General features: G+C 37.5%; 9 protein-coding genes across 12 annotated transcripts; 5 read left to right on the top strand and 4 right to left on the bottom strand.

Moving 5' to 3' along the window:
* The first annotated feature begins 19,121 nt into the window (after positions 1-19,121).
* On the top strand, positions 19,122-142,318 carry LOC113501939 (protein prickle-like). Of its 2 annotated transcripts, XM_026883269.1 has the most exons (8): positions 19,122-19,941; positions 32,098-32,237; positions 33,984-34,793; positions 76,426-76,930; positions 79,847-79,993; positions 80,566-80,694; positions 133,797-134,000; positions 139,829-142,318. In XM_026883269.1, exons 2-8 carry the CDS (start codon positions 32,200-32,202, stop codon positions 140,870-140,872), a joined length of 2,877 nt encoding a protein of 958 aa, XP_026739070.1. In that variant the 5' UTR covers positions 19,122-19,941; positions 32,098-32,199; the 3' UTR covers positions 140,873-142,318. The 2 variants fall into 2 exon arrangements, with proteins under 2 accessions (XP_026739070.1, XP_026739078.1); XM_026883277.1 differs by lacking the exon at positions 19,122-19,941 and having other exon boundaries at positions 31,740-32,237; positions 79,847-79,960.
* LOC113501952 lies at positions 119,079-125,049 on the bottom strand. Its single transcript, XM_026883288.1, has 2 exons — positions 119,706-125,049; positions 119,079-119,624 (listed from the first exon to the last, which is right to left on the bottom strand). Exons 1-2 carry the CDS (start codon positions 121,913-121,915, stop codon positions 119,444-119,446), a joined length of 2,391 nt encoding a protein of 796 aa, XP_026739089.1. The 5' UTR covers positions 121,916-125,049; the 3' UTR covers positions 119,079-119,443.
* A 25,929-nt stretch (positions 142,319-168,247) lies between the features above and the next one.
* On the bottom strand, positions 168,248-171,387 carry LOC113502007 (pro-epidermal growth factor-like). The gene has a single exon (XM_026883365.1). The coding sequence runs from the start codon at positions 170,790-170,792 to the stop codon at positions 170,097-170,099; it is 696 nt and encodes a 231-aa protein (XP_026739166.1). The 5' UTR covers positions 170,793-171,387; the 3' UTR covers positions 168,248-170,096.
* Positions 171,388-172,472: 1,085 nt separating this feature from the next.
* LOC113501999 (general transcription factor IIH subunit 4) lies at positions 172,473-176,202 on the top strand. The gene is made up of 9 exons (XM_026883352.1): positions 172,473-172,850; positions 173,110-173,214; positions 173,456-173,587; positions 173,856-174,041; positions 174,237-174,309; positions 174,610-174,717; positions 174,803-174,886; positions 175,018-175,461; positions 175,550-176,202. Exons 1-9 carry the CDS (start codon positions 172,696-172,698, stop codon positions 175,691-175,693), a joined length of 1,431 nt encoding a protein of 476 aa, XP_026739153.1. The 5' UTR covers positions 172,473-172,695; the 3' UTR covers positions 175,694-176,202.
* Positions 176,203-176,324: 122 nt separating this feature from the next.
* Positions 176,325-188,540, bottom strand: LOC113501978 (cleavage and polyadenylation specificity factor 73). 2 transcript variants are annotated; one of them, XM_026883320.1, is made up of 15 exons: positions 188,322-188,540; positions 187,909-187,972; positions 187,434-187,531; positions 186,900-187,028; positions 186,189-186,456; positions 185,803-185,953; positions 185,048-185,223; positions 181,082-181,211; positions 180,351-180,526; positions 179,671-179,811; positions 179,214-179,322; positions 178,645-178,829; positions 178,221-178,346; positions 177,675-177,797; positions 176,325-177,179 (listed from the first exon to the last, which is right to left on the bottom strand). In XM_026883320.1, exons 1-15 carry the CDS (start codon positions 188,393-188,395, stop codon positions 177,072-177,074), a joined length of 2,058 nt encoding a protein of 685 aa, XP_026739121.1. In that variant the 5' UTR covers positions 188,396-188,540; the 3' UTR covers positions 176,325-177,071. The 2 variants fall into 2 exon arrangements, with proteins under 2 accessions (XP_026739121.1, XP_026739130.1); XM_026883329.1 differs by lacking the exon at positions 176,325-177,179 and adding an exon at positions 177,186-177,315.
* On the top strand, positions 182,164-184,959 carry LOC113501990 (delta(24)-sterol reductase-like). Its single transcript, XM_026883341.1, has 4 exons — positions 182,164-182,272; positions 182,638-182,828; positions 183,313-183,580; positions 183,751-184,959. Exons 2-4 carry the CDS (start codon positions 182,640-182,642, stop codon positions 184,893-184,895), a joined length of 1,602 nt encoding a protein of 533 aa, XP_026739142.1. The 5' UTR covers positions 182,164-182,272; positions 182,638-182,639; the 3' UTR covers positions 184,896-184,959.
* A 249-nt stretch (positions 188,541-188,789) lies between the features above and the next one.
* Positions 188,790-193,752, top strand: LOC113501963 (protein KRI1 homolog). Of its 2 annotated transcripts, none has more exons than XM_026883306.1 (11): positions 188,790-188,998; positions 189,083-189,286; positions 189,466-189,596; positions 189,689-189,837; positions 190,278-190,422; positions 190,665-190,874; positions 191,126-191,261; positions 191,557-191,639; positions 191,934-192,218; positions 192,466-192,635; positions 192,882-193,752. In XM_026883306.1, exons 1-11 carry the CDS (start codon positions 188,884-188,886, stop codon positions 193,606-193,608), a joined length of 2,355 nt encoding a protein of 784 aa, XP_026739107.1. In that variant the 5' UTR covers positions 188,790-188,883; the 3' UTR covers positions 193,609-193,752. The 2 variants fall into 2 exon arrangements, with proteins under 2 accessions (XP_026739107.1, XP_026739100.1); XM_026883299.1 differs by having other exon boundaries at positions 188,791-188,998; positions 189,463-189,596.
* A 501-nt stretch (positions 193,753-194,253) lies between these two features.
* Positions 194,254-196,653, top strand: LOC113502023 (40S ribosomal protein S9). Its single transcript, XM_026883386.1, has 4 exons — positions 194,254-194,340; positions 194,952-195,183; positions 195,476-195,662; positions 196,451-196,653. The coding sequence occupies exons 2-4, from the start codon at positions 194,961-194,963 to the stop codon at positions 196,623-196,625; spliced, it is 585 nt and encodes a 194-aa protein (XP_026739187.1). The 5' UTR covers positions 194,254-194,340; positions 194,952-194,960; the 3' UTR covers positions 196,626-196,653.
* On the bottom strand, positions 196,640-200,135 carry LOC113502016 (pyroglutamyl-peptidase 1-like). The gene is made up of 3 exons (XM_026883375.1): positions 199,804-200,135; positions 199,281-199,522; positions 196,640-198,875 (listed from the first exon to the last, which is right to left on the bottom strand). Exons 1-3 carry the CDS (start codon positions 200,026-200,028, stop codon positions 198,665-198,667), a joined length of 678 nt encoding a protein of 225 aa, XP_026739176.1. The 5' UTR covers positions 200,029-200,135; the 3' UTR covers positions 196,640-198,664.
* Between the last annotated feature and the right edge of the window lie 6,253 nt (positions 200,136-206,388).

Raw genomic sequence — 206,388 nt, forward strand, 5'->3', positions numbered from 1 at the left:
TTGATAAAAATATTTGACAAGAGCGTTTAATTTTGCGTTTGAGCGTTTTGTAATTGCAAAGACGTTTACACTGGATATATGGTGGAGGTATAGTTTATGTATTTTGATTTATCTGACTTATACCTACTACGACGATACCTGACAATCGTCATCGCTGACGCGCCGGTAGTCCTAATGATGTCATGACTGTCTTTGACATGATGCTTTTTGAGGTATACAAGGTATAGAACAACATATGGATACAACACTATGGTTTTACAGACTATGTATAAAGCACTAAAACATAAAAGCATTTGTTCACCTACTATGAAATAATTTAAGGTGCCGTGTTTTGATATTAGATAGCTTATCTCAATGGTAGTGTGCCTACAATGTAATTGCTATGTTGAATTTATCAATAAAGAAAAAATATTAATAATTGAACTGTAATCGTTGTAAGCGTTCCTTGCCGAAAGGGTAAAAACGGAAGCCTGTTACTAAGGACAACGGACAGACAAGCACTCCGCCTATCTGTCCGTTTATTTGTCAGCTAGCTGTATCTCATGAACAATGACGGTTGGAGAGTTGGCAAATCGCCGCTTTATCAAATAATAATAAAATAAAATTGAGGATAAGCAAACGGTACGGCAATGTTTTAAACAGGTTACCAATTTTTGTTGCGTTTTGTACAGCCTACTTGTACGGAGCCTTAAGTATCGCAAGTCCGACTCGTACTTAACCGGTTTGTTTGTTGTGATAGCTAAACGTATTATAATATTTGTCATGAACGCGTAATCAGTAGAAAATGTTTCTTTCGAATAAAACACAATACATACAGCCTATAATGTAATAACATACCCTACTATCATTACATTATAGGCTGTGATACGTTACATTAAAGTCTTTATTTCTTTAACTAATAAATGTGGTAAATTAGACAATTTTCAGTGTTTGTAACAGCATAGTTTCGTAATATCCGGAGCCATTATTTTGTGTTATTATAATAATATTGTTCTCACCGAGGCGCCCGCCGCGGCGCGCCGTGTCGGTGTGAACGGAATCGGAGAATTATAAGAATCTATTTAAAACATCTTGTAATAATACTTATAATATAATACTTTATAAATAGTTATGGTAATGTTGGACATCCTGTTTTCTTTTACCCGGTACCGCATACCAGGACGTGAAGTAGTTTCGAAGGGTGTTGTTCTATAGGCAAGATTTTAAACTTGTAGGGTCACAGTAGGTACATACCTTGTAAGAGGTGTGGAGGTATTGTTATTTAAGTTTATTAAAATGTAAAAGTATTATGATAGTTGAAATATCTTTCCACATATTTCGGCAACATAATGACTCCTAATGTTTATTATAATGGCCATAACACGCAGATACCTAGTTGTATAAATTTCTACGTTCACACCCATACGCTACATAAGCAATTTAAATAAATATCACATTTCCCTATATTAGTTATGACGGACGACTCATAACGGCGCTCATTATAATAATTGAGAAATTAACAATAATCCCTGGTGGTACGCTTATTGCATTTAACATGCTAACTCAAATTAAATGTATAATAACAATGGACTGTAATTATTATTGCTCACAAAATGGCCGGCTTTACACAGTTATTGCGAAACCGAAGCGAGAAAACAGCAAAAACGATAATAAATGAAAATATGGACGAAACCCGACCGCACTGCAATTAGTTTTAATTCGATACCGTTAAGGGCTAGTGCAGTTATTTGAAATAACGCCATCTGTGATCGGGACTTCGAGTTTTGTTCGTTTTAGTTCTGCTACCGCCCGCTAGAGTGCGTCGTAAAATGTTATTACCGGAGCTTAGCAGAATGCAAATTCGTTAGTCGCCGATCGGTTTTAAAATTAAGATTCAAAGGTTTTGCTTACCTTCAATAAACGCTTCTTTGCTTTGAATATTCATGAAGTAATGTCTATTCGTATTAAGGAATGTTCGAATATTGTTTAAGAGAAGGCAGACATTAACATAATAAGTGCCTAGCTTTATGGTATCAATTAGAATAAAGATAGCCCCCGGCTCGCTTACTTTCAATCATATTTTAATGTCTGACATTTTGTATTATTTTAAACATTTTATTAAGCGTCTCTAGAAAATAATTTAGTTACCATAATAGGGTCCACAACTCAGAATACATTTTCAGCACCAATACCTACACTGCCACTTGTAGACATTGTCCTGTGACTGATTTTTGTCATTCTGTTTGAGAAATACGTAAGTTAACCTGAGTTTGCAAAATAATGATAATTAAACGGCTTAGAAAACATTTAACGAGGTATAATTTCATAATTTTATGAATTCCTAGGTCTCTCAAGATTTAGCCTAGTGTAGCTAATAGACCTTTCGGGATAAGACAGTGATACTAACCAAGTAACCAAATAATTCGGCCTGTCTTCTGCCTAGTCAGATTTTCAGATTAATCAGAATATCAAATCCGTACAAAACTAATTCTATTCAAACTTTTCACCGTTGTCTTGAATCGATGCCACCTTTTTAACATACCTATCGTAGAAATGGGTGCAGAATCTAAAGTAGCCATCTTACAAACCGTAACGCAATAAATCAAACAGCTAATTCATTTTGAAAATCGTAAACATCAATAAAATGAATAGTTTAGTAGACGGAGGAGGAACTAGTCCGCGGCTCATTAACACCTAATACGGCAGAACTAACAGATAAACATCTGATTTATAAATCACAACCATTTACTCGTTTTTTCAAGGAAGATAAATTATTAATTTAATGTCAATAGACTTGTAGATATTAGAGAAACCTCCATTGGCATAAATGGTCAAGAAAAGCTTTAAAATTAATTTTAATGTGTCATGGAACATAAATTGTCATAATATTTCGAATACAATAACTAATAAATCGTTTTCAAACAGTTTTGTATAAAAGTTATGAAGAACAGACTACCTTTCTGTCTGTATATGTTTTTAAGCTGTCAGTCTATATATAAGATCTTCAAGTATTACCGACTGGACACTACGGCATATAAAATAGTTATCTTCGGAATTCTCAGGCTTTTCATGAGAGAAGTATTACTATTATAAAAATATTCCAACTTTTGTATCCTATTAGCAAATGCTTACGACGACGTTAAATATTTAAGAAATTCCGATCAGAAAAATACTTCTGCGAATAACTTCACTATCTTCTGTGACTGCACTAGCGATGAATATCTTCATGAATCTACAATATTAAGTCCAAGGAGGTTGGATTGAATACTAGCTGTTGCCTGTGACTTCGTTCGCGTGGTTAGAGATATAAGTTATGATTTATACCCGCCCTGTTTTTTTTTTAACATTTTCCATTGTATCTTCGCTCGTTTTAATTGCCGCGTGGTGTTATATAGCCTAAAACCTTCCTCGATTAATGGTCTATTGAACACAAATAATTTTTCAATTTGAACCAGTAGTTTCTGAGATTAACGCGTTCAAACAAATAAACAAACAAATAAACTCTTCAGCTTAATATATTAGTATAGATAAAGAAAAGGCTGATCCCCTGCATCTGCAATCGCAATCTAGAATTTCCTTGCATCCAATTATTTGGTTGGTCTTCTATTAACAAGTGCAGTTGTTATTACTTCCATTGGTAAGGCCCTGTTTCCATGGTCGGCGCTTCTGAAGAGGTCATCCCACGATATCGTGTAACCCGAGAGCAACAGTTATTGCGCGGGAGTTTCACCGCCGTTTACATACATTACATGAGGCAATGAAGGCTCGTCCGGTCAGGGCTGGCAGTACTCTACTCATGTCAGTGTATCATTGCTACTTACATTGGTATCTATTTGAATTAAATTGTTGCCAACTTGTAACAGAGTAACATGTGTAAGATTTTTTTTCTTGGAAGTCGAAGTCATGTCTATGTTTACATATTATTACTAATCTTGTCTTCTTAAATTACTATTATACCATGTACATTTCATAAACACTCCCTTTCATTGCGCAGATTCTCATTATCATTAAATTTGTACTTGTATGAATTGCAGTTCTTTGGTATGGACGTTTATTCTCCATCCCGTGTGGCCAGCCCTGTCACCTCACCGCCGATAGCTAGAAACATCTCGGTTTTAGCCTTATACGTCTCGGCGGGATTGTAATTAAGGATTATTTCATTTGCACATGCATTACAACCAATGTAGTACAGAATGCGCCGGTGGGCTGCACTGCGCATGCGTGGCTATTCGCCTAATTAGAAACCAACTACACGCTTGTAACCAAGGATTTACTTTTAAGGTGAAGACGAAAAACTAGATTCAGTTTTTGCTTGAAGTGTTAAAATGTAAATTATTTAGATTTTTAGTACTTATTTTAAAATTGTAGCTTACAGCCAATTACGGTAGCATTTAATCAAGATTTTTCTCACCTTAGTCCTTGTTAATAAGCTGAGGCGGTACCACCCCATACGACTATATTTTCAAAATTAATATGAAAGTCCTGGAAAGTATAAAACAAAAAAATCAGATCGACATCCAGAAATGTATAATTATGTACCCAAATAATATGTCGAGTTGGAGCCAAGTGTTGAAAAATCAATCGAGACGTTTTTATTTAAGTTAACAAAATACAATTCCTATGAAAAAGAACATTCTAGAAACTCCACGATTCCATCAAATGAAAGTGTTCCACTCTCCTACATAATGATTTAGTTATTTAATAAGCCAATACCATAAAACTTGTATATCTATCACCTACATATTGCGCAACACCGCTAAGCGTTTCCAGTAACTATGTAAAACTTTCGCGCTGCATAATCAACCAGTTTTTCTGAGTTCCAAGAGAATGGCTCCGGATTCGGTTCCCGACGCGTCATCAAAGTCAACGTAAGACAGTAAGAGATGAGACAGTTGAAAAGTTGATAACAATATGCTAAAGTACCAATGTTGGCGACTAGTTTAAAAGTGACAGCTTTCAACTCTTTTAATAGGTACTTACTCTATTTAGGATGGTAAGTGGATATGAAAAGCGAAAATCTATTTGTGTCTGGTAAATAAATAAAAAATATAAAAAAACAAAGCCCGAAAGAGAGAAGGGAGATGGAACCTCTCATGCTTCTGCAGAAGATGTTCATCAGATTGTGACATTTTTGGTCTAATTATAAGAAGTTACATGCCCTTTGAAAAGATGTTTTTTGACATCCACATAAGCGATGTCCCAACTTTTTTTTTTACGACTTCCGCACTAAGGAATTTAATCAACAAGCATTCGTGGATCACACAAACCCTTGTCCTGGATTGAACCCGCGACACGTCGCGCTTTGTGGGTTTGGCTTAGTGAACAATTATTTAAAGGTAATACAGAGTAAGTTAACGATATCTAAGGAGGTTGTATAACCACCGCCATTAGCAACTCCTTGGTGCCGTGGTAAACGCACGTCTTTAGGAAATAGCGTGCATTCTGTAACTGGGCACCGGCCGCGGTGAGCTGCGCGCATACACTTTCTACGTCACATTCACACTGTTTACTTGTAATTGCGATTTTAATTAGTACCTACGTGAGGTTATTTCAAGCTTATATGAAATGTTCAACTTATTTTCATTTTGAATAAGTATAAACTTTTTGTTAAAAATGTGTAGAATTTATCGGTATTTTTTAAACTTCCATGAGTTAAATTCAAAATCTTATTTTTGATACCTTTTAAAGGAGTAACATCACCACGGTGTTCGCCGTGATCACGCACTTCCTTGTTTGTTTTTGTGAAGTGCACATCCTCTGAACACCATTGAGCACCCGTAGTTTATTAAAACAACATTATAACATAACACTAACTTTTCTATTGATTTAATATGAGCTGTCTAGCTCGTAGAGACTAGAAAGGTTCATTCAAGTACCCTTCAATGGAAAGAAAACAACTAGATCTCACAGATTATAATAATAAGCATCCGGCCCCGAAACAAATGCTCGTAAATCTGCGTGGGCGCAGCTAATGGTACATAATGTTAGGGTTACACCCTATAGGGCCTATAGTCACAGACGAGTATCGAATAGCCCTTTTTACCTTAACTTGGGTGTTCAGGGTTAGATAATTATAAATTGGTTTAGTTTAACTTTCAGAGTAAGAGTATGGTTTGATGTGTTTGGATCATTTTTCGGGTTAAACGATACATGCGTTTTCATATTTTGAGTTTTATAACTACTGAGAGATGTTTACCAATAAAACTTAGATACTTACCTACTTACTTCGTTGGCACAGCGATCCAAAATGTGTCTTGGCTTCTGATACACCTATTATTATTATTTATTTAATGATTGATGCAAGAAGTGTCAGATATTTCTGTTTTTTGAGAAAAATAAACATAAACCTTTCTAAAGTTCCGATTCGCATATGATCGCACTTACTTATCTGATAATTATAATGAACTTAAAAAATGCGTGTACGGGGAATTGACCTTATGACCTTTTCGACGTCAAAACAAATGATGCCTACATGTAATATGCAACAGTTTGAATTACCTGTAACTAATCAATAATGGTCTCCACATGTAAGCAACTGTAAAATATTCGTTAATCATACACGAGCGCTACCACGATATCAAAAGTAACGGGAAATATCACATCGAGTAGTGTCGAGTTCTAAATTAAAATATAATTAAATTCCCATACAAAAAGGTAAGCGATTACGTAAGAGGCGAGCGTAAATCACGCGCGCGACAACCGTTGCGAATTAGTGATCGATGGTAGTGGCTCTAGTGGTGAGCTGTGCTGACCGCGGCGGGAGTATTCCGGAATTCGATGGTGTTGTTAAAGCTATGTCAAAGCGGTGTGGAAGCGATGTTGCTTCGTTATTGATGTCACAAGCGTATTCTGAAATGACTTCTTTTAGTTAGGTCAAATCCCTATTACCGATATCCGACCGATTATCAAGTCGCGGCTGTGGAGATTTTTTCCACGTATTCCGAACTGAGATGATGATTTTATATCTACGATTATTTCGTTAGCTTAGAGAAATACTGATAAAAAAAAAGATTCCTAAATCCGACGACTCATGTTAACAATACAGAGAGTAAAGAGAGAAACAATAGAACTCAGTCATACAACATTCCCCTGCGAAGTAGGTACATTGCTTTTTTATGTTGAATTATGATGACATTTGTCAAAATACGGCTCCCAAAATAATATAAAACCGAAATATTTAATTCACTTTAAATAACCACAAAACTTGACAATACACAATAACAAATGAGGCTTTTATTGTCACTTCTAACAAAAGTGTCAGTTGTAGCATTTAGTTCTGGTAATCAGGTGTAGTACCCGTCACAGTGAATAGGAGCTCGTCACAATGTCCAGCTAATGGATGCAGGGAGTAATTAACTCGCGGTGATGCATCAAACGGGACGCTGCCAGGACGGAGTATTGGTGCTAATATGTGGGTTACTGCATTCATTACATTAGCGATACAGTAAATACTCTGTACTTTCTGATTTGAAAAAAATCGTCACAAGATTTAAATTTTTTTAAAAGGTTGTTTAATCCCGCATAAACAATTTTCTCTCACTGCTGCTTTTGGGGAAGAGACAATTGGCCATGATGCGGAGTATTAGTAGTTCACTGCCTCGTTTCCGCAATAACAGCTGTTTGGTTGGCACATGTAAAAGTACTAATTTGTGTATAATGTGAGTAGATAAGAATATTATCATTGTGATCCCAAATCAAACGTTCAATTCGTATACCTTGTCGTGAATGAAAAATGATAACAAACATCCATCATCGAAACAAACATACACGTTTATTATACTAGCATGATAGTTGACAGATGAGAACAGCTGTCTCTATACCCACCAACTTACACTCACAGAACAACCTGCAATAATTTCATAGACGGACATTAGAGTAGTATTTAACATTCAATTCAATATCCCAGAGACAAGTTAAACACGCAAAAAGAGCGGAGTGCGGCGATCTGCGCTCACGCAACAGTGCGATAGCATCGGCCACGGCCGGCTAATTAGCCGCAGCCTGTAGCCGCGAGCGCAGCGCAGGCTACCTCGGCGGCTACGACAGCGATGCTCACTGCTCTCATTTTGATGAAAATTATTTTGTAAAGATGAATTTAGAAAAGTTTTTAATTTTATACTTGGATGTTAGTTTGGTTGCAAAACAGTATCTTACAGGAAGTTCAGCCTTCCCGGAAAAGCTAACATTAGTGCTGTAAAGAATTTTTTATTTGGCTTAATCTCAGGAAGCCACGTCACTCGTTGAAAGGAAATGTAATGCAAATGAGACTCTTGTAAGTGCCTAGGGCTTAACGCCATAAGGATAAATTTCCTATCCGAGAGTTACTCTTAAGAAAACCAAAATAAGAAGCCCTAATCTGCATCTTCCGATCTAAATTCTTGGCGTCTGATTCATCGCTACTGTAGAGTCTGTTGATCATCCACTTATCCCTATCGACAACACTAGTAGCTTTATTATCTATAAATCTAACATTAGCAATAAGTCCGGCATATAATTGAGTGCATGTTTTTGTCCGACTCCTGCGCAATTTGTAGCTCTGCCCGCGGCTCCAGAAACTATTTATTTCTGTTTAAAACACGCGAGCTTTCATGTTTTGTATGATTTACTGTGTGCTGTGCTTCGTATTATAAATTATTATTGTTTGTTGGGCAAACACAGTTGCTTTACATAAACGTAAAATAAAACTGATTATTTAGTGGTCCGCGTGAGATACCCGCTCGGGGCCATGTTTCTTTAACAGGATAAGTAAATACCGTTTGATTCATGCTTCAGGTAACAGGGATGTGATAATTTTAACCTTAGCCGGGTTTAAAATATCCTTCATAGACTGGATTTACTTGTGTAGGTCTGAACAATCTAACAGACCTGACTTCTAAAACTGTCTCTCTGTCTCTTCTCAAGAGGTGTTTTTACAATCGTTACGCTCTATCATTTTGCTTATCAATGAAACTTTCATTACCAAACCACTGAAGTTCCTTTGTAGCTAAGGAAATTCATTGGTTTCGAGGGCAACTCATTATATAGCGTTCCTTTGAAGATGGCTATTCAAAATCATCAAAATTTGATTCAATCAAAATAGTCTTTATCGATTCCATTTATTAAGGAAAATATTTCTCTCTTCGGTTTTCCAATTGCTTCCAACTGTTTGCTTTCCCTGTTTATAATTTCTCGATAGTTAACACGGCACATGATTGGTGTCCATCAATTATCATGACATGTGTTACAATGGCTGTTACATAAATACATGCGTTCCGTGTGGCCTCATCAGCAGGCGGCTCGTGACCATGCCAACACGTAATTGGGTGCATCAGCTATACACCAGTCAGGTGGTCGCTCGATTCATTATCAACCAATCAGAAAAACATTTAACGATAGAAAGATTTAGTAAGGGCTTTTAGCCAGTCCGCGGTCGGTGTCTGAAGGAATGCAACGCATTTCCATACACCGACACAAAAACGCGGATGACGTAGCACGGCAGTTCAGTTTAGTCAGCAAAAGTCTGACACTACCCATTTCCTCCCCCGAGGGAGTGGGTGTCCATGAGGCTTGTAGCCACAAATTCACAAATATGAATTTCATACAACGCTAGTTACCATGTACCTAAAATGATTTTAGAATAAGCTGCTAATAAAGAAGAGGATTTTTCTATCCCATTGTTAATTTGCGGAGTCATTGCTCTTTAACCTCACATCTCCAGATCGCGTGACCTCCCCAGCCGGCGATGGATATCATAATAAACTCAATAAGATGTTTATCTCGCCAAGTCCTAATAAGGTGATGATTTATGGTGCTGTGTCTGTCGATACCTTTGACAAGATACTGTTTAGTCATGTTGGTATCGAATGTTTTTATCTTATCACGGATATCAGAGTTTAGAGGATATCGGATACAGATGTTTATAATTTATTCAGATTTTGGGTCCTAATAGCTTCTTTATTTTTCTCTTTTTTTTAACTAGTCTGACTTGAGGGTATCGTGTTGGCCCGGTTACTAAGTTGAGGAGGTCAGATTGGCAGTCACTCCTGAAACACTGGTACTTAACTGCATCCGGTTAGACTGAAAGTTGGGAGAAGACTAGACCTTCACTTGACCGATTTTGTAAACTCTAGTTTTACACGCGTTTAGCTATGTTGGCTAGCTTAAAATGAAATGTCTCAATATACGAAATTAAGTTGGAATGTCAGTAAGTTGTTAGTGTCATCGCTGGAGGCTCCGGCGTTCGTGCTAAATGCCTTAAATGAGCGTCAATCATGCGGACTGGTCGATGTGCTCCACATGTAACAATGATAAATACTGCAGCGATTGACTTGTAGATGTGGCTTACATCACGCCGACAGGTTTTGTTCCCAACGCCACAGTTAGCGGGGCCGAGAAAAAGTACCGGCGAAGTCCAGAGTTACCGCAGTCGTCTTGTGCGATAAAAAGCTCTATCTCTCAGCAGCTATGCACGCCTGGTACATTATTAATTGATATTTAACGTTTTTGTACCCGATTGATGTGTTGATATAATAAATATGATAGAATTATGAGACATGTCGGCGTGGAATGAAAGATGTCTTTTATACTTAATAACTACAGTTATTCTGTTATGAAGCTCTTACTGATGATCTTTTTACCTTCAGTAGCAATTCAGTTTAGAAAAAAAACGAATCAGATTTCTGATAAAGTCCCGTACTAGAATCGAAGCCGTTACTCACAAGGCCGAGCTATAATGTAACAGTTCTATAGACATCGTAAACACGTTGTCTGGCTGTTCGTGTACATGTTCCATTTGTATCTACGAGCATCAGAAACAGCCATATTAGTCATTTATGTTTTACTATAACATTTAATCAATTATCCGAGTCGTAACACTCCTAACTGATTACCACGTCCTGTCTCACTGAAGTCAGAGCATTTTAACCAACACACAACAAGATAGCTTATGATAATCCCCATATTAAACCTCCGATGAATTTATCAACTGAATTAAAACTTCTCTGCACGTACTTAATCTGCCGCAGTTCACATTATCATCGTCTTGATAAATCGTCTCCCAACAATGGGCAATATTAATCTCTTCGCCATTTACGCCCGAGCTTATATAATTTATAACACGGACACCTCGACATTGCAGCAAATTTATACTAACTAGTTTTTATCCCTTCATCCCATACGAGACGAAAACTCATCTACAATGGCAACGCCTTCCATTGCAGTTTTTAATAACCTCTGAGTTACAGCAGTGGGTCGCGACCGGTAATGGTCGGCGCATGTTTTAATCAATGTTTTGTAGTCATCTTATTTCGAACCGGATTACGTGGTATGCAACTACATAATAGTTTGGTAGCAGTATTTTAATTATGATTTTTATCGGTGTGCCTCGCCATGGAAACCTCGTGGTTATAATGGATCTGGCTTCAGTTCACTTTTAGAATCCCTGTTGGATCGGAGTCAGGACTTTTATAGGGTGTTTTAAAGATTCTTGGAAAATGTGTTGTGTCGTAATGAACTGTTTAATATCTCTGCGGGTGGTCTGTGCCTGAAAGGTCCTTTTGTAATATTTTTGTTTTACCAGACATAGCACTTATCTTACATTAAGAGAATTTCAAAGATTCCAGAGCTTTAATATTCCTAGCAGCGATAAATGGCTATTGCAGATATGCGCACATGGCTTTATGGCTTTGCGAATTACTGAGAGTTGTATTTCTGTTTCAGGTAAGATCGCAGCTTTATATTGTCTACTGGTATCGGTGAGTTACGATATGACAATTTATATGTAACTGAGATTTTTGCATCCATATTACGATAACTATAAAATAAAATATAGAAGAATAGAATTCTTTACACCTATTCGCTTTGAGCCAGTAGATAACCAAATAAAAAGCGACCTAAATATTTTAGTATAACTTACACCAATAATGAAACTTTAATAACCGATGAAGTTCTGTGTAAAGGTTGTATGAAAGCAATAACTATAGTAATGCGAACTCTTTCCTTATATTTCGCTTCTCAAGCCTTGCATGTTTGGTACGTGGAGAGCGGTGACCCGTATCATAATGTTAATAGATTCAAAACATCTCTAGCTGTCATTACTTGTAATTTGGACGACCCGCAGTCACGCAGGGCTGTCGCAACTGACTTTTAAAATTATTTAATTTACGCAGAACTGACTTTGAATCTTGGATATTTAAAATGTTCTTATACAATAAGGGTGACATGATTTTTATCGTAATTGGGTGTAATGACTTAATAAGCCGCCTTTTTTTGGGAAATTATTTCAAAAGTCAATTATATTGGTTTTTTTTTAATCTTTTTTAATGTACACAACATTACCAGTATTGGAATCATTCCATTCATATCACGGAGGTTGTTACTGAACAAAGTTGTTTAGATTTTGTCAACAACTGTGGGTCGACCACTCAAGAACCTACACTGACGACCGGACGACTCTACTTGAAACTTGTTCAACATACGCACTTAAACCATTCTACTCAACCTAGATATGTTTTTCCCAACTCAGTACATATTCACGTACTTAAAATTCCGTGAAAAATTCGGGTCAGCCCTGACAGGTATAAGTTACCGCACAGCTTCCAAAATTACCGGTAATTTGAAACATTTTGAGCCCGACTGACATTCTTTCGGTAATTGTATCGTATTATTACGCCTTTACCATTCATGAGCAATTTTTGAATTGAACATCAATGGTTACATGGTACACAACAACATTGGTATGTAGTAGAGAGAGTACCATAACACGTGAGCTGGAATCAGTACAAACAACTGTTTTCTATACTTTATTATTGTTTAGTACGAATATTAAGATTAGATCTTACACCTGGACTCACAATAATAACAGCATTTTCGGTTTAAATGCTATAAAACTAGATTTTGCGCACTTATTTTTCGGTAGTAAAAAGTAGCCATGCTTTAACAAAATCGGTTTAGGCATTAGTCATCAAAGCGAAAGAAACAAATAAAACATAATTTCTTTAAATTATGGTTACTGTGGAATATAGATATTAGGAAGCAATGTGTACAATCAAGTGGCCACAGATTCTGACATGATCCGCCATTAGACACGTATCTATAGAACTATGGATTATGGATTCGACCGCAATGAGGCTATGTCAAGCCACCATGCACGCATGTAATGTATATAGTGCGGTCAAAATATTAGACAAGTTTCGACGGATATTGTTTTAATAGGAAGACTTTGCACTGGTCTGGTCTAAGAACTAAGATACAGATGTAAAACTATTAACCAGTACTGACTCAGTTCCTAGCGGATAACCCAGTGGTCGAGGCAAATCAAAGGCACAACCATTTGTGTGAGCAACGAATACTTTGCCCTCAGTCTGGCTATTTCTGTTCATGTGAATTTAATATTTGTGAAACTCCCCGCGACACAAGGATTAAACTCAGTGATGCGGGACTATTTTTTTTGAAGAGTACGAAAATTTTAATCGATCAGTTTGTCTAAATTAAAAATAATCTCAATCTTAACAAAACTTCAATGACGCAGCAAAAACCAAGAATTTTCGCTAATTAAAAAAATGTCTTAAATACTTTTAACAAAATGGCTGTATCCGCTGTATCTGCTCACATAACTCAGATAAACCATCGAGAACAGTGAAGCGAACACGCTTACTAATAGCCCCGATAACATAGACCTTATCCTGCACCTTATTGTACGGAGTCGGCCGGACTTCAGCTGGGAGTGCGACGGGACTTGACTAATGGTTTAATTAAAGTGGAGCTTTAGGGCGAAAAGATGTATCGATATGACCGTGTATTGAAATATGGCGTGATGTCTTCGATTACAGTTTTGAGATGGCAGAAATTAAGAGCCATTGTTATATGATTTACTTATTGAGTTTTGTATATATTACATTTGCTTCAATTTAGTTTTAGAAGTGTTGTGTTATCGCCGCCCTACGTTTGTCTTAAGTAGAAAAAAAGTCTCAATGTCATATCACATCGAACTGCAAGCGACGATTCCCTAAATCCGGAAACTACTTCATTAATTCAAGCACCAAAACTAATGTATATAATCCTTATGTACCTCCCACCTGAGTTCACATTGTGGAATGCAATAAACGTACCTATTGAGTATTGAATTATCAAATCAAATCAACTCACCATAATGAGGCCCACAGATGGGCATAGGGCATAGGCCTCCCTCCAGTAGCGCCAAGAAGTAGCGGAACTATATCATGTGTTAACTTAGGATACATGACCCAAAAAATTACAATTACTTTTTTTTTCAGGCATTTCACATCCACACAATACTATACAGTAAAGTTCTTTGGGCTAAACCTAAAATAGGGCTCACTGGTTACATGTTTTTAAGCACAGAGTAATACAAAATTAAATATGTAAATGATTCCATATTAGGTCTCGTAAAAGCTTCTTACAGAGCTCATAGCCATATTAAAATGTATGCTAATTATGAATATTGGATTAAGGCTACTAATTACTGCGTGTTTATTGATGCTGTCGCTCATTATCTATGGCAACAAGCTTCATTATAATAACGTTAAAGGTGGAAAATATAAATACATTGGAATACTATGAACCTATCTATACTAATATATAAAGCTGAAGAGTTTGTTTGTTTGTTTGTTTGAACGCGCTAATCTCAGGAACTACTGGTCCTAACTGAAAAAATCTTTTTGTGTTGAATAGACCATTCACCGAGGAAGGCTTTAGGCTATAAACCATCACGCTGCGACAAATAGGAGCGAAGATACAATGAAAAATGTGAAAAAAACAGGGCAGGTCTAAATGGTAACTTATATCTTCTACCCACGGGGACGAAGTCGCGGGCAACAGCTAGTATAAATATAAGTATGCATGTATGTATGCGCTTCCACTTCTTTCGCTCTGTGCTTGTAAGCTGAAGCTACGAGTTACGAAGTTTGATTAATCAAAACTTATCGATACAGTTTTTGTCATACACCGAAAGAAATGTTCACGTGCGAAACTAGTTGAGTCAACCATTATATATGAGGTTGTCTATAAAATTTACGATCGGAGCTATTGTTGCTTAATCTCGGTGTTAATTTTATGTGATAGCAGAAACACATCATCTGTGAATTTTTTGACATTTTTTAATGTCTAGCTTTACTGTCTATCATCGTCCTGTGACACAGTCTGGTGATAGACAGAAAGACGGACAGATAGCGGTGCCTTAGTAAAAGGGTTCCGTTTTTACCCTATGGTTATGGAACCCTAATAAAAACTTCTTAATATTAATGTTAATAAAAAAAATATTATTATTATAAAAATGATTGATCAATCTAGCTAAGAGATTTATCCAAGTTCTAGTTTAAAATCAAAAATTTAAAATGATCAAGGAAGGTAATACCTACCTCTTGTGACTCAAAACCGATTCGTTGGATCAAAGCCCAAAATACAACTGACCACTATTTTCCCAAGCTAAAACCCACCTTATACTTATCACCTGAAGATTTTAATTCGTTTGGAGATGTGAGCTAATTATTTCCTTGCCTTAGGCGGAGACAGACATACTCGGAATAGGCGGAGTTGACTTATGTTACAGTTTGGTGTTAACGGCGACTTAACTAGCCTCCACTGAATCATGATTTTTTGTAATTAGTGGCTTTTCTTGGATACCAATGGAATAATATTAACTTTTATCGGTTTAGTCATCATTATTATTGTAATAAGCACTACATGTTGAATATTATTTTGAGCCCAAACTCATGTCTCTGGATGTGAGTTCCCCAGAATTAAAAAATACTGGACTTTTATTTTGAATCCAAACCTATGTTTCTGATTAGTCTAATTACCGATAATTATTCAGAAAATTAAAACATTAGCGCAGCATCTCTATCCAAAACAAATCAAACGATTTCACTCGTAGAAACCGTCTGGTTCCAAGAACATGTTTAGGGTTCTAGAGTTAATTACCTCAAGTTGAATTCAAAAATATCACAATTAAATACTAATGAGTCCTCTTTCACTCTCTTCTCTCATACGTTTCTCAAGAAACATTGTACACAACAATGTAACCACATCCAATCTCAATAAACAATTTATAACCGCCAAGAATATTGTGAATGTCGTTATATCCTAGTTTTTACCATTTTAAGGCTTTATAACATGGATTACTGGTCACGGAGAGCTAAATGGATTCGAACCTGATCACTTTAATCTCTCGCCATTCGCGATATGGAATCTCAGAGCGATCTCGTTCGGCGAGAACGTGTGACAATTTGCACGTCCATGAATAACTGAAATGATTGTAGAATGCTCTAGAGTATGTGAAATGATACTTGATCAGCGTTTGCGTGTAAATGGTTATCTAATGCTACTACTTAGTGGAGCTGAAATTGGAATATATTTCTGTTAAACGGTGGTTGACATTCAAGTATTTCAAAATTTTATGAAATCGATTCAATGTGGGATTCCTAGTTTTGCTAATTTCAAAAAATATTGTGTATTTCCACCCCAATCTAGATAGGAAAGAAATACTATTCGAAATTATTAGTTTGGTTCAACTTTTCCACACATTTTCCATTTCCCACAAACCCAACACAGAAAATAAATACCGAAGCCTCAGACTTTCACAAGTCGTACAATTTACGAACACTTTCGCGCCGCGCTCGCGAAAAGCAAAAATGTGCTAAAAACATAACGTGTAAGAGAGACGCCGCCGCGCCGCTGTACTTCCTGTATAGCGCTGTCCTGCTCCCACAACTACAATAATATTGCTTTAATAAGTGGTGGTTGGCCCTCAGATGTCTATTTCACAAGTAATTGTTCCCCGTACAATGTGGTCTGCGTGACTGGGTAACGGTGTACCGTACACCTGCAGGACAAGTTTCGTTAGAAAGGGGGTTTATGATTATGGTCTGACGATAACGTGGTTCCGAATAGCTCTAGTGTCCTGTGGGTATGCGGCTGTGCACTACCGATGCTTAACTTATAGATGGTCAAGTTCCTTGATTTTAAACTATGTAGTTCGAATTACAGGAGATTCCTAATTTGCCCTTTTCTTGTTATTTTTTAAGATGAAGTTGTAACTTATTTGTTAAAGTTGTTTACTTGACGTACTCTTCCTGGTGCAAACAAGTTGATAAAAAGTAATCGGTTCTTCTACAACAAAATGTGGACCAAGTAAATGAATACAATAAATAAGGACATGCTAAAAATTATAATAACTAACTAAAACTTTGACATAAAGATGAAACTTCGCTACATGCTAGTTAAGTCATCAAAATGCATCTAAGAGGCACATATTCAGTCCTTTGATAATTTAGAGTACCCTCAGGTTATCCGAACATCCTACTTTAAACGTCTGAAGCTCATGAGGTGCCGCATCAAAGTCCCATTTGTCCGTGACTCCGGGACAGGTATGGACCATAGCTCGGGACTGCGCGGGCGCAGGTATCATTTGCTACCGCAATCAACGTAATAACTACACTGGCTGATTCGAACCGGCCTCTATGCTCGAAACTCATGCGCATCTCGCCTTCCATTTTGTTTATTTTCCCGTCTTTTGATAGGGATTATGTCGATTGATGTCGTCTGTCGTATACTGTTGGTGAGATAGAGTGCGATCGATTGACAATGATTTTATCCGTGGTGAAATAAAGGGTACCTTTTAAGTATTTTCTGTCATTGGCTTGTCAAAACAACAGTTATATTTCATGAGTTTACAGTTTTCACGTTTCACGAACTTAAGACACTTCCCTCAAAACAAAATCCTATCAAACAACAACAATGGTAACTCAGCTCGGCGCACGCGCTTCCATTCCGTTACAACGGACTTACACTCAAAATTCAACCGTATGTCATTCCGTTAAGAGTGAATTTTCTTTACGATGCAAAGCGTGTCAATAACATCATATCTCGCAAATTATTTCCACGCAATATTGAATTGATTGTTCCACTAGTTAAGGTGTATTTTCGAGTGGAGCGTGAAATTGATCGAAATGAACCGTTTGGCAGGTGGTTGCGTATAACATTGTTTTCAATGGCCAGGTCTGATGTTGAAGACCTTTGCTATTTACGAGGTAACCTGGACTGGGGAAACTAATTTGCTCCGTTCAGCTGACTAGAATGATAATTTACTAATTTTATGTTCGGTGCAATGACTTGACTAGTTTGCAATTGGTATTTGTTGTTGATGCTGATTAGTATTTAGAAATTCTGTTAAAGTACTTTAAGTTTAAGTTTTTCTTGAACCATGTTTGATGATGTATTCTTACCTTCGGATTTTTTTGTTGCAATGTTTCTTTTCATGCTATACAGCTAGGGAAGGTCGACTCCGGCTAGCTTAAAAATTGGCATGTAAAAGTGATGACGTCATCTCAACATCGAGATCCTGAAGTGCTACTTCTGCCACAGATTCCCAGAAACTACGTTAACTTTCTAAAACCCTCCACACCTAGCTCTAGACCTCTCACACATCAGACCAGAACCTCGTTTATTGCTGATACTTTCATGTTCATAAAGTTGGTTACACAACAGCATTACCATAGCATGCACATTCAGAGCCAAGTCAATGTCAGTAAATTGTGAGATAAACGGAGACTTGTCTAATAAATAATATCGGAGCTTTCCACAGTTTCACTTCATTACCGGCGCTTATTAATTAGGAGTCACTACTAGTAATCTCAATAGATTAGTGAGCTTATCCGATGGCACACATCTCGGACAGGTTTCGTGATCCGTCGAGAATGAACTTCGGAAATGCTTCTAGGGATGTTCGTAGCTTCTGTAGAGTCTGTATTACTGAGTGTGTTTTTGCAAGCTTATTTAATTTCGGATAGCAACTGAACTTATGAAACACGAGGACTAGGTACTAGGGGACTTGTACACTTTCGATTTCGAAACCCGATTTTTTTAGTGGATAAAAATCTTAGGAAGGCCTATCTAGTATAATATTATCTGAAGTATTTTTTTATTTATATTTTTATAACCATTAGCGCAAGAGCGAAAGAAAAATCGAACAAGACTACTGTTTTAATCAATCATAGATATAAGAGGCCACTAATATTGATTTATATTGTCTTCATTCAACCTAAACTAACTAGTTCAGCTTTAGTTTAATTCAAGTGTCTCTATTACCTTACATTAAAAGTTACTTCTTACAGCCAATTTCATCAACTGGACTTTTGTCTGGTCTATAAACTAGAGTATTGTGAACAGAGAAACATGTTTCTGTTAATTACTTATTCGTGATTATCATGTAATTGGCACTGTAATTACCTTCCTCGTGTTCTCCTGTAACTTACACGCTGACAGTTGTTTGGATGCACTTCATGGCGCTCATTAGAAGCTTTCAAATAGACCCAAATTAATCGCCCATGAATACAAACCTGATTCATTATGTTCATCGTGATTGTATTAAATGGTGATGGTTGTAGGTACGACTACGATATGAAGAATATACATACAAATATTTGTAACTGTACTTGTACAAGAACTCTTAATCGCTAAATATTATCAAGGAATTAATTGTATTTTCAAATTGTTGTTAAGAAATCTTGTTACGTTTTAATTTTGGTTGGGCGCAAATTAGTTTGACAAATCCAAGCATTTAAACCACCCATATCCAGTGTGATGGTAATAGTACTCCCAATCAGGATGCCTATAAAATATCCAAGAATGTTAATAGCCCCGTAATAACAACATGATTTATTTGACTACAACCCGTTTCTATTAATGAAATAAATAAAACCGATATTTGTTGACCAAGGGATGGTTTTGTGTATCGTCGTCTCGTCCCAACATAGACAAACCTGCATCTGCTGTCTCTTTCTTGAAGGCATCGCGCAACGGTTGGCCGGCTCTATGTCACTCAGTTGCGCACACGCAGCCGCGGGAAGTGTTCGCGTTTGAAAATCGAATGTTTTTCGCGCGAACTATTATAATTGGCCAGTGGCTTTTCGTTTTGCATTAAGTGTTTGGAACTTTTTTGGATGACGTGAAGTGTATTTAATAAAGGTGTGTAAGATCGTTTGCAAGTGGAATGCGTCCCTTGTATTGTGTTGTGTAGAAAGTGAATCTCGAGAGGATTACAGTGTTATTGTTGGATTCACGTGAGAACGCTCTATTGGTTAATTATTAGCGTGCGGAAGGGAATGAGAATGTTATGACGTAAACTGTTACTAGTACACATGTCGGAGTGACGTGTGGCTCAGTGCGTAGGACTGCGGGGTGTCAGGTGCGGGGCCATCACCTGTCTGTTCCGTTTCTAATGAAGGGGAAACATGTTCATTAAATCCAACGTTTTTAGAAATATATTTCACCCCTTCTACATTGGTCATTAAACCTAACTTAAGCTACTTAATTGAGCCTAACTTTATGTTAGAGACACCACAAATTAAATGTAATTGGATTAAAATATAATCCAACATCACAAATACTTGCTAGGTGTAAGAAACAGCGTGTTGTTGTGCGCAAGCGCCGCGGACACAAAAAACCTAGTCAGTCAAGGTCCGATTATAATTACGCACAATACAAGCTCAGTCACCTACTGACAACCACGTTCGGGTTCCCTAATTGTCACCATTTACGACACTACTACGATGAGGTGGCACCCACACTACTTACGGGAAAATGTGAACTCACTCACCTATGGTTTCAATAATAAGAGCAACTTTAGTTACGAAAAACAATTGAATATTAGCCTTTCATATTTCATTCCACGTTCGATTCTTTTTAAACTACTGGAGCCAAAGTGCGACCAGTTTAAAGTCGCCGCTAAGTTTTATCACTCTATCACTGAAATTGTAGAGTAGCAACGAATTTGGTTGTAACCAAAATGACCAACGACACTAGAAACGTTCTTCAATCTCCATACATTTCTACGAATTACGATGAATGTTAAGTTTTATATTCTTTAGCAATAACAGAAAAACATAAAAAAATGAACCATCTAACTATTACGGTTCATATGATACAGCCTAGTGACAGACAGCGTCAGTAAGACGGTTTCCGTTTTCACCCTTTAGGTACGGGACCCTAATAGTGAAGCTAATAAATACGCTAGTATTCCAAGTAGTGTGTGTAGTGAGTTCTGGTAAGTGTCGCGCGAGTAGCTCCCTGTCACTCACTGGACAATAGATAACTTCTCGGAACTCGTAAACAGGCAGACTGGCAGGGAATCAAATTATACGAACACTATTAAATTAAATAAGACAGTGAGCTGTTGAACACTAAACAGATGATATAAGCTTGACCTACAACAATGAAATTTTCGTATCTATTCAGTTTAGACAACTTTCTTTAAAATTACAGTGATTTCTCTCACACCTCCAAAACTCAGTGTGCGTATTAACTATTCTGATGCATGCACGCAGACGTGTAGACCAACAATTTATTCCATAGTCTCCAAAAAACATCGATGCTTTCACAGTTTAAGAAAACCAACAAAATCTGATCACCCCTTCACATAAGTTCGATATCCATACTCTTCTTCACTCACAACTAAAAGGAATTTCGTATACAAACAATCGTCCCTGAATCCTTTAGACCCTATTCTTCAAAAGATTCCTAACATACACACTCATCGAGATGTCGACTATTACATGCCGGCGTCGTCGCCTCCCGTATTAAAGCCTAGCCTCACTCATATACTTACCAAAGCTAGTAAAGTTTTATCAGTACATTATGATACACGCATCTTCTATTAACTTCCATTAACCGGTCAGTTTCGCAACCAGTCTGTAAGAGCAGCCCTCACGATGTCGCTCCGTCTTACGCAAACACTCTTTTATTTTGTACGCGAGGTCCCAGCTACTTATTTTGAAGTTTTCACTGTTATTTATGACCGAAATAATAGCGCCATTAATTTGCATGTCGCTCTCACAGACGAACAATAACAGCCATTTGCACGTAATTGTGAAGTGTTTCGAGGTGATTGTAGGTGACTATATTTCGTGAGATTCAGACATTATCTTGTATCGCTATCCGCTTCATTTCATATTAAGTTATTTTGCTTTATGACTGCATAAGTCTCATCTAACGTAATAAATAACGAAGATATTCATTGTTCAGACATGTAATAAAACAACCATTACCAGCACTTGTCATTAATTTTAACAGTTACTCGTGATTTTATCAGAATATTTCTGTCTATTTAGGAACCTCACGTAGAGAAACATCCCTTTATGTTTGAACCTGAAAGGTCTGGTCGTTGAGAAGTAAAACATCGCTTTAAAACGACATAAACCCAGGCAATAAACTCCATAAAACCGCATTTATACGCAGTTTCATTTTCGAACACATACATAAAAATCCAGTGTTTTAATAGACGCTTTAAAAGGCAAAGAAAAAGGTAAGACGACGTTATCTAAAGGTAAGCGGAATAATATCGAGAGATAACATCGGATCTGTCTAGTTATAATAAAAACGTATTTTAAATTCCTGCGGACTAGTCGTGGCGACATCTTGCAATGTTCCCTCGTATGTGTTAGTTCAATTCCTATCATAACTGCTAATAACTGCACGTGAATATTAGTATTGTCTTGCAGAAACTAACTCATGAATAACTAAGCTTACAGCAGAGTAAAAAGACTGAAGTTTTGGCAGTTAATAGTGTCCCCCAAAAATAATTTCCTTAGATAGAAATCAATTGACGGCTACTGTCAAAATGACAATCAGCTGTCATTACCGATCGATTGTTTTGATCCCAATGACAGGTTCAGAGGAATAAATCGGAACACAGAGTCTGTAACATATTTAGATTTACGATTGGAGAAATAAACAAAAGCAACATTGTCCTTTCGCTTTCGAAGTCAAGTAAATTATCATAGAACACATAATATTCACAAGTTATGCTAAATGCCTGTTGGGGTAAACATTCTAATGGCGCCGTTTTAATATGACGGATGAAATAGTGTTAGATAACAACGTCTAGCCTAGAGGACCAAGTAATATTACATGGCACGATAATATAAAACTTCAAAGGTAAATGCATATTGTGTAATTTTTACAGCCGATTTGTTCAGTACATTCGGGCGATTTTTGTGAATTAGCGCTCAAAAACATTAAGAGAATCCAACCTCTCCAGAGAAATGTATTTTTTTTAAAATTTTAATGTCAATAACGTTTAAAATGTATGGCAATAACATTTTCTATCGATAAGTCAAGTGACTTTGCCCTGTCATCTCTATACAATCGCATTTTCTGCATTGAGAACTATAGTCGCATTGTCACGGCTAAGAGATTCCTTGTCGTACACCAATAAATCCTTGGTTTTACAGTTTAGTTTAAAATACAATATCCATGGTAACACGTCATACCCGTCAGTTGTAATAACTCACCGGCGACGGACATGCCGAAGTAGAGATGTCGTGTTTATGGTACCCCACCATCCATAAAGCAAGTTTTATTGACCATAAATACGAAAACTCTATGGTGTGTACTGACATACTCTTATTGCTCCAAATATGAATGGTTTAACATATTATTATATTTGTAGGTTTAAATAGTTATTTGCGTAAACAGATATGTCGTTATGATCATAAAGATATCGTTTGATGTCTGGTAGATGTTTCTAGCAATAGTTACTACTATTGCCATTTATTAAGCATTAATATTTAAGAAATTTCAAAAACTAAAAATTTGTTCTGATATAAAACTACTGTCTTGCAAAAAAAAATAGTACTTTTTTTTAATAATGATATCACTTAACCAGGACTCGAAAATTGTCTAAAATTATTTACATGCATAAAAACATTAGTTCGTAAACAATTTCTAAATTGTTAAAACACACACCATAAGTATTTAAGTCATAAAATAACCTTAATTTACAAACAAAAGCGACAGCATCTGATGACACAAAACAAAAAAACGAGGATCATCAAAACATTATGACAATGGCCACTAACAAAGCAGCAAGTAGGTCATGGAACATAAAGACAATATATTTGAATGAAACAGATTTGACCATTTTGTAAAATGCGGGAGAAAATCAGGCATTGTTCTGAGAGTGTATTGTGCGGCTGTTGGGAACATTCGTCATCTGTGATTTTATTGTTATTGGCCAGTGCAAGCTGTGGTTTATTTGGTTTCACAATTTACATTTCACTACCAGATTTGCAGTAAACAGTAGAAGATCGCATTTGTTGTCGAGTAAGTAACAAGCGCTATTTCACTTTATTACAATAGTTGCGTGTATCTAAAACCAGAATGAACAAAAATGTTCGTCTTGTTTCTTATTAGTCGAAAAGTTGATCAAATTGTTTGGTGTAGGTACTATAATATGACTCATTAAATTCCAAAGAAAAATTTATGATTAGTTTTACGAAATATAAACAGTAAAAGGCGTTTTACTAAACTTAAACTAGTAAATTAAGGATTAAAGTGGCCATAGGTATAATTTAAACCAATTTTTAGGACTATCAAAACGTTTATGAAAAGACTGCACGATTGTAAAGTATTTTTCTTCAAAAGAAACTCCTATTTCAATACCAAAGGTAAACGTTCTTCAAATTACTTTGACATCCAAACCGTATTCCGTAATTGAGTTTAAAACCGTTTTAATGTAAAACGCAATCCTACAACAAATCGATTTGAATGTTCATCAAAATATCCAGTCGATAAATTATTGCAATACACTAGAAATAGCACTAGATGTGGAATCGGATATGAAGCATTAGCATTCAGGTTTTTTGCATATATTTCGGTAGTCTGACCCGGAGGTCAGAGAATGCAAGGGTATAGAAACGTGTGAAGATGATATCGACGTTTTTGTTTATGTTGTAGAAGACACTATAATTACAGACCAGTATTTGGAATAGGAGGAACAGGTATTACAAACCATTCGGAAATGGACACAGGTCTTGACGTTCGTGAATGTTATCAGTAGCACTACTTATAGCGCTAAAGTCAAACGTGTTATACTTAACTGAAAAATTTCTGACAACTGAAAAGTTCTATTATAGTAACATCTTTATTTTGTAAGACTGCGTACTCCAAGGGTAAATACAGAACCCTGTTACTGAGGCTCCGCTGACTGTTCGTCCATACGTCACCAGGCTTTGTCTCATATGCTCATAAGTTTATACCTGAAGCGTAGCTAACTCTTGAATTACTTAATAGCAAAACCTTGAATTGACAGCGAAAAGGACATAAATTCTTTATCTTTCCCAAAATGTCTAAACAGGAAAATATAAATTTGCCTAAATATTTTGGTCATCCGAAACCGGTCCAAAATTTTAAATGATTACAAATAGCCATGAATTACAAAATAGTATCACGTATTGCTTTATAGCGGAGAACTTACTATAAATCATATTGCTACGAATTAAAATATGTTTTATGTACAAATAAAAGTTGTTTGTCGGTCTGTCGGAGGCTGGGAACCGTTATTGTGATATTACTTTTAACTACTGGTTCTGATCGTGAAAAAGAATGATTGAACGTCATGTAGAGTTTTTGGTGGAATAGTTTGCTACTAACGATACCATCATTCATTTTTATAGAATACTCGTTTCGTATAAATTGATTTTATAAAATAGTCTTCTTCAAGGAAACTGGAATTCCATAACGTTATACTTTTCTTTCTGTCCACTAATACTCATTCATGAGATTCCAATAGAAATCTCGACATTTCTTAAAACACTGGAAAATAAATCATTTGTCAGTACAAAAACGAAGACAATCGTTATTCTATTCAGTGTTTTTTACTAATAGTCCATAAGCAATAAGCTAGCCTTATACAGGCTGTTCGATAAATCAGGGCCAATAAAATGGTGTAAAAACAGCCGGCGAGCGCTGTATATGGGAATATATGGGGACATGGGAGGCGGGCCGCGGACCTGGGCATGACTCTATCGCGGGCAGGAATACGACGGGCTAGGGAATCTTATTTTGTGGACGGTACTGTCAACCTCAGACACGGAACAGGAAGAGTTTTTCGAGGTATCGTTATGGTGGAGTCAGTTTTTTATGTGTTTTATCCTATTGCAGTTTAAAATGAAAGTACTTATACTTTACTCGTATACTACAGAGTACTTATTGCACTGAAAATGCTATTATTTTTCAAACCCCTTTCGAAAACGTTAACAGCAATCTTTCTTAGCTAACCACCAAATAATTACAATAACGAACCAATATACATTGGAGGCACGCTGATTACTTGCATATATCGTGTTGTTCGTGATCAAACAAAACGAGCCGAGCTAGCAGGCGCAGGCGCAGCTAGCGAGCCAATCGCAACAGTAATTAGCTCCTTAAATCTATCCCGCTAACGAGAAACTCCGCGCCTTGCACCGAGGGAACATTACGAAGGAACGACTAATGTCTTAGTTTGGATGCCGATGTGGTAGGTTCATAGAAGAAATTCAACTAAAACGACAATAATTTATTTTTTATAAATTGTATTTCAGTTCTTTAATCGTCTTGACGACTCCCAAAGGTAAAATCATCAAAAACTCCAAAATAAGACTTAAATTGATGAAGGTAATATAAGCTTAAGTCTTCAACATAATGACCATGATTGTTTGCTAAGCTAACAAGCAAATGCCATAACTTCATATCCACGACACAACTCGCGAATATCTAGCATTCCATCCAATCGCATCATCATTACTTACCGTAATTCTTTGATTTCTCTGAAAAGCACATTACGTTATAACATTCCTTTGGAGACATACGGGAACTGAACTTGCTAACAAACTTTGTCGACATCTACCGGGTATATATGAACGAAAATATTCATTGCCATAGCCCACAGCTACATGCCAGTTACAGCTGTTTATTCCATTCTTCTTTCTTTATTTTCATTATCTTCCTGAAACACTATGTTGAAACGTGTACCTACAAATATTTTGACTATCATCTGTATTACTTCAACAAAATCGATCTTCACTTGTTTTACCCTAGCCTTTTCCTAAAACGTCTTTGGGCCGGCTTTCACTCTGACCTCCACCCATTCCATCAGCTACCAGAGTATCCTATATTAAGGATTTTTTCGTTAGAGCAGTAATCTCCATCCTAGGCACATAGAATCAACAAGTGGCATGCGGCGTCTCTGCTTCGTATGAGGCACGAGGTCCGCCATTTTTTGCAGCAATTACTATTAGTTTCTACGACGGCATGCGGTTGATTAACTGAAAGTATAATCTTGCTTTATATTACGTTTGGAGATATGTTCTGTGATTACTCTCAGGTGTTATGTCAAGTACAGTTGTGACTAATTGCGCTATTGTTGGTATGTAAGACTTGATGGAGATAAAGTTTCAAGTGGTTTAAGAATAACTGGACTTGGAGTTATGAGGTGACCATATTATGTTGATGTGACCGTAATTTGGATTTGATTATACTGCTCTCTACTGACAAATACCGCAGTAGCCATTTAGATTATGTTATAAATTGGTAAGGCTCACACATTAACTACTTTTAGATTTTTTAATTTAAGTTTTCGTCTTCGGTTACTTTTAATATTATAGTTTTCAGACCCTTAGATCCTTAGTTTTTGTTACATTATATTTGGATTAAAAGTACAATTAGTTGTCATTCATGTAAGTTCCCTAAACTGTTGCTCTTTTTCACTTGTAAACTTGTAAGTTCATCTCTCTGCGTGTTGTCGCTGACGGCAGTCGCCATTATTACCAATACTTTTACCATTACCATTAGCTGCATACAAAGTGCATCTGTCAAGTGTGCCTCGCTCCCCAACACAATAATACAGCCTGCGTTTGGTGTCCACTGTAATTTAAACAGGACCTAACCCCAGGCTGTCATTACCTGGCTACTTCTAGCACCCTTAACACCAAGCCATAAGATTGAAAATCGCCTTGCTTATGACAGAGAAAGGCTTGGGTGTTGTGTAAAAGTCACGCTCTTATCTCCAATGTCTTAAAGTTGTTAATTGCCTGTCAAATTGGAAGATTGACTGGTTCCTGACGCTCGGGCCCGCGGCCACCAAAGACTACTGCTTATTGTGGAGCCTTGTTTTTTTCTGTAATTGATTTTTAATGGCTTTTAGAGTTGTTAGGATGATTCTTGAGATTTGGATCGGCATTATATGACTGATCGGCGTTATTTGATAGGAATTTCGGACGGTTCTTTTATGATTGAACCTGGGTAGCATAATAACAAATATTTTGTGGAGTGAGCAAATTAGGTTAGTCTTTCCTTGAGATGGAATTTATTTATGAAAGCCAAAAGGTTGATTGTTAATCAACTTTGTACCTGGCTTTATCCAATACCTATTTATTTTTTTAGAAATGATTTCACTATTGTGTGCATATTTAAATCGATTTCTACCTACGATACTTACATAAATAGTCCGTGGTAGATAAAGCTACATATCGAGTCCTGATAGTAATTGTATCAAAATGACAGCGTCCAGCTGAGCTACAAGAAGTTATGACACAAGTGGGTTACTGCGAAGGTTGAGTCACAGTTTCGCATCAATTTATAGTTCTAAGAGGAATTTAAGGCTTAATTTTAGACTGTGACTTGAATAGAACAGGTAAAGGATGAAATAACTGCTGAGGGAAATATTGTCTGCTGTTGAACCAGTTTTAGGACTTTTTTTAGTCAACATAGGCGGTTGAAAAATGATACGTATTATCATCGAGTTCAAAGTTAATTGCTACTACACAAACTAACATTTGATCGTCAAAAAACTTTTATATAACCCCATTAGAAGTAATTTAAATATGTAAGTTAACAACATTTATAGGTCCATAAACAATCATTTCAACGGAACACAAAAAATAGTCGAAACAAACTTGTCGGTCAGGTCCGAAAGCTGTTTGGATACCCAAACACATTTGTAAGACTATATCAATAAATTGCAAGTGGCTCTATTTACTAGGTAATCTGTTACGCTTATTTAAATATCGGATGCTTTAGTTCAGGATTCAGTCACATCGTTATTCTACCTTTAACCGTATTAATTTCCTCGAAACCCGTTTGTCTTGTTTTTGCCTTTTTAAATTGACATGTCTTTTCGATTACTTCGCAAATTGCTTTCGTGCTACGTCACGAGAAAAACTTGATTCCATGTATTAACTGTTCACGATGAGGGTTTGTTTGTTGTCCTGCTGTTGGCAACCTTGTAGGAACTGGATTCGTTAGGTTGGTAATGTAACAAGGATTTTGTAATGACACTTTTGAAGGTATAACTATATATTTTTCTGTAAATGGGAAATTGAGGTAGGCCATCGAAGTTTAATGTCAGTTGTGCGAAATACCTGATAAATCAATAGAGAATCTATGATATCGGAAATAAACTTAAGTTTGATTTAAAAACATACAAACTACATTTTACACATATAGTAGACACCCATCGAAGTATACATTAGTCATTATTACACTATAGGTACTGAGACTACCATAAGAGCTTGTTACGAAATTTAATATATGTAGCTCCTACATTGGCACGACTAAAGGTCGTCATTGACAGGCAAAAACTCATAATGCACACGAAAATACTAACCACTTAGAGTTAAAAAAAGTCCAGTCAAACATTGTAAGTATTACGCGGTCAAACTAAGCTCAGTTATTTATTAAAAATAAACATAATTTAAGAGATTAAAATCATTTAGTTAAATCATCGCCATTGAGCGGAGTGGCCTGACTGATGGCTTACATCCATTTGTAGATAATAACACACTTAATTCAACGATTGCTGTTGTATTTTATTTTTAGTTAATCTCCAGCAGATATATCTTACTCGTAAATGATGTATAGACTGGACAATCTGAACATGAAAGTTACGTAATACTCATGGCTATACTTTTTTAGGTCGTCTTCCATCGACGTATTAAGCATTGTCTGAGTAATACATTTTATTTGGAAGGACAGTATTTTTATCACTCAATCGTTCTCTTGGGAACTGGCTTACGGCACTAAAAGTTGTGGGTCAGTTGCCGTAAAAAAAGTACTTCTACCAAATTAAGGGCTCCCAAAAATTCGCTTCGGTAGCGGTCAGAAACAAAAATCTGATATTACCATAATCACCGACGCTCGACAACGAAAATTGGCGACGGGGTTATGGATTAACTCTTCATCTCTTGTCCTCGTATGGTTTTGTCTACGTGTGAGTGGGACGGAGGTATCTCGTGTTGTTTTAGTTGTGTGCGGCTCATTTGCATGCACACGCGACGCAAGCGCAGCTCTCCGTGTTCGGGTTAATAAGACGATATATAAATACGATAACGGTGTAACAACCTGTTGGATTCCTATTGACATTTTGTTAATTTGTTTGTTAATGACTCACAATTATACGGCTGAATGCTCAGGTTTACAATGACGTCGGTATTCATTACAATACTTGATTATGATATCATTTTCTCGTCTCAAATACTTCAGTGATTATCTAGCTAACTAAAAGTAATTAAATAGATGTATTGTTTTTGCTGATAATGCGATAGTGAATGCCGATGTCGAAGGCATCTTTATCCAGTTTCGGTCCATGTGCGCCTGTGCACGCGAGCGTAACCCATTCATTTGATTACATATTGTTAAAGCATTCATAAAAAAATAAAAAGGCATGTTATCAGAGTAACTCTTACAAAACGTTACGACTACGAATTTTATTTATATCGTTCATACTTTGCTAATTCGTACATGTTTTACTATTTGGCTATTGGCACTTACTTTGCACTTAACAAAAGGGCCATTGAATTGTGAAGTTCCCTTAAATAGGCCTAATGCAATTCAATCCTTTAATTCTGATCGTACAATAGTGCTCTCGTTTCGCAAACATTCAATAAAACGCTTTTACCATACTCGTATCTTTATCAAGAAGTTTAAAAAACAAGAACATCCTTTGTACAAGCAGCTTCTTCAGAACAACTTTCAGGATTAAGATCTATCATTTCAAACATTGAAAAAAAAAATGTCTATCTCCGTGTCTCGAAATATTTGATCATAATTCAAACAGCTTTAGCCCCGACTTTCACTATTCTAGCACATACAAAGATAGAGATGAGATTATTATCACCATTATAGATACAGTTACTTTTTCTAGTGATGATTAATAACTGACTTCCTTCGCGATGCTTCTGGTCTCCGAGGGTCCGTGACCAAGGAAGTAACTGTTCCACAAATATATTATAGTATTGTGAGCTCTCAGTTTAATGCGAATAACCAACAGTCGTACCCATGCCCGAGATACAATGAGCAACAAATCATCTAAGCATACAATAGAGCTGCGCCGCATCCACTCGATATTATCGATAATTACGAGATACCCTCCTCTCTATAATTAGAGATGCTATGCTAACATTTGCTATCGACGATGTAAATAATTATAGAGCAGATAAATCGGGAAAAAAGTTACAGGTTTTGTTTAGTTTTTAAATTTTATGGCACTTGAAATAGTTTATATCCCGTGATTATTAGGATAATTGCTTTATTGGTTACCTATCAAACGTAAATAATTACGAGTAAGAACATACAGGAATGGTGATGTAGGCTTTAATTGTAGTCAAATAATGTGTTATTGTTATAAACATTGGCACATTTGAGTAACACTGCATTTCTGTATGGAGACTATTACTCCGTTATTATCAAATGACTAGCTGTTGCCCGCGACTTCGTCCCCGTGAGTAGAAGATATAAGTTATGATTTATACCTTCCCTGTTTTTTTCACATTTTCCATTGTATCTTCGCTCCTATTAGTCGCAGCGTGATGGTTTATAGCCTAAAGCCTTCCTCGATGAATGGTCTATTCAACACAAAAATAATTTTTCAATTTGGACCAGTAGTTCCTGAGATTAGCACGTTCAAACAAACAAACAAACAAACTTCAGCTTTATATATTAGTATAGATAATATCCTAAATTATGTCATTTAACTAGCTGACTGGACGAACTTCGTACCTCTAAAAAGTCGATAATAACATTACTATACAGGCAAAAATACAAAATAAATCTATAAAGATAGGATAATATTTGAAGTTGGATTAAACTAAGTACACACAGTTTGCAAATTTGAATAAAATCGATAAAGTAGTTTCGAAGGAGTAAGGATGGAGTAAGGAGTAAGGATTAGGGAGTTCATGGTGGACAAACAACGTGACACGCATTTTATTTACATTAAGATTAGTTCTCACTTCCCTCCATCATCAAACTCGCTGCAAAATTAAGTTTCATTCAAATCTTCTCCCAAACTTTGACAGCACAAAACAAAAGACTAATTAAGCTAAAGACAATTACATATCACCTCCTAATACACACCTTTTTGCACGCCATAACAGTAAATTTCACACTCACGCAGAAAGAGAAAGTTCTAGAATGTGGAGCAATGGATATACCACGGGCGGTAACAATAGGTAATGATGATGAGCTGGTAATGACGGGTAACCCGGCAGTGACAGGGGAAGCTGATTGTGATCGTAATCGGATCAACAGTGACGGTGATACGATGATCGTTCGTGATACAATGATACGTGGAACCCAAGAGTCTTGCGTAGAGAATGATAATGAAAGTTCAAGTGGTGAAATTGAAAATTCGGTATCGTCAATAATCTGCAGAAAGATCACATTATTTAATGCCTATTTTTAAAACAAGTAATGTACCCAAAATCAAACTTATGAAGCTCTTGTTAAAGAGAGTTGTAACAATCTGCTCATTGATCTAGCCGAAGGTAAAGACTACTTACACACGTACTATTTATAGTGAATTTATATCTAGATGCAGTTATCAGATAAATCTTGCGGAGGTAGTCAGGTACAATAGCGATGATAATCTCGGAGCAGATTCCAGGGCAGGTAATGACGGCGCAGGAAGAAATGATGAAGGGCCTGGTACAGCACCGGCTGCGGCAATCAACCGAGATATATGAGGGTTAAATAACCGACTTGCCCCGAAAGTAGATATCGAAGAAATGGGAATAGATTTGTTAACTACACAAAGTTTAAGTAGAACTCAGTCAGAGATTCAGATACGTTATTAGAAATGGAAGGACAAGTCAGGTTCACATTCCGAAAGGTTGATTAATGACGCTAAAGTAATAAATAGATTAAACGATAGTTGGTATGTAGAGAATGCGATAGGTAATCTCAAACCAGTTGTTTCGGTTGTGGAAATCGTGTTACTTTCAACAATTATCTCAAAAAAGTCAGATCGACAATTCCGTTGCATTCCATCAGCTTCCGTTGACACGATTCTTGTTAATTATGCTTCATACATCTCGCGAGTGCCAGGGACCGGCTCCCTGTCTACATATGAGCGATCACTGAACATATTACATGAATAATTGATATCCTAGATAGCATTAAGTCAGTCATTCCCTTACAAACCCGAATACGTCACAAGTCTGGACGCAATGTGATTGATTCACTCACTGTTTGATTGAAGCATAAAACATTATATTTCATTAGAAACAGTTTGTTCATTATTAGTACCTGCACGGTCTGCGTATAGCGGTAACGATTAAATTGCACATCCAAGATCAACGCGATGCTGACGACATCGAAAATTATGGCTACATACTTCATGTATGTATCATATATCGTGGATAGCATAAAATTTAGCATAATAACGGAAACTATGTTTAAGTTCACTATTTAGTAAGTTACAAGAAAAATACAAAAATATTATTTCCTAACTATTAACTTTTATAGAATATTTCTTATTCAAATTCCACTGTAAGAAAGACCTCACGACTATTAAGACAATTTAATATAAATCTTTTGGTAAAAAGCCAGCACACAATAGAAGTGAGGTAACCGCAGGATTGAGTCAATTCCCGCGGAGCCTTGCGGGAACTAATGACAGCCTGTGAATGATGGCCGACGGAGGAGGTAGCGACGTGCGCCGGCCTCCCATACACACACTATATTTTATTTATTGTAGCCGTTACAATGCACATGAAAACAATGGCGCTTCAGATATATTCAAATATTTAATTTACTAATATTGAGTTGATTGATCCATTGATAATGAATATCGCACATTTTTATTTATGATAGAAGCTATAAAATATTAACCGTTTGTGTGCGTATATCATAATCACAACAACAGAACAGTTCCACGTCGTAACATTCTCATTCTCTTCAACGTAACATCTCCTCAGTGCCAAAATGTCCGCGACCGCGACACGACACGTGAAGTCGTCGAACTCGGCGAACATCTTGATGTGCAAACAATGGTGGAAAGTGTGCTGGATGTACGGCGACCAGGAGAAGTACTACAGACAGCTCTACGGGAAAAGGAAACTGAACAACCTCAACACAACCTTCCTGAACTTCGACGACACCGACACCAAACGACCCGGAGCACAAATAACAGAGCTTACAGACGATTTCTTTGAAGATAACAGTTCACAAATAGAACCCGCGCCAGACGAGCCAGACTCGCCGAGAGAAACATTCGGCGCTGAATCAGAACCCATCTACGGTTTTGATTACCAAACAACGTGGCAAAAAGACCAAAGAAGACAACCCATACAACAGAACTACGACGCCTACATGAACACGACAGATCTAGACAAAATATTAAACTCGAGTTTCAACGCAGATAGTATTAAGAGTATGTTAGAAAACGGTCTACCTCAGAGATCTAAAGTTATTGACGCGAAGGAGGAGATAGTGAGGCATGGGAACACTGTGGGGAAGAATTCTAGGACAGTTTGTCGAACAAAGAAAGGGGCTTTAGTTACTGAAGAAACTGAGATATCTACGGACGGGAGGACGCTGGCGAACCTGAAGTTCCAGCGGTCTACCGTGAGGACCGGGCCCAACAAGGTGAAGGAGGCACTGCAGCCACTGCGGGAGGACAGGGTCCTAGACGAGTGTTCCCGGAAGAAATGCATCGGGGACAAGCTGACCACCACCACCACCACGCTGGTGACCGTCACGCAGACTTCCACCACGTCGTGCAATGAGTAAGTTATGACATTTGTGCTTGTAACATGGTATTTATTTCAGCATCATACTTACTTATATCGTTGCCAAACATACACATACTTATGTGTGTACCTTTTTACATAGGATTGAGAATAAGAGCACATTTCAATAGTAAGTCCTGATACCGTTCAATCCGTCCCCTCTTATCTCTGCACTGGGCATCTCTATAACTGAACCCAATTCCATTAATTTTGCCAATTTTAGTGAATCAAAGGAATGTGGCACTTATTACTGGGGGGCCATAGTACTTAATCCCACGGCAAATTTGTCACCGCAAACCCCCGTACAGCACAGTTGGCGGCGCATGCGCAGCCGCATTACGGTCCCGGTAATGACGTTATTGGAACCCGCCATGATTGCGGTCTGTGGTCACGGAACATGCCAGCCGATGTGACTCTCTTCCAGCTTTCAAGGAATTATCCAAAACAAAACCCTAATAATTGCAACCGCTAGTAACACCGATTAAAGACAAACCGACTGACATGTACCCTCATGTAGGTTTTTACTTTTATGAACCTTGTGGTATCAATTTTTATAACTTAATTGCGATCGAACTCCTCACGTAACCGATAAATGTTAATAACAGCTTGCTCGATAAAAAATGCAATAAAATAAACGTTATAAAACTTCCTTTCAAATTGACCAGCAAAAAATTTAATATTTTTTTTATGAAGTCCACTCGCTTTATCTATATTCTTATCAACACAAAATTAACATAAAAATTGATACAAAAACTTGTCAAAGAATACATTACCCTTTCCCACTTCATATCACAAAGTAAAAGCTAATAAAAACGGCGCCATCTTGGAATTGACAGCCCGCCATAAAATGAATAAGCACGTAAAAAAGATAATTCTATTCAATAAAAGTGGAGATTGATATCGTAGGATTTATGGTGGCGCGAGAGCTATTTAAAACGGACAATGTAATCGGAGGGCCCTTAATACAGGACAATTTAACTGCACGTTACAGAGTAGTCGTGTAATCGCTGTAAAATGCCTTGAAATCTAATTTAGGATGCTCTTTACACCGCCTTTATGGTGATTGTTAGGGCTTCTACAGTTTTATTGTAATAATAATAATAATAATAATAATAATAATAATAATAATAATAGCAACTCCATAGTAGCCTGAAAATAATAGACCTAAAAAAAAGCTTATATATTATGCTGCAAAAGGCGGCCATATTAAACACATGCAGAATTGTAAGGAAATTCATGTCAGCAGACGAAAGTTAGTTAGATAAGTTAAATACACCACACGCTGCATTTACTTGGCAACAGCCCGTAAATGTGGTCTAACACCAGCTATAAGCTGTGAAGTAAAAATATTTCCCAAAAATAATAATAATATTTATTTATTTGCTTGAATGTAGGTTTACAATAAGTTGGTTACAAGTGTGTAGGATCCATGTACATTCGGCCATTAGTGCATGGCATGCAAAAACATTTTAGAGCAAGTGTTGAGAAACAGTGGCTATATCTTAATATAACAAAAACTTAATAATAAACTTACTAACTAAATAATATTAAAAACATTATATAAACCGGTGAAGTACGCTTGCAAAAGTACACAAATATTTATGTTACACAGTTATCTTGCAGAAAATCTGATACGGAGTAGTAGGATTTCTGTATCAGGAAATTAGTTAAATATTTTTTAAATAATCTTACAGGCTCTTCTTTTATATTATTTGGCAATTTGTTATAAATTACAGGTGCTATACCAATAAAATTTTTATTTAATAATGCGGTTTTATATGTACCTGTATGAAGCAGATATTTATATTGCGATCTTAAGCTGACTGATCTTTTCCTGGTTTCGTTTAATGTAGGAAATAAATGAGAGTTAATTTTAATAAATAAACATACTTCGAAAATATATATGCATGGGAAAGTCATTAAATTATACAATCTGAAAAAAGGTAGACAACTGTCCGATATTTTAATGTTGAAGATGGATCTTATACAGCGTTTTTGGGCTTTGAAGACTGCGTCCCTTTCGCTGCAGTTGCCCCAGAATATTACAGCAAATCTTAGTACAGAAGCTACTAACCCATGGTAGGCAATCAAAACAGTTTTCACATTTACTTTTTTAGACAGGTTAAATAGTACATAGGCAGATGAACTTAATTTCTGACATATGTGATCAGCATGTGTCTTCCATGTCAGTTGGCTGTCTATATGAATACCTAAAAATTTTGTTTTATTTACCATTTCAATAGATGTTCCTTTAAAATTAATATTTAGGGTATCAGGGAGTAATCTTTGATGAAAGTGCATTATTTTGGTCTTATTTATATTTATCAAAAGGTTGTTATTATTTAACCAGTTGATTATAGTTTTTAGTGTATTATTGATATCATCTTCATATGATTCTTTCTTTATACATTTTATTAGAGCTGTGCTATCGTCTGCAAATAGGATCATTGGATGGTTGACGTGACGTGGGAGGTCGTTGATGTACACCAAAAATAAAAGAGGTCCTAATACACTTCCCTGAGGTACACCGTATTTAATTATTCTGGAAGACGATTCGTATTTTTTTTCAAATTTGGAATTGCTACAAACATTTAAAATTTCAGTATATTGTTGACGACCACAAAGATATGACTGGATTAAACTAAGGACGTTGCCTCTGATACCATAGGCGTTAAGTTTTTTCAATAGTAAATCATGGCTCACCCGATCAAAGGCTTTAGACATATCCGTATATATTGAACATATAGGGATTTTTTTATCTACATTTATCATTACTTGTTTTATTAAATTAAAAATGGCCATATTAATACTTGTGTTTTTTCTAAAACCGTGTTGCTCTTCACAGAGTAAATTGTATTTTGTTAGAAAATTATAAATAGCTCTATATATTATTTTTTCAATAACTTTAGAGAAGATAGGAATAAGTGTTATTGGTCTATAATTAGTCATGTCTTTTCTACAGCCAGATTTGTATATTGGTTTAACTATAACTGATTTCAATTTTTTTGGGAAGATACCAGCTGTAATACTGCTATATGTTATGCTGTATTAATGGTTATGGAAGTCGGATTGTAAATGCTTTTGTTTTGTATAATTCTGTGAAGCGCTACTCACAACACTATGAAAGAAAAAATTATTAGCATGAGTTTTTACACCCTCAATTTAACTTTGTCTGCAAGTAGTTCATTAAATACCTAATACAATATATGTATTCCCTTTTACTTAGTTCAAATAGATAAATACGTTTCACTACGTAACATTCACATTAAAAACGTATTTAACAGTTACGACCTGAGTTACATACTTCACACGGTCTAAAACGGGAATTAAAAATTAACAGCTTTTAACTCGCTTTAAAGTTATTTAATCGTGCGTCCTGGCTGAGTACGCACCGCCTTTGCTTTAGCGCGCCAAAAAATTTAAAAACAAAATACAACACGGCGGAGGACAGGCGATGCTTATCTGTGGCTACCGTTTACGATCTGTGCCTTGTACCGACGACAACCAGTGATCGATGAGCCCTTTCCAAAGGGTTTTGTTTAAAACTTGCTACGGTCATGTATTTGTAATGTTTTTGATAACACTATCGCTGATTTTTAAGTTCATCGTAATTTGTTTTGACATCTTATTTGATCAATTAAGTTTTTGTCATACTTTTTATTCATATTTCGAATTTCAGACTCAATGCATTGAAAATTATTGAAATGATGGTTATTTTCAGTATGGTATTAATAATGTTTTCTCTAACATCTATCTGTATTCATTTTACATCCATGGCTGAACAAAATTCTATTCAATTTTAATGTTCTTTAATGCATTTAAATGTACTGACTCTAATAGTGATTATATTTAACTTGCCTCGAGCAATTATACTGATGCAAGTAATTTAAATAATCTAATCAACGTAGTAAAAGTTATTTATACTTTTTCTCCATAGGTGAGCAATTTTCTGTGCTTCATAACGGAAATTAAACTTATTTGATGAAACGCATATAACCCAACATAACGTTATTACAGTAATTAATGTGAAGGAGCGCGTCTGCTTAATGAAGCAACCCTGTTAGGCAACCTAGTCTTACATCAGAGTTTAACGTTAAACTTTAATACACCATCATAACTAAATCGATTAAAGTTGCAATTTTAATTAAAATTATATCAATAATGCAAAATTCCCTGTAACTTATTTGGCAGCTAATATTAAGCTAGTAATAAATCTCTCATTGAGTTGCTTGTTATATTTGCAAAAACAAAAAAAAAAACTAAAAAATTGTCCCTGTTAGCTTTATAGAACTTCAAAACATTAACGGATCACACACTAGATATTAGTGCTATTGTTTCAGGGCGTACTGATTTCAGCATTAGACAAACCCCCGCTATACTGGTATTAACTCGTCTCAACAGCATCCCTAATGAGTCACGAAGGCGTTCCATCTCCAGCAAGCTCATTAACCTCGACAATTACCTATTCATTACTGGCAGTACAGAAAATGAAGGAATCAAGTTTGTACGTCGAATACTAGAAAATAATACGCCTTGATAATTGTCGCGGCCGACCATGAATTATGTACGACTATGGGATAATTTGTGTCTCAATCGCAGCAAGATGAACAACTGGTTAAAGAAATGCCGATCTGCAAGGAAACTTGCTGGCTGATAACAAGTTCAGATAGTCATCTATATCTTTATGAAGAAAAAAATGTTTGTAAGTTCGTTGTTTGTGCTTCTCTGAACTGTTGGTCAAGTTGTTATAATATAATACTTAGGTAGGATCTTTTATAGATATCTGTCTAGGTTCCTCGTTGTCTTTGTACTCTTAACCTGAATGTTTGTAAAACACCCGCGTACAATGACTAAATTCCTAAGTTTGTCTCTTTTATAGCAATTAGTGTCCCTTAGTGTAGGTACCGCTTGACCTAGTCTCGTCCCTCGGTCTGTGTCGAAAGCTCGCAATGGGTAACAAACCTACATAGTAAGGTTCATGCCCCATTGAAGATGCACCGTTACCGCTCAGTACTTTAACAGTTTGCGAAATACTTGTGCCATTAAGAATTCTATGGACGACTGCATCTGTACAATTTATAACACTCTTTGAGCTAGCCAGTTAGGAGTGGAAAAAATCCAGAGAGTTTAAGCATTGGTTACAATTTCAAAAGTAAATATGATGATTCTTATGTACCTGCCTTGTTGAAACTAAACTAGTTTTGTAAGAAATTGTATCGTTATTAAATGATGTAACGGTTTACTCACGCGTATTTATCGGGGTAGCCCGACTAGTTTCGGACCCAACCGGAGTCCTTAATCATGAGCAGACGCGGCGGGATCGCGAGTCGAACTCGCGAACATCATTTAATAATGAATCAGTCTCACGATAGTTATTATAAAAATAAATTTTAAAAATTGTATCGTATTAAAATTACAAATTAATAAGTAATATTCTATTGGCTCTCATGCTGCGAGCTCTGATCATCCAAAGCCACATTTTTTTAAACGTATGTGAACCAAAACATCACGACGTTTACTTGAGTTACGTTATCATTATGCATGGAATGTCCTAGCTAACAGTAAAGCACATTAAAACCATTATAATTGTGTATAAATCAGTGTTCAGTGTCCGGCGCAGGCGCAGGCGGCGGGGGTCCGGCTGACCGCATCCGATACTGAGTTATCTTCGAAACCCATGAATACTAATCAGAGAATACGATTGAGGAATTTATGTTGTAGTAAATCTCGAACTGTCTCTTCTACCAACATCTAAAATTATTGAGTTCTTTAATTTTGAATTTAATTTTTTAACTACTTATCTAGAAGTATTTTACTCTGCGTGTGTTAAAATCATGTATCCTGGCATGCTGAAAACTATTTCATTTTAAACACTATTCCTTAGTTTCTGACAGACATTTATTAATTGACAACATGTCAAACTTCATGTCAATTTTCATAATTGTCTGGTTTGATTATAATTATTGATCGTGTCTCATTAGGTGTGACCAATCCGAGACACTTTTAGAGACCGATAACTTGCAATCTATTCACTGTTCTCTCACAATTTGTAATCGAGAATATTGCCTAATCGATATAGAAATACATCGGTTATAAATTACATGAGTGTTAAGTAACTTGAACACAATTGTCGTTATCAACGGAATGCAGTATTGGGATAGAGAAAACAACGTAGATAAAGTTCTAAACCCTGTTAATTTAAATCGAATAAAACTGAACTAATTAATTTAACGAATGAAACGGTTTCACATTATGTTTGCCAAATCCAGACAAATAAATACGAAAGTATCTCTCTGTCCGTCTGTTTCGCTTTCACGCCAAAACTACTGACGCGATTGTACCTAATGTTTTTTTTTTTACACAGGCAGAATATAGAGCCTGAGAAAAGGCATAGTCTACTTTTGAACTGGAAGAGGGTCTAATGGGGAGTCAAATTTATGTATTTTTTGGAAAATTTGACTTTAATGTGCTCATTGTTTTGTAGGTGTTTTCATTTAAATGGGGCATAATAGGGTGGAGGGTCAAGGCTACATTTTCTCTCGGCATTCCCGCGGAAACGAAACCACTGCGTGCTGTAAATTAAAATCCACGCGGACGGACACGCGGGCAACAGCTAGTTGACCCATATAAGTATCTACAAGAATACTTTTACAATATCTTGGTATTCAATCATAGCGAAGTGGATTAGCTCCGAGAAACTCGTCTAGACCCGTGGCGTCGCTTATCTCCGGCCAGAGATCACGGCGCGAGCAGAATATATCAATCAACAGTAATCAGACTTAATTATCGTTATGATTTAACTGTTTCGAGTTAACGTCTAAAGGATACTTATAAAGAACTTTCTCAAACGTTTTCTAGTAATTTATTTAAAGAAAGTCTAGTGTTTCTGTTGGAATCGGCTCTGTTATGCATGGGCATGACTCATCTTTTATTAGTCAAGTATTAATAACCTTGCTTTTGAAAAACTTTAAAACTTGACTATTCTAAGTAGATTTTCGAATCTATTGATTGCATTTTAAGAATGAAAGATTTTATGTTCTAGAAACCTAACTCTCCCTGAGTTAGGTGTCAAGAACATAAAATGCAAAAAAATATTTTATTGTTATCGACACTTAAAGATTTACCAAAGGCCTCAAGAGCTGTTAAATGTGGATATGAAACTGTTACAGGATACGCAGACGTAGACTAATAAAAATGGAATTGACTAATACCTTTTATAGATATTTCTCAATCACAATACAATATCCCAGAGCTGGTAACTAGTCATCAGCATCCGAATCTTTCAGCATAACAGTACACGATATCGTGCTGCGCCGCAATAAATCCGGCGTGCGCACGCGCATGATTTAGTGCTCCCTGCGCAGACCGCGGCCGGGAATTGGAAATCTGCCACGCTATGGCCATTAATTGATACACATAGATATAATAATTAATACCCGTCGTATTAACACGTTGGATTTTAATTGATTATGAATATAGAACGATTTTCGCGGGCTTCGAGTTTGATGCACGCGATCTGTGAGCCTAGGTTGTTCACTTTGATACAATTGTAGTGTAAAGCCAATTGAACGTTTCGGTTTTATGAATTGTCGACAATAATACCTAGTTTGATGGAAACTAGTGAAATGATTGTCACAAAGTTGGGGAGGGTGGTGGGCTGAATCAGGTAACGCACCACAGATATTTAAATCGATACTCCTTACTGATAATTTAAATAACATATTATCACTTACTCCTTCCCGATTTCACAATAACACGCCAGCTTACTCAGCTTCCAATATTTATTCTGTCATTGTTCTGCCATCTCTTTCTCTCTTACCGCAAGTTCTTGGGTAAGAAAGAGGTGGGTATGTCAAATTTCTCGGTAGCTTGATATGTTTGCTGTGCTCTTGACGTTGGCTTTGCTCATTTGCCGAGGCAGGCAGGTGGCGACGGGCGGGCATGGTAAGTGGCTTCTTACCATAACATGATGTAACGATATTACCGGTCGGATGCCCGCTTGACCGCTGCGCGCGTGGCATCCCTATTTCTGAGGCGTTCAGATGTAAATAGGTATAGATAGGCCTTAGTATGTTCCAGTAGGCATAATTGAGGCTATAATACTTTTATACACTTTTATACTTTTATTTTAAGACAGAAGTCATCGTTCTAATATGATCTACTGTGCCATTGTATTCCATTTAATGAAGGGTTTAAAAATCAAAGACACAATATTTCCACAGTTTGAATCTTTAGCTATCAGTAAAAACTTTTAGTCAATAAAATGTCTAGTGCACCACGTTCCGTGTCAGAAAGCCAGAAGTTATACTTCAAATTGTCAACAGGTGAAACCCAAGCCAGTGATTAATAATCATTTTTCCTGCGGAAGTATTTAAACTTCTTTAGACATAATTATAACTCGCTTTCCATTACCATAAGATTTTAATTATCAGATATAATATGACTATCATTTAGAAAGCTTTACAGTCTTGTAATGGACCTTACTACTGGGTTAAAGTAATATGAGTGCAGTGGAGGGAGCGGGACAGCGCTCTACTCGCTGTAGAGTGCCATCTCGCTTACACACAACCAACAATTTACAGATGTAGTTCGTGGTGAGGCCTCTGGACTCTGTTCGCTATCTGTACCCATTAATTAATACCATTTCACATCTAAGTTGCATATCTCTGCATCTAGCTAGGTATTCTAGATTGGGAGTCTATAAATAGGGGATAATTAGGTACCGTGTAGTGTCCGAGTGGCTGCCAGGCTCATTATCACGGCTAATGAGGACATAGCCTTTGTGGAGTGTGTGTGTCGAGGCTAAAGCGGAGAACTGGATAGTTTTAAGGAATCCTTTTCGTATATGTATTTATGTATACGGGTAATTGGAAGTCCGGAAAGTCGGCGAGTCGTACGTGAGATTTTGGAGGTATTTCACAAAATAATGTGTTCTTAGTAGAATAGATATCCAGTATAAACATTTTATCGAGATACTCTTTGCATAACACAGCTTAATTAGCAAAACATTGTTTGTAACATAAAATAACCGCATTTATTTTGAATTATGTAGAGCAACTAAAGCCTTGAACTTCCTATCCTAGTGATGTTGGGCTAAGCCTCACAACTGCTCATAATTACCCGAAACAAGAAGTCGATGGTTTATACGCTTTGATGCAGCTGTGAGACGACACACGAGGTGAAAAAAGGGGCGAGAACGCTGCATTACAATTTACCTACCTAGAATAGTTTTTCTTTCAGTATAGTTTAGGTACGTTTGTTTTGCTCTTACATAAATACACCAAAGAAAAGTCGTACATGAAGCATCACATCCGATATTCATTAATAGAAAAGACTTTTCACATTCTCGCCCAAATAACTCCAGTAAAGTTTCAAGTCTTCATGACAGAATGTAATCAACAAAGGTACTCATGAAGTACATTAATTAGAATGTCAATCGAAATTCGTTCAGTCGTTACGATCAATCAAAAACCTATTTGCTAACCGTGAGCGATACTCACGTTTACAACCAACCAATTTGCTTCTCTCACGCATGTTTAGGGCACGGAGATCAAATTTAACCATCAAGCAATCATTACCATCAACTACCAAGTGACTAGTATCATCATCATTCCCCTACCCTTATCGTAATTATTTTATTCGGGGTCGGCGCTAAATGTCTTCTTCTTCCATACCTTTCTATCGGCCGTCATCTCACAAGAAACACTCTTTACAGCCATATCGTCTTTCACACAATCCAGCCATCGTTTCTTTGGTCGTCCTCTTCCCCTATATCCATCCACATGACTAGTATATTTTACAATATTATTAGATACTTATTTTGCCAAGCAACACCAGTCTTAATCCAGATTTTTTATTAGAGGGTCCGCACAAAATATTCCTCCGTATGTTTCCACCCAAATTGGTTAGCGCTGTATCCCCGGGCGTCGCGCCGGCCACCATTACACATTCAGGTCAGTCCTGTGTTTATGTATGTCGGGCTACATATTAATATCATACATAATAATACACTGGCCACAATTTAAAAAGTCGACGTAGTAAGAACATTTATTTGGTTTCGGTTTGAGAAGTCGTGGTAGCCTCGAGGTATAGAGCTTTGCCTCCTACGCATAAGTAGGTATGCCGGATCAAAGCCACGCTACCTAATTTAAAATGTTTTTTTTCTAAATCATTAAAAGATTAATTTATTCTTGTAGTAATTCTTCCACTTAGCTTATTATCTGAAATGGATGCTCTTGTTGTTAGGTACCTATTGTAAATAAGGGTCCCGTAAACGCGAAAAAGTCAATAAGACTATACTACTACTAAGTCAATAACTATTTCGCATCTTTTAATTCAAACTGAATGTGAAGCTAGCATTAAATGTCAATGAAAAATAAATAAAATATACGCACGTAATTAAATCATCTATAAAAAGTAACCTCTGAATAACGATTACAAACCGTTTTTCTATTTTACGACAAAACTGATTAATTAAGTAATTAATAACGAAAGAGTTTAGATAATCACGTTTCAGCTGGTCTCGGTGATAAAGCGATGCATTAATCACCGCTACTCTCCGGTGATTAAGTTAAACAATTTAGTGAGATAACCATCTACAAGAAAATTAAAAACGGCGATGTACCGGGCTTTGCAGGGCCCGGCCTCTGGCAACAGGCTGCCATTAATTTGTGAACTGTTGATACCTGTTAGCAACTTTAGTTCAAAATGAGATAATTTTTCACATTGTAGTTACTTTGTTTCGAGTTTACAATAAAAGAGTAATGTTGTTTGAGGTTAGTGTTAAAATGTTAGTTAACTTTCAAGACTTTCTTGTCTCTGTTCCTTTCTATCACAAAAGCGATTATAGCTTTGCATTCGATTAAAATACACTTGACTTAAAATTTTCGTTTTTTTTAACAGCTTTCCACTTTCTTTGTTAAATTCTTTGATTAACTTTCAACTGGCTCGGGACAGAATAAACTTAAATGATTGTAAGCTCTGCAAGTCGTGGATCATAAAATAGTTTGGATACATAGAAAATTATTTAACAAAAATAAGCCAGACTCTCAAAATATAACCTGCTTCAACATCTTCAAGCCTCCAATTAGAAGTAGGCGGTACACAAACGTGCACATAATTATGTTCCGAGAAAACACTCTTATACGTAACTATGCAAAATAGCTCATTACCAATTTCCTGCGTTAATAAAACCGGCGGTGAATGTGTGAAATGCCCGGACAAAGTGAGACCCGCCATTTCACGAGTACCTTATTTACCATTCGTGACAATGGAATATATCGTGCTAAGATACCTGCTTAGTTGGGATTCATGGAGTGCCATTAGGTGTAAGACGGCGACATACAGAAACATTAGGTCCAACAAGTGTGTGATAGGCTTGCTCGATCGAATTCAAATTGAAATACATTTATAATCAGAAGGTACCATTTTCGAAAGCGAGATATGTGGAAAGGATGATGCGGTGTGTAGTGCGCCGTCGAGTTTTCACTGGATCCACAGTTGATGAAGAACCTATCTCTTTGGTATACCCATAAATTTCCTAGTTCACTGATATTGAAACGAAAATACGTAAGAAAGCGAAAAACCTGGCACGTTACTAATGCTTCATTGATGTTCTAGATTCAACAGGTAATAAATAAAGATAAGTTATACTATAAAACCACCGAAACGGGACCAAGAATTTCAAAAACCTATCCGTTAAATAGTTTTCATGATGATATTCGCTTATGCATAGTAACAAAGAATCTAGTAAAAAGACATTAAATTCTCGCATCTTCGGACTCTTGCCCGTAAGCATGAAGAACCACAAAATATCTGTCCGCTATTTTGTAGAAGCACGCGATCATCTATGACAGATAGTGGTGTTGGTAATAACGGAACGAGTTCCACGCGAGCCGCGACAAACTGGAACTGTTACAGAAACAGGGGCTTCTGTACCAGAATCTTAATTTTATTATTTACAACTAGATTTGCGTTAGGATGAAGATATTTTAACTGGTATGTAGAAATAGTTGAGCAAGCAATTTAATAACTTCCATACTTCCCGTTCATGTTATTTTTTTAGTCTCTAAAAGAAAATTAGGCCTTGTTAGAGCCAAATATTATCAACCACCGACTGTTTGCGAGCACACAATGAACCTCACTGTGAACAGGATTAACGATATTTTGATAGAAGCGAGCAAAAAAGGATACTTCATTTGTGGACTAGTCGAAATGCTATTTTATAATTGAAAATTATTATTACTAGGATGCCTCTACAAAATTCTTGGTCAATAGGCCAAGGAGAGTCTACTAAGACTAACGGCTAATATATGGATCTATTTTAAATACATACTTTTTTATATGTTAGAATAAATTTTACGACGTGTAGCTATTAAAAGTGGTAAACTAGTTTTATTGTAGCGTTTAAAGAAGAGCCCGCCCACTGTATATCTGGCGGCGGCTTGGCTCAGGATGCACCTGCTCATAGCTCAGGTAGCAACACTACGAGCTTTCTAAAACAACATTATTGGATTGTTTTGAACTAAATGGTGTAAGAATAACATTATTCATGTTTATTTAATTTAAAAGAAAAACGACTCCAACTTAATTTGAATGATTTTTTCAAGCCAGCCGTCGTGCCAGCAGCTCAATATTTTCTTAACACGATCCATTATCCATTTCATCAATTAAGGTAACGACTGCTATTTATGAACAAAACTGAGTTATAATTCTCACTTAAATATCAAATTGTGTAACTGTTAACTTGAAGGTAGAGACAAATAAATAAATATTTAGAAAGACACTTAAAACCAACCTAAAACTTTTATATGAAGTATACAATGTTTAGTCACAATCCTATCTCTGACCATTCAATCATTAGGTAAACTAGTTCGTTTACCAGAATTATACAAATGCTTACAATGTATTTATACACACACGGAGAGAGTTGAAAGCGCAACTTTCTATTATACACTTAGCTCGCAGAATCTGCAACTGAACTGAGCTTATAAATGCACGCCATAGGTGTAACACTAAGATTATCACTTGAGAGTTGTAATCCGTACATAAGTGGTTAGCAGTATTAAAATTACCAATTAATCATTCATTGATAGGCGAAATATATTGAAAATTGTTTTTTATTATCTATTACTAGCTGATGCTAGCGATTTCGTAAGTACCATGATACTTGCAAAGGTGTCGAAACGTCGGGAACTTAAATAAAAAATTAAACCGCGATAAAATCCGTAAAAGTAATTTCATTTCAATATCTTAATAATTTATAAGAAATTAATGTTAAAGTGATTTACTTAAGCGTATCTTTCAAATTGGAAGCCACGTAATTTATATAAATAAAGATAAGAATTGCAGTTATTAAAAAAGTCTGCTCCACTGGAGTCGATGCAATAGATGGTCCAAGGTAAGGAGAAATGTTCTAGTTGGCACGAACCGGTAGGAATCTTGTGCACGCCGAATTATTATTTCATTCAAAAATGATACATTATGTCGTAAAGTCAGTTCTTGATCTTGTAGATCAAAAACTTTCCACTGGATCAAAAGTAGCATGTCTCAGGCTAATATTTAGTAGTCTTAAGGGATATTATATTAGAGCACCGGTTATACTGTAAAATAATTACACACCGGTAAACTGTTATTATCCGTTATTTACTTGACATTTCCAAGTTTTATTAGTTGACTTAAAGTATCGTAACAGTTTTTAATAACCAATAATATGTATGGTGAAAAATAGATACAGACTACAATTGATCTAAATATGAATAATTAAATTTAATTAAAGAACTTTTCTACCTAAAATAACATTTAACAGTTAGAAAAGTTCGCAAAAAATATTTGTCTCATGATTACGTAAAGACTTTGACTCCTCAATCAATTTTGAAATTGTCATATTCACACAATATTGTTAATGCTCTCTTTTACCTAATATTACAAAAATTCCGTCATAAGGCGCCATCACTGCATCGCCCGTGACCGGCCTATTATAGAACTCAGGGGCTCTCAATCTGTTTTGACTTTTCCGCATTTACTAGAAGATTTTATTCAAGACCAAGACGTTCTAAGAAACTGAGAAAAGTACTTAAAAGCTTATGTAGTAAATAGGAAAAAAAATAAGACTAACACCCTTATTTTTTGCTCAAGTTCGGTTCGGTTAATAAGCACTCGCAAAAACGTATACCTACCTAGTTTCAGATTACAGAAGCTCGTCCCTTTGCGTGCTACGACGGGAAAGCGGCGCACAGTTTGAGAACCCCTGACATAGTAGTGTGTTTACTCTACAACTTTTGTTTTACTCACACTCAGTTGTCAGTGGTTTTTGTACGACGTTATGGCAGTATAGTACCTGTTTAGTGGGCCCCTGTTAGAGGTTAAGTGCAGTAGGCAGGTAAACAAGGATGTATTGTAGAGCTAGAGGTGAGATAGTAAGATGAATAAGTTTTGGTAATAAATGGTCTAATTTTACAGTTTAAAAAAGTCTTTGCTACTCGTAAGCTACGATTAAGCGCTAGCCAGATTTGTGAATACTAATCGGTCTAGCCGGGCAGCCGTTTAGGCGGAGTTCAGTGGCATAAAAACACGTCAGTAGAATTATATGTGTATGTATGAGTGACACAAATTTCATATAAATCGAAGGTAGGGTTTCCCGCCGCAACCATTTGACAGTTTATGAAACCTTCAACTTTGTAGATCTGTGACTTGACTTGTAATTTGTCAACTTTTACATTGTAAAAGTTAGGAGGCTTTGCCAACAGGAAAAAACATGAACATACCTAACTGCCTACCTACTGTGGTAAGGTTGAAGCTGATGTGGAAAAGAGACAACGCAGTACGCCGTGTAGCGCGCCATCTCGCTTCTTGCAAGTTAAAAAAAGTAGTGTTACCCGGTCAGATTACTGGATAAGCAAGGCTATTCACAATATTTAAATCATAGATGCTAAAATGAAGTCACAATCTCCAAACAAAGTAACCCGAACGACCTGCTGGCAGTTTTATTTATAACGTCTTTAGCATACATAACCATTCGCGTCTGATTTTCATACAAATGTGTTTATTAGTTTCTAGGTTTACCGTTTATCAAACGTAGTGACACGGATATCATAGTTACTGACCATTTATAACTCTATCATGGCCGACTTTTATGGGATTTCAATGAAATTGTTTTTAGAAGAAGTCGTTTGGAATGTTTTAAAATGTTTGTTGGTTTTGGTTGTCTTATTAGGATGTAGTAATAATTCTATAAAAGTAAATCCCATGTTCTTTCTATCTATACACCTATAGCTTTCGTTGCTTATGGGCAAAACCGCCTTTTTCTTATATCTTTCTCTTCTCAATGTTTTGAGCGATTTCTTGACACTTGAGCCACATGAGTCCCTTGCTTTCTATCTAATTGTCTAAAGCAGAGTGATTTTTTTTACTTAAAACAGACCAATATACTATATCCCTCTGCTTAAAACAGGGATCTTCTTCTGTAAATTTTCCCTTCGACAAAAACACGTTCACAGTCTACCTAAACACGTGTATTACATATATAATATGAACGAGTTATTACGAGTTAGAACATGGCCGACCTTGCCCCGGCCAGCCGTGACCAACGCTGAACCGCGATACATATCACACTTCCTACGTGCACAATACTGCTCACCCTGAATGATGGACAGAATATTCAGTTAGATAGCGTCGCCCCGTGGACTTAAACAATGACACGCTATTTTTGGGTCGAATATGACCATGTTACGAGATATTAATCCACTTTATATTTCGTCATTTTATACTGGGTATGACAAAATACATGGTTTTAAAGTACGTTTAGGCAATAACTTTAAAATAGTTACTAGTCAAACTTATAGGCTCAAAAATACTAATTCTGGAAGGTCAAAGAGATCATAACAAACAAGTACCTTTCTCCCATAAAAAAATGATAATTAAGTATAGGCGATTGGAAGTACTTAATGATTTCCCTCCTTATTCAATATTATTAATTACTCCTTATAATATTAATTATTCTTACATTAAAAGCTCCTAAAGTAAATCTTACTGTACAAGCAAGACGGCGCAATACGATTCGTAACTCCGACAGATCAACTTTACAGCTGCACAGCAAAGTCTAGTACAGTTGGCATTGAGAAAAGCCAACACGTTATCACAGCATCATCGCTGCGCGTGCGCCGCGTGACGGGTCATGAGGGCTCCACTCGTAGGCTCAGGACTAGGATGCTCTATGAAATGACGGTTTATTTTATGATTATTTGTGCGTGTGTCCGTTGGTTGGTTCTCCCAATAAGATTTAGACGACCCGTCTTATACTAGATACATACTTTGACCGTATTGTGCAACTGATCGATCTATATTTTTTCTGGTCATAAAAATATTTGTCAGTTACTTTATAATTAAGGGGCACACAAGTCAAAGAGTTTAATAAATAGACTATTGAATATTATGTTTTATTTAATTTTAAGCGTTGTGTTAGCTCTGCGTCTTAAAAGTCCTTACTTTGATAGACAACCAGATTTCCATTGTTCAAAAGCAACAAGTCAACCATGTTTAAAACAGTCTTAAAACTCAGTCAATTAGTTTTACTGTGTCACGATACAATGCACAGGCGAGGCGGAAGCTGTCCATCAATAAAAAGTGCGCGATGAGCCGGCGAGCCCTGCCCTCACTGCCCTTCCTCCTTCTGTGATTGTAGCCCTGGGCTGCTTCCCGGGGCAGTGTCGTGGAACGGGATAGATTGTCCCGGACACGGTTGGTGACAGTACTGGCTGCGTTTTGTATGAAGTTTATTGTTATTGATGCGGATTGAGACGGTTGAAAATGTTAGAGTAATTTATGAAAGGAACAACAAAGTTTATTGAACTTACTTGTCAATTGACATTTTATAAAATGTAGCTTTAAGTTATAAAATATCTGTTGCCCAATACTTATGCTAATGCTTAATGTTTTGTATTATTCAAAGTTAGTCCTCTCGACAATCGGGAGAGCAAATTTTATCCCATTATGAGTAAAATCTGAACAGGCACTAGAAAAATAATGTTAAAATGACGTTAGCCATAGTAAGTATATAGTCAGTAAGATAGTTATTTCACAAAACTATGACAAGGCCGCACTAGTATTCAAGTGAATACTTAAGACCACCAACAGGCTGTATAATTACGTAAACTTGAATTTTCTATTCATCACACAAAGAAACAGCGTCACAAAATATTCCATACAAAAATTCCTATCGAAAAATCCACTTTAATTATAATTTTATGTTGGTATTAAAGTACCATAGTTGATGGTCTCGGGGCCACCTCCCGCCGTCCTCAGACCTCCGTCCTTCATAATTACCACACATTTATATATCAATTAATTGTTTTATTAAAGCACTGACAAATGTTATGTATAAATTAATAATGTTATGTTAATGACAGCTATTAATTTGGTGATTTGTGAGTAAGCCGCCATGTTAGGAGATTCGTTTTAAAGGCTCGGTGAGATATGGTAACAACTTTGTAATATTATATACAGATGATATTTCTCTTTAATGGTGTCTATTTTTGTGATGATATGTTATAATTTATGATTTAACAGCTGTTCATAAATTAATGATATTCTACGTTTTCCTAACGAGCTAATTTGTAGTTTGCGTGTAACACTAATTACGTTAATGTATCATCTTCTCATGGTTTTACAAGTTTCTATTTAACTATCATTGTGAATAAGTTACAGACAAATTGATCTCACGTACGCAACTTATGAAAACGCGGTTGCGTTGCATGTCTGATGTATTTAATTTTTAGTTGATGTTACAAAATAAAAATCCAGATATCATAATTCGTGGCAAACGTGATATCAATTTATCTCTTAAAGTACTCCATATTTAATAAGACTCTGTGCAACTAACTTCTTTTAAAACAGGCAAGAAAATTTAACCGTACGCAATTAACGTTTGTATTAATTACTGTTTTAATTTGTTTCAGGTGAGTAATTGAGTCTTGACGATTATAGCAACAGTTTCGTAAGTTATTCGATTCTATTAATACAATCCTAGATACCACACTAATACTTAGATATTGCATAGGTTCGTATCTATCGTTGTAAATGAGTATGCATAGATTGCGTTATATTGATTAGTATACAATTAGATGTGAAATAAGTTCATATGTCAGAACACCGGGAAGTGATTGATGAATGTGTGCGGTGCGAGTGTCCGTTGTTATACGTCAATTTTGTCAAGCCACGTTACCAGCGAAGCAAGCACAAGTCTAGTGATATTTAGTAACATTTGTTTTTATTCTTCTTATTGTTTTTTGTGACTACTTTTTTATTTAGTACTAAAAACTCGGGTAAATTCAGGTGCGATAACTCAGCACATCACCAAGATTTGAAATACTAATAAAGCTTAACATCAAATTATAATTAATTAAGTTTTTAACATGACCTTGAAAATACTGCTAAAATCAATCTGTATTCAAAGAGATAAAACAAAACGAGTTGCAAAATAAAACAAACATTACATTCACGAATAAATAAACTATTTACAAATCCGTTTGACGTTGGTCAGTGGAACCCGTCGCCGGAGTGCAGACATGCGTAGATATCTATTATAGAAATCGAATGTATTTTTTATGAAGAACCGTCTGAAATCAATTTATATTTGTAATTAGAGGAAATCAAGATAATGGGAGTTGTTGGACTACCGGTAATCATATGAGATTTAAACGAATCGAGTCTACGTCAATGTTAGCTGAATTAATTCAAGTTTCGAACGAATCCGCTACTAACTTTGATTATTTTTTTGATACCCGACGCAAAACGAGGGGTGTTTTTAGTACGTCGTGTCTGTCTGTCTGTGTGTGGCATCATACGTATGCCATAGACAGACCAAATCGGATTGAGTGATTTCAATTTAATTTTAAGTTTTGGTCGGCTCATTTAAGATTTTACTGTAGGGGTTCTTTTTTATTCTTAATTTTATCCTGTATAATACAAAACTTAAGGGATATCATACCCATTGATTACGTTCTACGAGTAGATAACATACATTACCTGCCTACAAGGTCCTCACAGGAAGAAATCAATTAGAAAAAAATATCATCAACATCGCATGTCCCATAAGTCTGAGTGAAGTCCTGTGAAAGGGCGCGCGGCGGACGTCGCGAGCTGCGCGCGCGCACGCAACGCGACCGAGCTTTCATCGCAATTATAACATACCAGCAAATAACTGGCTATTAGCGTAAACATGGAGATCTACCGTTATTCTAAATAGGAATGACTTTCTTATGGGAATCTACGGTTTTACTGGTGGAGAGCGTGGAAAAACCATTTTGAATTAGAATCCTTAGGCCTTCTTACAATACGTCTTATAGTCTACGTTATATTTTTATCGCTCTAAATAATATTTTATCACAAGTACATGTACATATAATTGTTCGAACATAAATTAACATATTTTGAAAGCAAATTAAGGAAAACACAATTGTGAATATTAATGAATCCGCTTTCCTACATAAAATAAGTAGGGTTCTCATAATGGAAGAAAGATTTAAGAATAAGCCTTTTTTTACCATATTCGTAACATTTGTTTAGTCTAAAATCAATTTCTCCAACAAATTGAATCTAGAAATAAAATACAGTTAGAAACGTGCAGCACTTAAATAGGAATCAGTCCGGTGATAACATTACCATATATGTATATAAGAGGAATTAATACCAGAGGGACTACCACCTCTTAAAATAATATTAATTCAGTTAGATAGAGATGCCGCTCTATAGCAAGTAGTGCCGTCTCGCTCCCACGAATGCAAAGCAAGAGTGGGCCTCCTATATAGATGTATTGATTTTGAATATAAATGCGGTGCGAGGTGGCGCTGTGATCGCTTATTACGGCTCTCGGAGCGACGCTTGCGCACCTCTCAATTATAGCATGCCATCGCGACGCTTAAGGGCGGCAATTGAATGTAGGCAATATTTTAAACTAGTGCAACTGTGTTTCTTGTTCAATACTATTAATGTCATTAGATTATTTTATATAGGGATGAAAAAAAAAATGCGGACAACATCACATACATTGTTCTGAACCCAAAGTAAGTTGCTAAAGCACTTGTGTTGTGGAATTCAGATACAAAGAAGGTACCACAAACACCCAGACCCGAGACAATGTAGACATGTGAATTTTTACATTGACCCAACCGGGGATCGAACCCGGGACCTCAGAGCTAGCGACACCTTGAAACCGGTGCGTACGCCACTCGACCACGGAGGTCGTGAAAACAAGTGAGGTATTATAACCCCCTAGTGACATAGGTTGCGGACATCAAATGGGATTCGATTTGGAAGTATTAATTTAGATCCTGCTTGACCCTATGTCGATATAAGTCCATCCCGGAAAATATATAGGGTCCCATAAATTGGGTAGGGTCCTGGCGCAGTCGTTGAATTCTGAGTGTAGAGCAGAATTCTCAGTAGCTGATTGGTACTTTATCTACCATAGTACTGTTTTAGTGTTGATAATCATATAACCAATAAAAATAGACTTTTTATAGATTTTGACTCATTTACTTTAAACTTAGATACCTACTAATAATTTACTAAACCTGTAAAAATATTTCATTTGCCTTTTACATTATTTCCTAAAGATATAAATAATCAAAATCTTCCAGAGTTTATATTTACTTGCATAAATATAACTGGTTAACATAACAACAAATTGCTCGCTACAAACTAGATTATCCATTAACTACTTAATGGTACTTAAAAGTGAATTAAGCATACCTTTCTTCGTCCATTAGCGGGTAAGCAGATCCCTACAATACAATGGTGTATATCAGCGCGGCCATTACACCGGCTGCGCCCGCGCACGCAAGCGCGTCACTACGCACCACTCAATTATGAGATGCCATCGCAGGGGTGGGACAACACCATTTGTATTGTTAACTTGTTATTAACATGTTTTAACTACAGGTACGATTGATAGGTATACCTATATATACGTTTTTCCCTTTTTGGGTTCCGTTCCCTATGGGTATAATATTAACTAACCATTACTTCGGAACCACTAACTGTCCGTCTGGCACCAGACTGTATCTCAAGAACCATGGTAGCTAGACAACTGAAAATGTCAGACAAGAGACGAGAAGAAGACAAGACTGTTACATAGGTACAATCATAAAATGAGACGGCGAACAGTTGAAGCGGTCGTAAATTAGATATATGACAATTTGTTTCCTTAGCTGGTCTGTAGATACGGAAACCTTTATTGATAATAAAATTAATTAAAGTCCGTATTAGGCGAATTTTAAGGACCTAATAATAACAAGGACTGGTTCGTCTCTTACTGAATTGACGTGCTTTTTCTCTTCGTGCCCAAAGCGCAATACCTACATGGAATAAATGCTTTTAATTTGATAGCTGTAAATTAAAGGTTTACAATCTTTTTACAGCCCTTATAATTTTATATAAATAATAATTCATGTCTACGAATAGCTTCAGCTTTTCATTATGGAGGGAAAATTAATTATTAATCACCCACATTTGAGCGCGCGGCGCTGGACACTGGACAGCCCTAAGCCGCGGGCAGCCGCCGCGACATCCGAGCATTACGCCATTTTGTTTTTTACTTTTTAAAAGCTGCGGCGTTTTGTACAGCCTTATCTCTGGCCGCTTATAAGTTTGTTATTTCTTTTAATATTTTTAATAGCGGATCTGATATCGGATGAAATAGGTATGAAGCTGTTAAGTAGTTTCTTTTTTCTCTGTTGAAGGATTGTAGGCACGCACCCGACTGGCAGGAGATTATAAAAAGTAATTACATTTCATTTAGACGGTGAATCATTGGACGGCAATGCGATATCGATGTCGAGATTTCAAACACATGCGTTTAATTTTAGCACGCAACAAACGATGTTTCATTGTGGTTTTTGTTGTAGATACGTTGAAATTCAATTAAATAGTGGGCGTCTGTTATTAGTACTTGGATTATTGTATAGAAACAAGCTTTATACGCATTTTCCTAAGATTATAGTAACCCAATTATTTCCTTAATAATAAAAACGGAGTGTTTCATTAATGTGACGTCAAAAGTTCTCCGATCATTACCGTATCTATCAATTTACTTTTAAACAGTGACAGACAAATCCTAATGGTTTGCTACAGATAAAGGTCACTTCTTAATCTATTGTGACGGTGCTTACGATGACATTTGGGACCGCCATTAGTAAGACAGCGACTTACCTCCTGTCACATTTTGACAATGTTTTTTTTGCGCTAATGGCAGTGGTACTTTAAGGTGTCTTCTGACGTTAATTTTTTTTTTAATCCCTTCCCTCCGTCCCTACTATGTAGCTGAATAATATGATTGTTTAAAAGTTCATAAAGTATGAAGTTCATGTCTTGTCACATCCATTCTCCAGTTCTGCCTTTGAGATTACTCTTTATTATCATCAAAATCCTTAAAAATTAAACCTCTACATAACATACATATTAAAATTACTTCTTTAATCCCATCAACACATACCTTAAATATAAAATATAAATATTCGCGACAACCCTGTTTGACGTATAAAATGCAGTTCTGTAAGACTTAATCCAGACGATTACATTAGTGTAAGCAGGCGACGACAGCCGCGATCCGACTCGCACGACACGGACGACACGCGACGTATTAAATACTCCATGCGCGTAACTCTTGCAAAAAAATTACAATATTCAAAATGTTCAAGTTTGACAGATTTTAACTTTTAAACAGATGGAGTGTTAGCAAAAAAAAAACGTATAATGGAAAATTTCGAACCTCAGACAGGACTGGAACATGCGACTTTGTGGTTAATGCATCAGTCCCTTTACCATCTAAGCTGCCGAGATCACTGACGTAGAGGTTATAGTTGTAACCAAGATTGATGAATTATGCAGATTTTAGTTGTAGCTATCGAACATGAAAATAGATTAGAGGAAATTCGGTCGAACTGAACAAAAACGTTGGCTTTTCCAACCTACGTTTTTTGGGCTTTCATTACCAAATTGCTCTAAAACATTCCTGACCGGTGAAACTTATTGTGGTAGACTCTAAATACTAAATACATACTAAAAACCTACTTATAAACATTTAGCTATTATTGAATATGCGTGGCAGGTGCCGCGTGCCTTATTTAGGGAGACATGTGTTTGATGTGTTAATGTACAACTAAGCAGCATACTAGTGCAGTTACGATAGCTTCACTATGGTCTATAGTGAGAAACAGACTTAGTTTAGGGATAAGAAAGAAAACACAAGGTTGTGAGACTCGTTCGTGAGTAACGAACATCGCAATGATCTTTATTTTCTTTTCCGAAAGCGAATATGAAAGTATACAATCTACAAAAAGTCTCTAAAGTGGAATACCAACAGCTTACCGTTACGTTAATAAAGTCAACGATTGAGTGACTCTACATTAAAACATTAATACCCATCGCCGGCAGTTTCCGAGGCAAACGGTAGCGGTGTCAGCGTTACGAATGACTCAATCATCCGATAACATCTCTAGGTGACTCCAATAAAGACATTAAAAAAACGAAACTCGGATATCTCCATATCTTCGCATCAGGGGGAATTAGGCCTCGTCACGTCGTGAGCCGTCGCGTGACAGCGTGTAGTGACAGACCTGGAACCACTTAAGGTACTTATTGCAGTTGTGGAAGAGAGACGCCACTCTAAGAACTGTAATCCGCTGTCTCACTCTAAAGCTGCCATAATACGTCAAAAATGCGGTGGTGGTACGCCCTCAGATAATCGCAGCCGTGTAAGCAGCCTACGATGGCCACGATTACTCGATTCAATGCACAATGTGTAATCGAATGGAAGCAGATGTTATCGATTAACGTTTCCGATGCGGACTTAATGAGGACATTATTGGGAATGTTTGAGACGCAATGACTGTATTCTCGCGTTTGTGGAACTATTAAGATACGAATCGCCATTTTGATCTTTTTCAAGAATGCTTTGATTGGCTTCCGTTTCGAGTTGACAGAAGCTTTAGATTAAAATATAGTTTCCTTGAGTACCTAAATGATTATTTTCTTTCGTGCCAGAAATAACTTTCTTGGATTATTTTAAAACAGTACTTTTAATTTAGTTTTACATTTTACTGAATAGATCTTTGTAGGCAAGTGTACTTACAGTAATGGTGACATTTTTTTAATCTATATATGCAGTTACACCTTAGCGAAGGCTTGCCGTGCTTTTGACCATGTAGAATGTGGTAAAAATATACCACTTTTTATTTGCTTCCTTTATAAATGTTTATCCGTTACGCAGTAAACTTTATCGGTAAAGTGCAAATGATGTGTACATAAAAGTCTCGTTAATTTACGAGCTAATTAATAAAATTTACAGTTAATTAAAGTTCGCCACAATAAAATGAAAATGCAACATTAAGTTAAGATTGAACGCTGATTTCGATGAGTTTTCAAATTCATGGGATTATAACAGTTATTATTTAACTTAAGTCTTAAAATGCGGTTAAAGTTTTCTTTTCGAGAGATAAGAGTTTTGTAAACCAACCATAAAATGAGATTTATTATGAATGCGTAAACGCGAATGCTTAAAATTGAACGCGTGAATAGATTCAGTGCATTTTTACGATGCAAACATATTTTATTTTATTTTATGACAATTTCACACGTTGTGCTTTATATTGAATATTCAGCATACTGTCGCATTTATTATTAGATAGGTACGGCTTAACACTTAAGTTGTGATTTACATATTTACAGAATAGGTTTCGATTTTCTTTAGACAGAAAACTAACACATTTATTTATTAAAACAATATTGAACTTCATGTGCAATACATAATTTGTCAGAAACGCCATTTTGTATCTCCGCCCACGTTGCGTAGGCGAGCTGCGCACGGTGCGACTATCTGTCGCACGGAATCGCGACACGACTGCGACGCGCTTGATGTATGCGCACGATTTGTCGCCGCCACTCTCCGGGGGTGGAAGACGGGAGATTGCCGCGAATTTATTATAATTACTACCTCTGACAGAAATGTTTATAAATATTCGAACTTTTCAATCTTCATTTGTATATGTGTTGTTTTAAAATTATATACAACAATGTCCTTACGTATTTGTCAGTATAGACAGAAAGAAAGGCTTATGAACGGTATCTAATTTTAAACTATTCCATTTTTATACAAATTACACATTCTCAAAATAGTAACATATACATCCGACCCTTACTTTATCACTAAACATGACCATTTAAAACAGTCACTACGCCCAACAAGCGATTTTTATCTGGCGATCGTAGACTATCCACACAGCCAGGCACCCCTCTATCCAATCAGCTAATAGTGGTCGCGTCTAATCAATAGGCTGGCTCCACACTTGCGATACGTCGCGGTGTCGGCGTGTCGCGGTATCGCACGGGCGCGTTACAACCTACACCGCGTATCTTGTGTGGAGTACATCAAAGTGAATGTTCTCTCTATCTGTATTGTATCTGTCTAGAACAGGAGTTCTCAAACTTTAGCGTAAGTACTGGATTCTTATTTGAAATTTATACATTAGCAACTCACTTCTTTTAATCTGTGCGCATATAGATGATGTAAGCATAGAGGCATTCAAAATATTAAAAAAAATCAAAACCTATGTCGCTGAGATATTTAAATTATTAAGTTTTTCACATTTAATGTAAAATATTTAAGTTACTTTTATTGTGAACTTTAACTTTTGTCGGCTCATATGTTCAAAAATTCATTGAAGTCCAATATTAATTCGTTTTATAAATCCGAGCAATCAGAAATGGGTGTTTCTCTTTTCACAACCTCATTTTAGACTGAATATCGTTAAACTTTGAGCACCACCCCCTAAGCCAGTGCATGCGGCAGACGATGTCGCGATAGCGGCGCGACCAGTCGCGAGTCGCAACTAATGTGACACTCGCGCCGTAATGAATGGGCCTCTTTAGATCGCCGATACCCGGTATCGACGACAAATGCTTACAATATGGGACGTGCGCGAACAAACTCGTATTTGCTTTGAATTTTCAGTTCCTTCAGGCTGTATGTATGATTTAATTAATCAAAGTTATTTGTTTTTGTTGCGGTTAAGGGAGGGCGCTAACTTTTGTACTGTACTATACGTACATAGTCTTTTAACGTAATTTGAAAAAAATCCCAACCCAAAATATTCAAAATCACTAAGTTTCTTTAAAAACATCAAAGATGTAGGTAAGTATTTTATATTTAAAAGTGTTTTCAGAAACGGCTTTATTAAATAATCCGAACTCATAACAGTTTGCTGGACCAAAAATAAAATAATACCTATATTGACTGACTTTATTAAGATTTTAAGTAACCGTCATCAAAATAACTGTATTAAGAATATCAAGGTTTTTATCATCCTATACTTAATCATTAACGATCTTTCTGATTACGTTACGAAGAAAACTAAAGAATGTTCTGCAAAAAGTTTTGCTGCAACCAACCTCCTTGGTTGGAGAGGGACAGAAAGTGTGAAATATTTAGGATGAAAGAGATGCAAGATGATAGCTGTGAATATAATAACGTGTATAAGTAATGTGACATTATTTTGTTTGTTTTAAATTGTAGTTTCGGTTAGTGTTTTAGGAGTAGGTCGGAGAGTAAGCGATTAGCGATTCATATAAGTCCATTTCATAATTACATAATACAAGATTAATAATTGGGTAAAATTAAAAATCCAAATCAATACCAATTAAAATTATTCGATTCAAAATTTACGGCCAGTCATAGAGAGTCATAAAAAGGTAGCGCATTAAACATTTTCGATCTAATCTTATCAATGCCCAACCGAATGAAGATATGTTAATTATTCCCTCGTTAATTGTATGGGAGAATGTGACACGGTTACTAATTAACCTCTTTTCTTATCAAATTCTCTTTCACTGAGAGATTTATTGAGACGCGTGGCTAATTAAAAGGCTGATGGGATCACATCTGACTGTTTGCAACACTTTGTGGTACGGACACGATAACTTAAGGTAACAAATGGCTGTTGAATGGTAATGAGATAGTTTGAGCAACGCTTACGAGAACCATTTTATATGGAAACGGTTTGAACTTGATTCCACTCAATACTCTAGTTAGAGAATGCTATAAAGTGCAGGGATTGACAATTAAGGCAAACGTAGTTTTCTAAATAATGTTTGCTGCAGTCCGGTAAGATCACAACGCCAATCCCACTGTGTGCAACGTGTCGCAGGTTCGATCCTCGCAAAGGACAAGCATCCTGAGTCTGGGTGAAATCTGCTACATACGGGTTGATGCCTTAATGCGTTTGCGTGCGAATTGACATCTATTCTATTTTAAATAAGTCGCCCGCATCGAGGAATTTAAGCCTTGCGCGGGGTTTTAAAAACATTCAGGTGACATCCATAATGGTCGATGAAGTATTATAAATAAATAAAAAATCTAGAACGAAACAATAGAGGTTTCATTCCGTGATTCTCGCCCCGCTGTCCGCTCTCTCTGTAACCTCCGCCACCCCATACACGCCGCTATATTTTTCTCTTACGTCGCAAGATGGAGAGCCTTATTAACCCTTATCTCGACACAGCATATAAACACTACATCTTATTTATCAACGACAGACCAGCACGGGACGTTAAAAATAGCCCTAAATTATTTTTGTATGACTTGGGAGCTTACTATGAGGTCTTGAAACAATATTATTGTTGTTGTCGAAGCGAGGTAGACTTATGCACTGTGTAGAGCGCTATCTTGCTCCCACTTGTTATAAAAGCTCATGTGTCGTTATCAAATCACAGTCATTTGTTTTTAAATATCTTTTATGTCCTGCAAGCTTAACAGAATTCCATTAATGTATTTTTTTATTGCAAATCTACTTTAAACGAACATGTCCATAAACAATCAAATCTAACAATAATATATACCCTAACCTTCTATTAATAGAGATTAAATTTCATTACCGCTAATCCTAATAATTGTCTGTGTAGAGAAAATGAATATTGCAAGATTATAATTTGATGTTTAATAGGAGAGCAAATAACATGCAAATATGGTGTAGTGATACCATCGACGGCCTGGGGCGGGCTGTGTGGTGGCCACCACCATGCTGTATCTAATTTTATTGCAAATGTGGAAGAAAGATAGCGCTCTACGCTGAATATAGCGCCGTCCCGCTCCCACAACTGCAAGACTTTAAGACTAAGCGGTAGGTACTCAGGCTATTATAGAAACACATGTTGCAAAGTACATAAACTGTGGGAGCAAGCCTGTAACATAACCTGTTCAATTATGATATGGGTGATAAATTGAGAAAATACTGGATTATGCTATGTATCGCGAATAATGATTAAATAAGGGCGTGGGATAATTAAATGCTTTGATTTTAAAGAATTGAGGCTTTTGTAATCTTACTTCAGTAACGAATTTAGTTTTTATCGCGGGGAGTTTCAGAATCATTCAAGTCATATGCACAGAGATAGTCAATCTCAGAGCAAGCGTTCATGGATCAAACAAATGTTTGTCTTACGAGGATGTAACCTTATTAAATGATGTAACGGGTTACTCACGCTTATTTATCGGGGTAGCCCGACTAGTTTCGGACCCAACCGGAGTCCTTAATCATGAGCAGATACTATCAAAAAATAGAGGATGTAACCCTTGACACGTCGCGCTCTGTGGTTTTGTCGTGGTGACCTATTCAGTTGTTTCAATAGATTAATTTATGAACAAGAATGTAATAAACATAATGTTTTTAAATGTACAAGTTAATTTCCTAATATAATGTATTAAGTTTATCGAAAACGTTAATATATGATAGCTCTATTCCCACAACACAGAACTCTGGTCATTAATAAAACACAATCAAAGAAACCTTCTCATAATCATCACTAATAGCATCCTCCAATTAACTCTATAATCAATAATTATAAATAAGGCACATACAATTATCAGCTGCGGTGCAATTACCTTAATAACTTCATTTAGTTTCGTCAGCTAGTTGTAAAGAGAACAATTTACGACATTATCAAATCAGTTAACTGGGGTGGTATTTAACTGAAATATGTATATTTTGTATTTTGGTACACTTGATTAACGAATACAAGGATTTTATTTTCGATTAAATGAGTGCTTATCGTTTGTGAATTTTTAACGGGTCGGGTTTCACGTAGATAAGTAATATCATTGCAATTGCGGAAATGTGCACTACGGGATGTAGAGAAGACTCTCTTTTCCACAATTGCAATAATATTAATATAAAAATTGGCGGCCCGCAGGATAGAAGGGCAAACGTGCAGTGATTTTATTTTTTTAGAAAATACATAAAGCTCGCTCTCACATAATTGTTGGCAAACTGCAAGATATGGATTCTTGCCGTTTGCCGAGAGGGAAATAATGCAACAGCAGGGAAAGCTCTTCAAGCAATTATGACATGTAGCTAAAACCAGAAAATAACTCTATTTTGGCAATTTATGCTTCTGATTTGCAAATGATTGGGTGTTAAAATACCATGTAGTTTATCCACAAGCGTCAATCTAATCAAATATGTTAATAGCCACATTATTTCTCTTCATTATTTATATTCATTTCTTTATCCTTAACCGAACACATAAACAAACATACAAATAACACGCGTAACCTACTCCGTTGCAATTTCTAAACGAGTTCAACATTTCCTGTGGTATTCAAGTATTACCATATAATAAAATATTTACAAGCTGACCTTAATATCACGTATTTTATGGCGGTTTATCTCATCGTATTATAAGCCTGCATTCGATTTGATAATTAAAACTTAAAACTCTCACCAATTAAGATTATGTAATCAAATTGATTATTAAACTAATGAAAGGGAAAGTTGTTTTGTTTTGTGTTTGTCAGTAAGCGGAAAAACTGTTGGTCTATTCAATGAGAATAGGTATGGTATCGTTTTATCCGAAGTAAATAAGCTATCTTTTTCCATACTAATATTACAAAGGTGAATTACATTCTAAGACTATCCACAACGTTTTTCCTGAAACATTTGTCAATTATTGACTTATTACTTAATTATCTGGCTATCATATTGTCTAATACTAGAAGTATCGTACTAAATCTAATTAATTGTAAAGAATACTTTTTACTTTTATCGCGATAATGTAGAAAACCAAGCCACCTGCCGATATACCACGTGGGCTCTTACGAATACTTGCTTGAAAAGCAAATCAACACAGCAACACTACCTTAACCTATACCCAATGCATAAAAAAACAGTTTAATCTCTTCTCCCAAACATTTCGCTTGTCCTACATCAGCTGGCTCACAGCATCAGTCCGTCTAATCGAGATGACGTTATCTACCATACTGTGCATCTCTCCGTCCATCTACACAGATCTCCGATAGCATCTCAAACGGCTGACAGATGTAATCCACGTGTATGTGCGATTAGCTAAACAATAGTCCATGTAGGGCGGTTATAGCGGGATAGAGGACAGAAGTCCCACTCTGTAGAAGACGAGGGAAAAGATTCAGCTGAATTATTAATTAACTTAATTTAAATTGGTTGCATTTCTTTTGATTCTTCCGTAATCGTGCATTTAAAAATAAAAGTATAAATATACAATATTTATTATGCATTCACGACTTATTAACTTCACTGGTTACAACGTCGGATTCAATATCGTAAAGGAATTCGACACAAAAGTTAAGAGACAGGATTAATCTACAACGTAAACCAAGAAAGTATACTTCGAGCCCTTTAAACCTTTTGTCTTCACTTTATTACGGGTATGTAACACGAGACGGGCAGACAGACAAGGCGTGAAGCGTGAAAGTTAGCGTGACAAGTAACACGATGCGATGACGTCACGCCCATGGGAGAAGAGGCTGAGGCGGGGCGGGGGGGGGGGGGGTGACTGCAGTAAAGATTTCTTACCCAGATAAATTCTCAATTAATTTCTATCTCATGATAATAGGCAATTAATCAGAAGCTACACGGCTATGGTAATTAGATCTCTTTCGCTTTTTACGCTATCTCGATAATTTGTAGTGCGTGAGTAGGCTGAGGTTTTTAAGGCTGTATTGTCGTTCGTGCTTGTAAGAACATAAGCAGATAACATTTAGTCAGGATGAAATACCTATTAGTCTAAGAACAAAGGCTAGCATTACATAAATTGAGCTATTGGCTGTCGTTTCACTTTACCTAAGTTTCTAAGTTTCTTTGTAGGTTTATTCTGGTTCCACGCTAAGGACAGAGAAAGTGATGGCTAATGTTCAAGCTTTCATTATTATTTGCACAAATTAGCTAATCAACCCTAATAAATCGATAATTAAATATCTTTAACTCACTTTCCACAATATTAACCATATTAATTGTAAACCAGTGATGCAGTTAACTTTGATGATGACGAAGAATTTTGTTTTATTAGGCGATGGACTCGTTATAGTCACCTACCTCCTCTGGGAAGAGAGCAGTTAGTGTGGGACTCCTACTGACTAAACCTGAACAACCGTGCTACGTGTCCCGCATTTGATGTATGAGAATGCCCGATCCCAACCTAACAAAAAAATATTGTGTGTAGCTTTTCTATTACAATTAAATTACATCAAAAGTAATCTAAACCGTCACCCGACAGTTCTCATTTCTATTGTTTACAAGACAAAAACACCATGTAATCCAATCACACAGACACACAGACGGACAGACAAGCCGCGAGGTGTGAAAGTAGTGTCAGTTTACGTAGAGAAGTACCGCGTGACGTGTGGGTGTAGTGTGTCACTATTGTTACCGGGTAGAGTTACTCATTGTGAAACGATCAGCCGACTGAAAACATGCGGTCAAAGATTTCTCCTAATGTGCGAGATGGATGTGAGGTTATATGTATAATAACACCTACCTATATTTACCCCTCTCCTGGGAACAAGCTTTACAGGCAAGGCATTGATAACGAAGCTATATAGCTCACTGCGGTTTGGCGATTTCTGATTCCAATATTTGGAATCCAGGTTTCATAAAACAATTTTTTTCACCGTCGTCTCTTATTTAGGACTGCTGTCGTTGTAAGCGGTGTCTTACTTCCACACTTAATTCGGACAAATTAAATTAAATCTACAAAACATAAAAATGGATATAGAGAAAAAAAGAACAAATATCAAATACGTCTAAATCACTGGCAAGCCAGATGATATAGTGCTGTACAGACACCAATTCAGCTTTTAACATTAAAGCTCATAAAATACATAAGGAAAGTGTTTTTCTTTTGCTAAAAGAAGGTACGAAAGCAATCCTCAAGCAAACTCCGACGAAACTGCTAATTGGCTATCAATACTGAGTCCCAACTAACATGATCATAACTCAATCATAGTCAACACATGCAACATATGCAAAATATGCAATCACTATTGAGAAAATAATAACTCCTATTACGATTGCCATAAGGTTCAATTTCGTATAGCACTAGCGAAAAAAATACTAGAAATAAGCAACACAACGAATAGTCTGGCATCCATAAAATAAAACACATTTACACAATAATAACATGTTCTTATTCGTGTGAAAAATAACGCAAGTAACCATTAGCTTTGTAATTGTTGGGGAAACTTTAAGGTATAAAATAAAAATGTACTTCTCAATACGTTTGCCTATGAGTGTGGATATACAGAAGGCGTACTCCGAACAATACAGAAATGTAATCAATAAATAAATCAATCAAAAAAAGATTTATCAGTCATCCAATGGTAAGGTATTTAATTTATTTTACTAAAATTGTGTTCTAAATACTTTTGTGAAAAACATAAAAAATATAAAAATCTTAAGTATTTATTTTAAATCTCATGTCACTTTTATTTATATTGTCTTATTTAAAATCACCTTATTTATTATCCTTCTGTAATAATTTACGAGGTGTTCCTATCTCACCCGCGGGCACGCACCGAGACTATCTGGACGCCATCTTGTTGTGGGACGTCACGTTATTTATGGCGCGATCCATCAAAAACGTTCAATTTTGCGGTTACACCTGTTCGCATTGCTTTTTACTGCAGAAAGGCGTTTCTGAAATTCATTTACTATTTGTGTAATAAATACATGGAAAAGTAATGCTGATATTGTTACTTTAAGAGCTAGTTTTAAAGGCAAACACATATTTTTATATTGAAATCCATCGAAATCCTTTGTTTCAATAGTTTACTTATCTGAAGTTAATTTAGATAAATTTTATAAAGAGAAGATTATCCAAGACAAAGTTTATCCAATTCGCAATGGTGCTCAATATTAATAGCATCGTAGATATTATATTAAATTTATTAAAAAGTCCTTTCTGCGTCATCGTTGGCTTTTCTTATACGTAACAACAGCCGTCATAACCTTTAAAGTCGAAGCAAAAAACATCGCTCGAGTTGAAATCCATTGCCGGCGATGGTATATCACTCTTGATTCAACTCAAATTATACATTAATCATGTTTGTAACGCAACCAGTGGCCGTTATGGTTGATGCACCACAAAGAAATCGATGAAAAAAAGGCATATTCTAATATCGCATTAAATGGCAAGGGCTGGTTATGTTTAACTCCTAAGACTATCAGAAGTGTTCGGAATTACAGCAAAGAGCCACCTTTATCCGTCCCGGTGTTTTTGACACTATCAAGTGTCAAGTGGAGACGTACAGCCATTTAAGAAACTTCACTCATCTGACATTTTTGATCCTGAATTTGGTCGTAAACTAGCACAAGAACAGTCCTACACAGATAAATGAGGGTAGAAATTTCTTGGGCATTGCATGATGATAGAAAGAACTAGAAATAAAAACTAATTAAATAATTGTTTTAAAGCAGTTACACAGCCATAAGTGAATCTTCCTCCACACATTCTAAGAATGGCACGTTGATTCCGTCATTACGCACATAGATGGCGCTGTTCACAGTTATCACAACACAACAAAGTTTAATCATTACTAATCTACCATTTCCTCTTAACTGTTTCACTGTTTTTATGACCACACACATTTACACTTGCTACAACCCTTATTTCTTGTACATAAGAGCTCTTTCTTTGCTTTTTTTACACCGTGAAGTTGGTTTTCAAAGCTTGAGAAGTGATATTGTTGCAGTCTTTAATTGTAATGCAATAAGGGTGAGATTGCAGTAGCAAATTAAGCTTTTTAAAGGCTGTATACAATAAGTGTTCTGTTATTACGTAGGTAATGTTTCCCAGAGCTGATAATAGTTGCGTGTCATCTGTGGAGTCACTTTCTATGACGTTCGCGTGCGGTGCTCTATGCTGTGAAGTTTTACGTTTGAAATATGTATTTACGTATCGTTAAGAGCTGTTATTATGAGAAACACATACGATTACTTTGAAGATTAAAATTACAACACAAAGTTGAGGGAAACTGGATTTAAACTCATAATCTTAAAGTACTAGTCTATTAGGAAGGTCCTCAAGCTGTCACCTATCACACCCACAACATAGAAATCATGACGTTTTATTACAACCCACCATTGTAAACTGAACTACATTCCAGGACTAATAAAGTCGAAAGCAGCTCTACTTACATTGGATTTATCACACTACAATCCATTTTATCTGGACCCATGAAAACGCACAAATAGTAACAAATTGCAGTTCAATTTACACTGGGAATTTATAATGCGCTCACATAGAATTGGCTTCGTTAGCGCCCTTCATTTCGATGCTACACAGTAAGCAATAAACGTCCAATTTACGACAACGGCACTATAAATAGTTCGTTCATAATCTTGTATTATAATACTCGTGATATTTTAAGACTTTTATTAGAGTAATTCAGTTTTAATTAGCTTTTTGGAAGATGTATCTTAATTGCTACAAGTATTTCTTCTTTCATAAATTTCCCGAGGAACGTTTAGTGTTTTGGGTTGTAATCACCGTTAGGCACTTAAGTGTCATAAAACATACCAACTTAATTATTAACGTGATTACCTAATCTTTAATTTGTTTCCTTGGATGAACCCTCATCTCACTCAATAACTCATCATATAAATAGGATTGGGAAAACTAAAACTGTTTTAAAGAACAGCCAGTGCCAAAAGTGTTTGTTTACCACCAAGTATCTCACCAATAGCAACTAATTAAAGCGGAATCTTAGACACGTAGGCAGTCTGCCGCATGAGGAGATAATTGCAGGTCCCAGCGGCCGCGTGCCAGGCATGGCTGGAAGACGAGGGGAATAGTTGGAGCTGCTGCAAGTTGCTGGCGACCAGCGACGAGGGAGTAAACATCTTCCAAGAGGTTTTATTATAGCGAAACGAGAAATAGCTAGCATGATAAATGGTCTTTAGAAGTTAATAAAATAGGCTTTTGCCATGCAGTTGGATGAGTCGGATGTCTGACGCTAAAAACAGCGTCTATAAAATCTGAAATGGTGAATGAAGTGGAAACGACCTCTTTCTGGAATACATAAGTGTAACAGTATTTACATAAACAGTACACCGTTACTGACTGTTCAAATATTCCAGTTTATTTTTATCCGAGCAAAGCCATGAAAACGATAAATAATATCTCATTTCATAAATGTTTTAAAAATGTTGCTTATTAACATGTTATGAGATTAAATAAAGTTAATAGTAAGGATATCCTAACAGTCACATGAGTTTTGTTTAATAAACAACATGTTATTATAGAGATACTCTCACGGACTGCGCCGGTGCATGTGAAAGTATCAGAATATTCAGAATTGTTTGCGCGCGGTTCCCGGCCTGTCGAATGCTAACAGACAATAGATAGGCAATGCATATGTTACCTTCATAGGTATTAACAGTATTTTCTGACTCCTTTTTTTTAATATTCATAATCCTCTATTGATGACTCGGATACACTCATCTAAACAGTACTTTGTGTATACTTACTCCCAATTAATAAAGGCTCTAATTCGAGGTGATCTCATCTCCCACAACCCCACAACGTAAACACCATCTAACCACAGCATCCGCTAGATCTCCACGCGTGATCCGCGAACAGGAAATAACAGTTTAATAACAGTGGATAATTATTTAATTCGTTTCAATCTGAGCTCGGACCGGTCCTGATATCGCACTGGAGACGTGCTGACCCGGGATACGCTAAGTCAAGTTAAATGTTTTATGCTTTTTAGATCGCAATTAATGATTAGAAGAACAGTAGGTCAGTTTCAAGTTCAAGAATCTTTACACTGTCGAATGTTTTAGAAACTTTTATTTCCTTTATTTTTCTACCTGCTTTTTTTGCAAGTCCAATTTGACAGGGTCCATATTGAGATGTGACCATAGTTATAATTTACCACCTGTGTACCATTATGGTATGCAATAAATATTTGACCTATTTCTGATTTCGACGGTGCTGAAATTTTGCTTAAATTAATGGTGATATGGTACCAATCTGACACTGGGGCTGGAAGATGACCTTAAAAGTTCCACAATAACGACACTGGCCTTGCCAAATACTTAGATCCCAAAGAAAAAAAGCAAGGTATACCTCAATTCCAGCCAGAGTCGCGCAGAGTATGCGCGAGCGATCCCGTGACTAAGGCAGTAGAAGGGGCCTGGGGTGTTTTTAGTCGGTGGAAGTCCGACATATCCCCACGCCGTGCCCTCGACGTGGTTTGAAGACATTAGCGTTTCACGCCGAAAAAAAAAGGTGTAACTCAATTAAATGAAGGATTGCAACGCACTGCCGTACTCCGACACAAAAACGCGGATGACGTAGCACGGCGGTTCAGATTTAGTCAGTAATTGAAATGTGGAATTCCCCGCCTTTACAAAAAAAACCGTATTCAGTTATAGGTTTCAGCCACTAAACAAATGTAACTAATCTATGATATGTATTTAGGAATATATAAGTATGTTTATTAGTTGTTGTACTCATAATACATGCTTAGTTAGGTTTGAGACTAGATAATGTTCTGTGAAAGTTGTAAAATATAGCTATCGGTGCCTATTTACCTACATAACATATGTAAAACGCAGTTCGCGTGTTAGTATTTCTCGTATGACAATTAACAGACAATTACAATAGCCATCCACGATATTTAAAGCTGTACACAACATGCCATGTCAGCCATCAAAATAATTAAACTTACTTTCTCGGTAACTATTACTTGGTACTGATCAATCGCGGGTTGTGTATTTACAACGTCTATCTTTTGCAATTATGTAAATTAAAATGAAAGTTTTTTATTTGATATTTAACCTAGGTATTTGCAGTTATGACTATTTACCAGTTTGCTTTTCAATTCTTTCTTCTACATTTAAATATCTGTTTTATTAGTGGTTTCTTAGGTTTACGCGAATGTTAGACATTGAAATGAAACTACTTTTACGGATTTTATCGCGGTTTAATTTTTTGATTTTGGTTCCCGACGTTTCGACCCCTTTGCAGGTATCATGGTCACGGGTAGAGTCTACCTGGCCACTAAAATCAAAAATTAAACCGCGATAAAATCCGTAAAAGTAGTTTCATTTCAATATCTGTTTTATTGTTATATTCCTGTCAAACTTCGTCATTGTTTGACAAGCTAAGTGAGCGTCAAACGCGTCATTTCACGGGCTATTGTCTCCAGTTATCACCGTGAAGTCTAATACATTACAACTGTCCATAAAGCAATATGTAAATAAACTACCTTCCTGCCTTTAATTTAGCAGACCAAAAATACCAGAAACAGGGATGTATGTATGGGGAATTTAAATAAAACAACTGTTTATTGATCTATCGACTGGCGTTTCAATTAGAATCCGTGACTTTATCAAATAATGTAAACGAGACCATAGCACCATAGAATTAGATGACAGCGCCATCTAGTTAAAAAAAAAACTTTTTTCTAACTTTAGATTGGCACCGAACGATGGCTGTATAATTGATCTTGGACTAGCTTTTGGTTGATGCAGAATATTAAAGTTTAACTATCACAGATCTCACAGAGATCCGATAAGCTTATTAATATTTAGATATGGATCTTATTCAAAACTATTATAATAGAGAGGATGTGGTAATGTAAGTTTATTTAAAAAATAAAAACCTACTCTACATTATAACTTTTATCCATTTAAGATAACAGATCATGTGATCAGATATACTAAGACGAACACATTAAGTATTCTTAACGTTAAACTCGTAACTGGCGACCTCCTTGCTGCATTTGAATCGCCAACAGTTATCCTTATTCTAATAAAACCAGTACTATACGAATAATCATACTGATATACAGGATGTTGTCAAAATGCGTAATTGTATTTTTAATAGCACTGTCTGTGATAGTCTCCAATATCTACTCCAAATGAAAACTAAATCAATGAAATCTCAGAAATCGGCTTAACAGTAATATAGACGATTTTTTTTTCCTGAAGGATGTTTTCTTTTCTATAGGTCAAACTAGCATAGAGTAGGTATGTGAACAGGACTCCTACGACCACGTCTTAAGGTCAAAGGTTGCAGAGTTGTGTCTCTTTTTCACAAATCCAACAATCTTTAAGAGCTGAAGGAAGACCTCCAAACATTTACACCCTGTATAACAGCCAGTATAGTAAGAGTCACACAGACAGACATTCCCACGTAGTCGCGAGTGACGCGCATACCAACACAACGAGCACATAAATAGTTATGTTAATGTATGCGTGTTATTACATACAGGACACCAAACGTGTGCCGTTTTCAATAAATTAATATTATTTTTTAATATGTCGTATATTTCAAGATGGGTCTTGGTCAGCTAAGAGTAGTGGTCTTTGAGAGCCTGAATAAGAAGATGATAGTTGGAGAACATTTTTAAAAAGCCTGTAGTTTTCGTGACACACAATTATTTTATTTCTGGCCAAGGTTAGCTGGAAGAAACCCATTATTGGGTTAGGCTCGCTTTTTGTAAACATTTTTTAAGAGCATACAATAATTTAAACGCAAGACTCTAACAACTGTGGATACCGCATAGGAAAATAGTAACAAATATTCAAACCAATAGATTAAGAAATATCATTACCTAACTCAAGTATCAAGAGACAAATGATCAAACAATTAAAAATAATTGTGAACATAAACTTCACCAAGAGGCTCATGAAAAGCTACCTTCTATAAATCTTATAATTGATGTTGTATCACTTTCTCCCTAATAACAGATAATTATAAAAACGAAAACTTTATCCACGAACGTAGGCTAACTCTTACTATCACACTGTTTACCATGTGGGAGCAAGGCAACGCGCTACAACTCACAAAGCGCTCTCTCTTTTCCACACTTGCAACATTTTTTACTGATTGGTTCAGTTACTGGTGCTAGGCCTCCTTCATGTGACGCTAATAACAGTTATTTTGTTAATAACGTAACGCTGTTTTGATAAATATCTGCTTCATTTGAATGGAATGTTCAGTATTGTGTAAGATGACGGATGGGTTTTCAAGTCATTTATCAAAAACTGGTTCATTTGCTTACAGGCTAGTAGGTAATGATTGTTGTAAGTTGGTAAGTTGGGAGTTAGCATTGTTTTATCAAGTGTGTTTGATAAAGGTACTTTAAAGAGACATGGCTGGCAAGGTATGGGTAGAGGTGATCTTGATCATTTTAATTTGTAAATTGTTAGTTACAATATTTATTCCCTAGCAGATGGATAAACAGATTTCTGCTTTTCAAACAAGAAGACACGTATTATACTGATTTTCTAAAAGCGAAGAATCCCTTTCGCTGTTTGCTAGCGGCTATGAAACTCACATAAAAGTTGGTTGTTATTAATTTTATCCCATGTTTTCCAATAAAGATGAAATTGATTAATTGAAACTGTAAAGCATTATAACAAAATATTCCATTCCTTTATTAACCCCTGGCTTGCGCGGTGCCTTCTGTAGGGGATTCCAATCAGTCACGCGTTTAACCGCAATATTGCTCATCATGTTATTGGCTGCATTCGGATATCTTCGGCTACCTTCGGTTATCATCGGCTATCATCGGTCATCGGGCTTCCGACTAATTAAACATGGAGCTATTGACCCGGTGCCGGTGGCCCGTGCAACCAACCGGAAATGCTCAGATTTACTTTACTTCATCTTAGATTTTCTGTTTTATTATTTTTGAGTGTTGCTTGCAGTTTTTTAACGGCGATCTCTTTAAGATTTCTGAAATTCATAAAATAATTGTAACTATAAACTAAATAAAATTTGATTTTTGTATGTCGTCTGCTCGTTACAACCAAGACACATGTGCAGGCGTCTTCACTGTCTTCATATAAATATCCCAAGTATAAAAAAACTGATTATACACGCATTTGCATATAATATAGAGCAGCGTTAACCCGCGTACGCCTTTGTGTTGAAAGTTTGGTGACCGTCACCCGGTGGCCGCGGTCCTATAGACTCGTCATTGTGTTAATTTCTTTACTCTTTTCCAAACCTGTTGCAAATAAATAAGTGCTAGGTATATCTGGTTGGCTACATTCTTTAATAATGAGACTCAATTATACATGAATTATACGAAACGTTAAAAAGTAATGGGCTACATATTCAAGTAACTGACAATTTTCATAAATCATTCACCAAAATAACCGCCAACTGCCGCTATCCAACACCTTTTAAATTAATAAACAAAAACCAACCAGCCATTACCAGCTACCAGCCACAGTTTACGACGTTTACCGAACTTGTTAACAAAACAGATATGTATTCACAACGCCTGCGCCCGCGCATCACAAAAACTTTTCTATTATACACTGTCAATAAAACTAAACGAGCCAATCAATCGAATAGATCTCGGTTCGCGCTCTTTTTATTAATATCATCGGCATCTACTGAGCAATTACTGGCACTCGAGTGATGTATCGATATTACTCGATAGTTCTCGATTCTCGATTGTATCGGTACTCGGTAGGTCGTGAGATTGTGCGATAGCGGTCGGTAGGACCGGCGCGGCAGCCGCGGGGTTGGCTTCAAAGGGTTTGACGGATGACACGGGTATTTTCACTCAAGGTAGGTCTATGATGATAGGCATATATGACAGATGTACGTATACTTGTGGTCTCTTTGTTCACGTTTATGGTTGTCATGGTGACATATAACGTGACGTAGAATTACATAATTTATTGGCATAGAAAGTAGTTAGTAATTTGAATACCAATATACTGCACATATCTCCACAAACACGTCGATTTTCTATTATTAGAAATACAATATATCTGAAACTAATCTTAGAGTCTATAGGTAATATTTTTCCACAAAGGTCTTGGATAAAACTTAAAAAAAAAACTACAAATGCAAAACTTACGCACCCGCAGTACACTACTAACAGTCGGTAATTTGTCGTCACAATATCGCGACACTATCAATACCCTGACCATAACTAGTTTCCTCAAACGGGTACGGAACCAGAGACCGGGGTTAATGCTGCATAGCATGACAATACACAACCCGTTGGACTCGTTACAGCAAACGCAACACAATATGACTTAGATTAATTAGTTGCACAAACAACAGATAGCCATCTACAGATTAATGATTATAATGATAGATCTATCAGGATACAGACATGATAGGATTGTATTCATGGAATCGAACCTTGGTAGGTACTTGCGAATGGCTTCGTGGGTGACTTGCAAACTGTTGTTAATCGATACTGTTTTATTAATGATGACTGAAATTGTTGTATGTCTTTGTCCCTATGTACTGATTAGCATTACTGATTGTATAATGTTTCTGTTTCTAGGCCCGTCTGCCGGAACTGCGTGGTGTCACCAACAGGCTCCTCTCCTCCGCCGCTGCACGAGCAGGCCTCCTCGCCCCCGCCGCCCGCGCCCGCCTCCCCCCTCACGTCACCCCGCCTGCTGCCCTCACTACCATCCCCGCAACCATCGCACAGCGGCTCCTCAGCACCGAGCGTCTCAAACTCGCCCCATCCGTACTCGTATCCAAACTTTAGAAGAAGTCAACCAGTTCAGAATCAAGGGTTCTCAGAGTTCGGGTTGCTGCACAGTCATAGTGTGTCGCAGCTGAACCAGGCGGGGCAGAGCTACCAGTCGCCGCAATCACCGCAGTCTGCGATGTCGCTGTCGCCGCACCCGCCGCCGCAGGGGAAGTTCCGCGGCCTGCTGGAGCACGCCGAGCGGCTGATGAAGCCGGGGGACCCGCACCGACACTCGCAGAGTGATGACGACTCTGGATGCGCGCTGGAAGAGTACACCTGGGTGCCGCCGGGGCTGAGGCCAGAACAGGTAAATATAGTTTAAATCTTATTAAAATATTCTTTCTCTAGTGCCGACCTTTCCAGACCATCTCTTTACTTGTTATTGTGCTGATAATAATTCTTATGGAAAAGTGACGAAAACAAATGATTAATTTCGTCTAAGATCAAAAAAGACCAATACGTGCATCCTGCAAGTAAAAATTCCAAACGATCCCTCATCTCTCCATTTCCACATACTTTTTCATTTCCATTCACAACTGTTCTCCGCATTAATATCCACAAAAACACGGCATTTACAAAGAGTGCACTTACTTAGCTTCAGACAGTCCACTGTTAGGCACAGACACGGGTACTACTCCCACCTAAGTACCTACCTAGGGACGAAGTAGCCGCTGATGGCCGCCACGTTGCCATGGTAACCACAATGGAGCCTTTGTCCCGCACCCATTGTCACAAACGATGCTCTTTTTTGACGTTTTCTGGCTTTTTGTCAATGGGACCGTTTTTAGGGAAATGGACAGACATTTTTATATCAGTAAATAGCTGATAGTTGAAATAGAAGAATAATGTGTGCAGTAGAGTTTAAAATAAAAAGATAAAAATATAAATATTATAAAACAAAGCAGTAAGTTATACGAACTGTCAGCATGAATAAGTGCTAATAGTCATACCACAGAATTTAGAATAGTACTACGTCATGCTAACACAATGTATTTTTTTTATGAAGTCGTGTGGCCAGCTCCGGTAGACTTCGACTAATATAAACCATAAGGACCACCACCACCGGCCACTTACACACTAAACATTAATATTTATATCGCGTCATTATAAATTCGTTTAACATTAGCGTATGCCGTGACTAAAATCTTAAAAGCTGAATCACAAGAAAGCCAGGAGTCGAGACATTATAACCGTGAATTTAGTCCTAAGATATTAACTTCATGTCATTAGTGACGTTTGTCGGTCTGTCTCGTTATGTATGTCAGTTCAGAGTGACTGCACTTAATATGTCGTTAGGCAGACATACAGATACAAAAAGGGATAATTGTTCAGAAAGAAGACAGATTTAAGAAAACAATGCACAATTTAAATATCAACAAAAATATCACGTCTTGTATTTTGATAACTTTTCATGTTTTATGAGTTTATTTAGAAACTAAGAAAGTATACTCAACCATTCGGATACGTTGTAGTAGATACTTAACTTACCTAAAATAACAAACCAAAAGTAAATAAACTCGCCCGCGGGCGGTCCTCAATAGCGTCTTGAATACCAAAACATTCAGCATTCGGTATTTATAATTACAGTAAAAATACATTAACTTGGAGCCAGTGGAGCACAAAATTAAAATGACTCTCTCACCCTCCGTAATAAGCCGAGCGACCTCAGATATAACGGAATGAATTTTAAGTTGGACTGTCTAAGAGTTTGTTAAGCCTTTGTCAATTGAGAGCTCTATTTAAAACACAGGTCCAAAGAAAATCTTCATTGTATAATAAAAAATAATGGATCGAATGGACTTGTGCCGAGTGGTCAAAGCATAGTATATAGTATAATACACTACAGACTAGAGACTTCAGGCTACAACGCTAAACACAATGTGAGCGACGTGTCGCGGGTTTGATCACCGCATAGGACAAGCGTTTGTGTGATCCACGAATGCTTGTCTTGAGTCTGGGTGTCTTTGTGCATGTAACTAGATTTTTCTCAAACCTCGAAACGAGGAGACAATTTCTAAGGCAAATCTTGAAGGAAGTCGTTACAAAAATGTCTAGGAAGGGCTTTAAGCTACTTAAAGTAAAATAAAAAGTAAAAAGAAATATAGCAAACACAGTATCCGGCATCCTCGAGCAGCCGCGTCTGCCATCATTAACATACATGTTCAGCATTTAACTACCATTCGTATTTAGACCACTATTTGTGATGCGATGCGATTTACTTTATTCTAATCAAGCTTGGTGACATCTCCTAAAATACAGTTGGTATATCCCGCAGTATAACATCCTCTAACAATATACGGAACACACACATTCCGCTCACGTGCCGTTTTCATTGCAACGCCGACTTCATTACCACCCCGTGACGTCATATATATTAGATTTATCTCATCTGCCTTCATCCGGGTTTATTAGGATTTACTTACTGGCAATGAAATGAATAATAAGGTGTGACAGTTTTAATGTTCAATATTGAACTTTGGTTATTACATAATAAGGCACAAATTAAGAAAAAGTTATCTTTCGTTTACCTACAACTCAAAATCATTTTATATTATAATACTAAGCTAATAATAAACCTCCAAGTAAATAAATATACTACATCATAACTACCTACACTGCAACACATTGGCAAATATTTTCTATTCTCTTTCCCCTGGTCCTAAATCAATTAGCCGGTGTAGCCGTATAATATCCCCCTACTAATTTTATAATGCCACTATCACGGTCCACCACAGTCCAAGCTGAACATCTCGTGTAATAACTTAATGTCCTCATTCTGTTGGAAGAATTTATGACTCATAACCTTAAGCTCGTCTTCTCAATTGCATTAGTAGGAGCTCATTTATGTGATGAGTTATTTGTAGCGTTTAGCTGAACTGTAACTATATTTTTACAATAGGTGCCATAAATAATGTCTGACTAGTTGTATTTCATCCTCTGGTCCTATTTAAGAGCTTAGGTTTATTGCTATACCTTATTTAAATAACAAACAATAGATCTGACCGATACTAGGCACAAACTAAAAGACAAAATCCTATGACGCCAATTTGAAAAGTTCGTTCAATAAAATTAAAAACTTGGATCTTTTCGGACGATTTAACTGTTTTGAGACTATATTCCTGCAGGGCAATAGTGAATGGAGAAGATATAACATAGTGAAACAGTCTCAGAACACTAATTAATGCAATCAACCACCTCTAACGTTGAATATCCCAACTTCCAGGTGCACCTGTACTTCTCAGCGCTGCCGGAAGACAAGGTGCCGTACGTGAACAGCGTGGGGGAGAGGTACCGGCTGAAGCAGCTGCTGCAGCAACTGCCGCCGCAGGACAACGAGGTAACTAGCCCACCTCCACCCCACAGCCAGAAGGTAACTACACTGACAGACAGACGCACGCACTACACGCATGACGACACTTACAAGTAGCAAAGACTGCATGAATGGAACTGGAGACAAAGACAGCATGAATAAGAATTTGCTGAGGGTTCGATCTCTTTGCCACTATTTCTTAATGGCGACTGACATCTTCAGCATGTTTTCAAACTTGCCAACAAATAGCTCATCTGTAAGTCCTCGTATGTTTTTGTAAGACCATCGCCTTTGATGGTAGCTAGAGTTATCTATTTAGCATGAGGTGGTGGTATGCGCACTATATTTCATGCATGCACACCAGTTATACTATAATTAGAAGCCCGGCAGCCGTCGAAATTAGATTGTTTTACCTCCCACATGAACGTTGACTAAAGCTAGTTACCAATATTTGACAGAAGGAAACTAGTCACCAGAAAATTCCCTCACGTTACTAATTTTCAACCGTCTAGGTTATTGAATATTAGCAAAGTGATCTAAACACCCTATCCCAAAATCAAGCTACCTACTGTCCAAAAATGATTTACCAGGAGTTGTGAGTATAGTTATACATATATGTTGTGGTATTCCAGGTGCGGTACTGCCACGCGCTGTCTGATGAGGAGCGGAAGGAGTTGCGGCTGTTCAGCGCGCAGAGAAAGCGGGAGGCGCTGGGCAGGGGGCAGGCGAGGCAGCTGCATGCGCCGGCGCCGTGCGACCGGGTGAGTGCTACCTTTATTGATATACCTATATGAGAAAGAAGAATGGATGTAGAAGGCTTTAAAGCAGCTGTCGGGAGCCGAACCCAGGATGCCGCGAGGGCAGGTAAGTGATGGCTATAGTCATAAGAGCACATAAAAAATGAAAAGCACTTCATCCAGGATGGGTACGCTATCTGAACTTGGTCAGCGCAAATCAAGAAGTGGGTATATTATATATATTCTGAACGAAAACTATGTTCTAGAGGCTTAATGATTGTTTTTACTGGACACTAAAATAGCTTCAAAGGCTTTGGTTAGAAATCAATCCATTGGAATTAACCCCTACAACAATCTACATGATGGAACATTTCGTAAACATCTATCTATAAACAGAACCAAATAGCAAGTTACCAAGTTTACCAACAAAACAAATATTATTAAGTGGGACCATCTCAGCATGATTCTATTAGCGGGCCGTGTTGATTAGCTCTGCTCTGTACCCCGGGCACGTCTGCTGCGCTTATGACGTCACCCCGTGGGACCTGCCTCATCAGGGTGCGGACCACGATGCTGGCATTCAATTCAACAGATTAGCTTTATTGAGGCTGTATTAGATATGATATTTGACCGTATGAATTACAAGGTAGAGGGGAAATACGTGATAAATATAATTAAAAGAAATAGACTACAAACATAGAAAATTGGATCCAGATATTAGACAAAGAATCATTACGTTTCTTGATAAGTATGCCAGTCTGATTATTAGGATTTATTTGTGCATGGTGAAATCAAAATCAAAAGTTTTTATTTCAAATAGGCCATTTTTCATGCCTTTTAAAACGTTACAATAATGACTCTAGTTGAACCTACAGGTGAAACAATTAAACACTTGAAACAAAACAGTACGCCAAGCAGATTTACAATCAGCAAATTGATATAATTACTCACTACTTATCAGACTAGACAGAATACTTTTCAGACCATTATTCACTTCTGTATCACATTTGTAATTGTCTTACAAAAAATCGGGCTTAGTCAATGGACCATATGGGTCCTCCAATTAAAAAAGCTTTGGCAAAAAAACCTTCTGACCTCAGATAAAGTCATAGTATATCTAGTACCAAAGTACCAGGGCTACATAAATAACGCCGCAGTCATCCCCTTTCAACCCTCCTGTCCGGTGCAGTTCCGATGTTTTAATCCCGAGCCACATAAATCATAGGGGCTGTTACAATTGATACCGGCATTTTTTCATCCCCTCACTTCTGTTAGTCGGTTATTTCGCAATATATTTCGGTTTGGATGCAACAAGGGTTGAGTTAAAAAAACACAGCTGTTTTTTAAATGAGGAAAATTAATGGCATATTTCAAAGATTTTTTCTATTTATCTCCGTTTTCAGTTGCATTTACTGCTCGGGAACTTCACAGTCGAATTTTTTGAAATAGCTACTTACGAATATTAATGACATTTTCTTTAGCTTTAAAATAATATTTTTGACACATCTAATCACATCCCGTTATAACCTGGAATGTCTCACTGCTGGGCAAAGGCTTCCCCACTCTTCTTTCACTTGTCTCTCTCATGAGCCCCCAGTGATCAATCCGGTAATCATCATCCCGCCATCTCCCTCTTTGTCTGCCTCGATGACGGCGGGTGATATCACAACCTGTGTTCAAATGAATTAGGAAAAGCTTGAATACGAAGGCGACAAAACTGAAATCAAAAAGTTTATAACGAAAAACATCAAGAGATACATTCCTCTTCGCGAACACCCATCAAATCAAAGAATTAAAAAGTTTTCATTTGGAAGCGGAAAATTAGTTAAAAGGAAGTGCACTTCTAATTCATCCGACCCCCTAAATTAAGAGTCGCAATTAAATGCGCAGTAACAATTACCGGTGCGATGTCCCGGGTTCGAATCCCAGACGTGCTTCTTAATCACTCAACTTTTAAATTGGTTTGCCCGATGGCTTTCCTTGTTTTAATGTTAAAGCTCGTTAAATATAATTGTTGCAGTCTGTCCATAGCTGAAATTGTAATTCACATTTTTTTTCCAAAATTGCTGAGTTTTAATTAGTGAAAAGCTTATTGTCAGCGATTTCTTAAAGTAATCTCTATAATTGCATCCCCCTTTATAATGCGAAAACTTTTAGGATTTGTAAATAAATTGAATATTTCCTTCGTCTTTATTTGCATCATGGCAATTGAGCTTGACAGTAAAGATAGGTACAACATATTTTTTTCACAATATTAACATGCATAAGCTGTGATACAGGTAACAGGATATACAGATCAGTCAGTAAAAGTACCTACATAAAGTTTTTAACCATCATTCCACCATAATCCAAAATATCAATTCTTTACTGCTCATCTTAATAAGTAGGAACTACTCCACCTAACAATAAACTACGTAAATACAATGAATAGTGGAGACAGCAAAATGTCAACAAACGTCGCGACGTCCCGCATAAGTGAGTAGACTCGCCCGGGAATCAAACTGCGGACCGAGACATGTCTGACTCATTTAAATGTTAGCCATTGAGAGTAGGGGTATGTAGAGCAGAGAGTATAACGATGAAAATTTTAATTTGTCCTTTTTCAAAGACTGAAAACAGTCTCAATAATTTGATATTGTTGTTAATAAAAAATACAAGTGCCCAAAACAGACAGACGGACAAAAGGTTTTCCCACATTTTAGTACACTTAAATATGTTTTTAATTTGGTTGCGATATTTAAGCAGGTAGCTGAGTTTAAGCCACCACGTTGCTAAGTTCCGTGGGTGCGAACAACTTATTTTAATTTAAATTACTATTTAAATTAAAATAAGTACACAAATATTACCTTATTTTACAGAAACTCCCGCATTAAATAAACAATATCAAATCGTTTGAAATATTTCAAACTTATCCAGGCATCTCGATATCATCCCATCACTATATTAAGTCTTGGAGCAGACAGTCTGGGGCGGGCTGAGAGCTGAGCAAATAAAATCTAACCTCCCTTCCCCCTTTGTGACGTCACGGGTCGCGACATGACGCCCGTCCTTAAGGAAACGCTTTATTTTACTTTTATTAGTGCTCGTAGTGACCACCGAGGTTTCTATAAACAGCTGTAGCTTATAGAGCTACACTGTTTTGTAAAGTTTGAGATGTTTTCTTTAAGTAATTTAAGGTATTATTTTCCGGGAAGCAATACACAGAATTGTGGTGCTTAACTCAAATGAGATAAGTATGGTTGTAGTTATTTTCATTGTAAACTGCTATATAATTAGAAAATGATTTTGTTCAGATTGGTTTGTTCAGATGACAAAATTTACTGTTGTACGTATTAAGTCTAATGTCTGGTAGATAAACCAATATGATACACAGACAAACAGAAGGATATAGAATGAACCTTTTTTAGAATTTAAATTCAAAAAAGATTTCTCCATATAACTTACACCGCAATATCTTCCAAGCTGCATAACGACCTAACCTGAAGTATTTCGCGCCACTCATCACCATTTATAACTAACTTTTGACATCGTCGCTCGGGGCGCACCGGCGCATAAAATCAGCACAATTATGAAAACCATCGCCATGCGCCTTGTGCCTGACACCGTGAAATCATCACCCCCCCCCCCTGTAGCCCCTCCTCCCGACCCCCGCACCCCCGCGGACAATTAGCGGTTAATGTGGTGGAAACACTTTCCACCGTCTGAGAGCACTCTTTCATTTTCTTAGGGGCGCGTTCTCGTTGGAACACGGTACGGGAAAAATAATTTTGAAATAAGCTGTTGTTTTAACAGTCCTAAGATTTATAGCACTTTAAAAAAATTAAATACAATCGAGCTGAAATTTATTTGGGATTCATTGACATACAGTTTTCTACTGACTTCAAAATGTCAATTGAAATGCTCCACTCAGAATTGTGAATATTTTTTTGTATATACATATTAAATTATTATATTTGAAACAATAACTCGCTATTAATAGAGACATCTGGAAGCAAAATGGAGAGGCCTTGCTACCTGTAGAATTTCACACACGCTCTTGAAAATTATTTGTTGACAAGAATGTCTCTGGTCTTCTCAAGTGGGTTTAGTCTACAACCGAGAACAGCAACAAACGACAAATCCTTAGTTCTTGTGTAATGTAAACGCGCGCCATTTGCCGCCAAACTATATCTCAGTACCGCTAGATTGATTTTACGATGACAGGCGACGCCGCGCTCTTTACTGAGTCTTCTCACTGATTTTATATTTCTGGTCCCTACTTAATGATACTTGAAATTAAGTAATGATATTAGTTTAATTCTTACAATAAAATACTATATTATATGTAAAGGTTTAAAAGGGGTAGATGTTTTTGGTCAAAGCATAATGTTGTAACATCTGCATGAAGCCAAGTTCAGCTAAGTTAAGAAGTTACTCATTTATGGTACCCAAAAAAAGAATAAGATTATCCCAAGACTTATTTATCCAAATTACTGCATTCGTAGATTGGTTTTTGCTAATTCTAAATTAGCCTATAATCTGAATACCTACAACCCTTTATCACACACTCGCAATAAATCAGAGACACATGTTTAGCGAAGTTTGTCAAACTCATAACTTACCTAACCCCTTGTTTACCCGCTGATGTGAGGCGACACGACAAACATATCGTATGTTGTGAACAGCGCCATCTGGTGATCATCTGACTGTTTCATACGATGTTTAGGGCTCTTTCAATTTCAATTAGCAAATAATGAAATAAGGAAATATATTTTAGTTTTTAAGTATTTTCCTTTCGAGTCATTCGTTTCATGGAAGAGAAGTTTATTTGCTGTAAATGTCTTCATTCGATATTTCTTCTTAAAGGCTTTAGAATTTTATACTCACTTTAGTAACAAAATCAATTATTAAAATCTGGACGAAAATATAGTAACGACGGAACTTTGAGAGGAGAATATCTGTGACCCTCACAAAGAAAAGTTTTCCCTTCCGTTTACAGAAGAGCTTTCCCGAACGGCATTATAATATGTTTATAGTAGTACATTGAAGATAAGCAAGAAATAGGTACTTCATCTCGAGTCTAGACACTTCTCTAAACCCGCGTCCCGAGTCCTATCGGAGCCACATCTGATACATTGCTTGCTACAAAGACACACGCCCCGTGTGGTCGCCAAATTGCCCATTAAAGGACTTGGAACAATGCGAGGCTATCGTCTCTCAGACGCGACAAGTGGATTAGGGTTAGGTAATTGCATTAGTGTGTGCTAAAGCGGTGCTGTGCTGTTGAGAGTAGATGTCCTCTGGTGTTAGGAGATTTATAGGGCTTAGGTAAGGAGTCAGAGTAGTACGAAACTTGTTTAGTGTTGACTTTATTTTGAGCAAGTTTCTTGCATCATAAGCACTAGGTAACTAACAGTTTTACACTAGAATTTATTGAACAACACAACAGATTATTTAAATTTATATTTGTGGGTATGTGATACGCAGTTGTAAGATATTTCTCGCAGACGTAGTTCCCTAGCCCCGGGTTCTGCGCACCATCTGATAACTTCTGCAACATTTCTCTGGCACACCTGCAGCCACTCGCAGTTACACTCATAAACACAATCTTTCCCCGCTTCGCAACTTTTCACAAGATAAATTACACAACTTCTAGCGCCCTCTGTTATGATTTCTTTGATTTATGGCCCCAAGTAATGAGCACGTGTCGCCGACAGATGGCGTTACTGAGTTGTTTATTAGACTCCCGCCGATTTATTGCTTGGGGTTGTACTACAAGCAACATAAGTGCTTATTGAACAAACACTTATTGTTTCCTTTGAGTGCAAATGTGTGTTTGATTTCATTTTCGTTGGTAATCGTTAGTTTATTAACGTAACTTTGAATCTAAATTGACTAAGGTTTAACGTAACTACAATTAAATAAGACACTTTGAAAGTAGTTGTACGAAATGAATCATAGTATCTTATTATGTGAATTTCATTTTCTCCAGATATTTAAATAGGTGACTACTATTTACGAAGTCAAAGATAACTACTTCCAACTCACCCACTAAATGTAAATAAAAAATCAGGGATAGTACCTACCTATATACCTGAAGCTTAATAATGTTGGAGTCCTGTACAAAAGTTACCTTCTTAAGTCTGTATTTTATAAGTACTATTATTAGCAACTATATTATACTGAGTTCGAAACTGTCGAGAGTGTAATACTTTCTAGCTAAGTAATGTACTTACATTGAAGGATTTTATTTTTGTCATTTTCACTTTCCAGTAAACTACCATCAGATAATACAATTGAACCGCAAAATGATACATCTGAGGTGTACTAAAGTTATATCGTTAAAGTATTAAATAAAACTGAGGTACAGTAATAGTCAGTAACGGGAAAGCGAGTGTCAAGACCAGTCCTACAATTCAAAATATTGCGTTGCAAAATGAATTTTAGTAACTTTACAATCAAAGAATTTAATCGGGTAAGTTTAGCTCAGTAATTACTAAAATTTCATAGTTTTGTGAGTCTGTTCTTATTTTACTTAAAACATTTTACAGCGCCATCTCAAGCAATTTTACAAAAGCTTTGAATACACTTGCGAACTATTTAGTTCATCTATTCGACGCTAGGTGTCCAGACAAAGAGTCTGTCAGCCAAGTTACAGTAATATAAACCAGTCGCTAGATGGCGTTGCCTAAAAATGCCACACAAATTGACTAGATGTCGCCCCGATCCCCTTTCTTAAAGTTTGTTCACCAAAGAAAGTTATGCATCCATTATTATTTTACATTCATAATAAAACAGTCTTAAAACGTTTCCGCGAAGGTGTGAAAATGATTTTTGTTCTTCTTCTTATATTTTTTTATTCCGCGGCGTGGGAACGCGGGCCAGGTAGTGTGTATCACAGATTATAAAGCGTCGTAAAACCGATGGCGAAGCATTATTGTTGTTTATTGTGTTTAGAAGTTGGTTGCATCACGTTCTCCGGACTCCGGCCGAGCTTGGACTACGTGGCATTTCGAATCGTCACACTATTTTCCGATTTAATAAGTTTAAGTCGCGCGAAGACAAAGGAGTTGGACACAAGTTTGTTGTGCTGGCGCGTAGTAAAACTAGATCTAGTGCATAATGCATAGCATAACTACCTGTTTATGCGTTCACGTATATGTGAAATAAAGCTTTATGTTGTATTGAATAGGGTACAAAATCAATCGATAGTTTAATTGTTTTTAAAGTTATAAAGAGTAGATACCTAGGTCAGATTTAATAGTGCAGTAATTACGGGTAACATTTGGGTGGATTAGATAATACCTACCTACATACAAGTGCGAGAATCAAAGCACGCGCGCGTGGGAACGAGAAACAAGTGAGTTTGAAAGCGCAGCTCGGACCCGGCAGGGCCCGGGGCCCGGGGCCGGGGGCACGGGGTACGGGGCCCGGGACCAACAAACAATAGACAAATGTATCTCGTCTCGGCCTCGTTACCCAAAACTGTAACAATCTTTATGGTTACCTAACCCAGATAGAATACGCAACGCAGCGCTATCCGATACTAAAACAATGCTTTTATCTATAAATATTCATTTATTTGTCTTCACATAGTATAACTTGAATCAATTCTGAACTCTAATCCCTTGTGATAAGGTCGTGTGGGACGGGAAATATATTTTTTAAGTGTAAAACAGTTGAATGAACAGGTTAGTGGTTATTTGTGGCGTAAAAGGATTCCTTTATGTTCGGATGTGTGGAGCTGTGGGAGCGGCTCATTAAGTTTACAGGCATTTGGGGTAGGTTCAACACACGGCATGATCTTGTAAAATTAGCCTTGCTGACTGATACACTTGACCCAACGGGATAGGGGACGAATTTAGGTTTTCAGTTCAAAATTCAGATTACAGAACACTAGCTGCTGCCAGCTGATCCTACGGGAACTATCCTATGTTTTAATCCTGGTTTTAAACTACCCGTGTACCAAGTTTCGCTTAAATCCGTTCAGGGGTGTTTGCGTGCAAGAGGAACAAACATCCATACATACAAACTTTTGCGTTTATAATTTAGTTAGTTATCCTGTGATAATATTAATAAGATATAAAACCATATAAAAGTTGCATAATTCTACGCCTATACAACACTGCAAATCTGTTACAAAGACCGACATACAAAACACTTTATGATAATTGAGTCACATTAACAAAAGCAGGCCTACAAACGAGACCGCCTGATCGAGACATGAATGGCCAACATTGGCCACACAAGCACCCAACATATCAATGGAGTTAGACAATAGTCATTCAAGTGACCCAACGTTGGCTCAAACATCCAACATTATGAATGAACCTACCGGCTATATTTAGCCACGTTCTCGGTAACGCATTCACAAGTCTATAAAGTGAGGAATCCGCTGACCATTCATACAATACAGCGCAAACCTGGCTTGGACTGAAATAGTATTTAACAGTACATGGCTTACTATTCATAGATACAGCGGTTGGAGGAAACTAAGCCTTATGTACTATACGACAGTAGGCTTTCATTCAAAGTCAAAGACTTGTATCCTGGGTGCTTCATGAAGAGTGACCTGTTCAATTATAGTTAGAATTTACGAAACTACCAATATTAAAATGTTATTTAAAATTCTAGTCCTTAAATTAATAGAAACAACAGCATAACTTTCAGATAGACGTTATGTATGAGCACGAGTTTCCTCTGTAAGAAGAGGAAGTTAAATATTTTTACGTAACTTCTCAGTTCAGTACCTACATGTACGTACCTACTTCCGTGCTTAACCACTTGACGGGAGATAAATAAGTCCTACTCCACTCAGATATAAATACACTGTTCTTAAAGTAAAATAAGTTATATACATTACAACAACTCCGATCAAGATCAGACCTCTACCTGCCTAAAGCTAGTGCGACATAGATTAATTATGTGACACTAATAAAATACTGTCTAAAAAAGTAACAATGACTGTTAATAAAATATCAATAAAGGCAAGCGCACAACAGTTTATAAAAACGCCTCATGGCGCTTGACGTTTTTTTATAGAAAAAAATCGTATTCAAATTGTGAGGGAGGCTTTTTGCCCTCTCGAAAACACCTGCCATCTAGCGGCTGACGGTCGCAACATATAGGAAGGCTTCTATGTACTACATACACTCTTAAACGTGGTCTAGCATACAAGGAATTCAAGGGCTAGATACAGAGATTTTTTTAATATTGCCAGTACCTACATTGCTACAGAATTTCAAATTTCCACATTATTACACAAGTTTTCACGAAAATCGACACCAGAATGGGCAACAGTAAAAACATCTAACAGTCTCAACTTTTAATACGTCGAGTAGAACAAATCATCAAAGAATTAAACTGTCTGGTTGTAACAAGATCTAATGAAAAAATCTCCCAAAAACCGCTTAAAAGTAATTCAATTTCGCCAAAAACCAGGCGAAACAAAACGAAAAAGTATTTTAATGTAGAGCAGTAAAAACAACAATTTCTTCTAAATGTCTGCAAAGTTTTTACGAGAGCTTATGATCAAAGCTCGCGGGCCGCGCGGACGAATTAGCCAGCGTTTTATGTAAGTAGATCAAAGTTTTTGTGATACCATCGATCAGTAATCATTGGTTTTTAGAGGTCTTTACGAGACCAAACACTTTTGGCCGCGGCAAAAATAAAAATTACCATATAAAAGTACAGGAGCTTTGACAAATATTTTAGTAGATGTAACTTAAAGATGTTTGCCTCATTTATGCTTGAGTAGAAGATTCCGCATTAAGCGCTTCCTGATCATATTCTGTATGAGATATTATTCTACGGAAACATAGCACAATCATCTGGTTAGTACCCATCTGGACCTAAACCACGACCTGTAAAGTTTGCTCCACAAAGTCAGTGAGCGTGCATGATGCACGTCACCTCACAGTTACACGATTTGCGCCAAATCTAATAAACTATTGGACAACACCGCAATTGTGTGTGATCGCAATCCGCGCCGAACAGGCGACAGATGTGCTGCGCGGGCGCACGCCGCAGGGCTGCCCGTCCGATATTATGATAAGCCTTGTCAATACCTTTTATTTGCAAAACGTTTTAACTTAATGTTCGCCAATTAAGTACTTCACACATTTATGCGAAATTAAGTAATTTGTAGTAAAACGATGGCAATTTCTTAATGTTACAGATAGAGTTATCAAGTGAAGTAATGCATAATGTGTGTAGAAAGTTTCTTTGATAATATGGATACTTTTAGTAACTGTATTAAGTTTTAACATTTATATTATCACCAGCCTGCGCAGATAGCAGCGCGTGCGCAGCCCTGCGACATCAAACGCCTCCCGTAACATCCTCTATTTAACCTCAAAACTGATAGTTTTTGCTTCGCTTTTTCTGCGTCTAACATTATGCTTATGTAACTATTTTTTCTATTACTTATCTCTGTTTGATGAGTAAAAAAACTGTTTTCTTCTCCCGACATATGGCGCGCGGCGCGGCGCGTGCGCCAGCACATTGCGTCCGTTTTTTTCGCATCCGATTCGAAATTCAAAATTCAAATATAGCGCATGTGTGCAGACGAATATTGTTGTGGGTTTTTGTCTTTTTTTTTCTTATTATTTCTTGTCGATAAATCCCGTCTGGTCTTTGGAAGAATTAAAAAGTAATAAACAAATATAGAGGTATTATGTCCGCCAGGTGGACAGGCGACCTGGGCGCGTGCCTTTCAGCCCTAATCGCTTTATTGAAGCTTTTTTCTGAATAATTCAGTTTTTGAGGGGATCATATTTAGTTTCGCAAACAAGCAGATTTACGAAACCACTACATGTTTATTACGGAAAATGTTTAATACTCTCCTATTGCACATACACAGTTCCCTCCGCTAGTCCTCTCTCACGTCACGTGCCAGTCACCACGAACCCCACGCTCACCACGTACCCTACAACCACAGCCACCAGTTTTTTGTCTCATCTTTTTGCCTCACCTTCTGGTTGCGCACTTTTTCATGACATCATGACGGCTGTTTAAGCATACTTAATGACGACCGCAGTCGGGGGTAACTATTATATTTATAAGGGACGTTTTTTAAATACTTTCTTAGGGGCTTTCTAATTAATGCGTGTTCGGGATTAGCACTTCTTAATTTGTTTTCTTGTGTTTGAATAATAACCCGTTAATGTGTTGAAAAGGGGTTTTATAAGTTTGTGATAAATTTCGTGAGCAGTAAAATTCTTGTTTCATAGATTTTATGTGAAAGTAGGATCGAATGATGGCCACAGTTTATGCCGCCGTAAATCTGTGATGTCCCACTTAAATGTTCATATCTCATAAACGTAGCTTAAATAGGACATTTCTTGTTTATTGCGAAGATATAACTAACAAAGTTATACGCCAGACAATTTTATCACAACTTTACCTATTATTAATTATTTGTGAACAACATGTCATCACATGTCCTGCAGTACAAGTGCGGCTGCGCAGACGCAGCGGGCCCCGCGCATGCGCCATACGCGTCGCCCACGGAGCACCGACGACCTCGCAAGTATGGGAATATGTCTAAACATGTCATAAACGCGCTTATCACCACAGATACGTATCAAGGAAACACAATAATTGTGGAAAACATAATTATTCAGAGAATATATAATAAGTTCAAAGAATAAGTTTTAATGGCTCCTTTGGTCGTCGTATTTAATATCTGGGCACCACTTAACTTGGGTAATTCCTAGGTAGCTCCAAACGAAACAAGCAAGTTTTATATATTACACAAGCTGGCTTAAGTTTAAGCTTTCTTTCTTAGAACGTCTTTAACCCAGCACTTACTGTTGTTACAATAAGGAAGCTACCAGTTTTACAAAACCGTGACATAATCTTAGATAACTCCTATATGCCATTGTTTATCAGTATTAGCTTACCGACTTCTATCTCAATGCAAGACAAAATGATTTACACACATAAGTACCCCATAAGTTGGTAATATCTGACGGATGGACAGCATTCCACTCCTCGTAAGCTGTTTCTCGTGACTGGTGACGTACTGGGCAGTTCATGTTACCACAGATATTACTAAATAGTAAAAAACTCCTCCCGAGTCATTGCCCTCTCGTGTCATTGCACGAATGCTGTAATTGTTGTAACGTAGGGGTTTTGGCACGCGCCCCGCTTGGTTACAACACTATTCTTTGAGCCTCTAGCTTTTGTGAATTATGTTTGTAGGCGGATAGTGACAGGAAACGGTCGTATCGATATTTTACAGAATTAATGCTCAGTATCGATTATTTGATAGTATTTTCACTTCAAAATGGAATACCTTTAGAGTACGACACTTTGTATTATTCCTTCAACATCGGACATCGTTACAAGACTAAAAACGTTTTACCTACCCAGAATGAATTCACTTTTCAATGATAACAAAGCTAAGAACTAAACTCTCTAAACTTATTTAGTAACAAATATATCGACACCTAAAACTTGATATCGACAAGGGCCCATCACTAATGTGGAAGTACTCTTGTCCTTGGAGAGTGCCCAAGTGTGAGGGCGCATCACCCCGGCAGCAACCCGGCCTCCCGGCAGCACCCCGGCCTCCCGGCAGCACCCCGGCCTCCCGGCAGCCTGGCCGCCAGCGCCTCCATACGAATGAATAGGCTCCACTCAGATATATGGAAAATAACTTTCAGCGTATTATTTATGTCTGCTAGCCATTTGTAATACTCGCGGGTTTTGGCGCTTCATTCAATGAGATACATGATTGGGCACATTTGGGCATTTCAATTTCATTTCTTTAAGGGCTCTGAAGAATAATGAAAACTTTTTTGGAGGTTGTCTATGTTGCTAAGGGTAGTCAGTGACATGAGGAAATAAAATATGAAAACCGATTTAAAATGCTGAAATCAATTGGTGCGCTATTTATTGTTTAGGAAGCTGTGAAAAGTGGGTGGAACTGGGTACTGTGCAATTTAATTTGACCTGCAACAAGTGCTTCTTCGTGGCCTAAATTGAAAAATTACTTTTAATTTTGATTTATATGAAAAAAATATTATTCTAAGAGTCGAAACAAAAATTAACTACACGACAATAACGGAAAATTCTACCAAAAATATCTTAGCTATTAATCCAAAATATATCATATGGGGAAAACAATTCACGTCGAGAATTCCCGATACCCATACAGATGCTACATTCAATATCCCGTCGATCAGATATGATAATATAGCGAGCTTATTAATACCAGCCCTCAGCCCTCAGCCCCAGCATGATTGTCTTAAATCCTTCCGCCATTATGTACGATGTATGACGTCACTGGATTAAGGCCTTACATAAGCAGTAGTTATTCAGAACATATATATCATGTCGAATACTTTGGGATTGTTATTCATAATACTTTATTGTATCCGAAGCGAAATGATTGAGCTATATCAGCTGCATGGTCTCTAACACGTCTGGATACCTACATGAATAAGCACTGTAGATACATTCGCGGGTCTTTTGAAGATTGTAAGCCATTATCGTGATTGGCAAATAGCAATGTCTTAACAAGGCTACAGTGCTGTTACTTTTAATTCTTCATAAGACATTTAGAGAGAGGCACGTTTAGATACGCTTATATCCTAATATAAACGTAATTGGTATCCAAAATCGCTTGCCTACAGAGTAAGTACCAGCAGCAGTATCTGGATGTGGGGAGCGCCCCGGCCCGCCGCGACCTGCCCAATATAATGAAGTGTTGCCGCGATCCGTCACTATCCACATTAACGTATCAAGAACACGCTCGCACTAAAATTAAATAGCACTTAATTCTATAAATATCTGGCTTCTAAATAAGGAATTCGCGTATATTAGCAGCACGTGCCCCACCACGTATATTTAGCTGTCGTCTAGACAACTCTCCGTAAATATGTAATGAATGCTGCATTACTCAGCTCGGAGCGTTTCCCGTCTGCTCAGCATCAGCTTCTTACTTCAAGCCACATGCTGGACGAAATAAGAGTCCTTAAATTGAAAAAAAAATATATGTGCTGTCTCTATAGCTACTCATAACAGCTGAGGATCGGGTGTCGTGACGCAACTTAGGAGAGAACTGTGTCCGGCACTAGCATAGGTAGTTTGAGTTCACTGATGGAATGTTTAAATGCAAGGAGTATCTACATACAAGAGCCATAACTACAATCAAGACAACTTGACTATTATTTATAAGGTACCATCTATCTCTCAATTTAAAATAATATAACTTAACTAGTCGATAAGTGGAAAGAAATTTAACGATACATTAATTTCCAACTCGCATTTAATTTGCTTGTCTACACATGAATTCATAATTACATATTAACTATCATTACTTTGTAGAGAGGCATGCAGTGGTCTCGCGTGTCGCATCCAGTTAATACACAGCACTAATGAGTGTTTCGACACTAGAGTTAATTGTGGTGACGCAGTCGACGTCTTTTTGCCGAGGATGTAATGAACATCGGCATTGGGATGCGTCACACTCCAAAATGTCCGCACCACTCACCGAACAAAAACCTAAGAAAGTTATTCAATTAAAATGCAGTGTAGACATAATAAAACATTATAAACACAAATTAAATTATGATAAACCATTAAAAATACATTTTCGCACAAAAACTTAATTACGTTTATCGCAAAAATCTCCAAACGAGGCCCGGTATGACCGCGCAGCGTGTTTCACTCCGCTACGTCGAAGTAAAAAATTATTCAGTTGCAAATGGCGACATTTTCATTACCCTTTTATTTTACGAGTGGTGTTCGTCGATTGCGATCGGTTCACACAATTAAACACAATATGATTGCTGTTTAAGCTGCCGACACTCAATAACACGAGGGAGTGCCTCCTATCTATATTATTACATCTCTAAAGTCCGCGTTAATTATTTTCTCTTGATTAAAAAGAAATGACAGTTGTTTAGTTATGATTGTTTTATGTCTGATGTGCAGAACTAATTGTGATGCGGACTAAACGATTAAACAGGGGAAATTGTTTATTGCATGCTCCGACTCGTTTTAATAATTTGTAGACGTTTTGCGAGGGTTTCATTGGTTTTCATTTTGATTAAGGGCACTGAAGAATCCTTGCTAAGGTAAATCTACGCACAAAATGTGATATTAAGATAATCGTGTTATACTGCGGCTGACTCGAAAGCGGGCAGATGTTAATTAAAACAAAAGTTAATATTAAGCACTTGTTATGACCACGCTTCCAGGATGAGATACTTGATTTCCATTAGTCTGTGTCCGTAATGTTTCTCCACATTATGTCTCTCTGGTTGTGTTAGCCATTAGATCAAATGAAGATACCAAGAAGCTGACAAACAATCGGCTTGCGGCCGGACAATATTTATAAACTGCCGAGTTCCGCGGAAAGCCACAGGAATTCAATTAATATTGCTTCATCAAAGTGAACCTGATCATTCAGATGCACTTGAGTCACGTGTGCGATGCTCCTCGTCTAAGATTTCGCGAAATTATTTCTATTTTGGTATGTCTGTGACTGTTTTGATAGCATTTAACTGAACGTAGCTTTTAGCCGCTGCAAATAAACGGCGCAAACGCAGGCAGGCGGCCCCCTACAGACTGACGCCGCACAGAGCTACGAATTGCGAATACCTGGACAACATGCATTTATGTCCTTACATGATTTTTCTATTTACATTTATTTTTTAAGCATAACAAAATAAAAATACTGATGATTATAAAATTCAATGAGAGTGTAATAGATGAAGAAGAAACATTTGCACTGAGATTGTAATATAATAAAATATTTTCAAAAGGTGCATACAAGGATAAAACCTGTAAAAATAGACGCTTCAAAATTAATTATCAAAAATATTAATAACATCAAATTTTACGGCTTCATCCGATCTCACACATTTAACGACCCATCAACACCGAATTACTCAAAAAAAGTAAGCAAGTAGTAAACTTTTCATGAATATTGTGTCTGCGGCGTCGGAGCGCAACTCGTGCGCAGATCAAAGCGGCCACGCGACGGGATGCGCAGACGACGTCTCGACGCACCCCCCCCCCCCCCCGGACCGGCGCCCCCGCCCCGCGACCGCGCCCCCTCCCCCTCCGTGGCCATGGCGCCTGCCGCGGGTATTTGCATGCGCCGCACAACTATTGAATACCATTAACATTGTCAATGATTGACTTCATAATGTGGGAGTATCGATGACTAATTTATGGATTAGTGTTGGATGCAAATTCAGTTTTAATGAGTATGCTCGCTTTTATATTTGTAAACATTTCATCGAGGAACATGATTGCATATTTTTATCATGGAACGAAAGGAACGGACTTGTATTGTGGAAGTTATTAATAGGTGTAGTCTCCTTCGTATGTCCGGTGTGATTAAACTTGGCTGGAGCGAGCGTCTGATGCACTTCAGTTTCTTCTTTGCTATGTCTGGCGCACTCAAGGTGACGCCATAGCCTCCCGAAGTAGATTCAAAAACAATTGTGAAGCTTTATATCAACTGCTTCTAATACGACTAAATGTAGAGCTGTAATTTCATCAGAGCCTATAATTCTTTTGATAATCATTAGAGCGTCCTAATTTCCAATCGCTACTACTACTACTTATGGTTGCGGTACCTACTAACGTATAATATGAGAGTAGACAGTACTACGACATCTTACAATAACTTGTGATAATATCCACTTGTTATTCAGATATGTGCGCGGACAATATTGCCCCGAACGTTTTTATGTAACGTAATGTATTTCGCGTTTTGCTTTCCTCGTCGTTTCCCAGAAATTTCCCAAGGTTCAGTCTACAAGGACTCGCCGCCGTAATGAATCTGCGTCCCAATCAGAATTCCGATATTATTATTGATTACAAAAGCTTTTATAAATACAGCTTTTTATAATATGGAGCAATACCCAAATTAGAGGAAATTAATAAGAATTTGGAACAGAAAACTGTGTCCATAGTTGTCAATGATCTAAATTTAAATGAACTCTTAGTTCTATGAATAAGTTTGGATTATTTCGATGAACGCGCTATAAATCTTCTTGATACTTCAGCCGCAACAGTTGAAAGCCTGCCGATAATTTCAGATGTCAACGAATGAACAATAGCTTCCTCTACAGCGCATATCACGAATGTTTCTAGAAATTTATTGTATCTGAAGCGATAGTAATGTTATCTGAGTTACGCTTATTCAGATCTTAATAAGTGTGAATACATTAATTTAGAAGGCAGACAAATTACAAAAAAAAAAACATAAATTTACCATATAAAATAAATAACTTGAGAAATAAGAAGGTCAGCCTTCATATTCTCTAAAGCCCTTGGCCATATGGCTAGCCTAAAAATCCTCTAATATTTACAGCGATATGTACATTATATCTGCTTAACAAAATCAAATCAAAATAACCTTGATCAGAAATCACAAATAAAAACGTTTCCCCGTCGATCGCAAGTGCAGAAATAACTTCCGAGAGTTACCGAATTGTATTGTGTGCAGACTCATCCATCAGGGGGTGACACGCTCCGAGCGCCAGCCTTGTTGGCACTGAAAGAATACGAACTACACCCGTTAATCTATCAATACCAGAAACAAATGATCCATCTCTAAATAGATAGAACCTTCTTACTGTCATTCCCTTCAAGCCCAAACAGAAATTATTTCTCTACCTTTCTGTATTTTTGGTCATCTTCAGCATTCTTGTGATTCATTTCTATTTCATCATATTTCAAGTAGAAAAGGTCACTGACTTGTTCTGATTCGGTTTACCCCTAGAGACAGACCGCTACTGTAATACGGTGACCGTAAACCATTGCAAGGAAATAATCATAAAATTCACGATCAAATTACGTAATAGATGCAATAAATATAATATCAGCACTTGTATTTTTTTGGTTGAGTAAGTAGTAGTATTTGTTTTCGACAACCCTGAAACCCGATACTGAAGTTGGAATCAGGATTTCTCCTACAAGAAATGTAGAATTAGGGCACGCGCCTACTCAGAAACTAGATAATGTCCAAGCAAAAATGTTCATCCATTGTTCGTATTATCTGCAAAATATGATACAAAGGTATTATGAGATCTATCACCTACGCGACTCAGACCAGTGACGGCAGGCTCAAGGGACCTGATGAGGCGAGTGCACTAAAGAAATACAGTATATATTATTGTATGTATCGAAATGGTATGACAGCATCACTTGACTCCTTGAAAGGGACTGTTATTCCCATACTTTTGAGCCATTCGATCAAATCAATGCGACATTTGTCTTCGTAGACACTGTCTTACTGCGGCCGCAATTGATATTAGTAAATAAAAGCCTTTTGCACAATCACAGTTGCGTGTCACGTTCATACCAAATCTTAGTAATTGTTGGACAAATTGCGCGAACAATTAAAACGAAAGACCGTGCTATAGTTACTTGTGGTCCGTTTGAAAAATGAAAGCAGTTTATTTTTAGCTCTTTTGATTTTTTCACATTAGACCACAATGCAAACTTATTTTGCGAACAGACGCACAATAGAGCATTACGTTGCGATTTTTAAGGTAATTACGGATATACGGAAATAGACGTGGGCGTATCAATAACATGATTATTTTTACTCGGCGCTAATCATAGAACTTTCCAACCAGTGGTGACTGGATTGTGTCCGAAATTGCCGCCGAAAATAACCGAATTGTAGTTCGAAAGCAATTAGATTTATAGTCTATAAAATGTTCTTTATTCAAATATAAAAAGTATTGTTCTTTTTTTACCGGCTAGCAATAGTAACTAGTGATTTCTTTTTTTATTGGTTGGCAGACATTGTTTTTTTTTTGTGTGATTCCGTGTCGGACGCGAGGCGGTTGTGACGAGCCGCGGTGACATACACAGAGCTTACTCCATCGTTTATGGAATACAAATTATCAATAATTGTCAGTACAGTTATGTTCGCCTACACGCGATATAGCTGACTGGTCATATCATATGTGTGCCATTGAATATCAAATAACATTAAGATATATTTATTCATTGGTTTCTTCGTCTCACTTGGAAGACAAGTACACATTTATACTATGAGCTAGACTTTGCATCTGAGTTCTATCGTTCATTAATAAAATGTCAGTGTATTCTAAATCACGACTAACTTATTGAATAAATGCACTCAGACACACATACAAGAACATAAAACATAAAAATTCTGGACATTAAGCTATTGTGTCCACCGCACTATATCACCAGTGCATCAGTGGTGCGAGCTGACAGGTTGAAAGCCCTTCACTGGCCACACCAAACTGACAACTACCGACATTCACACTAACACTCAGCTGATACCAAAACAAGATCATTACAGTACCAACAAGTACCAACACACTCATTCATATTCCCACATGTCTGTGTCTTTAGGATTCCATCTCGATATCATTATTGTTTCCCTATAAAACTTGACCCACATAATTTCCAAACATTATTGCCAACAATACATAACAGGATCAGATAAACCGCTACACATTGTGTCGAGGCGCAGCTTCTAGGCGACATCTCAAACTAGACGCGACATCTGGCGGCCCGCGAAACATACACATGTCTTTTTGTCCAGATGACTTGGGAAACAGCGCACTGTGCATACATTCTTAAACTTTCAAACATAAAGCACATTTTTGAATGACATATGAAGGTATAAAAATATTATAAATTTAAAATATTGGGCTCTACGTGTTTGGAATAAAGTTGGTTTTCGTTTGTTTTTTTTTGTGATTTTTTTCGGAAGTAGGCAGGCATAATTCATATGGTAAGGAGCGTGTCGGGTTTCGCGGCAGATGCGTGTTTTAATTTCTGCGCACGCGTCTCTTGGGCTGGTGACGAGGAAATTTTAAGCTCCGTTTACTTTACCAGTTGTTCGGATTTTTTTGTTCAAGACCTTGAATGTTGCTAATAAGTTGGTCTCTGGAAAAATGTTGGTGCCAACTTGTTTACTCATAGACAACTATTCTATTAGATAGGAGTCAACAGGAATGAGTCAGTAGTTACTGCTACTTACGCACAGAGATGGGAGTACACTATCTAGCATCTTTACATTATTGTTAACATCTTTACTTCTTGAAATATCACCAGACACTTTTTGAAAACCGATCTAAGATCTTAAACTATCATCCACATATTTTATAACCTTCCTTTCTATAGTAAATGTGACTTACTTCTTCATCTGATGAAAATAATGTTAACCTTTCATATCTTTCGACATGAACCCTATCAGACAAGTGAGACGCATACGCGTGACCTCGTCCTCTTGTGAAGGTTATTTCACACATTTATGGTTAATTTAATAAGTAATCAATTACACACACTTGTCTCAAATTGGCAATACCTTTGCAAAAACATATTATATACTCATACCATACAATCTTCCTTAGAAACCACTTTCCAAGATAAACTTCAATTTTCTATTAATCTATGATCTATGATTTTGTTCTATCGACCATTATTCTACTATGAGTAAGGTAAATTATTAAGTGTTGATTTACTATCCTAAAGCTGACTATCAACTTATAAAAGCTTTACCGATATTATAACCTGTCTACGGGCAAATTTCCCGTTATCTTAAAAGTTTTACTCCAGAACCCTCACAACCTTGAAATAAGTATCACCTTCGCTTTAAAATCAACTTGAAGTAGCAAAAAATAATCGTTCGCATCTAAAAGTCCTTGAAATAGTTGCACTGCGATCTAGTCGCATCCTATCTCTCCTAGTTCGGCATATCTTGTTGTTGGTCTCCTAGGATCTATTAATACGGCGGCACATGTCTGGTCCAGCTGGTGGCTGTACTGTTAGCGGCAGCTGCGCGCGCAGCTGGGCGGGTTTTTGTTCGCGCAGGTATAGCGCACGTGCGGACAAGTTCACGCGATTTGCATGTGCCGGCGAAAGTGTCGCCAGCGGTAGCGGGACTCGCGTACTACCTTGTGATCAACTGTCGCCACTGTTCAACTGTTGATTGACCAGTGACCGTTGACCCACTGATGCGGTATTACAATGGATTCAGATCTCCTAAGTGTTGTAAGAAGCAGTTTATACATGCATTAAGGTTGTCCCATAATGTGATGTTGTTTACGTGACCGTTATGTGGATTGTCTCTTGTCTATGATTGACATTGTTTCTAGGAAGCTGGCCGCCATCAACACCATCTCGTTACCTTCTTAGTATACACAACTCTCAACAACCTTCATTCAACTTGTTGCTCCTCCCTTGTAAGTTTCCCTTCATAAAACTTTACGAGTTACCAAATAAGATAAGAGGTGCAGAATATACGCTTATAAAAGACTTTAATGGCCACTAATTATTTCAAAATACCAAAACAACTTAAAAAGCCTAATTTTCCGCAAAGAAAAATTGTGTTTTGATTCGTTCGGTTCGCGTGATGACACGAATACTATCTTTTATTACGCAAGGGTTATATTAAAATGAATAATTCAATATAAACACGGAACACTCGGCTTGGCTCTCCCCGAGGATCCCGCCTAACGACATGATTGCCGGCGCACACGATATATCCTGATTATTTCGATGGAAATTCGCAACAATTTGCCTCGGGATACCTTTTGATGCTTAGAATTCGATAATCACCGTGTTTTGAACAGTCATTCCGATTACTCTTATTTTTATATGAGCAAAAGGAATGTGAAACAGGAGTTTTTTGGTCCATAATTATTAATCAAAACAAGCCGAGTTAGACGTAGTAAATAGTTTAAATATTCTGATGCGCAAAACTTTTTTTAATGAGGCAGTTAGACACGAAGAATGTTGGTATACAGAAACGTCGATAATAATTGTAGACGGTTCGTCCTTTACGTCTAACCTTGAAAGTGCATCAGACGCGTTTAGCTTCATCACTAATTATTAATTTAACAAGTTAACATGCAAAAAGACGACGTTTCGCGTGTAACTAACCACCGCAGTTCTGCAGGTGAGGTGAACCTCACTGCAACATACAATTACACTCGGACGCGTATCCGAACGCACGAGCTTATTCTATTTTTGAAATTTGAACTTTTGCGTTCGATAATCATAGCTTAATTTTTATTTTATTTTTTTGTTGCATTGTGGCGGCCAGTTCTTAAGGTAATTGTAAAAAATAAATGACTTAAGAAACGAAGGAATGCGTGAAGATGTAGTCATTATATTTACGTAGTAGTCCGTTACTTATTAGTTACTTCGTTTATGCAAGAATAGGTACGTGTGTCTACGTAAACATATTCAATTCCTAGAGACAGGTTTATTATGCGCGCCACTGCCTAGAGAGATCATCTGCACGTTAATATGTAGTAGGTACACTTTTACGACTTTATAAAGCTATGTAACTTAAAATCAAAACTAAAGTTCTTCCAAGCATCCGTCGCCAACGCTACGGTTATTCTAAATGCGCTAACAGTTTATCCAAAAATATATAATTTTAACCGCAGTGGTAGTTCTTATAATTTCCTAACCGCACTTAGGGGTCGCAATTTGTAAACGAAAAAAAATATTTAAGGAGTCAATGCCCCCGCAGCGCCATCTGGCCTGCGCTCGCGCATGGTAAGGGTGCTCATCCATTAGACTGCAACGAAATAAGGATAGATTTCTAAAAGATTCACAGTTTTTCTTTATCGCAGATCAGTAAGAGATAAGAGCAATCAATTTGGTACTTTTAAGTTCGCCTTCGCATATGTGTAGTTTATTTATTTAATTTTAAAGAAAGCTTACAGACTAACAATCAATTAACAAAGTAAATAGCACATAAAAGTATAGCTTTTTTTAAAAGATAAGCTGTTTTGTACATCCAGATAATGGAATTAAAACCAAGACTAACTGTCAAAGACAGTAATTATATCTGAAATGTTAAAACACTTCCCTTTGATTTAAACCCATCCAATCTAGTGTGTGAAGACCTTTACGTTTAGAACCACTCTTTACTAAATACCACCCCTTAATAGTTATACAAACTGAATTATGCGTTTCTTGAACATTTGCTTTTACATAATAATCCTTAAACGTTACGCAATAAAGTTGAATCTCTATCCTTTTCAATAATTAAGGGGCGACAAGAATATCAAAATATTCGGCTTAATGATTTCTTTATTGCAAAGAATTAAAGTTCAAAATGGAGAACAATTAATAAACAATATAGTTTTTATAGTGAAGATTATAAATGATAATTGCTATCATTATATCAAGGTTTGGTTAACAGTAAATTGCTGTTTGTATCCTTTACACACCCCTGCGCGGGGTGGACTGAAGACATGGATACAGCTAGTAGCTAGTAGGAAAAATGAATGTATAAAATAGGTTTTAATATAGCTGTCTTAAGTATTTAAAGTCGGTTTGAAAAGTTAATGTGCGTTAAAAATTATGGTATCACGTGAGGATTCCTTTAGACGGAACTTCCAAACAAGACTGGCCGAGAAGTTGTAGAATTACAGATCAATTCCTTTTAGAAAGAATATTGCAAAGGAAGAGTCTGAAGTCAAATGTAGTAGGACAGAAAAAAGATCGTAAGAGATTAAGATTAGATACTAGGCTTTTAGCCAAAAGTATGAAAACGAAACTTTCAAGAATCTGCTACAAATCGCCCAGCGCCAAGAGTAAATAGTAGGTATCCTATTTAACTGGATCTTCTCCAAGCTGAAGTTACGGGAAACCAAAATTCCCCAGAATAACCTGTCTTTTATTTCCCAAAAAATACTGATCCTAAACAATTGCCTTATCACAACAAAAACATACCCTTAGTCTTTCATCAACCATTATCAATAGACCTCCATAATTCAATGTCACTTCCATTACTCCAGGGTCTATTACCATGGTCACATCAGGCTGTCTTCCGCCATTGTGGCAATATTAATAACCAGTTCTAGCCATTATAGTTATTAGAGCTATTGTTTTAACTCGATATCGAGTTTCTGAAGGTAAATATCTTTGGCATTGACCTTATTGCTGGTATTGTCTATGGCAATATCCATTATCTATTTTGTCTATAGTTAAAGACTGAAGAGTATTATTATTGTCAAAGTATTAGAGAATGTTAAGAACGAATAACGCAGAATTAAGTTTAGCAAAATTAAACTTATTAAACAAAATAATACCCAACTGTGATTTCGGGATTACAGTTTTATTTAACCATCAAAAGCTAGACAATCATTTCCTTTAGTATCTGTCTCGATTTTTTTTACAATCGATCTCCGATAGTTTTACGATGATCTCCAAATGTGAAACGAAAAGTTTTTCCACGGTACCCCCCCCCCCCTGTAGTTGTGGGGGTGCAGGGTAGGCACGGCACATAGCGTGAGTAACTTCGGCCATTTGTCAACCCGCTCGATTTAATCTCACGGCGGATTTGCCCGACGTATTGTAAGGGCGCTCAAAATTGGCTCCGAATACTATTTTATTACATTTTCGAACTGTTACTCAAAAATAAGTCTAGACTAGAGCAGATTTATACCCTTTCAGACTCTGATCTAAACTGCTAACAGAAGTAAACAACGCAGACATTGTATTTGTTTCAGAAGAATTTAATTTCCCGTTATTGCTTGTTTGACTTTCACGAAACAATTGAGAACATTAACAGTGCCATTAAATATAATTTCATGTTTATTAGCATTTTACAAAAATATGGTTTACAATAAAAACGTAATCAAAACTATAAAAATCACAATTCAGAACCTTATCAGAGACATTTGAATACGTTAATTGCTCATAAACTGGTCTAATGTCTCTTGCATGTCTCCAAACACTAAAGACCACAAGATTACGAAACAAAAGTCTTAATCTCTACTCACTAGTAATTAAATCTAGACACAAATTTTATGAGGCCTAAGCTAGAATTTATATTTACTAACACCAATCACGTTATATAAATAAGGCTTTATTGGATTCCGTTCCGTGATTCCAAGATCTAAATAAAGTTGAACCTTGATATTGTTTACAATAACGCTATTAGTGAGCCTCTAACTGCCCATTACAAATACACAGGTTCTACTAAACGACAAGCAAAACTAAATGCTCGTAAACGAAAGTAATTAAATTCAAAAACGATTTTTATAACCAAGATAAGGAAACTAGTATGTCACGAGAAAATATGAAAGCAGTTATCGTAGGCCAACATGCTGTGCGCCTACTATAAAGATTGCCACCGTCAAAAAATCAGACTAGGTGAATCATAAATCGGTTTGAGGCATACTTGAGCAGGTCCTATAAACCATAGCCTCCCCCCCCTCATATCCTCACGCGAACCAGGAGTTCCATTAAACGGTGAATTTGGAGATCACAATCTTGACGTAGGTTTTAGGTCGTAGTGAAAAACTGTCGCCCTGTCGCGTGCTCAGACCAAATATTATGGGTTTCTAACATTTCTCGTATGTTAATCATATTTTAATTAAATTTTTGGAGTATTGTTATACAACAAATACTTTTGGAAAATGTTGTTTCGTATTCAGTTTTGAGACTATTTGTTTTAACGTTTCAGTTTTATTTGCGTTTAACTTAATAGTCAAATTGTCGTAAAACGGAAATTAAACTATCTCCGTGATATCTTGGACTGGATTCAGAAACTATAATGGTTTCAACATAACTTGTAGATTTAATACTTATCTAGGGTTTGGATCCGTGCCCAAATGCAAATGGAATCCCCCGCAACTCTGACTATAGAATTCATTTATGTAGGAAAGTACATCTTTCAGGATTTCTCTCAAAATATTCTTTTCTATTTGTGATAAGTCATTTTGCAAGCATGACACAGTGCAAATGCTGCAAATAATTTTTAATACCGTTTGGCGCTTCAGACAAGGCATTAAGTTGTTGTTTTAAATGAATTTAAAATGTTTTTGTTGTTATCAGACAAATATCCATAGTAATAAGTATAAGTGTCGCCTCGTTACATATCTCAGGTTACAAGTCATAGCGGACTCTGGAACCAGTTACAAAGCAGCTGTTTTAGTCTCACCTACTTACCACTAAGTGGACATTCAGTTTTCAAGTAACTGATCCTATTAAAATGACAATTATAACCTTCACTACGTTAGGATACATTCATGTTTTTAAAAGCCACTAAAATAAGTTGCTTGTTTACTTCTGTTTGATGCAAAAACAATCCCAATACAATTGTTGCAATTCTAAAAGTATTATTCTTTCGTACATCCTAGTTACTGCCGGGTCCACCACCCACCGCGACATCACGCCCATTACCCACAAGTATTGGCTTCCTACTGACCTCAAGCACCCGTAGTGACCCACTCGACGCACAAAACCACTCGAAACTTCCAAATCGGCAAACACTTACACCGGAAAAACATCATACACATTATTTGTGTTTGTGAGTTACGGAAGTAAAGATGTGAGCTTTTTCTGCGCGTTACACCCCTCGCCACGTGGCCAAAGATTCGGAATATCTTCTAAAAGCGGGCCTAGTATAGACCCTTGTGGCACACCTGCCTTTGCAATTCAGCTCTCCGACTTCCCATTTAAGGCAAATTGAACTTTGCACCCCTGGAATAAAGGCGAATGCAGCCGTGTTATAGTATGGTAAGTGTCAAGCGTATATTTGGCAGGAAGAGGGTGTACATTGAATTATATTTAGTCGTAAGCTCCCTACGGTTATGATTGAACAAACGATACGTCGGCAAGGTGTGCGAGACACGCTCCGCGCTGATAATATTTTCATGAACGTCTTGTTGTTAGGGCCCAACTTAGGTATAAACGGATTTTCTTTTATACCCAAAGTGTACAATTTGGTCGGAGCTATTTGTCCTGAATTATGAGCCAAACCGTGTTATTTGGGGCAATATTTTTATTGATATTATAGTGTTGTTACTTTTGAATGATATCTTAACACGCAAAAACATAAATCTGATTTTGGAGCTTAGCTCCTCCCATTAAAATGTAGGTAGGTACTAAAACTAAATCCACACTTGCATGGTTTGCTATGGAGATACAGTACGTACGGTGAATTTGCACATTTCTCTCCACCGTAAGCTGTCACTGGCTGCAACCTACTCGTTTTAAATACTGACACGTGTACAACTATACTTCATTTAACATTCTGTATCACTATTATTACCGTTACCTGTAATACGTATACTTGCACGCAAACACACTGACACCTATTTCAAAGCGGTTAAGGTTGATATTGCAGCACGCTAAGTTAGATAAGTATTAGTTTATCTTTGTAATCGAGTTACACAGTTGTCGTTTCCCTTTCTGCCGATTTTTGCACCTTTCGTCAATTTATATCGGAAACCAATTTTATTGATCCACCATCTGTTGCGAGGTGGGCGACCTTTTCTAAAGACCCATACAATTTATATCTAATGTGTTTTTTTCTTTTCAGGTAAGTGTTTGGACAAAAACTGGTGGCATTTGGCCCAGCACGTGAGTAGTGCGGTATTGTTGCGGATTATCATGGCGAATTTGTTATATATCTCGCAGAGTTTAATTCTTGTTGCTACGAGATAATCATGTTTTCCTATACTATTTCTCGGAATTAATTTGTTGTCGATACTTCTTTTTGAAAATAAACAGTTTTCATTACAGACATTAAATCACAAAACTTGTAAAATGTGGGCAACATGTCCTAAAAGCTCTCCGACTCTTTTGGGATCTTAACGCTACAATAGATTTCTTATTAGAATCCTATTCTCAGACAACAAGAATCATCGGTGACTTGGTGTTAAGTTAAAGCCGGTACTAATTCAAAAACAATTGCAACATGTTTTCAAGTAATTCCAAACAATTTAACGGTAGGAGTGAGGCACGAGGCGGTATTGGATGGAGTGCTTAATGCTGGGTAATGAGTGACTGGCATCACGTCGCGGCCGGCGGGGACAGGTGCGGGCTGCAATCACGGGGGGGTACTCAACTGTGAAATAACAAGGGATGCACCAGGGGGCAAGGAACTTGGATCCACGACCTCTATAGATTAGGATACCGATTAAAGTTACGACTTTAAAGTAAAAGAAGGTACTGGTCGCTAGAGATCGTAGTCTTAACCACCTTTACAAAGCGTACTTCATTTTAAGTAGGTACGAAGTTCAAGATACAACTAAGTTTTTTGAGATGACTCCTTACTCTTCTGGTACTTCAACTCCGATAGAGCGACGGTCGGTAATAAAATTGCATGTCTGTTGCAAATTAAATAACTGATAAGCGGATTATAATAATAACATTTTGCACAACATTTACGGTAGATACAACAATTACAATTACGCCAAGAACTTATCTCAAGGTCACTGCGGAGTTGCTCCATAAATTACAACAAGGAAAAGGATTGACATTTTCCGTTTGCTTGTCTATGATTGCGTGCCGCTAAAAGCCATGAAATTAACCTTTATTTTCATGGAAATAAAAATAATTTACACAATTAAAGGCTTTAGTGCGCATTGCTCGCATTACAAACAGCTGTTCACTTTTGGTGACATTTTACGAAATGCGACATCTGTTTGATTTAAGTCAAACAAGTGACAATTAAAGTATGACTCGTCAACGCATTCTCTACGACATACTTGTGGATAGTTACTACAACTTAGGTACACCCTGAAACACGCTTACTCTAATATTAATAATTAGTATGCTGACTATTTAGTGTCTTGTTTTGTTATAAAACATTTATTAAAAAGTAAACGCCTGATTTATTTTTGAAACGGTGTTTATACAAAAATACACCCGAAACAATAGAGTGGAATAAAAAAAATATGGAGAATTTTGATGCATGTCACTATTAATATGAATCCTTAAAAAAACGTTATTTTAAATTTCAATTCCATAATCTTCAATGTGTCAATATCTAATTGTCAATCTTGTCAATATTTAATTTCCACCGCACCGCAGTTCTCTCCTTGGACAATGACCAGATAAAGAGTAACCTAGTTACTGGGGAGTGGGGTTACCTGTTTAATTGATGCTTAACCCACATCCGTCGCTCTAGTTTCCCAGTTCACGGTAATACGTCTTCAGCAATACTCTAAATTCAATTACTAGACATTTACGTAGACATACTTATAATATTCTATTCCTTAATAAAATATTCCACCAAAACAAGAATTATGACCGCGGGCAAGAAATATAATACAGCTTATCATCAAGTTAAAAAAATAAATTACTTTTCAGATATCTAAACTTTGATGTCGGTAGCTAATTCTAAAATATTTGTTTCCATAAAATTACCGGCGTCACAATCTAGACTTATTGATGGAGCTTACCTAAGCTCGTAAACTACGCCGAAAGATTGTTATAAAAATGTCGAGACTAAAACAAAATACGGGAGTACATAAATTAGGGTGATTTCGGCTAAACGCGAAGGTCGGCAGGTCTGGCGGTAATTACCGCAGACCTAGGTTAGGCACGCTACCACCACGCCTAGCGGGAATTAGATGAACTTAGGACTGCTACATGCCTGAGACAATTACTACCACGTGGTTAGAAGATATAAGTTAGGAATTTTTTGAACGGAAGCCCTCGAAGATGAATAATTTTCCCTGTTTTTTCCACATTTTCCATTGTATCTTCGCTCCTATTAGTCGCAGCGTGTGCTAAATCCTTCCTCGGTGAAGGGTCTATACAACACAAAAAAAAAATCAATTTGAACCAGTACTCAGTTCCTGAGATTAGCGCGTTTAAACAAACAAACTCTTCAGCTTTATATATTAGTATAGAGTATAGATCAAATTTTAGTAAGTTAAGTAGAACAAAGCTTCTGAACTTAAAACTAGTTAAAACCTTAGCTAACGACACAAAGTACAAATGATTGTCAAGTTGTCGTAAAAAAAAAACAATTTAATAGACACACAAAGTGCCGGTCTAGTGTGAATGGAATTGGAATCCCAATGTTTGCCCAGCGCTGGGCAAGCAGCCGTACGTGCCAGACCATGTGAATGGTGACCGTCGGCGCTACGCTCGCACTGAGCACACAGCGCGCACAAACAACTGAACATGAATGAGTGAATGGAACATGATTGATCACTTCATTCTTTACACTTTTAGTTTTGTTTTTGTATTGTCCTTATATTTTGGTACCTTTCTGATGTTCCTTGGGTTGATAACTATGAAAATATTTAGCTCTATGATGAAATTATGAGGCTTACCTCCAAAGCCGTACGCTAAGAAATAATATAATATACAAAACTGACCACGTGCTTAAACGTATTTAAAATTAATATAAAATGTCAGAAATTTACAATTGAAATGACCACATTAAAAAACCTTTAATTATATAATCGTGTCGAGCGGCACGATTATATTTCAGCATTAATACTCTTTAATATTATCAAAGAGTCGCGCTCAGTCGCACGACTAGTCGTAAGTGCGTCGGCGGCCTGCGCGCGCGCCGTGTCACGCAGTACTTTACGATCTGTATTACCCTTAATAGTATCGTGTTATTTTAAAAGCCCAGTCTGTAATCTGCGTCTGGGGCAAAGTTCGTCTAGGTTTCGGCTGTTTCCACTGAGTTATGAAGGGACATTTCCACACGTTTTAAGTTACTCTTTGTTAATAAGAAAAGTTGTAATTTCGTTCCTTTTGCCTTCGTTTATTTTTTTATTATTTAAGTTATTTAATTGTAGCGTTCGTAGCACGAAATGAAAATATACCAAAATTGAAAAAAAAAGCTGAGATAAATTAGTAGGTAGATAACTAGCTTAATTTTTCTTTAAAAAATGCTTATTCTCAATTGACCTCAGAGAGGTCTCTCTCATGACGTGCTCTATCTTTCGTTCATTTTTTATCTGTCAACATAAAACTACAGACGAAGCCGCAACCAAAACCAAAAATACATAAAATGTTTAATATTTTCGAAAATTTGTCCAACATCCCCTTTATAAATAACCGAACAGATCCCCATAAAAATGTTGACTGCGACCATAACTAATAGTTACAATTTATAACCCTAGAAAATCTAGAATTTTCACGTCAAAAGAACCAGTCTTATCATGGTACCTAAATGTACCGTCATGCTAACTAATATCAATGTAGTCCATATCGCGTGATGTCTAGACCAATTTCGTGGCTAGAAATTACAGCAGTACAAAAGGCTTCAAGATCTACAATCAGACTTATCAGGCATACCATCTGAACTTAGTATTTCTAGAACATTGTAGGATTGGAGAAATATAAATAATATTAATTAGCGCGACTGTTGGCGTCAGGCTGGTGATGGAACGATACGATTTTCATGATTAAGTGGAGTGGGACAATCTAGTCATACTGTACTTAACAATGCCGTAGTCGTAAGGTTTGCGTTGAAAATCTAAAATTGCAATATTACCTACAGTTAGGGTTGCTATGCGTCGGAGTTTTCGGGGCATCCGGGAGAAACCGGTGGAGACTTTATTTGCTGTCCGAATTAAAAAAAATAGTCTTGCGCCGAACCGACTTCCTGCGACTATGTTTAGGAACCTGTCGTTTCAATTCATTTCATTTACTTGACTTATCCTAGGAGTTATAGATCAGTAGATCGCATGAGCTCACAAGTACGTACCTACGTGACTTACAGATTAGAAGTTTACTCTAAGCAGTTTCAGTATTTACATTTCACCGTGGGCTTATGTAAACTACCTGTTTCAGGTCAAGGACTTAAATTTCATTGCATGTATTTTAGAGAGTTTGGAAATAATGTTCAAAAGAGACATAAACTTTGATGTTAATTAAACATTCGTTACAATTTTCTTTTCAGAGAACACATCATTTAAACGTTAAATAAATAAATAATAAACAACAAATGCTCAGCTTTTTGATTCTTAATCACTAGCAATCAGCGTGGAATCTACTTAGAATCAATTTACAGGAAAAATACATTGATTCCGATCACTGAAACTGAAACATATATGACATAGAGTTAAAAAAAGTGAGATAAGTCGGTTTAAATTTGTTAAACGAACTTTCGGTTGCAGTTTTTAAGAGGCACAGACATTAAAATTCAGTCCTAATTTTTGAGGCAATCTTAATTTATAAAATGTAATTGAAAAGTGTTGTATTCGACACCCGACCATAATTTAGTGGATATTCACTCCATATGAAATAACATAAATATATCAAGAATCGGAACCTTCCAATATACAAGAATATTGTTAATTTATTATTATCGCCGATCATTTACGTCTTATTATCAAAACAAACACTCTGAGATCAGAGTTTATAAGAAAATCCCAGAACAAACTTAGTTTTGCGGCTCCAAAACTAAAATACACCTGAAACCAGTTTGTGGTTACAACTTTTTGGGTGGCAAATAAAAAGATGTTGGGTCGTATTGAATGATTCACATACTAAATGGGTCAATTCATTATCTGTGTCCAGATCTGATAAAGGATCGTTATATATTTATTTAGCTTTTTTATTTTATACCGTGGACGGCACATTCCAGGCGCTCTTGACCGGAGCTGGGAACTGAGCATTGCCTTGGATGCGGCAAACTATACTCTACATTTCTTTAACTTATTCTATTTTTTTTTTACTATTTATATGTACGCAATACCTACGGTTTTTATATTATTTTGATTTTAATTTCATGTTTAAAATACTTTAGTTTGCATTGTATTTTCCCACGACCTTCCTCGAGTCCTTAATCATGAGCTGATGTGGCGACAGGTTAGCGAGTCGAACTAGCATCCTCATGATTAAAATTACTATAAAATGAACAGAAACAAATTAACTTATCGCATTCTTAACACAGAAGCAATAAATGTCAGCCACAATACCGCATCCAAACCTACACCTTTCACAGCTCCCCAGTGATACCTGTTCTCGGAACACAATACATTGATTCTCGCTTAGCACGGCAACACCGCCGCACCGAAAACGATAAAAACACTCGTGAACCATCGCACCCATATGCGCAGGCGCCGACGTCGCGCCTTCATCACGGGTTATCTGGATGTGGCATCATCATCAACTTGCTTACTGAGACAGTAGGACGGTAGATCTAAGAAAACCTGAAAAGTCTTGACATGACTTTACTTAGACTTTTAATTTTTTTCGTCACAATGCATAAATGTGAATTTAAGTTTGTTTGTTACGCTTTAAAGTGAAATATACTTAATCGATCATCATGAAACTTTTCACATATATTAGCAGTAACATAGGGTTCGTTTAACTTTAAAAATCACGATTATCCTTTACAGCGATTTACGATTAGGATGAAACCGCGGATGACCGCTAGTTATGTAACAAACTACAAGCAACATTTACAGCATATTTGCTTAAAATAAATGTATTTAGGATCAAGTATTCGATTTTCAAACTCTTCGATGGGACGCAAAAAGCACCACATTACTGTACTACGACTAACAAGCAAAACAATACAACGCAGTCCTATTAGAAAGCAAACTAAACAATCTATAAAACTGAAGTACCGTTCACAATTAATTTCATAACAGATCAGAACATTAGTAACATTCGTAATAGTACTGATTGTACTGCGGCGAGTTTCACGCTAAGAGCTCATTATATGCAGATTTGTAGAAAATACTACGTTATTATAACTAGAAAACTGTGGAAATATAATACGGTATGTTTTATAAGAAAAAGTCTTCTATTTCTGAATTGTAAAACAATTTCGCTACGGTATATAGATACTAGCTGTTGCCCGCGACTTCGTCCGCGTGGTTAGAAGATATAAGTTAATTTAATTTATAATTTATACCTGCCTTCTATCTATCTTGTAGGATTCAGTCAGCGTTTGCAATGTAAGCAAAAAATGTGTTTTTTACGACCTCACATTAGAAACCTCAAAAATTGTAGCCTATGTGTTATTCTGATGTATAAGCTATATTGTGGTAAAGTTTCATTCAAATCCATTCAGTAGTTTTTACGTAAAAGAGTAACAAACATCCATACATCCATACTTACAAACTTTCGCCTTTATAATAGTAGTAGGATTTACGCTACAAGATACAAAGGAGAAAATGTAATCTATTTATTATTATTTTTTTGTTATAATTGTGGTATGTTATAAATCAAAATCAACCATTTCTCATCTTTTAAAATCCCCCATAACAAAACCAAACCACACTAAAACTGTAACAAATATTTATCCAACAATAGACAATAGAAACACGCGATGTCATATCCAGCATCCGTAACTCCGTGTATCAGATCCTTGGGCGCCACCTCCGTTATCAGCACCGCGGCGGTGGTCACCCGCTCGGCCGCTCGACAACGAGCCCGATCCCCAGATGTAGCTGACAGATAGCGCTAAACGATCGCGATGCCTCAGAATGGAGCGACGCCGATATTAATGTTTTAATTAGAAACCCATTTTATATCTGATACAATCTTAAGAAACCGATTTTGCCAAATTTGAGAGGATTTTAAAGATTTTCGGAATTGGCTTTTCAATCAATAGTTTCTATTATTCACAAATACGTTAAAAATCTAAGTAAAATTAGTTAATTATATCTTAGTAACAACTAATGCCGTTATAGACGTTTTATTAAAGAAAAATCGAAATCAGTAAACCAACAGGCAGTATTGGCCTCCAGGCCTTATATTAATTCACTTCTATTAATAGTCGCGCTAAATTAACAAGTTACCAATAATACATAAACCTTGATTAAACTCAAAAGCCGTCAATACTAGCTCGAATAGATAAAGCCTCATAAACTAAATTAAGCTAAGTAAACGTCTGAACTCAATAAATTCACGGCACGCCGAACATAAGGTTTAATTACTTTATTGAAGTCTCGAGCTCCGAGCATGAGCCAGCCGTTACAACGTTCATTTACGATTTAAACAATATGAAATAAATTAGTGACACGAAACAGGACAAAAGTGATAACGAAACAATGTATTTAAATATTACAATAGGTGGTGATCCGGCATTGTCTGAGGAAGATAAATCAGGAGTGTCGCGCGTCGAGCATGGCAACACTGCTGAAGATGGTGTTACCACTCATATCGATGTTTATAAGGGAGTTATTGTTAATGGCCATCTTCTGTCTATCTGTCTGTCGATGTGTTTAGAATAAATATTGGTGATTCCGGAGCTTCCAGACAGTTTTTTGTTTCTTGATGATCGGAAGTAGTTATGAGCTTTTTTCTATGTTATGCTGAATCCGGTATGGGTGACCTTAATACTTATGACTTGGCTTTAGTTTGTGGAGATTTTCGTTTTGCTCAAAAGGTGTAATTTAAACTACTCTCTCGAATTTACCTTGGTTCCAATTCTGGGGTTTGCGTACAATAAATTCCAAATCATTCACAACCATTAATTTAATAACCGACTTTAAAAGGGTCAATTCGGCCAGAGCTTTTTGTCGCTTTAAGTAAAAATCATTATTTTGCAAAGGCTAAAGTTTTTGATCCCTCGAATATTTTAGTGAACTATACCATACAAATAGTCTCGGAGCAGTATCTCAGAGTAGCGAGTCGCTCGGCATGCGCTGCGCACGCGCACTCGTACGTGCCCGCTCATGGGCATTTGCATCGGTTTCCGCTACCAACAAACACACCGACACACGCCCGGATTATAACAATATAGGATATGGAGCTATTCGAGTTATTGCCTCGAATGGGAATTGACCGACGACCATCATTACTTCATTATATTAGATATTAGAATGACGTCATACTTATAGGTAATTTTAAAATAATCAGTATTTTTAACTTTGCCCACGAATGGCTTAAACTCTGACAACAGGTTGTCTTAACCATACAATAAGAAAAAAAGTAACTCATGCCTATCTCAATAATCTAACAAGACACCATACTTCACAATTTGGTCTTAAGAGTTAAAAAGACCCCAAAAATAACATCCAAAAGAACGCAACAACCATCCTACTAAAATCACTAGAGCGTTAAAGTAAAGAAGAACAACGACCACCACACTATCAGAACCTCCTTATAGTCCTTATCCACACCTCACCTCCTCACCAAGAATAAGTTATCACCTAAGTTACACCTCATCAACATCCGACCAGCTGATTCATCACCGCCGGTACCGGAAACCTTTCCGCGTTAATGCCGGCCACTACTCCACTAGGATATCGTAATAGCCTTACGCATGACTCCATTGTCCTGCCGTTTCCGTATTCTGACAGTTTCATATACACTTTTATTCTAATGAGAGTCTGCTGTGAGTAGATAGTATTACAGATGTAGAAGTCTAGTTTATTCGATTAGTTTTGTTCTGGTAGCTCATATGGTACCTACTCAAGTTTTTTAACTGGTCACAAATAAGGTGCAGCAAAGTTTATGATTTAATCAGTCCACGTAGCAAAATTTCTGGTTGATTCATGCTATAAAAATAATAATCCTCTTTTTTCTTTCTTCCATTTAAATAATCGTAAGCCTGGCTATCAAGACATGTATCACCATTATGATAATAACGTCTCTTTTCATCCAACCATCAGCCATCCAGTATCCAATGTTCACGGAGTCAATAACGTGATCCAACACAATATGATATCTAAACGCCAACTCAGCTTCCATCATCTAATACTTGAACAATCCTCCGACATCTCTCGCACAATGCTCCATCAAACAGGACACTGTGGACAAAAACTGAACTATTTTTAAAAATATTTCAATACCTTAAGATGCTTATAACACAATCATACAAAAAACCAGTTAAATGGCGCTCAAAAATAAAATTAAGATATTCAAAAGTAACCCTTTGGCCGACAGCGCGTCATAATCCTCTTTATCAAGATTCATCTCATGATACCTGCACGGAAAGATAAACTTTATAACAAGAGTATAAAGTTGCTATTAACTTGAGGCGAAGGTTATATAAAATAAACAATCACTGCATACTGAGCAATTTTCTTCAAATGTGAAGAGGTGTTAGGTTATTTTTATTTGTGAGAAATAATACTACGACCACACACTTCAGTAAAATCGTAACAATCATACCTACTTCATTTATTTTTTGCTTTATTTCACGTAAACCTAAAGACCTAAAGAATTTTAAGTGGAAATACGAAATAAAACACGAAAACTTTTGTATTATAAAAAAGAAACAAGTGTTACCTTACAAGATATGCAAATTTTTGACATAGATAAGAAGGAATCTGTTATCGGAACTTTTAATGCTCTGGTGTGTTTAAAAGAGAACACTGTCTCGATTGATAAGGAGGGTATTTGTCAAGCTGTTGATAAGATTGGCAGCAGCCACCACGCGCCGGGGGCTGGCGCTCATTGTGATTAGAATAACAAATATTGGGTCTCCTTAATAATAAACTCAAGTTTTTTAATGTTTGGTAAGCGCAGGTGCATCTGTTTGATAGTAAACAATTTTCGTTTTATCTCGTGCCCTTGGACTTGCACCTTACGTTAGTAGCCTGTGTTATACATGATAATGTCAATATTATTTGCCCTATTCATAATGAACATATGAAACTACAAAAGTTTACAATGTTACGCAAAAGGTAACCAGACGAGAGATTAATTTCAATTAAAATGATAATAGAAACCCACAGCGTACACACCTCGCAATACAGTTGTAACAAATAATTGTCAGTTAATTAACACAAACTCGTCACTATTAGACACTAAACGTATCGCAGTAAAAGAGAAACTGCACAATTTCTAAGAAATCAATTCAAACGTAAGAAGATATTTTTTATTACAACTTCCTTCCCACGTCCATTCGCAACAATACTTACAATTTCACCTAAACAAATAGACAGACATGATCTTACGGAGCCGTGGCAAATATTTAACGGTATATAAATTAGTAGGCTCTCTGCCCGGCTCCCCGGTGGGCCGAGCGTGCACCAGCCTACCACAAAAACCCATTGTATTTCACCTTATTATTGAATTTACACCTCGGCTGTGGGACAACAGTGCTGATTCAAACTCCTGCCAGAACTCGCGAAAAAAATGCTTTTCAAGAGATAATCGAAAACTGTCACTAGATGTTTATTGTCACCTTCCGGTGTGAACATAGTAATGTACTCACTGAGAGAAACACTTCTCCATTGAACGATGCTACTTGTCTTAGAATATAATTATATAGGTACCAGTAAGCCAAAGAAGCTTATTAAAACAAATTTTAAGACTGCATCATTTCCCTCTTTATCAAGATGACATGGTCAAACATTTTACTCGTTATATCAATTTTATAGGCAAACAATACAATAGTCATTTATTGTCATTTTACAACGTCTTTACTTAATCGCTATAGCCTAACAATGGGCGCATCGCTCGTAACTATAATATCATTATAACGCTTCACCTCAAACCTGACATAATTACATATAATGTTGCTTTCCACCATTGTGATGTATCGACGGAATTTTATGCCCATTTCACTATAATGGCTGTCCCTAAGCCCCGTACAAACAACCATGATGGATGCGTTGCGGCACACACAAAAGAACCATTGACAGCATTCACGTACCCCTGCGCCCAATTATAACGAAAAGCAAAGATTCTGTCCTCCCGCACCGTTACCGACCCACTGTCCGCGGGAATAATGACCAACTCCTAAAGCTTGCCGGATTGTTTGTTAATAAAAAAAAGTCTTGAATAATACAACCATTTATTTATAATAATACACACATCATATTAAATAGTTTATCAGTTGTTAATTTTCTCCGATATCCATTCAGTTTTAATGACGTCGCGGTGGAGACAACGTGTGACACTTTTAAACAATTTCTACAATATTATCAAGCAATAAAATATTTTATCACAGACCCGCGTTTCCCCAAACACAATACCTACCAGTCGAACGTAAAATTCAGAATTAAGTTAATGTTTTCAATAAATGCCAGAATCGAAATATTTGTGACGATAAAACACTATTAAATGTGAAATAACTTCAAATTAATTTGTCACAAAAATAAATCAAACAAATTCTGAAAATGTTTTCGTTGTTGCCACCTCCCTACCTGAGTAGCATATGGCTAGAGTTAACGTCGTGTACCCGGCCTAACATCTTGGCGCAGGTCTGCTGGTGCAGTTCGCAACAGTAAGCCCTGGTGAACCTCTGTCCGCAGTACCGACAAGCAAATAGACCTGCGCGAGTCTTCTTAGTGTCCAACGTATGACGACACACGCAACAATCCCTGCAAACGAAAACGCTGTAAGAAAATACAATGTTTTAATGTTTCATGAGTCCTGGAACGTTAGCTTTGATGACGAATTACCTCGTCTTTCCTAAGTTATGTTGGTCAATATGATCACTGAGCTGTGATGGGCGGCCGAACGCAGCGCCGCAGATGTTGCAGATGTAGTGCGTCACGCACCTCTTAGCCGGCACTTGAAGCATCGACAGATACGAGTTGTAGTTGAGGTTCGGCACGTACGAGAGCATCTGCTTCACTGTGTCAGTGGAGATCCGCAGCAGAGCGAACAGCCCGAGTGGCTCCGTGTTCACAGCTATCGTCATCTGCGTGTCCCGGTCCACTTCTGTGAATTCGTCTGATCGTAACTCCTCGACCACGACCTTACTCCTCGACTCGAGTTTAGTTTTAGACAACGAATTTGTCACCTCAGTCGCGGTCTCTCTCGTTGGTATATCGAATGTTATATGCACAGCACAGTTCCGATCACTGCGTAAGTTCAGTAAATCTTCTATATCTCTTTTAACTCTATCACTCTTTCTCAATTCTTCTATAATAATGTTGTCCATCTTCATATTGCTAGAATTACTTTTTTTCTGTATACTGCTAGGTCCACATTCAGAAATAGGAAAATTTCTAGAACTGCTTTGCACTATCTCACATAGATACTCTTCATTGTTGATCATACCGTATGGAGCACTCTTATTCCTGTTCAAATTGTTATGGCTAGTTGACACAAACCTGCATGATACCGAGGCAGTCTTGTAGGTACGACGATGAGTATTGCTAGATTTGATATCCACCATGATCGAATTTATAGATTGAATTAGAGTATCAATTTTATCTTCTATTTGTGCCAATGACTTTGATTTGATGTCGTCATCATCATTTCGACGTATTTTACTCTTTAATTTCGCAATGTTATTTGTAACTTTTCTAAATTTATCTTTAAACGATTCCTTTCTACTCAACGCAAGTGGGTCTTTCGAGTCTGTTTCCTCTTCATAAACGGACTCCAGTGACTCGGTTTGTACAGGAATCGAGTTAGTCGTGGTAGGAAACATTCTCTTCCTGCATTTACAGGCTTTATTGAAAGGAGGCTGACAGTACGTAGTCCTAAGCTTCCTAGTGGCTTGTATCTTGTCAATAGATCCTTCAGGACGTTTATACTCCCTTTCCACAACTATGCGATTACCGCGGTAATACCTACCGGGTGCACCGGGTGCCCCAGGTGCCCCGGGTGGTCGCGGACGCCAATCGTTCACAAAATTGTTATACTGTCTTTCAACATCCCATCTCATCAAATTAGCTTGAGATGAAGTCGTAAAGCGATAGCGATTAGTTTCATAAGGATCCCTATATTCCGATGGTATGTTATCATTTTCACGAGGGTATGTTTCATACGGATTAGGTGGCGTGTTAGTCTGGACCTCATAAATATCTTTCAGTAAATGTTGACACGGATTAGATTGACGGCAGTTGTATCTGGTGTTACAAAAGTCGTCTACTAACTCATTCGCGTTGGGCTCGTCGGGAACATATTGGGGTGATATTGTATTGGGCTCGTTACTGTAATATCGATGTTTGTTTTTTAATTCATTTATGTAATTATTCCATGCTTCTCTTTGTTTCTCACTTTCTCGTGCTATGACTAGTCTTTTCACTAACCTTTGAAGTCTCGCGTTCCTTTGCATGGTTTTGTAAACAAATTCCTGATTGTACAAATTCATCATGGGCCGACAGTAGGTGGTTTTCTCGGCTTTTCCAGGTTCGTCAGTCAAAGGTACCGCAGGTATATCGTTAGCGGCATATTGCTCATGTCTATTGTCATCTTCATTGAAGTCATCAAACTTGGCTGGAGGATTGGACGAGATGTTTGCCGAGTGAGGTATATCTTTCGAACAAGACGTCATGTATGGGTCTTCCAGAAGATTGTTCATGTTTATTGCTGGCTGCGAGTACGGTCTTTCGCGTATTTCATTTTGAATAAAAGTATCGTTGCATTGATCGGTTAGGAATACATGCCTATTATTGACGGGGTAATTTTTCATAATTTCTTCCATTAGCTCCGTAGAATTTTGAGGCGTTTTATTTTGGAAAATGTTTATAAATTCATCATTTTTTCGTTTATTTTTATGGTTTTGTTTGACTTCACATACATTGTTTCCAGGTCCATTAAAAGGGTTCACGTCCTTAACAAACAGATGGCCTGCCTTAGATTCAAAATAACGACTGGTGGTAACGTGCGGACATTGCCGAGGATTTGCTGATTTCTCGTCGTCTTTCAAATCCATTATTCATGTCACAGAAAATTTACAATGGCCGAATTATGTCATGTTATGTATTTTGACAAGTTAGAGAAAATACATCTGACAGATTTCATATTAGAATAAGAAAATTCAAATACGACCGCTTTACGAAACGATCCCAGTTCTGAAAAGTAAAACGAGCCTTTATACTTTCATATAAGAACAAACATACCAAGACGTGTTGTGAACTTTTTGAATCATTATTACGAAGATTTACAGTCAACACTCGATGATTTTTTATTAGTAAGTAAAGCTTCGAGGACCCTCCAATAACGTGAAGAATCAGCAATAAATTTATGAATTTAAATTCTCAAAGGATGCAAATAAAGTGATTTTAGAACAAGTTAATATGTTGGCGACTAACAGAACGTTGTAACGAGGCCTGAGGTGTGTGGCCTCGGCGACAACCCGTAATCAGGACCACCCAAATTTGGGCGGAATATTCGTTGCGCCCGCGCCGGTATGAGCGTATGAATTTATTTAGTGTTCCCTTGATGACGCTGACAAGATTATTGTAATGAACTCGAGATAAAGTGATACTGCGCGCGAAGCTCACTTAATGACTTCCAATTGCTTTTTTTGACTAATCTAAATGAGAATATCAACATCAAATAACATTTCTAAAATAACGAAACTACTACATTTACCTTTTATGTTTATAAGTTGAAACATTTTGTGAACATTAACATACCTGCTATAAATAAACTTAATTTAAGTAAACTAGCAAAAACAGCTACTAAAGCGATCAAAAAGCAATAAAGAATCAATTACGAGGTATCTGAACATTGGAGGATAAAACCAACAAAAACGGCAGATAATCGAAAGCACTACAGGCATAATACAATCTATTTAGATAACACATCGACACGAGACAATTTTTTATAAGTTTTTTTTAATAATTTTCAAAGTTATAGCCGCACTTTAGGGGTGCGTGGATAGATAATAAAACCAATCAAATTATTTTTGTCATCGAGTTCGATCTATCTTCTTTGTCTAAAAACTGTATTTTATTAAATCGTTGTACACGGTATTATCAATGAAATATATGTCAATTTCAGGTTTTTCAGAACTATTCGAAGATTACATAATAGTGTACAGAACACCAACTCCCGACCCAACATCACTCCCGTCAATTTTTTATGAATTTCCAAACTTACTTTAGCATTTTTATTAGTTTCTTTACAAGTGTGACACGCCTGTCCTGGTTCGCAGCTTGTTCCGATTATGTTAATCATCGCATAGAATATTCATTGAAAAAAACCCACCCTTATACTTTATATTATATTGTTGCTTTTACTGTTCCATTTGACGTGTCCAGCCGTGATGTGCGTCTGTCATCTGTCGGTGACTCGTTATTTTTTATACCAATTGTTATTGGGCAATGAATATGTATAGAGGGCACGGCTGGGACACATCAACAGGCATCGCATTAAACTGCAGTATTAATTCGTCAAACGTTTATAAAGACATGTTTCATATTCTATAAATTTGTTTTTAACAACTTTAATACAAAAGCGAAGTGCAATATACTTAGTATCAGGATATAAAGGTCAAAGATTAAGTCTAGATAGTTATATTTTATATTAAGACGGCAAAATACCCTTTAAGAACTAAATACAAAACCCTTTCCATCTTGACTATTAATCCCGCCTTAGGAACCACGAAGTTTGTCTCAAATCTACGCACAATCACCCCTAAACTAAATTCCGAGAGTAGTAATTCAATTACCCAATTTACTGCGTATAACTTTGTCGAGTAAACAACTTAATAGTATAAAAGACGACCTTCAAAGGGGTCACCTTAGAGCAGCGGTCCTAATAGCTTACCCTAGAGTACTCCTTAACAATCACCCTTCGAGAAAAACTTCCTTAAATACGAGAACGATCCTGATTGTTTCATATACATTGCTTTGTGTCTTCTGTTGGGAATAGAAAGGATTCTGACACAGAGCACAGTGTACGAGATGTTTAGTCAGAGAACAGTTCAGTCGTTTGCTTTTGGTAGGAAATCGTACAGTCTAGACGGCAGTATTAAACCCAAGGTGAAGGTCGGAGCCTGCTGGGCGGTCTCCATGGGGATGAATAACAAGTAAGATTATTGTAAATTAACCTCTTATTGAAGCGCGTAATTTCTTTTCAATACAAACAATTTGTTTGGAATCTTACAAGTATGTGACCTAGAACCCGCGACATTAGCTGTGCCCCTTTGTATATTATTTAATTTTTCCGAACTCATTTGATTAGTTTGTTCTCTTGTCGTTGACCTAAAATAACAGCCTCATAAAATACAATTTTCATATTTTTCTGGAGCTTTCAATAACAACATGTTTTCATCTCAAGCTTATTTAGGGCATTTTGTTTGAACAGAATACAAATTTGAGTAAACTAAGTTGCATCCAAATTCGAGTCGTAAAAATGCCAAAACATGCAAGTTGACCAATTAAGCCATCAAGTGGGCACTGGTATCGCTCAACAAAGGCGAGCCAAGCGGAGCTATCTCAGATAAGATAGCAGTAACGGGACGCTGTTCCCACGGTGACAGACAATATGCTCAAATAGATAAAGAATTACTTCACGAAAATAAAGGAGTTGTGTTTACTTGTGTCGTAAACGGCGATAAATGTAACAAGTGTTATTTGAAACAGTTTAAGTGTCGATAACTTTATTAGTAAGGTAATGGTAGATGGAAAAGTCAATATTATGGTACATTAACTGTGCCACAGATAGTAACAGTCATGAAATCGTTGAACAAACACTGAGTTTGTAATAAAACTCACTAAATATCTTGAATGGATTCTTCGGGCGTACATTTTGACTGAATACTATGGCTTTTTGTATAATGTTTAACTTTTTTCTAACTCTTATACAAATCCTGGTCAAATATATCAGTATCAAGAATAAAATAACATATTGTAAAGATGTAATATTTGTAAGTCTCTCTCAATATATCGTCTAAATATTGACAAAGTATCCGCAGTTGATGGTATGTGCCATATCGGCGGTGATGCTGGCGGCTCTGTGCGCCGCCGACCAGCGTAATCTCCGAAACTTCACATTCCTCACATAAATTCGTACCGACAAAAAATCTTTGTGATTCAATTCTACTGAGAAGGGATCTGTAGTCAATTTTATTGAAAACTTGTTTCAAATGTACTGGTAAATGCTGTAGTTTTATAAAAACCAGGTTCTGTTGTAGAATATTTGCTAATACCCTTATTGTTTTATCAATATACATGCTTTCAAGTATTTTATAAGGTTCCAAATACCAAGCTTGACGCTGCCAATCTCAGTGTGTCAAAGAGAACAGACGTTGTTAAATTAATGGGTCCATTAGGTGTTCTAGTGATACCATTACCAAGATTTAGAGGTTTAATAGTTAGAGAACCCTAATTCCCAGCAGCCGGTGTCAGAGCCGCACAATAATGCTTACCTATGAATAATAAGATCAAATAAAAAAACACTCGGGACTGAAGCACAATCGTACACGCTTGTAGACAAACCATTATATAAATACAATGACATATTGTTGTCCCGCTCTGGCGCCGTACATACAAAGCCACTCTTTTTATTTTCCGTCTCATTCATTTGAATTAGCTTTATACTAGTTTATAATGTTAAGGAGGCTTTTGATTGTGTTTGTTTGGTCTGGAATTATATTTAGTTTGTAGGCTGTTGGTGGCTGGTACACGTACCTACAACTTCCCGACGATGATACTGCTCTATAACTGCCTTTGGAATCACCCATAAATCGCTATGAATCATTTTAATCAAAATACCTTTCATAATTGTTTCGTATCAATTATTCGTGGCACCCTTCATAAGCTCTCATCGGAAAACAATTAAAATTCCTCGAGAAGCTTGCCAAGGTCACACATACCTCACATACCCTCCTAAGTCCTCATTCTCGAGAACAGAACAAAATGGCGGCGAACAAAAAAATATAAATATATTTTAAATGGGGCTTTGTGTTTCGCCACGCCCACCGTGATTAGAATACCGCGGTTTAAGATCAAGTGTTACATTTATTTAAATTTATTGATACCGGCGTGAGTGAGCAAGAATTCAGGTTATTTTTGTGTTGACCGAAAAATTTATGAAACACAGAAAAAAAAACTTTTTCTTAGTCATTACGTAATTCGTTTCGGCCTACTTTGAGGCAATTAGCTAATACACTTAAAAATTTAGCTTTATGACTAGGTCACCAAACTTTATCTTGGATTACTGAAAATGTAAATCTAGCAAGTAAAAGTCGCCTCAATAACGTTCGATATGTGTATCCGATACAATCAGACAAAAGCTTTCATTAACCTGCACGAAAAAAGCTTCCTAAGGCACCTAATTTCTTAGACTGTTAAATTCAATGGTTAGAATTACTACTGTTTATCTTGCTACAGACATGAGACGGAAGGTTCATAATGTATCTAAATTAATGACCTATGTAGACTGTAGGGAGTAACTACTCGACCAAATAAAAGCTCGAAGGAGTTTGCATATAATATAATCCATCGGTGATCGTTCTAACGAACTTAGCCTTAAGCGGAACGCAAAAATCTCAGGAACTTTAATTGAGAATCGGCTGGTCCTTGTGGACTCCGATAAAGTATGAATACTGTTTGTTTATAATGCTTTCATGTTTACCCATGTGTGGTGAATAAATGATTTATTTACAAGAACAAAAGGAATTAATAATAAATAAATAAATAATAATAATAAAATATTGCTTAGACTAAGTACTTTAGTCTCGTTGACCGATCATAATCTTTTGTTTACATACGACAAACAATTAATTATTGATGAAATGAGGGTTAAAATCATTTTCCCGAACACGAAAATCATTTGCGATTAAAGTAGCTACACACGGGGTATAAGGCAAATAAAGAGCCCTCAAGAAAGATACGCTTTTAAATATAAGTATACTACACAGCGTCATCAATCGTAAGACCAGACGACAAAAAATCCCTAACCATACAACCGCGTACATGGCCAATAGGACCGCGCAGTCCGCGTACAATATACAAACACAAAAGATTCCAAAATAAATCAACACTATCTCCACAGATAAAAATAAACAGCGAACCAATCAATTAGTCAGCCCGTAAAGCCAATTGGATTAGATTCCTTTGCCTATAAAAAAAGTTTGGAAAGGCGCTAGCCTCCACTTTTAATTATCGTTTACCGACGCATTGTTTGGCGTAAAAAAAGATGAAAGAAAAACGTAAAAAACGTTAAGAGAATATAAAGTTGTTGGAGATAGGAGTGATCCATTTGGTGTCAGCGGACGTAAATCTAACCTGTATCTGTTGTTCAGATAAATCTCGGTTCTCGATTATTTAACGTGGACTTTATCTGTTAGCTGTTTTGCTGATTTAGATACAAACACATATGTTATTTTATCAGTATTAAATAACAATTTAAGATTTTGTATGTCAGCAGAATAACAAAATTTTAAAGATTTTGCTTGTGTCTACACTTTGAGGGTTTGCGTTAGGTATTATCATCAGCCTCCATTCATCTCTTTGCGGATGATGAAATACCTGTTGTGGAAGATCGTTCTCTAGTTGACAGTGTCTCGTCTCGTCCCCGTCTCGTCTCGTATCCTCTAAATCAAAGTTTTCACGAGATTTTTTTACCGTGAGCTTCGTAGCTGCGGCGATTTCACGGGCGATGCGTTTCTCACACGCGCCCGCGGACCGCCCGCGCCGACCGATCCGTTTTTTACAACTGCCTCGGACCGAGATGTCTGTTTTACGACGATCAAGTTCCAACATTTGATAAAGCTCTTAGTTTAACGGTCTCATGATGGTTATTGTTTTTAGTCCTGTGGGATATTGGGATTCTATGACCGTAGCAAATTGTAAAGTCATGTTTCATCAATACACGTAATAAGTAGCCCTGACTAGATGGTATCTAGGATGCCATCGCGCACAGACTTAGTTACGAATTTTAAGTATTTATGTTCCTAAAAACAAAATTGAATCCGCAAGCCCACTCTTGTTCTTCAAACAAAAACAACAAATAGTTAGAGCTTGGGTGTCGTCGTAAGCAGGCAGCGTCAGTGAGCACACACAAGCGAGCCCTCAGTCGAGCTGTCTCCCACACCGCGCCGCGCGCCGCGACGAGAGCACAAACACAAACACAAACACTCCCAGCACTGTGTGCCGGCTGTTGGAAAACAATCAATATAAGCTTAACACTCAAGTCTCAGACAAACTCAAAAAACTAAACTTAAATACATAAGTTTTCCTTAAAGTTAAATCATAACAGTTTTCTGCAACGCCGACAGCAACGTCGTACCCCAATTTTGGCCGTTTTTCATTTTGGTCTTTTGGTACGCAATTTAATCTTAAATAACATTTAGTCTTCACGTCATTATTGCTCAATTTATCGGTAACGTGCTGTTCTACTGACCCCGTAGAGTTTAGGGCGTGAAAATACTTGTTTATAACATTACGTAACACTTCAGTGAAGAATATCAGCTTTAACAGTTCATTTTGGCAGTCGGCAGTAGTATTCTAGGAAACTGGCGAGACGGACGATTACTACAGATAATTGTGATGTCAATGACCTGAAGATACTTGTGGGGCTTTTCTTTATTTGTGAACTATTTCCTTTAGTTGTACTCACGACACTTTTTGTTTTTAGGATATAATGGTTAGACTTCAGAGGTGAAGCATTTTTCTTGAAGGTAACTGAATTTCAGCATTGCTAAGTAGCCTTCAGCAGTAAAGCAAATGACATCTACTTATAGCACATATAAGGTGAACGTTGCAGAGATCTCTACACTCAACATCCAATCCATATAATCCATGTCTTACATTGACAGTAGTTACCTTACGTACAATACAAGGACTCACATTATTTGCTGTGTACATGACACGTCTAAACAACATGGCGGCGTATTGTTTGTCAATTTGTTTGTCGAACAATACCGTCGGTTCGCCAGCGCTTTCCCGGAACGCGAGCTATACGTGATCTCGGTTCGATCCGCCCGATATTACGCGACCACCACGCGTTTCCTTAAAAAACTATACCAACCTAAAACTTGACACAATATTCATTGCTTCGTCAGTATTGAACAGTAAAGTAGAAGTTTAAATAAGGCGAGTAATGGAAAAGAAAGTAAACGATGGTGTTGTTTGCGTTTGTTCCGCCGTCAAAGCGTTAAAACTGACCGGGGGCACGCTGCAGGTATCTTTGGTTAAAAAAATATAAAATAAGACAAGTGTAAGGCCTTGCGCGTGACGCACTCCAGTACTGTGGGAATTGTGGGAACAGAGGACTGCAGGACTGGAGCCCGTGGGAGACTGGACACGTGAACATGTACCTCACTAGACAAGGGGTTATAAGTATCTAGTGTTTCATTGTGATGCAATTCATACTCATTTGTGATTTATTTACTTCCCGAATGTAAAGGTTGATAAAAAGTCTTCCTGAAGTCCTTATTGTGTGATATCTTTATAAAATAGCCCGACTGATCCTGATTGATAATGTTTGTCCCATTCATCGAATTATGCGGTCAAAATCAGAAATCTGTGATATCATAATGAGTTTGTGGAAATAAACTATACTGTCAATCCTTCAAATCATCTTAACTGCCTTTCATATTCCGCCCGAAAATTAGTGTCAAAAGATCAGAAAACATCCCGACACGGATCATTTACCACTAAAACTTTTTCAACTACTAGCAATTAATAATAACTCCTAAAACTACGTAAAAACAAATAATCACTTTTTTCGACACCAATTATCGTCCACGTAGGTGGTCGCCATCAGTCGTCAGTCCAACACCAATATTTGCGAAGTTTTACGAATCGTCAGTACATCGCACCTTGTAATTAACTCGCCGAAACTTAGGCCAACTTTTTGCTATTATAGGCCCAACATTGGCTAGCGGCTGCAAAGTTTACTAACCTACTTTAAAGTTATAGAAATAGGGTTGCTTTTGGAACGTACTCTGCTTTCTAAAACGCAGCGTGTGTATTCATAATTAGAAATGATCTGCGTCGGCGTCTTTTCAAGTCAAAATCGTTTTTGATGATCCTAGGGGCGGGTCTTATGGACCTCTGTTTGATTTGGTCTCTGCCGCTTGTGTTTTTTAACAAATTAGCGCCGATTTATATCCGACGGGGGTCTATTTTGCTCGTGATGACTTTTTTGATGATGATTGGCCGTTTTTCGTGTCATTTGTGTGGTCCTTCTGTGTTTGTTTATTTTTGATTTCGGGCATTCCAATCTATTTGACGCGTCATAGGGAAAGCTTTGTTTAAGCTCTCTAACATCATACCTAAACAGAAAAGACAGAAATACTGAATGTCTTTCGTCAATATATTCATAAAATAGATTTGTTTAGTGTTGACATTTATGCCACGAAGCAGGATTCGATGACGTCATGTTTCTAATGTGTGCTTCCACAGGACGTGTAACGACTGCATTATCAAGTAAATAACGTCCAGACAAATACGCACGTTTAGCATGCATAACATTAAGATGACGACTATCCTGGGAAGTGGCAATATCCTCAGGACAGCCAACTGAATGACTGCCGGCGTCATCAGCTCCGTCTCCAAGGCTCCGGGAATCGCGGCTGAACAATGGTCCTTTGTCCTGTGACGACACCTCCGTTTCCGTCGCTCAGCTGACTGTCCGTCCGTCTGTCACGTACCAGTGAAAGTCAAAGTATTACTCATACATGCACTTGATGATTATTGTCATTCTTAAGCCTTTATGAATGGGTAGCACCGTTTGTCGGTGTGCTAGGTTTTATTGCTGGTCGGTCCTTTGGTACGAATTAATCGGTTTTGTGTGCTGTGTTTTTTGATGTGGGACTATGTTGTGTTTATATTCAAAATAAAAAGACGTATTAAGTTCAAAGTCGATTACGTTTATATACTATTTCCTAATGGCTACCGAGAACAGTCAACACGCCGTCTTTAGGACTCCTCACCGACTCCAAGAACTTCACCTCGGGGGGGTCGTATTCACGGAAGTCGATTGATTAAGATATTAATAGAAGCAATCAGTGACGATGTGCAAGGCCTCAGTGTGGTCACCTTGCGGGCTCGTGACGACGCGCTGCAGATGCTAGGGGTCACCTTGGGAAATACTTCATTGTTTTACTGCAATGCTTACTAAATATTCGAGGCAGTATCACTTTTGTTGGTAGGCTCGCAGGTGTTGGCACCTAGATTTGTAGTGAAGAGGTTAACTACAACCGGTCGGACCTCTTTGCTCATAGTTTGAAATTTTTCGTTTTGGAAGTTTGACATCTCAAATAGCAGTTTGTGTGACGTATTAAGTATTCTACTTAATCTGGCATCTCTCTACAAGAACTTTCCCTAGCAACATCTGTAATACCGCAAGTAGATAAACTAGATATGGATTAATTCACGTAGGTTTAGTAATACTCGTTAATGCTATCCGTGGTCCAGTTTTAACACATTATTTTAAGCATTTATTCAAAACAGCTCATAGAAAGTCAATGTCTTTTTTAATTGCTTCTAATAGTTAGTTTTTATAGAAGCTATGTTGCCAAGTGTGCCATCCCACCACTACCACCACCACGTGGTAGTACGGTACTCAGCTCCAGTTAACCCACACGATAGATAGCAACTGTCAGATTGTGATCTCACCGCAGCTCCTGACTCCCATTGTTACTACGTTACTACCGCTACAACTTGAAACCTGTGCCAATGCTTACAAAGCTCGGAAGTTTTAAGAACAATATTAAAATAAAAATATTTGATGCAAACTCAAGTAATCTATCTTAGGCCTAAGTACTAGTAATGATTTCATAAGAGTCAGCGCTTAACAACTTTATTGATAATGACTCATGTCAGGAACGACAGAACGTCGAGAGACATTTGATGCCAAAGCTTATACTACTCTCATATAAAATATCACTTTACAATTATAACATAATGAAAGTAAATTCTAACTTAAGCCCTAAATACTGTTACATCCCATCAGAATAGTTAACTATTTAATCTCAACACGCAACAAAACTCCTTAACATAGCCTGAAATAAGGGATCGCCGCATCCAAATTGGGCAATGACATATACACAAACACACATACTATTCAGAATTCAGGGAAAACTATAGAGAAGATCGACGTGTTTATAGATCTCATCATTAAACCGCTTCCGCTTATGCCTTGCACCCACAGCGTAGCGGAACAGTGAGTCATGCGCAAGAGCGTCTGTCTGCGCAGACGCATCGTACCGGGCCTAGCAGGCTGTAGTAAGCGTGCCTTGAATCCGATGCGGCTTAACTATGCATTCCTTATGAAGCAGAGCTGCTCAATGAACGCTTAACTGGTATAATAATATAAACATTAAATAACGTTTGATGTAAAATGTTAGGAACGAAATATTTCCGTCTTTACACGCAAAATTAAAGGCAAACTGTAAATTTTCCATGGAATAAATTCTTTCAATCAAATAAGTAGAAATAACTTTTATGAATACAAATAACAGTCGTTTCCAATACAAACCAGCTATTTAGTATCCATACAACTTATATTTATGAGTATTACACCCAAATATAGGTGTGATAATGTTAGTCGGTGGCGATCAGAGAGGCCGACACATTGTGCTACGACGACGGCGGCATTAAGGTGTTTCCCAGAAGGTTCGGCTGTACGTGCGCAAGCGCAAGTCTTGACTTACCTCACTCTGCGAATCTGCGGACAATGTGAAAAGAATGCGCCAAAGGGTTCCCTTTTCTCGCTATTTAGGATGCACGAGAATGTTCTTTTATTTATTTATTTTGTATTTTATTTATAGTAGTGATGACAAAATTCAAAAAAAAATGTTTCAGAAATTTTAATGTGAACAATGCAATTATAAATATTTCTAAAAGCACAAAATGAACTAAAATAACGCTTGAGACCTATACTTGGATTAAACTAACAAAAAGCCAACATATCACCTTTACCTCTCGCTCAGTGCACGGTATGCGTGAATCAGTGCGCTCGCGCAGCTAAAAGGACCGCGATCATAAGGGATGCCGCGCCGGTGAGTTGCCGCTATTGTTGCTAGCACCATTTCTGGCTCGATCGCGAACATGCGTGTACTTCCTACACTAGACATTCCTTTATGACGATAGGTCAGCTTTAAATATATCATGAGAGCATTACGTCCAGTGGCAGACTGTCGATAGCGCACAAAGGATCATAGTTCTTGGACGTAACTGTTGTGGATTGTTCTCTTTAATTTTGACTTGGAGCTGAAATCAAATAAACAAGATCTTTTTACTTTGTGAATCAAGAATTGATCGCTATTCCTAACAAATTCGAGTTAGCGCAGGTTGTCTCGTCTTCCGTTTCCTGTACTTAAATATTTATTACTAAGTCGTTTTTCACCTTCAATATCCATAATTAATTACAATTGTATCAAGATGGATAATTTACGACACTATTTGGGATCAATTTCGGAATATTTTGGACCTTATAAGCTTGGTCGTTGGTCTTTCCATACGGAGAACAATGGTCGTCCTTCTGGTCGAGGTGGCCACAAGGTCGGCGAGTATGGACAATCATTATAAGTGGAATACATTACTGTGGTCGGAAGTTGGGCGGTTTTCTAATCTTCACGAATTAGTATTCAGGGGGAATCGTTTAGCGCGTGCCGATATGTAACAGTAGATAGGTATATTTCGTTAGTCATGCGATAGGATGGATGGCACAGTTTGATAGGATATCCTATTCGCTAAATATTGCTTTTTTGTCGTTAGCCAAGCAACAATACCTCACAAGAAGTTAGAAAGTTTTACTTATTACCTATTTTTCATTTTGATACAGGAATTTCGTTATAAGCTTTCAGCAGAATTTTTTGGCATTTATCCCTAACGTGTTACTTTTGTCCTCAGTGTGAGGAGTCGATGTCAGCGGGTGACATGTGCGTGTCGGCGGCTCGAGCTGGACCCTCCTCCCGCTGGCACCCCGCCTGCTTCGTGTGCTCGTCTTGTCAAGAGTTGCTAGTGGACCTGGTGTACTTCTGGAAGGACGGCCGCCTGTACTGTGGCCGGCATCACGCCGAGACCCTCAAGCCGAGGTGTTCCGCCTGCGATGAGGTAAGGAACGGTTTACTTTATTATTATACAACTCATATAACTAATTTGACAGCTATTAAAGAAAAAAACCAGACTAAGACAAACATTTAATATGGACTGTATAACTTTAAATTGCACTTTATTTTCCTTGACTAAGTTTACCAAGGGAACAGCCCTTGCGGCATTCAGTCTACTTTGTAAAACATGATGGTTTAAGTGAATAATAAATAAGCAATCATACACCAGATGGCAACACTCACGTATCAGTTAAACCACGGACATGCGCTGTACGCTCATTTGACTCACAAATCAAAACAATTACAATCTGAGCACATTAATATTCCGAACAAATTGCTTTATCTTATCTTTAATTTACCACAAAACGCCCCATTACCTTAATTTCCTTCAACCTGCCGTATTATCATAAAAATCGCGACGCTGCGCGTGCGCCGGCCGCTGACGCAATTGCGCGTGCAGTTGGCAACATCCGGCCAACGGACCGGAAGTAGATACCATCGGGGTGGGGGCCTGGGGGGTGCATCCCTCTTGTTATTCAGACGTTTCACGGTGGACGCGCACTTCGCCAAATTTATTGTTTTATACAATATGGTGACAATTGCAAAAAAAAATACGTTGTTGCATATTATAATCAGGATTGTTCAACACATACATTCAATGTTTTACAAATTCCTGGTTTTTTATTTATAACGCAAATTTCAGCCCTTGGTATTGACACGCGATCGCGATTTTTTATGGCAAGATTAGAATCCAAAGTAAAGACCTACATTAATAATCCACTTTCCCGAACACAGGAAAATATTAGTATTCGTTCTGCGTCGCTTAAAACTGCCACCACCTGACCGGGGTGAACGACCCCCGCGGTCAGACATAACGCAATGATTTAGGGCTACCATTACTATTAGAGAGCCATTCAGTTGAAGGGAAAAGTTCTCGTCATTGACTACACCAGGGGTGGCGGTGCGACACCTTGGACTATCAACCTCAATATAAAACGTTCACTGGCAAAAGATGTTCTCACAAGAATTTTAGAAAATTTAATGCCAGTATTGCCCGATCTATTATGATTACTAAACTCTGAAGCTCTGCCTTTAACTATCACTTCAATATAAAAGCGCATAATATGGTTATTGGCTTTGACCAACCCTACGCAGTCGGCGGGGGTGTTGCGTGGTCGCTGCAGACCGCTGCGGCACGCCGTCTGCGCCGGAAGCGCTGCGTCCCGCCGCCGACCCCCGCACGACACCGCAACTAGGTCGCCGCGAGGGGTACACGAAAACTCAAGAAAAATGAGGAAACCCTCAGATTGGGCGCCGATTGTAATCGCGCTAAGTGATTTGTGATTTGGGTCAAGCGATCCCAGTTTTGATATCAAATATAAATAGGGATTTAATTTTTGTTTTGACTACAAATGTTTACTTTGATGTTTGATTTTTAAACGAATAAAGCTTAAAAACTTTCAACTTAGTCACAGATGTAGAAATGATTGTGTTGAATATATATAAATTGAATTACGGTAGCCCTCCAACGTCTACTGTAATTCAATTCATAAAGAATGTTCGCAACCCAGTCTGACAATCAAATTGCAAAAGATGATTATGAAATATCAATGTTGCATGTTTGATAATAACCGTCGGAAGGCCATGGGAGACTAACTTGATGTCTTCATTAGTTTGCGTGGCTTTCTCGGTAATAATTAGCGCAAATTATACAGAGCTGCATAATTATATCGCAGATTGGGCAGTAAAATGAGAAGATGGTACATGGTGATACTGTAACAGAATGTTTTATAATAAACTACCCATTATTATTTTATGCTGGTTAGAACTGATTTTTCCTTAACGTCGGAACGTAAATTGATAATGTTTAACTCTTCATAATCTACAGGAAAAATGGTACCTTCTGCAAGTACACAATTTTCATGTTTTATCATCGAGTCCTTCAGATTCCATGTTTCGTGTTCAAACATATTTATATATTTGATTTGTGACGCTTTGCGTATAACCATATGCCATGATCGCATGAACCCAGAAATAAGTGCTGAAATAATTTAAAACGCTGCCTAATTAAGTGCCTTAATACCCATAAACTACAAATAAGGTCTATAAAACAGCATTGATTAATAACGCTGAGAAAGCCATATAATAATTTTCGATGAAACAATTTGATAACAGTAATCGAGACATGTTTAATGGTCATTAGTGGTCACGTGTTACACTTGCCGCTGATGGCTATAATTCAGCCATTTTAAAAGCCCGCGTGCTCTCTTATCACAAACAGTTTATTTATTTTTCTAATCCGTACGTTAAAAAAAACTCGTGACATTCTCGTGTGAAATAATGTATACTTTTTACTGTGTACCATTTTAGGGCTCAAAATGTTTTGTTTTATCGCGCTGATCATTAAAATGTTGAATTTATTTCGTTTTGATTTCTTTTATTTTCTTTATATTTATAAGAATGTCACGAATATAATTAAATTCGGTCGGTATGTTAATGTTGAACTTACTTAAAGTTTTGTGTGTTATCTAACTATTTTGGATGTTATAGGTCCACCATAACATAATAATCAATTCACTAGTAATTAAAATATTTTCGTTTAAGCGGTAGTTAAGTGTTGGTCGTCACGAACATCTACATCAAATTTTAAATATTTTACGGTACTTTAAAGAAAAACAGTAAAATTATTGTATTCTTAAATATAAGTAGTTACTTTACAATGTCTAGATATTTCCTGTTGAAACATGAATGGAATGGCGATTTACAGTAATTTACTAAATAAATTACAAAGTGTTACTTTACCTTTATTAGTTGTTATTTCTTAGAGCTTCTACATAACTTAAAACAATAAAAAATGCTCATTCCGTTTGAGAACAGATTCCGATCTATAAGCTACACATAAAATGAAACACCTAAAGCTAAAAATAATCTTATTTATGTAATCATTCAAGCTCTCATAACGCAGATTTCATGTAACTGATTTCAGGAGATTTAACATAATTTAAACATTTACTTGTTCTCCCACGATACTGAGTAAAATATAATTAGCTTATTAATATAATTAGTCCGATACGATAGACTTTATGCACGGCACACATGAGGCTAGCAGCGTGGCAGACGTGGCGTGCTGCTGGCGCGGTACGTTATGTGCTGGGGGCACGCGACGCCCAGATACACCTGATATAGTTGTCAATGTCAAACATGCCTATAAACCATGCTAGAACTTTTTGAGATAAGAGAAACGAAAGTGAGCTTACAAATTATTTCTTGGCAAAACTAGAATATTTTAAAAATACAATTTTCAGTATATTTTTTATAAACAAAGCCTAATTTGCCACTAAATTATTTTGGACTCATAAATTTTAAAATAAGTACACCTAATTTTCGAACATGCCAATTAAATTATCAAAATCTAACCAATTAATTATATGTAATTAAAACGATTTCAATACATAATTACAAATAATTTTGCTCCAGATTTATAAAAATACAAAACACAGATTTACAACATAAATCAATATTTTAAAATGAACTCATTCTAACACGCGTGGCTCAATATATAATTGCTATTCATATTTTTAACTCATATACAACTAGCTTTTCGCCCGCGGCTTCGCCCGCGTCGTGGTCGGTTATATCGCGTTTCCAAGAGAACTCTTCAAAAGTCCGGGATAAAAACTAGCTTCTTTCTCAAGGTCAACTCTATCTCTGTACCAAATTTCATTAAAATCAGTTCAGGGGTTTAGACATGAAAGCGTAACAGACAGACAGACAGACTTACTTTCGCATTTATAATATTAGTAAGGATCTCATCATTTTCAAATATCCTTGTATTTTAAAAGCCCTAGTTAGCTGCTAGGCATACTTTATGAAAGGCCGGCAATGCAGATCAGGTGTTATTTACGATTGCTGCACTCGGTAATGCCACACCATGCACTAAGTTCGACCATGACATTGCCTACGTTTTTGTGGGAAATACTGCAGTACTGTTAAAAGTCAAAGTTTAAATATTTTTACTAGGAAATTCAAGTAAAGGTTTCTATTTTACTCATTAAAATTTATTTGGAAAACGTTCTCACTTGACTCTACATAAAAGTTTTATGTAGAGCAACACTTCTTTTTTCGTCAGTAGGTAATATTTGTAACTATCTCTTCAACAACTGCATCAAACAAAATCTACTTATGCATATTTGCTGTTGACATTTTTTTAACACCAAAAGTAATCCAAGTATTATGTTAAGGTCGGTAAAACATATTCAGTGTCTACTAAATATATTGTTGGGTATCTGATCTCTCTCTTAACACACTTACATTTGACATATAAAACGTGAAAACAAAAAGAGCTTAATATCGATAGGTAAGTAAGCTAATAGTGAGTCACCAACACATGTCGATCGGCACGTGCTCTACATTACATCGACACATCGCTATGCGCGGCGACAACACTAGTAATAACACTGTATGGTTCCCATAACAACGGCGATTCACGAACAGACACATAGAAATATTAAAGTTACACTTAAAACTTGTCTAGAGCTGTTCAAGAAAAGTTCCTATTTAATTCAATTATAACTATTGTAAGTCATACTATAACGTATACACAGTTAAGCATCATAAATGTACGTGTAATCTACATTTACAAAACACACGACGAAATTATACGGAGCCCTAATTCTTAAAGCAACAATAAAACGGTAGGCGAGTGATAATGGCTGAGATACCGCGGCTCCCAGGCCCCATGCTCCCATACTCGCGTGGTAGCATGGCCGCATGGTCCCATGCGCAGTGAGACCAACTCGACCTGCCTCCCTGCATCATCACAGATTACATTGTGCAGGAAAGCTACCGTTTGCAACTCTTGAGAATTAGACCATGTAACCTGCACCTAATATTTTCTGTTTATTTTGTTTGTTTCTACCTGAATAACATTTACAAGATTAACATCTTTAAAACTACTTTGAAGTAATTTCTTTACATTTTTAACTCATACAAAATGTAATTCAGCAAGGAGAATGAACTAATAATTGATGGTGGATTATAAAAATATGAGCGCAAATATAAAATTAAGAATTTATCTTAAATCACTGTAATTTTTGACTGAGTGACGCACTTCGTCACGTGCATCGTAACTAAGTGACTGAAAGTTCAATGGCTTGATCCAAAATATTTGCGTCTGATGCGATTATTTAACATGTAATAAGTACAAAAATTGTTGCAAAATTATAAGAACGCTGATTGCCTACTAACAGTTCTGCAATTGTATACAATGCATCACATGCCATCGGACTAAATTGTTTGAATCCTGATTCGCCGAGCGTCGCAAGGATTCCTGAATGCAAATACAATGGAGGCTCCTACAATCATCCAATTGATCTGAGTAAAGAAACACGGAACACAGCGAACAATCGTCGTCCGTCCGCGGCATGCGGCGCGACACAAAATACCGTTTCTGAAATATTAATAATGAGTGAATAGTCCACTAATGAACACGAACAAAATATAACTCGGCGACCGTGGGATCAGTTCCCAGGCCATTGTCGCGAACTAACTTTCTTGGGGTCGTCAGCACCGGCTAACATAGCACTATGAATAATAATGCCTAATTAAACCTTGTTTATCCAGATAATTAATTAAATGTAACCGGTTTTAAAAAATATTATATTATTGAATGGGTTCTAGAGGATGACGTCGTCTTCATACTTCCTATGCACTTTTGTGTCAAATGGTTACTTAGAACTATGTCCTTTCATGAACCGTCACAAGGTCGCATTGCATTTTTAACATACCTGAATATTTTTTTTAAAACTAAACCTTGTTTTATTTTGTCACCAGATAATCCTAGCAGACGAGTGCACGGAAGCGGAGGGTCGCGCTTGGCACATGAAGCACTTCGCGTGCGCGGAGTGCGCGCGCCAGCTCGGCGGCCAGCGGTACATCATGCGCGACGCGCGCCCCTACTGCCTGCCCTGCTTCGACAACTGCTTCGCTGAGTACTGCGACGCCTGCGGGGAACCCATCGGCGTCGACCAAGGACAAATGTCCCACGAGGGACAACACTGGCATGCCACCGAACGATGCTTCGCTTGCCATACATGCAGAGCAAGCTTATTAGGGAGGCCTTTCCTACCGAGAAAAGGAGCGATATTCTGCTCGATAGCGTGTTCCAAAGGCGAGCCGCCTACGCCTTCGGACTCCTCAGGACCTGGACCTAGACCACCGCGAGTACCTAAGCCTAGAAGAATTCCATCACCAAAATCTCCTCCTAGATCACCTCATCGAGAACCCTCGCCTCATCACATAGACGCTGATTCAGAGCCGAGTGCATCCCTCGCGCCTGAGTCCCCGCCCCCGCACCCACCGCCGCCGCCGCATGCTTGTCTCAGCCTAGACAGGGCATTAGCAGACCTCCGCCTAGAACAATCGATGACTGAACATCAAATACAACCCACACCGACATCCGACGACCACCACGACGAGTCCCCTGAGGACTGGAAGCCGCCGCACCCTGTGGAAGCGCAGGCTGTGGTCACGCCGGGACACTCCACCTCGATGCCAGAACTGACGTTAGTGGACGGCACCAAGAAGTCTCCTCGGAAAGCGAGAGGGGGCCGGACTGTCAGGTTTTGTGGTGACGACAACGAAGCTTTCGAGCCGGACGAGCCTCCGAGAAGAGAGAAGGTGAGAGATGAAGACGCGAGCAGCTACTGCAGCACGTGCTCCTCGTCGTCGTCATCGGCGGAGTCGTACACGCTGCCCACGCGGAGAGCGTACGGTGGCGTAAGGATCTCCTACGTGCCCAACGACGCCGTCGCCTGCGCCAAGAGAGAGCGACAGAGAAAGAATGCCCAACAGGACAAGAACTGCATCATCTCGTGATCCAGGCTGCTCGTAGTGCCTCAACCCTCCTAGTGAACCGACCTCCGATGTAAAAGACTGACTTTTTGATAGATTTTTGTAGCCCCCAAATGCCATAGTATTGTTAGATAGAATACATCAGTCTTCCTTAGCTGCTTGATATCTTGCCAGGCCTTGCGCCGCGCCGAGCCGCCCGGCGGGGCAGGTGTGCGCCGCGCGGGCGGTGATCATGTTGTGACGTGCACAATGTTATAATCGTTATCTGTACAAAAGGCTTAAATTGTAAAGGGTTTTGACAAATGTATGTTCTTACGAGTAATTTGGGATTAATCGGTTTAAAATGTGACGGTTTCATTCATTTGTAGCACCTTTGCTGGTATTATTTGTAATGGATCTGCTCGCAGCATTCACCGCAGATGACAACTGCCGCTCACAGAACGCATGCCTTGTAGTGTAAGGGGCCTAAACTAACTTGATATGATGACGTCAGCTTTAAATTATTTCTGATTTAATATATAAACATATCGAATGCTTTCTGTAGTTTATTCTTGTTCATGAAATGATTAATTTAAGACATATCCCACTTTGCCACTTAGCCGTAAATCGCTGTAAGTGTAACATAAGTTAGAATTAAGAGATTATTGTAAAAATGCGAGTACAAATATACGTGTTATTTTGTATTACAGTTTACTATTGGAATGTGTTCAAACTGTGTAAATAAAGCAATGACTAATAGGTATTGTTAGGATGTGTGGTGTGAGTGACGATGCTTAGACGAAGGGGTACCAGTCGCGTTAACATGTAGCTGACTCTTCTCTGCTGTTATTTTGTCTTGAAGAACTTCTAGAATGCAGAATATTATGTTGAAATTCATTCTCTCATTGCCTATAAGCAACTCGGTTGTGTTAGGTCTGTCGGAACCCACCAATAGTAACAAAGGACTAGAGTCCTACCTGTTAGAAAGGACAATTCTATTAACAATCTTTGCCTACAGTCGCTGCTGTCTCATAGGTGCGAGTTTCAGGATTTATGGACATAAGGTTAACCAATTCCTTAAGAAATCGATAACTTCCCAAAGGCTTATACTGTTATTCAGAGTATTAAGCTAGGCTACATTCTCGGTTGAGCTTAACTAAAGGTCTGGACGATAAGCTATGTAACAATTTCCCAATTCCTTTTGTGAAAAAAGAAGAGTCTGGTCCTTTTAACTGTAGGTTAAAAACAGTGTGTCGGTGTTGACTCTCATGATATCCTTCAAAATGTATTAAACTAGCGTTTTATCTTGTTTCTGCCTAACCTTAATAAAATAATACTCAATGTTAAAGATAATGCTCACGGACGAGCCGTGCGCATTTATTCCAAATATGTGTATTTAATGTTTGTAATTAGACAATAGTTTTATACGAGAACCACAAATATTGTACAAATATATCGAAATGTAACAATAAATAAAATAATGTACGTAATTTTTTAAGTTATTTGTAAGAGGAGAAAAATAAAATGATTTGGAATAAACATTTCAGTTTTATTATGTTTTTTACCCTCCTTATGTTGTTTCAACATTCAGATGGTGCTAAGCGCATAGTGTAGTTTCATACACAGGTTGTTTTCCTCCAACAAACATATATTTAATAGATCTAAATCAAGAAAGTTAGGTTAGCCTTGTTTAAGTCACCTCCATCTACTATCATACAATGGCAATAGATTTGGCTTGTCTAAAATTGAATGATATTAAATTCCCTTATAAAAAGAAAGCATAGAATCGAGAGATAATAACTCGTATTTCAATTTTCATATGAAAGAAGAGATAGAGAGTTCGACTGGCCCACACGCGGCCGCTTCAGCTCATAATTAAGGACTTTACTTGGGTCCGAAACTAGTCGAGCAATCCTTACGAAAGTTACTCAAAAATAACCGTACATCAATCGTGAAACTACGGAAATCCTGATAGCATCAGCTATGGAAATATGATCGTAGAGCACGAGCCATCAGTGAAAGTAGAAGCAGCATCGACACGTGAGCGCCGCGCCGAGCGCCGTGGGAGCCGGCGACTGTTCGAGTAGGCGAGCGTTCCGACTGCAGCGACGACGGGAACCGCATTGTCTCAGCACTGCTGTAGCTAGTGATCATTAGCAAAAACTGCATGGAGATTAGTCCGACTATCTATCGTTCGTAGACGAATAACATTAGAATATAGCCTTACAACTGTATTGATTCGATGATTCGTTATCATCTCTTTCGTGCTCATTAATAAATTCTTGCCGGTTCTTCTCCATAAGAATGACATTTTGAAACCGCGCAACTAGAGCCATTAACGTTTTGAAAGTGCCTGTTAAACGGCCTACTTGAAATAAAAAACTTTTGATTTTGATTTGGAATACTTGAAGTAGAAATAATTACAATACACATTATTATCCATAATCCATAAGCCGTTAGTGATTGTGTTCGCATAAAGAGAAAATCTAATAAAGCTGTCTCCATAAACAACAAAAGAATTTCCAAATAGGCAGTCAACAAAACTAACTCAACTACATTTAAAGCAAAACTATTCGAAACATCGAAAGAACACTCGAAGGAACTATAAAAAGTTTCGAACTAAACACAGAGCGGACATAAAGTCGCGGCCGGGAATCAAACTCAACTACTTGGAAAACTTTGGTGGGTGTAGAGTTGGGAGGGAGTTTCGGCGACAGTCGCCGGCACGACGCAATACCCAGACAAACATGTACTAAGGAGAGTTTCCTAGGTTTTATAGCTAACAAAATTAGGAGCTTCCCTCTATCATCATGCATCCACTATGCAAAAAGCACATGCTTGTATAACAGAGTTTTTATAAATACATAATCGAGTTTCTCTCTTCATCTATGGCAAAAGTAAATGCAAAAACCTTAAACCAGAGACATCGACAGAAAAAGATCAACAGAATGTGTAACTAAATAGTCGTAATCTTTTTAGCACTTAGCAAACAGCTGCCGTAAATTAACACTTGATGGCTCGAAAATCATGTCATCCGGTAGACAGACATAATATATCTAGGATTTACATAAGTAGGCAAATAAATGACGAATCCGAGACGACTCGGATGCAAGCCGAGACTGAACCCGAGACCTTGCCAAATACACCAAACTATTAAGACGGCTAGACGGAGCTAACGGGACAATTTCAGTTCCTGCCAGATTACTCCATCAGACGCGACTGAATACTAGATTAAATCATTTTGGTGCTCGTTTATACTTCCATGAATTTAATAAAACTACAGACACTTGATAATAATACATTTGCAAGAATTGTATTGAAGAAGTGTCTAAATCGGCAAATAAGTCTTTAAGTATAATAATTTCCTGAATTTGTTACAAAAACATATAAAAGGAAATCGATAAACTAATAAATAAACACACAATTAATTAAACAAACACCTGTCGGTTGTCATTTCATTCCCCATTTTTGACCTCCTAAATAGGTTCCCAGCCAGTTAATTCGCAACGCTTTTGTACCCAACCCTTGCAACAACAACCTTGAAATTGTAACCAACTGAAAATATCAATTAAACATATTTAACCCTGCGCTCGCTGGGTACACATTAGAGTGTCGCGGTCATTATAACCATTAGGGGAGTATTAACAACTTGATTAATGAGCGTTAATGCGCCGCGGGGAAGGGTTGACTCGGGGTAAAAACTGTGCGTTTTTCCCCGATAAAGGGTGCGCCGGTAGTGATGACAAATTGCCTTCTGTTTGAATGTGAATTTCTTACCCCCTTGTAAGTAATTTCCGAAGCATGCCTGGAATGATGAGTTGTGGCTTAGAGGATTACACGGTCTGTCGCCTGATAACAACTCAACCTAATCGTAATGTTTCATGGGGACTTTACAAATCAACTGTAGCTTTTCATCACCCGCACTTACAAAGTAGCCGTCGTCATACAAGCAATCCATGTCAGTAACATGACCCATATGATTGAATGAATAAATCAAATCGTATCGCACAGTATCAGGAACGTATTGACTTGTATGTCACAGTCACGAATACCCAGACTTAACAAACTGTCTGCAGATATTTTTATCTCGGTGAGACAAAAATATTTATCCCTTCGCAGACGGCCCTCGGATAAAGAAGCTGGAGTTTTGGAGATCAAACGAGTTGCACGTCACTGAGATTTTAGACATCATTAGGTGTCATCGAGAGCCTTAAATATCGCACTGTTTGTTGCTCGTTTTTTATACTCTTTATAGATCAAATTTTTCGGTATTTACGTATTCGCGAAGTCTAAGCTTCAATTCTTTGAATGCTTGATTTTCATTTGCTTTTGATCTTATTTGCCTTTTTCTTGGAGCCATGACCCTCTCAAACCCATAAATTACCACAACAGTGATAGACACATTCCCCTTCAAATCTGACGACTAATGATACTATGATAGTGAAAATCAATAAGTGTAGTGTCAGGTGCGCGCGCGCAGCGTGACCGCACCTGTGCTTCACGCTCGGCGCGCGGGGGAGCGGACAAATCGCTGCGTAATTATGACGGCGGTCAGGGGTCGCCAAAACTGTCTTAAGTCCAAGAAATTTGAAGAAGGTCTGAGAAATAAGTATCAAGGGGAAGTAAGTGGTACGGACTTTTCGGATAATATGACGATAAGCGTGGAATTTAGTGTTTTGGAGAGTGCTTTACAACAGTATGTTAGTAGAAAGCCATTATAGATGGACTAATAGCTATATCGATTTTGCGAAGACTCATTATGTATGTTGTTGCAGAATACCACAAAATTTTATCAGTGCCTGATCTGTGCTGAGTCCTCAGTTACTGCATGAAAAGTGAAAAAATATCGCTTAACTTAGATAAGTATCGAGAGAAATAAATGAGTAAATGATAGAGTTCATTTCCAAATGTACTTAAATATTACAAAGCTCAAGAGTTTGCTTGTTTCTTTTGACCGATTTTTAGCGATAAGTAGCGGTAGCAGAAATGTTTCTAGCTATCCCGGATTTATAAGATACCGCTTGGTGGCAGACGCACGGCCAGACAGACAGCGATGCCTCAATGGGTTCAATTTTCAGCTTTTTGGTTCAAAAACCTAAACCGACTATTTATTCCATAAAACCCTCATTTCTCCGGTGCACCTAAAATGTTATTATTAAATTAAAACTAAATTAATAACCTGTTAACTAAGTAGATCAGTATAATTAATTATGGGCGTGAAATTAATACGCGGCCGACATTTTAATAAACGCTAACGAATCGATTAATTTCTCATTATGATAACAAGATTATGTGTTTAACCAGTTGCTATGGTGCAGTTGGTTTAAACTAACCGGATATGTGATTTTATTTGACTGACTGATTTAACATATGTAATGGGTAGTTTGGGGCACTGTCTTTCACTCCTGGTAGTTTGCATTTTTGTTTCAATGTTTTGGTGAATAATACCAGCCCATCACTCAGGGCATCCCTGTGCTGGGCACTGGCGTCATTCTGTAAAAGGAAAATTAACCCTTCTTTATGATCACCACGCTATCTCGATGCAAGTTCACAGTTCACGATTTCAGATTCCAACTTTTTTAATCTTTTCTTACGTAGTTTTTCTTCGCAATTTCTTATTGGTGGGTAAGAATCCTCCAGGAACAAGTTCCCTACCAGTCGTATGAATAGAAGGTTGTGTCAAATACCCAATAATCTATTGTTGTTAACGTCCTAAAGACCACACACGTTCCCACAATTAAATTGTTTCATTCTTGTAGTTTTGCAACGAGGTCTGCCTTTCTCGGTTATGTCATGTCCTTTACAATGCTTCTGCTTATTACATTTATGAACACTGCGTTTGTATTCCTGACCCAATCCAAAATATATATAACAATATTTGATATAATTTGACTAACGAATGGTATTGTTTGTTGTCATCAATTAAAAATGTTGTGATTTATGATGGTTATGCCAATCTACTATTAAATGATAAAAAATATATACGATATAGTGAAGTCAGTGCTACAATCAAAGTTATATTCTTCTACATTATGTAAGTATTGAACTCAGTCTACAACTCTACTAAAGAAAAATATAACGTTTAGAGGGTTCTTGCATGTGTTAAGCCTTTGACTTTTTGTTATAATAAGTATGAAAAAGGTCAAAATTCTGTGCTAAATAGAGGACTGAATGTTCATTATTTTTCTTTAGAAGCGTGAATCCTGAATTTTAATCAAAATTATATCAATCTAAATCTAAGTCTCTGAGGAAGAGCCATAACTCACATAGACACGCATATTTTTGGATACATACAGGAAAACCTAATATTCCATTCAATAACATTGATACACATTTGTTACACATCCGAATCTGGCAAAGACATAGGTTACGACGAATCGATCCTAGTTATTGGCAATAAAGTTGTAACGACGGTCGCAATAAAGCAACTGCTTTACGAGCGATACCGTTACGTGATAAGGGCACGTAGCCATCATGTGTTATATTTTACGAGCGTTAGTGGAAGTCACCGCGGATGACACGTTTATTTGCTATATTGATTGGTGATCATTGCGAAAATTGGGGATTACGCAAATCTGATCTTAGGCAGTTAGTAAGATATATAAGAAGAAGCATTTAGAGTGGTATGGATAATGAAACATGTATAATTATGTTTTAGTAGGTAATTAAAGAAATTGAAAGTTATCCGGTATTATGGCTAACTGACTTCTTGACATTGAGTAAAGAACCTAATTGATATCTAATATTTTATACCAGTTAGTATAGAATAGCGACCTGGATGCTGTTACTTGGTGAAGGAAATTAAACTATTATACAAGAAAAGTTAAAATAATCTTTTTCCATTTACCACAAGGATTTGACCAAAGCTTTTTTCCTAGCTCTCTTCTTTCCTTTGCTACTATTTTATCACTACCTCGATTAAAGTTAACAAGTATTTTTTTATGATAATTTCATTTTAATAGCGGTATTTTTTTTTTATTTATCATTAAGACAGTAAAATTCTTCGTCATACTTCTCCTCGGATTCCCAAGTAAACAGCTGAGTTAACGAGTAGCACAGTCATGATATCCCTGTGCAATCGTCGAATAACACTGGGATACAGTTGTTTGAATCAATACGAGGCGTTACCCTTGCGTAACCCGACACTCTGTGGTCAGCCAGCCATCGTAACGGGTTTTAGGAACCATCTAACTTTAACTCTACAAATGTATTTAATTCAAAGGAAATTGTTTCACCGATGTTTTAGATTTCCGCAATTAATTTGTCATTAAATAGAAGAGAACCAGGAACGGTAGTAAAGATTGAGTTTGTTTTTGTGCTTGAGTATTGTCTTGTGAACACAAATAAACTTAGTATTACTTTCTGTTTCGCTTAATTTTAATTTAGGCTTTTATTATATGATGGTATTGGGAAAAGTCAAGTTAAAGAAACATAAGAATATTCACAAATTAAGGTAAACCGGGGTAAAAAAAGTCCGATCTTGTAAAGAGCTTTTTACCATAGGTAATGTCAAAAGGAATGTCGTAAAACAGCCTTCATAAAATGTAGACCATCAATAAACAGTCCAATATTAATGATTTTAATTTATTTAAAAAAGAACTTTTACATCAGGCTCTATTCACCCTACCAGTCCCATTCGCCCCGTTTTACGTATTTATATCATTTGTAGTCAGTAAACTTACAAAGGTTAGTTCCCACATGACGGCTTGTCATCGTGTTTACGCACAAGTCCGCTAGGATTCCAAAACACGCGGCATCTTATGCAAGTGGCAAGTGGCGCGGATTCCTCCAGCGTGAATCACCACAGATAATACAAGCATTATAAGTTCAAGCAGTACGTGATTGTAAACACTGGGGGCCCTGACACAGTGTGCAAGGACGAGTGCTAATCAACGTTAGTTATAAGTAAATAGCGGACTTTTTGCAACTATTAGTTGACTTGAACCCCCTGTGCTAAATATCAATAGTAATTAAGTAGAATCTAGCGTGGCTTTAATGTGTATTTGTTGTGGGTGATAAGTTTTAAGTATTATTAACATTTAACTTAATCTAAAGAGTAGTCTGCAGATTTCTTTACGTTATTTATGTCGAAGAAAACAATCTGTTTCTGATTACATAAAATATCATCAATTTTTAGAGACCTTTGACTACATATTATAATCCAACTATTAGAACACCAATTTTAAAACACTGTTATTTCTTATTTGCTCTACATAATATGAGTGTGTCTAATAAAAAAATCCCGAAGCAATAAGATTAAAAAACAAAAAAAAACATGTTTATTTTAAAATAGAAAAGAGTTTCATATAAATCAATCAAAGCCATTCATTCAATAACTTTAGTCATACCTACGACTTTCGAACGAATAAAACGCAGCTTGTCTATGCGTCAGTTCGCGGGAAAGGCCGCGCGTTACCGCGAAAACTGCGACATTGAGCTGTGATTCATTTCATTCAACGAAATGAACGAACCTGCGGTATGCGGACGGGAATGTTTTTGATCAGTTCACGTATTTTTACGTTGATCGGAACGAAAGAATTTGTGATTCACTGTCTTATTATTTTTTTAGAAAGTTTTGTACCTAATCCTCTCCATCAATGGGCGCTACTACACAGGAAACTTTTGATGACTTTAACCGTCGTATAAAGATGAATACTCTACGTTGCATGCTATGACTTCAATCACTTTTAGTGCTTCATTTTGGCTTAAGAACGCCTCATCCCAGCAGAAGAACACTGTATATCTCCTCTCTAAGGTCCTACCTAAAGTGTTTACATTCTTATGCTATAATATTCTCACACTTTGTGTACAATGATCAATACTAGACTGAATTATGAATATGTATCAAATACCAAACAAGTTACCTATTCTACTCCATAATAGCGACTGTATTTTTTTAAGTCACTTCCTCTAGTAAAAGGCCAATCCATATTTAAAGTGAGCGAGTATTCTAACAGTGTTTTGTTAAAACAAACAAGTAATTCATTAATATTTATTCATGTTAACACATGCTAACTTTAACACATTAAACAGTTTTAAACGCACAGACTTCATTAAGTAGACAGGGCATAGAGACGGAATGAAAGAGTTTTAACAGTCAATTTTTGTTGGTTAAGAAAGTTAGGTGGAATTACAAAACGCATATCAAAACATACGTATTAGCAAAACAACAAATATTAAGCAACAGTCCTCAATACCGGCACAACACAGCCGTGTCGAAAGTACCTATTTCAACAGATAGTTAATTATTAAATGGCAAATATAATGACAGCTCCTGAGGGCAGCAGGACACAGCACGCGCTCAGCATCTGCACTCATCTGTAATTGTAAGGTACGGCACTGAGAAAGACCGAGAACGAAGCTAAGAACTTGTAAATTCACTTTTTGTCCGTACTACGGTAAACAAAGACGCGTATTTAATATATTTTTTGTTAACAAATGTATTAATTAATAATGCAAATCGGTAGTTGTAGTTGTAAGTACTTGTAATGAAGGTGTGGAATTATGAATGCTTGGCATTTAGCTCCGGATAGTGTTATGGCGCTGACAGTAAGCTATAATTAATGAGCATTAGTCCTTTCCTGACTGGTGTCAAAGGAAACTTTTTTAGGGCACGAGGTTGGCTTCGAACAGAACATCGGGAGATTTAATAAAAACGGGAGTTTTATTCGTCATTATGATAATTGAAGCAACATCTTGACAATTGATTTTTTTAAAGTCATTAAGACTGATACAGTTGCTCAAATGTATGAAAGTTGCTTGTTAAAAGGTCTTGTCATTTCCAAACATTTTAACATTACTTGCATCTAGTATGAACTACAATTGTCTCTAGTCCACGGGGGCTGATCGTAACAGTGATCCTTATACAATGAGCTAAGAGTCGCAAGTTCGAGTGCTATCTGAACCTTGAATATTTTCAATGTATGGTATCTGGCTCGGACTAGAAACGGAAAACGGAGGACTAGGTGTTGTGACGCTACTTGGGGAAGGCCTATGTCCAGCGGTGGACCTCGATAGGCTGAATGGATTCATTGATTTGTATTTAAATGTGTTACAGTTTGAAATAGTCAGCCAGTACTTCATGATTCAACCTTCATCCATCATGGGTAGTAGCACCATCTCTTTGAAGACTTCGTTGTCCCGCAATAGTTAACAATAGAAATGTTCACATATGACTCACGAAGCAAAGAAATTGTTAATTTTGACTGCTGTAGCTGTGGAAGAGAGACCGTTTCATAAGAGAGTAGAGCGACGTCTCTTTTCCACCATAGCATTTGTTCTACAGACATTAGAGGCGTAATTTAAAATGAAGATGCCGTCCCTGCATCATACCTCAGCACGTGATGCATCCTGACCCTCGTTAATACCTAATCTGTGGGTTTTTTGCTCTGACGTAAATCAAGTTAGTGCCTACCGATCTACCTTCGACATGACTAATTGAATACAAGAAACCTATACGAATCTGTTTCCCTGTTATTGTATCTCTTTAAGTTATTTTTATTTGTTCTATTAAATTGAACTGAGACAGGATCGTCTTACTAGTTTCTAGTATTGAGGGTTGTTTTTCACCATACTACAAAATGTGACGAAATTGTCTTACACGATTTGGCAACACTTTGAAAAACTAAACGGAGATCATTGACCCTGTCTTTCGCCAAGTATCATCATCATACATTGCTTTTGCGTCAAAGCCGCCGCTCAGCGCCACGTCACTCGAGTAGAAGACTTTCTCTGTAACACATGATTATGACATCTTCGCGGTACTGGTGACATCCCCACCCCCACATGTCGACGCGGAAAATGGAAAATTCCCGATGAGTCACACGTCTGATAAGGATGTTACGGCACGAGCCTAATCATGCAATCATGCGCAATCATCCAATAACAGGTATGTGCGCACGCGCAGGCTGGCCGGTGCGTGGCGCCGACAATTCACACTAATTCGCTTTTTGTTAAGGATATTGCTCGTTTCGCAAGTCTGGTGACAATCATTGTTAATGTAAGCTACATAACGGCATAAGGAACTAATCAGGAAATATGAGGGACTCTTAAGTATCATGTTTGTACGTCGCGGACGGTTCAATAACACTACTGGTAATAAACCAAGTAGTAAGGATACTTCAAAGGCCAGTTTGTCACTTAAATCTCGTTGAAAAAATCATATAGGACAAAGTTGTATTACTTAGCTATAATTTCATAAGAAATATAATAAAATAAGTCACAAAACATAGAATTCCTCCATAATTCGGTACCAACAACTTGATATTGCAAGCCATCAGCTTCACTAGCTACACACATATTCTCGACAGACTAAGAGCGATATTCTTGGTGGGTAGTTATCGGTTGTCAAGACGTATGACGTAAACGTCTGGTCAATCACTTCCCGGCAGATGACGCAAGTCTACGTCAGCTAATGAGGTTTTCACTTCGCGACATTTTTCCTCAGCCGGCGTCCATTCATGAGGCGGTTGTTGATTCTCTTTGGGTATGTATGTATGGATGATCCCATATTGTTCGAGAACTCGTCTTTGTTTTGCTGGATGTATATGTAACTTATTACTAAAAAGAACTTCTGCTATAGTTTTTCTATAGGTAACCCATGAGAGGATGGCTACACTGTTTTAGGCGTGTCTCTCAAGGAAATTTTCAAAAATTTGACACCAAATATCAGGCTAAGTGACTTTAGAAGAGCTGTGTGTGATGCAAAGTTTAAGTGAATTCCAAACCAGCACAATTCCAGTTCCACTTCAAAAGTCTTTATTTCTCTAGTATAACATTATATTACTAAATAACTAAGTGATTATTAAGTAATTGGATGCAAAAGTTTGACCAATTTGATAAGCTGTTTAGTATTGTAGCTTATCTACTATCCTTCGCCTAGCAATAAGGTTCCCAATATCATATTTGTGGCAAGTATTCCCCAAGGACGTATGCAATAGGAAATCATAGTTCCGCATACAACTGGTTGATTAACAATGGTCCTTACTGGACTGATGACGCATCTCAAACGTGCCTTATCTAACTCGCGGCAATATCTTACTCTTGCAACATCTAGTAGACGCATGGTGACAACTGGGTAGTTAATACGCAACGAACCACATGAGTTAAACATTGGTAGTACTTAAACATTAATGAAAATAACGACCATATCCTATGGTCTATTATATGGCACTGGGTATTATTTCACATATAGGTCCTAATATGTCCCCCACTATATTATTGACTGTATAAATTTTAAGGAAAATAACAACAAATGTAAACAAAATTACAATAATATTGATCCTCTGATTTCATGGAACCTTAATAACTTAATCAAATAATAACTTTAAATTACTTCATTAAAAACAAGAATTAATCAAAATTTTAAGTAGTTATATCTTAATACGTTTAAAAAATCATTTAAACGTTTTTACAGGAATACCGAAAAGACCACAGGTTAAGCGTAAATACAGCTTCTATCATTTGTAAGAGATTATTATGTTATATGAGTAAAAGATCACTCATAACTACTGACCAATGACTAAGCAGGTAAAACAACCTTATTCTAATCAGCCAGATGTTTTACCTTATCTACTTCTGGCTGAATAAGCTTTGTCCTTTGCTCACCTATAAATAGCAAAGAAACTAAAACATTCAGCATAAATCCCAAACAGATGTTGGAAGTAATGACGATTACAATAAAATTGTTTAATCAATAGAAAAAATACCTTTAAACATTATCTAAAATCCAAACACGTGTCACGTTAAGATAAGATTTAACTTTCACATAATAGCACCAGGTTGAAAAGGCGGCCTTTGTCTTTAGGGACTTTACCTTTGCCAGATGTTTGTTATTAAACAAGGTTAATTGTTTTCTTTTATGCATTTATTTAAATTATTTATTGTTTTAATTTCGCTCATTACTTTTCTCTTCGTGTTATTGTTATCAGTTTTGAGTTCCTTAGTACCTAAGTGACATTTTATATCGATTTGTTTATGTTGTTGTTGCTCAGATATATATAAAATGATCAGATGATATTAAATAAATTAGTGTTCGCCATAATTCAAGGATTTGCTGTTATGATTACATAACGTATTTCCCCTATATTTAGGTTGGTTACGTAAAGCAATTTTACCAATAATCCGGAGTAAATAAATAAATGTTTCATATGTTTGGAGTAAATGATGCATGTTGACGTCGCCGCTACCTTAATAAGGCAGTGTAATAAGTATTATTACGTAAACATGTAAGTATTTAGGTGTGACGTGCTAGATTAGCTGTTAATGTCAGACAATCCTTTTGTTTGTGGAGGGACTGGCCGCAGATAAGGCAGCCGCGCCGTGGGAACCTGGGTACTAAGACTACTACCATCTCTTGAAATAAAACTGGTGTAAATGTTAAAGAAAGACGGCGTAATATGTGGTGTAGCGGCGTCCCTTTTCCACAATTGCTACAGTCTTACAATAACGGATGGTGGTAGTAACGCGTAGCATTTTACTGATATTACGATTGAGGAAACGGAAAATTTGGAAATGTAGGTGAAGAAATAGCAGCTTTTTCCTGGTACAGATGACTATTATTCTTATTTATATGAATATTTGCAAGAAGCAGGAAAAACTTGGTCATCATGACCCTCACTCGTCAGACCCTCGGTTATTTATGGCTGAAAGAAAACGAAAACACACAGTGAACCATGAGCCACCTGAAATCGCCTATAAAATTAGCTAGATTAGCTCATCATGACTCCTAGACTTAATATTATTATTAATTTCGCCCACTTCATAGGATTAATCAGAAATATCTGAATGTTACAACAGTTCGCGAAATACCGTGAACACTCATCTGCATGTAGTGCTATCTAGTATTTTCAGCAATCATGTAATCCATTAGACCGAGCGAACTGTGACGAATCTAAGCCAATGTTTGCCGATACCTCAGTTTGACAAACGAATAATGTTTGAACATGAGTAACTCTATGTATCATACGCCTAAACACGAAAGCATCGAGGTATCTAAGCATAATAAGACGTGATAAACTGTGATTCACAAGTATTAGCAAATTGTCTGCAAATAATTCAATGAAGTGTGGATTAAAAATACTCGCAAACGTCAGTTATCTAACCTGATTGATGTGAGGTGGGATGAGAACATTCTTAAATAAGGAACTAGGTCACGTGTGTAATGTGTTGCACTATACTTACAGGAAAAGAACAAATTCTTCATTCGAAAGTTTTTTGCGCGTGCAAGGTCCAAGGACTGCAGTTCGTGCAACCTAGAAAAAAATACATTGTCATTATGTAGGCACACTATTTGTATTGTTCAGTTCTCATTGTTCACCTGCAGAGCGTATTTAAAGTAACCGCATTTAGTAAACTACCGTAAAAGGTAATAAAGGCACAGGACATGAATGAATTCTGCCAGCAGATTATAGTAGAAGGATATTCAAAAGATCACAATGTAGTTTCTTGCAAACATTGATTGTCTTTTGTGAATGAGCTGATGAATGAGGTGCAGCGTGCGAAAGCGGAATATTTAGGCTTTTTGTCTTTGTAAAAGGATTTTTAGTTTATGACAAAGGTATTGACACCTGTAGAGGTTTACAGACCGTTGGGTAATGACCATTGTTACGGAACCTGTGAAGATGTTTTACAATGTGAGGAAATAGATTTTGCGTAAAAAAAGTGTTGTCATTCCCGTGGGAAAATATGTTTTTGTCTGTAAATGTCTTTATATTTTATATTTCCGAGTCTAAATATTTTAAAAGTTAAACGTAATTAATTAAATAGTGAACTCTAATCTAGTTCCTACTAATTAGCTACCGTGCGGTCTAAACTGTAGCTTTGTTAGAGTTGGTATTATACTAGTATCATCATCAGTTAATGATTCTTTTCAGCAATCCTTAAAGAATACTCTTGGTGAAAACGCAAACTGTTTTAACCTAAAATCCTAGCAGCAATAAGACCTCACTCTTCCATGACCTCTGCCGACTACCTTCCAAAACTCAGAGTATCCACAGAGATTTTGTTTTTACAATTAAAAAATAACGTTTTAATTCACGCTATCTTGTAGTCTTCAGAAAGGTCATGTAACATTAAACCTCTATTAGGTACCTACACATCCCACGAGTGCTCGTAATACTTATGTGCTAATTGTGTATTTACGTGGGTACAGTGTACCGAGGTTCGGAGTTCGGAGCCCGCTTGACCCATATCGCGTAGGCATAACGAGCGCCGTCGCCGACAGTCTAGACTAGGCGCGTATAATGTTCCCCAGCGCTGGGATTATGATAACTTAATTACATTAATTCACGCTATTTACCTGGCTAGACATTTTTGGGACTAGAAATATTTGTCTAGTTGATGAGACACATTTTTACATCAGACTTAGGTGCCTCGGTGGATAAATCTACCTAGGTACGTAGTTCGTATTGGGTTTACTATTGAATGTATTATTTTTGAGACGGATAAGAATGTTAAGTTAAGAAAGACACCAGGATTTGGTGTTTTTGTATGGAAGAACAAATATTTTTTATTCAAAACCGCCATTAATTTATCTTTACTTCAATATTTCATAACTGAACTAAACTCTAATAAAATGTAGAGCACCTGACACAAACCCAGACAAAGCGCGTCCGGATTGGTGATTGCAATATAAAATACACTTTAAAACTACTCATTATCGTAGGAAATAATCACGCAATCACCTCTAAAGACCAGTTACAACATAATGTGTAGCTAGAAATAAACTGTGTACTACAGTCATACAGCACTAACGCATTTTATATGTTGTATCTGCAGGTCATTCGCATGACATCAAATGGAACCCTATGAGGAAAGAGCGTGGGCCGACATTTTTACATCAAACCTCATTATTCTTATAATTGAGCTTGTTGTGACATATCACTTTATCAAAATCGACTTAGTGCGAGACGTAAGCTTTCCTTTTAAGTCCGGTGGAGACAATAAGAGAAAATCGTATTCTATCAATGTCATCGTAATCTGAATCACCGGCAGACAATAGATAATAGTGATGTAGTTCACGACAATTGTTTGTGCCGACTGTCGAGTCGCCGTCAACAGCTGTGATAACACATTTCCTTCACGTTTACTGTTTTACCAACATAGGAACTGGGAACAAGGCTTTTATTCTTAAAACTCAAATCGTTTCGTAACTTATACTACAAAAATATTGCCAAAATTTAACTTTCAAGCCTTTTTTCCCCTGTAAGTCATACAACCGTAGTAAAAAATACCGCATCATACGTTTATTGTGAGATAATTCCAAAGCAGCTTGCCGTAGCTACTCTTCATTCAGCAGCGGCTAGTTAATTCGCTAGTATCCGGAAAGTACAACTGCTGGGCATACTAGCGCCAGGAGCTCGCCCACTCCTTCCTGCACAGTGAAGTCATCCGTCCACTTGCGAAACTTGACGCAGAATACTCATCTTAACTGTGTCACTTTGATATTTCGTCAGCCATGGTATAGGGGTGAAAAACTGGGGCGTTGTAAAAACATTATTATAGGTACTACACAGAGCATTGACCTTAGAAAAAGCAGAATTGGACAACAGAAATCAAGCCGTAGTTTTCTCAAAGTCAATGACAATGTTATGACACTTGAAGTAATTTGTTATGACAGTATTACGAGAAAAAATAGTTTATTTGAAATAGTGAGAGCGCCTCGTGAAGCGGCCGCGTGCTGTCCTCCACGTCGCCATCAATCCTCCGCTAAATATTTAATGTGACCACATGACAGCTTTAATTAATCTATCACGTTAGAGGACCGCCGACGCGCGACGTCCATCCCATCACTCACCGGGCGTCACTTTTGCGCGGGAAACGCCGCCATTACCAATTGCTGTAAGCAGGAAGCGACTGATTTGCCTACTACTGCCACTTCTGAATGAATCACGATTAAATTTTTGGCACGATGAACACGAAATTGGGGAAACGGTAATTGGCAGATTTAAAATCGCGGGTGCGGGCCTGTTATTTAAACTCAACAATTTTACGCACTTGCGGAAGTGCAACTCTTACAGACGAATTGTTTTATATCAGGTTCATCAGATGTTAGTAACCAAAGCATAAAGATATACTACGTAGAGGGAATCATTCAAACACTACTGCATAATTCCTAAATGTATAAAGGTTTGAAATGATTAAAAAAAAATAAGTTGAAATCGAAAAGCTAATCTACAAGATAATTACATGGTCCCATGTAAGGCAAATAATCGTTGTGTGAAGATGTAAAAATGTCACAATGACGTGAGGAAGAGTTGATTTTTGGGCCATAAATGAGGAACACACGTCACAGACGTCATGCGAGCCCGATATTGCCAAGTGGGCTGGCGAGTGACGTCACCAGGCCTTCTGCGGACGGGCCCACGCGCCACGAGCTCGTAGGTATATTAATAATACTGAGTTAATACTGATACAACCATTCACGCCATTCAGACATTCACAGATGCCGCGTTACGTAGCAACACTTGTAAAAATTCTGGAACATTTCCAGGAGTTTTCTAGGTCAGCCTGGGATGTTACAATTTGAGAATTATTAATGACTCGGTAGGTATCAATTAATAGCCTTTATAAATAGCAACACATTACTAGGATACTGACATGATACGGGAATGATCGAGCCAAGACAAGATAGAAACGGTGTTCTAAATATTGTGACAAAATGTGTTGCGATCTGAAATCTTAATTTTATAGTTTCTTCCAATTTTCTACAAGTTTTTTTCCAAAGTCTGCACATCTTTATACTATTCGGTTAGATCTTTTAAGGGTTCGAAGCTAAAGCTACTCCATCATAGTTTTTAAAGTCTTTAAGTGATCCTCTTGGTGACGAAAATTTGATGAATTCGTACCAAAAGACCACGGCAAAAAAACAGAAAAATGTCTAGATATGAGAACTGATTAGGAACATGTCACATAACATAAATATATTCCTAACATATCAATCGAGACAGATGTCATCATTCAAAACGAAAGATTCCAGAACAACAATTATAAATGATTCGTATTAGGTATTAAACTAAAAGTGGGCGTGAATTAAAACAATGGTGGAGACGAGGTGTCCAAAACGGGTGTCTGTAGAACATCTATATATAATGCATGAGCTAAGCTCTGCTAATTGAGTGCCGGCAGACTGCCTGACCCCAGACATTATCAGTCGGAACCGGTATGGCTGCGTGTCCTTTAGATTATGTCCCCAATACGTAAAGGACTCTACGAGACGATTAGGTGCTTGTGATAAAACTAACAACGAGATTCTGTTTTAAAAGTTAAGTAACTATCTTCTTTATTCTGATTTAGATATTTTGTTGGCATTGGAAAAGTCATACGGGAAAAGAAATCAGAGAGACTATCTCCCAAAGAAAAAAGAACAAGTTGTCCTATATTGCCTTGAGGAGAAAATCAATCTAGTTCACAAAGATCTAGAATAAAGAGATCTTCTTTCTATGACTGCGTTTCCTGATCTCCTGATGCTCAAAAAGCTTTAGTATCTGTTCAGGCTTCACTACAGCCTGAAGAAAACAGCCTAGTCTGTATTCTTCTGAAAATAACAACATGTACAAGAAAGCGTAACAATCACTGGCAATTAAGATAAGTTATCAAAAATGTTAATTTGATAGCACGCTATCGAGATAATCATGAAGCAGTAACGCTGTCAACATCATAATTGTCTACTCAAGTTAACAAAGCCAATTAAGTTATGATCAAATAGAGGGTTGCAGTAAAATAGAGTGTTTTTGCATCGTTTCCTCATTAATCTTTATTGTGACCTTATTATCGATAAGTATTATTTTCTCTACCAGAACTATGTAAAGATCTTAATCTTAGTGAGGCTATTTAACTAGACCAAGTAAATTACTATTTTTATTTACAAGAACATTTCAAAACTTATGTCACGTACTAAAAAACCTAATATTTTGAGTCAGGGCCATCTACCATGCTATTGTCCATTCACATGATATCGGCATGTCATTCATAGTAACACATGTCCCAAACAGGTTCAAACATGTACGAAAACGAGACGCACGTTTAGCATCAGAATCAAGTTCTCACCAGGAAAACTAAACAAATATTTACATCACAGACCAGTCTGGTAATAATAATTGTGATATGACCCACTGACATGATACTATGTAAACATTTGACTATAACAACAGGTTTAATAATAATTCGGCAAGATGTTAAGGTAAGAAAGCGGTTTTAATAGCAACCGTCAAAAAAAGAGACGCAGTTTTTATGAATGATGCTTAGCGTATGCTAGAGAGCTAGCTTAATGAGAGAATGATTATGGGATCATTTAGTGGCACATGTGCAATGATGGCATTATCTGGAATTTTGAAGCAGTAATATCTATGAAATTGTTTTAATATACAACTGTAGAGTGAACTGAACATGTACTGCGACTATTGTGTGAGGTGTATGTTTGAAGAGAAAACAAACAACACCAGCTCGGTAAAGCAATATCTACACACATAGGTTAAAGTATCCAACAAATCCATTGTAGTTCGGAAGAGGCGACCCAGGCATTCCAATTATATTGATCCATCTCAAATGCATCCAAATATTGAATGCTAACATATTTGACATATCTCCAAACAATGCCAATTGACCCGTGCGTCACAATGCATGACCGCGCATCTGAACATCATAACAAATACTAGCGTTGTTCTAAAGTTTACAATCATTCACTATTGTCTATGCTAACGTAAACATGTTTGTGAACTGGACGATTTTAGAATTGGGCCCCGCTGAAGCAATTTCAAATATGGAATGTCAAACATGTTTGTGGATATGAATAGGATTCTCACAATGCATATTTCGGGTTTGCTCTTCGCTGCGCCCGACTTGTTTAGGAGTTACTGAAGCGAGGTTATTTATGCATTCTTATGCAATAAGTTCACAACTACGAATAATAACTAAAGCAGGCCGTGTGACATAACACTAATGTTATTCTTACAATTTCATTTGATGATCACTTAGGTAATAACAATTAAGAGAGTCTAAGTCGTGTCTTAACTAACATGCCTTCTCTGACTCCATTGTATCGCATACGAGTAACTTCAATATTAATCTCGATAGAATGTCTGAGTTTAGCAAGAAATCCGCTAGCCATCAGTATAAAATGATTCCCCATAGATCAGAGTGTGAATTGTGGTGAAAGCAACACGGCCGGCGAGCCATCCGGTCTTATAATTGACACCACGATGGGTATCGGCAGAGATGCGGCGATACCGCCGGTCACGCGACCATCTACCTCCAGACACTGCACGACCAAGAGCAGCAGGTCAGCTCCGAACGACAAGGGGAGAAAAACTAGGCAGTTACTAAAGATTACAGTAGTAAAATAAGTCTGGATCGCTCACATTTAGATAGCATAAACTATTGACATGACTTCCCGCATGACTAAGACCACCTGCGTTACAACGAAAGTTGAAAAACATTAAATGACGACAACTCCGTCTAACCACATTTTTTTAACATTTAGTTGATAAATAAACCACAATATGAGAAGATAGCATAAGGCAAAACACTTTTTGATGTAGATCTCCACAAAAAGCTGCTATATTATTATGTCCTGGCAACCCGCTTGCTTTCATCAATTCCTTGCCATGCCTTACAACATTGTCACATCTCTGTTTTTACTTCTGTGTTCGCTTCACAGTGGTCAGTGTAACGCCGCTTGTTCAATTAAACAGATAACACACGGATTATCTGGGAATTAAGCAAATATGGCGGATGAATATATTCCCGGGTTTCAGAACTCACTGACTTATTATTTATATCCGATTAAATCAAAGGGTATTTAATTAATACTGTTTGAGTTTAAATGGCGGTTGAAGAACTTAATTTAAATCAAAATTGATATCTTCATGTGAATTTAACTTTGTTATACACAGGAGACTGTTTGCTACTAATTTTGTGCAACAAGTAGGTCTGGATATTGTGATATCAACCAGCAAAGATTTAATTCAGATTCATAAATATGATGCAGCTATGAAATGTAGCTAGTGGTTGTTAAACATGAACATGAGTAAACATTTCATAAATATGTTCCCAAACTTTAGTTTCAATACAAGCTTTATCACCACCCCTATGACTATTTAACATCTTCATATCCCTAAAATCAATCAAACATTCATCCTTAATACAAGACACAGTTTCAGATAACGATCATGCAAAAGACATCTAATTGTGTCGAGCTGAACAAGTTCAGACAGACATATAAGTCAGCGCGAACGGCGCACAAATTACTGCGAGCCGGGCGCCTTCCTTCCGCCACGGCTGCTTCCCACGATCCTGGTTACCTAACTACGCATTACCATACACTACCGAAGGTTTACTTCGAGATCTTACTTCACTTGAATTCATTTTTACTTCATTGGCCTGCTCGACGTTTTCCAATCAGAAAAAGTCTTTATTAGTATTTATTTTGCTGACTCTTTCTTGAAGTTTTTATTCTCTATGTTATGTCCAAAACTAATCTATTCCTCTTATTTTACAATTTATCATCAGATCGTTATACCATCCGCTTCGGAAAGAGGTTAACTTTCATCTTACATAAGTACTTAATTATGAATTAGTATGTACCTAAGGTCAACCTTCTGGTAACAAGTCCATACTGAGTGGTAACTGTGCCTCTCCATTCCTTACAGCAGTGTTTTGCAAGCGATTGGATGATAATGCTGATGTAGATTTGAAAGAAATGCAGATAAACACATATCTCGTAAGAAGGCGAGTTGTGAGGTAAGAGGGTTACTGAGGGCGGCCTGTAATCACGCTCTTATGATTATAAGTGATCTATTATCAATAACCTATTTCGTACCGATCGTACCTACCTATTTCGAATATTATTTTATCTTTTGTTTTGTTGAACTTCGGTCGTTCAAAAATATTTCAGTACATATTTAAACATAAAAATACGGTATAAATAAAGTATCTAGTCTAGAAACCTACCCCTCCTTATTACATAATATATTCGAAATAGTTAAGAAACTAATTCTGTTTTAATAAATCAATCAAACGTATTAATCAAATCCCGCCCTCGTTTAGTTCTCAAGTATATCGATTAGTAAAAAAATGAAAAGCACTTACTTAACATAGTTCACGCTTAACACAATAGAGTACAATGACCAGAAAATTACAAAAAAAACACATTACACTTGAAAGCAGCCATTTTTGAACTCTACCACAAGGAAAATTGAGTTTAGAATGCATTTTTTGCATGCTGCTTTTTTAGGCACTGATCTCTCGTTATACAGCCCAATCAAGATGTCGTTGTATGGCACTGGAGACAATGACGTGATAAGAGGCAGGTGACACGTGCATTGAAATGTTTTTTTCAGCCCACCCCCCATGCACAACTGGTTTTAGGAACTTGATTCGCGATGTACACAGCTTATAATTTACGGAGATGCGACAGATTTTGAATGCAATCAATTAACAGACAAAACTCATTTTAGTTTTTAACATTTTATTACAAAAAGACGCCCGCAATTGATCAAGAAAACAATGATAAAAATGTCTAAGATTACAAAATGGTGATATAAATCTTTACGCAGCAAATCTATTTACTACGACCTTACGTCGGCGATTTAAAAATGAAAGTTATTAAATTGCTTTACATTTTCGATATTTACGTAAACTGCTTGCAATTTGAATAAAAATAATTTTACGGTTACATCAACTGTTTATCTTTGCGCACGATTCTAGAAATGATACTTTGTGCTTTAGAGAGAGTGGTGGACCCTACACAATATTTGGAAATGGAGAATAATTGGTTTACTTTCTTCCAGAAAAAAATCTTCTTAGAAGTGTTTTTTTGTATTGCACTGAGATAAGTTTGTGTTTTGAGCATAGTAATTTACTTCTAAAAGATATTCAAGCACAAATATTATGAAACTGTTTAGTAAATACATGTTACAGTTTTCGTTCCCCTATGACTTGACTATGATATCAATATATCCAACATTATCTACCCTAATTGGCCGTCATTATAATTAATATTAACTTAGTCTATGGCACGACGCGTGCGTTTTTCCCTTGCCTGGCGCACGTGCCGCCATCTGGCGCAGGAAGAGCGCTCGAGTGGAAGCCGGGCTTCAACAGGCGCAGCGGTGTTGCCACAGGTGATATTATCTGCGGACAGCCTGGATCACAGTGAAAAAAAAGAATAATAATATTAACGTTATAATGTTCATCGCGAGTGTGATGAGCACAGGTGTTGTGAACAGTACGGTCACAAAATATTAACGGTAATTTTTTTGGATTTGGATAAGTGGAAGACGAAATGATCTAAATACTTATTTAAAACATACCTTGCCTTAAAGTTACGGTTGAGGAAATTACAACGATATTTGATAAAAAGTATTAAAGTATATTTGGTATTGTTAAGTCAATTTACTTTTGTAGATGCTAGAACAAACTTGACAATGTGTTAACCAGACATACGAAATACATAAGAAGTCCTCTAACATAATTATTACAACTTTAAATAAGTAATCTGGTTGATCTGAGTGAGCTTTTACGCATGTCCCCATAACTTCGAAAACCATAATTTCCTTTAAAATATCTGTAAACCAAAATATAAATAGCTACCTCGAGTGAAACGTGATAGACAAGACAATAAAACCGTCCATTAATATCTTAAACGAACTACCTACGGGCGCCGAGCCCGGCCGCCTCATAAGGTGTTAATTACGTACAAATTCCATATCAACACACAAATCGCTATTAAAACCAATCGCCATTCAGTTTATTGAATAAAATTCATGTTTTGGCGCAGATTATTTTTATTAGTACAATATTGAAGATTTTGAGGAACATAAATCATGTTTTACAACATTATTTGATTTATGAACGTCCATTTAATGTTGTAGCCAAAGCCGATTATGTATAATAGACCACTTGATCTATATTTTGGTATATTATAAACAAACTTACATTTAGATATATCTGTAGGTATCAGTCAAGTTACTATTGAGAACACGAGCCTTACTGTAAATGTCCTGAGGGCCCACCGCTACGTATATTGTAAACCAGTAATATTGAGAGTGTTAAAAAAGAGATGCCACTCCACACCTTGTATAGCGCTGTCACACTTCTACAATGATATAGATACACTTTAAGACGCGTTGGTAGGCCTTCTGAAACAGTCAATCCTTATTACTCGCAGAGCGCCGCTTAACTTAAGGATTGCTTCGACATAAACATTTTACGAACACAAGTAATCGTAAAATGAATGATTATGAACAGTGTCCAAACAAAGTCCTCTTCATTGATCAATTAATCATTTTTAATTGGGCATTAACTTGGCCACGAAAGTAGGTACATTGTATTGTAACTGTTTGAAGCTGCCGCGGCGTGTTAGTATGTAAGAGATTTTAGGAAATATTTTTAAGTTTTTTTTTTTTAATAATGTAAGTGGATAAACGTTTAATAGTCTAATGACTATGACGCCAAAAGAAAAGAGGCAAAAGCTGTTTAGAAAGCCTCACAGAAAAATGGTTATTTTTAGTACGTATAGGTGTTATAATGTTTCCATTTTATTTTTGACCTTAGATTTAAGTTTACTCTTAATCTCTGATTCATTTACAAATATTATTCTTTGGACCCAACTTTTCCATATTTCTTAAATGTTTGCTTACTCAAAAAGAGGTCTCTACGTAAGACTATTTATAATGTAAAATGCTACTGTAATATTTTATTTTGAAAAGAGTAACTTATGGAGTTTCTTGCCGGTTCTTCTCCATAAGAATGACACTTCGGAACCGTGCAACTAGAGTCCGTAATGTAACGTTTTAAAAGTGCCTGAGAAACGGCCCGAACTTTTTTAATTTTGATTTAGACTGTCTGTAAAAGTTTAATTGTCGAAGAAGTTAATTTAATAGCAATCTAAATATCAAACGAACTCTACTTTGAAAGCTGAACACATCTAGGAAAGTTTGACTTGAATCCAATTACCATGAATATATCCCTGCAATTTCCTTATACTTACAATCTGAGACGATGACGAATTCCATCATCTCCATGTAGACTATTGACATAGCATACTTTATTAGGGGATGGAGGAGAGCTCGTAAACATGATTATATCGATAATTAAGGGACGTGACCCCGCTACGACATGTTTCACAAGGGGAAACAGCATGTTGCTGTGGGTATTCTTGTCATAATGGAATGTACCTACACTTGTACAACATAGGCACGTATTGGTAACGCGCAATGGGCCAATCTAGAGACCAACTAATAACAAGTCTACTAAACGGTTTGCACAATTAGATATTGAAAATAGTTTCTATTCTGTAAGACAAATCTATTTTATCTATTATAGAAATAATAGATTTGTCGAGGTGAGCACTGAGCAGCAAAGGTTACTAGCATAATCAGTAACCCAAAGCCTATATACGTTTCAGCTACTTTCCCCTAAGTCTGAAAGCGGGATAGACCTCCTTACAAGCTGTTTGGAGTCATGATCTTGGAGAACCACGTCTACGTACATATACTTACTTATTTTCCATAATAGACAACACGTTTTACTAGAAATTTTCCGGTATCCTACTAATCCATATGTAACGTTTGGAGCCGATGCAGAGTAACGGGCAGAGGCAAGTCATTGTTTCCTTCAGCATCAAGACGAGACGTGTGGCGATCCGGGACACGGGCTCCATACATGTCGCAGGAAGATTTTCGCGAGGCAAGGTAATGACAAGTGGGCCGTAACACGTAGGCACGATAATTGGACGCAATGGCCACCGGCCGACGGCCATAAACGAACCGAGCGTGGGTCGAGCGACGCACCGTCTATAAGCACGACCAGGCCGGAGAGCCGCGCGCGCGGGCCCCGGCCTCCGCGCGGGGGCTCAGCGCGCCGTGGCCGCCCGGCTCGTAGATGTGTTCGACGATTGTCTCGCTTCTCCTTGACTTGATGTTTTCATTCACAGTGTTTTGCTGACGTCCGCTGTCTAGCTTTGTCTAATTGTTGTTTTGTATTATACTTTCGTTTTATTTCGACGTTACCAACCAACTGCTAGATATTGTTAATAAATTGCATACATTTCTACTCGTAACACTGCATTGTTGCAGCGATATTTAAGTTACAATTCTGATTAGCGGCACGACTTACTAGGCATGCTTAGTATGTTGGGCCTCTGCCAAAACTGTTACGAAGTAAAAATCAGGCCAAAATATATGTATATGGAATTAAGTCGGTATGTGGGGTAAAAGAATTCAATCCACCTAAATTAAAGACATTATATTTAGTTTCAGCTTAGTTACAGGATCGCCTTTACGGCTTTACTGTCGAGAATCAAGTAATAAAGGAACTATAGGTAATTCTTGGCAAAACCTTAAGGTAGTACCTACAGAAAATCATGTACAGATTTGCATCTAAAGCAAACAAAAGCTAACCAACGGTACTTCGATAATTACAGAATGTATCACCCTAAGGCTAATAGAGTTTGATCATGAAAATTGCTGTGAAACTACTTGCATATCAAAATATATCTTGAGGTTTTGTGACTGACCGAGCTTGCAGATCAAAGGTGACACTTTTATACAAGACACTAGTAATCCGTCGGTTTCCTGCACAAAAAATACGTAAACTCCGTAGTCCGTAAGCATTGAACACCAAAACGGCATTTAATGTAGTTGGGAGCGGCGTCTATTTCGGTCGTTGTCCATCCATCGGGAGCCTGTGATACACAGCTATTCCGGGCGGGGCAGGTTTTCGGGGAATGTCAACAAACGAACGGGCACTCATTCAATGAACTCTATGCATGCGACGCCGGTGGCGGCAGGCGGACCGGTCCGCGAGCGGTATTCATAAAAATTATGCTCCCAGACACGCTCAATGGAGTGCCGTCGCACTGCGCCTTTACATTTCCAAAGGCCTTTATGGCGTACGGATCGGATCACGTAACTCATTCTAAACGAATTTCGAGACGTGATGAACACAGAACTTGTGTTTTATATTGTTGCTCCAGTGATGGACTTTCGTTTGCGTGCACCAATATACATAACTGATATCGATGGGCCATTACTCAATTTCACAGCGCTAAAATATCTATTATTTCTGAACTGATTCGGTTGCAGACAGGTGTTTGTTGCACAAGTCTACGAAAAGCGATATATTCGCGTGGGCGGCGTGTGACGTGCTGACCTGGCCTCAGTACCTGATCTATAATATTATTGCACAACTAAAACACACAAATGCTTATCTAATAAATAAACTCGAACATGCTTGTTAGCATTGTTCACCGAGATCGGCCGGAGCAGAACTGTGCCGAATATTATGAATGTTGCTACGTTATTGAAAACTAGTTCAAGATTATAATAATTAGCAAAAGGTGCGGCCGTTATTCTTAACACAAATCTCGTCAAAATAAGTTTTAGGGCGTCAAGTAGATTGATTGTTAAATGAAAGATAATATTAAGGATTTAGTTTCATATAATTTTCTTTAACAAATGATCAATAGAAAATTGTATAATTAACAAGTAGCGTCTTAACAGATACTTCGAAATTATTAGTGTTGTAGGTAATATTTTACAAATACTTTGGAATGTTCATATAAACATCTCATATGAGTCAATGTACAGGGACTCCACGTTTCACTCCACCGTTACTGTTACACACTAGCTTATCAAATGCGGTGACAATTTATTAGTTTTTGGTGCAGAGCATGGCGACCGGACGGATACACAACATACGTCAAACACATGAAACTGCCATAGAATGGGCCGCGGGTCTACAGAGGTAAAACGCGCGTCCCGCCGCAGCTCTGTCATTTCACAGCCTATTTTAACAAATTTGCTATTTTTTTGCGTACCTCTCGCAGTGCCACCGTCTGACAGACTGACATAAATAGATAACAAGACAGAGAGCAACAGACTCACGAGGTGCTGCAGATTTGATTGTCGCTACTGAATAACTATAGCCTGCGTACATCAGTGATCTAAAACATTGCAACTTTGTTTGCTATTAAGGAAACATTAATTCTAATGGCATGAGTGATGAATAATAAGTAATTATCGAATATAAACAATCAAACACACAGCGGCGACACAGCACTTGCGTTGTGGACAGTCCACACTGCCGAGGCACTGTATTTTATACACCATCCAATGTTATGTTTCAATTTTTACAAAATACTAGACATAATGGAGATTCATAATGAGATTACAATTGAATATACATTACGCGAGGCCATGCTTAGCAGGGTGAAATGAAAATACAACCGTTAACCGCAAAGTTAGGCGCCTTGGATGCACTGATCATCGAGATTAACTAAATAAAGCAGTCAATAAATAAACGATCATAAATATCTAATAAATACCTACACGGGCTATATTTACAAAAAAAGCCTTCCTCATCGACGGCACATACTCAGCCTTTAAACAAATATAATACAGCACTATCCCAGTGGGATAACAGGTATAAATTAAAAAATAAAGCTGCCGGCTTAAGACTTGTATTACAAAATAATACTGACACCAGTAAAATACTCTATCCGCGAGATGGAATGTGCGGGCACTCGGCCCAAAACGGCAATAGGAACCAACTGCGCTACTCGCTGCCTCGCACAAGCGTACAATAAATTCATCACAAATTCTATTTGTATAGAATGGAATATTAATAAATACAATTAACATTGATTCACAATTATCTAAGTATAGTAGAGTAGCTGCAAGGGCACCAGTGGAGCCCATTGCATCACTGGTACTCTCTGCTACCTCAACAAACAATAACATGAGGTGTGCACACCAGCACACACCTTCCTCCTGCACCAAAGAGATCAATTCTGGTTTGTACTGTTTTGATTATCAAAAGAGTCAGACTGGGAATTGATCTCTTCAGCCCAGGATAGCAGCTCAGCCTTTTGTATCAGCAGATACAGTGCAAACAACAATATAACATATAACAGCTCTACGAAGCGAGTAGCATTAGGTACATAGTCGTTGTTCGATCTCACACATCCGATACACACTGAACGTGAACAGAATAATACAGATTACAATCCACAAAATGAACACCAGGGTAGGAGACTGAAATTTTTAACTTTGTGAAAAGGAACCCAGCACGGAACAGATCCGAGAGGTATATACAAAAGAAATTACTTCCGAATAAATTATAAACTTCGTAAAATAATTATCACATAAATTTCTCCTTATTATCTTCCGTTCTCTCCACATAACTTAACACATAATCTATCTATAATATGTACACGACATACAATATAAACAAGGGACGAATAGTCCGGCGAAAGTCCACAAGAGAGGAGCTAGTGATGCAGGTCCGGCGGCGCGGGCGCGGGCTGCGCGGGCGCCTTGCACAGCGCTACGCGGCCGCGCGGCGCCGCCACGGCCACCAGCTGCACCTGGCCGCGCTCCTCCGAGAACGGCGGCGTCTTGCCGCGCCGGTGCAGCCGCACCCACGCGCCGAAGCAGACTAGAATGGCGAGGAACACGGCGACGGTCGCGCCGCCCGCGATCGACGCTGTCTCCATCATGAGCTGCCGACTCGTAAACACGTACGAGTCGTCCAGGTCCTTGAACTCGCAGCGCTGGCCCACGAACCCGCTCCGGCACTCGCAGTTGTAGATCGGGCTGTCCGATATCACTACGGTGAAGCACACACCGCCGTTGAGGCAGTAGTACTCCGAGTAGTCGGGCTCGCACTTGAACGTGGGGAAGGTGACGTTGATCCGCTGCTGCGGCTGCGGCTGCGGGTGCGGGCGCTGCGGGCGCGCGGGCCTGGCCGGCCGCTTGGAGATGGAGCTCGAGCACGCGCCCGCCAGCGCCCAGGCGGCCGACACCACCGCCCACCAAACTACCAACGATTGCATTTTCCGCACGATCCGGAGGGTCGGCGCTCGCGGTACGTGCACGATTTTGACATTGGACGGTGACTTATGAGAAATCCGAGAGGCGATGACATGACCGCATTCGAATTTCGAACTGGAACCCTTCGCTCGCATCCGCGTCGGCGGTCCGCCCAGACATGTTTCCTGTGTTAACTTTTTTTACGACGACGATCACTCGCTCATGACGGAGGCGCGGTTTCTACGGGCGCCCGAGATATCGCATCGATCCCTCGACGAGCATGTCGAAAGTGAAACACTAAACACTGTTCGAAACTCTGATAGTCGTGGTTCACGATTATTCACGGAGCACATACACACAATGTCCCGTTCGAAAAGATATACACAAAATGGTGCTGAGAGAATCGCAAGCACACTACGCTCGGTGAGTTGTCTATGCGCGACTGACGGAGGGCGTCCACTGCATCCGCCATCTGCCGACGAGAATGAAATGCGGGGAACTCACTCGACGAAGCGCGCCTGTGTGCGTGCCCGTGTGCGTGCACGGGGAAATTACACTCGTATGCGTCACTTACTTACTAGTGTGAGTGAGTAAACCTTTTTTTTCTTTGTATGGGATTATGAACAAGGTATTTCTTTTTCTTAGCGATTCCGATCCTTAAGAAACCATTATTTGTGAATCCTTGAATAAGAACATTACTTTATCAAGTTGAAATACATGTTAAAAATTTGTTTGAAATATTTAGAAACTTTTTGCAACTTTACGAGTGTTGTTGTTAGGTATTAACAAGTAACTTATATCTTTCTATGCACATAAAATTACATACTACGTACTTGTATTTATGACGTAAGGAATATTGCACCCATTGACTCAGTGGGTAGCAGCAGGTTTGATATAATAATATAGTATTGAAGTAAGAATTAAATAAAACAGAAATAGGTACCTATGTTGTTTTATTTAGATATATAAAAATAAGTATCGATTAACTTCTAAGGGCTCATTTTTTACTTACTCATTAAGTACTTTTTTACACTAAGCTAAAACCGCATAATAACAGAACAACGTGCATAGAATATCATATGTATTTTCAACATGGCTTTATAACTTTGTTGAGACGTCCTAACTCCGTAGGTAAGTTTTTGAAACAGGTTGGCGAGACCTAACATCAAAGTTTACTATAGAATTATGCTAACATTAACGTTTGCTCGAACTAACAAGCTACTGTATTAGACAAACCGGTACATTGAATGTATTAAAATACCATAATTAAACTAAGAAAGTATTAATTCTTGGCATCGTCTGTTTATTGCGCACTTTTTCAACACCCGAGCGGGTTTTAAATATATAAAATAAGTCTGAACTTTTTCCAGTTAAAACGTTAGACAAAAGCAAGAAATTACAATCCTATAAGAAAAAAACCTAATAATTATTTTCACGTATAAATCTTGTAAGCATGTGTCATTAAGTGATCTTCATATTTAAATCTTGTTAGTCGATATATCTTATAAGAACTATCTAAAACTTAAGTAATTAAACTATTAAGTAAATTGAAGAATTTGAAGCACTTCTTGTTTTTTTAATTCTCTATAGTTAAATACTAGAAAAAAGTAATTCTATTAATAAAATAATGTGTTTATGGATTGATTGCCGCTCTATTTATGTTTTGATTGTTATACTAAAATAATTAGCAGTTAACATTTTAGGGTTAATATTTAATAAAAAGTTTTCGCTTTCCTTGTGAAATCACAAGTCAAAGTAAAATTGCTGCGAAACTACCCGGTAAAATGGAACGTTCTAGTGCCACATTCTGCAAAATTATTGCTTTTTATTGTTTACATTTAACCGCGTAATCAAAAAGACCTGGTTTCGAAGTGTGATCGAAATAAAAACGAAAGTTTCGGTTGTCATTTCATGAATATGTCACTGATATCGGCAACGTCAATGTCTGTCTCTGTGATTGCTAAGTGAGAGTTTGTTTATTGTTATTATATCGTACTGTAAATAAAATAAATAGTACATATTTCGTTTAATAAGTAATGTGATACAAGATAACATACCATGACAGAATCATCAAAATCGAAGTCTTCTTCTTTGAACTTAAATCCGTCACCCACTTTACAATGTAAAGATCTTCACGAATATCTAAAAAGTCGTTCCCCGCAGTTTTTGGAGACTTTGTACAACTATCCTACGATATGTTTAGCTGTATACCGGTATGTAAGCATCTGCTATTGATTAGCGTTTGGTTTTTGTTTAATTTAAACTTCCTTGGAACAGGTTTCATCCCGTTCTTAAACATTTGAGGTTAACTTTTAAAAATGAGACATTATTTCCTAAATTTATATACAGAAAACAATGTAATGATAAATATTGTTTTAAAAGTATCGTTGACGCAAATTGTGCCGTCCTGTTATGCTTATTGAAGGTGAATAAAATGTAATATGGGAGTTATGTTATTTTGTGATGTTTCAGAGAGTTGCCGGAGTTGGCTCGTCATTTCGTCATCCGACTGCTGTTTGTGGAGCAGCCGGTACCACAGGCGGTCGTCACATCCTGGGTTTCTCAGACATATGCAAAGTAAGAATAATTAGTCCTATGCTGTGTACTGTTGGCCAGTCTCATGTTTTATTTTATAATCAAATGTACTGCACTAAAGTTTTTGATAAAGATCTTGTTGTTCTATTTGCATAGCAAGAAATATAAAATCTTTTGAGCACAGTTTTGACCCAATACTACTAGAACATGATGAGTTTTGTTCTGTTTGTGTAATTTTCACATAACATAAGCTTTCTCCAAATGTGGTATGAAAATATCCCAGGGAGCAGGCAAAGTCATGTGAGGCCCTGTCAGAGCTGCTGGTGTGGCAGGAGGCACCCATTCCTGGTGGCATGCCAGGCTGGATGCTCGCTCAGTCATTTAAGAAGAATCTCAAAGTTGCTCTGCTTGGAGGGTGAGTACACCAGAGTTAGTTTAGCTAGAATAGTTTTTTTATATAATTCATAACAATGCAAAAAAAAAACTCCAATATCCGCAACCAATCATAGGACTTTGTAAATATTCTATGAAAATTGTGAATCTCTAATTTTTAAATAAGGCTTATCTTTCATATGTAGTTTATTTTCATTTTATAGTTGTTTATAAGTCCTTATTTGTTCACCGGCATTATTGGTTGGGGGATATAAACTAAGATTACCAACTTTAACCAATTCTAATTTCAGTGGCCGCCCATGGAGCATGTCTTCATCATTAGAACCTGATGGCAAGGCTCGTGATGTGGCTTTCTTAGATGCGTATGCACTGGAGAGGTGGGAGTGTGTGCTGCACTACATGGTGGGCAGTGCTCAGACAGAGGGCATCAGTGCTGATGCTGTGAGGATCCTGCTACATGCTGGACTCATGACCAGGTAACATGTTAAATCTAAAATTGACAACTTTTACAAAATAAAACACATCCTGTTGATGTTTACTTGATAGATGAAACAAGATTCAAGATTCAAGAAACAAGAAACAATCTGTCACAGGCAATGTATTGCCAGTGAAATGATCCTTACCAATATAATTAAGTATCCTTATTACATATTTATCACCATTTTCTCTAGAGATGCGGAAGATGGGTCGGCAGTGATTACTCGCGCCGGATTCCAGTTCCTCCTGCTGAGTACTTCTAAACAGGTAAAATTTATTTTTACCTTTAACCCTATTATAATTGTGGCTGTGGACGGGAGATGCCGCTCCACGCAAATTACGAGTCACGATAATAATATTACTTAAAGACGTGGTAGACCCCTGAACTCTTCAAATTCGTAAAATGCATAATATATAATATCTGCTGTGAAACAATAAAGTTCAATTTATTTTGTATGTAGACCTATAATTTGAAGAGGTCCTAAACCTGCTTTATAAACACATTTTAGTTTCGTCATTAAAATTTTTCATATTTATATGTTTATTAACAACAAGTATCTGTCCCAGGTGTGGTTGTTTCTGCAACACTACCTCCACACGGCTGAGAAGCGCAGTCTGAGCGCGGCGGAGTGCCTCGCCTTCCTGTATCAACTTAGTTTTAGTACACTCGGAAAGGTACGAACGTTACTGAGAATTTGTTTTCATTTTTATTTATGTAACAGTAGTTTCGAAAGAACATACTTAATGTTTCTTTTTTCAGGATTATAGCACTGAAGGAATGAGCAACAACATGCTGGTGTTTCTGCAACACCTCAGGGAGTTTGGACTTGTATACCAAAGGAAGGTTCGATACTTTCATAAGTAGTAACTTGCTTTTGTTTGTAGTTAATTTATCGGTAGCCTAGATTTCATTATTTTATATAATTTTGCAATATGTGAGCTCTGTAAATAGTAAGTTATTGTTTGTCTCGGCAGCGCAAGGCCGGGCGCTTCTACCCGACGCGGCTGGCGCTGAACATGGCCCGCGGGGACTCGACGGGCCCGCCGGCGGGCGTGGGGCCGGGCGCCGCGCGCGGCTACATCCTGGTGGAGACCAACTACCGCGTGTACGCCTACACGCAGACCAGCCTGCAGGTGGCGCTGCTGGGGCTGTTCACGGAGCTGCTGTACCGCTTCCCCAACCTGGTGGTGGGCGTGCTGACGCGCGAGTCGCTGCGCGCGGCGCTGCGCGGCGGCATCACGGCGGCGCAGGTGCTGCGCTACCTGCAGCAGCACGCGCACCCGCGCCTGCTGGCCGCCGAGCCCGGGGCCCAGCCCGGCCTGCCGCCCACCGTCGTCGACCAGATCAAGCTCTGGGAGAGCGAGCGGAACCGCTTCACCTACACCGAGGGCGTCGTCTACAACCAGTTCCTGTCGCAGGTCACTCTCAATACCACTAACGTAGTATATGCTAATTATGTGTGAATATATTCCTTACGAAACTGACCTAACATTAAACCCCTTACAGGCGGACTTCGTGGTGCTGCGCGACCACGCAAAGCTGCAGGGTGTGCTGACGTGGCAGAACGAGCGCTCACGAACCATGGTGGTCACCCGCCAGGGACATGATGACGTCAAGAAGTTCTGGAAGCGGTACTCCAAGACATCCTAGTGGCAGAGCCTGGAAATAGGCTGGGAGAGACAGATATCAGGCTGCTATTGGAAAGAGAACCACACACAATTGCTACCAGTTATAGTGTGCCTTTGTAGCTAATGATGGCCTCTAAGACATGCATGTTGAAGGTGTATATGAGTAATATCAGCAGCCACAATGTTTACCAATATTTTGATAGACCGGAGTTACGCGGTAAGGTAGATAACTTCATCATGTTTCTTATAATGGATGCCTGGATGATAAATGTCGAAAGTCGACAAAAATAAGTATCGATTCAAAGGGAATGTGAAATGGGTAGTGCCAAAAGTAAAATTGTTGGTTATTGTATAAGAATAAGCTTAAACCAGCTTTGAGTTATGAATGACGAATAGTTGGGCAAGTGCTAAGTTTTCAGCAGCATACAATGAAATGTACGCATAATGTTTGTGTGAGTAGATCTCAGTCTCTTTGTATTACTCGGCGCTGTGCGGTACGGCCGATTGTGTAAATAAACATATTTTTCTTAACCATTCGTTTTATTAATACAGTACCAATTTACGGCAAGACTGAGATTATCGTGGACTATCACTAAGTTCGACAGCCATGGTAGCCAAAGGAGTGTAAGGAAAAGGTAAATAAAACACAGGTATTTTAAAAATAATATCTTTATTTCACATTGAGTTAACCCTAAATCACACCTCCGTCCATACCTCGCGCTGTCACTCGCCTCGATAGTCTTAACTAATAAGTCTTATCACAATAGTCGACAGGCACCAGCCCGCCTAGTTTCTTTCCAGTAAAAATCATCAAAACCGTCCAACATGTACTTTATTTCAACTTATAATTAACAAATACTATTGTCGGATTTACGCAGTGCTCGCTTTGCTCTGATTGTGAATGAATTCTATACCCATTATTGACTAAAACAAAATATTTTTCTACACGAGACCCAGTAATGCTATTGAGTTTAGAAAAGCAACATTTTAAGCTTTTTTTACAATATATCATGTATTTTGGATTTTTTAATATTTAATTACGTTTTATCTAGTTTGTTTTCTATAAGTATTAATATTTTTAATAATAGACTTGGAATATATAATTATTCAATACATCTCCTGTATATGAAACTGAACGTCATATTTCATTACAAATAGTTTCGGTTTTCCCATACACATCTTAAGAAAAATTAAAGATTTCTTGAAAAGTGTTATTTCTTACGACATTCAGAAGCGATATTTTTAATTGACCGGGGTTTTATTTTTTAATGTGCACGCAAATTGTCTACATATTGAAAAGTAAAGCTGAACCGAATAACTTGCTATCTATGGGTCAATGAGTGTGGAACAGAGCGGTAGTAGCCCCAGTCCCGGCCGCAGCAGGCGTGTCACGGCGTGTGTCAGCAGTCGGGCGGCGGCGGGGCCCGCACGGGCGCGAGCGCGGCGTACAGCTTGCTGACGGCGGACTGCACCGCGCGCTCCACGCACGCGTCCGGGCAGCGGACCTCCTGCGGGGGGCGGGCCATGTAGGGACTAGCTTCATGCAAGGCTTTCAAAATAATATCCCAACTTGTGGTGGAAAGTAATGAAGACTGCAAACAAAATTAACTCCTTCCTTCTGTACAATGAATTCATCTTCTTCTCCTGTCAGTGGAATCTATACAGTACACTCAAAATCACAGTCAATTTAAACACCTTCCATAGTTAATTACCGGCACAGATCTTAAGCGCTCAAAGGAACAGTGGGGATCGCTTTGCGCATCGTAAAATAACACTCCGATCAAATGAATTGGCCGGATGCGTACTCTTCGTCTTCAGGTGCATGCAACTGCATAAAAAAACGAATCACTCATGACGGCTATGACGCGATGCGCTGCGGGACAATCACTGCACTTGAGTCCGCCCGCGCCTCACTTCATACCTCAAAAGGAACAAAATATCACTTCTGCTCAAGATCCGTGCCGGTAACTATACCCCTTGATAATCTCTAGTATCCTACTCACCATACTGAGCAGGTCGATGTCCGCTCGCTTGTCGTCCACAGTGACGTACAACTTGTCACCCTTGAACATCTTGGGCACAGAATCCTCGCCGAACATCTCCTGCAGCATCTCGATCACGCATTCCTGATAACACGTACTAGTTGTTAGATTTGGTAGACATCATCACCGTACCCTGCCCTTATCCCAATTATTTTATTTGTGGTTATATTATCTATTTTAATTGATGTTATCTAATAAGTAACATTTGCTAGATCGGGTAGACATAAACTAATATTTAATCCAAGACTAGTAGATTTTTTTTTATGACAAAACGCTTTTTGATATAAACATGACCTGATGTTGAACAGTCTTGATTTAGGCAATTATTGCTATTGCTGTACACTTAATAGTCACATACATTTCGTTATCAGTGTCTACAAATTTCTATAAATATGCTAGCATCCAAGGTCTTATGTCAGTGAATACATGGATGTCCGCTGTCACGTCATTGTCAGTATGTCCGTACTTGTAGGTGACCCGTACTCGGCAGTGAGTAGTGCCGCTCACCTTGAAGTGCATGCGGTCCAGTTTGGGCGCGAGCGGCAGGTGTCGGGGCGCGGGGAGGGCGGAGGCCGCCAGGATGGCCGCCACCAGCGCGTCCGCGTACATGTCCGACACCGGCTGGGCCGCCCACTGTCACAGACCGTGGGTTCAGTCATATATAAAATTTCACCCATATAAATTATTCATAGAAATACCCAATACGGCATCTGAGTATTTCGTCAATAATCTACGACTTATTAAGATCTAAAAATATAAGATTGAATTCAGATAGGTGGAAAATTCATATATAATACCGAATTACAGTCTATTCTACTCAATAGAATAAATTTAATCCGCTGAAACTGCTGAAATTGGAGCCAATCTTAACGTTAGCTACCTAGATATCGACATAAAAAAGTCATTGAATATACTATGAGCATTCGGTAACCTCTAGCGTGATCATGTTGTTCTCGACGGTGAGGTCGACGCAGCCGTAGACCCTCCAGCGGGTCTCGCTGAGGAAGTCGATGCTGCCGGCCAGCTGCATGACCACGTGTCGCAGCAGCCCCACCGAGCCGCTGTAGTGGATGGACTGACGCTGGCTCACCTCCGACTGGCTCAGCTCCGTGTATTCTGGAATATAGGACACTCATACAGGACGCACGCTCGGGTCTGACGACAAGGAATTTCGACGGCCCTAATAGCGCCGTGTATGAAGGATTGCAACGCATTGGCACGGTGGTTCAGGTTTAGTCAGTAAGAGTCTTTCACTACCAACTTCCTCCCCCGAGGGAGGGGTGTCTATGAGGATTACCCAGCTTTAACAAAAAAAAAAAGGCCCTAATAACGCCATCTACGGACGCTTGTTCTAAATCTGGCTATTTTTTGTTCAGTGTGATTTCAATGCTTGTGAAACTCACTGCAGTACACTGTACAACACAATTCAAATCAAATTGTAGAGTCTGTACTTCAATATTTAGCTATCTACCATAGGCTCACAAATGCCAAATATCTCACTGTTCAGATCGGAAGGTGCCAGTATGTGGTAGTTGAAGTTCCTCTTGACCAGGATGCCCTGCAGCTGCTTGCCGGGCTCCGGCTTCTCCATCGCCAGGGTGCCCATTACCTGCAATCGACAATTATCTTATAACCCCATTCAGGCGAGACATGTCGTAGCTTCGATCAGTAAAGGACTAAGTCTTAGTGGCTTTGGGCGTGAGACTTGAATATTTGTGGACCGCAACTCAAGTATCAAATTCCTTAGTACGAAAGTCTTTTTCAACAGGGAACTGAAGAAGGACCACATTCGACCAATGAGGAACGAGCCTCAATTAATATTGTTACTTCGGTTAATCTTTAAAAAAGATTTTCGTAAAGTAGCAAATCACTTAGATATTGGTAAACAATTTGATACGATTCACCCTCGTCAGTATACCCCGTATATCAGCAGGTATCAAGTACCGCAGTACATTACCTTGGCGGTCTTGTCCCCGCGGAAGGTGAGTGCGAGCTGCTGCGTGTTCCGCGGCGTGTGTATCTGCAGGCGGCCGCGGTGCTCGCGCTGCAGGGCCGCCTTCAGGCGCGACATCTCGTTCTGCTCGCCGTGGACCAACACCTGACACAACCACACTTTGTATAAGTACTATTTTGTTTGTAGTAAGATTAGCAAGAGGAGAAAGTTCAAAGTAATTTTTTTGGATGGTTTATGAAGTCAGAAAAACCAATCGTATTTTGACGTGCAATATGCATGTGAAATAGAAAAAAATACTGCAGTAACGCTCTTAGTAGCGTGACTGCAACGCTACTAAGAGCGTTACCGCAGTATTTTTTTCTATTTCATATGCTTTGAGTAAACATGGTGCCCCTTTCCTGATTTAAAGCACGGAAGAGAACTCGGAGCATTGTTTTTCGTTAGTATAATAGAACATGTAAAAAAATTAAGATTGTCATTCTATTTCATTCTAATTTCTATCCCAGTCGTAGGGTCTGAGGGACTGGGGGCAGATTTACAAAAAAATAAGCCTTTTATTCACCGTTGCTAACTAAGAGTCTGTTTACCGATGATGAGCTTCCTATCATAAGAACTGCGAAAAGTCCCATAGAAAATATCATTCCTCTTTTGTGGGTTAAATTCCAAGGTAAGGGAATTCTTACCACATGCGGCGGCTTCAGTATATTGATGAACTCTGACGTCTGCTGGTAGTCGGTGTGAGCTGAGAACGAGATGTAGTCCACGGACATCTTGAGCGGCAGCTTCTGCCCCGACATGGACGTGATCTCCTCGGGCTCCGACAGGATCGTCTTAGCCAGCGTGCCTTCCACGCAGTAACCTTAGTGCCGGAACAATGACATGGGTAAAGCGATGAACTAATTTGTTTGAAAAAAGTAAAAGGTGATCCAGAAAAACTCAGGCTCGATCTGTGATCAAATTCTTATCTTGATCGCGATTTATAATGCACGAAATAGATTAACTGAATAATGCATTTGATCTTTTAATATCTAGATATTTTAAAATCTTATATCTCAGCTGCTGATTGTGACCTAAACTGAAAGTGTGACCGACGTCATGAAAATTTAGAACTATACGGACTGAAGGTTACGCAAAGAAAAAATCCTTCTTCATAAAAAATGGAGACAGTAAAAGTGAATAATATTTTTGGTGAGCTTGCGGAATCTTTTTATCTTGTACTGCCACAAAAAAAAATATTATGTGGTAGAGAGCCGTAAATCTATGCCGTGTAGAGAGCTTCCATGCTTCCAAAATTACAAAAATATTATTCCATGTCATGTCATGTCATCTGAGGCCGTAGAACAAAAGTTAGAATATTAGTATTTATTTGTACAATTTCATGAACTTATAATTCTCCTATTTACACGTAACTTACCCGCAATAATGACTCCATTCTTGGGGTCGGTGCACCAGGACTCGAACAGTTCCCGGGAGAGCCCCGACTGCATCATACCGGGGGACGCCATGATCACGCAGGGGCCGATGTCCTCGAAGTGATCTATACCCTAAAACAAGCAAAAGCTATACTGGTATACTACTACAAGTGGTTAAAACCCCACTCCCGCACTAAGGAATTTCATCTTTTCGGCGCAGGATGATTCACATGCATAAAGTACATTCGGATTTGGCATTTGTGGAGCACACAATTTATTTATCGCCGAGATCGAACCCGCAACACCTTGCGCTATTCGTGTAGTCATTATAGTCAAAATGGTACTTAATTCTAATATGATTTGAGCAAAACGAAAAAGTGAATATCCTATGTCCAGGCAAGAACGTTTTATATAAAGGAGATCTGGGTGTCCTAAATGAATAAGACCAGATAACACATATCTGAAAACCTTCAATTTTACAAAATTGAATTAATTTGCTTCTGGTGATGAACATGCTAATTAAATTATTACAAATAAAGCCTGTCCAAATGTTTTAAACTAGAATAAGGGGAACCCTTTATCTCGGATTAGACAATCAAGACACCTGCTATTACTCAGTAATAATCTTCCTTCAGAATCCCAATGAATACAATTTACGTCTTACGTCATTAGTATTAAAGTTTAATTTAGCTTGTTAAGACACAAGTGCCGATTTTCAACTATCTGTAGCAACGAAATCACGTTGATATTGGGGTACAAGGTCATACCTATTTATGACGTTGCTAAGATACGCGGCCCGCTACTGACAATGAATTCATACATTTACTGAATTTCAAGAAAGGGGAATAATATATACTAATTTATAATTTAACATTGTTGAGTTATTAAAATACCTTTTGCAATTCAAAAGTTGACAGGAAAATTGATTTTATATATCGCTGCTTGTTTCATCTTTAAATAGATTTAGCCTGGTTTTGTATCTACGCCATTTTTGGCTATTTATGATAGAACTACAACAAACTCGATATAATTAATTAATCATAACACTTGTGAGATTAATATTATACGATAAGGTATAATATGATAATAAACAGTATATCGTAACTGTGTGAAGTTTTTTAATCTGTAGTGTTGTTGCTAGCTGGGCGGCCGGCATGTGTAGCTGTCATTGTTGAATATATTTACGAAATAAAGTGAGTTATTTATTTTTGTGTTCTTAAAGGATATTTGGTAGATATAGTGGTGTCTGTTACTCTTCTATTATTTGATTTGTTAAGTATAGATTTTTATTGTCAAGCAAAACTGTCATGTAAAAACAGGTGTTGTAATATTACAGTATAATATAGTTAACTTTAATTTAAACATAAGGGGATAACCAGATCAATAGGGATAAGTAATTATAATCACGTTATGTTTTGTCCTTTTAATCTTCGAAATTCGTTTTTAACGTTGAAGCCAATAACAAAGTATTCTGTCACGGACCCCAAACCTACACCTAACAAAAAAATGTATTCGCATTATTTAATTAAATACATGTAAATGTTATATATTATTTCAGCAATGCTACCGGAATTCCTGAAATCCCGTTTAATCCAATGGCTGGAGGATCACCGCGAGTTCGTGGTGGCCTTCTTCTGCCTCCCCGCTAGCTTCATATTCACCGTGCTACTGCGCGCGCGCGCCTACCTGCGCTGGCTGAGCAGCGACCCGCAGCGGCACGAGAGCGCCGTCAGGAACATACAGAGCCAGGTCGGTGGAGATGACGATCGTTTAGGTTTTGACTATAAGTTGGACTGGTTAGCTAAATATTATGATTCATTAAGATTACGGGAACAAGCTTCGAGGAGAGTGAGACTGTTTGGTGGATTGATATTTTAAGTGATTGATTTGATTGATCGGACAAGAATTTTAATTAGACGACCTATTAGAAGATTTTTGAAACGCGATCCCTCCGTATTTGCCTAATACAACTTGCACTTTTAACCGATTTAAAAAAGGAGGTTCTAAGTTAGACCTGTTTGTATTATCTGGCGTTTGACTGAAGCAATTTGGATGCTGTTTTCAGAAAAGTATTTGTTATATCAAGATAGTTTTTTTAACCAAATAATGATCAAGACGATGTTTATCCTCAGTTGAACACGCTTTCAACACGGGAGGCTAAAATTTGGAAGAGCTTAACCTAACCACAATATTTCACACTGTAAATTGATCTAAACCTTAATTCCTATTCCAGGTACAACAATGGAACAAGCTACCGCGTCAAGACCGCCGCTTGCTCTGCACGTCGCGCCCAAACTGGCTGTCTCTCTCCACGACGTTTTTCCAGAAGCACCTCCACCACCAGGTTCCCATACCGCTGTACGATATCCTGGAGCTGGACGAGCAGGCCATGACCGTGAGGGTGGAGCCCATGGTCACCATCGGAGATATAACGGAGTATCTCATACCGAAGGGGTATTCGTTAGCCGTCACTATTGAACTGGTTGATGCTACTATGGGAGGTACGTTTGAAATAATTATAATTAATTAGCTATTTAAGTCAAATTATGAAGATACCACAATACATGGTGTATAAAAGAGGTATCCATCATAATTTTTAGTCCCTACGGAGAAATGAATACATATCCAAATTGCGACTTTACTTGATAATATATATATGGTCTGCTTCTAGGTCTGGCCTTTGGAACCGGAATGTCAACCCACTCTCACAAAGCTGGACTCTTCCACGAAACGATCACCAGCTACGAGGTGGTCCTCGGCGATGGCTCCCTGGTCACCGCCACTGCAGACAACGAACATTCGGACCTCTATAAAGCCCTGCCCTGGTGTCACGGGAGCTTAGGTTTCCTCGTCGCTTTGACGTTAAAGATCGTCAAAATAAAACCCTACATCAAAATCAAGTACATCCCGGTGCGAGGACAGAAAAAGTACTGCGACATGATTCGAGAACTTTCCGGAACTTACGAAGCAAAACCCAAGGTGTTCCCTGACTACATCGAAGGTACTATATTCAGTAAAGACGACGCCGTCATCATGGTTGGTGATTACGCGGACTATGACCCGAAAATACCTGTCAACAGCTGTTCCAAATGGTACAAGCCCTGGTTCTATAAACACGTCGAAACGTTTTTGGAGAAACGGGAATCTGAGGAGTTGATTCCGTTAAGGGATTACTTATTAAGACACAACAGAGCTATATTCTGGGTGGTGGAAGACATGCTGTCGTTTGGAAACAATATGCTCTTCAGGTATCTATTTGGATGGCTGCTTCCTCCCAAACCCGCTTTCCTCAAGTTCACCACGACGCCAGGAGTAAGAGCGTACACCTTTACCAAACAAGTTTTCCAAGACATCGTATTACCGCTTCAAGAATTAGAGCGACAGATCGAATTGGCAAGCGTTTTGTTCGAGAAATTCCCATTACTAGTGTATCCGTGTAAAATTATTGATCACGGACCATCGTCGGGTCAGCTAAAGAGGCCTGACGCGAAGTACCTCGTCCCTGGTACGAACTACGCAATGTATAACGATTTAGGCGTTTATGGAGTGCCGGGGAAGGTTAAAGAAAAGAAGCCTTATAACCCTGTTGCCGCTATGAGGAAGATGGAGGAGTTTACACGGGAGGTCGGCGGGTACTCGTTCCTGTACGCAGATATATTTATGACTCGTAACGAGTTCGAGGTTATGTTCGATCTGTCGTTGTACGAGCAGGTGAGGAAGAAGTACAGCGCTGTCGACGCCTTCCCGCATTTATACGACAAAGTGAAGCCGGAGATCGATGTGTTCGAGATCGGGGAGAGCAATGCTATCGAGTAAAATCTTTAAAACTGTATCTGTATGTGCGATTGAAATATGTATTTAAATACAAACGATTACTATTTTTTTAATTTTAATAAGATCTGAGCTAGAATTGTGGAGGCACAAAAAAATGAGAGATAAAAAAGGTAAGCTATATGTTTATATCCTACCTTCAAGTTGGAGATATGTCTGAAGACGAAGGGGTTGTTAATGGCGATCTGTCGGCGGATCCTGTCGTTCATGGCGTTCACGTAGGTCTGGTACACCGCCATGCACTTCTTGGCGAGCGACGACGCGTAGTAGATGGGGATGTCCTGCAGCTCCGGGTGAAGCGACCAGTACTCGTCTGATGATGAATCATATCATTCAGGAGATGTCAATTTAAGCTGTCATTATATCTTAGTGACATGGTCGATTGTGAACTTCTAAAGATAATTGAATTAAGATGATTGGTATAAGGGTAATTCACGTTTGGATAGAATTTTGTGGTATTTACATTCTTTTTTAACGACTTCCGCATCCAAATTCCTTAAACTTACCCCTGTTTTGTGGAGGTGTCACAAACGTTCAAGTCACATGCACGCCAATATGGTTCTCAGGACAAGCATTCGTGGATCACACAAATTCTTATCGTACGCGGGAATCGAACCCGCGACACGTCGCGCGCAGTGGATTTGGCGTGTTGAGTTCAACCATTCTGCTATCCTGCAGCTCTCATCATTTGTACAGTCAGCAACGGATATCCTGGAGAATTAGGTGGTTTACGATCTCTCTACAATATTTTAAACCTTCTATCATATTGGCGATCAGCAAGTTTTCAGTGGTGTTTCGCCTAATAATAATAAGTAACAGTAGTTCCGGGTCAGGTTGAGTATTGAGGAGCTTCGTTACTCAGCTGCTCCTGCGTGCAGCCTGCAGTACTGACCCAGTATGAGCAGCAGCTCCTGCGCGCGGCCGAGCGCGAACACGGGTATGAGGCAGCGGCCGCCGCGCTGCACGATCTCGCTCACCAGCCCCGTGAAGCGGCTCTCGCGCTCCTCGCGCTTCTCGTGGATGTGCGTGCCGTACGTGGACTCCTGCGGGATATGCAACTAGCTATAGTATTGCTGTAATCCTATTTAAATAAAATATGCTTATATCATGAATTACTAAACTTAGTTCATCTTAATTGAGGCTCATGTAAATTAAAACTGGCAAAGTTGGACCTTAGGATCCAATTTGTTATAGTAAGTCTTAAGAAGAAACTATGTATTAAGTTGTTACAAATAATTTATATTTTACATTTATGTTTTTAATGGGATCATATTTTACCGTGATCAAAACATCAGGGTGCACGGTGGGTATCTCGGCTGCCATCAAATGCCTGTCCTCTTGCCTGGAGAAGTCCCCGGTGTACAATATCTTGACTCCAGCTATCTCTATCATGAACATGGCGGCCCCGAGCACGTGTCCTGCGTTGTACGCCCAGAAGCGCACGCCGCGCACGTCCTTCTCCTCGTGGAAGTTGATGGTCTCTATGCGGTCCATGGAACCTTCCAGATCGGATTCCGTGTACAGCATTTGTTCCGTAGATATGTTGCTGGAAAAGGAAATTATTGATAATTACAAGCTCATGTTCGACTAGAGAGTCGTAGTGCGGCTTTTATAACAACAGCATTATTTTTTAAGGATTTAACCATCGAAATAAAATAATTATTTTTTTCAAAAAATAAATGCTTTTTGTAGCCAGCTGGAGTCAACATTTCTTAACTGGCTACCCTTAGAAAAATCAAAACAAACTCGGAGATAATGGTCCGTTTTCTAGACAACATAGTGTTTTCATCATGAGTAAATAACTGCAGTGTCTTTAATGGACTGGACTTTGGATGAAAGAGCAAAATCAATCTGAGCAGACCAGTGCCTTCAAGTGGTGTGTAGGTCTAAAATACCTCATACAGCTCAACTATTTTTGAGGGGAAAATGCATAAAGCCTTAATAATGAAATTTTAATGGTTAGGAAATTTTGATAGTTATATGACTTACCTGACTTTAATGTAATCAGAGACCAGCCACCTGTAGATGGCTTTGGTGGCATGCGTCATGAACACGCGGCCTTTGAACGATGTCTTCGTAAGGAACCAGGGGAGAGCGCCGCTGTGGTCCAGGTGAAAACTGAATACGAAACAAACATTAATCTTTAATTCTTTGAGCTAGCAAATTACATTACAACTGTTTCTGAGGGTAAAGGTCTTACAGTTCAAGCAAACACCATGGTGTTTATAAAACAAGCAGTATATCATGCCCCCTGTGTTGGTGGGCTAAAACACACACAAAAGGGCCAGAAAACATTGTGATTTCTGCATGGAGATGCAAAAAACATCATATTCATGACTAAATAGTCCTGAGTATGATGTTTATGAAGCCTTATAGAGAAATATCTTTAAGGCTTGCTACCAGATATGACCCATTTCTAAAATTATGCTTTTTATTTTTTTATTATGCTTACTGCCATAATTACATTCCAAATTTGATCTTAGTGAATATTGAATAATAAGTAATCAAGAATTGTATGCTTACTGTGATATAAGAAGTAAATCCACCTCATCAGCTTCAATCAGGTCCACAAAAGGTAATGCATCCATGCCTGATAGACCAGGATGTATGCCACAGTCCAACTGGAAAATAAGACATTGTTGAACACTGCATTTTAGACTCAGGTTCATGTTTTTTTCTCAAACTTTATGAATAAGTATAAAGGTGATTCCTGTGCCCAGCAGTATAACTTTTTTATGATGTTCTAAGGAATTAATAAAATATTAATATTGATAGGGAGATGAAAGGTGTGAAATAAGTAGGCACAATAAAAAAATGAATGGAATAGTGAAAAAGTTATAAAAAAATTACAAGATTTAAGTCCATAAGCATGAAACTAAAATAAATTGGGGAAAAGAAAAGACCACTTGTACACTTGTGACAAGTGAAATCAAACAAGTACTCATTTTAACCTGTTGCATAGAGCTGGAGGTATTCAAAAGAACAGATCAAGACTTACCATGATCTTTTTCCCTTTAAACTCCAGCATAATGCAGGACCTGCCTACTTCTTGACCAGCACCCCTGTGAGAAAAAAATACAATTTGTTGTTACTTAAATTTATTTATACTAAATAAAAAGTTTATTCAAGGAACAAATAGCGTCTACAAAGTAATTTACGACACAAACACCGGGTCTTATTATTGCAGGCAAATGCTTACAATGCGTAAACTATTCCGCGTTACCATTATACGGTGAACAATAATTATCACTCCAGTATATCAGCTCATTTCATTGCCTATAAAATGAGCCTCAATTTAATATCCGCAAAGTATATAAAGGTAGCAAGCATGTTCTCACTTTAGTATTAATTGTTTTACTAATACCAAACTTATAAAAAATATCCAAACAAAATAAAGTTAGAAATATTTACAGTGGTCTTATCGTCAGCTGGTCACTTTCTTCCATAGGCACCGGATCGGTACCTTTTCTTGGGTTCGTTGTCATGATTTAAGCTGTAAACTCACTAACATGTACTTAAATAACTTTCGAACAGCTTATTTAGGAAAAGGTCTGTTATATTTCTGAAAAAGAGATTTGGCAAACAGTACGTCTGTACCGGTTACAGATAGACAAACTGACAGACTAACTATTAGGTTATGATAATGTAGCCATACAAAAAATAACATTGAAAGCCCATTAAGTATTGGTTTGTTTCGGAATAAATTACAGTTAGGCAAACAACAGTAAAAAAAAAGAATTGAGTAAAAGTTATCAATTAAATAAATTATATTTATGCAGAAAAGACTTTGCTTCTTCAAGTAAACTATTCGAGAATCATGCTGCAGATTTTATCAGTCTGTCAAATATAACGATTTTGACATTGACAAGATAATCACAACAACACATGAAACTCATGAAAGCATGTGTATAGCGAGTCGACGTAGTAATTTGGTTATAATTGATCGATATTTATCAGTTTATGAATAAAAATCATGCCTAAACCAATATTATTTGATGAGGAATCAGAGGAAGAGGTTACACTAAAAACCGAGAATGATTACGCAAAGAAATATGACAAATGGCGAGAAAAGGAAGAACTGCATAAACGTAAGTAGAATTTACTTTATGTTATAACATGAACAACTACTTAGTTTAATGGGTTCTCATGATTTATTGTTTATTATATGACAGTGGAGCAGAAATACGGGTCAAAGCCATTAAATTCTGATGGAGAACCTACGTCTGACAGTGAAGATGAGAGTGACGCGCCTCCTGAGGTAAGCGAGGAGATGGAGGCCCAGTTCCTGAAGACATTATCACTGCTGAAGACGAAGGACCCGAGAATCTATGACCCACAGTACAAGTTCTTTGATGAGAGCCAAAAGAAAGAACCAGGTATGTTTTAAGTGTTATTTTTTTTAATAAGTCACCTTTGCCTACGTATTCTTGTTATAATCTCGTGTGTGCTATCTAAAGAATTGACTTAATCATAAAATTACTGATTTGTTTTTATGTTTATGTTTATGATTTCAACTGCCTTCAAATAAATATTAAGTCAATCTATGTTTCAGAAGAAAAGCCCAAAACAAAGCAACTGACATTTGCTGACAGTGATGATGACGATGATGATGGCAACATCTTTAGCATTGAGAAGAAAGCTGAGATCACAGAGGATAAGAAACAGAGGAAAACTTCAGAAACTAAGGTCTTTCCTATTTCTTTATTGTTCTCTTATTGCTTTGGTAGTTAGTAATTTTGTTAGTGTCAAACTCATACTGTATTTTATATTATCCACAGGAAATAAAACTGAAAGAATATTTGACTGGTGAGGCTGACCACATAGATGATCCAGTGGAGAAAGACCTGGCGCCACTGAAGGCGCTCTGGTCTGACCCCAAGCTGAATGAGGGTGAAGCCTTCCTAAGAGACTATATACTTAACAAACGGTGATTGTAATGTTATTCACTATCTTTTTTTTCCATGTGATCTTCTTTTTTAACTACTCATTGTGGACATAGAAATGAACAACTTAGTTGAAAGAAATCAAATATAATAAAACCAGTCTATAGCAATGTAAGTGATCAAATATAAGTTTGATTCTTAGGCATACATCAACTCTAAGCATATTTAGCGTGCTTAAAAAATTATACATACTAAATTCAGAAAGCACATCATAAAATATGTGTCCTGTGCCTGATCTCTCTCCATATGTACCATCGGGCTATACTCATTCTCAATGTTATGGCAAGAGAATATGGAATGGTCAAGCTACATGCCTTATGTAGGTGTGTGCTGCTGCCCTGAAAAACCGAGGCATTATATTGTGTGTAGGTATACTGTATGTTACTCAATCATAGATGTCACAACAAAATTCCACATGATACAGTTATCTGGAGGAGGGGGATGTAGGCGACGCCGAGGACAAGATCCGTGATGACGAAGAGCTGGAGGCGGACGAGGAGCGCGTCGAGGAGCAAGGCAAGTTCGAGCGCGCGTACAACTTCCGCTTCGAGGAGCCCGACCAGGAATATGTGAGTACCATGTCGTGATTGATGATGATACAGGTTATGCCCTGAGTTAGAGAGTTGTTGATAAAGAAAATATATATTATATTGTTGATATATAATATAAAATTTGTTTATAATGTTTTCTATTTACGAAATCGCTAAAATAATAAATTAAAAATGTTAACTAATTAAATTGGAACCATATAAATAAGGTTTAAATAGTATTTTAAATGGAATTCACACTATTAACTCTAATATATTTCCAGCTGAAACGATTCCCTCGCACAATGAACTATATCCGTCCGAAAGACGACAAACGTTCTCGCAAACGTGCGGAAGTCCGCTCGCGGAAGGAGGAGGAGAAGCAGAGAAAAATGGAGGAGATCGCGCGGCTCAAGGCGCTCAAGTTGAAGGAAATACAGGAGAAGATAGCCAGGATCAAGGAGGTCACGGGAAATGAGGAGCTGGCTTTTAAGGTGCGTATAATGATGCATTTTATATGCGATAGTTTGGCAAGACGAACTCGACGCACTTAATTGATATTCTGCTACTATTTATACTAATATGTTGCCCCAAGTTCAAGGATCAAGAACTGGTAGTCGATGGACTTATTTATCATTACCTCATTATCACGTAATGAGTACTTGGTTTTTTTTTGCTTCGACCTTTGTTAAGTTTTCAAACCAAATATGTATACAATGACCGTTAAATGGCTCTCTGTACCCAGGAGGAGGACTTGGAGAGCGAGTTCGACCCGGCGGAGCACGACAAGCGCATGCGCGAGATATTCGACGAGCAGTACTACGGAGACGCTGACGACACCAAGCCCGTGTTCCCCGACCTCGATGATGAACTGGAGATCGGTGAGTAAAGATAAAGGAAATCTTCTAGCCGTGCCTCTCCTACTAGTGAAGGTCAGTAGTATCAGTAGCCGTTACTAGTTTACTAGATGTCCAAGCAAACGTTGAGATAATGTCCGATTCTCCGATCTACCCAATATACACACAAATTTCATGAGCATCAGTTAAGCCGTTTCAGAAGAGTTCAATTGCGTACATGCACAAGTGTGGAAGATGTGCAAGAAGTAGTCAGGGGAACATTATAGGATTAAAATTGGGATTTATAGTAACAATATAATGTAATCTGATTTCTTTACAGAGAACTGGGAGAAGTACGAGCCTGAACACGAAGCCGTGCAGGAGGACGAGGAAGGTCCGCACTGCGAAGATGACGACTTTAATGTGAGTATAACTTAGGTAATGTAAAGATAGCGGACACCTGATACGAGTTGGTTGGCAAAATTTATATTTAAGGCAGCTTTACTTTAGAGTAACATTGAGATCATAAGGTTCCTGTTTTTACGTCTATTAGTATGAAGGTTATGTTAACTGCAACAGAACTAAAAAAATCAATTTCTAGTACTTATAATACTCTTACCCTACTTTATTAATCTTATTTCTAAGATGAATAAAAGGACCAATAAATAATTTCTTAACCCCATTCTGAATAACTAAGCAATAATATTTCTTCACCAGATGGACGCCGAATACGATCCAAAACAAGCTCGAGGGAATCTTCTAGAAGAATTAAAGAAGACTCTTGGTAAGAAGCGTAGGAACAGAAAGAAGAAGTCCAAGTTAGCAGAACTGTTATCATCGGAGAAACCCAAGTTCGTCCCGACTGTGGAAGACAAGACTTATGATCAGTACATGGAGGAATACTACAAAATGGATTGTGAAGATGTGATAGGAGGGGACCTGCCGACAAGGTTCAAGTACAGGGAGGTCGTGCCAAACGATTATGGACTTACTGTTGAAGAGGTTAGTGATTGCTTTGTGTTGGATTTTTGGTAATCCTCTTTTCCCTTGTGTGGTTTTGTCTAAATAATTTCTTAGGAAATTATCTTAGGACTGAAAGTAATGTCAAAGTAGAAAGAGAAAACAATGAAATATCTAAAGATTCGTGGTAGAAATTTCAGAACAATAAATTGATATTGAATTTATAAATAAAGGAATCCAATAATTCGTAAGAAAAAACATTATGCAACCCCAATTACATCTCTCACAGATTCTTCTAGCGGATGATAAAGAGCTGACACAGTGGGTGCCTCTGAAGAAGATCCTGAAACACCGTCCCGACAACGTAGAGAAGGGAGACGCCAAGACCTACGCACAGAAGGCGGCAGACGTGCGCCTCAAGAAGAAGATCCTGCCCAGTCTGTTCAAGGACCTGCCTGAGTGAGTCACACCCTTCGTGTAAAGGATACAAACTATTTGTACACTATTGGTAACTGAAGTCAACTCAAAAAGTCCCAATCAGCTGACAGTGTTACTGTGTTTTATATCCGGATTTTTTTTTACCTTGCTGAATTTTAGTAGGCTGGATTTAAATTATATGATCCATGGTTAAAAACCAGTTTGAGTCCATGGTTTAATGTGAGGTTAAGATGTCAGCACATTAAACTATTATTTTTAAATTCGCAGGGAACCAGAGATCGTTGTGCCTATAGAAGAAACCAAAAAGAAAAAGAAGAAAAAGAACAAACAGAAGAACACAGAAGATGGTACTGTAGCGGAGGCTGAACAAGAACAAGCCGAGGGAGAAGTTGTTGAAGAACTAACCGAAAACAACAAAGTTGAGGAAACCTCGAAAAAGAAGAAGAAAGACAAACATAAGAAGAACGCGACTGAAGAAGATCAGCAAATAGAAGAAGGAACAAATCCAGAAGTAAATGGAGATGTTAAACAAAAGAAGAAGAAAAAGAAACATAAAACTGATGGTTTTAGTGTAGAAAATGTAAACAATGATAAACCTACTCAAGAGACCTCACAGGATAATGTTATAGTCAGAGAAGGCAAGAAAAAGAAGAACAAGCAGAGTAAAGTTAATGAAAATGGTGACTCTGTAGAAACTAGCGCTGCAAAAGAGCAGAATAAAGATAGTTCGCTAACAGACTCCAACGAAACTCCGTCAAAGAAGAAAGATAAGAACTTGAAACGTAAAGCAGACACAAACGCAGCAGAACCAAGTAAGAAGAAGAAGAAAGGTAACAAAGAATTCAAGAAGAATTTCAAAAACGATAAGTTTAAGAATAAGAATAAAGTTGGTCAACCTGTCAACCCTCTAGTCAACCTGTCAGATGAGAGGTTGAAAGCATTCGGGTTGAACCCCAAGAGGTACAAGAACTTCATGAAGTTCAAGAAGTTTTAAGAGATTTACAAATGAATGTAGATTTGTATATATCAAAATATCAATAAAATTATGTTCAGTGTAAATGTAAATAAAGTATATTTTTCTTTTTTTTCTATTATCCTCGTTGATAGGTTGAGCTATGCTTGTTAAGGTTATTAATGATGAAATGAAAAAAAAAATTTACGTTGTTTTTTTTTAATCGGTCGAACGCTAACCGAACTAAGTCAACGTAAAGATGCAAAACCACTTATTTATAGCTCGCTGCTATTCACGGCACTATAAACTATTAGTTCTTAGGGAACCATCGTTGCGCGATTCCGACTCGCACTTGACCGGTTTTAAAACTGAGTTTTTAGAAAGGCACACCCAAGATTTTGTATCAAATTTAAGTATCTTCTCAAATGGAGTATAGTACAAACACAACATTAGTCACAATAAAATAGATTTTCAAAAAAAATATATTTCCGTTTCCCAGTATGAATATTGAGATGAGTATTGACTCTTGTGTATATTTTTTTATATATAGATATCTTCGAAAATGCATGTAGACAACGTACTAGTTTCTTGAAGCATGAAATCCTTCTCTCTGCAGCACTCTATTCTAGGGGCTCCCAAAATTATTTTTAGTATGATTTAACTTTTTAGTATTCTTTTATTTTTCATACTGGCAATAAAAATATTGTGCGATCTGTAAACTTTGATCGTACTTTTGACAAGTCTCTTTTCGGCGAGCGGTGTTAACGGAACAAGGTGAATATTGGGAATTTGTGATAATTTAAGTGAATTTCAGTGAAATACGTGTAAATATATTGTGAACGGAATAGCTTATTGCGTTAAGTGATCTGTATTTCGACAAGTTTATTGTAATTTCTGAGATGAACATGGATTTTATAAACATAACCTTAAATTTAAGTAATGCCTTTAAGTAGATCATTTCGATTTTGTATAAATCGTAATGAGTGGACAAGGAGGCTATATTAACGCCCCGAGCAATGATTCCCAAGTGCATTTAATTATGTATTGGCACTTGCAACGGTTTGTGGCGACATTCCCTCTTGACATACGCTGACGATGGCATTCAGCAAGTCTGTAAAGTAGAACTTAGTTTGACGAAGGGATTGTAATTTGTTCTAAGATCCAATCTACATAACACATGTGATAATAATTGCGACATGTGCTCTTAATATGTGGAATTTCATTTTTGTATAAAAACATAACCTCATGTTTATTTGTATTCGGCATGGCATTTTCACTGTGTAAATGACAACAAGTTAGTACCTAGGTATTTGTGCGCTTTTCGACAAATTATGGAAGAGTACCAACTGTCTGAAATTAATACCTTATTTTAAAACCATTTCCAGCTCGCCATCATGGTGAACAACAGAGTACCGTCGGTTTTCTCGAAAACCTATGTCACTCCCAGGCGTCCCTTCGAGAAGGCGCGTCTCGACCAGGAGTTGAAGATCATTGGAGAGTATGGTCTCCGCAACAAGCGTGAGGTGTGGCGCGTCAAGTACACGCTCGCTCGCATCCGTAAGGCGGCCCGTGAGCTGCTCACCCTCGAGGAGAAGGACCCTAAAAGGCTGTTCGAAGGTATTTTGAAATTGCTATAAATTATTGTATGGGCACACCTATAGTTTTACTGGTGGTGGGTCCCCTTTTCCCCACGCAGGCTCCTAGTCGGGCGTCAGGTGCGTCAATTGTAAAAAAATAATGTTAAACACTTAATGTGAGCAGATTTCCTTTCTTCAAAATGATGAAAAATATCTGGCAACCTCTTATCTGAAGAAAATTGTTGACTACCTTCAACTCTGAAAATGTTTGTCTATTCCAAGAAATGTATTGCGAAATTACACATTTTAATGCAGTATTCGTCATGTTTCAGGTAACGCGCTCCTTCGTCGTCTTGTCAGAATCGGTGTGTTGGATGAGAAACAAATGAAGCTCGATTACGTGCTCGGTCTTAAGATTGAGGACTTCTTGGAGCGTCGTCTCCAGACACAAGTGTTCAAGGCTGGTCTTGCTAAGTCCATCCATCACGCCCGTATCCTCATTAGGCAGAGACACATCCGGTAAGAAAATGGCCCAAAAGTAATATTTTGTATAATTCTTATCTTAACCTATAAACTCTTCCATAGCATAATAAAAAACGTATTTGTTTTCGTGTTGTTCCTATGCAACAAATCTAATTAAAATCACATGCAGGTAATCACGCACGGCGGCAGCAGCTGCCTGGCTAGACATTTATTCTATAAGACCACTTGAGCCCCACTTGTTGGGACCAATGTCTTGAAATGATTTAAGCTCTGTTGAGCCTTAAACAGGTAAGGTGTAAAATCCTTTAGTGCATTCAACTAAGGTTTAAAAATGCTTGAAAACAGTCATATTTGGAAGTTGTGGTAATGCTGTAAATTAAACTAAATTTACTGAAATAATGCAATTCAACTAATTGCCTGACCTGGACATAAGACAGGAGAGAGGCCATGACCATCTTAGTCATAACAAGTTCCTCCGTATTTCGTAAGGCACGTTAAATTGTGGCTGTTACACGGCTGTTATTCACACACCTTTGACAGTCATTTCCGGTAGTCAGAAGCCTGAAAGTCAGATAATCAGTCTAACCAGGGGGTATTGTGTTGCCCAGGTAACTGGGTTGAGGAGGTCAGATAGGTAGTTGCTCCTTGTAAAACCCTGGTACTAAGCTGAAGTTACACTGAAAGCCGACCCCAACATAATAATTGGGGAAAAAGGCTAGGCTGATGATAAAAAAGAACTTTCGAATATCTCCTGACCTATTAAATGAATAATAGGTCTAATTACTAATAGTTATCTAACTAATTAACCTTGCTCTTGTCCGCAGCGTCCGTAAGCAGGTGGTAAACATCCCATCGTTCATCGTGCGTCTGGACAGCGGCAAGCACATCGACTTCTCGCTGAAGTCGCCCTTCGGCGGCGGCAGGCCCGGCCGTGTCAAGAGGAAGAACCTCCGCAAGGGACAGGGCGGCGGCGCCACCAACGACGAGGAGGAGGATTAGACCAATAAATGACGTTTTGAACAACTAATACGTTTATTATTATAATACCTGCATTGAACTATCACTACTAATACATCATTATATAGAATATCTACTTTGATACAGTCTTAAAACTAGAAAGATTCTAGAGTAATCTACAGAATACAATTCTGAATTATATTAATTTCAGTACGCATCGTTATTTTATCGATGGTGTTATATAACAGGTCGCAGTAAAAAGGAGTAGCCCCTAGTGGATATATCAGTCTTGGGCGTGAAGCTTAGTAATGTACTCCGTAATTCTGTATTTATAATTTTAGTGTGATTATTAGGGCATAAACTGCGTTAAGCGTGCCTCTCGCGTGTCCATACAAAAACGACCCGCGCGTGCCCATGCGCGTGCACACGCTCGTGAGCCCGTCGCGTGATACTTCCGTGCAATGGGGCACGCATGCACGCGACGCGATCACGCATCACGTTGGACGGGTCCACGCGCGAAGCCCGCTAGCGGGTGCACGCGCGTGCTTGTTCAGTTGACAGCGCTATCTCGAACCGACCGCACGCGCGTGCCCGGCCCATAACAAAAAATTACAAATTTTGATACAGAAAGGGTAATTGTTGAAGTTCAGTGTCGTCCTGCCATATGGGACCAATCAAGCGAAATAATCGTCGTCGCCGTCGTCTTGATAAATAATACAACATTAATTTATCCATAATTACTCGACTGTACACCTCCAACGTCAAAATTGTACTGAGAAAACTGCGTTACGCGGATGCACGCGCCGATGCCCGCGCATAAGCACGCGAACGTGCTCACGTGCGTGCACCAGAAGCGTGGCCCGCGACGTGCTCACGTGCGTACACACGCGTAACGCAGTTTATGCCCTTATATATATCAGGCTTATTATGTACCGACACCCTCAAAATGCTCTATACTTCGAAACCGTAGTAGGTACGCATTTTGTCACAATCCACCTTTACAGTGCTGGCTTAGGTGTAAGTACTTAACATTCGATTAGTTAACAGCTCGTTTCTATTCTGGAAGATTGCTGCTTGAAAAATGAATTCAGCTATCTTCCTATAGAATTATAATCGTTAAAAATAATTTAATAAAACGTATTCAAATCAACAATGATAAATATCTAATAACTAAATGCACGGATACGCTGGTTGAGCTGCAGCGGTGAATAAGTTCACAATTTGTATAGAGAATTGTGTTCGAAATCTGTGTTAACGCCTCAGCGTGAATGAGTGGTAGACGTTACTTACAGTTTGCTGCAACAAGTTTACGCATGTAAGGTCCTAGATATTCGAATACAACACAGCCATTGTTTGCAAATAGGTATAAGTAATAATGCATAAAAACTTTATCGTATACAAGACTAAAAAATTAAGTTGCCAGTCGTTTTCCTATCGAACTTACGTTCGGCCAAGCCCTGCCTGAACTATATTCTTAGTAGTCTTAAATTCTTAATTATGTAATGAACGGTCTACTTGTTTTTAAGTTATGAGTAAATATTAGGTACATGGTACCTCTCTACAAGTATAAGTTATCAAATCGTGTAAAATACATAGCGATTAAAATGTTACGTCTAGGGCATACAATCAGAGCCCCCTACTAATAAATGTTCTACATTATATTAGGGAAATTTAAGTTTGGAATTACACATTTTAAAAGTCTTAAATTTTATATGTGGCCGTTTCAGTTACATAAGTCGGCTACCTACATGATATGATACACACACACAATATATATATTTTTCATATGTTATAAATGACGACAAAGCAACACTATTTCTACAGTCGAGTTGGGTGCAACTTGACCTGTCTACCTAGTCAATCGAATCTATATTCTTAAAAGTGAGAAACGGTGGACGAGGTCCCCTCTTCATATCATCTATAATCATGCGTCTGTAAAATTTAAGAGCTTTTGTTGCCAGCACTCCTAAGTAATATATAGTAAAGTATTTGATTTCCGACATGCAGGTTCGTGCGTAATAGCGAATATATCCATGTTTCGCAATAAAAGCCCGTTTCCGGGCTTCTCCAAGGGCTAATTGCTATTTTTGTTCCTCAAGTCTGGCTTCCTTCATCTTGTTGACGAGATCAGCATCCAGCTCGTTGATCTGCTCCATGCAGAGGTCTAGGATGCGCTCCAGCGCCCGGGCGGTCTCCTGCGGGGTGTAGATGTCCATGGCGGGCACGTGCACGAACAGAGTGCGCGTACTGTCTATACTCAGCGAGGTGTAGTAGATATACTCGCATAGATACCTAAAATGAAAAGGCAAAATGTATTCATGAGGGAATTGCAGATTAACTACCATCACTAACTAAGGACACACAGAATCTAAACTGGTAATTTATTAACATTAAAATATCTTTGTGAGCTTTGTATTGAGAAATTAGATTAGAAATACAAAGTATTGAAGATTTAAGATTGCAACTTTGTTTATTGTGTTATAATCAGTCAACTTTGATCTAAATAAATAATATCTCAGACATTGTTATCTTATCTAAATGAATTTATCCTATACAATGAGATACAGATGTCTCATGAGCTAATACAAACCCAGCTATCAATTTGAAATATAAACATTGCTCGAAGATATGTTAAAATAAAATTTATAAAACAAATATACAAATTTGTTGTTTCTTTCATTCTAAGACTTATCTTACCTAGCGGCATCCTTCGATACTTCAGTCCTGATTTTCGTCTCTGGTGGGTTATCACCATTGAATGCGTTGCTGATCCGCTCCACATCAAGTTTGGTCTGAATCCTGATGGCTCCCTCAGACGTGCAGGTGTTGTTAGCGGGACACTTGTCAAAGTAGTCCGGTCTGGTGTAGCCCTTCCTGTGGGCTTGGGATTCTATCTCCAAGCACTTGCCTCTGCTTGACACTCCAACATGGATCATGAGCTTAAAATATAATATAATTTAATGATTTGCAAATTTATCGGATTACATATAGGCACATCAATCATTGTTATATACAATTTAACATTTAATGGAAATAAAGAACTATGCCAAAGTTGATTTAGCTTGTAACACATTTTATTTGGTCTTGGGTAAGTATTATGTAGGTAGTGTCTAGCACCTAACATTAAGTTAGATTAATGTATATTTTACAGTTAGGTATGTATTCATTCTATATATGTTGTAGAATAAAATAAATTTAAAATTAATAATTTAAAACGTACCTTTGGTGTGTGTGTTTTCCAGATGGCGGGCACAAATTCATCTACGTTTTCATATGTGACTGGTATTTCTATTTGAACCAAGTCTACATTATGTTTCTTCTCGATTTCATCTTTGTTCATTATTTTCACGGCTTCCCAACTTGCATTTACCGGGTGATTTATAAATGGGCCGAAACCTGTTATAAGCACAAGCGGCTTGAAAAGATCATCTAAATGAGAAGACATTTTGCACTGATTAATATTTTAGTGTCACAGATTGAAGCTGGATAATATGGAGGCAGCAACGAGTTCCACGACTAAGAGCGAAGCAATCGATCAATAAATAAATAATACTGATAAGCAGCGCTATCACTCAGATGGCGCTGCTGTCTGCTTGTCAGATGACTTAGTTTGTTAGGTTGGTATTGGTGCTGAATAGTGCGAGAATCTATCGCTGACTTTTACTATTGTTTTCTGTTCCGCTGTTTATAATAATGTGGGTACTGACTATATTCAATGGCTTAGCTTAGCTTAGCAAATATAGGTACGGATAGCGGGTAACATTTTTATATTTTCTTTCTAGTTTGCACGTAATGAGAAAACTAGTAATGATCTAGCCGACATATTCTTTTTATGGCAACAAGACGCACGCTAGAACATGTTAACCCAGTTACCGGGAATGTACCTACTCAATATACTTTTCCTTAATTTAGGTACTACCCCTCTATAGGGAATATCCTATAATATGCGGGACAACCGGAGAGTTACCACAATTTCTAATATCTTTATCACTTAGTCGGGACGTCAGGCGAGTCACTGCATTTTTTTACCTAACAATTTAGTTACATTTTTATGTGTTTAAAAGCCGGTGCTATAATTTTCGATGGCTTGTGAAGGAGAAGATTCCATTGATCATTATTATACCAACATCCCTTATTAGTTACCCCCACAATTTTCAATATTTTGTAGCTACCTTGGGACATCTCTCTTTCTGTTCATTATTTTAACAGGGGTAGATACCCCAACACATTTTAAATTAAAGATCTCAATAAGGCCTCTGTATATTGTTCCTGTGTCCCCGTGCACTTCCCATAAAGTTATTCCGTGTATTAAAAGAGATACAAATAATACCTAATAATATTTTTTTTATTTACATAACATGCTATGTCACACAGGGCCACATTCTTCGCCACCTTATAAATACACAATTGAATATCCACCGCTTTTGAATTAATTTTCGAATCCACCATAGATCCCTTATTTCGAATTAAACGGTTTCTATGACTCTTCCTTTGCCTCTGACTCTAACCTTCATCGTACTTGGGTTTCCATTGCCCACAACTTACAAAGTCAACATTTTTATTTTGTATGAAAGGTGTACGCTCTGGGCGTCCGTGTGTCCCAGTTCCGACAATTATTTCGTTGGCGTCGACTGTATCTACCCCAAGAAATCCGAAACGCTTTTCGTGATGCATTCGTTTACTTTCGAGATTGTTCGGTCAAGTTGATAGCGTCGTGGGTTTCACAAACATACAATTCACATGCACAAAGACACCCAGGCTCAGAACAAGCATTCGTGGATCACACAAATGCGTGGGATCGAACCCGCGACACGTCGCGCACAGTGGGTTTGGCGTGATGACCTCAACCACTCGGCTATCCGTGCAGTCGGTCGGGAAACGTTTTTTTTTTAATTAGAAGCTGACATTAGAAGCCCTCAACTTTAATTTAAGTGCCAAAAAATGACAACATGCATCATGGCTTTCATTATTGCTTTTTTTATAACAACATTGATTCATTTAATTGAATGACATTAAATTCATGATAACACGAATCGAAGGTGATTCATTTTGATTAATTGAATTTCTGCGTACAGGGAAAAAATAGAAATAAAACAGGTTATAAGTTAGTAGGTAGTTGGTACAGTGGATGACCAAATACCTTGAGTTCAAAATGTTAAGCGTTAGAATTATAAACATATGTACCTACAAACACGCTGCGCGGTGAAAAGTAAAATTTAGAATTACATATAATTTATTTATAATATAATTATAATTATACTAATTTTCAAATATCCTAATGTAACATAATGATATTGATAGTAGAACATGTTGTTAAACTGAATTATTGTAATTCGAATTTATGTAGGCTTATCAAAGAATAGGTTGTTTTTTTTTAAGTTATATTCTATCATGTATCATGTTCCGTTGTCTTTTGGAAACTTCTCAAAGGTTTTTGTCGTAACTTACTTATGTGGAACTCGGGGAATTTCAACAGGCTCTACTTCTGCCTCGTAATATTTTTGATCAGTACTGCCGCCCCAAATACAAAGGAGCTAGCTTAATTCTTGCATATAACATGATTGTCCATGAGTTAAATGAACAATTTCAAACTCTTTTAAAATCTAATATTGTAGTTGCAGACTTATTATACCAGCTTTATTATTTTAAATGGGACAAACGCGCCACACATGCCCGTCACTGCAACTTCCGCAAACCAGGATCTATAATGAAACGACCGAAAATCTGGGGGTTTGATTAATCAGAAATAGTAAAAACTAGTACTAGTAGTAGAAAATATACTATTTGAATATAATACACTTTTGCTGCTAGCTGGTAAGTATACCTAATATATGCATGACAAGCTTTAGTATAACTCGCCATGTTATTTCAGGTTGTGGAGAGTGACTGCCGTGCAGGATTTTAGGCATTTGGTCGAAGCAGGCCGGGGGATCTCTAATGTTGAAATTATACTATAGGTGGCAGATTTTCTCGATTGAAAAATCATTGTATTACTATAAATAGCAATTAGCAAAAGCAATAAACGATTATTGAACAGAATAGTGAACCTAATTGTTTTTAAAATCCGTGTGTGTTTCGCACTGAGTATTTGACGCGCAGATCGCTAATATTTGACTTATGACTAGGAGTACTCATAGCATTATACCTAACACTTATTGGTAGTCATCTAGTGGAATTTGGCAGAACGGGCAAATCAGCGTATAATATGTTGCTAAGTACATCTGTTCTAGCTAAAATAAGAATATGTCATGAAGGTATGCATATGACGTTATTGTTTTTCGTTACCTAAATGCTGTTGTCTGCGAGTGGGTAATAAAAATAATTTATTGGCATTGGCTCTGCCACCCGTAGTACACAAGCTAAGTATATACAATTGTTCCGTAAATAAAGCTCGTCATCAAAACTATTGTTTACTTTTGTAGACGTACCTCCTTGTTAGTTGAGTAAATGTAGAGTTCAAAAAAGAAATGTCAGTGTGTTTGTGTTGTTTACACAAAACAAAAGTTTTTATTTCAAGTAGGTAGGCTGTTTTCCAGACATTTCTATAACGTTACAGTAATGACTCTAGATGCACGGTTTTAAAATGTTATTGCTATGAAGAACTACTATTTAAAAAATATTAAAGTATTTAATCTTATACTTCATTATTTATGTCTGCAAAAAGAGCGTTTAAATAAATACAGACATCTAATCATGGATGAGATACAAAACTATTTGTGTGTTTCTACCAGTAATGTATCATTGTATTACTAATAGGTACAATGAGACACTAAAATATCATTTACGTATTTTTGCTTGCATTTTGCATTGCCAAATTTTTCTGCGAGTTACATACATAACATAGTAATTGATTACCAGTATCTTAAGGTTAAGAATAATTCAACTGAATAGTACATCAATTTACATTCCTCCCAAGTCTCTGGGTTTTATTTTTGTTTAACACGTAGTATGTATGAAGTTGTAATAACTTCCCCTGAAGTTTAACGTCCCATGGCCCCGATGATATCCAGGTATTATTTTAAATTGTCTACTATTACTTTATCGTCGTAGTTTATTTTAATGGTCGTCCATCATTAATACAGAGTTACAGACTGAATACATCGACACCTACATTAAATTTTCAGTTAATTAATCAAATTGTTACTGAGTTGTTATATTTTGTCATGTTTATATATATTTGGTATTAGCGAATTTAGCTGTAGCGGATTGCTAGAATGTCTGAAAGGAAAGCGACGAATGTTTGGCAAGTAAGCTGTGTAAAAAATTAAACTGGAACGGTTCTATAACATGAAAATAAAATCGAAGAGCGGTGAAACGAATATTTTGAAAATAATTGAAGTATTAGAAATTAACGAGCGAACGTGGGATTAGTGAGAAATCGTTAGTATGGATGATGTTATAATAGCAGTTAGTGGAAAGAAGAATGGTAGAGCCACTGAGCCCGTTAAAGTGTGTAAAATATTGTAATTCGATGGATGGACGTGAGTAGATTATTCAATAAGTTGTTGCGAGCAAGCCGTACAAGTTTCAAGATAAAAGAACAAATTGTATAATAGGGAAAATGTAGAAAATTAATAGGTATCTGTAGTGTTTCCTGGAATAGCCTTTTGGACCAGAACGATCTAAGCAAGCCTGTGCAAGCGAGTTGGTAGCATGCATTGATTAGCCTTTAAATTGGTTGACCCCCATGAGCTACAAGGCTATTTGGCCGAAGGCCTATGTAGCGCTATCAACAAAGTTAGAACAAAACTACCTCAAATCGCCATATTGAGACGATTAAATAAATGAACTGCATAATTAATAAATTATATAACAAGATCAATTGATAGTGAACCTACATTATGTTAATTACAATTCCCGAAATTGGATAACCCCGACACGTTCTGATATTTACAATAAATAAGTAGTTATTTCTTATTACTCTTATCTTTATTTCTTTCTGTTTTTATTTCATAACCATATGGCTATGGTAAAATAAAAACACTTCCCTTTTTTATACGTGGGTGCCTGCTGTAATGTATGAGTCTGCTAAGTGTGTGTCTGTATGTTTGTCATTGGCACCATAGCACTTAAACGGGTGGTAAGTAAAACAAACGGTACTTGAAATGAGGAAAATCAAACGTTTCCGAGTATCGCGCGATCGGCTTAAAATGCATCAGATACGACTCCAGACAGGACTGGTTTTTATGATAATTTTATTATGTTCAAACAAGTTTTATTTTGTTTTACTTCACGGTCGTATAGGTCGTGCGTGCGGATTTACGAAGTACACAAACTTGTAGCCACATTCTTTATTCTTTTTCAACGGCCCATTCAGCTGCCTAGCCTCAGTCAAATCAACATTCAGGCCAATTAACTAGATCAGTTTTGACTACTTTAGCGAACGAGACTTGTTTATAATTTGACTGACATAGTGCCAACATCTTGATGTCTTAGTTTGGAGGAAGCTCGTTACGGAAAAGGGTGAATACGTTTTTTACTTGTTATAAAGTATATGCAGGAAAATCCGCGAGGTTTCACTCTGAGAATGATCTTGCCGAACGCTTATCGCGATCATGCTCTTTTGATTAACTTTTAATCCTACTATAAACGCGAAAGATTGTAAGTATAGACGGATGTTATTATATAATAGTTTAGAACTCAGGTTCTAAACTAACCGTTATAATCGGAAAGCAAATCCTGTGGTGAGTCAGCTCAACACAGGATTTGCTTCCCGATTTTCTGTTTCTATGGGATCTCTAAAAACTAAGAGACATTTCCTGACGATATTCTGTAAAAGAATAGGAGTCTTTTAACTGGTGAGAATGTAAATATCGGATGACGCATCCAACAGCAACAAGAACTAAATAAACAGATACACGAATTGAAAGTAAATTAATAGTATTTTCGGAAACTCGAGCCAATAGCAATTTGTAAGAGGAAATAGTCATAATAATGTGCACACGACACATTCTGTTCTTAGAAATCATTGTTTTTGTAAGAGTGTTCCAATAATCATATTCTTTATGAGGAAATCTGGAATTATCTAAGTAAACAAAATGATAATTGAAAAAATGTAAAACCCGTATAGATAAAACGTTGTCATATAGAAGATACTTAATATAAAGTTATATTTTTTTCATGACTGATGGTCTTTCTCTTTCTATCAAAAAATCTGTAGTCTACACGTCAAATACGGGTACGATTTCATTTACCATTATGGTTTACGGCCATTTTTATTTCACGACCATTCTCGTCTCTTACTTGTTATACCAAGCACAAAATGTTTTCCAAATACTTTGAGTGCATTTATTGAAAAGAAAAATATGCTTCCTGTATCAAATTTACAGTGTGTATCTATATAAATAACTCCTATCTTAGAATTGAGCTGTAGAAGACTGGAGGTCTATGATGTCTGAAATTAACTCTTAAAAAAATCCACTTTCCCACTTGATAAAAGTGATAAAACACAGCACGATACGTAATAGATGAGGATAATCCCGACTGCATAATATTCAACTTATCATAACCGGTTTCTTCCTTAGGCATCTGCTGTTTTGCAAGATACGGATTCAAATAATTAATTAGGTACATACGTTAATTAAGTTGGTACCTAACGTCAAACCTAGAATCGAGATCAAAGAAATGACAAAATCGACCTGTAATAAATGATTGTTTTTGAACTGGTGTAACATTTACATTTTGAGGCTGACTTTTGCCTAAGTTTCGTTTAATATCAGGAATAAAACACAAAAGAATCAACACTAAGCCATATTACTTAATATTAAAGCATAAAATTCTGAAAAATTACCCTATTTTACCATTA

The sequence above is a fragment of the Trichoplusia ni genome, chromosome 2, assembly GCF_003590095.1.
Source record: "Trichoplusia ni isolate ovarian cell line Hi5 chromosome 2, tn1, whole genome shotgun sequence".
NCBI classification, from domain to species: Eukaryota; Metazoa; Arthropoda; class Insecta; order Lepidoptera; family Noctuidae; genus Trichoplusia; species Trichoplusia ni.

Bases quoted from the DNA above. Each gene is read 5' to 3' on its own strand.
- LOC113501939 (XM_026883269.1), top strand. From the start codon at position 32,200: ATGTGGAGCAATGGATATACCACGGGCGGTAACAATAG. The intron at 32,238-33,983 runs GTAATGATGATG...ACATCTCCTCAG, and splicing joins ACCACGGGCGGTAACAATAG to TGCCAAAATGTCCGCGACCG. The intron at 76,931-79,846 runs GTAAATATAGTT...CCCAACTTCCAG, and splicing joins CGGGGCTGAGGCCAGAACAG to GTGCACCTGTACTTCTCAGC.
- LOC113501952 (XM_026883288.1), bottom strand. From the start codon at position 121,915: ATGGATTTGAAAGACGACGAGAAATCAGCAAATCCTCGGCAATGTCCG. The intron at 119,625-119,705 runs GTAATTCGTCAT...TTTCGTTTGCAG, and splicing joins CATAACTTAGGAAAGACGAG to GGATTGTTGCGTGTGTCGTC.
- LOC113502007 (XM_026883365.1), bottom strand. From the start codon at position 170,792: ATGCGAGCGAAGGGTTCCAGTTCGAAATTCGAATGCGGTCATGTCATC.
- LOC113501999 (XM_026883352.1), top strand. From the start codon at position 172,696: ATGACAGAATCATCAAAATCGAAGTCTTCTTCTTTGAACTTAAATCCG. The intron at 174,042-174,236 runs GTAACATGTTAA...CATTTTCTCTAG, and splicing joins CATGCTGGACTCATGACCAG to AGATGCGGAAGATGGGTCGG. The intron at 174,887-175,017 runs GTTCGATACTTT...TTGTCTCGGCAG, and splicing joins GACTTGTATACCAAAGGAAG to CGCAAGGCCGGGCGCTTCTA.
- LOC113501990 (XM_026883341.1), top strand. From the start codon at position 182,640: ATGCTACCGGAATTCCTGAAATCCCGTTTAATCCAATGGCTGGAGGAT. The intron at 182,829-183,312 runs GTCGGTGGAGAT...TTCCTATTCCAG, and splicing joins TCAGGAACATACAGAGCCAG to GTACAACAATGGAACAAGCT. The intron at 183,581-183,750 runs GTACGTTTGAAA...GTCTGCTTCTAG, and splicing joins GGTTGATGCTACTATGGGAG to GTCTGGCCTTTGGAACCGGA.
- LOC113501978 (XM_026883320.1), bottom strand. From the start codon at position 188,395: ATGACAACGAACCCAAGAAAAGGTACCGATCCGGTGCCTATGGAAGAA. The intron at 187,029-187,433 runs GTAAGCATACAA...TTTCGTATTCAG, and splicing joins GATTTACTTCTTATATCACA to TTTTCACCTGGACCACAGCG. The intron at 177,798-178,220 runs GTGAGCGGCACT...ACGTGTTATCAG, and splicing joins TGGACCGCATGCACTTCAAG to GAATGCGTGATCGAGATGCT.
- LOC113501963 (XM_026883299.1), top strand. From the start codon at position 188,884: ATGCCTAAACCAATATTATTTGATGAGGAATCAGAGGAAGAGGTTACA. The intron at 188,999-189,082 runs GTAAGTAGAATT...ATTATATGACAG, and splicing joins AAAGGAAGAACTGCATAAAC to TGGAGCAGAAATACGGGTCA. The intron at 189,838-190,277 runs GTGATTGTAATG...CACATGATACAG, and splicing joins GACTATATACTTAACAAACG to TTATCTGGAGGAGGGGGATG.
- LOC113502023 (XM_026883386.1), top strand. From the start codon at position 194,961: ATGGTGAACAACAGAGTACCGTCGGTTTTCTCGAAAACCTATGTCACT. The intron at 195,184-195,475 runs GTATTTTGAAAT...GTCATGTTTCAG, and splicing joins CCCTAAAAGGCTGTTCGAAG to GTAACGCGCTCCTTCGTCGT. The intron at 195,663-196,450 runs GTAAGAAAATGG...TCTTGTCCGCAG, and splicing joins ATTAGGCAGAGACACATCCG to CGTCCGTAAGCAGGTGGTAA.
- LOC113502016 (XM_026883375.1), bottom strand. From the start codon at position 200,028: ATGTCTTCTCATTTAGATGATCTTTTCAAGCCGCTTGTGCTTATAACA. The intron at 199,523-199,803 runs GTACGTTTTAAA...TTATATTTTAAG, and splicing joins GGAAAACACACACACCAAAG to CTCATGATCCATGTTGGAGT. The intron at 198,876-199,280 runs GTAAGATAAGTC...TTTTCATTTTAG, and splicing joins GTATCGAAGGATGCCGCTAG to GTATCTATGCGAGTATATCT.